This window comes from Ctenopharyngodon idella, chromosome 7, assembly GCF_019924925.1.
Source record: "Ctenopharyngodon idella isolate HZGC_01 chromosome 7, HZGC01, whole genome shotgun sequence".
Taxonomy (NCBI): Eukaryota; Metazoa; Chordata; class Actinopteri; order Cypriniformes; family Xenocyprididae; genus Ctenopharyngodon; species Ctenopharyngodon idella.
The window spans coordinates 21,731,156-22,019,513 of record NC_067226.1 but is presented as its reverse complement, the minus strand read 5'-3'; the positions used below and the strand labels follow the sequence as shown (position 1 = coordinate 22,019,513).

Sequence of the window (288,358 nt, the reverse complement as noted above, 5' to 3'; positions counted from 1 at the left end):
TGCACGCCACTGATATATATAGGTCACCTATTATGCCCAATTTTTTACAAGATGTAATTTAAGTCTCAGGTGTCCCCAGAGTCAATAACAGGCTGTTTTCGTGCATGTGCCTTTAAATGCAAATGAGCTACTGTGCCCCGCCCCCTCTCTACGTTCACAGTTCCTGCCTCAATCGGATTCTCTGCCAAATACAAACAAGACATCATTAAAGTTTATTATTTCCACGCGTTTTAAAGCTATATCAGTTTAAACTTCTAATGGATCATTTTCTGAGCGCGCGCGCGCGCACACACAGCTGGCTGTCAGACGTCAAGTCTCGTGAGTAACTTCGCTTTCATATTTTTTGTTTTGTTTAAACTGTCAAATACACACAAGGTTCTGTCAAAAACACACACAGTTCACATAAACAGTCAGTTATGTCTGTGAACGTTAATAGCAGGCAACGTTACAGAAACCGTATGTGTATATTAGATCTGTGGCGCATTCCCTTCAAAAATAAAACTAACATTAATCCACTGCGTTCAGCGGCTCAGATGTCAGTAAATGAAGACTGTTATGTTCACTCTTACATCAAACAACAAAACATCTCAATTACTTACCAGACATTGTTCTCACTACAGCTGCTCGAGCGCGCAGAAAATGGCAGACAGCGTACAGCTCGCTGAGAGCGGAAACTATGGTAATACAGGACTGTCAGTCAGTGGCCGTGGGCGGGACATGAGGAATGTGATGTCACATTACTCAGAGAATCAAAACGGCTTATCTAATGAGACTTCTGGGCTGCGTTCAGCCCCGACAAAACGTTGCAAAAAGTTTTTTAAACAGAAATGGTGGTGCGTTGAACACCCTGTTCTGATGACGCAAGAGTTGAAACTATGGCAGCCGAGAAGGCCATTCTTTGTGTTCTTTTTGAAGAATTTTCGGAGCCTGATGAAATCGGTATAAATACGTGTTTAATACTGCAAAATACGCTCGATGTTACAGTCACTGCTCTTGCTGTCCAGAATAAAAGAGAACATCCCAAACGAGTGAAGGAATTTGTGGAAACTGTGATCCAACCTCACATTTCAGAATGAAAAGACAAACATTGAAGGATAATCCACTTCTTACCTCCGAGACTGTGTTATGATCTATATGACCTTATTATTTTTATTGTGAGTATTAGGCTTATCATTATTGATTATCACTATTGTTGTGCTATGATATTGTAATATTTACCATTATATAATCAGATGAGAATAGAAAAGTTTTTGAAAGTGTCACTCCAAAATACAATAGCAAAATATAAATATGTATAGTATTTTTATGTTACAGTAGTCACTTTATTGTGCGAGCTGTCTCTTTAATACCGCGTGGTTTATATACATGTTGTTGCTGATTGGGTTAACATTTTTGACACACCCACCAAACAAGAGAAAACATATCTCAAACCTGTTGTAATGAGGATTTAAAAAAAGGAGTTGGTGGATTTTTATCATTGTAGGGTGGTTGTGTTCACACACTGCCAACACATTTATATCCAAATACCTTGTAAAAGTGGATTTAGCATATTAAGTGACCTTTAAATGTTTATTCAATTTTAATATACTAATATATGTATATATTTTATTGTAATCTCACACATGGATCTGCTTTTTTTCTTTTTTATAACAGGACGTTTTCTATGCTATAATTTCTATAATAAAATACATATGTGATATCTTATTAAATAATTAGCTTCAAACAAACAATACAATTCTTATTCTCAGTGAATAAAGAATACTTATTAAATGAAAAGTTTGAAAAAATGATTGCACAACCACCAAATAGGCACTAAGTAGGTTATGTAAATCACCATTAAACATAAGAAGAAGAAGGAAGTAGAATGGCGTGCTTTTTCTTAGCGTCTGTTTCCATGGTGAATCACCGATTCATCGCTCTGTTGAGAATGTCTTGTGTGTTAACTGTGAACATACTCTGGGTTGGCTGAACTTACTCCCGGATGCGTTTTTGGAACCAGCATACCTCGAGTAAGCAAGGTTTGGGTTAATCAACCGAGAGTTCAGGGTATATGTGACGGTAAGTTAACCTTGCTTTCTGGAATACCCCCAGGACTATAGCATTTCTAGTAGCAATGTACTTTATAAAAGCTTGAGTTAAAACAGTAACTGAATTTGCATATGCGATTTTCTGAAACAAGACAGGATAACTGAAATAAGACAGGATAACTGAAACAAGACAGGATAACTCACAATCAGTATGTCATGACAGAGATTCAATAAAACACTGGTTATTGGATAAAACTGTCCTGAAAAAATAATTAAAAGAAAATCATAAGAATCACTTGTTTGACTTTTTTTTTTATCATTTGTTGAATTTTTCTGAGCACACGTAGCTTTAGTGACACAATTGAATTGACTAAACCACCGTCTTCCTTTAGTTTAATTAGATATTTAAAAAGGATCTCACTTGCTTAAAATCAAAGCGAGCAAAGCTGTGACAGTAGGAAGGTTTAGCGTCTGTAAGAGCCGCAGTAGAAATTGTTTGATATCAAGGTTGCAGAAAAGCAGGTTGCAGGAAGTCTTGTTGTGAACATTTTTCTTTAGTGGAACAGATAAAGGCTGCTGTTGTTCCAGCATCATAATCTGAAAATGACATGTACTTGTTTTAATGATTAGAGAGCATCCACCATGGGTGATTTTGTCTGTTGCATTTAATTCTGAGAAAAGTAAATGTTTGGTTACAATTTATTTCGATGGTCCACTTTAGTCATCTACTAACTATAAGTAAGTTTGCTACATGTCAACTAACTCTCAATTGAGTATTAGTAGACTGTTAGGTGTTAGGGTTTGTGTTAGTAGAACAAGTTGTCATGACGATGCAAAGTTATTTATAATCAGTAGAATGTCTGTTGCGGGACCATTAAAATAAAGTGTTAGCAGATATTAGCAGACAGTCTACAAATACTCTACTGAGAGTTAGTTGACATGTAGTTGCAAACTTATAGTTAGTAGAATGTCTAAAGTGGACCATCAAAATAAAGTGTTACCTAATGTTTATATGTATGTTTTTGTAGGACTGTCAATTGTAATGACCTTCCACAAGTGAAACCTCAAATGGCTGTGTATAAGAATGTCACAATCCAGAGTCACAATTCAAATCAATTACAATATAAAAGGTCGCTGACATGCTCCCTCTCGCGCAACTCACTTGTCTGGTGCCGAAATCTTTCCCACTGCACTATATACCTCGCCGTTAGAATTATTGTCATGACAACACATCAGGGTGAGTCTTCTCTGCTATCAGAATGTCTGTTTGCTTATCAGATGGCTTTTCTCAGGAGGGAAAATAAGACTAAAGCATGTAAACAACATCTGTCCAGTCAACCTGTTGGAATGCCTCAGTTTTATCATTATATCTCAATTGCTGCAGAAGGTGATGCTAGCGCCTTGATTGACGTCTCTTAATCCCACTCTTTTGAGCCGAGGACTCTTACACCTCTTTGTCCCATCAGTGCTAATAGCTAGATTAAGTCGGCGCTTCCCCTTGGCGTGTAAAGGGGATCTCATTCATCATTCAGGCTTTTATCGGCATGTGAGGGACACGGAACGCTCAACAAAAACATTCACGATTGCAGAGTCATTGAAAGGATTAACAGGCATGCTTAGCAGGAGTGCTGGGAAATTCTGGCACGCAAAACCATTTCATTGTATGGATGGGCTATCCGGCTCTCACATTTTGGCAACGTGCTCGATGTTTCAGTACGTTTGAGATTTGTAATCCATATTTAGTGCGACCAGAACCAATTGTTTCTCCATTTCAAAGTAGAATGGATGAGCATGTTTGCAGTCAATGAATTAACAAAATTGGCTGAATAGTGTTTCTGGGGAGGTTTGGTTCTATAACGTCACAAGTCTGTGTTTTTTTTTTTTGGCTAGGCATGACTATTGTCTTGTTTTGCAGAGGCAGAAAATTATCCTTTTTTCCACCAAAATGGCATTGGTTCTCCTGCCAGAGTCAGTGCTTGGCTAGGGAATCTACAAACCTCTCTCAGAACCGGGCAGCGTTTCCACTGACTTTGTTCCAGAGCCAAACGATGAGTGTGTTAGCCTACTGCATAACCTGCCTACAAATAAACATGATGCATATTGGTCTTACGAGTTTTGAGAACATATTTTAACTTCCAAAGACATTTGATTGAGCATTTTTTGCCATTACGAGCTGCTTTTTAAAAATTATTTACTGGATTTTTCTGCAAGGAATAACAGATGCACAGATATCCCCAATATTATTAGCCTAACTAACAAAACCCCAACCAATTAACAATAAAGCAATAAAATACTCTGCAATAAAATGAAATTTGAACAGAATAATACATTAATACACAATTAAATAATTTTAAAATAAGAATATAATAATAAAAAGCCAATAAATTGTCCAAAAACAGACACAATACCTTATCAAATGTCCTCAAGGAGCCTGTGAGTTAAAATCTGATTTTTCAAGCTTTTTTCACCTCTTTAATCCATGTCAAGGGGGTACAAGTTGCTTTTGATGCAATGGTTGACAGTTATAAGCCGACTAAAACTCATAGCCCTCAATACAATTAGGAATAGGAATTAATAGGTGTAAGTTAACTAGTACAGTACATGGCACTAGCAACACCAAAGTCATGATTTTAATTCTGACTTTTTCAGCCAAATGTATACATTTTTAATGTAAAACATTTCACTACCATATCATTATCGGTTGATATTAAACTATTCTTAATTTCAGACCTGCAAACTCAAAAGAGTTGAAAAAAGTGACACGTTTCCGAAGTAAGTTTTTGTAGGGGGATCTGGGGGCAAACTTTTTGTGATTTTAACGTGTAAACGAAGCATTCTGGTGCACTCTGACAAGAAAATGAATGGAAAAGACAACATTTGCTTCAAGTAAAAAAACAAAAACAAACATTTATTGACACTAAGGCTGGGCATTGACACAAATTTCACAATTGAATTCGATTTCGATTCAGAAGCTTGCGATTTGATTTCGATTTGATTATTTTCAATTCAATATTGATTAATTTGGGGCCTATCAGGTAGGCTACATGCTAAATTTCCTCAAAGAAAAAAGTATCTAAAAAAATATCAACTAATGCTGTGAACTGTAGGGAACCACATTGGTACATCATTATATTATTAAAGGTTAAAATTAATTAATTTGTAAGCTACTTACATTTAAAATCCACATAAGGAAGTTTTTTACAATAACTTTAAAACAATTTTTTAATGACAATTATGTTTCTACTCATTCAATATTGCAGTACATGTTAAGTACAAATACAATGAATATGCAAAAGCCTATAGTGCATATATTTATCAAAATGTTCCTCTCTAAGGTTCATTTTTGTAGCTGACTAATAAGTTTTCGGACAGTGAACCTTTTCTGAGGTAAATATGTGACGTAAGTGTGACATACAAGCTGTTTTATTGATGCCTTTCCGTGGTTGAAACACTGATTGGTCGATTAAACGTGATACAATATGGATTCCGGTAAGTTGTACTGTATTTAACATACCTTCGGATGTTTCAATCATGTTTATTTCATCTTGAAACTAGTAAAGCAGAAGAGATGATCAGTTCACGTGCGCTCAGCTTGAACTGAATTGCTACATAACAAAGTACCGCAAGAGCATTTGGAGAGCATAAGACTCCTTATGCTTTTGAATCGCTCTTGCAGTACTTTGATGTTATACGCCTATCGGCATCACTCCTCGAACAAGCCTATAGAGTACCTCAGGGATGATGTGTTTTTGTAGGCCAACCCGGAAGTTAGCGGCGCACGGGTTCCCTCGATCGAAAGCCTATGCATTTTTCCCATAGACTTTTGGAAAATTGCAAAGAATAAGCTCTGTGTTTAACAAAGGGTTATGACACTTACACGTTTTGTCTATCAAGATAATCTTTACAAGTTAACACAACATTTATACATTTTGAAGCCTAAATAAAGTCGTCAGATATAAAAAGCTAACAGTAGGCTATAAACAGACTACAGCACACCATGGTCGCGGATCAACGTCATCACCACCAGGCTTCCAACTTTATTTAAAAAACAACTTTATTTAAAAACATGCTCGCTGATTATGATCTGCGCTGTGTGTGAATACTTATCCACTTTTCCATAAGAAATGCTGTCCAAATGTCCTGTTTGTCATGATGACGTCTAAAGTCCCCGCCAAAGGAAGTAGTCCATTTTAGCAATTTGTTAGCAACAATAAAGACACAATAAAGGTTTAAAAAAGCGGGTTATAACTGGTGTGTTTTATGTCATAGATCAGAACGTGAAAATATTTAGAGGCTTTATTAACCACAGACCTTATTTCAGGTGATTTAGCAAAAACCCATTCAAAAAACCCATAGACTTCGGGGCGATGGGATCAGAAGTCCTAAAATGCTAACTTGCTTCTGGGTTTTGCCTACAAAAATGTCATCCCTGAGGTACTCTATTGACCTGTCACGCCACAGAGCGCCAAGAAATATCGCAACAGCTCGAGTTATGTCTATGGTCTCACTCCAGTCTATGGGAAAGTATCCCATTTTCGATTCTTGTGAGGTTTATTGTGCTTGCAATTTCACCCTGAACTCTTCGGATCTACACGATTCACATAAATGACATGTTTTGATTCAAAACGGCGAATTTCGCAGAAAAGCGCAGGTATGTCATATATCTGTATCTGCAGTTTTTGGTTATTTAATCGTGTATGCATGCTAATTTCGCCTACTTTTACATAATTTAATGCTTACATCAAGTAAATCCTTAAAAACACTAATAGTTAAATGTTATTTTCAGCAAATCTCAACATAAGTATCCGTTTTCATACTGTACATTATAATGTTGATTAATTTAGCATTTAAAAAATTTATTTTAGTTTTCATTGTTTTATTTTTAATTTATTTTGACAAAATATAGAATATAAAATCAGCTATAACATGAAAAAAATGATTGAACAGAAATGTACAAATATAAGTAAATGAAATGAATTGGTTCAAGCCTATATGATGTGAAGAAACAAGATGTCTGCCCATTGCACATGCACCACACATTTCCAATTGTAGACAGCTTTGTGATTGGAGTGATTTGTTTTGTTTTGCATTAGTCTTGCCAGGCTGAGTTGTTGTTGTTCTGAAAACCCATTATTTTGGTTTCTGCTTGGAGACCAGAAGGTTATAAGCTTCTGCTGTAGCTTTAGGGTGCTGTCCGTGGTTCTGAATTATCCACAGACTCTCCACACTGCTGAATAGCACAGATTGCAGACAACACTATTAATTCTGCATACTTGTGTGTTAAAAATAGTTCCACTTGAAGCTCTCCATGTTTCTTTCTCAAAGAACAAGACCCAAAAATGTTTCTGTGTTTTTGCATTTTTTTCCAAAGTCCATGACAAACAAAATTACACTAATGCCTTTATATAACAGGAGACAAAGTGGCTCAATACTCCAGCATAACAAGAAAACTGCATTATGAAACACCCCCAATACTTCACAACATGACCAGAAATTACGTCAGTCTGAATACTTTTGTCCACACAAATGAGCTTTCTCAACTCGGCCGGCAAATGTATTTCATGCCAAAATCTATTTCACTTTGTTAAACTCTCTTCTAAATTGCTAAAGTGTCAATGGGTCATCCATCAATGAAAGTCTTTTCAGCACAAAGCCTTGGACACTTTCTCTTTGATCACATACTTTCACCTTGACTCTCTTACAATCTCAGACTGGGGCAAACTATTCTCACACTCGATGCATTCAGAGAGGGAGACAAAGCCCCTGTCTCGCCTGCTATGGAAGCTATGCATGCATTTGTCCGGGGATTGAGGGTATCGATCTGTGGAGGGGTTATCTTGAGGCGAGGATGTGCTGGTGGTATAGCAGCTATATAGGGTGCTTTTGAGCAGACAAAAGACAGACATGGGGAAAAGAAAGGAAGTTGGGCTTTGATTTATGGGTCTCATTGGCTAGTGGGTGTCTCTGGTGTCAATGTCGGTATACGAGGATGAATGCACAAACATGTGTGCGCACACATATAGACACAGACATAAGCCTACTAATGCTAACTCTTGCTCTGTAAAGCTCATTGCACACATGTTTTATATACAAATTATATCTCCATTCACAAGAAATTTGCATTTCTGCAAACAAACAAACATATTCTGCTAGCGCATATGCTCTCACACTCTCTGGTTTGGCAATCTCAAAAAAGCATCGAGTCTGATTAGATAACCATAAGTCAAAAGGACCGCATTGTCCCTATAGAGCTGTTCTCTTTGCATGGCTGCTTCTGTAATGATGCATAATGATACAGCCACATTATTGCAGATGTAGATTATATGGTCAGAATGAAGGCTGTTTGTGTGCGCTTTTGCTCAACTTGTGCTGTTACTACAAAACCTCAAAGCAGTATTTTCAGCATTTTTTGCAATCATTCAAGTGGGATCCATATAAAAAATGTTGTGCGTGTCAACACTTTTCACTTTCCCTAATTGCCCATGGCATGCTGGGACTGTTTAAACAAAACCCCACCACATTAGCTTCACACTGCTCTGTATATGAGAGATTAGGATCTTTCGCACTGCTGTGTGATCAGCACTAACCACCCAAACATGGCCTACACCACTACGAGAGGGGCTGCAAAACTGATCTGGAATCAGAAGAGGGCAGTTCCTTCCGCCTTGGAGGGATTACAGCTTTACCGGAAGAGGGAAGGAAAGAAAGGTTAAGCCACTGCTGGTTGCCAGATTCAGCACCTCTCTTTTTGCAGTGTTCATGTGTGCCTCATGCAGAGGGTCTGGCCCTTTATATTAGAGCACCGTGCCAACAGGACCCAGAGGGAAAACAGAACAGCAATCGTTGAGAACAGTAAGTTACTCATTTTAACTAACAATATATTAACTAAACTCATGTTTGATTAAATAACCATGTGTTTGATGAAACACGCTTGTTCTTTTTTAGGTTTGAAGCCATATATGACTTATGACTTAAATATACTTTTACAGATTTTCACATTTTTTAGAGATTTTGCAGAGGATAGATAGATAGATAGATAGATTGATAGATTGATAGATTGATTGATTGATTCAAATTGCACAGAAATATAGAAAAATTAAAATTACACAGAAATCTATTGCATAATATATTTTAGTTACACTTGATGTCCTTGAGTCATATGGGCACAAATGACTTTCTGTATATAGCTTTGAATACTTTAAATATCACCAAGCAAGGCATTCACAGTTTTAAGCTTTTTGTCTGGAAGATGGCAACATCTGCTTGCAGTCAGCAGCAGACTTGGCCAGGTTAACCTCATGATAAATCTGCTCTGCGTGATATTTGAAATGTGCCTAAGAACAGAGCACTTAATATAAAACAGGCTAAACTGCTTGTCTTAGCTGGTTTAAGCTGGTCTTCCAGCCTGGTCAGCTGAAAAGTGGTCAGAAACCCTCTAAAACCATCCAGCAGACCAGTCTGACAAGGCTGGGAGACGAGCAAACAAGGTTACTGTAGTCTGTTTTCTACAATAATCTACAAAAACACATTTGTTTTATAAAAATCGTTTAGTATTTGTTATTTCTGCGCACTTTGTATCTGGAAAATAGCCGAAACAACAGCATTCTTTCTGGTCCATGTTTGCGAGGAAGATAGGCGAGGTTTGAGCATTTCCCCGAGCGCGAGCAGCAATGCAGTCCAATCAATTACGTTTAATTCAATTCACTTAAACTTCCAGCCGCTGCGAAAGAGAAGCATTTATTGATAATGAATTCAGAGCGCTCCTCCTCCTCCTCTCGTACTCCTGCTCGCCGCTGCGCATTAAGAGACAGCTGGCGATGAGAGGAATATCCCTCCACTCTCATCTCTGTCACCTCACTTGTGTTTTCCTCAAGCACTGCGGACAGAAAACGCTGTGCGCGGAGCTTTATAAGACACGGCACGAGGAGGATGCGGACCGCCGGGGTTTGGCCAGCGACCGTCACTCTTCTGGTCCCCCGGGACTGATTTTCGGTCAAAAATATTTAATGGGCGTTTGTATCGCCGTCTCCGCTGATTTCCGTGGATACCTGCTCGGATATTGTGTGACACGGTTACAGGATGAAGAGGATGAACGTAAGCACTTCAAGTGTGTTACTGTGCAAGCATGCTGCCTGCATTCGGTGTGTGTTGAAGCGCGGCTGAGTTTATTTTGTTTGGAATTGGCTTTACTGTACGATCAACGCGTAACTTTATCGTCTTCGGATGTGTTTCAGGTGTAATGTTAAGGCATGAAACGCGACTAAGACAAAGCGATCTTCAACTCTTAGAAACAAGATTCGTTGTTTGCTGAGACAGAAAATTATCGATTGTTCGTTCCATTTGTGCGGAGATGCAGTTCGTGACCGGTTGCGTTCACGCGTTTTTCCTTGGTTACATTGATAACACTGAAAATTGGTATAAAGTGAGAAAGTAGACATGGTCTAGTGTGCCTTCTTACAAAGGCAATTGCAGTCATTGTTTAAGCAATAAGTCATTTACAACTAGAAATGGGAATCGATTCTGGTTGCGATTCTGATTTCTTTTAACAATTCAGTTTCCTTGACGGTTCCAGTAGTAGGCTACTCTTTTTGTAGGCTAATGAAGAAAAATCCGATTTTGGTGTGGAAAGAAATGCAATATTCTAATTGCATTTACTGCCCTCATCAGTATGTTGCATTTCTATAATAAATCAAAGGTAATCTTGTCAAAGAACGCTTACACAGACTTGTAATTAGCCTACTTTAATCAAATAATTGGCTAGTACAGTACAACAGTACAAGTAAAATGCAAATACGGTAGCATTTCATTAATTTATGCATTCATTCAAATTCATACTGCTACAGACAAAACTAATATTAATGTGTATCTTTAAATACATATTGCCATATGAACCAACGGTATGTCTCACGTGCCTTAAGTACAACATTTGGGAGAATTTCTTTTAAACAGCGTTCTAAAATTGTTGTGCTCATGCGCAAGACGAGCTGCGAAAGATAACATTGGAACGCAATCAAGCGTTTTGGCGCTTTGACCTTACAGTCACTACGCCGCCAATTATAGTCACAGAATTTCGATGGGGCACAGAATTCAGTGTAATACCGGCTTATTTTTTCGGTAATTCTTTGTCCACGTTCACACAGCTACAGATTAGGTTATAAATCGTTAAGGGAGTGCTAAATACGGTTATGTTTACACATTCGTCCCGTGACTAACCATGGTGACAACCTAAATTTAAAACCAAACTGACACTCTTTAATTTTCAGGACTCACATTTAAGTAAACTTGTGCGGAACGGTACTGTACAAACTTTTCTGTGACTTAATTCAAGTTACGGGTATTTACTCGTTTATTAAACAGGGTTGTGTCAATTGTGCGTGTTATGGACGCCACCATCTTATTCAATTTAGTCACTGGCTTAATTTGCAATAGTATTCTAGCATATGACTCTTGCTATTTCTGCCATATAGCCTTATATGGGTAGCTATGCTTGAAAATCTTGCACAACAAGGGTTATTTAAAATTAAATATTAAACCATCTAGAAAATTTTACAAGACATTGAAAATCTTATTATTTAATAAACAAACCCAATCAAGATGCGAGTTCATCTGTCAAATCTAGTATGCTGTTCCGAATTCAGCCAGTGTCACTATGGTTACGAGAATAGAGAATAGAAAAGACACTTGACATCAGTAATTTGTTCACACAGTCACATCCATTAATAAATATGTTTGTTAATCCCAAACACTTGACTGTGTGAATGAAATCTTTTATTCATTAAAACAAAGTAGCTCATAAGAGTCACTGTTTTGGGAGTCTGGTCATGCTTTATATTTTTGATTCACTTAAAAGAACTGACTCAAAAGACAAGAGTAATTTTTGCAGGAATCGGACTACACTGGTCGCTGTATGTTTTGCGCTGTACATTCAGTAGCGTTGTTACAGTGCCGCAAAATGCAACTGCTTCCGAAAAGGAACCAGTGCTTGATTGTCAAGGTCACATTTACTACTCTTCAGCAGATTTTTGTGGGCAAAATCCATTAATTTCAATAAGAATTCACATGATTTGGAATTTTGCATGAGGGCAAAAGATTTCTCCACACTGATTTTGCAACTAGTTCAAGTTGGTGACTCACCACAATGACAACAGAAAGCTTCTGGGTTTAAAAGTGACTTCTGTGGCAACTGTGCTTCATACATCATTACATCACACAGAGTTTTGTTAATGTGACTGCACCCTCAGTCTTAAAGAGATTCCACTAAATTTAATCACTTGAGTATTTCAAAACCATTCATGAATTGTCCTGTATTTCTAAAGTTGTTGAATTCTGTCTGCAGCCTCGTTGGAAGTCGCCACCCATGTGGCCATCCGGAGTGGGCAACAGGCAGCCCTGTCCCCGTGAATCTGCTCTGCGCAGAGCAGCCATTAGTGGGAACGTCCTTGCGCTCCCACCGTTCCATGTCCCCACGGGCAGGAGCGTCCGGGTCTTCATCTGTGCCAACCCTGATGGTAAGTAGCGTTTTCCCACACTGTAAATATGAAAAAAAATACATAAATACTTTGGGTTCTTCAGAGTGCCTCACTCAAGAGGGCCATTGAAGGCTTTTGAAAGTGCACCAAATAATCTTTCCTAGTAATGAGGTTACTGGTGGAACAGTTTATGGTCTTCAGAGTTCTTGAGGGCCTCGAGGTTCCTCAGAGAACTGAACTTTGTGCCTAGAGGTTCTCCAGGAGGTTCTGCCAATGTGATGAGGCACCATTTTGGGGTTACTAAGATCAATTTTTAAATAATTTAGACTGTTCATGATAGGTGCATGAATATGTGTGTATGAGAACTTGAGAGTCACCTGGACCCAAGGACCATACTGATTGCAGTGCACAAACACACTGTTCTGTCAACCAGACTGACACCTGTTAATGCTCAAGCGATGTGCAAGACATGTTTTATCATCCAATGTGTTAATGAACCAGATTTTACAGTAATGAATTCAGATGGCAATGACAGTTCCACATCATGCCGTTTCATAACACATGCTGCCATCCTCAGAGATATGGCCATTGCTAATGTCTGCAGGACCGCTGTCCCGTGTGCTTTGACAAGAGCAGCAGTGACAGCAGTTAGTGGAGCCGTCTGTCTCAGCACTGAACATGGGTTTCAGCATTCCACAAAAACACAGGCCAAGCAACCATTACACAAAATATTGTGCTTCTTTACAGTTTCTAATAGGGGAGCTCTCAGTATTCAGTTTGCTCGTGGCTGTGTGAAAGTGGTTAACAGAGTGGGAATGTCTTGCTCCTATCCTGAGAAATCATTGATAGGTCATCATTCCCACCATTGATTGCTCATTTTTACATCTTAAGGCTTAAACCCAGTGCTGCTTAGAATTGACCTCAGATTTAATGAGTGCCAGGGGAACTAGGCGGCACATATGCAGTCATAGATTTAAATATTGGCTGCAGGGAGACCTTAAAATAGTACTTCTAATCTAGGAGTAAACAAGCCAAGGGAAAGTATAAAATGGGTTAGGAGGGAGATAGAGAAAGAGGAATGGAGAAATGAGGTGAGGATGAAGTGAAAGGAGGGAAGATACCGGTGAATAAATTAGATTGGTGCAAGGACGTCTTAAGTAAAATGATGACCTTTCAAGCTGAAGGATTCACAATAAAGACTCCTCTAAATCGCAGCTATAACATAGGCAACCTTGTCATATTCCACCTGTAGCTGTAGTCGTTTCTGATGCATATGGATGTGGTTACATGCATTATTCCTAAATAATAAAAAACAAGCCATTATTTGCTGTTAAATAATCCAGTGTATTATTATAAAAATATTATAAAATTATTAGTCACGCTTTATATTAGGTGACCTATGTACTTACCATTTGTTACAATATACTTATTATGTACATACATGTTTATGTCTTTAAAGGATTAGTTCACTTCTGAATGAAAATTTCCTGATAATTTACTAACCCACATGTCATCCAAGATGTTCATGTCTTTCTTTCTTCAGTTGAAAATAAATTAAGGTTTTTGAGGAAAACATTCCAGGATTCTTCTCCATATAGTGGGCTTCAGTGGAGTTCACTGGGTTGAAGGTTCATATTGCAGTTTCAGTGCAGCTTCAAAGGGCTCTACACGATCCCAGACGAGGAATAAGGGTCTTATCTAGCGAAACGATTGGTCTTTTTTTTTTTTTTTAAAAATTAAAATGTATATACCTTTTAACCACAAATGCTTGTCTTGCACTAGCTCTGCGATGCGCCATGCATTACGTTGAAAGGTCACGTGGAAATTCCGTGGTAGGGCGAAAAACTTCAAAATTGTCCGATATCATTGTTTTACCTTTTTTTTTGTAAAGGGCGTTTGGCTTAATCTTTGCACGTTCACTTTATAGACACTGGATCGGTACTTCCACCTACGTCACACATGACCTTGGTAACGTGATTACATAATGCGTGCGGATCACAGAGCTAGTGCAAGATGAGCATTTGTGGTTAAAAAGTATATAAATTTTAATTTTCTTTTAGAAAATGACTGATTGTTTCCGCTAGATAAGACGTGTATTCCACATCTAGGATCGCGCAGAGCCCTTGAAACTGAAACGGCAATTAGGACTTTCAACCCAGTGAACCCCACTGAAGTCCACTATATGGAGAAGAATCCTGGAATGTTTTCCTCAAAAACCTTAATTTCTTTTCGACTGAAAAAAGAAAGACATAAACAAGATGGGGGTGAGTAAATTATCAGGAAATTTTCATTCAGAATTGAACTAATCCTTTAACACTAACCGTAACCCAACCCTTACTCCTAAACATACTATACCTCAAACTCATTAGCAGTAAATGTGGGAATTTTCCAGAACAACATACAGTAGTTACACAGTAAATCCATTTTGTAGGTATTTAATGTATTTAATTTTTTTAAACATATTATAGTAATTATTTTATAATTATTTTAAATTATAAGGTGAAATGTGTCATGTTAAATACTTTCTCATATACGCTAATTTAATATGAAGAAACAATAAATAAGCCATTCATTTAGTAGATTGATTTTCCTGAAAAGTATAAACACTGTGGCTCTGTAGTGCTGTCAAAACACTGTTCAGTTTGTTTGAGTATCCTGACCAGCCGATACGGCAACATTGACTCAACCAATGTGTGAGTTTTGGGCAGGACTATCTGTTTGTTTGACCAGTTGCAGACAGATGGAGTTTTCGGAAAACCTATTTGAAATGGTTGTTATTTTTTGCAGTGTTATTTTTCATTGGGCGAAGCTAATTTAAGCTTTAAATTAAATAGCTTTAATTTAAATTAAATAGTTTCCACATTCAGACACCATTTTGTGTATAATCACACTCAGCCTTCAATTAATTCATGCAGTGCAACCTGGTCTTATACTGGAATATTGTAAATAGAGTGAGTCTGAAGCCACTTCTCTACTGAAATAGAAGGAGACTAGAGAGATTTTGTTCTGATCAAAAGCAGTGAGCCCTGGAAAGTCAACTGCTTGAAGATGGTTTAGCAAGAGGCAGAGGTGATGGTGTGTGCTGAGAGAGTGCGAGGTGGAGTGTGGAATCTGATGTACTGGACCTGTAGATGCACAGCTCAGAGCTAATGTCAAGGTAGAGAATTAATGACACTTTCAGTGGGTGAACAAGCCAGCTGGGCTTTGGTGCAATGCTCTTCCCCCTTACGCACTAGAGGGAGCAATTTATACATCACAGATTTACCAAAAAGGGAGTTGGCCTTGCACACACAGACTCATAACAACTCTTTGTTATGTCTTACTATTCTCACTCTTATACATCCCTTGACTTGAGAGGAATGATTTCAATTTGTGTTAGAGCTATTGCAGAAGTCAGCTCTGTGATTTAGGGGGTCTACTAGGGGCAGTTAGGACAGCAGTTGCTGGAGTCTTGCTGAGGTTGAGATTGAGGCTTTGAGGAAATGAATGTGATAATGTTTGGGTTTTTTTCTCTCTCTGTAGAGTAACCAAGGGCAACTAGAGTTTTATGTGCAGGAGTTTTATTCTGATTTAAGGACCTTGAATTTAATGCCGCCGTGTTGTAACAGCATGTGTGGTGTTAGCCATCATTATTTATTATGGCGCATTCACATTGTTTTCAATGCTAGGTGGGGGGTGGACACTAACATTAGACTAATATAAAGTATATTTAAGTATAAATATAAAGACACTGACATTAGATGACATTAGATTAAAACTGTACTCATAGTGTTCTATTAAATGGGTTTTAAATACGTATAGTGTGGGTCACCCCTTCAATGTTTGTCAAATGTCAACTTGTTCACGCAATGCTTCACGCTCATTTGCTGAAGCCTCTGTAGATATGCTAGTAGCGTAGTGTTGTTTGGTGACATGAAGAGCAAAAATTAGACAATGAAACACACTTATTATCGTGTTTTACCAGTTGAGACAATGGGAGAATCAGTACTTGTACGGCCTAAGAAGCAGAAAAGGTCTGAAGACAGAAGACAAAACACGAACGTAAACATTGGTACGCAATACACAAAGTGGAAAGATTTGAGAAGTGTTGCCCAAGTTGCTTATTTTTTGTTGGTTAGGGAAGGTAATTATTGTGTAGACCGCTCTCTAAAATTCACTAGTATCAGTTTTATTTACATAAAACTCAGAGGCAATCATACTGATCCACATTAGTAGATGGCAGTGCAGCATCTTACACTATTGTGGTATCGCTACTTGAAGTACACAAAGAACAGCAATGTTAGCGCTAACAAAAGAACTACTGAATGCACTTTTAAAACTATAAGAAGGGTTCTTGGTGACATCAGCCAGTTAGCATTGTCATGCCTTCATTTTCACAGGCTCCAAAGTGATTAGTCACATGGCATTTACAGCTCAAGTGATTGGCTCAAAAACAACTGTGTCCATGAGCAGAGATAGCAGCCGAGCAATTGCCATTGAGATAAATGGAAATGCTAATTGATAGCGTTCTTCAGCTATCATAGACATCCTTGGTTGCTGTGTTGAGCTAGTCAGAAAGCTTGAACAAACCCAGTTTTAATAGCACTTTTCAGGAGTATCTACCTATGAACTGCATATTTATAGTGATCTCGGCATATTAAACTTTGATAGTATTTTAACATTGAAAAGATTAACACTCTTCACCTTTAATGCCACATTACTTCATAAGCATTGCATTTAAAAACACTCAAATTGCTTGTAATGATGGATAATTATGTGCTTTGAATATTCAGATAATAGTTTTGCCTTTGAGCATTTGGTAATTAGTTTACTAATGCCATGTAGCTAATGGATTGCCAACAGGAATGTTTTTAGTCACAGATGGGATTTCACTCTGTCGTTAAGCACACGCGGTCAGGCGCCTTTGATGGGGAGCAATTCACGTTCCATCGTCCTCCATCTTGCGACCTCACCTAATCCCTCAGAGTCTTGTGCTTCAGCATCAGACAGCTGTATCAATACTGAGCTCATCTATATGCGACCATCCGTTCAGAGCCCGTGCTGCTGGAGACACATGTGAGAGCCCCATGGGAGCGACTGCACAAAGGCTTTACCCCAGATTATAGACATGAACGGACACAGCATTGAGAGCGAGATGCACGCTTGCAGCTTGAGATTCTAAATGACACCGATGTTCATAAACTATTAAAGCGTGTTTAGAATGTTTAGTGACTATAAAAAGCTTTTATCTTAAAATGTCATTGATGGTAATGTGGTGTGACATCTATTTTTGCTAGGCCATACATACCAGCTCTAAAATGTAGGTTGCATATATATATATATATATATATATACACACAATAAATTAGAATTAGAAAAGTTCATTTATTTCAGTAATTCAACTCAATTGTGGAACTCGTGTATTAAATAAATTCAATGCACACAGACTGAAGTACTTTAAGTCTTTGGTTCTTTTAATTTTGATGATTTTAGCTTACATTTAACAAAAACCCACCAATTCACTATCTCAAAAAATTAGAATACTTCATAAGATCAATAAAAAAAAGGATATTTTAAACAGAAATGTCAGGCTTCTGAAAAGTATGTTCATTTCTATGCACTCAATACTTGGTTGGGCCTCCTTTTGCATGAATTACTGCATCAATGCGGCGTGGCATGGAGGCAGTCAGCCTGTGGCACTGCTCAGGTGTAATGAAAGGCCAGGTTGCTTTGATAGCGGCCTTCAGGTCATCTGCATTGTTGGGTCTGAGCAACCACTGAGCAACAGTCCAGTTCTTTTTCTCCTTAGCCCAGGTAAGACGCTTCTGATGTTGTCTTTGGTTCAGAAGTGGCTTGGTACGTGGAATGTGACAGTTGTAGCCCATTTCCTGAAGACGTCTGTGTGCGGTGGCTCTTGATGCACTGACTCCAGCTTCAGTCCACTCCTTTTGAAGCTCTCCTAAGTTCTTAAATCGGCTTCGTCTGACAATCTTCTCAAGCTTGCGGTCATTCCTTTCACTTGTACACCTTTTCCTACCACACTTTTTCCTTCCAGTCAACTTTCCATGAATATGCTTTGGCACAGCACTCTGCGCACAGCCAGCTCTTTCAGCAATGACCCTCTGTGGCTTACCCTCATTGTAGAGGGTCTTGATGATCGTCTTCTGGACAACTGTCAAGTCAGCAGACTTCCCCATGACTGCTGCTGGGATTACTGACCTAAACCCAGTATTTATACCCTGAGAATAGTAATTTAATAGAACTTGAGATTAAATATTCTAATAATCTGAGATACTGATTTTTTGATTGTGATGAGCAGCAAGCTGTAATCATCAAAATGAAAACAAAAAAGTCTGTAAATATTTTACTATATGTCTAATAAATCTAGAATATATTTAAGTTTTACTTTTTAAATTAAATTTTATATATATATATATATATATATATATATATAAACTTTTTCATGATATTCTAATTTATTGAGATGCACCTGTATATTAGTTGTGGGAACAATTCTTAATTTGTCACCACAATATCTTGGCTCTGTGGGGCTCTGTAGATTCGAGAATATTTAACGAATAAAAAAAATGTTGCAGGGCCTGATTTTATTCATTGGGAATTGATTGGCACATGAAACACTGGCATAAATGCCAGAATGGAGCCAGGTGGTTGGAGGGTTGGGATTTGTGACATTAGTTATTCCTTTTTGACAAAAGATTGTGAATCCAAACATTTTTTTAAAAATTCACACAGAATGCGTTATTGCGTTTCAGAAAAGCTAGATGGAGAGCATCAGAATGGAACAAAACGCAGTTGGTGCGTGACATGTTTTTGAGACAGAACACACAGAAAAGACACTAAACAGCATGATATTCCTGTTTGGTGTTGCAATATCAACTATTAGCAGAGAGCCTACACAATAATAAACTGATACAGATTAGTAGAAGAGAAAACTGCTTCAGAATGGTTGAAATGTGCATATTAAATGGCAAACAAGTTCAGCTTTTGTTGTCATTCCAAGGATAATTAAAGCTTAAGGATAATTAAAGCTTAGCGGACCAAGAAAGGCATGGAGAGAACAAAAAGAGAAAGAAAGATGTAAAAATAAACACTATGTGATATGTTACAATGGTCAAAAATCTAGCATATGTTTAGGCAGAAAAACTGTGTGAATGGACTTCAAGTCCTGGAATGAATCCTTAAAGTAAATTTGAAGTTCACTTTAAAGCATGGGGGCTGGAAAATCTCATTCATCTATACATCTGAGATGTTTAATGGCAGTCTTTTGGGCTTTGATTGGGGCTGCAAGGCTTTATTATAGAAATTATAAGTCTTATTCAAATCTTTTATTTCTTACACCCTTTCATGACGCCCTCCTTCATCTTTCCTCGCTTTCCTTCTTTTATCCATTCAATGCAATCTGGTTCAATAATGCTTTACTGGCACTACCCACCCCCATAGTGAATGAGCTCACTACTTTTCTCTCCTCTTTTCTCACTTTTTTTTTTTATCTTTCTTTATCATTCTCAATCAAATCAGACAATTCAAACATGCAACATGTAAATGTGAAGGCCAGTGCAGCAGCTCATATAGCTGAAGTTTCTTTCATTTCTGTCTCAGTCTCTCTATTTTTATTCCTTTCTTGTTCTTATATACACATTTCAAACCTTATATCTTTGACACAATTTTTTGTTGGATACATTTTGAAAGCTTCAATCTGTTATGGAAATGTGCTGTCTAAAATGCTCCCCAGTGCATGGCACGTTAATTCATTTATGACGGTATGAAGGTATCTACTTACGAGGTGCTTTTCCCTGGTGTTTTGCCAGTCTATACGTGTCTTGTCTACTAACTGGATACTAATGTGGTCTAAAGATTTTTTTTTTGTTGTTCTGAGAATGGTTTGTTGCATGTGGGGAGATTATTTCAATGTTTTATTATAAGACCACAACAAATCTTTTGAAAAGAATCTTTCTAGTTATGTTACAGGTTTAAGCTCTTTTGTTGTTTCATTTGTGTTTATATAAAAGGACAGACATAATAAAGGTTTAATGGTGTAGTCATTGTTTGGCAAATTTAGTGGGCGAAATCCAATCATTTCAATTGGAATTGACACAATTGTGCATTTCGTGTGAGGATAAAAGATTTCCCAATGCAGATTTTGCACCGGGTTCAAGTTGATCATGTGAATTAACTGTGTTAACAGAAAGCTGCTTAAGTGACTTTTAATTGAACTGTGTTTCATATATTGCTACACTATTGACAACAGACAATTCGCCTTGTATGCACCTTTTATGTGACAGCATGTTTTTAAGTTCTTTGCTGGCTTGGATAGTCAGGTGTCATCAGGGTGAAAAGAAGATGAAAATACAGGAAGATATGAAAAAAAGAATGGAAAGTTGTCAAGGCTGCTGGTTCAAAAACAAGTGGGTGGGAAAAACTTTCACCACAGCATTTATCACTGAGAAAGTCTGGAAAAAGAACAAAAATTGCACAGGAAAACAGAGCAAGGGAAAAAGTAATAGGCTGAGACTAGATACTTTATAGGACAGCCCAAAAAAGAACTGAATGGACAGTTATAAAAGATTTAAAACGTGAAAGCCGCACGAGCTGTTGAACCCGTCAAAAATCTTGACTAGGCTGACACAGATAGAGATGCTGTAGCGAGATGTGACACACGTTGTGTTGGCTGCCTGTGTCTAGAGGGTTCAGAGCACATGATTGGCCTCATCTTCCACAGAGAGCTCTCCAGTCAGATTTTCCCGTTCTCTGTCGCAATATCAACTATCAGCAGAGAGCCTAAACAATAGCAAACTGATACTGACAAAAGCTTCAGAACAGTTGAAATGTGCATATATAATTGCAAATTCAGCTACCTTTTATTGTCATTCCAAGGTAAATCAAAGCTTAGCAGACCAAGAAAGGCATAGAGGGAGTGGAAAGGGAAAGAAAGATGCAAAAAGAGATGTTTGACTAAGTAAGCAACATCTATTATGTGACCTTGGAATCAGACTGTCGTCTTAGCAAAGCAAATTTCATATTCATATTAGAGACTATTTTAGGTGCCAAAGGTTTGTAATTGCAGCTTTAATTTTTTCGTAACAGGGCACTGGGGGGTGGTTGAGTGTGTTTGGTTTTGCCTTGCTACTAGCAGCTGTGTACAGTAGTAAATACAGTAAGACTGAGTATCCTCAATGTGTCAACTCTCATGTCTCATATTGCCCTGACTTTCTGTCAAAGGGAATCATGTAATATTCAGCAACATATACTGCTGCTGTGTGCAAGATTCTGAGGCTACTAGTGAAAATGCTGCTATTTTGCATTTTTATTATGTAACACATTTTTTTTTTCACTACAATTGAATTCATAATTGAATTTAAATTAATTTCTGAATGTCTTTTGCTTTAATGACAGTCAAGCTGCATGAAATGCACAAGTTTGTTTGTCATAAGTGATGATCAGGTCCTCCAGTATGATTTGAGATGATCTTCAGTGGAAGAAGAACATTGGCTGCCTGAACACTGAGTCTGTCAAAGAGGCACTAATTTACTTATTTAATTTGCTACTTCTTGAATATTTATTATAAATTTTATGTCATATCGTTACTTTGTTTTACATTTCCAAAACCCTGCAACTTTCTGTTTATTTCCAGGATTTGAATCCCAGATTGTCTATGAGATCTCAGACGTCATGTTTATTTTTGCTCAGCTACTAGCAGCAGAGAACAGTAGTGACTACAGTGTAAGCCGGGGAATCTCTGTTTTCAAGCCTTGCTGGCAGCTATCCCCCGAGAAAATACAGTGTATGAAAGAACGGAGTGTTAAAGAGAAAACAAGAGACAGTGACTGAAAGAGAGATGTTTGTAAGTGTTTGTATGTGATTTGCTCGTAAGCATTCAAGCGTATGATGGAACGTATCTGAGAGGGAAAAGACCTTCAGCCCACACTAACAAAACTACAATGTTTTTTTTGGACATGTATCACAGAAAAACCATAGTATTGTTTGAAATACAATGTAAATACCACGGTAAATGAATGCGGTAATCAGTACCAGTGTTGTTATTGTTAACTAAAAATAAAAACTATTAAAAATTGTTAATTGAAAAAAAAGCTGAAATAAAATGTAAATATTAGATGAAAAGCTTAAAAAAATTGACTTGACAACTCATGAGAATAAAAGTTTAAGATGAAGTACTAAAATAACTAAAACTGAAATAAAAATAATAAAAAAAAAAAACAGAAGATAATTGCATAACAAATTTACTAAAAGCTAAAATAAAAAATGAAACCTTAATAAATATCCAATGTCATCTGATCACATTTTCTTTTGGCTTTCTGCCACAACAAATGTATTTTAAAGACACAATTACAGCAGCCAAAGAAAAAATAATGTTAAAGGTCAAGAGCCAAACTAAAGCGAACACTGTTCACCATAATGGTAACATCAAATGAAACAATTAAACATCAACATCTAAACCTCTGTTAATTCTCAATAAGAACTTCTGTAGACGTATGAGTAGGGCTGGGTATCGTTCAAAAAGATACCTTTTTCGATGCCAATTTTATAAAATCTGTTTTAACAAGATTACATTACCACAAAAAATCTTTGGTTTTTCCTTTTTTTTATATAATGACCACTAGGAGGTGCTCTAGGCACATGCTTTCCTTGATTGGTTTTCTCTAAAGAGAAATACATTTGGTTGAAAACGAAAGTATAAGAGTGACGCACGTTCGTTGCGTCTTGCCGTGAAATGAGAGTTCCGTGTCTTTATTAAAATCGCCACATTTATCACTCATACACCCAGAATTAATTGGAATTTTATTTTTTATTACTTGGCCCGACCCGCGGATTCTCTATCTATATCTATATCTATATATTTATATATATATATGCTTTTTCAGAAGACAACCGTTTGAAAATGTCCGCTCTGAGGGTGTGGTTGATGCTTGCACGCAGTGGCAGTATCAGGAGGACGCTGATACCCCTTTTGTACCAGAATTGTTCTCGTTCTGGAGCCAGAGCCTGTGCTCATGCAGGCGAACTAGAGCCCGTCACGAACCGGTCGCGTGTTTCCAAAGACTTGAAGAACGAACGCTGATGTAACGCTGCTGTGTGTTGTACCTGCCTATAACTAGTCTAAAAAACATTGCGCGTCCCGCTGTTTGTGCAGGCAGTGCGGCACTTCTGTTTTGCTTTTCACAGTATCTGGAGTGACTGTAGTGAACAGGCTACTCGCATAAACAGCCGGTGCTCTCACCCGTTCTTTTCGGAGATAAGCTGAAAGTGAAACTGTTGATTCACTCACTCTCTCGCACTCAGGGTCTCTCTCGCGCACATAGTTTTATATATTTTTTAGATATAAATAACAATGTAGTGCAACGTTATTACATTGCTTAACGAGTCAGAGACAGCATTTCTCCGCCCACTCTCCCTGGCTTCTTTCGGAGATATCGAAATTTGGTACTGAATGACAAGACACTTTTCGATACTCGATAGTATCGAGGCAATTCGGTCGGTACCTAAAAAGTATCAAATTCGATACCCAGCCCTACGTATGAGAGAAATAAAGTCAGTCTGGTTTGTAATAAATGAAGCTGGTAATGCTGTTTGTGGAGTTGTTTAAAACTTCAGTTGATTTCATCTAAGGCTATGGCTGGAAGTCAGTTGTAGTTCTTGTGTTTCTGCTCATCTCTTCTCTTTTTTACTGTTCTCTTCTTTCCTTCAGTGATTCTGCTTGTTAACAGCAGGTGTTCATCATTGTCTGAACTCACTCATTTGTTTTCACTTACTTTCTCAAGTGGATTATATTAGTAAATAAATGTAGGGAATGAAAACCTGAAAATATAAAAATAAAAGCTAATTCAAAATATTAATATATACTATAATAGTATATAAATAATAATAAAAAAAAACACTTTAAAGTACTATGGTATAATATCAAATACCATCACATTACCATGGTACGACACACTTTTTTTGTAATTGCACCTTTTTAAAAGTCTGAATAAATCGTTAAACAGACTAAGACTTACAAAGATGTATTAATATTTACAAATTATTGTTTTACCTCTCTGAATATTCATGTTTGTTTGTGTTTTGTTTGTTTTCACAGATACAGAAGCAGAGAGAAATGCTCTGAAAGAACATGTCTATCCCAAACTACGAGACTTCTGCAGGGAGAACTATGGCATTGAATTCCAGGTAACACAGCCGTCCCTTTTCTGTAAATAATCTACAGCAGCCATTAAGTTCATGACAAAGAGATTTCTTTCCCTTTTTTCTTTCCTAATCTTTTGCGTTTTTTCTCTTGCTCTGTGGGCTGGAAACAAAGTTTCTCAGGGACTATTATGTGATCTCAGCACTGATATGCTCATGTAAGGCAAAAGCATGTCACTTTTATATTCACCCTCAGGAGCTTGGCCAGAAATCTCTCTCTTCCCCTCCTCTCCTCTGGAGTGGTATTTACAATGCAAATGGTTTGTTGTCTGAGAGAATGGAGCACTGGGAGATTTTCATCATGAAATTTGATAAACAAATGCAGGGCCTAGAAAAGGTACCATGGCCATTGGCGCAGACAACGTGCTGAGATTGAAATCAGGTCAAGCCCAACACCAACGTAGCCTCAGTTCAAGATCGCCATCCCCTTAAGAAACAGATCTTTATGTAAGACTACGCCTTGTTAAACGCAAACTCTGTGATTTTTAGACATTGAAAATTGTGATAATTTTTCATTTTTAAAGAAAAAACCCTTTTTTGTTTGTTTGACAGACCTTTTCTTCCGTATTGTGACATACATCTGAATGAAACAGATTATCGAAAAATAAAAAAATGTATTGTTGATTGGAAGGATGAAAATCTGAATGTGAACTTACTGTCGATTGCAAGTAAGGGCAAGTTTGAGCATACATCGCTAAAGAGAAGCCTGACGTTTCACCAGAAGTGTTAAGACAATTTGATTAAAAATTATGAGGTAAATAAAAAAAAAAAAAAATACAAAATATGCACGGATGAATTGTTCACAATAAGATCAACAACATGCATCCTTAAGCCCCGTTCATGCTGCCAGTGACATGCACTGTGAGTGACTGGTGGAGGCAGGATGAAAGTGTATCCAGTGATGCAACAAAGTTGCGAAAAGTTTCGCTTTATGCAAATGAGTAGCAAGTTTCAGGAAGGACTACAAAATGGTAGTGAAATCTATGAAGTGCACGTGATCTGTGCAAGTTAATGTTATTGAACATGTGAGCACACAGATGTTACCAAATGGCAAATTAAATCTTAACTTAAAAAAAAAACGTTTCCAGCAAACATATTTATTCAAGTACAGTAAACAATCAGTAATAAAATAAAGAACAAAGAAACAAATTTCAAGCAATATTACAAAGACACGAATGAGGTAAACAATGCTTGTTCTTCCAGAAGTACCTAACAGCAGCATTCAACAATAGCAAGTTGTCAAGTAAAGATACAGAATTTGAAAAGAAAGTAATCAGAAGTACAATAAAACTACTCAAATTTTTGCCATTGTCTTCACAGCATGATTGTTCAAAATAATAGGCTACATTATTACTAATTCAGTAATTAAAATGAACTACCGTATTATCAGTAAAATAGCTTCATTATGAATTTATTTAGTCTAACATGCTCAGTTCTAAATGGCTCATTAAATCAAAGGTATCCACCAAGTGCATTGAGGGGTTTCTCTTTTTCTTGTCAATATGGTTTAGTTAATGTTATTATCTAGTTATTAACCTTTAATTAATTAGTTAATGTTATTATTATTATAGACAGCAGCAGTTATTTTAGGCTGCATTTACACTGCACATATTTGACTCATCTGATTTGAATTTTTTCCCCATCTGTTTACATAGACTTAAGACATAAATGACTGTGTTTACATTAATACTTCAAAAGGACAGGTGGTTTTCATAATGTGTGTACTAGCCATTTCAGCTCAAGGAGCATGAGGGCTCTTTACAAAGTACATTTGCAAGTAAAGGCTTGAAAGCCGCCTATCGTTCAAACATAGATAGGCGGGTCTACTAACTGAGTTAGTTAGTAGAGTTTGTACTAAGAGTTAGTACTCATTACCACTGATACCACAAAGGCTGGTATATTTGCATTTATGCATTTGGCTGACTCTTTTATCTAAAGTACACATTTTTGACTTCTTGCTTTCCAGGTAATCGAACCCATGACATTGGCATTGTAAGCGCCATGCTCTAATGTTTGAGCTATGAGAATACTGGTATTAGATATCTGGAAACAGTCTTTGTTTTTTGCAATTCTGGTGACATTAACGGACGCCCTGCAGCTTTATGTGACCTCCTCATGAGTCCTAGTACTATCTTCTTATCCTTCATCATAGATGAGCCGTTCTATCACTGCTTATCCTTTCATGTCAGCTCATGCACATCAGGTGTGACTGATTTGAGAGTGAGATAAGACATCAAGGTCAGTCATCAGCTCAAACTAGTCATTGATCCATTGTGTTATACTGTACATGTTTCCATCAGATATCTACAGTGGTCAAATTAACATTTCTTCAACTGTAAATGAAAATTTGGCATGGAAACTAGTCATGTCGTATTGCTGAGACTTATAACAGCACATTATAGTTTTGGCATCATGTTTTGATAATCTGATATGAGACATTTTATGTTGTTGGTCACTGCAGAACTTTCATTTTGTGGCCTGATATTTGGGTCTAACTTATATTTTGAACTTAATTCAAGAGTTTTATTATCTTACACAATGTTGTGTCTCAAGTAAATGTGTCTTGTGTTAAGGATGTTTTTAATATCTTACTGGATATGTTGGCCAATAATTGTTGGCTAATAAATTACTTTTTTGCATTTCATTTATCACATTTTTATTTAATATAAACTGACAGGAAAGCAAAGTTAGTAACAAAGAGGAAGAGGAAAACAGTGAAAGGACTGGGGTGAGAAAGAGAGAAGGTGAGAGAGAAAAGTGAGAAACAGACAGAAAAAGAAGGGAGTTCTCTCAACCAGAAAATATGATGTGGCAAATTGCAATTCTTTCTGGTCACCGTTATTTGATTCTATTTCCTGTGGCGTCCCTGAGAGGGATGGATGCTGGATTGAGTGTGTCTGTGTACATGTGTGAGCTTGTGTGTGTGTGTGTGTGTGTGTGTGTGTGTATTGTATTCATCTATCGAAGGCTCCATCCTAGTCCAGTCACAGCACACATGCACACACTCAATCCCTTTAGCAGTGGCGGGATCAGGCCCAAAAGTGCTGTAACATGACAGTATGGGACTTTCACAGCATAGGGAGCGAAATACGGCATATTCCATAATCGGCTTTATATAAATATTTATAATGCTAAGACTTTTTTTTTTTTGAGTTATGATTTTACATAAAGCATGCATATCGTATTTACTCTGGGTGTTCCACTTATACGTATGTATTTGATTCAGTAATTAATGGTTTATTACAATTTATTATATATTATGAGATTTTACTCACCTTCATTGATATCATGATATCTAAATATCTGACTGCAAAATATATTTCTATATATTTGACTGATAGTTGTTTTTGTCAGTTTTAATAAATAAAACTGGAAAATATGGCCGATAGCGGACAGATTGTTAACATTAACATTAACAGAAAATTAACATTAATGACTTATTAAAATAAAGTAAAATACATACAAATTGTGATAATCCACTTTAGATATTCGGCTAACTAGTAACAACTACCAGTGATTAGAGTAAAGTAGACTGTCTGTTTAATATCTTGTAACACTTTATTTTGATGGTCCCCCAACAGACAACAGTCTACTGACTATAAGTAACTTTGCAAGTACATCAACTTATTCTACTTGCCCTAACCCTAATTTAACAATCTCCTAATACTCTAATATGAGTTAGTTGACATGTAGCTGCATATAGTTACTTATAGTTAGTAGAATGTCTAAAGTTGACTATTAAAATAAAGTGTAACCGCTTCATCACTACTCAGGTAATCAAGGTATACATTGAATGATCATAGTCATGTCTCAAAACAAAAAAAACTCCATGTAAATTCTGTGACTGGATTTAATTAATCTAAGGAGGGCTAACTGCAAAGCATCAATCAGTGCCGATTAATCTGTAAAAGCGATATATCAGTCAACCTCTAAAATATATTGATTAATTATTCATTAGAACCTCAAGCATCATAATTTTAAATCTTTAATTGTTGTATTTTCCTACAAACACCCCAAAGCTCAAAGAGATCAAAAATATATGATCTGTTCCCCCCACATGACCGTCTCGCTGTCGTCACAGGCCACAGAGGTTCACACTCTCTTACTCAAACCTCAACTGACCATTTGAACAACTGTGTAATCTGTTCACTAACTCATGATTAGCTTCCAGTCAACTTGATCACATCAACACAGGCCCAGTCTTCACGCATCACACACACACACACACACACACACACACACACACACACACACACACACACACACACAAAGTCCTGTTTTCATTCAAACAACACTTCTTAATGATGGGCTCAATAATCCAATGAGAGCACAAGAGAGGAACTGTAGGCACTTGCAAATTGCTGGTAATACTGTTTGGCTGCCATGACGACGGCAGCAGAGGCGAGGTTTGATTACAGGTCTGGAGTCAAGTCTAAATGTGTTAGGTAGCCTACTGAACCAACTGATTTGCATACAAACACATGTGTATAAATGTTTATGAACTCATGAATTTGATAAGAAGTTGGATTCGCAGGAGATGCTGTATTATTTGATTTTAGCATATGAAAAGCATTCATATGTTCATGGTTTTTGAGAGTGATAATGGTAAGCAGGTTCGTCTTGCTGAACACAAGACTGATGAAGTCGTGGGGCATGTTGTCACACTACATTGGGTAGCATAGAGGGTCACAATGGAACAATTTATGAAACTACAAAAAGCCATAGGAATTGTGCGTATGCTAGCTATGTGTGCCTGGCCTTTTAGTTTTATTTGAGCATAAGAAATGGGGGCATATGCTTGGTCTTGGCAGACTAGATTTGCCTACGCAAGTCTTCCCCCAAGCAGATCTAGCCATTAGACGTGGGGTGCCATGAGGCACATGTAAAGCGCATGAAGCAGCTCGCAGTGTAGCCCTACAGTATGTGTACTAGTGTACCCCTCTTTTTCTTTTTTGGGCCACATGGCTTATCGCTAGTGGGCTATGCTATGTGTGCCTGGGCCTGCTTTGCTGACTGACTTAACGCTAGTAGACTATGTGTGCCTGAGCCAATATGGCTCAAATGTACCTAATTAGAATGCGCGGTATGTGTGTCTTTAACAAATGATATCACATTGCAGGCTGATAGAGACGAGAAAAGAAACACCCAGTAACCCAAATCGTATGACAATTTAGTGTAATTTGGTAATTGTCATTGTCAAAACCCTCTATCCTCCTATTTGTATAGCCACGTTTCCACCAAAATTACCCAGAATAATTTGTCCCAGGAACCTTTTTTCCCCCAGACCTATTGCTAGCTACGTTTCCATAGCAGTCTAAAGTACTGTGAAGATAGTCCGGTGACGTAGGACTGCGCGCGACTTTCCAGTTTCCGCTGGATTTCGTTCTCCGCATATAAGCTTAATAAAGCCTGAACATCATTGTCAGTCCATCGGTCGTATTTTTTAAACTCCATTGATGATTAGAATAGCAAACAACTATTACTGCACGCACAACAACAGACTTAAAAAAAAAAAACAATGGTTGAAATAAAATGCTGCGTGGAGTCAAACAATTAAAATGCTGCGTGAACTCAACCAATCAGCATGTTCAGCGCCCAAGTCCCACCCCCGAAAGTTCCGGAACTTTGAAAAAGTACTACCTCACTAGCAGGGACTTTCTGAGGGAGGGATTTTTACCTGTAACCTTAATTTAGACCCTGGTTCCTATGGTCAAAACACACCAAGTACCACCCCAAAGTTCCTAGTTCCTGGGGAAAGTTCCTGCGGTGGAAACGAGGCTTATGTGTGGAAGTCATTTGGAACAATATATGAATAACAGAGGTTGAGCAAAATATGGTGAGCCTTGGTTGGATGTGGATGTGCGCAAAGCAGGTATTTCAATTAAACGTTTTCTCATGTCCACAATGCTTAGTTGCTGTATTCTCACAGCAACTAAATAAATAGCTTGCTGCTGCTGCCTGCTGTATAAACATGATAACGTAATCACTGCTGCTGCATATTTGCTTTGTAATTTACTCTTGAATTGAATGCAAGACTGTAAAACTTAACGCTTGGTTTTAAAACTTGTTTTATACAGTTCCATTTATTTTACTGCTATAGACCTTTTGCGCCAGAGAAACAAGCGCCGCCATCTTAATAACATTGTCTTTGAACTTCTGTTTTTGCGGTAGCTCTGTACATTTCTATGGCATCGCTGTCAAAGAATAATTAGCTGGTGAAGTGGATTTACTTGTTGTAGAGTTAATGAAAGTTATCATGAGCATTGTAATGTTTAAGGCAGATGTCTTAACAAATGTCAGTAGACCAGGAAGATTTTAAAACGAGCAGTTCGGGATTTATTCCACCATATTGTGCGTTGCACTTTCTTCCATTCATAAGTAATAGGAGTGCACAGTCTTTGTAAATCTAAAGTCTTTGCTCGCAGCTGACACAGCCCGCACGCACTTTGTTTCAACTTTAAATGCACCATACTGCAACTGTTTCATCTTGACAAATAAACACATTAACCTCTCATTTCACCATGGTACCTTTCTTAGCAATGTGAAGGCATGCAACTCTGGTTTCAGCATGCTAATGAAACATTGCCCTTTTAAAATAAATAAAGGCATTGTTGGATGTTTTTGCAGATAAAAAGAATGAGGTATTCATGTCTTAACATAAACCTCATGTCAGCCTAGTTCCTAAATCAGATTACCGAAGGAGCCCCTGAAATTCTTCAGTCATTTAGTATGCTTGATTCCCGCCCCTCCACAATCAACTTAAAGCTCGCATTCATTTTTGAATGCAACAGCCACATCTCCAAATCCAATCAATAACCAATGGATAAAACCAAACCCCTGCCCTATATATTTATTTTCTTTTTCAAAAATTTGTTACACTTGGATATGTCACAATATGAAAGAAGATCTGTCGGCTATTTGTGTTTAATCACAAACTAGATTCAAAACTACTGCTGGAGAAAATGCACATTTGGACTTTTGACTTAAAACCTTAGTTAGAGATTATATACTGTATATAGTCTCTGAATGACTGTATATATAGAGATATTGTGACAACTGGCCCTACTCTCCCCTATATCTTTTGTTGTTATTGTGATCAAATGAATGTCCTTTAGAACTTTTCTGTGGAACTAATGGACTTTGTGATAACCCAAAAAGGTGCGTTAACCCAGGAAAGTGTACTGGGGGAGAAAAGCATATAAGCAGTTTGTGCCAAGGTTAATTGCCTTGGTTGAGGTTATAAAGGTGATAGAGTGGGATTATGACCTATGTAACCATCATTTGGTGGCTCATTCGCACTCCTCAGCAGGCTATGAATGCAACCCCAACCCCTCAGGTCACCCTGGGAATTCATGGCCTGTTGTGTAATTGCTCCATGCTGGTGAGAGCACATTGGATCTGTCAGCACTCATTGGCGCTTCAGCAGATGAGAAGGTGAGAAAAAGGGATGGAAAACAGCCGAAGGGTAAACAGAAGGAGACAGAGAGAGATGAAAAGCTAGAAGGACCGAGATACAAACGCTCATTCATCTCAGAGTTTGGAGGTTATGTCTTGCTGTTGGCCCGTTGATCCATGGGCTTGCATGGAATTGAGGTGACTTCTACATTTTCAGTTGGATCGCATCGATTAGCCATTTGCAGAAGAACCCCCCCCCCCCCCGTCATTTTCATTCCAGGCATAGACATGATTGATGTAAAGGTTTTATGGTTTAAACATTTGTCTGTTCTCTCCTCACGTCTCTCTCTCTCTCTTCCCCTCCTAATATCTCTCTCTCTCTCTCTCTCTCTCTCTCTCTCTCTCTCTCTCTCTCTCTCTCTCTCACTCTCATCTAAATTGAAAAGGCAAGCAGGCTAGGCAGCTGGTTGCCATAGCAGTAGTCTAATTGCAGAGGCACTCAAGAGCAGTGCATTGTGGGTAGTATGTGAGATGAAATGAAGGCATGGAGATTGGTGACTGCTCCGAGGGGTTGAGGAACATGGTTCTCTCTGCAGGGTGAGTGAGCTAACAACCTCTTAAATCAGGGGACTTCTGACAGGCCTTTTTATTCCTTGCTTTCTGCCTTTCTCTATCTTACGCTTTTCATCTCCCGGTGTGCCTCTGTTTCTCTCCAACTTTTGCTCTCATAGACGGTCTCCTTCTTATCTTCTTGTTTTCGATAATTGAACATTTTAAGGCTAAGATATAGTGTTTGACCATCATACACGGAGTATCATATTTCTCTTCTAATTGGCCCTTAATGGGGGCCATCAGAGGAGTCATCTGTCTTCTCCTAAAGTGATACATTCATGTAGAGGCAGGAGCCAGAAGGATGATAAATCATAACTCTTCTCAGGAGAATCTTTGGGCCTTTTCATCAGGCTGAAACTGGCAACTGCATTGTAAATGATGTTTGTATCCTCCGCTCAATCGTTTTGGATCTCATTATGAAATCTGCTCATAACCTCATGATATCAAACTATTTGACTCTTGTGGTGTTTACCATTTAGATGATCATTTTCTATTTTGAAGAAGTTGTAATCGCCGCAGGCAGCTATACCAAGCCCAATCTCAGATTGAAATTTCCACTTACTGATACAGTATAGCTGGTTGTTTTTGTGTAATTATACCTGTATATGAGTTGGTGTGCTAGTTCAGAATAAAAAAATAGCTTACTGAAAAAAAAAGTTAAGTAGGGACAGTAAACACACATGAAAGAGAAGATCCATGCATTTATTGGTAACACTTTACAATAAAGTTCCATTTGCTAACATTATTAGTTCATGACCTGGATTAACTAATGAACAACTTTGTGCAGCATTTACTACAGTAATGTTTAAAACATGATTAAAAATATAGAAAATATCACATGAAAAGATGTGCCTCTGTTCTTTAATTCAAGGCAGTTCTGTGGGTTGTTTTCTCTGATAGTTTTCTGCATGTTTTTATTCCCTTTCGTTCCATCTTCAAGGCATCATCTGAAAGTTCTCTGTATAATCACGAAAACCAAGGAGAAAAGAGAAGAAGCGCGAGACGTGGTTCTTTGAAGACAGATTATAGAAGCAGTGAAGCCTGAAAGTATTAAAACCTGTCAACAACAGTGCTTGGGTTGTTTTGTCTGTGAATTTTCCTATGTTTCGGTTTGAGACTAGTTTATGGTTACCTAGTTTGATGTCACTTCAAATGTCTTACCAGGGCAAGTTTCGAATTTAAAAGTAGAACTTTTGCAGCATTGACATTGACACACTTTCACCCTTTATCACCAGCCATTTGGGATTTATGGAGCATTATGTTTGCAAATCCTCAGTTTGAGCTGTGCAATTATGTAAATACAGTCATATTTGCCTCATGTTATGAAATTTTATGGCCAGAGCCCTCAGTAGCTGAGTAAACCTCATCATTTCTATGGATGCACTATTAGTGGAAAATGACAGCTTTTCAGTCTCTTTTAGTCCACGTTGGGGTGTAATATACTGCGTTTAATGATACTCAATATGCGTGTGTGTTTTCTTTGAAGACATGATTGTGTAGCCCTGTGTGGTTTAGATGTTGGCTGTAATGCATTAAGGGAAGCAATAAAACAGAAGTCAGCATCTGTATTAGTTCTTTGCTCATGATACCAGTTAAATTGAGCTGTTTTCATAGTTCATAACAATATGATTAGGTTGTCATTTACAGATATGGGCATCATTAAAGTAGATGACAGCTGTCGTAATTCAAGGAATCAGTGGCAGACACTGCATTCATAAAATCTTTCTCATGTTAGCATACAGGGAATACACTAAGCCATTAATTTTCCTCAAATGGTGGACTCTGCTAACTCATCCACTCTTTACAAATCTAATGGCTTTGTGGTTTTAGTTCCCAAAAATATAATTGTTTTGCTGAACATCACAGCTTTTTTACTGTCTGTCAGCTCCTCGATTCATTTTCTCAGGTTTGTTTTTATGAAAAGCATCAGAAGCAAGCTAATTATCTCCCTGTGTCCCTCCCTCTGTCGTTCAGTGAAACCTGAGGAGGATGTGTTTGTCGTCTGTGTTGTCATGTCCAGATGTTTGGGCTTCTAAACCGTCAATATACCTTGCTATCAGTCTTTCCCAGGGGCTGTGCTGTCACACTCTAATTGCTTGGTTAGTTAATAGTTAAGATCCATCAAGCTCAATGTGTGTAAGTGTTTGTGCACGAGTGTCAACGTGCGTGTGTGTGAAAGCATGACTGATTGCACTCACTCTGTTTGAGTGAAAACAGTTCTCCCACCACTTACTCCACAGCCAGCGGCCAAAACATAATCCAGCCAATAAGAATACTTCTGGCTAGTCTTTACTGTGATCTGCCAATCACAAAGCATGGTCAAACGTGATCATGTCACTTGAGGACTATTAGTTGTAATTTCTGGGATTAAACAAGCCTGTCAGGTTCTTACTCCAGATGACAATGTATAAGGTCAATGAGTGTGTTTACATGCATAATCATATACAGGTGATGCTTAATAAACCAACAGCATATAAGGTCATGTAAACACGGTCTAAACAAAACCTGATTGCCACACAGAGGTTTGGCCATTACCCTGATTTCATGCAGTATGTAAACATCTTTAGTGACATTCAAGGTGCTTCAGTGGCTTGTTCGAGATGCAAGTCTTCAGTGTTTGCATTTTGACATCAAGACCAGAGAAAAAATGCAATTTTTTTCAAAACCTTAACAACATGCCAATATTTTTGCCATTACTAAAAAATGTAATATTGCATAATGAACATATCTTTGATAGATCAACATTATTGTTTATGTAAACACACTCACAATATGAAAATGAATATATTGGTAACACTTTACCATAAGGCTGAATTCGTTAATGCATTAGCTATCATTATCTAACAATAAACAGTACTTTTGAAGCATTTATAAATCTAGATTCATGTTAACATTTACATATACTAATACATTATTATGAATTATTATGAATGAACAAGATGCATTAACAATGGATACTAGCATATTTATTAAATTAGCATATAAATTAACATGTAAATTAACATTAGCACACTGTAAAAAGTAAAAAAAAAAAAGAAAAAAGAAAAAAGAAACTACATATTTTCCAGTTTATGTGACCTTTTGATTCACAAATGCTAAGAAATGTGAATTACTTGTGTAACTACATGAAATTTGTAACTACTGTACATAAAAACAGATGTTAGACCAACAGAATTCCCAAATAGTGAAACAGTTGTCTGAACAAAGAATGATATATTGAGCAAATATAGCTGAAATGTTAAGTGTTTGAGTTCCCAGCATGCATTGCAGCATGAATAAATTAAGTGGTTACTGTTGTAGGATACCGTTACTGTTACACCCTGTCTACACTGGATGCGAGCACCACGACACTTCAAAAGACAACAGAACCTATTATAATCAGTGATATTGTCTACACTGGATGTGGCGTGGGGCGGTGCGGCACGATACGACGCAACAAGTTCCCGACAGTAAACAGATTCCCTGTTCTATTTCTGACGTAGTCCAAGTGCTTTGCACTGATCGGTTTGTCGCATTCAGTGTAGATAGCTTTTAGCTGTTGCAGCACGATGCGACGCAACAACGGTCATGTCTTGTGTAGACGTGGTGTTACTGTTACTGTTACTGTGTTGCTCATTGAGAAACAAAGGCAATTGTCCTATAAAACTATATACTGTATTTGGTTACCAAAATTATAGATCAGGTTGTTATTAATTGAAAATTTGCTTGAAAAACAAGAAATCTGTAGTTGCCTTCACAAATTTATTGGCCAACGAGTCATTTTACATTTAGTGAATAAACAAATTCAAATCGACAAAATAAAGTAGTGTTACTTAGGAGTTACAAATCTTAAAGAGCCCATATTATGGATTTTTGAAAATTACCTTTGATGTAGTGTGTAACATAGCTCTAAGTGAATGAAAACACCCTGCAAAGTTTTAAATCTGAAAGTGCACCGTATATAAAGTTATTGTCTCTCAAAAGTAAGAGTTGACTCTGAGTCAATTAAACGAGTCGTTTGTAAAACGAATCCCAAGCCGTTTCGTTGTAATGTCACAACGAAACATTAGCATATTGCATGCCCACTTATTGAGCGCGCAGACGCCAGGGAAAATTAATTTTTTCAACAATACCACAGCAGTACACTCTTTTGCTGTGTTCTCGTCATTTTACTGATGACTGCTTCTCAAACCTCGGGGAGTTTAACGCAGGATTCACAAAACGCTTGGTCTTAAAATATGGATCAATGCCCAGTTTATTTGGACCAGCTTGCTCCTCTGAATCTCAACCTGTAAGTATGATTAATAATTGATGTTTATATTTTGTAGCGATCGTTCAAGATTCGTAGTTTTGTATGTTAACCGGCTAACTCACGTTTCTGTAGTTCTGCTATTTAGATGTGGGTCCAATATTATCTAAAAATGTGTCGATTAATGCAGCTTATCTGTCTTATTACTTGGAGTAATGATCAAGGATGGAGCACGTTTTTTGTTTACAAAGTGCAATGCATTATCAGCTATTCACGTTTGTGCTCTGCTAACATGGGAGTTTACAACATAACTGTGGGCTTGTTCGCTTACATAACTGTAAAACAAACTGTTTTTTCCTCTGTGTTTTTATTATTACAATAGAGTGGAGCTCTATCTGTATTGTAATAGGATGTTAAGATGCTAGTATTCTCTCTGTAAACAGTAAACACCCATTGTAATGTCAAACAATGATATATAGCCATTTTTCTTTGTTAATAGTTAAGACAAAAAAGTCTGTGTTCACATCTGGCCTAAATGTTTATTTTATGTTAGAGGTTTTCAGCTTCGCTTGGCATTCTGATACAGTTCCCTGCATTATCTACATTTTTTTGTTTTAACTGTAGTAAATGCTGCAAAAAAATTGTTCATTAGTTAATCCATTAGATCATGAACTAATAATGTTAACAAATTTAACTTTATTGTAAAGTGTTACCAATACATTTTTCATGACGGCGTGGAAAAAATTTTTGGCATGGATTTTCCCTTTCACATTATAATGTATACTTACAGAAGCAAGACATTTTTTATATGAAGTATTTCTCTCTTCTTAGAAGTTTGATTAGCATAGAGAGCTTGAGTGTAGAGCTCACATTATGTAGGGAGTCTCTTGTGCTTTATGTGCTCTTGGATGGAAGCCATGATTGTATTTGTTAAATGAAGTCTGGGAGGAAGGCAGGGCTCACATTGGCTTGGTTTTTGCCAGCCGAGCAAAAGAAATGTGTTTGGGGTCCTAAAGAGCTACCCTAATGTGAATGACATCAGAATTTTATTGGACTTGCTTGAGATTGTGAGAAAGAAAGACGTGACCAGCATAGACACATTAAATCAACATCAAATTAAACTAATCACACTCATACTCGCACATTGAACAGACGTGATTAGCACACATACAGAAACACATACTAGATCACAGAGTCCTTCAGCACAGACTCGCTCACGTTGCATGCGTGCAGTGGGGAGAGATTCCCCCGCAGCGTGTTTGCCGTTTGAATTATCTGCGCCAGTGACACTGATTCTGACAAATGTGTCCAGGGATATTCCTGTGTCCTGCCATACTGGTGCTGAGGAAATGTCCTGTCTCTCTTCATTAAGTCCATTACCACATACACACACAAAGACAGGAGCCATTTTTCTCTCTCAATCTCTTGTTCCTTTATCGTTTTGCCATCTGTGCACATACCGCTTTTTGGTGTGTGGATGTAAAAGTGTGTTTATGTGTAAATGTATCTGAGTTTGTGTGTTTTAAGCAGATAATTTGCGCTTCTGCATGTACATTGGGGCAAAAACAGCTGAATATATTGGAACGAATTCTTAAATTGTCACAATATTTTTTTTCCCCCCGCATGTCATGTACTTTTCTCCCCAACCACTACTGCAAATTAGTCTCAGTCATGCTACCAGATATAATGTATCATATAAACTGCTGGTTTCTATGAAACTGGACAATAAATAACATCTCACATCTCACAGTACAAATACATTTAATAAACGACCGTTCAAAAGTTTGGGGTTGGTAAGATTTTTTAATCTTATGCCTGCGACACACCAAGCCAACGATCGGCCATTGGGCAATGTTGGACTGTTTTTAAGCGTCAGCCGACTAAGTTTTCCCGTTGTTTTCTGCACCGTTGGCTCTAATCAGATGCCGTCAGGTTTTTTTGGGCCGATTCAACGTGTAGAATTGGCATCAGGCAAGAGAGAGAACTCTGATTGGCTGTTCGGTTTAGTGAACAATTCAACTTGCACGAGAATAGTAGCAAAACAGTGAGCAAACTGGTCAAGGCGGTACAGACAGAAGGCTGTTCTAATTTTACGTCATGTACCTGAGTATTCCTGAGCGAATGTTTAATATTAATGTGAGTCGAGTGGAATAGAAAGTAATCAGCATGAATGATACTCAAAACGGTAAGAACGTGCTGCTTTGTTTACGGGTTGTGTATCTGCAGCCTGCAGTGGCGGTCTCCCTTTCTGAATTACGAATATAGATGAATATATATATGAAAAAATAGACAGTGGTCTTACACGCAGGTGCAGAATGTGCGTGCTGGCTGACAGTCAGCTGTAGTTCCCTCGGTGTGTTTACAGGCAGCTTTTTTCCCACGACGCAAGGCGACAACAGTCGGCTTTTATCAGTGCTAGTTCTTTGGCGTTGGTTTGTTGTGTCCCTACCCTTATGCTCACCAAGGCTGCATTTATTTTATCAGAACTACAGTAAAAATAGTAAAATATTATTACAGTTTAAAAGAATTGTTTTCTATTTTAATATATTTTAAAATGTAAAGTAGCCTATTCCTGTGATGGAAAGGCCGAATTTTCAGCAGCTTTCAGTGTCACATGATCCTTCAGAAATCATTCTAAACATGCTGATTTGGTGCTCATGAACATTTCATGTTATTAACAAATGATGAAAACAGTTGTGCTCCATCCTTGCTGAATAAAAAAAATGATAATTTCTTTCAATAAAATATCTTACTTACCTACATTTTTTAACTGTAGTATGCCATAAATATTAGGGCTGCACGATTTATCGCAATTAAACCACACACGATTTGGCAAAGGCTGCGATTATTTTATGTGCAGCTTGTCAGAGCTGTAAGGCTCTGTGATCAGTAGTAAATGCTTCTCCATCTGAAAGCCAGAGGGCGCGCTTGCACAGAAACTCCAAATATGCCCTGTCGCAGAAGAAGATAAAACGTGTAATATCTCTGTAGCTAAATAAACAAAAGATTGAAATGCTTTGATTGATTAAACATGACTAATAAACACACGACTGCCTTATTCTGTGTAAGAAGGATGGTCACAGAAGGATGCTCAACTGTCGTTATGAAGTAAGTTTGGAGTAAAAACTTTATTAAATATTGTCTTTTGTTGGACAAGATGTTAATAAATGCTTCTCATATCTGGAAAGATGTTTGACGCGTGTTGCTTTTTCAAATGTACATTATAAGCTTCTCAAACTCGCAGTGCTTTCATATGGATTAGTTTTTGGAGCCATACTTCGTTGACAAGCTGCGCATAAAAAAATAATTGCAGCCTTTGCGATTTCATAATCTATTTCATAATCTATTTTGTAATCTATTTAAGCGATGATCGTGTTTAAGTTCAATGTTATTTTTCGCATTGTGCAATAAATCATGCAGCCCTAATAAATATGTTAATAAAAATTCTGTCTGGATATTGTTTGACTCAAACAATGACTGAAAACAAAGGTACATCCAAAATCACTTCATTATTAGTATGACATGGGGTGGTTAAACTGTCAAAAAGGAGTTTCTCTACTTTTATGGCATCCCTATTACTAATTTTATCAAAAGAATCAGTGGTCTATAATATTGTAACACTGTTCATAATGTGGGGAAGGAGGAGGTGGGAGCCAGCTGAACTTTACCATAAATTTTAATCATAAAATAAAATTCAAAATAGAAAATAAAATGAATGTCGCACATTAAGATAAAAGAATCAACAAAATAAATGCCACACATCTGTGGTTCCTTCTCTCTCCCTCCATTGTCATCACTCTTTCTTCCGGAGCTCCTCCGTGGATCTTGAGACCGGTGTGCGGTGCAGTATTCATTCCACTGGCCTCACGGCTCTCAACCTTGCCACAAATATGAATAATGAGGTGTGAAATCCCCCTTAAGATGTGCTTCTATCCTGGTTTGGAGAGTGAGTGGGTACAGTATACACTGATGAGCCAAAACATTATGAGCAGTCAGAGGTGAAGCGAATATCGTTGATCATCTCCTAATAAGGCCACATATTAAAGTCTGCTTAGATTAGATGGTAAGCAAACAATCAGTTCTCATAATCAGCATGTTGGATGCAGGAGAAATGGGCAGGAAGGACTTTGACAAGAGCCAAATTGTTATGACAAGGCAACTGGGTCAGAGTATCTCTGAAATGGCAATGCTTGTGGGTTACTTCTGGTCAGCAGTGGTGAGAATTTGCCAACAGTGGTCCAAGGAGGGACAAACCACAAACTGGCGACAGGTTGTTGTGCACCCAAGGCTCATCGATACACAAGAGCAACGAAGGCTATCCCGTCTGGTCCGAGCCAACAAAAAGTCTACTGTGTCACACAAAATTTTAATGATGGTTATGAGAGGAATGTGTCACAACACACTGTGCATCGCGCTCTGCTGTGTATGAGTGCCTACGATGACCCCTGTCCACCGTGGAAAGCGCCTGCAATGGGCACGCGAGCATCAGAACTGGACTGGCACTGTGATGTGATGGCACCAGGATGCACTATGGGACGACGACAAGCCAATGGTGTTCCCTGGTGGAAGTGGCCTCTTTCAGCAGGATAATGCACCCTGCCACACTGCAAACATTGTTCAGGAATGGTTTGAGGAACGTGATGAAGAGTTGAAGGTGTTGCCCTGGCCTCCAAATTCCCCAGATTTCAATCCAATTGAGCATCTGTGGGATGTGCTGGATCAACAAGTTCGATCTATGGTGACTCCACCTTGCAATTTACAGTACTTGAATGATCTGCTGCTAATGTCTTGGTGTCAAATATCATAGGACAACTTCAGGGGTCCATGCCTCACTGGGTCGGTGCTGTTTTGGCTGCGGGTGGAGGACCAACAGCATATTAGGCAGGTGGTTATAATGTTTTGGCTCATCGGTGTATGTGGAGAAATTACAGTTCAACTAATTGAATCAAAACAAAATGGCAGCCCAGCATATTGTTCATCATAATAATGAGTTTAAACAATAACCCTTTTGAATGGCTTTGTGAGAGATTCTCGAAAGAGACACACTCAGAATTATTAGCTGCTCTTAATTGTGAGCAGTAAGCAGTGAAATGTGTCCCAGCATGAGTGCAGCGTTTAGCTGACTGCAGGAACACATTCTCAGCATTGCTCTTCTTGTTACGTTTCTCTTCCTTTCTTTCATTCTCTCTGTCTCTCTATCTCTTCCCTCATTCCTCTCCCTGTGGTTCCATTTAAAGTGCTAATGTGTGCTGAAAGAGTGTGGAAATTCATACTCTCCCAGGCATTCATTACTCCCCAGATCTTTCTTACTTGGTAATAAAAAAAGAATTAGGCTTTAGTTAAGAGTGTTGATATATAGGTCTACTAAAATGTAATTCTCAGAGTAACTCTCTGAATCCTATGCCCATTTTTTTTTCTTTGTAAAGAAAAGAGTAGACAAAACATTTTGCTAAACTTTGCTTTTTGAGTTCAATAAGGAAAATCATGTTGGAATTAATTTAATTAAAATGATTCATATCTTGCAAGTTGCATCGGAACTTGTGTGTGTAAGGTTTAGATGGTGTGAAAAAGTGTGTAATGTTTCAGTGGATAAATCTTGATGTTTTAAATATCTGTGTATGTGTAATTTCCAGGTGGTGGATCTGTACTGGGGCATTGATCCAGAGGAGTGGGATAGTCCGGAGCTGCAGAGACTACGGATGAAACTACTGGAAGAATGTCTGAAGACTTCAGCCGGTCCATGCTTTGTTGTGGGTATATATGACATTTCATAAAAACCTCAACCAGCAACTTTATGTTGTCAGTCCCAAATACAGAGAGAGACATTGATATATTTGGTCTTTTTTAATTATCAGCATTGCCATAATTATTAGTTTTTCTGTTTAAAATTTGGGAATAAAAGCGGGACTTTTATTTTGACATCACTAACAACTTCAACAGACATACATGGGCACCCATTCTCCATCTTCATTAACTTACTGTAATTGTTTAACAGTTCTGTCTGATAATTAAAACGGCAAATGCTATAATACTTTTTCATGTACTTTTGGCATTCAACAATTGTGCATTTATATAATTTAAATGAAGCTTTGAAAATATCTAATAAACATTTATTTCCAAAAATTTTTGCAAACTCTGGCAAATACAGCTGTTAGATGCATTGTAGCATTTATAAAAACTTATGTTCTCTGTGCATTACAGTCTGTCCGTGTAAATTGGAGTTCTGCTGTCACTGGACATGCACACGCAACAAACTTGAAATCCTTGACTCAAACTGTGCTATATCCAGTTGGCTGCTATATTATACGTGTCATATCCACTGTGTACTGTATGTCAGTGGTTCTCAACTGGTTTGGCCATGGGACCCACATTTTCCCATGCTCATTAAGCCGTGACCCAAACTTTTAATGGTTAACACACACATAAGAACCATCCAATATTACTTAACATACACGCAACTAAGAATTTCACTAACACTTAAGTTAAGGCTATTAAATAGCAGTCCTAAACTAGACACTCATCCTGATGATATAATGAACATCATACCAGCATGCAAATCCTTCCCAGCTAACACACAACGTACCACTTGCGTAATTTATTGGTACTTTTGGTAATTGACAGCATAACTTCATTGTTGCATGCTCGTAATTTAAACTGCAAAAACGCATTCTGCGTAAACTGGCCATAACAATTTAGGAAAATAACATTCGAATAATCACACTGACATATAGCCTCATCATCCCATCTGACAGCAGATACTGAATCACTCAAACACATCCGCACACTGGAATGGAAAAAAACGTGTTCTGTCTCAGAAGAGCAAAGTCTTTGCAGAAGAGTCAAGAGCTGGACAACAGCTTTCATGCACATCTTTCAAAAGTGTTGCATCAGAAAAACATTAAGATTTTGTTGTTGTTGTTTCTTTGACTACACACTCCGTGACCCACTCTGAACAGTCTTGCAACCCACTTTTTTTAAGAAACACTGCAGTATGTAAATTTAGCATTTCCTGGTATTTATTTGAGAAAATATGATCCCCAGTGCACACAGACTTACTGGATAACTGAGTGCACTGTTGGTTACAGTCTTTACTTCGATTTTATTCATGTTTTTAACTAAATCTTTATTCATAAAAATGATATAATACTACAAAATTAAGAAAAACCTATCCAAAGTAAAAAATATACAGACTTTTTTTTTTTACCATGTTCAAATTATTTTTTCAAATTGAATCATTTTCAAATTAATGGTGTTTGGTTATTTTATATATACAAATTTAATGGTAGCAATTTTAATTTAATGGTTATGGATGTGATATTTACTGTCTTTAAATTAAATAGTGTGATATCAAATATATAAACTATATATCGGCCATCAGCCACCCTGCTCTATAAGATATCGGTGTCGACCATCAATAAAATTCATATTGGTTGCCCACTAATAGTAATATACAGTATAGATGAATAAATTGATAAATAGATGAAGGCAGCTTCTGTGTCCAGTGTGCCACCTTTGCAGTGTAAAGGCAGCTTAAGAAAGAGGAAAAACCCATAATTGATTATGCAAATATTCCAGTGATATCATCACTGTCAGGTTTTTAACGTCAGACTTTCTAGTTTAATATAGGGATAGTAAAACTATGTGTAAGACAACTCCCTTATAACCGTACATATCTCACTCCTCAGAAATATATAACTGACATAGAGTACAGTGTGCTTTGAAATCTTAAAGTGGCAGTAAAGCAGATTTTGGCTGTTTGTTGTTCTTGTTTGTGGGTTGAGTTGGGAATGATGTCTCTCTAGTCAGTGATAGAGAGGGGCTGACGGAGAGACCTCGTATAACACCCATATGGGAGCGAAGCACTTGAGTTCACTCGCAGGATGGAGCTCATTGTGCTTCTGTAACTTGCTTGCTCTCCTTCTCACACACACACACACACACACACACACATACACACACACACACACACACATACACACACAGCAAAAAAATCTCACAGCATGGCATGAGGAAGGGTCTGGGTTAATGGCTGATGTTGCAGGAGATGAGAAATCATGCAGAAGAAGTAAAGCGCACACACACGCACACACACACGTTCTGGAGCACCAGGTGGGTTACTAACAGATGAGTGGATTTATAAGGAATATACATTCACACATGACCACACACGTACGTGTGTGTGTGTGTGTGTGTGTGTGTGTACTGGGGGTTCAGAATCAGTTCTCAGGTGTGGAGAGAGATTGATTTTAAATTATTAAAATGTAAATGAGCAATCTGGGCAAGAGGATTGGGATCTAATTGGAGTCAGAGAGCAATGTTTGAGGTGAGGCAGAATATGTGTGTGTGGTAAAGTTAAGTGTGAGGTGAAGTGGTGTGTGAGAGCTGCAGAACAGGGAACAATTCTAATTGTGTCCTTCCTTTCTTTCTCTCTTTGCCTCCCTTATGAATACACATGCATGCTGTCTTACACTTTACATTAGTGATGCTCACTAAGGTCTTGTTTCTACCTAGTTTTAACATGCATATTAAATGCATGGTCGGCTTGCCCCAGGGTGAGCTTAATTTCTCATTGGGTGCTTGTGAAGTAGATGAGCTGTCAATTGCATCATCGGAGGATGGGCTTGTGTCTTCAGAGGCCGAAGACTCATCTGAGCGTCTGCAACGCTCACAGCAAAGGCTTTCAGCGTCACTGGCCAGGCCGCTTCTGCCCTGCACACTATGTGGTGATTCTGCAAATCTACCAAGCCAAAGCATTGAGAGATCTGCACAAGAGTGGTTTCAATCCAGAGAAGATGGAGTAACGGAGTGGCTGACTAAGCCACCTGTAAAAGCTGCTCTGGCCCCACTACCACCTGGACCGGCAGCTAGGCCAGCACAACATTCATCACGCAGGAAGGTGCCACCAGCCGCCCATCAACAGGCTAATAAGAACCCTCTGAAGGCTTCAAAGCGGACCTGAGATGGGCAACCCAGGGAAGGAGGAGAGGCTGCTGACCTGCTCGCCCCAGGATTGGGGTCGAGCCTCACTCCCAGTAGAGGGACGAGAGGAAAGCAATTATAGCACTGCCACCAGGCAGACGGCTATCAGTCAGCAAAAAGAGCAATTTCCTCTTTCTCTGGGTCACACATACACACACAATGCTCATGGCTTTCATTATCACAACGGACAGGCATTAAACATTCGCAACATAGCCTTGGTGGACGTAGATCAGGCCTGCTCATGGGATCAGATAAGCGTGACAAGCTGCGGCGAGGCACAGCTTCCTCCACCATCGCTCGCATCTTCCACGGCAGGCCCCCTGAACAAGGTAGGTGCTTTAGCACATCGTTTACCATGAGTATAAAAGGACACAAGGTCTCCCAGCATGGTGAATCTTGTTCCACAATACCGCAAGATTCCAGCCATGGGTATGCCGGACGTGGTTCCTTTAGTGCTGCTGGTACAGAGTTTTGACACGTGGTTAGCACTTTCCAACCTGTCATGTTGGCTTCTCAGGACAATTCGCCTCAGCTATGCATTCCAATTCACTAGGCACCCTCCCAAATACAGTGACATTCTCTTCACCGCAGTACGAGGCAAGATCGATGCTATTCTCCTGCTGTTTTTCATGCCCGAGTCTCGAGATGGGCATGGCGCTGCGATACACATTAAAGCGCCGTTGCACATTCAGCCCTGGATGGCCCATTTCTGTGGGCAGGAGTTCCTTTAAAACAGGTGTCCAGATGTGTTGTACCTTATGCACCTTATGCAACAGGCTTGCAGCTTCGGGGTCCTGGATGGGGTCCCAACTGCACTGGCACATCAGCTACCTTGAGTTGTTGGCTGTGCTGCTAGTCCTGAGGAGGTTTCGACCCTCGATCCAGGGCAAGCACATGTTGGTCCAGACAGACAACACAGCGACAGTGGCATATATAAACCACCAGGGCAGTATCCGCTCTTGTCACATCACAACTCGCCCACCTGTTCTTCTGAAGTCAGCAGCAACTGAAGTCTCTGCGAGCCACTAACATTCCAGGTGACCTCAATCATGCAGCAGACTCTCTCTCGTAACAGGTTGCACTGCGAGGGGAGTGGAGACTCCACCCCCAGATGGTATAGGAATTCAGGGGACTACAACCAGCTGTGATAGAGAAAATCACTCAGGCTGGAGCCCCCTCTACCATGCAGCTATATGCCTTGAAGTGGCGCTTGTAAGTTATTTGGTGTACTTTCCGAAGGGAAGACCCACTGAGATGTGGCATTGGGTCAGTGCTTCCTTCCTCCAAGAAGGCCTGGAGAGGCACTTGTTTGTCCCACCTTAAAAGAGTATGTGGCTACAATAGCAAGAAATCATGACACTGTGGATGATAGATCATTGGGGAAGCACAGCCTGATTATCAGGTTCCTGAGAGGTGCACGGAGGTTAAATCCTCTGAGTCCGTGCCTCATCCCCTCTTGGGATCGCTTGGTGGTCTTCCAGGCCCTACAGAGAGATACATTTGAGCCTTTACAGTCAGTTGAGCTCAGTGCCCTCTCTATGAAGACGGCCCTTCTGACTTCGCTCACCTCTGTCAAGAGGGTGACGCACCTATAAGCTCTCTCCGCTAATGAAATGTGCCAAGAATTCGTGGTCCTGAGACCTAAGGTGCCTAAAGTTCCTACTACCCCTTTCAGGGATCAAGTGGTGAACCTTCAAGTGGTCTCTCCTGATGAGAGAGACCCAGCCCCTGACTCTGTTGTGCCCAGTATGTGCTTTGCACATATATGTGGCTTGTACTCTGTTCAGATGATCTGAACAACTCTTTGTCTGCTTTAGAGGTCAGCAGAAGGGGAAGGCTGTCTCCAAACAAAGAATAGCCCACTGGATTGTGGATGCCATTCTCCTGGCTTACCAGGTTCAAGGCTCACCGTGTCCCTTGGGAGTGAGGGCTCACTCCACAAGGGGCACTGCAGCCTCTTCAGCTTTGGCGAAGATCTTATATTCTCCATATTGAACTGGTTTCGTGCTGGGTTTTCGGTACCAACAGTTGAACTCATATGACTGGCAGGGTGTAGCACTTGCGTTCAATGCCTTTCCCTCTCCAAGGTGATAATGTACACTTTTATGTCCAGGTGAGTTTCCCATGGTTGGTGAACCCCCAGACTACTTGCTTCCATCATTAAGCACATATCCGGTAGTGCATTCGACAGAGGAACTCACTACCAGACCCATTACTTGTGGTAGGCTCCTTTTGGGTGAGCCCTCACATTTGGGTTAGGTGTTCCATATGTGTTGACTCCCTGCGGTGGTCCCATATGTATATTCCTCCATGGTTCACTTTCCCTTATGGTGAACCCGTGTCTTCTCCTGGACAGAGCTCTGCTCTGCCGCCAGTCACTGTGGTTGATTGTCTCTCTTCTAGTACGTGGAGCCCACAACATAGACTTCTATGTTGTACTTCCTATCAGGTGAGTCCATAGGATGTATTTCCCACATATTAACCTCCCCTTCGGGTAGGATGTTGTCTCCGTAGTGTTACTTTCTCAATAGAGAAGAATGGTTCCCACTGTTAACAACCAGGTGTGCTCAGCTGTATAAACTAACTTAACTAACAGAAAAGGCTTTTCCAGCTGAAGTGACCTATTCCCATTGTAATGGTAAGTCACCTAGGGCAAAGGGAGTCTAGAGGTCACATTCCCTGGGCGTTGAAATGTTTTGCGAGTGGGTGGGAGTGCACTTGTTACTTGGCATGCAAAGCTTGGCATCTGCACCAGGCTTGCAATGCAGTTCAGTTGGTTGTGGCGTTTACTATAGGGACCCCTAGTGTTGGTGTTTTGACACAATGCCACAGAGACGGACAGATAGGTCTTCGTTCCCTTTATCAGGGAGCGGGGGTTACAATAGAAACCAAGATGTTATTACACTAATGCTAAAACTTTGAAAAATATGGCTTTTACGTTTTTTTTATTGAATTTTAATTGCTATGATTTTCACACTTTTCCTCCTAGCAACCATACAGCAACATGCTAAAAACTCCTGAACACCTTAGCAGAACACTTTTCACCCTCATGCAAAATTCCAGATCGCTTAGAATCGAACAACAGTGTTGAAATAAACAACAGTAAATGTGACTGCACCTCCGTTTTGTCACAGTCTACATAATTTTTCATGGAAGTACTACTGAATAAATGAACCCACATTTCTCCTTCGGAAAGGAATTGAATAAAATGAATAAAATCAAATAAAAGGAATAAAAAGGAATTGAAAAGGATAAGGAGAGCAGCTACATTTTACACCCAGAATACCTTTAGCAACCATACAGCTTAAAAACCAACCATACAACTTCTGAACACCTTAGCAGAACACTTTTTCAGTTTCACTTCACATTTCAGTGCTATGCCAAGTGCCCATACCCTTCTAGCACTGTGGCAGCGAGTTTTACATAAGTGGCAAATACCGTCACATTTTCAATCTAGTTTGCTTACATTCTTTAGATAGTTTTCAACCAGCTTTATTTCCCAAACCAAACTTTCTCCTTGAATTCCTGACTCTTTTTCACCTTTAACCACTCTTTAATTGTCTTCTCAACCATCTCTTCTCTCCCGCTCTTATCCTTCGAGAGGTTTCTATCTCCGCTTCTCTGTTCCACTTCACATCTCCATCTGTCTTCCACCTTCACCTTTACATTCAGTGCTCTAGTGTTCATTTCACTTCTCCTTTTATTCTGATTTGTGTGTCTACTCTTTCACTTAATCCTCCTCTCTGTACTCTCCCTCTCACCCTCACCTCTCTCTCTCTCTTTCTCTCTCTCTCTCATTCTCTCACTCTCTCAATCTCTTTCTCTCTTTGGAAATTATATGAAGTGTATGACCTCCATCCATGTTGGGCAGAGACTACTCTCACCCTATTAGCCTTTCTCTTTTCAGCATTAGCATTAGCTGCCAGGTTCTGCAGCAATATTCAAATTACTCCTTTTTCTGTCACATAAAATAGTGATGTACTAATAAAATTACTGTTCTCATAGCTTTCCATGACAGCATGTTCTATTTTTAATACTTTTATATATGCTGCTGTAACCCCTGTTGCAGACCGTTCATTTCATATATTTTTAAAAATGTGATATTTAATTATAAGAATAAGACATATCATTAAGATTAATATATATATCTTCTGCATTTATGTAGTAAAATCAGTAATATTGTGAAATTATTATCATTTAAAATATTTTTTTTTTTCTATTTGAATATATTTTCTTTTTGAGACTTAGGGTTCTAAATGCAAATGTACAGTGAAATGAATCACAATGAAAAGATATGGGAGGGTCATGTAAGTTCCCAAAAATTGCTTACATATTTCATATATGCTACCATTCCATAGTTTGGGATTTAGGTAAGATTTTTTAAATGTTTAAAAAAAATAATATGTAATGTAATTTATTCCTGTGATGGTAAAGCTGTATTTTCAGCAATCTTCAGCATCACATGAGCCATTCAGAAATTATTCTAACATTATTTTTATCAATGTTGAAAACAGTTGTGCTGCTTAATATTTTTTTTGTGAAAACCCTGAAACATTTTTTCAGTATTCTTTGATGAATAGAGAGTTCAAAGGAACAGCATTTATTTGAAATACAACTCTAACCCTAACAATGTAAAGGTCTTGGCTGACACTTTTGAACAGCTTAATGCATCCTTGCTGAATAAAAATATTTATTTTCAAAAATTGAACAGTAGTGTATATTTATACTGACCTAAAAAACTTGTAGTGTTCATAAGTCTGTAATTTAGAGTGCAAGCCAATCCTATTGTCAGTTAATTACACATGTCATGTCAAATTATTTGCGAGTCTCCATCTCTGTTGAATTCGCTACACAGCCACGTTTTCACTTTTTGCCAAAATCAGCTTCTAAAGGGCTTATTTTAGCTGTATGTGCTACATATTAATTTGAAAGTATGTTACATTGAAAAATCACACACTTCACCTTTAAGTAGACCCAGAAAGATCCAGGCCACTTTTCTCAGTGGTCTAGTTAAAATTAGCTAAACTCATCTCATTTGCCAAAGAGACATATGGCTAGTCTTTCTGACTTGTGCACTTTTAGTAGTTATTCAGAGGTTTCCTAGAAACTGTGCTGGCTTTTCCCAAAGAGCACTTCATTATCTCACAAGAGAAAGAATAGAGGTCAGTTTTTAGAGAAAAAATGTCTTCTCCCTTAAACCCCATTGGATGGCCCAAAGCAGACTTGAGTTCAAAGCCTGTTCCCCTTAGACCTCATGGTTTGTAGTGCAAGTACAAGTAAACCCCGACACATTTGGAGCTCTGTAAGCGTTTGATCTATATGTGGGATTTCCTCAGTGAAGTTCAGTGATGTTGTCTAGTGTCACTGCATGGAGATACATGTATTTGGGTCTATTTTAGAGTCAAAAAAGCTTTGATCAGACAGAGAGAGCGAATGTGAGCGAGTTTGCGGCTGACAGTTCTAGGCTGCATGTGCTGGTGTGTCTCCAGAGAAGGTCTCTATGCAGATTGGAATAGTTTAATTTAAATGTGACAGGCAGAGATGGGTAAAAACGTAAGAGAGAGAGGGAGATTGAGAGAAACACTCAGATTAATATGGAAACAGACTACAGGGCTGTAAAAAAAATTAACAATATTGTTAAATTAAAATTGATTTTAAATAACATTATATCTACAAACATCTACACACAATAATTTTGAGTTTGTTAGCCTTATTATTTCAAATATATACACTACTGTTCAAATGAGGTCATTAAGATTTTTTTTTTTAAGAAATTAATACTTTTATTCAGCAAGGATGCATTAAATTTGTCATACCTGATAGCACAATCACAAAATCCAGCAGGGACTGATAATAAGAAATGTTTCTTGAGCACCATATCAGTATATTAGAATGATTTCTGAAGGATCAAGTGAAACTGAAGATTTTGAAAATTCAGCTTTGCCATCACAGAAATGAAATACATTTTAAAACATATTCAAATAGAAAACATGTATTTTAAATTATAATAATATTTCACAATATTAATGATTTTACTGTATTTTTGATCAAATAAATGCAGCCTTGTTGGGCATAAGACACTTACCATTTAAAAAATCTTACCAATCCCAAACTTTTGAACAATAGTGTACATTAAATATCTTAGCAATTTTTGGGAACTTACATGCACCTCCCATGTCTTTTCATTGTAATTTATTTTATTGTACATTTGCATTTAGAGCCCAGAGTCTTAAAAGGAAAAACATTTTCTTTTTGAAACTGTTCGGAATCTTAAACAATGAACTTGACATCCCTTGAAGATGAGTTCATCCTGAACAACTCCCCACCATTCTCCACTTCCCATATTGCTCTGAGGATATGGTTTCCTAGAACAGTAGCAATAAGACAGACATCAAAGCTCTTGCAAGAGGAAGACAGCCGCTGAAACTCACTGTCACACAGCCTGGAGCAGAGACCGAGACAGAGAGAGGGATGGGCAGAAAGGGCCAGAAGGGATGAAACAAGCATAAAGAGAGATGAAGGACACTAACAGAGCCACAGAACAACATAAGGAGTGGAGGATAAAAAGAAAGTGCTATACTCCTAATACAACTTCAAAGTGTCTGTTTATTCTAGTACCTGTTCATGTGCCATCAAAGTGTGGCACAGTATCAAGGGATTGTGTCTCACAGCATACGGTCCAGAGCACTCACTTCCACTGGCACTGAATGTTAAGGTGCTAAAGCATATAATATCCTCTCATTTGACCATGGCTTAAGGAAAAACACTGGCTTATCTGTAAGTAGACCAAGCAAACAATCTCAGAGGCACATAGCAACACAGATTACACTATAGGGTCATTTAACTGACTCTCTCTCTCTCACTCACACACACACACACACAAACACACACACACCTTGTTGTTCTTCATTCCCAAGGGTGCAGATAACAGTGTGCATCTTCAGTGTGTATAATACATATTTGTGTGAGTGTATAATACATATTTGTGTGAGTGTGTGCGTCTCAATTGCCAAGGGGACGTATCTCCACAGTGACACCCTAACACTCGTTAGACCAGTTTTTCACAGTCTCTCTGTCCCTGTTATCCATTGTCTGAGGCATTGACAAAGACAGCAGCTGGAATGTCCTGCAGTTTTTGTATTTGAGCATCATAATATTAATAATAATAAGAAAGTCATAAGAAAGCATCACCCTTAACCCTTAAACCCATGTTCTTTTTTATATTTTATACAGTGCTGTTTTCACAACCCCAGATTGGTGAAATTGGTAGAAGAGGATCCTCACAAAAATGGATGTCCCCCCAAAAAAAGTTAAAAAAAAAAAAAAAAAAAGCACGAGTTTATTACAGGTCAAAAAGATTCAACTATGCATTCAGACTGGGTCATAATGCATAGCTCATTTTTCCAATGTGATGAGATTTCATGAAATTGAGAAGCCTGAAATTGGAACCAAATGATTTTTTGACTTGTTTAGAATTGCTGGAGGCTGAACAGAATGAGCGGGATGATACCATGTTTTTTTTTCTGAATCTTTTTGGTTCTCTGGTATTGTGCGATTACATGATATTTGCACTCACACCAGTGAGATGAAATTAATAATGCCTTCACAAAGTTGTTTTTAATATTTATAGATTTCATCAGTGGTGCTTGCTAAGGCTGTATACACACATAAATAACACCTCAAATTAAGCTTCTTTTTTGAGGAAAGGTGTGCTATTTTTTATAATTTTATGTAAGTTTTATAAGTTTATGCTAGTAAAATTATTACATTTTGTTTGAATATGTGTAAATATGAAACTTTCATATATTTGGACTGTTTTAGAGCAGTCATGAATTGTACGTTGAAAGGAATTTCATGATTCATAATTTAATATAATGATATATTCAAATAAAAAAAAGGGGTTTGCTGTAGTTCATGTAATTTTTTTTATTTCAACTTTCAAGTAATTCCTTGTGTATGTAGTAATAACATGGTAATAACATGGTAACATCCAACACTTCATCAGATACAATGTGGTTTTAGCTGAAAAATACTGAGTTATGACTCACTAGGTCAAATGTATTTAAATTAAAAGGTTTTGAATTTAAAAGGATTCGGCAGTGTTCAATAATTTATGAAAAGTGACTTTTTTGATCATATCCCCTTTGCTTATAAGAGAGGTATGAAGAGGGAAAAGGCGAGAGAGAGTTGGGGTTTGGCTCATTACCCTCATTCTTAATTTAGTTGGCAGAGTCCTGATACTCCTCAGTACTGCACTCTAAACACTGGAGCTATAAAGTTCACAGGAATAATGTATCTTTCTCTGTGTAGGAATGAGTTGGCAAAAGAATGTGAGGGAAAAGAGAGAATGTACGAGCTGAGGAAGAGTGAAACAGAGCAAGATGCACAGTGATGTAAAGGTCGAGGAAGCAAAGCATTAAAAGTTCACCCCAGTAGCCATTAAAAATACTGAATTAGCTGTCACATAAATCATCTCACAGCATCACTGTCACATTTTTCCTGTAGGAAACCTACAATTTTAGAAGAGATGTGAGATGTGAGGCAAATAATTTATATGATTCTGCTACTCCTCTTTAATCAGAGTCCATGATATCCCACAACCCATTTCTCATCTCCTCCAAGTCTCAAAAGTATATGCTTTTGAAGAAGGGCCAGATCATTAGTCTATGGGCTTATCCAGCACAATTTGAATGCTCTGCCACTGGCGCTTATGGGCTTGTGGACACAATGACGCTGTCAAATGTAATTTGCTTGCTAATCTCAGTGGCACAGGCAACAATTGCACAGGAGTAGCTAAATAGCTCACTAAAGAAAGAAAGGTTGGCAGTGGTATGCTCTCAAACTAACAGCCTTTACTCTCATTATGAACATGTATTGTTAAATGCCATGTGGTCTGTTTTCTTTTCTTTTGCTTTCGAACTCAGTCTATTCTGTGTATAAACCCTGTGAGAGTTAGTTGATCATTTTGACGTATAGCTTTTCACATTTTAAACCATGGTTTCACACTGTTCATACTCAATACTGGGAATTCAGGTTTCAAGATTTCTTACTGTTTACCTTTAAACCCAGGTTTAATGTTCTTATTTGCATTTATGAGGCCAGTTTACAATGTGCAGTCAATGTTATTGACCTCATAATATGCAAATAAGAATGCAGCTTGTGACTGGCATGTAACCTCAAAAGCTTTAAGTTATTCATAACCCAGTGTTAAAAGCAGTGCAATTCATCAAAATTATAAGTGTTGAACTGTTGATTTACCCACAGTTAAAAGTGGCCTTAGTCCTGAGTGTAATAAAACAACAAAAAAAACAACAACAACAACAAAAAAGCCAGGGTTGTGAGCAGTGTGAGAAAACCTTTGTGTTTCTCTCTCTTTCTCTTTGTTTACTTCTGCTTTTACATGTTGCTTTGATATGTTGTGATTGAGGTGTGAATACAGTTTTTTTCTCTCTTTCCCAGGGGCTCATTGGAGAGAAGTACGGCAGCATTCGGGTCCCAGGAGAGGTGGAGTCAGCCGAGTTTGAGATGATCTTGGATGCGGCGGTGGAGGCGGGACTAGACACACGGATCTTGGAGGAGTGGTACTGTCGGGATGAAAACTCAGTCCCGCCTGCCTACTACTTAAAACCGAAAGCTGAGATGCTGAAGAACTACCAGAACTCTGTAAGTAGAGCAGGAAGGTATAAAGAAAAGAGAGCATGTATTTAAAGAATTCTCTGCTACTTTAGCTTTTAGAAACAATGAAACTCATTCATTTTCATTTAAATTATATCTGATCCCTATTGGTGCTAAGAAAAGAACAAAGAAAAAATCAACCCTTTTAAAGAGCTAGCATGATACGAATATAGAGGAAATATTTTTGATTGTATTTTTTCTTACATTATCTTGGTTAACAGAGTTGAATGAATGAAAAAAAAGATAAAATGAAACATCTTTCTCTGTACACCATCATTCAAAAGTTTGGGGTCTGTAAGCTTTTTAAATGTTTTTAAAAGAAGTCTCTTATGCTCACCAAGGCATTTATTTATTTTATTTGATCAAAAATACAGTAAAAACCGTAATATTGTGAAATAGTATTACAATATAAGTAATTGTTTTCTATTCCAATATATTTTAAAATGTAATTTATTCCTGTAATGGCAAAGTTGAATTTTCAGCAGTCATTAATCCAGTCTTCAGTGTCACATGATCCTTCAGAAACCATTCTAATATTTCTTATCATTACAGTTAAAAAAGTTTTTTTTTTTTTTTTCATTTGTTGATGAATAGAAAGTTCAAAAAGAACAGCATGTAATTAAGAGATATATTTTGTGACATTATAAAAAAAAATATATGTTTTTTTTATTTTTTTTATTACACATTGTAAAAATATTTTACATTTTGAATTGAATATCAACTGAACAAATTTAATTGCTGAATACAGTTCAGAGGATTTCAAGACCTCTGAGGCAAGACAGGCTAAAGTATTATTTCCTTTTTAATTGTCCCAAGAGTTAAACTGCACTGTACAAGAGGATAACCTGCAACTGTTACATTAAAGAGCTATTTCTACCAGATCTTACCCATAAATTTAGTTTTGTTGGTGTAACATAATAAATTTAGGTTGATTCAGTAATGTTAAATAACATTTTTTATTTGAATAAAATCAATTAATTTAGATGTTACCACATGAAGCACATTTTTTAGGTTACCGTTTTTTTTTGTTTTTTTTTCAGTGTGGTGTTCCATTAACAATTGTGTAAACAGCAAATGCAACTGGAACATGAATTTAAATTAGACTAATAACACCCTAAACAAGATAGGGGACTTTACCGCCTCATTTCAGAAGCCTAGCACACACCACTGCTTTTGAGGCACATGAGAGGGCAGCTGCTACATCCAGGATTACGTTGGGCTTCCAGCAGACCTGACCTGTCCCACACACACAGAAACATCCTGTAAAACTCAGTGGCTGACCGGTGCTGTTTCGGTTTTATATGGAGAGCTGTAGAAATGGCAGGCCAGAGAGAGACCGTTCACCGCCTTATAGAGTTTATTAGCTTCATAAATTCAGTTTGCCTTTCAGTAAACCTTACTGGGGCTTTCTCTTCCTTTCTTATACACACACAAACTTGGTCACGTTGGTTGCAGCATGGAGAGTTGAGAGTCAGGATCTAATTCAGCAGTCCCTTTTATTAACAATATATACAAAATAACAGAAACGCAGCAGCAGTGGATAAACGGCGGAGAACAAGACACATGCCACTAACTTAATGTTGAAATGAGAACGGACAGGGATGAACAGAAAATTTGGGTTATATATACACAGAGTGAGCTAATTAACTGGAACAGAAACAGGTGTGTAACTAAACAGAAACCATGGAAACAAACAAGAAAAGGGAATACAGGCAAACGGGAACAGAACAGACCCAAACTAGAACACAATGAACCAAACATACTCCTGACAGTTTTACTTTATGTCACACACTCAACACAGAGAGAGAGAAATCATATAGTGTGTGTATAAATCAGGTTGTAACGCAGAGTGGCTGCAAATTGAGAAAGTGTCTGTGAAGCTGAGGGTCTCTGTTGGACTAAAATGAGAAAAGCAGCAGGGACTGAGTTTCTACCTGCACTCAGCAAAAACACCCACTGTTCTCTCTCTCTTTCTCTCTCTCTCTCTCTCTCTCTCTGTTTCTGTCCTCTATCTTTCTGGTAGGTGACTGGGTTCATGACAACACTTCCTAAAATATTACTTCAGTAACACAGTATGTCTGCTTTCACTTTCTCTCTTCAGGCAGACAGAGCAATTTGTATTGTTGTGTGAACTCTGGTAAACTGGAACACTTTGTGACATCCTCCTACATTACATTGGGTTCCTGCGGTCATGGAAATATAAGAACTTTCAAAATTTTGATTTCTAAAAAAAATTTCATGGAAATGTATTTTTTTCTCATTATACTGTACTTGGCTATAAATATTTATAAAACAGCTAGTCATAGTTTTTTGCAAGTGCTTTATAAATTGCTAAAATCAAAAACTATTTTTTTTTAAAATTTGTATCTAAAGGCAGGAACACACCAAGCCGACGGTCAGCCGTCGGGCAGTTTTTGTTCGTCGGCCGACTAAGTTTTCTCCGCACCATCGGCTGAAGTTGGTCCTCGTTGGCTTTTTTTCGGCCGATTCGACATGTTGAATCGGCATCGGAGCTCATCGGTCAGTCGGGCCATCTGATCATTCTGATTGGCTGTTCAGCTACTGCCACCTGCTGGTACGGAAAGGCGCAGGCACAGAACGTACGTACTTGGCTGTCGGCTGTCAAGCGTTTGTTTGGTGTGTCAGGACAACTTTGGACCCAGACGCTGCCAACGTGAGCCAACCCCGCAGTCTGCTTTCGTCGCCACTAGTTCGTCGGCGTCGGCTTGGTGTGTTCCTGCCTTAATTCAACTGCATCTTTCAATGCGAAAGTAAGCTAATTCCTATATAGCTGCTATAGGAAAATAACTAGAAGAATAACAATGTGCAGTAAACTGTAAATCTATTTGTGGTTCAAACTAATTTGTTTATGAATATGAATATGAACTATAAATACAACAAATGACAAGTTTGCAGTATCAAGCACCATGACAGACTGTTTTTGTGCGGCTAAAATAACTGGAAGTGACTGATACCGGAAGCCAGAATTCAATTAGTTATTCATACAAACTAAAATAATGTAGGAGTTGTGGCACAGCAGTGTCAGGTTTGATTCGGCCTGTGTCATGTCCTGATGCCACTCCCCCTTCTCTCTCCCTCGATTTGGCTGTCAATTTTAACAAGCATATAAATAGGCTATAATTAATTAATTAATTAATTAAAAATAGAAAAGTAACTATTCAATTTATAGTCGTGTTCTTGGCACACAATGTTTAACTGATTTGACTTGGTATAGAACAGTGCAAATATTATATTAGTGACTATTAAGTTATAGTTTTGCAGACAAAAAAGCTCCATTGTCTGTTGTCAATAGTGTAGCGATGTATGAAACAGCTCACAGAAAAGTTACTTTCAATCAAGCAATGGGATATGATGTGGGTTTTCTTTTTTCTTTTTTTTATTGGTTTAAATGGACAGTATCCAAACAATGGAACCTTGAATAATTAGATGACTCCATATGTGCTTTTACCCCACAGATGGAGTCAAGCAGCGTAGCAAAATCAAAGAACGACAAGGCATGGAGGGCAGTCTCAGAGGAAATCAAGAGGATCTTCAGAACCTCTGTTTTACAGCTGCAGGAGAAGGGGACCATGAAGAGCGATCAAGCCAAGAAATTTCTCTGCTCGGGTAAACTCTAGTTATAGTTACAGTTATGACTGAGCTCACAGCTAAGAAATGACTAGTGTTATTTTACATGCATGGCTTTAAATCCCTGAGTTGGTTTGGAATGTGTTTTGCAGTACATTGCAACTTCTGTAAGTGTGAACATTGACAGTATATGTAAATATATATACCAGAGGTACTCAAATTTAAGTCACATATTTTTCACAGAGGTGAAGGTCCGCAGACTCATGACTATAATACACCTTGATACTCCATATTATTCTCTGGTTAATTTTTCTTAAAGGATTAGTTCACTTTCATATAAAATTTTCCTGATAATTTACTCACCCCCATGTCTTTCTTTCTTCAGTCGAAAAGAAATTAAGGTTTTTGATGAAAACATTCCAGGATTATTTTCCTTATAATGGACTTCAGTGGCCTCCAAATGGTTGAAGGTCAAAATTATAGTTTCAGTGCAGCTTTATGTTCTATGAGTAGTTTTGCGCAAAATGTGTTTTGATTCATCTTGGCGCTTAATGTTACCACTTTTAACAATCGCCACCTTCTTGCTGATTTAGTGCTTCTGTTGGGGAGAATAAATGCATACTTGTTTATCAGTCATCTACTGTCACTGTCAACACTGACAATTTGGAATAGGCCATTCTCCTCCGACATTTGCTAATGGCACTAAACAATTAGCTACCCGAGATATGTCAATGTCACTACGTTAGAATTGAGAGTGTTGTCATAGGCATGACCTTACGGTGCTCTGACTGGGCATAGTAGTTTAAAAAGCCATTCACATAAAGCTTTTATACACATATGCTTATGCAATTACTTAAGGCCTGTTCAACTCTTTCATCATCTTTTATGTCAAATCCTTACATTTACAGTTTTTCACAATTGCTAGGACACATTTCTCAATACATAGGGAACTTTTTCAAAACTCTTCACGCAATTGAGCACAACAGCAGTCTGTGAGCTAATCTGTGGATCATTTATCATCGCTTTGGCACAATAATGCATTCAGTTCTACAGGCCAATTTGCACATTTACATACTCTTTCAAAACTGTTAAACTTCAAAAGCTATACTGAAATATAGCTTTTGAAGTTTATATTGAAATATAAATAATTTTGTACTGTAAAGATGGACCATGTAACACTGCAGTAAATTCTAAACAGTAGAGAATTTCATGTTTCTTGTTTTGTAAAGAAATTTTACATAAGAGAACATTGTATAATGCTACTTATTGTTAGTGGGTTTTTTTTGGTTGTTGTTTTATGAGGGACAAATTGTGTTTGTTCGGTAACAAACTTTGCTAGTGTTATAAATTGATACAAGAATAATCTGATTTGAGAAGTTTTGGTAGTCTTAGTGCATTCTGAATTTGAAATTAAGTGCTGTACCAAGCTGAATATTGGTTATTAGAACTGTGTGAAAAGTTTTGAAAAAGTGACCTAAGTATTTAGAAATGTGTTCTAGTGATTGTAAAAATTTGTAATCAATAAATGAAAAAAAAACCCATCTTTAAATGCCAAAAATGGCACAGATGCTGCATCTTAAGTATTTAATGTTGTTTAATGCAGCTTAGAGGTGGCATGAATTTATACTGTAATTACAATTTCATATTTTTTAAAGAATTGATACTTTAAATATGAAACTAAAACTGCCAGTAGGTGGCGGCAAGTGTTGCTGTAATGAGATAATCATTACGTCACTCACTCAACCGATTCATTCAAACGGCTGATTCATTTAGGAACGAATTCTGTCTTTATGAATGGTTTGTTGAAATCCAAATTGTTTAAAAACATGGATTCATTAATGAAACACCGTTGTGTTACTCAGAGACACAGTTCTGCTGTGCTTTGTTTGAAACTATTTTCATGACGAAATAAGCAAAAATAGACAAATTTTGGGTTTTGTGTGTGTGTGTGTGTGTGGTCCTGGTAAATCCTATGTTATGGGGACCAAATGTCCCCACAAAGGATAGTAATACCAGAAATGTTGTGGGGACATGTTTTTGGTCCCCATGAGAAAAACAGCTTATAAATCATACTAAATTATGTTTTTGAAAATATAAAAATGCGGAAAGTTTTATCTTTGTGGGTTGTGTTTAGGGGTAGTGAATAGAATATACTGTTTGTACAGTATAAAAATCATTACATCTATGGAAAGTCCCCATAAAATGTGTGTTTGTGTATGTGTGTGTATATTTTGTGTACAACACAATGTGTGAAGCAATTTCCAAGCACCAGTCAGCCACATCAAGGAAATCAGAGAGTCTTAGAAGGCACAATTTTGCTCTGAACATTTCAGTGGTGCTTGATGCTTAACATTTAGGTTGCTTGTCTATAGAATTACATGTATAATTAAAAAGGCTGTATCATGCAACAGAGTCATAGTTTATAGTTTTATGGTTTCAGGGAAAGGTTGCATTCAAAGCTCATAATGAATGTAAATGTTATTTTTATCCTGCTCTTGAAAGTCATTGTGACTAAATTAAAATTCGCCTGCATTAGCCAGCATAAGAGGAGATCTAATCAGGCTAACTTAATTCATCCAGGTTAATCCAATATTCAGTGATACAGTTAAGTCTCATCACCATACCCCACATTAGAGACAGTAGGTCGGCACCGGAGAAAGAACAGATTTACTGCTCGCTCTTTTATGTCATTCTGGGAGCATGGGCTTATAATTCAATCACTGATACAGTTAAGTCTTCTTCTCAACATGCAGTAGATATGAAACAACCACATTCAGAGGCTCCCCTAAGAGAGGCATTTCCTTTCATTAAAACTGAGGTCTTCTGTCTGACTTCAGAGCATCAGTGAGCGTTTCCCTGAACTGCTTGTGTGCCCTCTCTGATGTCTGACGAATGTGGCATCTCGTGGGTCTTTATTAAAAAGCATCACTGGAAATAGGTATCGCATTGCAGGTTTGCAAACCTCTCCCAATGTTTTCACCAAAAAAAAAAAAAAAAATTGCAAGTGATCTCTGAGAACAAAAATAAAAGACAGAAATGTTGGTCTGAGATCAGATTGCCGCTGTCTCCTCTTGATCCGTTACTTGATCCAAACACTAGACATCACATGTAATGACAAAAGATCAAGTTTGAGGTAATTTGATCTAGTATGTATTAAATGTATTACATTAAATGTATAAATTATAACATATTTTAAAAAGAAGTTTTTAACTAACTGTTAAATAAGCACAAGGATGGTTTTTGAGGTAAAAAAAAAAAAAAAAGCCCCTATGAAGAGACCCACAAAAACACTGTTTAGCATTGGAGGAAAATTCAGAATGTCTATCTGAACTGTAACAACACTATTTTTCATAAATGAGGGGAAAGAAGTTGTGCAGAGTGGATTCACATTGACTGCTCCAATTACTATGGAGATTCATAAGTCAAGTACAATGATCTTATAAAATACTTAGTTCAGAGGTTATGAAATGCCAGAAGTGATACAATTGGTGCACTTTGATTTAGTACTTATTTTGAATAAGTACTGTATGTACTTGAATGGTACTAATATATTTTTCTATCCATCCATCCATCCATCCATCCATCCATCATTTGTCATACATTTGTCATATATTTTGGGACCAGAAAAAAAAAAAAAAACGGTCCAACTTTATATTAGGTGTCTGTAACTAGTATGTACTAACATTTAAATTAATAATTTGATACAATGCACCAGTGGTGTGCGGTGGTGTTTTAAAATGAGGAGGCAATGTTCTCATTTATGTCCCTGTTACACAATTTTCCTGGTTAAGTTAACATTACATAAAAAGAGAGACCAAATACAATTCTATTTTGTATTTTTACACTATGTAATGTTCTATTTATTAAAATCAAGTATAAATTTCATCAAGTTAGTGTTTTTATGCATTTTTACATTTATTCCAAAATAATAACTAAAGGCAGTAACAATTTAAACAATATATATTATTTATAAACTAATATTCAGCTTTTCTTTTTAATAGTCAATTTATTTTCAGCAGCCATCAAGCTTGTACACACTGGTCACTCACTCACAGACACAAAGATGTACCTTTAATTTCACCACGCTGATTGTTCACTAAAAACCCCCGCAGTCATCATGTTTTCAGGCCATTTCGAGTTTGATTTTGATATGAAATAAAGCGGTAATATGTAAGTGACAGTTGTTTACTACTTTTTAATTAGTCTTCCCATCACTGTCTTCATTCAGGCCGATTCGACGAGAACGCGCACAAAAACAAGAGGTGGGATTTATCGCACAAACCAATCATGTCCAATCGTAACCGATCATATCCAGTCATAGCGCGATGGAGGCACTGCCTCCTCTCACGTGACTTTCCCCCATTCGTTCTCAGTTACCCCCCACCAAACCCACCACATGCATTGGGGGCTCTGCTTTGTTTCTATGAGCTGAAGGTAGGCACGAGACGCGGACGTCCCGCTGTAACTTCACTTGGGGTGTCGCTGTTTGACAGTGTTTCTTTAGAAAAACAAGTGACTTACACTTTTTAATGTCAAATTTTGTAACATTTGCGTTGTTTTATTTTTGTAATATCGATTATTTTCTCCAGTTTTTTTGAGGAGGCACTGCCTCCCTTGCCTCCTCGGAGGAAACGCCCCTGCAATGCACTTATTGTGTACGTATATGTTTTTACGTTGTACTTACATTTTAAAAATACCTGCATGTAATTACAGCTGTAATCAATTTCCGAAATTACATCTATAATTGCACTGTTGACTCTTCCCTTACACTTTAACCCACCCTCAAATCTATCCATACCACCAAACCTGTCCCTAATCTAACCCGTATCCCACCTCAATAGCAACAAAAGTGTTTTGGAATACAACATGAACACAATAAGTACATTGTACTTATTTTTGATGTAAGTACATAGTAGGTAAAGACACCTAATATAAAGTGTGACCAAAAAATCCTTAAGCAGTTGAACCCTATGGGTTTTTTAACATGTTTTCTATTTTGATTACTAATATCAGAGTGTGAGGAAAATGCATATGAGATTTAAATGAGGAAACTCTTTCCTGGGGGATTTGCAGCTGTTTACTTGCCATCTTTGCATCCCTCTCTCTTCTCGTTTACAAAACAAGCTGCAAGTATGCGATACTAAGCCGACGAGGTTGGCAGGCTATCGCTGGAATGCTGCCTTTGGAGGTCTTTGATAAAACCAGGCAAGGCTGGATTAAGAGATCATATCACTGTTTTTCTTAAAGGCGGCTCAGAGAGACGGATCTAATCATTTGCTAAAGACTGGCAAACGTGGGGGAAGCGCTCACCTCATGACATCAAATTAAGTGTGTTTTCTGAAAGTGCTACTGAAGTGTTTTGGGAGTAAATAGTGGCAGAGATGAAAACCATGAATAAAACTAAAACATTCAGTCGTGCAGAACTGGGTAATTATTATGCTCTCTGTTTTCTCCTGTCTTTTAGCATTAGAGGATGAACTGGATTTCGCATTAGGCAAGCAGACCCCTGCCTTCCTCAAGAAATGTGTATGTTACATCCGGAAGATATCCAACTTTGACCGTTTCGCTAAACTCCCCGAGATGGCACGCTACATGGACATCGTTGTGAGCGCAGACCGTGTCATGAGAAACCAGGAAGCCTACGAGCGTCTTCTGAAGGTCAGAGATGAGTTCATTCCGATGGTGGTGGCAGCTTCCAATCTTCGAGTCTATTCGTCGGTCACTCACTGTGACATGAAACTCGGCTACTCGCAGGAAGTAGAGAGCCACTATGTCGAAGGTCTGTGTAAACAGTTTTATGAAGACATGGTGGATATCATCCAGGCCACGGTCCAACAGAACTTTGACACAGAGACAGATACACTCTATGACGAAATCATACAGCATCTGTCACTGTGCAAGACGTTTTCATCTTTTTATGTGTACAAGAGTGAAGCTTTGGACATAGTCCAGGAGTACCTGTACCCCTCTAAAGGTGGTCGAATAACTCCCCTAGTGATGTATGGAGGACCCTGCACTGGAAAGACCTTGTTACTTGCTGAAGTGGCAAAACAGGTGAAAAGCATGTATAGTATGCATGTGTATGTGTGTGTGTGTGTGCGGGGGTGTAGAAAGCAAGTGTGAACATACTGACCTGCTTTTTAAGGCCATCTGGATGCCAGCACATGTTAGATTAATGCTGCAGGATGCCTGTATTTTGCCTAAAGCTGTTCTTTGCTTCCTCTGACTTAATATCTGATGTCATGGCATGAGATTCAAATTAACATTAAGGTATTTTGGGCTACTGTTACATGAATTTGTCAACCGTAAAAGGATTTTTTGCATTCCCATGAGTATCTGGAGGTACACAGTAATCCAAAAACAGATCATTGCATTTACAAGCTTAAACAATCGCTGATATTATTTAATTGATAATAATAATTAGATATAATTATAGCTATCTGTCAGCTTCAGCCAATATTTAGTGCTTTTGGAGATCAGTGGTGTATGTGTGTCATGCGTTGATGGTCAGAGTCGACTGTGTTGATAAGTTTGGGGGCGAGGAACAAAGGAGGAAGGGTAGTGTTGACATTTCCCGTCACCCATGGCAACCCGTCATAGACCTCAGCCTCTAATGTTAGTTCACAGATGATGAGCCTGGGGACCTTGACTAACTCCCTCGTCCTTGCTTATGTTCTCTCTCTCTCTCACTGTCCTTCTATGTAACATACACACTACAGAGACACGGACAGTCTAAAATATTTATATGTGAAATGGAATTTACATGGCTACACATTGTGTGCACATTTTATAATCAGTTACTTACTCCTAGCATGATGGCACAGCTAGCATGTTTTACACTGCCCATGTCAGGGCAGTACTGTACTAAGAATCATGCAGCCAATATGAGCACAGTGATGCATTCAAGCAGCAATCTGAACACACACACTCCCCTTGGCTAATCACACAAATGCACAGTCCTCTTGAAAATGGTGGCTTCAGAAAAGCATTTTATCATTAATTGTCAGCCTCTCCAGACAGAGATAAATAATATTTCATGTTTCCCTGAATCACAGCTGGGGGCACCCTTTAACCATGTCCCAGAAAGTGGCATTGTGCTAAGGATGAGGGAACAATTCAAACTGATTTAGAAAATCCTTGGCACAAGAAATCCAGTGCTGACTCTATTGCTGTTGAGCACATTTGATTATTTGCTATACAGTCATTCATCTTGGTTTTCCATCCTCACACTCTGAGTTGTTAAGGTTAGTGTACAGTGGATCTACTAAATAATGGATGGAGTCACTCAAGTTTTGTTTGCTAAAGTCATATTTATAGGTCACAGCAGTTCCTGGATTTTTAACCACATGTGTTTTTATAAGAACAGGACACAGCATCCTGTTAAACATTAATTAATAATGTAGACAGTAGTTGCATTTTAGGTAGATCATATCTATTTTCAAATGACCAAGTTACTGAAACTAAAATGATCAGTTTTGCACAAAATAACATCTTGAGCTTTTCCTAATTGTATATGTCCTAATTGTAAATATTATATGACTTAACATACTGGAGAACATTCAGTAAACTGTACATGAATGCTGTATTTCTGAGCTTCTGTTTCATTTTCATTTGTTTAGGCCTATTCGTGGCTACAGAAAGAGATGGGACCAGAAACAGACCCAGTGGTCATTGTCAGATTCATCGGCTCCACTGACTTCTCTACTGACCTCCGCACCCTGCTACAAAGCATCTGTGAGCAGATTGCCATCAATTATCGGTGCCTGATCCATTTCTTGCCAAACAAGATCCAGGAGATGAGGGAACTGCTGGTGAATTTGCTCGGGGAGTCATCATTCCACCGACCTCTTGTCATCATTCTGGATGCCTTGGAGCAGTTGTCAGATGTTGACGAGGCCCGAAAGCTGTGGTGGCTGCCTGTCCACCTACCACGTACAGTCCGAATTGTAGTGTCCACCCTGCCCAACAAGCATGGGATACTGCAGAAACTACGTTGCCTGATACATGACGAGGATGGCTATGTTGAATTGATGCAAAGAGATCGCAAAGCTTGCAGTCAGACACTTAAACAGCAGCTTCTGGGTGTCAAAAGGAAGGTGACCTCTGGCCAACAGATATATGTAAATGAGGCAATGGCTAAATGTACACTGCCCATGTTTGTCAATCTCATCTACCGTGAGGTAGTTCACTGGCGGTCGCACAAGGATGTGGATGACAAATCGTTGTGTTCCACAGTGCACGAAAGCATTGAGCAGCTTTTCTACTCTATTGAAAACAAGCTTGGCTCACGCTTTGTCATTCGGGCACTGGGCTACATCACGATGGCACGGGCAGGCCTGACAGAGCTGGAGCTAGAGGATATTTTATCTTTGGACAACAGTGTCCTTGGGGACATCATGGTGAGCTCTAATCTTAAAAGCCCGCTACGTATTTCTTATGATTTCATAGCCCGGCTAAAAGAAGAACTTGAAGGTTATTTAGTGGAGCGTCAGGTCCGTAATGTAACACTAATGGTGTGGGCAAATCGCCATCTGCATCTCATAGCACAGAAGCTATACCTCAGTAATGAAGAAGATGTGCATCAAATGCATAGCCTTTTGGCTGAATACTTCCTTGGGGCATGGGCAGGTGGTAGAAAGAAGATATTCCACTGCGACAATAATCATTTTGCTTCACTGAATATCTCCCAGCATCGAAACCCTCATCAACAGCAGAGCCTTCATGGCCATGACAAAGCTTCTGCTGACAAGCATTCTTATGACAGACAAACACCCGAACAACCCTGGGTGTTCCAGTGTAACTTGCTGGAGCCGGACATCTTCTTTGTCAACCACCGAAAGATGACGGAGCTCACATACCACCTGACAAGGAGCGGCCGAACAGATGATCTCATGTATGGTGTCATCATGAACTTTAGCTGGCTTTACACTATGATAAAGATAGGACAGTTTGACAAGGCCCTGTCAGACATTGACCTAGCTTACAGCTATACACAAGAAAAGGAGCTAAAGTTTCTCGCAACCACACTCCGCAGTATAAAGCTCAAAGTGACAAAAAATCCTGCATCACTTTCTGCTGAGCTACAGCAAAGGCTCCTTCCGGTTGTCACATCCCTTCCCAAGCTCAGACACCTACTTCTTGAGTGTGACAAGGACGGTCCTAAATACTGCTCCATTGTGCCACTGCATTCTTCCATGGATGTCACTTACAGTCCTGAGAGATTACCGCTCTGTTCTAGCTACATGCAAATTGTGGAGATTCTGCCTACGTTAGCTCCAAACATAGTCATTGCAGCCCTCGAGGATGGATCCGTCAGCACGTGGGATGTTGAGAGTAGACAGCTGCTAAGACAGATAGACACAGCAAAGTCAGTTGTTCTTGGCATCAGATTAACCACAGATGAGAAGTATCTGGTAGTGGCCACTACAAAAAATACACTGCTCATTTACGATAACCACAAGTCCTGTTTGTTGTCTGAGGTCGAGGTAAAAGGGTCCAAGCACTGTGGCATCACTGGTGGGGTGGCGTTCATCAATGGATTCACCTTGTCCAGCCACCATGCCTTAGCTTGGTTAGAGGCAAGCAAAGATGTCAATGTGATTGATTTGCTCTATGGCTGGCCGTTGTATCAATTCCATTGTTGGTATGAGGTAACCTGTGTCCAGTGTTCCCCAGATGGATTGTATGCTTTCTGTGGACAGTATCTCAACACGACCACCATATTCCACCTTGGTAGTGGGGACAAGCTTGCCACAATGACTTCTGAATTCTCTGGTGGTTTTGTTAAGTCAATCCTGATTCTAGACACAATCAATCAAATGGTGATGATCGACAATGAGGGCAGTCTCTCTGTGTGGAACACCAAAGATATCATAAATCCCAAGCTAATGGAGGATTATGACTGCAGAGGAGATGAGAGTGAGGTGGTGGGCATAGAGCTCTCAGAGGATCAACGATCCATCCTCATCTGCAAAGCGAGAAGCATTGAGGTGCTGGACACCAAGATTTGGAAGATGGCAGAGAAGTTCAAGGCCAAGCGAACCGAAAAGTTTGTGGCGGCTGTTCTCTCCAAGAATAGCCAAAGTATAATAGCCTCCATGGAAAACACATCATCCATATTTGTGTGGAGGAGAGACAGTGGGCAGTGCATGGCCAGCTTGATAGAGATATCTGGAGCCATTGTAAAGCTGATCAAATCAACACACCATAACTTGCTGCTGTCTGTGGCCAGCAGTGGCGTGCTTTCTGTGTGGGACATCGACATTATAACAGCCATGTCGAACATTGATAAAACTGGAAAACCTATCCAAAGCCTGCAGCTCTCTGGCCGAGAGGATTTTGTATACACCACGGACGGGTCAGAGGTCATTCACAAGTGGAACTACAGCACAGGTTTCATTGAGATGGTGTTCAAGCATGAAGGACTCGTCGAGAACTGCGTCCTGACGACATCAGGTGACCTAATGGTGACATCTGATGATAAAAGTAGTCAGTACATCTGGCATACGACCACAGGTGAGAATATATTCCGTATCAATGGCCAGAGAATCTCGCAGCTTCTCATAACACACAATGATCAGTTTGTTGTGTCCCTCTGCGAGCAGAACGCCTCTCGTGTTTGGAGGCTCGCCACTGGTCACAAGGTGTGCAACATTCTGGTAACACTCCAGCATGCCCTCATTACCACAGCAAACACATTCCTTGTGGGCACCAACAAGAATAAGCTGTTGGCTGTTAGCTTGTGGTCAGGAAGTGTTTCCAAAAAATTTATCTGTGATGATGGGATCTCAATTGTTAACTTCAAGTTAATCCCTGACAGTCCAGATTATGTAGTCTTCATCACCTCCACCGAAACTGTTTTCATCTGGAGTGTCGCCGATGAGTCTGTGTGTAGGCGGGTGCAGCTGCCCAGCAACTTCTTAAAGAACCTGGAAGATTTCCAAATATCACCCAATGGAAAGTTGGGTATTGTGTCTAAAGGTGATGAGAACATCAATGTCCTAGACCTGCACAGTGGTAAACTGCGTCTGGTCCATGCTGCTGGCATAATATGGCGGCAAAAGCTCTCACGGGATGGACGCTACTTAGTGTACATCTGTTTCCGGAATTGTGATGAAGATGATGATGCAGGTGTGGTTTCAAGTCTGATTGTCATGAGACTGGCGGACGGTAAGAGCATCGGGACCTGTTCCCTCTACAAAACACCAACCTATCTGTGCCTATCACAGCGAGCTCTTAACATCATTGTGGGATTTGAGGATGGCAGCATTGGCACCTACACAGTTGTAGACCGTGTGGATGCTGCTCTGAAAATCAAAATTGCCACCTCAAACAGCCGGCAAATTGTTAACAATGCCTCACAGAAAGTACGACCCAAGTGTAGCACCAATGCCTTCAAGACCATTGCTGACTGTGTGTGGAGAGAATCCACTGAGGTTTTCTCTCGGGACAGTCCTATCAATGTGTCTGACAGTGGGGAGCCAGAGACCACAACACCCACAAAGAAAACTGAACTGCTGCAATGAGAGCGCCCTCTGTAGGACATTATGGGCATAAAGGAACAAGGCCAGGTTTGGATACAGGTGATTATTGTTTACAGCAACTTTGATTCAGCTGCACAGATCAGTTCTCTGGGTAACAACAGCAACTGGCCAATTGCTATTAAGCTGCACTTAAGCTGCAATCAGTCACCTTGATTTGTCTTATCCATCATCAACTTACTGTCACGCCGAATTCAATATCATATTAAGGTACAAATTAATCAAATGCCATTCATTGCAAAAGCCAGTCCAATCGGCTTTATGATATGTTCTTCCTTCTCATGAGTATGCCAATGTGGCCATATAGTTCAGATTTTGTATGAGTTTAGTCAAATCAAGCCATAATGTCACTTTATACAGAAGCATAGAGAAATGTAATACATTTGTAGCCATATAAGTGTTGCTGCCTTTTTTTTCTTTCTTTCTTTTTTTTTGAAAATGTTAATTTGTGTCTGTTTATTAACGTCCTCTGGTACTGTACTAAAATGGAAACTTATGTACATATGTGTACATATCTATTTTGGCTGCTGCAGTTTGTGCAACTACTTAAAAAATGTTCCGTTGTGCTAAATGCAATCAAAGTGAGTGCCTGGATTTTAACTTTTTCTTTGTTACAGAAACTGATAAAGAAAAAATTGCAGGGAATTTATAAACAAAAATACCTTGATACAAATATTCATCATTACGATAAACATTCAGCATACAATGAATGCAAATTTGGTTAATTTGGAATTACAGCATCTAAATGAGGATCATTGGAAAGTATATTTCAGTATTCAGAGTATAGTCTGGAGTCATTATGAGCTACTTAGTAAATTCAGAATGCATTCTAGACTTTCTGTGACCAGAGTGAAAATGAAAGTCCATGTGTGGCAATTGCTCTAATAGCAGTAAATCCAAGATATTAACACTTTTAATGGCATTACTTTTAAAGAATGTGTAACTCATTGTATCAAACGACGGTACAACTGTACCAAGCTACAAATGTCGAGTTTTGATTTGAGGACTAAACCACTATTGAATAGTCACGTGTAGCATCTCACCAAGAGTATCTACGCCTTAACAGTTCTTATACAAACGTGTATTTGTAATTGTTAGCTCATGTTCTTTGTGAGGTAAAGGTTGAATGTGTGCTTGAAAAAAATAATACTTTGTACTTTCATGTTATAGGTGACTTAGAGATATTTACGAATAGACTATTATCATAAACAAAGTTTATTTATAAATGGTGTTTGCCAAGGCAGTGTTTGGTGGTTGCACTTTATTTTAAACGGGTTGTTCACCGAGGTTGACTTTTAATAGGCGTGTCACGAATGCTAACTATACGATTTTTGCCTTCAGTTCTCTGGCATGTCGCAAAAGAACGTAGTTTCAACAAAACGATCAGCCATGCCCCATTCAAACTCTTTTCCCCATAACTCAAGGGCTATTCCGTCAAATTGTATGTTTACCTCTGAAAATACTGACACATTGGCCCATTCACAACCCACAACCTGTAGCAGTATTCAGGTGTGATTACCCTCTCCCACTAAAGTGTTTATAACCTATAGATATCATACAATATTTGCCAAAGTTTTATTTATTTTTTTATTTAATTATTATTATTTGTTTTCCGAATGTTAAATGGTGTTGTGACCTATTCGTTACTTTTATGGACTTTTCTGGCTTTGTTGTGTTTTCTAGCATAACTACAAAAAAGAACATGCATTATCTTTGCTAAGATATTGACAAAGTCCATCAATATTATATTGGAATGCCAGTTTTAGAGTATATTTGAATGTGTCGATATGAGAGCAGTTGAACAGTATATTATATGTTATGTAACTTGAATGACTTTTAACTACATGTTTGCAAAACATAGTTCACATACTGGTATTGAATGTGTTTATTGTATTATTTGTATTGTCAAGATTGAAGATCCCTGTTTAGAGATATATATTTTCATAAATGTTGTACTTACATTTTGTTACAAAGTTGTTGAAGTATTCTGGGGAAAAATATATAGAAAAAAAATGTGTCTGAAAGCAATATGACTTAGTGTGTATGCATAGTTTGTATGGAACATTTTAATGTAATAAAATGGTTTTCTTTCTGCCTCTAAAATCTCATTACTTTTATTTTGGTGTATTTTGGAAAGAAAATATGACACATTTGTTTCTTTTAGAGGTCAGAGCTGTTTATGTAAAAGTAGCCTACTTCATTTTTCAAAAACTTCCAAAGCTATTATACCTTTTGTTATCCAGCTGAAACTAATCCTTCTTTATTTAACTTTTATATCACACTGATCCCTCATGAGGCACATTGTTTACATGAGGAACGCTTTGTTTAAAAGATTCCCTACATGGCACAATCAGATGCTGAATGAATTTGGCTGATAATAGTTTTACTCCCCTGTGCAGTGCGCAAACAAGCGTGTTAAACGTTTTCCAAACAGTGGGCAGGTGCTATACCATATCAATATTTCAATTACTGCTTGCGCACACCTGGATTCTCTCGCACACGTGTGCAGCAGTGCAGGTTCCAACACAAACACCACTGTAAACAAATTGTAGATCAGACTAGGAATGCTGGTGTGTGGTCTCTATGGAAACTGAACCCTCAGTGGCATCTGCCCCCTGTCGTGATGACTATGGAACTGGCATATCAACATTGTGTATGAGGGAAAAACAAATGCATTCCATTTTTTTTACATAAACTCATCACAGCACACAGACGCTCTTAGTCATCTCTCCCCAGGAAGTCACTGTGAACAATTGTCATCAAATAGTCAATATTTGTACTACTAAATATAGCCTACCAAGTTTATTCTGATCATCCTCCCATTTCTGCTCCTATTTCCTGGTTCGACTACTTTCCTAGTGCAGTCTTAGTCTTCATTTTGTACCATATATGTGCAAATTTACTCTTAAAGTAGTTGTAATACATAAATATATACAGTCAAACCAAAATTTATTCAGACACCTTGAACATTTCATTCATTATTACGGTTTAATCACTATAGTTTAAAAAAAAAATGGTAATAAAATATGACAAGATCTCAGAGTTAAACTATCAGAAAAAAATAATCTTAATTATGTCAGATAAAACTTAAGCAAAACATGGTCAGGTCAAAGTATCTGAATAATTTTTGGTTCCAGATTTTTATCAGTTTTACTGGTAGTCCACTGTATGAAGAATTTGTTGGGTATAATTTGTCACAGTTTATTTTGCTATCCTCAACTTACATAAATGAACTATAGTGTCCTGCACCTACTAGTAAAAATATACCAAAAATGTCTGAATAGTATTTGGTTTGACTATATATATACAAGAGAGGTTTTATGTTGGATTAGGACAAAGGAACTAGAAGTTGGTCATTTAGATTGTAGCAATATGATTAATATACAGTTGTCAGAAATATCCAGCAACCCCATTCTTTATGAATGTCTGTTAAAATATGATCTGATGGTTATGTAAATCATGACCATTTGACAATTTGGGGGAAAACATTCAGAAACAACATTCATATTTCATTTACCATTGCCATAAAAAGATCTGAACTCTTTTATTAATCAGGGCGTCTCCATTCACATCACTTTTCCTCATTGGAGTCAGGATGTGACACTAAATTAGAAATTCTAAAATAAGCAGTTTATGTCATGTCAAACAGATGCCCAATGTTTTGCACTTACAGACTTTTTATTCATTCCAAAGGGTTGACAAATATTTTTCTAAATTACAAATATTGTCTCTCTGACTACATTGAAATATGATTTAAAACTCATTACAAAATTTATTATCATGATAAGAACATTTGAACAATGAGGTTGGAAAAGGTGTGGGGCATTTACTTATGGCGTACACCCAAGCGCTTTCATGTTGTGTTACTGTAAAATTATTTTACAGTACAGCTCATTGGATCAAATTGTATCTTGCAGCTGTGAAATATGAAAGATCACGACCTTATGAAACAGAAAAAACAAACATGTGTCTAAAAATGATGTAACTTGATCTGCTAAGTAAGTAAATGGAAAAATTGACAGACCAGTGCAGACGAGTAAACACACCCATGTAAGAGAGTGAAAATGCGTGTCCTGTTGTCATCCTGAATATGCACTATGGTCACATAGACACTGTTTTGAATGATAATCAAATTTGTGTTTTGATATATTATTTACAATACAACCAGAAGAGAACACATGAACATATCTTTTTTTAAATAAATACCTTCTAGATAATACAGACACTATTAGCCAATGAAAATACAGTATACATTAACATAGCTTTTAAAAATAAATCAGGTGAACATACATATATATATGTTTGTTTTTATTACAGTGAGGACTTTTCCATTGATTTTGTTGTTTTATATTCAGATGACAATATTTTCTCTTTAATAAATCTGAAATTAACCCTCACAAATCTGTTGAGATCAGTAGATTTAATGCGAAATATAATTTAGCTGATTTTTGGGCAACTCAAACAGTCAGGACCATTTAAAATCACTATTTGTGAGGACATTTTCAAACTTTTGGCCTTCAGAAGTATACCCAAACCTGCTCTCTCTCTCTCTCTCTCTCTCACACACACACACACAGACAAATGGGGACATTGCATATAATTCTAATTTTATATTTTACAGCCAGTCACCTATAACAGGAAACGTTCTGCATTTTAACTGTTTTTACAAATGAGGACATCCCAAAGGAGGTTTTGTCAGATTTAGCTCACTTATGGTTACATAGGTACACACACACCCCCACACATGTAAAGCACCTGTAGAGAAGAACAACAAGGATGTTTTGACTCGATATTAATACTCAGAAATAAACTTGTGACTCATTTACATGAAGCTTCCGTTGGCAGTTACATAAAGATATCCCTACGTCACCCTAAGCTGCCATTCAAAGGTGAGAATGGTCATTTGTCACAAAAATTCAGACAGGTCGATCAGATTATTGCTTAACCCATGGCATCACACACTCTCTACTCCTGACTACTGATTAATGTTGAGCAAACACTCTGACCAATAACGGAAGGATTACTGAGATAAAGCCAGTAGTATTTGCTCCATAGCATGTAAAATAAAACAACTTTTAGTAGGTCACCCTGATATATGACTTAAGTATTTTAATAGGCGGGCTTACTGTGAAAACCACTCAAGTTCACTTTTTACAATATATTTTATATTGTAATAATAAATATTGCAAAACAATTTAGCCTTTATTGCTTTATTTTGTTCTGATTTACTTGAATGCACCTGTGCAGCCTAACACGTGCCTACATTGCATGACGGTCATTTGTGCTGCTGTAATTATTTCTCCGCGTGCTAATGGTTTAAACGGTGTTTCCCAGTTCGCTGCGTTTTCTTGATCCCTTGTCACATGGTTTGTCATTAACGTGCAGAGCACAGGCCCTTCCTTGGACTCAGACTGCCATCTGAAATTTAAATGGACGTGTGCAGGAGGCACGGCAGAGCGGAGTCACGGGGGACCTTCCTCTACTCGGAAGCAGTAACACAAGGGGAAAATAAACATAAAGAAGGAGGAGGAAACGGCTGCGATGAGCGTGCGACGTCTTCTGGTCATGGAAGAAGTTTTTGGGACACTTCGCTTCTTGAGTTCGCTTCAGTTTTAGTACATTCGGAGATACGAATTGGGAAAATAAATGTACGCCGGAGTTATCCGTGAAATTTTAGCCCCTCTGGCAAACAACTGCCACACCTTCATCATCAGTGTAACAGGTAAATGTTTTCTCTTAACGCTTCTTTATCATATAAGAGCTGAAGTTTTTCCTCTCACCTGTTGCGTAGAGCTCAGTATAGACGGGTTGTACGTTTGGACAATATGAAAATGCATCTTTAAAATATAAACCGTAAATAAAGTGTACTTTATTAGAACTAAAAATACCTTTTTGCCAGCATCATCGCTTTTTCGGGAATATGAGGGAGTTAAACAACATAATAAGTTAGTTCGGTCGATTAACTGGTGTTTGGTAATACCTATTTTAAATGTTGCTGAAGCCTGTGCTCCTACTGTGCCTGTATTTGTACGCCAGAAGAAACACGGGTTTACCTTGTCATGGAGGTGTTGTAGCGTAGACTACTTTGTGTAGTTTTTTGCGCGTGCACTGTTAAAGAGATAGTTCACTCCAAAATAAACGGGTAAATGAAAGAATTTTTTTCTTCTATGGAACACAATTGGAGAATGTTGAGAGTCTGTGCTAAGCCACATTTCCCCCGCAATTACAATTACAACAGTGATTTACAAAGGAAATATTATAAAAGTTGTCCATGTGACTTGTCTGCTGTATTTAAGATTTCTTTAGCTATATGAGAGCTTTGTGTGAAGAACAGACTAAAATGTATGTTGTTATTCACTGAAAATCTCCCTATTCATTGAGGTTTTAACAGCTGTGCACTGAATAATTGAATTGCTTCCCTTTTGAGTCACCATTTTTTGTCATTGCCATTCCTTTTATTATGAACCGATGGCAGTGGTTAAAGTATTTTACCTTTACAGGTGAAGGTGTGCAGTTTGTAAAAGGTGCAGATTTCTGAACGATCATGTGACACTGAAGACTGGAGTAATAACTGCTAAAAAATTCAACTTTGACCTCACAGGAATAAATTACATTTTAAAATGCAGATTTGGTTATCATACGACTTTTTTCAAAAAAATCTTACCATCCACAAAATTTTGAACGGTAGTGAATTAAATGTCATCATATTAAACACTTTTAAAGCTCAACCAAAAATTCTTGTTTTGTGATTTTGATGTACTTTTCAAATTGTAACCTTTTTCAGGTAGTCGGTCTTTATATGTGCTTGGTAGGCTTGTGTTAATGTTTACAGTAGCTGTGAGGGGGGACTGAGCAGGTTTATGCAGTTTGTCTAGGTGTCTACAGTAAGACTCATTGTTTACTTTGAGCAAGGTCTGCTGTACTGAGTAAGGTGTGGTCTGAGGTGCCCAACAAAGGGCCACTGGGCCTCGTGCTCCGTCAGGCTCCGGCATTTTACCTTGACATTTACACTGCTAGTGTGTACACAGACTAGCCTACATTGTACATCTGAGCGTGACGTTGTGCAACACAAAGCTGCTCCGTTTTCCATGGTTCACTATTCACAGTTTTAATCTCTCCATCTCTTTCCCTTTAGCCATTTCCTACTTTGTAAGTACGTCTCTGTTTGAAGGGCAGCACGTTTAATGGTGATAAGGATTTTTTTAGTACAAAAAAAAAAAACATGTTGTGATGCACCCAGGGCTTGTGTGTTAATGCCATCTTGTGTGATCCCATGACTGTGGATCTCTGATCATGAGCGCTAGTGTTGTGTAGACTTCAAGTGTAGTCCATGTAATAACACAGCATTCATAGATGTACTGAAGAAGGTCTTGCAGCTCCGGAGCAAATGAGTGAAGTCTGTTTCTGATGGGATGACCCTTTAGAGAAATAAAGCTGTTCCCTTTTTTTTTTATGTAAGAGCACATATAGTTTAATATATATTAAGAGTCTACTTTCAAAAACATTAAAAATCTTACCGACCCCAACCTTTTGAAGGGTAGTGCAAATATATATATATATACAGTATATACATGAAAGTTAAAGGATTAGTTCACGCAAAAATGAAAATTCTCTCATTAATTACTCACCCTCATTTTGTTCCACACCCGTAAAACCTTTGTTCATCTTCGGAACACAAATTAAGATATTTTTGATGAAATCCGAGAGGTATATGACTCATCCATAGACCACAATATAACCACCACTTTCAAGGTCCAGAAAGGTATTAAAGACGTTAAAAACAGTCGACGTGACTGCAGTGGTTCAACCTTAGTTTTATGAAGCGACAAGAATAATTTTTTTGCGCAAAAACAAAACAAAAATAATGACTTTATTCAAAAATATCTTCTCTTTGTCATTCTCATACGTTGTTTACGTTCAGCGCTTCCAGGTTCTATGTCAGAACGCTGACTCATTATTGGCCTGCTCCTGGATCTTACGCATACGTTGTGCTGCTCATGTGTGCAGCTTTGGCCAATACTGAGCCAGCATTCAGACATAAACACGGAAGCCTTCACTGCTTACTGCGGAAACTGCGTTAAGGATAATGACAGGTAAGAGAAGAGATTGTTGAATGAAGTCGTTATTTTTGTTTTGTTTTTGCGCACAAAAAGTATTCCTGTCGCTTCATAAAATTAAGGTTGAACCACTACAGTCACATCGACTGTTTTAACGTTGTCTTTACTACTTCTCAGGACTTTGTGGTGATTTATATTTCTGTCTGGACGAGTCATATACCTCAAGGATTTCATCAAAAATATCTTAATTTGTGTTCCGAAGATGAACAAAGGTCTTACGGGTGTAGAACGATATGAGGGTGAGTAATTAATGGCAGAATTTTCATTTTTGGGTGAACTAACCCTTTAATATAATATCAAATCGATCATACTAGACATAATCTGAAAACAGGATTTCTTAAGTGAAGCTGGACATATAGTTACCAGTGATACCTATTTCTACAATTAGAATTTGTGTAGAACAAACAGTAGAGTATGGCGCTAGCAACGTGAAGGTTATAAGTTTGATTCCCAGGCATCCTTCATTTACAGTTTTTAACCTTTCTGAATTTCAGCCTGTTCTCGTTTTTTGGTACTTACAAAAAAGTGCTCTTTTTTTAAAGGCTGTATTGTTCTTTCACTGTAGAAGATGCTTCATGTGGTAACTGGTTTTATTCAAGTTAAAATATTATTTATTAGGCATCAACCTAACTACATTTGGTTACAAAAGTATTTTTCAATGGTCAGATGAGGTAGAAATGACATCTTAAAGTAACAACCTCACAATTTCACTTGTTATAGCGCTAGGTCGTTAACTCGATTTATGCACATGATTACGATAATCATATTTTTTTTATTTTTTTTTTATCAGATATAAGACCATAAGCGTTTGTGTACAAGGAAGCGGCATTTGAAGACTAGATGTTGGAATTTTGCGCTACAAGCAACTAAATACAAAAGAACGACTCTCTTTGTCAGTATGACTCACAGTTTTTATCAAACATAAAAAACCCCATCATAAACTGAAACAGCTGAATAATAGCTAGCAGTATGTGTGTTTGGATATACCTCACACAGGATGTAAGGTAGATCCTTGTTTTGTATATTTAGCACAGTATTAATTGATGATATAGGCATTCTCAAGAGGGCTGATTCTGCACGCACTGGTCTTCTGGTAATGAGGCCATGGCAACAGTGTCCAGAGCAACACACCCATATTTAGTCGCATTTCAAGACATATTTAAAAGGAGCTTTGACCGCATTTATATTTTACGTGGATGTGATGTTTAGCTGGTCCAAAGATATAGAGAAATGTGTGAAAGATGTTTGCCATTGGATAGTCAGTTTTATTTAGATCCAACCAGATAAATAAACATACAGACAGGGGAATGTTAACTGAAAGCTTTGTGATGGATTCTTCATGTTTCTTTGATTGTTAATGACCCTTGTCAATTCCTTGCCATCTGTCTGTTTCCACATGGCATGAGTAAAAATGAACGGGAGCATAACACATGCTGAGGGAAAAAGAAATGCTAAACCAGTTTTCCCACTTGTGTCTAAACCACACCTTCATGAATCTGATCCCTCTATGTAGTAACCCTCCACCTGTACAAGATAGACACATCATCCAATACTCAGTTACACACATACACACACACACACACACCGTGCTGGTGGATAACCTAATATCCTTTACCATCCCTCTCTCTCTGTTTGTGTATTAGTCAATGCACTTAGTGAAACATTGGCCCTGTCGTTAAGGTCAAAAATAGTGTTTAAGAGTAAGCCATTACCCTAGAGGCGTATATCTAAATGTAAGTCCTTGTAAATGACCTAGAACTGTGTGTGCGTTTGATTTGTAGAAATGTAAATTTGTTTCTTTCCTGTGTTCGGGTGAAAATGATTGTGTAATATTTTGACTGATAGCATAAACCAGCATTTTAGACTAATAGACTAAAGTGAGGTGCTGCCACAACAGAGATCAGCTTCCTGTTCACTCGTACATTAAATAGATGCACACGACAAATAGTGTGGATGTAATGTGTGTTTTTTTTCAGCTATAGACACTGACGCACTGCAAGCAGAGAGAATGAATATAGAATTTCTGCTCGCCTTCAGCAGAAATTGACTCCCGCCCTCTTTAGAACATTTGCAGTACATTCACGGCAGATGGACGCAAGTGTCATTGTGTGCTGACAAAACCAAAGGTTCAAAATCCAAAATATAAAAGTGAAGTAAGTAACGCTGTGCATTTTGCCGCCGCCTTCTACATCAGCTGCTGCTTCAATGCAAACGCATGAACGCGGTTGGGACCCAAAAAATATAATAAGAACACAATCCGGGGGGGCAGGGGGAGGGGGGAGCAATCAATCTCAGGTTTGGGACAGGCAATCGAACCAAGTGTAAAAGCACCCTAAAATGTCTTAAACTTCTTGCAATGCCTTTATCATTCATACTTTTCAAACGCCTTTTATATTTATTATTTTACCCTTGTCCCAGAATTAGACATTCGTTCTTAAACAATACATATAAAATATTTTTATTTAATAAAAAAAATGAATTATACAAAACAAAATTAGGTAACACTTTGTTACAGTGTCCTTGTTACACGTTACATGTAGTTATTATATAGTAATAAATATGCATAATTACATGTAACAAACCTAATCCTAACCCTATAGTAGGTACACGTAGTTAATTAATATTACTCACTACTTAAAGCATTAGTTCACTTTAAAATGAAAATTACCCCAAGATTTACTCACCCTCAAGCCATCCTAGGTGTTTTTGACTTTCTTCTTTCTGATGAACACAATCTGAGTTATATTAATAAATATCCTGACGCATCCAAGCTTTATAATGGCAGTGAACGGGACCAACAAGTATGAGCTGAAGAAAGTGCATCCATCCATCATAAACATACTCCGCATGGCTCCCGGGGGGTTAATAAAGGCCTTCTGAAGCGAAGCGATGCATTTGTGTAAGAAAAATATCCATATTTAACAAGTTATAAAGTAAAATATCTAGCATCCGGCAGACCACCTTCCGTATTCAACTTACGAAAAAAGCTTTTTGAATACGGAAGGCATAAGACGTAACATAAGCATTTCGAACTGTGAGAGGCCTTACACTTTCGTGTAAGTTGAATACGGAAGGCGGTCTGGCGGATGCTAGATATTTTACTTGTTAAATATGGATATTTTTCTTACACAAAATAATACACATTATAAAGCTTGGATGCGTCAGGATATTTATTAATATAACTCCGATTGTGTTCATCAGAAAGAAGAAAGTCATATACACCTAAGATGGCTTGAGGGTGAGTAAATCTTGTGGTAATTTTAAAGTGAACTAATCCTTTAAATGTATAATTACACTGTAACAATGACACCTTAAAATAAAGTTTAACCTAAATTTATGATTTTAACTAAACAGTTAAATAATCATAAACCATTTCAAAACTTATTATATAAAATTTATTTACATCATTTTTTCATAAATTGTCACCTCCGTGTCATTTCCATCAGGACCAACAACTGCCCTGAATAAAATGTTGTAAATAGTTAATGTACTTGGTTACCAAGATGTCAACAGTGTCAGTGAAATATGAGACATGACGTGTGTTTAAAAAGAAAAGAAACAACAACAAGATAAATATCACTTGTAAACAGATTTTTTTTATTTTATTGTGAATCATTTCCAAGCTGTAATTATATTATTTCATTTTATGTTGTATTCATACAATTCTAGCTGTGAAATTAACCATGGAAAGACAAAGGAGCTGGTCATTTTATTTCAAAAAGGTTTGAAATGTTATTTCCACCTCAGAATGTCATTACACACAAAATATAATTTGATATGTGGTGGAAATTGTTAGTCTTTTACAAAAAAAAAATGACAGAATTCTTCAGTGAGACGTGTGTACACTGTTGAAAAGTGTTAGTAGACAAATTAGACAAACTAGTGAGAGCGTGAAAAGGTCAAACACCCAATTATATGCTGATTTCTATGAAGCAATAATAAAAAGAAAACAGGAATGTGGCAGCCTCTTACAGGTGTCTGTGAGAGGATTTCCGTGTGTCAGAGCTGAAATCAGCTGGTCATTAATAGCTCTAATTATCTCTTCATACTGGTTTATCTGGCTGTTTGCTTCAAATTGTTCTCAACAAATTGAAAGGAAATGAACCATTGGTGGCTTGTGTGTTTGTTTATCTTGGCTGTGGAAGGCCAGTGCATGTGTGTAGGTTTGTGCTGGCACACACCGCAGTTGAAGGGATTTGAACGTTTGAGTAATGCTCAGAGTAGAGCATCTTCTAAAAAGTGTTTGTGTGTGTGTGTGTGTGTGTGTGTGTGTGTGTGTGTATGTGTATTAGTAATACTGTGTGTCTGCCTTTGAGCTTAAATACGTAAGTCTGTGATTTAATGCCATCACTGTGTGTGTGTGAATGCCTACCTGCTTATGTGTGTGTCTTATAGGTTAAGGGCTGAGGAATGGAAAAGCCCCCTCATTTTGTTGCAGGAGATTAAGCATTTGTCACTTTCAAGGTGCAGGCCAGAAAGCTGAGCTGGAGGGCACATATTCTACAGTGATGAGAAATTCCCTTCTCCAATTTATTCCAATGGAAAAATGTCTGCCAATGGCATATAGCTCAGATTTCAATCTGCCTCGGTTTCAGCCCGCAATCTGCAGTAATCTCGCAGGAATTTCAATTCTGGATATAGAGTCCTGGATATGCCATTCATCATAACTTCATATCGAATTCCCTTGCAATCTGTTAATCTTCTGGTCATCTTTGATAAGAGTTTCTAGTGAGATCCTGTAATGTGTTTCTTAAAGAGCATGGTTAGGGCTGAAATTCATGATAGATTTAGATGGTAAGTTTGCTGATTTTCAACCATCTTTGTGTTGTTGCTAGTGTATGTAAATGAACAATGTGTACTCTTGTGTTACCTGCACTCAGATATCCCTGTTTGTCTGCTAAATTTGTCGTCTTTTTTTAAAACTACAAATTGAACTGCGTTTGTGTAAAAAAAAAAAAAAAAAAAAAAAAAAAAAAAAACCTGGCGTCGCTTCAGTTACACTTTTTCCGTAAGTTGAATAGGGAAGGTGTAGGACGTAGCGTAAGCTTTTTGAACTGTGAGAGTTGGTTCCCGGGGGGTTAATAAAGGGCATCTGAAGGGAAGTGATGCATTTGTGTAAGAAAAATATCCATGTTTAACAGTTATAAAGTAAAATATATAGCTTCCGGCCATAACGCCTTCCATATGGAAGGCGTAAAACTTAACGTACGCGTTTTGAACTGCAAGAAACGCTACACTTTCTTCGTAAGTTGAATACAGAAGGTGGTCTGGTGGAAGCTAGATATTTTACATCATAACTTGTTAAATATGGATTTTTTTTTTTTTTTTTTTTACACAAACACATCGCTTCGCTTCAGAAGGACTTTACTAACCCCCCACCCCCCCCCCCGGAGCCGTGTGAAGTACGTTTATGATGGATGGATGTGGATGGAAGCACTTTCTTCAGCTCATACTCATTGGTATAGCTCACTGCCATCATAAAGCATCAGGATATTTATTAATATATCTCCGATTGTGTTCATCAGAAAGAAGAAAGTCATATACACCTAGGATGGCTTGAGGATGAGTAAATCTTGGGGTAATTTTCATTTGAAAGTGAACTAATCCTTTAATGGGCAGAAATACAAATCTATCCATCTAAATCCATCATGAATTTCAGTCCTAACCATGCTTTTTAAGAAACACATTACAGGATCTTACTAGAAATACTTATCAAAGATGACCAGAAGATTAACAGATTGCAAGAGAATTTAATATGAAGTTATGATGAATGGCATATCCAGGACTCTCAAATTGATGAAGTGTGTTATGGGTGTTAAAGTTTTTGGTAAAAGGCAACGCCACAGCCCTTTATCTCTGTTTTCTCTTCTCATTTCACAAGTTCACACTTACAAATAATCAGACATAGTAAAAGAGTATGCGTATTTGGCATGCTGTCCAAGGGGAGGGCTCCGAGCTTGGGATTTTGCCCGAGTACTTCCCCCGTATCCCTGGCTGGAATAGGAACCAGCCAATAGTGAGGAGTCAGGGTGACGGAAGGATGCAGAAAACTGTTGAGGAACAAAAGTGAGTCGGCTATGGAGATAATTTGAAATAGTTCCTCCCAAACTTTGTTAATAAAACATCATGTAGCACAAACTTAATTTTTCACGTTTCTACTACATAGCCACGTTTTATCAATGTCATTGTATTGATGGAAAGGAAGACAGTGTGCTATGTTGACTGCTGTAAAATGCATTAATCCCTAGAAGCTTACAAAGAGGTTGCCAGGTGCCCGTGTTATGTCCCTGCTGTCAAACAGGTGTCTGCTGTGTACCACATCTGGCTGCTAATCACCTTGCAAAGCTCTAGCCAGTTTCTTGTGTCCATGGCAATGGCCTGAGAGCTGTGTGAGCTATACATTTTAGGATAATTTGTGTAAACGTCTTCCAAATTGAATAGAGTAGCTTAAAAATACAGTGAATAGAATTACAGTATACTTAAAATTGTATGAATGTCATACATCAAACCAACTAGTGGTAGAAGCATGGCTTCAGTTTTTAATCAATCATATTTTAAAATGTTCTTCTTTACTTGCATTCAAGACAATAAATATTTGATTTCTTTTACATACAGACGTCATGATGACTCAGTTCGCAGTAGAGTATTCTAGTCTAATAGCACTGTGTTTTGAATTTTTCCACTTGTTAAACCATTTGCCTTTCTGTCACAGTGACTGGCTCGTCAGTAAACCTGCACAACAAATATTGCCCAACTTGATATGCCTGTTAAATTTTGACATATTTGTCTTTGTTTCATTGTCGTTGTTATGCAGCGAATGAATGACTTAAGTAACTGTTGCTTCCTTAATACTAAACTATCAACATTACATTTGAATCAATTTTGGTTCAAATTAATGCTTGATTGTGGCATAATTAAATGAAAATGTCATGTGCTGTTAACCAAAATTAAAACTATAAAAATGTTAAGTGAAATAAAATTCAAGTATTAGATAAAAAAGAATAATAATAGAAATGGCATATAAATAATTGCATTTTTAAAAAATTAAAATAGAAATATTAAAAAAAAACAAAACAAAAAAAAACATACAATTATTAAAACGAAATAATATTAAAACGACACTGATGTAAATGGTCTTCACAGTGTAATTATATTGATCTCTTCTGTATTGCTTTCTTTCGGCTTTAAATGTTTATTGGTCTCTAACATATATAACACGTGAGGTGACTTTTCCATGCTGCTGTCTCTCTCAGGAGAAAGAGAGAGAGTCTGGGAGTGTCTTTGTCCTATTAGATGGTTTTTTTTCCCAGACTGAACTATCAATTATTTACAAGGCAACTTGCTCATAAAGAGCACAAGAAATGCCAAAGCCTGAAATGGCGCGACGGGCCATGGAAAGGTCAACCCATCTGTGTTGCTCTTCACAAAATGTGGATGTATTAATAACATTTTATTTGACCGACCACTGTGAGGAGTAATCCAGAATGTCACAAACACATATGACGGTCCTTCCTTGTGTCCTGAAGCCATATACCTGACAATATCATATGTCAAGTTGACTTCATATGTCATGTTACTGTTAAACAAAATGAAATGTCCCTATATTGCCTCACAGGTATTACTGAAATAGTTGTTCTGAGAGATCACACCTGTCTCTGTGTAAATGGCACAACAGAATCTGAATACATTAGCCAATCAGAGCACTTCTCTGCCTGTCAATCATTTTGCACATATGGGTTTGCTGACATTAGTGTTGCATTCCAATTAGCCTGCTTATACTGTGCCCTAAAAGTATGTACTTCTTGTGAAGACAGTTGACTGTCACCGTAAAGCGGCCGGTCAATCATCTTAGCACAGTTAACATCCTCCATTTTTCATTTTATTTAATTTCCTACTGTATTGGAGGGAAAAGAAGTAGCACATTGATCTGACAGCTGTAGGTCTTTCATGCGGAGAACTCTCCTCATATTTTTGCATAATGACGCATTTTAAAGTTAATGGCCAAATGGATCTTTATAAAAGTTCAAATTGTAGTTGCAGATGAAATATAACACAGATAACATTAAATAATAAATATTTTTTATCAGGTTAAATGTTGATTTATTATTCACTCAAACCTCTTTATCAAAATCTCTAATCTCTTAATCATCGGTCGTGCACATCCGCCATGGTTTTTTTTTTTTGTTTGTTTGTTTGTTTTTTAACACTTTATTTGTGTTTGTAGTGCAGTGGGTTGTGGGCAATATTAGTCTTTAGAGTGTGCATGGATCCACACTTCAAAAATCTACTGGAAATATTAGACCATCTAGGGACTTTTTGCATACTCTTTTCAACATGCTATGCTTTGGGACACACTTATTCTAATCTCACATGCTATTTAGAATGGATAGTATGCACATTGGGATGTAGGGTGCTATCTTTGGAGGGTGGAGTTTGAAAAAAGGAACGGCACATTTGGTGGAGACCCATGTTTTGGTTCATTTGGTTGGCGTGCACAAGCAAAATGTGCTTGAGTTGAGATGGTCTGCAATGGTTTGCAGTTGTTCGCTAACAGGGTTTGGTGACTTTAAGTTTATCCTTGAGTGGTTCTGATTTCTCTCCCGTGTCAGCAGGTCTCTTTACACTGATATAACCGTGATCACGTCCACATGTTCCAATAGCTGAGGTGAAGAATTAGCACAGCTACTGAATAGCCCTTTGTTGAAATCATGTTCACTCTCCTAAGCACTGATTCAGCAGCCTAGCTCTGGCACAACACTTCATTCTTCAAATACCTTTTTAACAAATGTAACTTGTGCATTTCAATCCACACAATAGTCTACAAGTACACCGTAAAAATGTCCTGTTAAATTTATGGTAAATAATTACAACGTTTCTAATTCGCCAAAAAATTGGTAACAATGTTTTAGGTGTTACAGGATTGAGATATTGGTGCGTGTATATTTTACAACTTATATTTCATTGTGATATATTGTTAATATACCAATACTTAAACTACCAAAATCTGCTTTGTGCCTTAAAGGGAGATTTCACCCAAAAATGAAAATTCTGTCATTCTGTTTCAAACCTGTATTCATTTATTTCATCTGTTGAACACAAAAGAAGATATTTTGAAGTATGTCAGTAACCAAAAAGTTGATGGGCCCCATTGACTTCCAAAAAGTTTTTTTTTTTTTTTTTTTTTCTCTATACTATGGAAGTCAGTGGAGCCCATCAACTGTTTGGTTACCGACATTCTTCAAAATATCATCTTTTGTGTTCAGCAAAAGAAAGGAATTCATACTGTACAGGTTTTGAACAATTTGAGGGTGAGTAAATAATGATAGAATTTTCATTTTAGGTGCCTTTTAATATGTACTGATAACCACTAAAGCCACACGATGAATGAGAGATTTTCATAAGTGGCCTGTTCATAAAACATGGCCAATACGTAGACGTACACAGGGTTATACACAAGACACCATCAGGATAACACACATGGCACAAAAATAATTAAATAAACATGAAATAAATAACAACATGCAACACAAAACACAATTTTAAATATAATCACTTCTGGTAATGTCCTTTTACTATTTTGTTCTCTGTAAATTTTATTGTAATTTATCATTTTTACTTTCAAAAATTTGACAGTATTTTACAATAAAAGCATATATGGTAAGTACAGTTCATGTACAATCTCTAGAATGTTATTCGACAGGCACAAACAGTGACCCCTTTTTGTCTCTACAGGTTCTCTACACAACTGTCCAGATGGGTTGCAGTTGCTGTAGGATGATAAAAAGGTAAGACAAAATGTATAAATGGTAGAGATTCTTTAGTCTCAAGTATTCTGTCCTGAAGATCCTGATATTTCTCATTTGTTTATTATTATTATTATCCTGATATTTCTCATGTTATTCAGATTGTAGTCTCTTAAAAGCTGACCTGAGGTCACTTTTTGGTTGAAACTGTGATTCAGTAATGCTCTGTTCTGTGTCAGTGGATGTATTCTTTTGGTTTATATCTTATACTTCAAAATATATGTGGGTTGTTTTGATGCAAAGAGTTCACAGTAATTCACAGTAAATACAAACAGATATTCACACTCTCAAACTGCCCTTTAATTGCTCAGAATGTCACATTTCTGGGCTTAGCTCAAGCTGCAAGAATTGCCTCATACAAATACTACAAATACATGCTTTCTTATGGCATTTAACATGTAGTCTGGTTGGCTTTGTGTCAAATCTGCTGAACAACACCCACATATTTTAACTCGATTTAATATGATATGAAAATATACAATTCTAAGTGTTTAGCAAGATAGTATAAGGATGTACTACTACATAAAATTGTATTTTGATACCACAGGCCCATTTTCACATACTTCAGGGGTCCAATCCTGCTCCTGCAAGGCCACCTTCCAGCAGAATTTAGCTCTAAACCTAATTAAACACACATGAATCATGTAATCAAGGTTTTCAGGATCACAAGAAATATCCAAGTAGGTTTTTTGGAGCAGGTGGAGTTAATATCTGCAGAAAAGTGGCCCTCAATCCCAGGAGCAGAATTAGAAATCTCTGACTTAATGTTTGCATCTGCATATAGGCCTAAGGCTACATTCAGACAGTCAGTCCAAATACAGTTTTTGTGCATATCAGATGGAAATCAGATTTAGCAAGTGTGAATGGCAAAAAAAAATCACATGAAATTTTTACAAATTTGTTTCAGTCTGACTGTTCTTATAAGATTTTGCGTGGTTTATGACTTTCTTACGCCACGTAAAACATAAAGAAACAAGGTTGTGTTGTTGCAAAGTGCTGGATGAGCAGAAAATGACAATGTAACTGATAAATAATAATTTTAGATCAGAATACACAATTAGACAGACAAATAATCGGATTTGGACTGGCAATGTGAAATTAGCTTTAGTTTTAGACTGTGTTCAGAATCAACCTGTATACCCATTCACTATTCCCTACATTACGACACTAATATAGTTTGCTTGAGGAAGTGAATGAAAACAAGTGAGGGAATTCGGACTGACGCTTTTGCATAGTTGTGCTTGGTGTTTAATAATCATTTGCAACTTGGCAAACTGGCAGCTCCAGTAGTAATGAAAACATTTATCTTGAACTCTGTCATAGAAACTAGCATGTTTGCTAGTGGCTTGTGCACATGTTCAAGACATTTAAGTGCAGTTGGCTTATGAGGAGCCAGGTTCGAGTCCAACTGTGACCTGACCCCACTGCAGCTCTCTTTTGCCTACTCTCCTGTCTGCATTCTTCTCTCCTATAAAATATCGTGAAAAAAGTCCAAAAACAATACAAAAATGTATTACTATTTGTATTGTTCATGTATTTAAAATTGCGGTGACCACTTTTCTTCAACTTAAAGTCAAGGCTTTAAACATCACAAAATCGCCCTCTTACATTGCACAAGGGGTTGTGGGAAATATTAGGTGAAAAGATATAGATTTTCGAAAATCCACTGGGAAAAGTATGCAGTCTGGGAACTGTTTAGAGTGGATAGAATGTGAAGAGCTCCTAGGCTTTTCTAGCATTATTTCATATCCTGCTGCTGATAAACATTAGCATTGTAACTTTTACCAGGGAAAAACGGCTCACATTACTAGGCAGTGTGTGTTTTATGGGGGTAATGTTTACTAAGGGTAGAGTGTAAAATTCCATTTTATCCACCCTTAAACTGTTAATCTGAAATGGATTTCAGCAGAAATGGGTGCTTAAACATGTGGAGAATTTATAGTGAAGCTGTATAATAAATGGTCTCATGTAATGCGTTGCATCAAGTACAGTAAATGTATGGAATATGACAGCAGAGACACACAAAGGACAGACAGAACATGAACATCTTTTGAGCTTGACATTGGCTAAATAACCTGCCTCTCTTTTTCCATTTGGGTTCTCAGTGGGCAAAGGGTGTGAAAAACAGAAGGATCTCAGCAGGAAGCGTCTGACACAAATACAGCAGGCACATTTTTTGCGCACACACACACACAAGTTTTTGATACATGTCTCTCATTCTCTTGTTGTTCTCACAATTCTTATTCTCTCCGTTTACTGCCTGTTTATGATGTAATTTGATGTAAAGATAGAAATGGAAATATTGTTATGTAATAAGGTGGAAAAACAAATCCCTACAAGAGGAAATAGGACAGGATACAATGTTATCACTCATAGACCTGTTTTTTTAAATGTCGTTTCGCTACACTGACTGTGCTTTCGTCAGTAAGGCCGTTTGCCTGTGCTATGCAAATTATGAGTGCATTGAAATGCCCTGCACATATCAGGTTACATCCCCGCCATCCCTAAGAAAAAAAAATAGAAAAAGGCACCGTATTTTGTATATAATGACAAAATTGACAACCAGAAAGAATTTATATAGATGAATATTTGGAATGACAGTCAAGATTGTATGGAGGATAAATGGATAACAATTGGATTTGTTTGTGAACTGACTTTTAAATATTATTGCAGCTTCCAACCACAGTGTTTTACATGTCATTTAGGAGCAAGCAAGTGAATCTGAAATCAATCATACTACAAAAATAGGCTGCCATGGAAAAAAATTATTCAAAATAATGCAAATTTTTTAAATAATGCTGTCCCAGTCTGCACAAACGGCTATATAGAAAACATCAAGAAAATTAGTAGAAATGCATCTATTCCAACTCCAATAGATGTTTTCACCACTGTAAAGTATCTTTAGTCACCAGGTATATTAAGTAATCCGTTATAAGACAGATTTTATTTCAGTATTTTAAAAGAAGCTGTGTATTCAAAAAAAAAAAAAAGGCCACCAAAAGTTATTTAATTTAACCCTCTCCTCAACTCTCCTCTTGTTTCAGTTACATCTATGACCCCTCAGTCCCTGTAGATGTTCCTGGTCGAAAGCGGGACCCCACCAGCAGCTCTCTGTATCAGTCTCAAAGATTCCCAGAGGAGGCGGACCACATCCAAAAGAAGCAGGGCTTCCACAACCTGGGATACAGCACCCACCCCAGCTCAACCAAACTCGACATAGACAACAACCACATCAACCGGCTCCATGCTAATATTCCAGGTGAGCAGATCCGATCGAGTCCAGCGGAGGGTGACCCGAGCCTATACATCCTCCAGCCCGAGACCGAGGGGACACCCATAAAAGCCGTTCCAAACACACGCAGCAATCAACCCATACAGAACGAGTCGATGTTGGGAACGGAACCGGGTAAGCGAGAGGAGAGATTCAGAGACTCTGGCCTGGGCGGCGGTGGGATAACAGACGGGACAGAGGGATCGGATGGTTATCCCTATGGACAAGAGGAAGAAGACGAGGACAGGAAGAGCAGGCTAGCCGGTACTCCGGACACAGCCGATGAGGAAAGCGTGCTGTCAGTGGACATGCACACCAGCAGTACAAGCCTCTCCTCAGCAGACACAAAGCTCATAATAGAGGAGAGAGAAGAAAAAGAGCCCTCGATTGTGATAGGAGAGCAAGACAGAGAGAAAGAGATCGATTGTGTGAGCGTCACTGAATCAATGGTGGCCGAGGCCTTGGCTGCCTTGGACGCAGCGACTGCGGGAGAGGATTCTGAGTGACGGTCAGGTGACGCACTACTTAATGGCGACTACATGAGAGATTTCCATACTCGCTCTCTCGCTCCCTCTCCACATTTGAATACAGCCAAATCATAAAATGAAGTCTGTTTGTAGGTACTTTTATTTTGAATGGAAAAAATCAAACAAAGACTTGATAACAGGAACTGCTGCTTGTTTACACAACAAAAATGGACTATTTGTGAGATGTACTTGAGCAAATGAAGGTCATCTGTGCGATTCAGAGGCATGGACAAACTCTATTCTCAGACTAAACAGAACAGACCGTTGCATGATTTTCCTCAGTGCTGTTGTGTACACAGCATAAATATGAAATAAACTCTTATCGTCAAATATTATTTCTGCTCCACAACGTGATGAAAGTTCTCTCCTTCTGTAGCTTCTGTGTGGAGGACGGGCTAAATCAAAGCACTACATAATTATTTTCATACATTTTCTATACAAAGAAGTGGTGAAAAGCAAATAAGCCACTGTCCTGGTGTGGGGTTACTTCTGCGCTTATTGTACTTTTTAGAGATGTTATAGAATTATCAAACTGCTTAATACAGTGAAATTAAGCTCATTCAACTTAGTCTCAACAGATCAATATGCTATTTCTCGCACTGTGAATATATCATAAATACCCTCATAGAGCTGTAGGACGACATGTGCTTTATTTGTACACAAATGTACAGCAAGAAATGTAAGGAGATTGTGGGTGAATCTCATGAAAGTTGATTTCAACCTGAAATTATATTTTGCGTAAATGTGTATTTATTCTATATTGTTTAATGACTGGGGTTTCAAATATTTTTACTGTAAAAATACTATCGTGACATAAGTAATATATTTTGAGATTTTTGACAGTGCCGTTTAAATAAATCTGAGGGGGAAATACTTAATTTGTGATGCAAAGAATCTTAATGGTACAAAAAAGGCTTTATTTATGCAAAATATAATTTTATTTTCTTTATATTTTGAAATATGATCTATTCATGATAGATTTTGTGAGATTCACCCTTGTATATTTATGTTCATGGTGCACTGTGGACTATTAGGGTTTGAAAACAGCAGCGTGTAGAGCAGAATCAGGCCAATGATGATAGTTGATGCTCTACGCTCAGGGGTTATGCTCTTTACTAGTCCTGGTTAACTGTCAGAGGCCTGATGAAAACAACCCTAACCCTACTATGATCACTATCTCATGCAGACATTCCTATACGTTAGATTTTCTAAAAAACTAATGTAACCCCATATGCAAGATAATTTTTTTTTTTTGTTTTTTTTTTTTATTTGCACAGTACTTTATGAAGGTCCTTGTTTTTATTTAATGAAGGTCATTAAGTATTTCCAAATGTCTTACCAAGTACGCATTGGTTGAACTTTATGTATTGGTCAAAATCATTTCTTTTAAACCTGTTAATGAGTAAATGTTATTGACAGGAACTGATTTTCTAATGACATGGCACTATGACTGCATTGAATGATTTGAATCTATTGCACATTCACAGTGAATACACTGTTTATATTCCATTCTTTCTGCCTTTACCAGAGGACTAAATTGTCACATGAACCAGGGGAAAATAAAAACAATGTGCTCGATCATAAGACTTGCGATGCAATCTGTTGACGTTTCTGTCTTGTGGCTAATAATGCCATAGGGCCTCGTATATAATCAAATCATATCTCCTTTCAGCCCTCACTGGACAGTACGATGTGTCCTGAAGTATGTGTATGACTGCAATATTGTGCTGAAATCCAAAGAGATCAGATGTTAAGAATTGTGAGGTTTGTACAGTTCTGCAAAGGCCTGATGATAAAATATTAAAACATGATTAAAATACAGATGTTATGAACCATTTTATTTTCTGATGAAACTTATGAGTTAAGGGTGAAAATAAGCCATGCTTGCCTGGGTATACTATAAAATGGCTTGTATTATGAAATTGCAGTTCTGTTTTCTGGGAACTGTAAGATAAGAGTTGGTTTCATCCACCCATCTTTTTTTTTTTTTTTTTTTTTTTTTTTTTGTGCCTTCACATTTATTGTCAATATTTTGTACAGCAGTACAACCTTTATAAAGATTTTCTTTTTTTATTTATTTGATGCTTTTGTTCTTTGATGTTTAAAGGTCTTATTTTCATGTTTTTCTTTTAAAAGTACAAGAGGCCATACTATGACATGTGTTTAGGTTAAAAGAGAACTCACATAATCGTATATGGTTTGATTGACGAGCAAGAGTGAGTCATATGATTTGTGTATCTGTGGAGTTCAGAGAGCCCTCAATTATGTTGCTCAGCCCCAGACCTATTGTCAAAAATTGGCCGAAAAGAAACAGACTCAAAAGAAAGAGACTTTTATATAGTTTGGCAGGTTTCTGCTACACTGTGATTATTCAAAGTGTGACCATTCCGTTTTTTTTTTTTTTTTTGTAATATTATTGGATATATAGAACAGAAACCTGTAACTTTTCAATGACTGATGTTTTAGCAAAGTCCAGATCAAAAGTCAAAATACCAAAAGCTTGTTTTTCACCCCGAAATGAAAATTCTATTATTTACTCATCCTCATGTTGTTCCAAACCTTGATGAACAGATTAAATTTAGGCTTTTATTCTCATATAAACACTGATCAGTGAACATAAACAGAAGTTCAACTGAACCTGCTTGACACGCGAGGACAAACCTCTTCCGGAAGCTCAAACGTGCTGCGTAACGCACAAGAATGAATCTCATTGGTTCTCGCACACGTCAAGCAAACATGCTTGAGTTTCCGTTTACCACAACTGATTTGTAAGTTGATGTATGTTTACATGTGAATAAAAGCTTAAATTCAATCTGTTCAGCGTATAAAGCGATCTTGTCTACAGAAAATTTGGACTAAACCACTCAATTCATATGGATTAGTTTTACAGTCTTTTTATGGACTTTTTGAAGCGTCAAAGTGTCAGTTGTGTAGCTGTCGATGAAGGGACAGAAATCTCTCGGATTTCATTAAAAAGAATGACAGAATTTCAGTTTCAAAGATGACAGAATTTTCCTTTTTGGGTGAACTGACCCTTTAAGGTTAAAACTGATTCTGTATGCCAATGAAAATTTGCTTATTAAAATTCCAAATAATGAGGGTTTAACATTTTTCTAGAAGTTTCTGCTCCATGTTAAGTGTCTTATATGGGATGAGAATAATTTTTTAAAATAAATTATACAATATTGTTTAAAAGGTTGGGGTCGGTAAGATTTTTAAAATTCTTTAGAAAGAATTCTCCAAGTCTGCATTCATTTGATAAAAAAGAAATATTGTGAAATATTAATTTAAAAATTTTAAACTTTTAATATATTTTTGAAAATATAATTCCTGCGGTCAAAGCTGAATTTTCAGCATCATTACTCCAGTATTCAGTGTCACATGATCCTTCAGAAATCATTCTAATATGCTGATGTGGTGCTCAAAAAAACATTTATCATTGTTTTAAAAAAGTGCTGCTTAATATTTTTGTGGAAATTTTTTTTTAGCATTTTTTGATGAATAGAAAGGTCAAAAGAACAGCATTTATTTGAAACAGAAATTTTTAACATTGTAAATGTCTTTACTGTCACTTTTGATCAATTTACAACAATTACTGAATGAAAAATTCTTTAAAACAAAATTTTACTGATCTCAAATTTTTGAACGCTTAGTGTATATAAATTATAGCCAGTATAGAAAACAGAAATCATTCAAAGCATTAGAAGTTAAATACACCATTCGTACAATAACTAAAAACCTGAATTCAGTTTCCTTTAAAGCCAAACACAAATGATCAACACCAAAGGTCCAGCTGTTTGTACATACAGCACAGACAACATAAAAGTACCAGAATAAATCTGCTGCTGAGTGTACACGTCTCTTTAAAGTCTGTGTGGGCTTGAGTTAATGATTCACGAATCCCAAAACATATCCAGACTAATAATACTCTACAGCAGGTTAACCATTTATATGCTCCGGACTCACACTGTTACTGCACGTTGTTTAATGATTCAGTTCTTAGAAATACCCTGATGCATAAAGTACAAAAATAGTCCTTGACTCATAAAAACAATGCATATAATGCTCAAGGTCACATACTTTCCAATAGGTCATGGGTAAGTAGGCAGCAGTCATGGAGAGATGGGAAAGAAAAGCCTTCAGCATCTGAGTTTTGGAAGAGCTACAGACCTGAAGGTCATTAGTGCTGCACCAGTCACCTATTAACAGACTCTGACTGATCCTAAAACCTACTACAGATCCAAGGACTTCTCACGTCTCACTATAGATGAAGACTTTGAGATTTTGTTGTGCTGAGAAAGTTGGAAGGACATAAAGAAGTTAAAGTTTCCAAGAATCCTCAAAGCCATTACCTTTGAGGTACACCAACAAGTGTAGCAAAAGTACAATCTGTGTGGGAAACTGTGTTCTGTCTTGTGCTCAGCATGGAGATGACGTGGTTTTCAGGTAAAGCAGCAGAAAAATAACCAGTCCAATGTGTGTTTAATCTTTTTAATGTATAAATTCTGGGTACAAAACTTTCAGTAAAATATAACAGCACATTTTCGCTCGTTTTCTTTGAACAACTCAGAATGATTCTTCAAATTTTTGTGCTTACACATTTTCTAAATTTCTTTAATTCTTGTCGGTTTCAGAAGTAACGGTACTTGAAGTGACCATTTCTGTACACGTTAAGATTTAATGTTAATATAATTTCTGTCTGAATACCTAAAACTAAAATTTGAACAGGAAGGCTATGGGCATATTATTATCATGGGTACATAAGGCAAAACATAAACACTGGCACAATATCAAAATAATGAAAATATTAATAAAAGGCAAAATACATTAAAAAAAATTCAATATATTTATTGGAAATTAGTTTGAGTTAAAATGCTCAGAACTATTAAAAGTCCCTTATTTTGTCCTTTTTGCCTATGGTTGGCACTAAAGCAAGGACACTCTCTTTTTTTTTTTTTTTTTTGAGGTACCACACAGTTTGTTTTTTTAACAATAACAATAATGTTAAATATAGTGAAGGATACAGTCTTATCTATTGTATATGCCTGACATTATATTAATTTCTGAGCTATAGACTTGAGAGAGCGTCTGAATGACGTGGACACATGCAAGCTATACCGAATCATGTAACTAAGAATGTTTAACATTTCTAAACCGTTGAGTGCTCGGCAGACTAGTGAAATGATCGCAGTGCTCTAAACCCAGACTAATCCAAACATCGCCAAGCAAACTTCCAGTCAGTTAAGGTGCGCTAAGGTTAATAAATCAATCTAATAAACATGCAATTTCATTGATTTACAGAAAAATGGTTTTCAGAACAATTTAAGTCGTTAAAAAACAAAAAACAAAAGGTGAAAAGGTGTATTTAGTGAAGAGATGGAAGCCCAGTCCATTTAAGACGATGACAGGTTAAGAACAAAGTTTGGTCTGGATTGTAACCAGCGAGACATTTCATGGCTCTGTATTTCCGTGTTTATCACAGCTTGCAATTAAAAAAAAAAAAAAAAAAAGAACATTTCGAACAAAACTTCCCACTTCCTGGAAATAGCCCAGAGAGGCACATAGAGAAGATATTTCACTTCGGCGCCAGGTTGGATTAACCATTGACATGTTCATAGCCATTAACAAGCACAAATTATGCCATCCACCACTGATAATGATGTAAGGATGTTTGAGAAAGGTGGGTTGGCATGGTGACAGGTTAATGTATATAAAACGGCATCTGCTGTCTTTCCACGATTGACTCGTCACATGACGGATAGGAGGGTTTGCATCCATCATCCTCTTTTCCTCCTCCATTATCAGAACTATCATCATCAGTTTGAGGCGTTTCTCCTCTCTAAATTCCTCTTTCGAAGTGTGACTTCTGGATTAAAATCTTTTTAAAATGTCGCCTAAGATGCAGCTGGAACCAAACAGATGTCACTTTGCAGTGTCTCCTTTTTCCTAAAGATAAACAACACACAAAACAAGGATAAAAATTTCACTTGATATAAACTATGGAGAGTTTGCTTAATGTGCATTAAGGTGCGGTCACATTAGTGAAATTTCTGCAAAATTTCATAGGCAAAAAGGTCCATTGTCAATAATGTAGTGACGTATGTAGTGTATCATAACTTTCAAGCCAAGCAGCTTTCTGTTCATAAACGTGCCAGATACGCATGACCAATTTGAACCCGCTGCAGTGTCTGAAAGGGGAAATCTTTCACCCTCCCGACCACGTGGATTCCTATTGAAGTGACTGGATTTTTCCCACGAAAATTTGCAGAACAACACTAAATGTGGCTGCAACTTTAGGCTGTGTGTCCATCAAAGTGTTTTTAGCCAGCTGTTGGCACTTGAGAAGCTTTGGAGGTACAGTGTTTAGGTGGCAGTAAACTAAACACTCCTCCAAGGATTATTTTTCATATAAATATTATGGTAGTGTAATGATGTGGCAAAGACAGCAGCAATATTAACTTTTGCTCCATTGTTGTTTAGTCGTTGTGCAAGTAGGATGTGGTGGTTGGTCAGAGTGGTATTTGTCCCGCCCCTCCTCTACTGTTATTGGATGACTGGGTAAAACGTGACTGTGACAAGTGCTGCGTTTTATGTAGCTTGTCACGCTGATGCCATTTTTAAATATATAGCGCTCTCTTTGGAGGCAGTTGAAAACAAAAAAATACCCTGGCTTTAGGAAAAATCTTTTTGGTGGACACACAGCCTTAGGAATGACAGACCATCCTGAGGAAAAGTATGTTTTCTTCTCCACTAAAGCCTCTCACCTGTGACTGTGGTGGTGTGCTGCGTTCAGGGGGGTCAGCGGTAGCAGGTGAAGCAGGGACACTACCATTGGGCTCAGTGATCAGCAATGTCCGTCTATCCCGGGCCGCTTTGGGGTCACACTTTGTCACCCGGAATCTAGAGAAAGGAGGATGTAATGAGAGCAGTCTCCGCACAAAGCCCAGACCTGAACACCATTAAGCACATTGATCCAGGGCCAGTCCAGTTCTTTTTTTTCACCAGGCTCAGTAAAGCATTTCGATATGGACCTGCTTTGTGCACAGTGATGATGTAGATGTATAGACCAACATTAATTTTTTTTTTTTTTTTTTTTTTTTTTTAAACAAAGGAGCAGACTAAATCAAAGAATAGACAGTCCTTCAAAAGTGTAACCGACAGATATTCAACAAATACACATTAAATATCTAGTTTCGCCATGAAACTCCAGATGGCACAGGCTGAATGTAAAGGCATTATATGCAATCTGTTAGCAATCACATCATTTACTGCATGGCACAAGCAAATTGGCCTCTGTTGATTCTGCAGCATTTAAATAGTCTGGTTCAGCGTTTGCTGTAAGCTGGTCCTGCGGTGCGCTATCAGAGTTCCTCTGAAACCCTCCACCTCCCCCAGCTCCACCTGCCTAGATCTACAATGGGATTTATGTAGACCTGCCCCCTAATGGTCAACTAAAAGTGTAGCAGATCTAGTCCGCCAAGACCAAATACATTAACATTGTCATATCTATTAACATGCTAAAACTATTTATCATGACTGAAATATTCACAATAAATATCTACTTTATTGTATAAAAATATACATATACATCATAAAAAGACCTGTTATTTATTAGAGTCACTAAAACTGACTCATGCCTTGTATGTAATTCTGCATATATAAGCGTGTTTCTGTATGTAAAACACACCTGCCCACAGACAGCACAGGTGATCTCTCCTATGTAACTGCGTCTGTCCAGTTTCTTGCTGGACGAGCGTCTCATCAGAGGCCATTTTTTCTGGTTGCAGCGGTTGCAGATATTCTTATGTCCTCCGACTCCTCCAATGGTGTGCAGGTGGTTGCAGGTGTGTTTGGCTGTGCTGGGCGGCAACACTGGTAGTGCAGGGCTCTCTGGGCTGGTAGGTGTGTTTGGAGAAGTTGGTGTCACAGGGCCACTGTAGAAAATTGAACAGAAAAATATCAGCTTAACTGCATAAAATACCAAAGACGACCTAGTTACATTTGCCAAAATTTGGTATGTACAACAGAAAACACTGCGCTGGGTGATGTGGCCCGCAATGTGCTTGACTTGACCTGACCTTTTTCAAGCATACTAATATTTGAAATGTGTATCATAGCATAATGCACACTTTCACACAGTATTTAAACAAAATAACTGTATTTATGCTATTGTTTGGACACAGTTTAGGTTTGAACAAAGAGTTATTAGCTTAGTCCTTGTGTCATGAGTCATAAGTATTAATATTATTAAATATTTTTATAGCATCTGTTTAAAATGTCAGTAAAAGCAGCATCACAATGGGGAAGTTTGATTCATTATTAATATATTTTAAAATTAAACCTATTTCTGTGATGGCAAATCTGGATTTTTTTTTTAATTTTTGATCGTTCAGAAATCATTCTAATATGCTTTCATTTTATGAATAGAACATTCAAAAGAAAAGCATTTATTTGAAACAGAAATCTTTTTTTAACTAGAAATCTTTTGCAACAATGTAAAAGTCTTTACTGTCATTTTGGTGGGTTGCTGAATAAAAGTATTAATTTCTTAAAAAACTGAACATTTTTAAGTGATTATGCTAATGAATGTGTGTTTTGAATCAATTCACCTAAATAGACAGTCTGAACTGATTCACAAATAGAAAGGTCATTTTAAATTGTAATATCTCAAAATATTGTTTTTACTACATAAATGCAGTCTTAAGACTGTAGAGTAAAAGTTTAAATAACACTATATTTAGGTAAATGTTGTTTATTACCATGTATTAAATATTCTTCCTTGTCTTCATTTTGTGAAAAACAGAATTTCTTACTGAATCTACTTTGCGACAATGGCTGTTTGATGGAATTGATAGTTCTCTGACTCCAAGGCATTTCAGACCTATACCGATATATAATTTATATATAAACACACAATATTTGTATGTTACTACAATACTTAAGATATAATATTTAAGCTATCTAGTATAAAATATATATTTGCTGAGCTCTACCACACAAAGCAGAAAAGAAGAATGCATTTAACACTGAAAAAAAGCTTCACCTTTCACAGGTATTATATTTTAGCTGAAATGCAGCAGAACTGGAGCAGATACTTTAGAGAGCCTGACTCTCTCCCCTGCTGCTTTATCTGTCTTTTCCTCTCTCCTTCTGCCTCTATTTATTTTGTCCTTCCACTCTGCCAACTAAAAAAAGAGGGAAATGTAGTGGTTTTCTCTTATCTGTCTTCATTACACTGCGGGATGTTGTTCTGCTCTGTGCGCATATGTGCGCGTGCCTCGCTCGAGAGGCAGAGGAAGAGCAGGACAGAGATACTTCAATTGCCACCTGCAAGAGGGGCTATGAAGAACAAAGGAGGAAGAGATACACATGCAAACACACACACTACCACAGAACTATTTTCAGTGTGTTTGGCAATGGAGAGCCATAACTAAACAGTGCAAGATCAGTTTGTCCATTTATAAACATCAATGGTCCTTAATGCAGTTATTAGGGGGTCAAGGTTCTGGTGGTTGCCATGGTCCAGTTAGCCCCTGCTGGTAAATGTCGTAACTACACCATCTAGCTGCCAGGGCTGGGGAGTAGTTGCAATAGCTTAACTACATTTTTCAGTAGCTTGACAGTAGTGACACTACTTTTAAAGTAGTGTAGCGTTTTCAGTAGCAAGCTATTTTTTTCCAAGTAGCCTGTAGTGAAATGAAATGCTACATCACTATATTAGGATGTCTGACTGGCAAATGATACTCTTAAGTCTGTTCTTTTCAATGTATGCATCAAATGGTAAGCAGAACAATCCAAATTAGTTTGAGAACTCAGCCTGTTTACTAAAGCACTGAAACGCTTGGTATGGTAAAACAGTACAGAGATATATTTATAAGGCAGAGACGAAAAAGAGCGCTGGTCTGAATAAAGTTGAATATTTACCTACAATTAACTGAGAACAATCCTGGAATATACAGCTTGTAAACAACACTGTACCGCAGGTAAAGACGTTGCATGAATACACCGTGTTTTTGGACATTTGGACCTTTAACTTAATGCTGTTAAACTGAATAAAAGTTCTTTATTATTGTTTTTAATAAAGCGATCTCTAGCTTTTCTCTATCTTTTTGCATTCCTTACTATTGCACAGTACATTAGGGTTCTGCACATTTTCTTTTAGAATCCTCATTAGTCCAATTAATTTTATTAATAAAGTGATGTAGCATCAAGGACTTACATGTAACAACAGACAAGAAAAATGTGATCTATCCTTTCTGTTTTTCTCTCCTTTATAGTTTTTAAAAAATAATATAAAAATAATTGTGTATTAGTGCAGCGCATATGGAGGGATTTTTGTTTCTATTCTTCAGAGTATGTGGGAAATTGCGTTTCTCTGCATCTCCATGTGGATCAGAGAGAAATATCCTGAACAGTGCACAATCCAATAATGCATTTTACATTTCTTTTCATATTAATTTCATAACAAAAGCATAATACATATACAATCCTTTATATACAGTTGCAATCAAAATTATTCAACCCCCTTAACCCGCAAGACATTTTGCTGCTGACAACAAAATTTTATTGAAACAATTCATCAAAGGCACTAAACTATTATACAAAGCTTATTAATACACATTTGAGTGATTCCGAGAATGTAAAGTTGATGAAAAATGAAGGGAAAAAAAAAAAAAAAAAAAAAAAAAAAAAAAAAAATCAAACTGGCTCTAAACATACGTGTACAAAATTATACAAGCCCCAAAAGTCAAATTTTGTGCAGAATCTTTGCCCATTCCTCACTTGAAAAAGCTTCCAGATCACTGATAGTCTTTGGTTTCCATGTTACCACTGCTTTCTACAAACTCCACCAAATATTTTCAATGAGATTTAAATCTGTACAGGCCACTCAAGAACATTCTACGACTGATCCTTGATTGCAACTGTATACACACTGTTATTTGTAATTTGAAAACTGTAATCAAATAACTATGCATATAAAATATTGTCCCTTTAAGTAGCTTCAGAGTAGTTAGCTACTTTCTCTAGTAATGTAGCGAACTACTTTTTCCGAAGGGTAGCTTGTCTTGAACTACTCTTGGGCAGCTTGTAGCTTGCAAAGCTAGTTTTAAAATAGCTTCCCCAACACTGTAAGCGAAAATCATCTTTCCCCACTGATGACTATTTATAAATAGCTGTGTATTGTGACAAAACACATTTTGCAAGTAATATAAATAGGCAAACTCCACCCCTCTGCACATAAGCCACACCCCCAGATTCTTCCTCCATGGATGCCCTGTGCTCTCCACAGTAGGTCTGGAAAATGGACAGCGCAACATCTCCTCAGCAGAACACCCAATCACACTTCATTCTGAGCACCACTCCTTATTTTTCCTTTTACATGGCTCTACACCTTTCACCTTCCCTATCCTCTGCTCCTCTTTATATCGGTCTTAATAATATAATTCTTGACTGGAGGAGGCAAATTCACAAATTCACACTGCTTATACGGCATGTGAGACTCAAGCAGAGTGACCTCATTGTTCAACCCAAATCTGGTACTCACATGAATGCTCAGACCAACTAAAAAAAACCATACACCATACACACAACATTAGAGGAAATTTGGGATTTACCAAAAATGAGAATTCTGTCATCATTTAATCACATTCCTGTTCAAACAAAAACCCATACCCTGTCCTTATCCAAACCCCATATGACTTTCTTTGTTCCATGGAACACAAAAGCAGACATTTTGAAGAATATTCTGGTTGAGCTTGTCAATGTAAATCACAATGAATGGAGATCTAAGCCTCAAGTATTGTAGTATTTTTTATATTCAAAGTAAATTATATATTTTATAATTTTCTGTGAAAACAAGTGTAACATTTTTAATGAATTGGTTAAACCTACTGAAATGATTAATTCCAGTTCTGTCACTGATCGGGTTACAGCAGTTTTCTTGTGTTAAAAGCTCACTGGAGGGGAAGATTATCAGTGAAAAAGGACTATCATATAAAATCAGAAGTCCTAAAGTACACATTTACAGTAGGACCACTTTTAAAATACTTTCATAGTCCTTTCAAACTGTTGAAGCTTGAAAGCAACCAGTACATTTATTTCCTTTTTTGTTCCACTGCATAAATAAAACCACACAGGTTTGGAATGACATGAGAGTGAGTATATGATGACAGAACATTCATTTTTTATGAGTGAACGTTCCCTTTAATCTAGGGACTGATGTGCAAGAATGTGAATTACATAATGAATAAAATAGAGTTAAAATATAACATTTCAGGATGAATAAACATTCACTCATGTATTTTGAAATGTTTCAGGATGATGTTGTATTATAGCTGAGGTAAGAAAAAAAAAAAAAAAAAAAAAAAAAAGTGAAATGTCACAATTTTCATCTTTAATCTCATCCTGTGATAAGATTAAAGATGATCTTGATGACAGTAGTCATAGTACCAAGTAAATTAACTGTCACCATCTATAAACTGATGTCATGATGCTGGTAAAACAGAGCATGATAAAATTGATTTCTTTTACATATGTATCAGGGTGGACACCATTGCTCCACCCAGACCCCTATTCCATGACTCCTCTGTATATGAGGTTTTGAAAGTCTTCCTGGAACTTCCTTTTTTTGCTTCTTGGTGATTTTCCCCACAATGTGTCATATGAGACAGACAGAACCACCTCAATCCCTCAACACGGATCTGTCCTGTTGTGATATTTGAGATGTGACAGCACCATCTTTTGGAGGGACGAGGTACTGCTTCACAAAAGATGTAGTTCTCTTGATCACATTCACTAGCAAAATATTCATGCTTGTTTTAAAAGTATGCTACTGTGCTTTTAAAAATTTATTTATATAAAATGAGGTAAAAAAAAAAAAAAATGAGACCGCTAGAGAAAAGACTTGAAAATACTTTCAACACATATTGAATTAAATTACCAGCATAAAAAACAGTGATAAATTTAATTAAATAATTTAAATGTATTTTATTTGTTCTTCTTTATACTTGATTTTATGTAATTTTTAGGTTTAAATCAGGATTATCATCATCATTAACTAAGACTAAAACTAAAACTATTAAAAACATTTCTGTTAAATGAAATAAATTTGAAATAAAATAAAATATTAGTTGAAAAACTTAAAATTAGAAATAAAAATAAATGGAAATAAATAAAAACAATCAAAAAACTAATAAAATGACAAGCAAATTATGAAATTACTAAAAAGAATTATTATAAACTAAAATTAACATTAAAACTAAAAACAAAAATAAAAGCAAATTCAAAATAAAACTATAGTAAAAAAAGTTTAAATTCACTTTTTAATTATTGACGTCACTGTCGTGTGTGTGTGTGTGTGTGTGTGTGTGTGTGTGTGTGTGTGTGTGTGTGTGTGTGTGTGTGTGTGTGCGCACTTGTTCAACATTACTTGTGAGGGCCAAATTGTCCTCACTTATATAGTTAAATATTATGAAAAGTGACTAGTGAGGACATTTTACTGATCCTCACTAGTTAAAAAGGCTTATAAATGGGCCAAATCATAAATTTTTATTTAAATCTAGTGTTTTGCACGTTTCTGTGATGTTTAGGTTTAGGGGTTGGGCTAGGCGATATCCTTTATACCATTAACCTGATATAAAATCAATGGAAGTCTACGCAATGTCCTCAGTAGTGAAACAGACATGCGTGCATGTGTGCGTGCGTGCGCGTGTGGCAATGTTTATGTATGCATGTATTTTTTGTTATTAAACAAATTCAAAACATAATTTGTGCAAATTATGAACAACTAAACTAAAAATGCCGATGTACATAAGAAAAACTAAACAACTAAGGCCTAGTTCATGATTACAGAAGACACAAATAGCAAGTATATGAAAGACATAAAAGGAGGACTTACCCCTCTGAGTCTATACTCTCCTGAACCATGGCTTTGAGTGCATCAGAGTTGGCTGGTGAAAGAATAAGAGAGAGTTTATTAAAGGACTTCCTAAATTAGCACATGTAAGAGTCTGCAGCCTCCGATGCAGAACCATTTGCTTGACTGGAGTCTTTTGACTAATGAAAGCAGCTGACTGCCTTCAGATGCAACTGCAGCACATAATCTTAGTGGACACAGGGTAGCTTCATGCCATCAACACACACATTACAAATAGTGTAAACTACATTTTACAGCTGACTCACATTATTGAACTTACAGTTATTGTTAGATAACAGCAGAATTAGGGTTAACCTCAGATCAGTACAAGCATTTATATATATGCAACTGAAGACAACATAGAGATGCCATACTTCAACTTCAAAATGTTAATATTTTCATAGGGTAGCACTTGAATTGTGCAACCACTGGCAGTAAAAGTGCCTTGCATTTTACAAAACTTTCAGTTCCTTCCGTTTACACAGAAGAACCACTTATCTTTTAAGAAGTTAAATGAATTGTGTTCTTCCACTAGATGTTTCTGAAAGGTTAATGTGCTGCTAGTCATGCATTGTTATCAAGCTGTAGACATGGCGAAATATAAAAGAAACACACAAACACAAGACATAAGAAGCAGTAATACCACTTCCTCTCCACATGTCACGCTCAGGGGAAAGAAACATTTTGAAATGCTGGTGATTAGAGTTACCATGGAATGACTATTAATGTTTTTTTCTAAACAGGTCTAAACAGACTAAGCCAACTAAAACTACAGTTCTGCTATTCTTGTTTCTCAGATCACTGTTTCCATTTCATGTACAACTGAAATTTCCTTGTATCCTTCAAAAGATTTTTGGCCTTTACGCCATCAAGGGCCCTGTTTACACCTGGTATTAAGACGTGTTTTGGTTGATCGGATTACAAGTAGACGAGGGAGACACATTCCCATTTACTCCTGGTGTTTTAATCAGTCTCTTTTGTCCACTTTCAACAACTTCTGCCCTGATTTCTTCGAGGGGAGGGTCTATGGGTGGGTAAATGTGTGGGCTTTTTCAGATCTTTCGATCTAATGGATGAAATAAGCTCATGCAATTTATAAATGAACGCACCGAAGTCGACAGAAAAACACTCAGAGAGCATCAGCTTTCGTTTCTGCTCTGATACCCCCAAAACCAGAACGAACGCAGTGAGTGCGTGTTAGAAATCAGGAATGGTGAGAGAACATTGTGCTTGGTACATTTTTCATCTTCAAACCAAACTTGGGTCTTCAGCTGACAAGGTTTAAATCCCTCTGGCTATCACGCTTCCCATAATGTTTACTCATTAGGTCAGGCGGAGAGTAGTGCTTGTTCGAACACATGAGAGTCTACACTACAAAATCAATCTGGTTAAATGCGTTTTTGACTACCTCTGGATGTGATTGAAAGTGGACAAGCTCAAAATGTTTTAAACCCCATTTACATATTTTATTTGGTGTCGTCCACTTGTGATCCGATTGACCAAAACACATTTTAATACCAGGTGTAAACAGGGCCAAGAAATCAATGTGAACAAACTCACGACTGGTTTACAAAGCCTGAAACATGAACATGTGTTTCTTAACATGCTTGATCAGCACTGTCTTAATTTAAACCCATAATACAGCTGGCAAATGACCATGGTATAAGCAGGATAATGCACTTTGCCTCCATGTTGTGCATTAAAATTGTTTAATGCACAGCTAGCAATGCATTATCCCTTACTTATTTCTTATCCGTCTCTGTTTTTTTCAGTTTCCAAAATTCTAAAGTATTCTATTTATTACTAAGTAGATTATGCAGTCAGTTGAATCAGCTGAAGGTATTTGAATCAGCCTGGAGACACACTCAATGCAGCTGATATGAGAACATGTTGTCTGGTGTGACCTCATGTTGATTCACTGCTCTGAAAGTCAGCTGAGGATTGTTTATGCTCCGTCACAATCAATGCTACATCACAATCAATGTGACTGACTGGTTACCACGCCTCATTTTCCTCAGTGCATACAAACCTACAAAGACATTTTATCCATTCTGACAGGCCTTGAGTCCTGGTCTAATCTTTACCAGGGTTTGTCAAACTGGTCATGTGACCATTATTAGAAAGTAGTGTGATATCTAAACTCATCTTTATCCTCACATTCATTTCACCTTACCTTCATTTTTCATGATGTAGTGAACGATTTGGCCCACCGTGTCAGCGTTGGAATCACTGAAGGTGTCATTCAGATCTGGCAGAGAGAGAGAGATGGGTTGTGTTAAAAATAGAAGAATAACACTTTATTCTATTGAATATTAGTCAACTTGCCTTTGTTAGAAAAAAATAATAAAGTGATAAAGTAAAAGTGATGTGCATTTTTGAAAAACAAAAACAAACAAAAAAAAACACCCAGCTTGTTTAGAGTTAAGCAGAACCAAAACAAAAAAATGCAACTACTGAAGCAACAAAACATCCAGAGAAAGTGTGCTGGTTTAACTGCCTTTGTCTCAAACTGTCATCACAAACCAACTGTTATTAGTGTTTGTTATTTCATGACACTCAATATGCAGGTGGTATGAAATTATTTTTGCTGACCCAGAACACTAACATTTACAATACTAACAATAAATACGGTCTGTTGACTCGTAAAAGGTTTCATAAAGGCATATGGAGATGGAAGGGTATTTCTGCAAAACTACTGCTCAGAGGGGGCTGCTTACAGAAAACACATACACCACCCATGTCCTTCCTGAAGTCATAGACCCCTGTTCAAAAAGGGCAGACTTCCTGTGTTGGATTTGCTCTCACAGCTGGGGATCAGATGGAGAAATATGTAGTTCTGAAGTCATATAAAGTTTATGACTACTAATCTGCTTTCTGCTTTTGTTAGTTTTTGATTTGCATGTATTAGTCTACAGCTAAATAAATTCCATACAAAAATGGCAAAATACCTATAAGGGACAGTTTAAGCTTACTAACAACAAAAAAGCCAAAATTACATCCACAATGATCACCCCAACGCTGCATTTCAGTTTCTCTCTAATCAGAGCTACAGTTATTGTAAATCCATCCACAAATCAAATGAGTGATCGAATGATCTCATGGGAGAGGCCTGTGGGAAAACACTGAGTGGCTCTAATTACTCTCAATATCTCAAGAAAAAAAAATGTAATTGATGTAAAAGATTCTAGACATAAAGCAGAGATGACTTATATTTACAGCACTTGACTCAGTGTTATCATTAACCAAAACTAAAACAGTAACACTTTACAGTAAGGTCTCATTAGTTAACATTATTTAGTACATTAACTTACATAAACTAAAAAAGAACAATACATTTATTAATCTTTGTTAATATTAGTTAATAAAAATATTCATGTTCATGTTAGTTCACAGTGCATGAACTAATGTTAAAGGGATAGTTCACCCTAAAATGAAAACTTAACCATAATTTATTTTTGTTAATCTTGATTTTTCACAACGTGTGTGCTTTTTCTGGGCGAGACAGAGTGAACTGCAGTGCTAACAGAGTCACACGAACGAGCACATCGCATAGCCGTGCACTAAAGACCAACGGCCAAGGTCAGGATTTTCGTTAAATAACACATTAAATTTCACATTGTATTCCCCCAGAACACTTGGAATATATGACACCTGTCACATGGGATTACTCTGTGATACTTTTGGGTCTTTGTTAAAAAAGCTTGGTGCTGGTTGCTATTCATGAGTGGGACATTTTTTTAAAATTCTCCCTTTGTGGTCCATAAAATAAAGAAAGGCATACACATTAAAACAACACCAGGGTGAGTAAATGATGACTTAATTTTCATTTTAAGGTGAACTATCCCTTTAACAGATATATTTTTTAAATAATGTATTAGTAAATGTTGAGATTAAGATTAATTAAGATTAAATGCTGTAGATGTATTTTTCATTGTTAGTTTATGTTAACTAATGTAGTTAACTAATGTTAAAAGAAAACCTTATTATAAAGTGTTTGTTTTTGTTAATTGAAAAAAATGTAAAGCACGCAAATGAAATTTAGAAATGTTGCTTTGGCAACTAACTGAAATAAAATAAGTTCAAGCTGAAGTACTAAATTACTGAAACAGACATACAAATAAATCAAAGCTATACAGAAATATATAAACTAAAACTAATAAAAATAACAAAAGCACATTAATAAAATTACTAAAACGAAAATGTAAAATACAAAATCAAAGCCAATTTAAAATATTAATAAATATTATAATAGCATATATACTAAACACTGTTCAGACAGATTAACTTATATAAACTAATACGATTACTGAGGGTAAAAATACATATCTAGTGCTCAATCACATGCAATGGGATATGGGTGGATCCAAAGATTTGAAGACAAACAAAGAGAGAGCAAGAAAGAGGGCTGTGTCAGGTTGAACAAGTCCACACACTTTTAAATTCTAGAATTCAGACAATGCCACGTGAACATACCTAGAAAAGCAGCAAACAATACATATAGACCTGCATTTTAAAATAAATACATTTAAAAAATAACATGGTTGATCCTTCAGCTTAAACGTGGATGATAAGTTGATAAGAAAAGAATGTTGGCTAGTTTCCTGGAGCAAAAAAGCCACCTAGACACCACCATAGCAGCAGTGCACATAAACAAACATACAGTTTTAAACAACGCAAAGACAAAAACTGGTTTCAAACAGTAAACATAAATTTCATCAAAAATATCTTAATTTGTGTTATGAAGATGAACAAAGGTCTTACAGGTTTGGAACAACATGAGGGTGAGTCATTAATGACAGAAATTTCATTTTTGGATGAACTAACCCTTTAACCATATAGCAAAGTCATGGCTGTTACTCACATTTTCTTAGAAAAATAAAACTAGTTTGTGCAGCACATGTTATAATGCATATTGTTTCAAAGAAGCTTTATAAAATAAAGGCTAAATGTCATCAGTAAGACAACTGTGGCCTGTGGCAAGTAAAAACTCCCTAAGATGAGGAAGAAACATGATAGGGTGGAGTATTAAGCATTGGGTATTCTCCAATTTAAAATTTACAGTACTAAAACTGATTACTGTGAATACGTACGATACCATCACAGACATGTCAAAATAATGAAGATAAATATTTTTTATGAGACAAAATAAGATGAAAGTGAGTTAGAAGAGGCTTAACAGAAAGGGCTACATTTCAGGGAGTTTTTCCTTTTCCATGACATTTTGTCTTCTTAAGTAAAGAATGTCTGAAAACAAGAAAAACAAATTTGATTTCAAGTGGGCCGAATATAAACCTCAGCTTAAATCCGCCATCCCACGAGCACTTGAAACACCATAACACTATGGAATGAGGTCACGTATCCACTTTAAATGGTCCTTTAACTGATTGCTAAGAGGAAAGTAGTTTAAAAATATTTACTTCTTAAGTCTTCACTTTCATTTTAATCCACTGCTTATATACCATACAGCTTTCAGACCATTTCAATACACAAACCATCTGACTTCAGCAAGCAATGAGGAGCCGATTAATAGAAAAAATATATAGCTGCTGCTCCAATGTTCATTTTAAGATCCCTGATTTCACAAACTCCTTCCTGCAATTTCACTGCCCATAACAAAAATCACAGGAAATGAATGAGGAGGTGCCATTTGTTTTAGAGGAAGTTTGACCTCCTTCAGCCATTTCAAGAAACATGGTCAATATATGTGTAATATTAACTAAATTTCAACAAAACATTCACCTCCTTTTTCTGGATCTTTATCTTCTTCGTCTTCCTCCTTCTCCAACTCTTCATCTTCCTCTGACTCAGTTGTACAGCGGTAGCCCTTCCTCTTCAGGATGTGGCAGATGAGAACTCCCAGAAGTCCCAGCAGAAAGAAGAAAGGCACCAGAATAAAGGCAATATACTCTGGGTTACCATCACCCTTGCTAGCTGAAGAGAGGACACAATCAATTAAAAAAAAAAAGTTCAGTAACACTTTACATAAACCCTTAAATACATATATTATATATATATATATATATATATAAAAAATATGCTTTTTTGCATCCTATAATGCATTGTATGATCTCATGAATAACTGTAACCACCAGTATAATACATTATAATACTGATCTATTCATGATTGAACACACCTTTAAAATGCATTAAAACATGACAAACAACCAATTTCAGAACCTGCAAATATTAACTTTGGTTACAATTAGGGGTGGGCGATATGGCAAAAATATCATATCACGATTTTTTTCAGGAAAATCATGATTCATGATTTTTATCACGATTCTTCATGTTGTTTTACTATTTTGCAAGTGACTGAGCATTACAGCCAAACTAATTTCCCTATTTTTAAAAACAAAGCCTTACAAAATAACAAAATATAAAATAAAATTAAAAATGGCAGACATTTAGGCCAAAGTGGTGAAGATAAAAATATTTGTCATTATTTTTTTATCTGTTATTTGTTATTAATTTTATCTTTGTTATTAAAAAAGAAGAAAAACATAGGCTACACATTATACAAATGAAAATAATAAAATGATTTTTTCAGCTACAGTAGATGTATTTAACAGTAGCATTCAAGTAAAAAATTAAATGAACAAATAAAAATATAACACTAGACTTCACTGTATAAATTATACATTGATTCTTAATAAAGCTAATGTATTAAAGTTCTCAGTCAAGAGCAAAAAGTTATTTTGAAGAATGTGACCAGACAGTTGCTGGTCCAGTGACTATGTTTTTCCTACCATTGTAGTCAATAGAGACCAGCAACTGTCCGGCTAACCCACATTCTCCAAAATATTTTATTTTGTGTTCTACACAAGAAAGAAATTAATACAGTTTTGAAACAACATTACAGTGAACTATCCCTTTAAGGACAAGCGACCGCATGGTTAATATTAGGCTGCTCTGTCACTTTAAACACCTGCACGTATATCTAATATACAGCCACGCATCCAATTTTCTCTCAAATGTTTACTTTCACTTTAGACATAACCAACTGTGTTTATGTAAACTTTGTGCGTATTTGACAGTATAAGAGCAATCGGACTCTAAAGATAACTTAGTAATCAGGCGCTGTTTGACAGGCTTTTAGTACCTGTGCGCTTCGCGTGTCAGAACAGCTCATCAGCACGCAAAAGAAAAGTTTAACCGGCAAGGCACATGAAATAATGAAGTTTTGTGGATTGAAGTGTCCCGCGAATATTACTCTACCGCTGCGTTAAAATGTGATGTGAATGTACGTCACGTTGAACAGTATGCTGAGACGGAGGCGCTGGAACTGCAACTGATAGAAAGCACTGTAGCACAATACTACGATATTTCTTCATAAGCAGATCGTGGAGACATTTTAATAGTCCACGATCAAAAATCGTTAAATCGCACACCCCTAGTTACAATTATTTATGAAAAGATATAATGCATTATAATGAACATTGTAAATATCTTTATAATGAATAATACACATTATATAATGCTTTGTTCACATATTTGTTAACTTTTATATGCTTATGTGCCCCTTAAATTAAAGGGATAGTTCACCCAAAAATTAAAATTCTGTCATCATTTACTAACCCTCAGGTTGTTTCAAACTTGTATAAATTTCTTTGTTCTGTTGAACACAAAGGAATATATTTTGAAGAATGTGGGAAACTGAACAATTCTGGGGCACCATTGACTTCCATAGTATTTTTTTTTCCTACTATGGAAGTCAATAGTGCCCCAAAGCGGCCTGGTTACAAACTTCCTTCAAAATATCTTCCTTTGTGTTCAGCAGAACAAAGAAATGTATACAGGTTTGGAACAACTTGAGGGTGAGTAAATGATGACATAATTTTCATTTTTGGGTGAACTATCCCTTTAACCAAATTAACTTTTAGCTGCTTTTACATTCTTTCTCTTCTCTGGAAAAACGGACCAAAAATAATGATGACGACTTATCTTGCACTCAGGAGTGTACACAGTTTTTTTGTCCAATAGCATGCTGGCAAGAATAAGAATGTCCCTCCCCCTTATAGCATCTAGGTGTGTTCGACTTTGGATGGATTTTAGCACTTTGCAGTCGAGGGAGTTGAAAACTGCCCACCCGCTTTTTTTACAGCCTCGCTTCCAGAAGCATTTTTCGCATCTTTTTCAAAGAGTTATAAGCCATGAACCAAACCAAGCAGCTATGAGGTGAATCATAACATTACAAACTTCAGTTTGAAACAAAAAAGTATTTGAATGGTAAATCAGACAAAATTATAAAAGGTACAAGACTGTGTACTTAACAGCTTTAATGAACTACAAGCCAATAAAGCATTGCAAATGACAAATAAAAAATGATAAAGAAATACAGAACTATTGATTTAAAGATTGATTATGTATACAGAAAAAATATATTTAAAAAAATAAATAAATAAATAAAAAAATGGCAAAATATGCCTACATATACACAAACTGATTCACACGACATTCACAGTGTGGGAGTGGTGGGCACTAAAGAGTTCTTTTAGCGCGATTTGATTGTCGATTAGTGAGGTTGAAACAATTTAGTTGATATGTTCATAGATTAAATCATAACTTCATTCAGTTACTATACTCTGAAACTTTTGCCACAGAGAGCAGCTAACAGCAGAGTTAGCACAGCTTATTCAATAAGTGCTAAGAGCTAGTGTCTGCACAGACAGAAAAACACATTACACAGCTCAAATTGAGACAGGCCAAGTGTTTGGTCAGTCAGATACATAGAGAATGACAGAAGGGGCAAGAATGAGTGAAAGCAAAGGCTGCAGAGGGAAAGAATGACCTCGGAGAACAGCACAGAGGACAGACACTGGCATGGTACCCTGCAGTGAGTGACTCAGGGGACGCAGTAATCCCTGTAAATTTCCACTGTACAGTTACACTTTCTTATTTCATCACACTCTTCCACATCTTTCACTCGTAACCCTTTATGCATTGCAGCAGTAATATCATAGTACTCTGGTTTATTCCATGATACTAAATTATTTCCATGTACAGACCAGGAATTTCAGAGGAATGAAAAAAAAAAAAAAAAATGCCACAAAATTACCAAGCAACCATGTGCTAAAACCATTCAGAAAACCTTTGCAACTATAAAGTATATAAACACTCTGGCCAACACTCTGGCAACATATCATTCAAATTTGCTTCAGAAAATTCCTGTCATTCTTTCCATTGCAAAGTAAAAAAAATCATAACAGGTTCTGAAACTGGCGGAAATGTAGATTTTAATAATCACAAGTGTCAAGGGAAAAGTGTTTGTTCCTAGTATTTGTCAGTAGTTCTTGAGAGGAATATCAGTAGTTGACTTCAGCTGAAATGTCTCCATTGATCCCACACAAAATTCATTTACCTTCTCAAAACAACTTCCTCAGTTTCATGAACAGGTTTGCTCTCTCTTTCCCTTCATAAATTCATAAAAGCAGAAAGCAAAATAATCAATACGCTGACCAACACCTGTCTTTCACTCAACTCTCTGTAAAATCGAATGCTACATAAAGATCTTTTTTTAAACATGTCTTGAACACCAGAGGTCAAAGGGTTATATAAACTGTATATTGGGCATTCCTGCTCAGTCTCTGAGACTGAACTCTGAACCCCAACAAGCTATGTGCCAAGCACACATTCAGACAAAGAGCCAATTGTGATGTCTGTTACTGCATGTCTGCATATCACATGACGCTGGATTTGCTACATTTACAGAATGCAAAGGCCCACAATACAATGTACTAAGGAAGGGACGTACACAAGTAATGAACTTCTTGAGTTGTGCCTTTGTCTGCTGATGAGAGGTGATGTGTTTTTAGGCAGAAGTCTATCAATATTTTGATTCTTATTCTGTTCTTATTACAGTTACGCTGCCCAATGGATTGCCTATGTTTAAAGACAGGAACACACCAAGCCGACGGTCAGCCGTCGGGCAGTTTTTGTTCGTCGGCCGACTACGTTTTCTCAATGTGTTCCGCATCGTCGGCTGAAGTTGGTCCTCGTCAGGCCAACTTTGGACCTAGGTGCTGCCGACGTGAGCCAACCCTGCAGTCTGCTTTCGTCGCCACTAGTTCGTCTGCGTCGGCTTGGTGTGATCCTGCCATAAAGTAGAAAGAAAATGCAAAGCGCAACAAGAAACTCTGTTCCTTTTCAGACTCACTAGTGTGACCCTGTGTCAGAGAGCACATTTTCTCCACTGCAGGCTCTGTTGTTAACAGCATATACGCTATACGTAAGCCGTCCGCCATACTGGAACGGTCAAGACAAGTTGAGAGCAAGTTGACTGAGTGTCTGCAACTGTAGTTAGACACATGTATGAATATCTATATCTGCAACAGACTTCAGCAGATGATTTTGCTAAATTAACACAATACGAAGGCATCAGCTAACTTGGCATTAAAAAGTTACCATAGTAAAAGTAAAAACATTTAAAAAGTACCATAGTAAAATCCTGTAATATTGAGTTAATACATATAAAAACACAAATCAACACTGTGAAAGGTTATCCCATTTCTTCGGGAATTTAAATCACGGCGGTCTCACAACCAGAAGCCAGGAACGGTCGAATGTGGCATCTACGTACTACATATCTATGATTAACAGGGCTGCTCACAGCAAGGACGATAACTATAACTGTAAAATTTTAATAACCATTCTAATTCTTTCAGAATAGAGGCATCCACACCACAACTATAACAATAATGACACAGAGGAACAATATTGTTGGAATCACTTTCAGAACTATTCCAGCTGATGAACAATAAAACAGCCGATCAGAATCCAAAGCTTAAGCATTTAAAGCAGCAGAAGACATAATAGCAGCATATGCTTATAATAAACAGAACACTTTTGTGCGTTGGTGTTGGTGCTAATATAGTTGTCATGTGTCAAGCAAGCGTTTTGAGCTTCTGTTTGCCATATTTAATGTGCTCTATGTGTACTGATTAATGTTTATATGTGGGTAAAAGCCTGATCATCAAATAAAGCAATTGTGTCTCTTCAAAAGACTTGGATTAAACTGCTAAATTCATATGGATTTGTTTTATGTCTTTATGAACTTTTTAAAAGTGTCAATATATTTGGTTGTGTGGACTTTTAAAGGGATAGTTCACCCAAAAATGAAAATGTTGTCATCACTTACCCTCAAGTTGTTCCAAAGAAAAGTTTCTTTCTTCTGTTGAACACAAAAGAAAATATTTTAAAGAATGTTGGTAATCAAACAGTTGACAATAGCCACTGACTTCCATAGTAGGAAAAAAAAAAATACTATGGAAGTCAATGGCTATACAGTCAACTGTCCGGTTACCAAGATTTTCATTTTTGGGTGAACTATCCCTTTAATGGAGGGACCAAAATCTCTCATTCTTAAGGCTTTGGAACTACATGAGGGTGATTAAATAGTGACAGATTTTTCATTTTTGGGTGAACTATTCCTTTAACCTACATTTTTATTTTCAAGTAATTGATAACCTCCTTTTTTACATTATATAGTATTCAACTACAAAATTACTAGAGATGCCCATCCCTATACTAAGGTCTAGTAAGCCTACACACTAGTACGCAGATGATAATACAGTGAGTTTGGGTGTGTAGGAAGTGACCATTCATCTTGCTGAACTGGCTCGACGCCAGAGCAGTTCTGAACAGAGAATGACTAGCAAGACAGGGATGTGACGTGACTCACATATGCGTGAACAATAAACATTTCAAGCTACGCATTACAGTCACCACCCACTTCTGCAACCAGGCTTTACAACCCAATGCAAGAGAATCTCAGTTATCTAAGGTTACAAAAAGTGCAGTCATAAAAAAATACACTTGATTCACTCAGGGGAACTGAATGACAGTGTTAGCTAAATGGATGTTGTGCAGTTCAAATATGACTAAGTTGTGGGAAGGCATTCCAATTAAATCCTTTTTTTCTTTTTCATTCAGCTTGCTTAACTGAGTACTAAAACAAGAAGATAAGACATGATGTCAAAGTTGTTTGCTCCAATCACAATCTCATTTCAATATCTGTGCAAAATAGTTTAAATGAAAGACATATTTCAGATTGGTAGTTTCCAATTAGCCATCCAAACATGTGACTGTGGTTTATTTATGATGTAATAATCCAGGGACACTGTCCTTTAGACAACAGCTGCCGCTTGTGACACTCCAGACAGAAATAGGTGTGGTGGGAAATTTGATATGGTATCTACTGTATTCGATCCAAATTCTCTCTTTATATAAAAACAAGAAAAAACTGCAGTGCATACCTCACACCTGGCTCTTGTATTATGTAATTTAGATCAGCAATCAGAATGGCAAGTTGAAACAATGTTGACAACAACATATTTTAGGATACTATGCGTGTTAATACAGACTAAAGTTTTATCATCTGAAAGACCTCTTTAATATCTCAATTCTTTTCATCAGATAGAAAATAGAGGCTTTCACTTCAGTCTCCTGCTTCTTCGATTTTTCTCCAGGAAAACTGTAATGTAAAAATGCAATCTCTTGTTAATCTCATACTAGGCACTCTAGAGTTTAGAAAACATCTCATTGTCTCAGACTTTTTTTCCAGAGTGTCTGTGTTTTTACATCATGAAAAATCCTCCTTGCTTATCCAGAAACAATCACCAGCATATTCAGTTGTCAGACAAGACTGGAACTTCAAACGGGACCAGCTTCTATGGTCAGATGAAAAAAAAAAAAAAAAAAAGAGTTTTTTGGCAGCAAACCCACCAGATGGGTTTGGTGCACACGTGGATAAAAAGTACCCCATGCCCACGGTTAAATATACTGCTGGATCTTTAATGTTGTGGGCCTATTTTTCTGCTGGAGGTACTGGACATCAAGTTCAGATACATGGCATCATGGAGTCTATGAAATACCAACAGATAAAAAAAATCAAAACCTGACTGCTTCTGCTAGAAATTCAATAATGGGCCGTTGTTGGATCTTCCATCAGGACAATGATCCAAAACAAACATCAAAACCAACACAAAATTTTGTCTCTGAGCACAAAATGAGTGGAGTGAACTGAAGAGAAGAAGCACCAACATGGAGCTGGGAATCTGAAGGATCTGTAGAGATTCTGCATGAAGGAATGGTCTCTGATCTCTTGTCAGGTGTTCTCCAAACTCATCAGGCATTATAGGTGAAGACTCAGAGCTGTTATCTTGCAAAAAGTATTGAATAAAAGGGTACCAATAATTGTGGCCAACGTGTTTTGGAGAAAAACATTTATTTCATAATGTGATTTTCCCCCCACTTTCAATTCTTTTCCTTCAATGAAAGGTTATATTTTTGCTAATTTTATGAATTAAAGATCAAAAGGATAAACAATACAGATTTATTTTTACAGTCATCTTTGATCATATTTACCAAGGGTGCCATTAATTCTGACCACCACTGTAGAACAGTCAGGTTCCAAAAGTAAGAGAGTCATTCATTATCTCCACAGGGAGAATTGATTTTTAGAATAAGAATAACTTACAAACCTTTTGAGACAGACCTTGAGCTATAAGGTTGATGGCATGTGCTTTTGTTAATGCCATGCATTATTTCAACTTATTTTTTTAAATAACTGTGTTTTAACAGCAAATTCCTGGGAAAGACTATATTACCCATGATTCTGCAAAAAAAAAAAAAAAAAAAAATCTACCAATCAGAGAATCAAAAAGAGCAAAGCGCACCAAAAGAGCTCTTTAGCAATGACTGCAAATGACGTGGCGGTCAGTCTCCCTATGCTCTCAAACAACTTGTAACATAATCAACAGTTTTATATTTATCTGTCATTTTTTATTTGATTGTCATTTGCAATGCTTCATGGAATTGCATTTCTTTCACAGTCTTGTACCTTTGTCTTTTTGTCTGAATTTCAAATCAAAGTTAGTAATGTTGTGATTCAACTCGAAGCTGGTTGGTTAATTCCAGGTTTAAATTTAAAAAAAAAAAAGACTTTTTAATAATTTCTATGGGGAAAAAAAGAAATGAAATAATACTTCCAGTACCAAGGTCGCTAAAAGGAGTTGTAGGGCAGTATTGCACTGCGTCAAAAATCAAATACTTCTCTACTATATAGTAGGCTATGCAAAAAACAGTATGCCAAGGAGTAGTATGTCCGAACACATAGTATTCGAAAAACAGTAGGCAAAAAGTCCCTGGATGGCCTACTACTTCCACCGAGGTTCTGAAGTACGCATTCGATGGACACTTTACTATCCCACGGGAGAAGATTTATGAATGACTGTGAAGCAATGCAACTGACACAATGGGAGACCACGTTGCAGTAACAACATGGCGGATGTAGTATATCCGAAATTCATTCATACTACCTACACATATGAATGTAGCTCGAAACGGATTTGTAAAAATTTCATGTGATTTTTGGCCATTCAGACTTGCTAAATCTGATTGGATTTCAATTGGATATGCATAAAAATCGGATTTGGACTGACAGTCTGAGGGTACGCTTACATGACAACAATACACTTAAAACTGAGAAGTTTTTCCTATGAGTTTTCCACGTACAGACGACACCATTGTTAAGACGATCTCCATTCATACATATCCGTGAAAATGACTATGAAAATGACTATAACACTGTATTCTGCTGGCAGGCCATTAGATGGCGATGAAACACTATAGACTTAACATATAATGCGCATGCGTTTTCACAGATTTGCGTTTTCACAGATTTGCGTTTTTGTTGTTTACACAGAGACTGTTTTCAAAAACGTACACTTTAAAACCCGTTTTCAAAAGTTTGCGTTTTCAGGCCACCAAAACGCAGTTGTTGTGTAAATGAATGGCCAAAACGCATTTAAGTTTTCTGTTTTTAGTTGAAAATGGTGTCACGTAAACGGCCCCTCAGTTGACTCGGGAAGAGGAATCCGCGTCGCTCCGCTCCACTCGCATATTCAATTCCAGTCCAGCTTTCAGTCTTGCTCGGTGACACAAAAAGTTTGATGTTTTGGCTTCTTTAATTGGAACTATTTTCATTAGCGAAGACATACATATTAACTGCAGAGAACTGCTGTTTTAAAGCAATATCAACGCCGTTTCATTTATGTAATTTCATGTGTTTGATTGGTCAATTCCCATTCCTTTAAACCAATTTTTACGAGTTGAGAGTTAAATGAAACATAATTGAGAATTCAATCAACTCTCCTGAGATATGAAAGAGCAACCTGAGCAGTGCTATTTCTAACTACACATGAATGTAGCTCGAAATGGATTTGTAAAAATTTAATGTGATTTTTGTCCGTTCAGACTTGCTAAATCTGATCGGATTTCAATCGGATATGCACAAAAATCGGACTTGATTTTGGACTGACAGTCTGAACCTAGTCTTTGAGTCGAATCTCTGTCTCTCCACTCCACTCACATATTCTGTTCCAGTCTAGCTTTCAGTCTTGCTCGGGGACACAAAAAGTTTGATGTTTTGGCTTCTTTTGGAAAGACATATGTACTAAGTGCATAGAACTGCTGTTTTAAAGCAATATCAACATTTTTTCGAATGTGATACTGCTTAATTACAACTCTACGCTCTTAATGCTTCATTTGTCAATTCCCATTCCTTCAAACAAATTTTAGGAGTTGATAGTTAAATGAAACATAATTAAGAATTTGATTAAGTTTCCTAAGATATTGAAGAGCACTCTGAGCAGTGCAATTTCTAACTAGTCACCAAGCAATGTTATGAGCTATATAACTGGAAAGACAGAAGAATGGTAATGTAGTAGTCAACACATCTGTTCGCACGACCATGAACTAAAAAAAAATCCCAAATATCGATCCTCGGACATGCGGCAGCATCAGCGCGTGCTGGGTCACGAGCATCCCAGGTCATCCGCCAATAACTTTATAATAAGAAGGCTGCACCTTGAGCAAAGGACCCCCAGCATTCACCGAAGTGCGCCACAAACATACTGATACAAGCGCGTATGGATGCGTGATTCTCATTTGCCGGAGAAGGATTGAATCAATCTGCCCAGCACATGTCTTGACGCGGGTGGGTACTTACGTGTCGTAGTAGCGGCCGTTGCGGAATCCGCCATCGTCCCACCCGTGTGACCGACGTTCTGTCGTCCACAGATGAACTCGGACACGGACTGTAGTGTCCAGAGACTCGTGAGCTTTGAGCTGTGCTTACATTCACGGCTGCTGGTGTTTCCTCATTCTTATCACTGCTATGAGGAACATCCCACTCTTAAAGTTGTAAGTTAACCCCGTAACGTACAGCACTCAAAGCGGTGACCCACACGGTCCGGTGTTACTTGGATTCAAAAGCAGAGAAATCCCCAGGACAAAAAGCGTTTATAAAGATGCTTGTATTTACAAAATTGTCCTGTCTACGGTGTTAGTTTGCATGCACGTAGATGGTGCTTTGCCAGTCCTGCAGGGGGCAGCATGATTCTATATGTGTACAAGCAGCAACAGAGGCAGAGGAAGAGGAAACTCGGATAAAAATCTAGACGGCATCTTGTGAATTTTAAATGCATATATTTCAAAGCGTACTCCAAAAACTAATTGTTGCAAGAATCCTTAATTCTTATTATGAACAAAAACGAAACCCTATTCAATTTTATGGAGAAATTTTTCATTATAATGCCCCTACTATACAATCCTAAAAAAATAGGGATCTTGATTTTGTTTTGAGGAAAAGGGGGGACATATATACAGTAGTCAACATTTGAAGTGGATCAAAAAAGTTAATCAAAGTTGTCCTAAGAGCGGAACTGTCCTAAGAAGAAGGTTTTAGGACAACTTTGATGAAAGGTTTTAATCCACTTCAAATATTGACTACTGTAGGCTATACATTTATACTTTGTCCTTTAATGTTAGTTTTATTTCATTTAGTTAATATTGTATTTTAGAAATAATCTATACTTGTCGATTAACCGTCTGTAACTTTCATCTTAATCAAATAGGTGAAACGACTCAATATGTTGTTGTATTTTATAATGAACTTATTTTATTATTATTAAACAAAAGTAGTTCATGTTGGTAATACTCGCTATCTCGTTCTCTCTTTCAAGTACTCTCGATGTTGAGAGAATACTTGAAAGAGATCTGTGAAAAGGCTGTGGCTTTCTAGTCACTTTGATTGTGATACTCTTTGAAAAGCAAATATGTTTATTTACAATAGATATTTATCTACAAAGACTGTGCTTTAAAACATTTTTATTTCTTTTAAAAAACACACATATATACCTCTATAAAATATCTTCCACATATAACATAAAAACATTGATTTTTTGCTTGTAGCCAAAGGTTATTTATTTGACATGGCAGAAGGCCTATAGAGGGCTGCCATGTTGAGATCACATGACCAGCTAAATAATACTGGTTTTATTTTAGTAACCCCTGCCATATTGAATAGCACCTTTAAACTACCCATGAAGCATTTATAGGAAAATACACTAGATTAAAAAATTGCACATCACACTGATGTTATCTTTATTAAGTGACGCTCAACTGTTCTACCATTTCCAAAATACAGGCATTTCAACCAGTGTTATTTTTCTTACGCCTCATGATGTTCATTTGTGGCTCAGCTAATTTAGGACAGCTGTGAGGGCACGTGTCTTTATGACGGCAGAGATCCTTCCACTCGGTGTCAAATCGGCTCTGTGGCAGCTTCAGGTGAATTGAAATCATGGCCGGAGAGAATTCAGGTCAGGCTTTCATTGCAAAAAAAAAAAAAAAGTGCACAGAAACACACTTCATCCATACATTCACCCGGCACTACTTCAATCCATCATTCCCTCTGAAGGTATCTCTCTAATCTTCTTCTTTTCCTCCAGTTTTGCTCAGCTATTGAAAATACATAAATAAATAAATAAGAAATAAGACAAGAAATATGTAAAAGTATTATAAGTGTGGACTACCATTCAAAGATTTGGGATTGGTATTAATGTTTTTGAAATAAGTGTCTTGTGCTCACCAAGGATGCATTTATTTGAACAAAAATGCAGTAAAAACAGTAATATTGTGAAATATAACAATTATAAATAAAACAGAATTATGCTATGTAATTCTTTGAATATATTTAAAAATGTAATCTATTCCTGTGATGGTAAATCTGTATTTTCAGCATTACTCCAGTCTTCAGTGTCACATGATTTAAAATCGTGATGCATTTTTTGCATATTCTTTAATAAATATAAAGTTCAAAATAACAAATTTTATTTAAAATATAGAAAATAAATATTTTTAACATTATTAATGTCTTTACTGTCACTTCAATTTAATGTGTCCTTGCTGAATAAAAAAGTATTACTTTTTCCAAAACAAAAAAACTTTTGAACAGTAGTGTATGCATCAACATAATCCATTTGAGAAAAGTTGTAGTACTTCAATGTGACAATGGTTGTTTAAAAGTTATAAACATTGTTTCACTGTGTCATTCACTGATATTATAAGTCAATGACATAATGAATACAGTATACAGTCATATCACCTCAAGTTCACACAGATATGCTATAGCAGAGTATATGTCCAAATACTTTTTTCCATTGTTATTATTTAAAGCCTCAATTTCAAATTTCTGTGAAATTGCTGCACTGTTTTTCTCTAAAATAAACACCATTTGTTTTGATATTTGTTACCTAATGTCACAACATTCAAACATTTTGTCTTAAAGGGATAGTTCACCCAAAAATGAAAATTATGTCATCATTTACTCACCCTCAAGTTGTTCCAAACCTGTATGAATTTCTTTGTTCTGCTAAAGATATTTGAAAGAACGTCAGTAACCAAACAGACCTCGCCCCCCATTGACTACCATAGTATTTATTTTTCCTACTATGGTAGTAAATGGAGGGCAAGATCTGTTTTGGTTACTGACATTCTTCCAAATATCTTCAGCAGAACAAAGAAATTCATACAGGTTTGGAACAACTTGAGGGTGAGTAAATGATGACAGAATTTTCAATTTTGGGTGAACTAACTCTTTAAGTATGACCTTAGGGTCGAAACACTTCTTGGGGCCACTGTGTATTATATGTTTAAAATAAAAATTGCTTACATGCTGTTTGGTGGACAGAAATCATGGCAACATATGGATGAGATCCCCATACAAAAAGAGAAAAAAGACAGACATTATAAAACAAGTCTCTGAATGTTGAAAATCCCTGATATACTTCAAGTTAAATCACAAAACAAACCGATGTGACGTCATTTCGAAAGCAAAATCAGCTTTTTCGGAAAAGGTTTGCTCTGGCTGGTAAACATCTTCGAACTACCATTGGACCATGGTGATTATATAATAGGTAGGTGTGGCTCTGAGGCTCTGCCTTCTTTGACATGAAAATCTTCTCTGGTTCATTTCTTCTAGGGTTGTCACGGTGCCAAAATTTCAGTAGTCAGTACCAATGCCAGTAAATTTTGGTAACCAAAGAGTTGCTGGTCCCCACTGACTTCCATAGTAAAGAAAAAAAAATAGTCAATGGGGAACAGAAACTGTTTGCTAACTATCATTCTTTAAAATATCTTCTTTTGTGTTCAGTACAAGAAAGAAATTAATATAGGTTTGGAACAATTTGAGGGCGAGTAATTGATGACAGAATTTTCATTTTTGGGTGAACTATCCCTTTAAGAATGTGCACTTATATTTTAAACATCAAATGGCATTTGTACTAAATCATTCTATTTTAACTTACCTTAACAACGTCTACCCAGTTCCAACCTCTTGGTAGTTCACCCTTATTATCTGTTAATTGCAAAGAGCAGTTTTGCATCAATGTGCATTCAAACAATAAAGCTAAACTTCTTTCGTTTTGTAGCCAACAATACTAACCTGTTCTTCCAATTAGTTTCCTCTTCTGTGCTTTGGTTAGTTGCTCTTTCTTCTCCTTCTTCTTCTTACTGACTGAGGTGGAATTATTCATGACATCGCTGTTGGATATCAAGGTCTGAGAAACAATAGAGTTGTTACATTTTTTTACAGGAGCCGTGACAAAGTCATTCTGAACAATCTGAATGCAGTGCAGCAGTTTCCATAGCTACAAGAAACCTTTACCAGTTACGGCAATATGCTGCTGTATTCTTTTGAGGTGATGTGATTGTTTAAAGATATAAAGTCAAATATAATAGAAAGCACTTGTCCATAGATTGCACAATATATTCAGAGAGCCCAACGCATCAAGGATACAGACCACAGCGGATGTCACGGGCTGGTGGTTTTCCATGAGTGTTTCCTGGTTCTCTTTGGCCCACTCAAAAAGCGTGTACACCATGGCAGTGCCAAGGTTGGCTTCCACCTGTTCACTCATCTTGGAGAGAATGTACTGTTTTGTCTCCAGCGATCTAAAATTAGATGTTACATTTAATCCTGTTAAATCCAATAACCTACTTGCACAATTAAATATGATATTTCATATAAATCTGATGTAAACTACCATTCAAAAGTTTGGGGTCTTTAAGTTTTTGGGTTTTTTTGAGGAAGAAGAAATTAATACTTTTATTCAGCAAAAGATACATTAAATTGATCAAAATTGGCAGTAAACACTTTTACATTATTACAAAAATTTCAAATAAGTGTTGTTCTTTCAAACTTTCTATTCATTAAAGAATCCTAAAAAAAAAAAAAAAAACATGGTTTCCACAAAAAAAATTAAGCAGCAATTGTTTTAAACATTGATTGATGATAATAAAGGTTTCTTGAGCACTAAATTGGCGTACTAGAATGCTTTCTGAAGGATCATGTGACACTGAAGACTGGAGAAATGATGCTGAAAATTCAGCTTCGCTAGCTTTCGAATAAATTACATTTTGAAATTCATTCAAATAGAAAACTATTTTAAATTGTAATAATATTTAACAATATCACTGTTTTTCCTTTATTTCTGATCAAGTGCAGCCTTGGAGAGCATAAGAGACTTATGTCAAAAACATTTTTAAAAATCTTACCGACCCCAAACTTTTGAACACTTGTGCATATTAAAAATATAAACATACCCAGTGCCAACAATCTGACGTATTTAGGTCAAGTTAGTACAGTCTATGAACTTAGGTTGGAACATTTTAGCCACAATTAAAGGCTAAAACAATTATACTGTGAACAACTTACATTCTGTTGTTGAAAAAAGCATCTAATGATATGTGCGGTGCAGTTTCAGGATAGTTCTCTGGCCAAGACACTTCCAGCAGGAAGGATTTAATGTCATCAAGATCTCCTACCTACAAAAGAAAAAAAACAATTTAGACACAAAAAGTACCATGGCATTACCACAAACGTTTGGACATGGTACAACAGTAGTGCTTTAAGTTTTTGCGAAAGTATTAATAATACAATATCATAAAAAAACTAATATATGAATAAGGTAATCCATATATAAGTTAAATCCATATATAATAAAGTATCATCTCAAACCATCACCAAAGTGCTTTTGGAAGAGTGTTATTACAGTAAAGAACAGAAAAAAACCAAGGCACCCCTATTTATTTAGCTAAAATGGTTTTCTTTTTCGCATTTCACTTCTGCTCTCGCTTGTTTACTATACAAACAGTTGGCTCTATAGTCCCTCGAATAAAAGTGTCTGCTAAATTAATAAAATGTTCCTTGTATCTGTACTGTAAGACATAATTAAAACATTACTGTAAGTCAAAGTAAACAGTATTTGGTGTATTTATGACTTTTTCACACAACGGAACTGAAGTATTTGTGCCGAATAGCCGTTCTTACCCTGTACTGGAAAGAAACAGAGCTGAGCTCTTTAAAGCAGTCATCTCCTTCATAGATTGAGCGCAGAGCCTCCAACTCCATCTGCACGTGAACACTTCAGATTGTCAATAACACAGCACTGACACAGTATTACCATGTTTTGGACATAAACCGTTGTATTTTTCCAGTATATTGAAATACCATGGAACAAAAAAATGGAAACACCATACAGTAATATCATCACTGTACCATGGTACCACCACTGTACTTTTTGTATAGTGTTAAATATTAAATTTCAGAAGGAAATGTTGGTATAGACATGATGTTTATTAAGTCTCTGATTAGGTTTGAACACATAGCCTTCATAAAACCTCCACACTGTATTTAATGAGCATCTTTTAGCTCATGTGCGTTAGCTTTAGCTGTATCTGTCTCACCTCCTGGTCTTCATTGGCAGTCATGTTTTTCGCCAATCTAAAACTTTAGCGCTAGTGTATCAGCGGACCGTGGTCAAAATAAAGTTTAAACACTACTGAAGATCAACATGCTTTAAGAATCCTGTAACTCAGAATATAGTCACCACAGTCTACTCAACAGAGAAGAGTGTCATTCACAATCACAATATTGCCCCCTGCAGGACCGGAGAACAGAAATGCACTGCCACTGCAACACCTCTTAATATACCCTAGATGGCGACAAAATATTATGTCTTTGTATGGCATTGCGTACTGTGGCATATTTCAAGTATCAAAACTCAATCGTGGGTAACGTCAAATGAGTGTATATAACAAAAAGTAAAGGAAATAAAATAATAAATCCTAAGAAAATACGCATCTACTATCAAAAAGTTTTATTGTCAAGTTAAAAAGCATTACACTGTCAAAGCAACAGGCCTTGTGTAAACATTTAGGTTTTATTTATTTTTGTTTCGTTTTAGAGATATATGCCACTAACTGAGGTTTTGAGAAATTACACAAATGCTTGTTTTCTCTATCAGTCCTTTTGTATGTTGGTTTCAAACATCTTGTTCAAGCCCTCCTAAATTATAGTAAGTATTTTGTGACTCTAATCCAAAAATTCAATATTTAATCATATTTTGTAACAGCTATTGGATAAATAAGATAATAAAATTATAAAATAACAATAAAAACCCAGACAACAGTCATTTTAATTGAATTGTGTGCTCAAGAATATTTTTCATAAATGTCAGGTTGGGGCAAGTTGTCATAAATGTTTAAAATGTTAAGCATTTATACAATTTATACAATACAATATGTATGTGTGTGTTTCATTAACGTTATTTCACTGTTGAAATGTTGCGAAGTCTATAATAAAGTAGCAGTTCTTTCAAAAATGTAAATTCTGTCTTCATTTACTCACCATCATGTCGTTCCAAACCTGACTATCTTTTTTCTGTCGAACATTTTTTCCATACATCAGAAGTCAATGGTTAATGAAAACTGTTAAGCAACAAACATTCTTCAAATTATCTTCTTTTGGGTTCCACAGAAGAAAGAAAGTCATACATGTTTGGAATGACAATGAAAACAAGTAAATGATGACATTTACATTTTTAGGTGAATTATCCCACTAATAACAGGCATCATTGTGACACCTGAAAGCTGAAGTAATCTGCTAAGTAACTCAAATCATATTTTATTCAAAAAGTTTTCATTATGCATTATCTGAAGCTCATCAATTCCTATCTGCATTCTAATTATGAGACTTCACTTATATAATCTAATCAGAACAAAACAATATAATTTTACACCTTTTGCTTAATAGTTCACATTAACATAGTAATCAGGAAACAGCACGGCTCATTTAGGCTTTCTGTTCAAGAACCTTCACAGCGACATGTTGATTATTTGCACTCATTTACATGTGGAACTCCTCTGGTGTACGGGTCAACAAGACGTCCTCATTGAGTCATGATTAAAGCCCTCTCTGATTATTGAGCAAACCCACCTGCCTTTTAAGACCGGGCTGAGGTGCACCAGAGAGTCAGAGGCAAGATTATATCCCAGCTCACTTCTGACAGACAGATTTACTGTTTTAATTTCAGATCTATTTCAGCAGACCTCTACAAGCTCTTCCATTAAACAAGCCATGTTAAAATAAGTTTATAAAAGACACAATTCAGGGTCAAGAATAAATCATTGTCATCTGTCTGCAAATGCAATATTTATCATAGCTTCATTGGGTCTAAGGTATCTTTTATCATGTACAGTGGCATGATCACAGGAGATGGGTTTTCACTGTTCTGAGTCAAACCCCCTTATATATTTATGGGTCAATGACGTGACAGATCTTTTTTTTTTTTTTTTTTTTTTGTCCAAAGGCCTTAATAATAATAGAAAAACAAAGATATGACATCCAAAGTATGTAAGGTAGATCTCTTTTATTGAATCCAAAAGGTTTTAATTATATTTTGCCAATTTCATTTATGATTAAAATATCTAAAAATGTAATAAATGTATATATTTTTTTATTCTGGCATGATTTTATAACATCATATTAACATAGTGCAAAATGGTATTAAAATTATGTGTAGAAGTCATTGCTTTGTTATGAAAAAGAATGTCCAGAAAAATGAATTTCAGTGATGTCATTCGGAGTAACCCATATCAAGTCATGCAGTCAGTATCATGTGACAGGATGTGACATCATTCAGACACCTGCATGGTCGTGAAGCAAAGTGACTAACTCTCTCTTAACTATTTGAAAAATTCATGTTTTCACTTGGTCATACGCATGTCCCAAAACATCAGGTCATTCGGTACAACCGCCATAAAATATGGAAAATGTTGTAATATTTACAAAACTAATATAAAACTCAATATAAAATGTTTGTCCTTGTTCAAAAGGTAACTAGCTAGCTAGATATCAGCCTGTTAGCATTGTTTGAAAATATCGTCAAACGGTAAAACCAAAAGTGTCATTCGGTAAAACCGAATGACTTTTTTGGTGCCAAATTTTGTCCATATTGTAAAAAATGACAAAAGCAGTGTAAAGTGATTATATAAAAAAACAAAATCTCATTGTTAACATTTAATAAAACTTCGAAATTAATTAATCTCCATCATGTTTTTTTTTTTTTACACTTTTAAAAACCTTATTCGTCAATGACCCATATATATATTAGTCTGTGTGATGTGGTGAAGCAAGAAGCCATTTTATGGGACAGCACTCTCCACAAACATTCTGTTATGTACATTAACTTTTGAGCATTCTAACCATTTGAATCAGTTCTGCGACTTGTTTTGTACTCCCAAAGCTTACGTGGCAGAGCATATGGTATGTGGAGCCAAAAGTATATATTACACCATTGTATGTTTCTTTAGAACTGCAGGCAGATGGCCAAAGCTTTAACTCCCACAGTCTGAATTACATGACTGGTTGGCTCTACACAATCTCTTTTACGACAAAGTTGCAAAAGGACTATTGTGTGTGTGTTGTAAACCATTTGTATGCTTGCTTTGATGGTGTTACAGTGTTTAAAAACCCGAATGGCATTAACATTTCCTGATGACTGAGTAATGATAGTCACAGAAACCACATACTGCACACGATCCGTTTAGAGATCCATTGTTTCATTGTGGGGCTATTCAATGCATTAGTATTACAGTAAGTGTGCCTTAAAATGTTTTTTTAAGTACATTAAGCATATAACTATTTATTCTTAATGATCAATTAACAACTCCTTTACTGGTTTAAACATCATTTATATGGTTAATAAGTTGTTATTAAAGCATAAAAAAACATTATTGAACTATTTTTATGAGCTATTTAATAATAATTTTGTTAATTACGGTGACAATGAATGAAGAACTCACTATTTGTATATAGCCTTAATATATTAACAATGTAGAAACTACAATGATATACTGAATAAACTATAAACTAATAGTTTGTTGATGATTTATAAGTAGGCCTACTTTATTACTGTATAAAGTGTTACCAGTCATTTTAACAGAAAAAAGGCAAAACATTACATTTACATTTTTTTAATTAATGTAAAAGTGAGAATTATCTCACAATCTATGGACAATTATGATTTTAAAACACAGTATAATCATTTTCAGAATTCCATGCAAGAACAATCAAATTTTGGAAGCCAATTTCCATGTAAAAGCCCAATTTTAAACACATAAAGGTATAATTATGATACAAAAGGTCTTCATTCGAAATTTTGAGATCAACATTATGACATACTCATATAATGAGATAAAAAGTTGAAATTGTATCCAAAATTTCGACCTCTCACAAAGACGTTTTATGTTAAATTTTGATTAAATTCATAGCCTAATTATGACCGATCATCTCATAATTTCAACTTTTTGCCATCATTTCGACTTTTAACTCATAATTATGACTTTTTATCTCATATTTTCTACTTTTTATGCGATCATTTAGACTTTTATCTCATAATTTCGTTTTTATGTCATAATAATGATGATTTAGGCCTACCAAACGATAATTTGTTAGCCTATGTTATGTGATTGATATTAGCTTCCATACAATAATTAGTCACATGAACCAACCATCGAAAACGAGCCTGGCCATTACAGATCAGCAAACCAGCTTGGTGTTTTTTCCTCAGCAGGGGTCTGCTGAATACAGTGATCAATGAGTCATAAATTCACTTTGCCCGGAGGAAAACCCTGGCAAAATGCGCGTGCTTTCAAGTGCCCAAGGCTTCACGATTCTCATCCTTCCTGGCTTGGTTGTGTTCTCTGCTCTTAGTAGGACAGTTTACGAACATATAATGGTTCGTGTGGATCACGCAAAAGAGAGGGCAGAGCTTAGCTGACTCAATTGCATCAATTTTTCTAGTTTCCTCTCACGCTGGCGAGTGAATACAGCGCGAGGCGAGACGGAGAACAGCACCGACAGGGATGTATACCAAACACAGACAGAAAAACGGACACATTTCATCGACACGATATGTGCTTGTAATGCTACCGTTTTTGCTGTTTAACGGCTTACTGGAAATTGTAGGCGGAAATCCTCGGGAGGAAGGTAAGATAGCTCTTTATTACCCAGAACCTACTTGGAAAGTTGTTCTTCTTTATCAACCAGTTGCGCGCATCCATGAAGAAGTTTTTTTGTTGGGAAAACGCATTTAAGTCGTTTCGAAAAGTGTAGCTTTGATGCATAAATACATTGTTTGCTTAGGTTACTATGTAAACAAAAGCTTTTGAGCAATAATTCATCAGTGATTTCCCTTCCATATAAGGATGGCGATGTTGCCCCTGTTGACTAATGCAAGAAGACTTTATTCTCAGCTGACTGTTTTTTTAATGTTGCTAATACAAACGTCAGGACATAATCAAATGTGACTGCATCAGATTGACCTCAACTAAAAATGCAAGGCGAGGGAGAAAATGTGATATTGCTAAGACCGTATAACATTCTGTTTTTTAATCTAACATAGTTAAAGCGGAACGACTGTTACATAGGCATTTAAAAGTAGGGTTAGTGACCGAGAACCAGTACTTTTCAGATCCATTTTTTAAAGTTAAGTGCACTACTATTCAGCACTAGCCTAGCTGTAGTAGAGCACCGTTGATACTAAATCTACAGCGTGAAGCATAACAGCTCAGCGCGCCGCCCAGCGTAGATTCTCTAACGAATTACTCTAATCAGTAGATTCTTTTAAGTGAATAAAAAACATCTAGCGCGATCAGTGTAGTCAGACTCCCAAACGAGTGAGGTTTATGAGCCGTTGTTGTGTCGAATTCTGACCCCCGCCAAATTATTACCCCCACCCCAAATTCCCAGTATAGGTAGGTTTAGGATTAGGTGTGGGGGTGGGGTTAGGATTAGGGAATCAGGTAGCGGCTTCAATGAAGGGGGTAATAATTTGGCAATAACACTTGTTCTTTTTGTGAATCAAAAACATACAGCGCAACCAGTGTAATCCGAATTCCAAACGAATGACTACATTGGTTCTTTTTATTTAATCAAAAACGTACAATGTGAATAAAAAGTGAATTTTTAGTGAAACAACAACATCAGGAATGATAAAAATATTGTGTGACAATTCTGACGAAGTGATTAATCATTATAATGTAGTCCAGGGGTTCTCAACTCTTGCCCTCAAGATCCACTTTCCTGCAGAGATTAGGTGTGTTTGACTTGAAGTGGCGCTGCACACATCGATTGGTGTATGACATTAAAGTACCACAAGAGCGATTGGAGCCAATCGCTCTCGTGATACTTTAGCCCAAAGTATACTTCGTTTTTTCTGCGTATTCGAGCATACTCGAGCAAATGCACAGCCTTGCAAAATATACTTCTTTTGACTCGTATGCGTACACAGGTGTTCGATGCATGCGTAGTTTTGATCTCTCGCCACAAGTTACAACCCCTTGTAAATACTGCAAAAATAATTAAATGCACATGTGCGACCTGAGCGTACAAAGTATGCGTGTTTACAAAAATCCGGCGGTGCGCGTACAGTACGCGTGTACTGTTCTGATGACGAAATTCGCGTCACTTGCACTGTACGCTGACGCTTGCGTATGCGTAAAAAGTGAAGTATACTTTGGGCTTTTGATGCCATGTACTGATCGGTCAGCACAACGCCACTTCAAGTCGAACACTTAATCATACACACCTAAAACCAGCTAATCAAGGGCTGCGTCTGAAATCGCATACTTCCCTTCTATACTGTAGGTGAAAAACATATGTGACAAGAGTGGTATGTCCTAATTCATAGTACTCATAAGGCAAAAAGAACCTGGATGACCTACTTCTTTCTGTGAGATTCTGAAGTGTACTTGTGATGGACATTTTACCATCCCATGAGGCCACAGGAGAGGATTTATGAATGGCAGCAAAGCGATGCTGGTAGGTCACATGATAATGACAACATGGAGAATGTAGTACGTCCAGATTACATTTAGAACATACTTTCTTTTTAGAGGTCACAAAGTAATTACTTATTCAAAATAAGTACCTACTCAAGAGAGGATGCAATTTCGGACTCAGCCAAGGTCTTTAGGATTACTAGGAAGTCACTGGCAGGTAAGTTTGATGAAGGTTGTGGTTAAACTCTGCAGGAAAGTGGATCTCAAGGGCCAGAGTTGATCTAAGCATACATTTTGAAAGAATTCTATTAAATATATTTCTGATTTGTTATGTGTTCCATTGAAATCTTTTCCCCCAAGTATTTCTTGATCAAAGATACTGAAAGAATCATTATGGAGCCTAATCATTTACAGGACCACAAATCCCTATTATAAAGTGACACATGTCAGTCAAACCACTAAACGGCACAAAGAGAATCGATTTGATCATTAGATATTGGTTAGTCTTTCAGTTGTGTAAAACAGTAATGTGATGTGAATCTCTATGAAATTTCTCCATTAAAACAAGACTATTATTGATGCTGCAAATCCGTTAACTGTCAATATCATAAACCACATCTAGATTCAGATTACTTTACCCAGCATTCAAGAAGTTCACATTATCAACACCCCAGATTCTCGCTGAGCAACAAATGAAAAATATAAAGGAAGACAGCTGACCATTTTTTTTTTTTCCACCAGAACATTTCATCACAGACATTGCTTCTCTGTCATTTAAACACTGTGTGTTTCAAAGAAACTAAAACAGGCTGTTGGTCTCAGGATATCAAGTTTACAGTCCTGTTCCAACATACACTACACAAGCTCTCTGTGTCTTCTGTGTGTTTGGAGAAGTTTCTACATCTCTCTGAAATTTGACCGGGGACTCTGGGACCTGCGCTGAGCTTCAGTCTCCATATTGCGTGACAGACCTTTAATGCATTTATAACAAGTCTAGTGATATAATCTATGACAGGCAAGAGCTATTAGCAAGAGCAAATATTCCGCTGAGCTGGGAAGTTGATGTTAAAATATACTTATGGCTTGTTAATACTGTACCTACAAGTGGATTATCAACAATGCACATATAGCCTATAAGCCTATTGTTAGAAAACAGTCTTGGTGACATACTGTAATAATAAAACCTATATACAGTATATTTGCATTTCCTAAAGGAAATATCACTGCTAGTAAGCAGCTTGGGTTCTGTGCTTCAGTTGCATATACTGTATAATGAGGCAAAGACCAATAAAAATTTCAAATGCAAGTACATTCAAGAAATGAGATCCTAATTTAGAAAGCAAATATTAAAATGACATAACTGCCTATTCAGTTTTCAGTAGCAAACATTCTAATAACTGATTCTTGAATACTATGAAACTAAAAAAAGGTTTATGTGGATTTTTTTTTTTTTTTTTTTAAGATTTTGACACAGCTTTCTGAAATACTTAATTCCGGTCAGGTATTTTTGTGTAATGACTGTTGTCCAGTGCAACTACCTGACTGACTGCTCATCTGGCCAATCGATTTCCTACGAAACAGTGTCTCAGGTATCTTTGTGGTCTCTCTTTCTCTCTCTCTCTCTCTTTCTCTTTTCATACAATGCAAGTTGTTAATTAATGCCATCTTTCAATTCAAAACAGATATCGATCGTAGTAATGCTGGCCTTGGAGGACTTCAGGATTACTTATATGATAAACAAAACTTTATTGTTATGTTTTGGTGCAATCTCATGCTCATTCTATTAAAGGCCCAGTTTACACCTGGTATTAAGATGTGTTTTCGACAAGAAAGGTCAGGGTCTAAAATGTTTTGAGCTTGTCCACTTTTGACCACTTCTAGAGGTAGTCGAAAACGCATTTGACTGGATTGCTTTTGTAATGTAGGGCACAACCTAAAGCTTTTTGACTTTCTCAGTTTGTGTAAATCTACTTAGGGTTCAGGGAATTTATTTTGTTCCACATTAATTTCACACATGTCTGGTACAAATATGTGGCTTTGTTTCATTAATACAGTGTATACTTTTTTCTTTATTCACCCCGAAAGAAGGGAAGTGAAATGTGACAACATGCCCCATAGGTAACATATTGTAACGTGATGGGGCACGTTGTAACATGACCATATGGCAGCTAAAAATGTTATCTGACTTGATTAAAAAATATACATGACAAACTAAAATATTTTGTCAATAAAAGACAATAATTATTTTTTTCATATAAAATAATAGCATTTTTTTTAGAAATTCAAATTTAAATAATTTTGTAGTTTGACAATGAACACTCTGCAAAACACAGCATAGGTCAAAACAATACACCCAAACAGATGAAGAAACATATTCAGACATTCAGAAAAACACAGAGCTGAACAAAAACACTCCTCTCCCTCCACTCACAGCTCTCACAGAACACGAGACAAATAGACGAGACAGTACAAATGCTGAACATTTCTTGAAATAATATTTTCTGGATGTTCAGGTTCTTCCTCTCAGTCTTTATTCACCTTTTTTTTCCATAGTTTATCAACAGAAATTCATAAAAGTTAATTATGCCAGTTATATCGTAACTGTATAGAATAGCATAGTTCTAATAGCGGGGCACATTGTAACGCAGTGTTACAACGAAGCCTATCTGCATAACTGGAATTTAAACCTGGTTAGTGTCTTCTGATAGTTAGTGAAGCATTAAAGAACTACCCAACCTGCTAAACAAGAGATTGGAGATTAAAATAATATCAGATTTGTCTAATTTTAAATAAAAACAAAAAATATAGATGAGAAATTAGCTTAAGTTAGAAATGTACTTTTGCTATTGTTAAATAAATGTTCAGTGATATCTTCCAAAGATTTCTGAATTTTGGTGCAATTGTTTCTCTATATATTGTCGATATGGCAACTAGTAAATACGCTAAGTTTCTTCATGCTAGCGTGTGTGGAAGTATTTAAACCACGTGTGTTACAACTAACCCCGGGTTAGTTTGTGCCCCGCGCTCCCCTAAATGCAGAAAGCCACAAAAGACTGCCTACTCTCCACTTACTGACCTAATGCATAACACGGGAAGGATTTAAACTTTGTTGGCTAAAGGCCCAAGTTTTGTTTGAAGATAAAAAAACATACTGATCACAATGTTCTCTCACCATTCCTGATTTCTTGTTCTTGCGGCTAGTAGAAACGAAAGCTGACGCTCTCTGTATGTTTTTCTGTCATCAGCATTCGTGTTCATATGTAAATTGTGCATGCTTATTTTGTCTATTAGATTGAAAGATCTGAAAAAGCCCATACATTTTCCCACCCATAGACCCCTCCCCTCAAAGAAATCAGGACAAGTAGTCGAAATTGTACTGAGAAAAACACGGTAGCACCAGGTATAAATGGGAATGTGTCTCCCTTGTTTACCTGTAAGCAGATAGACAAAAATGCATCTTAATACTAGGTGTAAACAGGGCCAAAATGTGCTTTTCCTTGCCTGTCACTCAGATACATATTCAGTGTGTCAAATACTTATTATAAACGTTGACCAGTCTAGCATTCACTTGAATGAATGTGTGACAAAGTAATTGTATTTTGCACATCACACACGTTTAAATTGGTGGAGGCATTTTTTCTGATGTTTTTCTGATAGGAACTATCATGGTTGTGACAGAAAATATACAGCAAGTACAATTATTTACAAAAAAATAAATAAATAAAAACTCGCCAGTGACCTTGTTAAACCCATAGCAGGCGAAATACTCAAATATAGTGTGAAAGAGGTCTGTACTTTAAGCAGTTCATGCTGAATTAATTGCAAAAAAATTGTAGAGAAATAGAATGAGAAGAGTTATTTCAACAGCGTTGGTATGTGAGCACAGAAAAAAATCTTCTGTACTATTCAGTGGCCTTATTCTGGGATTTCTATTGGGGACCAGCTTCCGTATTTTCTGTATAATGTACTATTTGTTACAGAATGATTTGAAAGCTTAAAAAAATTGAGAATAAGACGAATACTGGAAGACAATAACGATGAATCAAATACATATACAAACTATGCTACAGTACAAAATTGGAAAGAACTCTTCTCTTCTAGGGTTCATGCATTGTAGACTTATTTGAAATATGTACATAATAGCACAGGAGGTATAAATATGGCAGACTTTTTGCAGTGGTCTATTCGCAGTGCTTTGTGCTCACCACAGCTGCATGGGTTAGTTATATCACCATTATTCATTTATACGCCTTATGTTTATGCGATGAGAAGAAAGATGGATGACTTTGGGTTTCATCAGTATGTCTAAAAAGCCTCTTTGTTCCTGGAATTTTCCATTAGTCCCTGGACTACAGTTTCTCTATCAAGATAATGACTTTCATAAATAGATAATGGTTGTTTTTCCTTGTGAAGGCGACTTTTGTGGCATGGAATATTATTATAATACCATCTTCTTTTCTCAAGCAGTAGGGCCAGTGTACGTCATTATAAATCATCTCTGTCTTCCTTAATACCGCATTTATTTCAAATTTTTGTCCAGCTTTTAAAAAAGAAGTGTACTTAAACTGTACTTGCAGATAATATAATATTAATGAAATAAAAGGCCACTTAAGTGTACTTAAAGAGAGTAAACTTTCATGAATATTTATTAAAACATTTAAGAACACTTTAAAAAAAAAAGTGCACTTTGTAATAATGTCAAATTAAGTGTTACTCTAAAGTACATTTTAAATCATTGTTTTCATGCTTTAAAGAAGTATACATATTTTGATGTGTTGACTAAAATACTAAAGCCCATGTAAAGTACTTGATTTTAATTTTAACTTGTGTATTGTAGTGTATTTGATATTACATTTAAAGTTAATATGTTTTAAATATACTTAACTGCAACTTTATCATTACATATGTCTATTTAAAATGTATTTAAATACATGACATTCAAGTTTTAGTGGAAATAGTTTAGCTTACCATAAATGCTTGTCAGTACATTCGACAGCACACAGTAACAATATTTCAAAGACAATAAAAGAAATTATGAAATTTCTTATAAAGATATACTTACATCCTACTTAAGTGGGTCAAAAAAGCACTCTTAAAGATAACTAATTGCATTTAACATAAATATAAACTATAATATATTTCCATTTAATTGCTAATGACATGCAATTAAGTGTCCACAACATTACATTCATTTTGCACTTAAAGGGATAGTTCACCCAAAAATGAAAATTCTGTCATCATTTACACACCCTCAAGTTGTTCCAAAAAAGATATTTTGAAGAATATTGGTAACCAAACAGTTGATGGGCCCATATTCTTCAAAATATATTCTTTTGTGTTCAGCAGAAGACAGAACTTAATAAGGTTTGGAACAAATTGAGGGTGAGTAAATGATGACAGAATTTTCATTTTGCCTTTCACTATGCCTTTAAATATATTCATTTAAAAATATTATTTACATAAGTTCTCTTTCTTAAAGTATGCTAAAGTGTACTTCTTTTTCACAAGGGTGTATATGTTGTTAACATTTCAGTGGTCATACTTTGTGTGTCCATTGTGCATTGACTAGTCATAAAATGTTCCTCCTTTGATAAAGACTTACGTACATCGGTGTATCTCAGAAGAGTTGGAAATGCGAGGGGACTTTAGTGCACTCCTACACAATCAGCGCTCGTGGCATTTGAACAAAAAAATATGGAAGGCTGTATGAGTCAGATTGCATTATAAATTGACATTCTTATGTGCTATATAATGAGCGAGAGAGAAAGAGTGTGTGTGTGTGTGTGAGAGAGAGAGAGAGAGAGAAAGCGAGATAAGAAGAGAGACAAAGAAACAAAGGTAATCAGAGAGTGAATCAGAGAGACAAAAAGCTAAAGACAGAGATGGGGAGCATGACAGAGCTGTTAGTTGGAAGGTAAGGGAGGAGTTTGCCTGTGTTGTTTAGCGCTGTCACTGAAGACGCCCGGTCCCTGCAGCGCTTTGTGATTGCATTTGGTTTAAAACGGCACCCTGGAAACAGTGATAGAAACAGTTCCATTCAAACCGCTCTATCTCTCTTTCTTTCTGTCTCCTCTCTCTCACACACGCACCAGGCACAATTCAGAGAAGAGATCCCCCACACAGAAGCAACATTCAATCTTGTGCCAGCTTATCTCACACACACACACACACACATACACAATCGTAGTCCGCTAACTGCACCATGATGTATGTTTTAGAGTGTTTTGGACTTACTAAATTGTAGATGCTTCCTGTCAATCTGATATTGACATGTTTTTTTAGTTCCCGTCTCTCAGCGATGGTCTATAAATTGGTCAATCACACAGATGATGGCTGTGGTGTCTGTAGAAATCCTCACACAGTCAGACAGCTGCTGTGATAGATTGATATATTGGCCAGGGCGGTTAATCAGCTGATTTCTTACCATTTTAACCCATAAAAGGCAAGAACATAATGTTTTTATGTCCATAAGGCAAGTTTTTATCTACTAGAATGTATGTAATAATAAGTATTATTTATTAAAATGTATTAATTCATAGATAGATGTAATTAATTTATATGAATTTATATAATTAATTGATAACTCAAATAAATTATTTCCAACATATTAGGCCTCAAATAATGCATTTTCATGTGCAAAGTAGGCCTGTTGCTTTTTTTTTTCCATTTTACAATTCATATATCCCATGAAAACAACATTCAACATTGACAGTGGTCTTCTCACAACACACTGCTATTTTAATGTTACTTTGAGTTAAAGATTCTGTGCAGATGCCAGAGGTTTATACAAGTTTTTACACTGTTTACACAGTTTTACACTGTAATTCTTAAATGCTCTTCTTAAATGTCCGTTCCCCAGGATGCAGACACTATTTAAGGGTTAAAAATATCTGAATCAGCCAAACAGTTATGTTGTTTTCATGTTGAAACTGAAATTGAGTTATGTTGAAAGTGAATAGTTTCTGATAGCCTCGTTTCAGAAGTAACCAAACGGAACAGATGGTCACAACCCAATTATATGTTAATAGTTGTGCTAATGTTTGTGTCAAGCTGGCTTTTTTATTTTTTATTTTTTTTTGCACTGCAATACCACTGTGTTTACACTTTTTTGAGAAGTCAACCTACATATTACATATTTATAGAATAGTAGGCTGAAATAGCAAAACATTTTAAAAATGTAAAAAATTAGACATTTCAGCTTTAATATTTTTGTTTTTGAGCAAATATTATGCAAAATACATTGTCACTGCATTCCTGTATGTTTCATTTAAAGGACTTTAAAATGAAAATGACCCCATGATTTACTCACCCTCAAGCCATAGGACGAATATAATCGGAGTTATATTAATAAACATCCTGGCGCTATCAAGCTTTATAATGGCAGTGAACGGGGGTCATAAGTTTGACACTCAATAAGTGCATCCATCCATCATAAAAGTACTCCACACAGCTCCAGGGGGTTAATAAAGGTCTTCTGAAGTGAAGTGATGCATGTGTGTAAGAAAAATGTCCACATTTAACATGTTATAAAGTAAAATAACTAGCTTCCAGCCAAACGGATTCTAAAGCGTAACTAACGAGACGTCATGACTTATTACCCTTAAAATGTCCTACTTTATACGTCGAATAAGTTACGCTTTAGACGTAAGTAGAATCTGTATTTTTCTTACACAAAAGGCATTGTTTCACTTCAGAAGACCTTTATTAACCCCCCCGGAGTCATGTGGAGTACATTTATGATGGATGGATGCACTTATTTGAGCTTCAAACTCGTGACCCCTGTTCACTGTCAATATAAAGCTTGATAGCATCAGGGTGTTTAATAATATAACTCCGATTGTGTTCGTCTGAAAGAAGAAAGTCATATACATCTAGGATGGCTTGAGGGTGAGTAAATAACGGGGTAATTTTCATTTTAAATCAATTTTGTATTTCATTTGTGGTTATTAAATTGCATTAGGTCAGCTACCCATATTGGTCGCTAATTTTAAATACCCCTTTATCTGCTTCCCCCTTTCTATCTCTCTCAGTTGTGACAGGAAATCATAATCATCTCATCTGTTTTTCTCTATATGTATTCTGTCCTCTCTGAGTGATCGATATGTAATCCTAACAGCAGTGTTGCTTTATGGATCTTATGTGCCTTCTTACATATGTGTTGGATGTGAGGATACACTCATTAGGCCTCTTATCACAGTATGGGTGTAAACTGCTTTTGTAACATCTGGTGCAATATTTCAGTTCTGACATTTAAAAGCTGACATCCGGTCAAATCTGTCAGTTACACTCAACCTATCCCATCCTCAGGGCTGACCCTAATATTGTTCATTGCTGTAATAAGGCCTGAGAATCAGGAAATCAAAGATATTACACACATTCCTTTGTGGAGGTGTTAAAATATGAGGAAATCACTGTTTTTAACAGTTCTTTCTTTTTTAGCTGTACATAATTTGAGCAAAACTGTAAATTACTATTTGAATTAAATATAAAATAATAGATTTAATATTTTTCTTTGGACTAATGAGACTCCAAGGGAGAGCAAGAGAGGAAAGTGAACAGAAAGTAAAAAGAGGAAGAATACTAATCCTCTTTTCCTTCAGACCTCCACTTTTCTCCTGAGGTCTGTTCCTAAAAAGCCTGGTAAGAGAGGAAGTGAAAAAGTAAGGCTCTGTGGGACCCCCGTGGCAGTTGAATGACTTGACGGGCAGATAATTGTCAACCAGAGGAAGGTCAATTTCACTGTGTTTGAAGAGCAACTGCCCTCAAGCCAGCTCTGGCCTTCTTAGATCATTCTTCGGGAACAATGTCTTAGGCTGGCTTGCAGCTAATGCCTTCTCTAAACCTATTAGTTTTGGAAAATGGTTTTCTCTAGAGGGCCATAGTCTGCGTTGATGGATTCTCTGGATTTATGTTGTGCAGGCGACAGGCTGATTATTTTACGTCCCAGAACTCAAACTTGGCCTTTGATGATGTTTATTGTGGAAAAGAACCACGGTTACAACCAGAATAGATTTTGGGATACATTTTGATTGACAAGCCGCAGTGATTTAGATCACGACGACTTTAGACGAGTCTGATATTTTAGCATTAGAAGAGATGAGACCATTACAATTTGGAAATAGAAAAGAAAATTGGAAAAAGGATGGTCTTGTGAAGAGCATGCCGACACACTCCCCTCCCGATCAATTCTATTGCTTCCTTTTACCGCGTGTCATATTTTATAAACTCCAGCCATAAATGGATATGGCGAGGTCAGTAATGATCTTATTTTTCCACATTTGTGTGCATGACAGCTCTGCGTGAGACCCCAAATGTCTGTGATCAAACTGAGAGGGGATGCTTATTTGTTTCTTTTTGTAAAGAAAAGTATTAGAGGGAGGTAAGAGAAAAATCCTCACAATTTTCATTACCTCTTTTCTCGTTATTTTATCAGGGAGAATGAATAGCCAGTTTCACTGTGCTGATAATCAACTTGTAAAAGCTTGTAATTTTAGTGTCTAATTTTGGATCCCACAAGAGGTTTAAATCAAGTGCATGAAAGCTGAGACGTACAAAATGATTTATGAGGATGATTATTCCTCTTAATCATGAGTGATTGAGGGAGATTAATAGTCTGACCTACTGCCCACTTTCAGCTGCCTCTCTAGAGTTGATTAACTTAATACCAGGCTTGGATTGCCAAACTATATTGTACTGTCATAAGTGACACGTTCATGTTCAACCTTTATAAGGTTTCAGGCTTGATAACAGCACAAACATGGTTAGTAGTCTGGGACGCCTGAAAGATTTAATCTCAGGGCACGAACAGAAACCTGACCATGCCCCATGAATTCAATAAATCTCAGAGAATACAAGATCCTTTTTGCTTTTTTGCCACATGACAAGGTCAGAACAAAATGTCATATGGCACAACCACTTTATTGAACTTTGAAATGAATTATAGATGAAATAATTTATATTTGTTTAAATTTGTTTTCTATTTGATTATATATTAAAATGTATTTTATTACTGTAATGGCAAAGCTGAATTTTCAGCATCATTACTCCAGTCTTCAGTCACATGATCCTTCAGAAATCATTCTGATATGCTGATTTGCTGGTCAAGAAACATTTCTTATCATTATCAATGTTAAAAACGATTGTGCTGCTTAACATATTTGTGGATTTTTTTTTCAGGATTCTTTGATTTATAGTAAATTCAAACAAACAGCAAATATTTGAAATTTAAATCTAAATTATAAATGTCTTTACTGTCATTTTTGTACTCATTTTTACTTTTCTTTATCATAGACACTCTTATATGCCATCATTGACCCTAAACGTGAGGATGAAATGTCAGTAAACATTTTTTTCCTTCCCATGATCTGTGTATTTCTTTCTTTTCAGTGGAAGACAGAGGAAAGAGAGTGACGGTATACTGGATCTCTCACGGCACAGCACAGCAAGAGACTGAAACTGCATTTAAGGTAAGGCACTAGGTAACAGTAATAAAAAATATGTTTAAATATTCAACACATAGATATTCTTATATATAACATAAAATATTCATCAGTTTTATTTATGCATACTGTCAGGACGTTCCTCACAATGGTGACATTTAGTTGTACTAAAGACATATCGTACACTGCTGTCTTGGTCGTTACATTTCCAAACATTCCAAGAGTGGATGTTGTTTGGCCAATGTTTTTGTGGATTTCAGCACTGTGGCAAGTGTTTTTAGTGGTGCCTTGCAACATAGCGAGTTTTCTCTTCATGAGAATAGTTAAGCCAGTGTCTTACAAGCAAGTCCATTGGGTACTTTGGAGGATGTATAGTTGTTCCCTCTTGCAGCTGGTAGTAGTGGCATCACTACCAGAAAGTAGCTCCTGATAAGCACCCTAGGGTTTTGGTTCTTATTATCTAAGTTATAAAAGCTTGTAGACGAACTGTGTTTGTGTGGATTTTAGATTCTTCCATTAGGAGGAAGGCCTGGAATCCAGACAGACCCTTGTTTTTGGTCGCTGCAGGTGTCCTAACATTCAGAGTTTCTAACAAGCAACTAAAAAGGTTTCCCTTCATGTTCTCTTGGAAGAGTTTGACGATTCTGTGCCGCATAGGAGACTGCCTGCCTTCTGAAGGATCTAAAAGAGGCCTTTTTTGTTCAAATCAATGACAACAATGTTGCGGGGTTTCAGGCACCTGCTCTCATCTTGTTTTTTTATTGTCCAGTTTTCGCATGATGAGCATTCAGTGGTGACAGTTCTGGAGTATAGCTTGAAGTATTATTCTACTCATTTCTCCATCTACTTACCCATATATCCACCATCTAGATATTAATATTATATACCATGTATATCGACCACCCACTCTCCAGTTGTCTGTATTGGCCATTGAGAACTCCATATAAATATATTTATATCCAATAAATAATTCATAAAGTTCACTAGTAAAATAGTTTGACCTGCACAGAGGAATCCATTCCCATTGGCTGATTTAAATTCCCAGCTCTCTCTACTAAAATTTTCCACCCTAATGGACCTTTCCTATCTTTGGATAGAGTTGCTGGATTTCATGTTCTGTAATACACGGCCACACACATGTGAATGTACACATCCTTCTGCACTCCTCTGGAACATCCACTCAGTCTTATTTCTCTGCCCTCTTCTCTGTTGTATTGACATCTGTGTTCGGTCTCAAACTCAATGCCCTTCGGATGCATCTAACCTGCTTGGCTTGTTATGAAACCCTGAGAAAGCCTGCAAATGTCAAGCTAAATGCCTCAAACAAACCCAGTCCAGTTGAACCTACATTTGAACAATGATGAACATACAATAATAAGTATTAACATATTTTACCTTTATAAAATGGTTAGTTCCTGTCCTTGATTCTGACTGGTAAATAGCTGTGTTTTATTCACGATAAAACACAGCTATGACCGCTTCACCCAACGGTTCTGTGTATCACTACACAACACCCTTAGCAACCACTCTTAGCAACGTAAACTGTTTGTTCTCAATTGATATTGTTCATTGAAGCTTACTGTATTATGTAGAAGAGTACTGCGTGAAAGAGATTGAGTGAGCGAGTTTATTACCTGCATTCAGATTTAGCATTTTCCTTTAGGTCAGTCCTATGTTCATAATAAAAAAAAATCTGTTTAAATGTCCGATGTATTATCTTGTCCTTTTAACAGTTAAGGGGTTTTCCCGTGACTGACAGTGCTAGTCAAAGCATTTGTCAGTTGCGTCTTGTTCCGTGTTCACAGCAATTCAGTCTTTTCAATTTAAAAGTCTTCGCTACTGACTGACACACTTATGAAGTCAGTCTTTGCCGCCATCTAATGGCGTAATAATGTAACTTCTGTTGCTGTTCACGGTCAGGGACTGTTTTTCCTGGCGGAAGGAAGGCTTTTAGTGAAAGTTTACTTCATGAATGTTGCATTGATACATATTTTTGGCTTTAATATTTGTATTGTGTGGTAACCATTTTATAAAAGCAATAAGGTACTCGAGGCTAGTGCTGTATCATGAATAAGTCATGGCTGAAGGGGTTGCAGGCCCCTAACAACACCCTTCAGCCGTGACTTATTCACAGCACAGCCTCTCGTACCTTATTGCTTACATATAGGTCCCACTTTATATTAGGTGGCCTTAACTACTATGTACTATATCAAAAAATAGGTACAATGTACAGTGTTCATATTGTATTGTAAAACACTTTTGCTGCAATTGAGGTGGGATACGGGTAAGATTAGGGACAGGTTTGGTGGTATGGGTAGGTTTAAGGGTGGGTTAAGGTGTAAGGGACAGTGTCAACAGTGTAATTATAAATGTAATTACAGATGTAATTACATGCAGGTATTTTTAAAATATAAGTGTGGTTTTAAGTGGTAATTTTGTCATTCTTCAGTATTTGTATTTGGTTCAGTGTCTGTCTTTATTATGGCCTTATTATCACACCATGGCATAACTCAGCAGAGGCATCTTTTTTTTTTTTTTTTTTGAGGGGGGCACTAGTGCCAGGTGAGACAAGACAAAAAACTTAACTTGTGATCACCATACATTTTCATTGCATAAAAAAGACCAGCTTTGACACTTTGATCCATGGGGGGAAAGTCATACAAGTTTTCAGCATTAGTTCTCTGTTTTACGCAAATGATGCAACTTGATTTGACAAGCCAAATTTAGACATGTGAATGGGTGATTATTTTTATTTATTTATGTATTTATTTAAATTTGAAGGGAAGGGAAAAATACAGAAATTTGAAGGGAAGCATGTGCTCAGTTTGAATAAACGTGGCGCTTTTGTATCTGGAGTATCTGCAGCCAAACAGATTCTGTCAGCTGTTGTTTTGCTACTGGTGCTGACTATTGATGTGGTGGCAACTCCTTGACATTTAGGTCTAGCCTGTGAATATGTCACCATCTGTAAAGAGGAACAACCAAACACATTGCCAGATTTCATGGAAATGGTGAGATTAGTCAATTTACTGGAACATGAATTACGTTATATGGCTCAACACAATTCCTATGAGTTTACGATTTCCTGCAACACCGGCTACAGCGAACATTGCCAAATGCAGCAAGAGCAGAGCTCAACTTTATGCAGATAAGGACCAAAGCGACAACTACCAGTGGGAGTGAAGAGATTCCTACTAGCTCAACAGATCATAAGCACTACAATCTCAAACGATTTAATAGCTGTCACTGTGAACGCAGCTTTGTTGGTGTCTCTCACACGCTCACGTTCACGTAATAGTTGACACAAATAGACAGAAAAACACATGCTATGTGTGCTCACTCACAGGACATGAGAATCTGGACATATGATTGAACTTCTGGCTCTTCTGGTGATGATGTAATGAGTCACTGTGCTGTTTGGAGCTTGGCTGAATGCATGTCAGGCGGATGTAATTTTATACGCTGAAACAAAGACACACACAGACACTCTTCCCTAAGGATGGGGGCAGGGGAACCAGGGCCGTCTGCCAGAACACTGAGCGTATGAAGGAAAAATGTTAGCTGCTTATAGCAAAAGAAAATCACTCTCTGGCTCTTTGTGTCTCACCAAGCATTGAGCATATGGTCTAGTTTTTCAATTTTTCCTGGTCTCAAACACGTTCACAAAAAGTATTTGAAGGCCTGTGTACACGTAAGACACAAAATGTAAATGTCTTTGCAAAATATTAAACCAAGTGACATTTATTTGAAAAAAACATAGCACAAACATATTTTTCAAGCAAAACATTTCACTAAGAGGTGTATTAGGTTTCAAATCACAAAGCAGAAACATTGTATTTGTAAAGTTTCTGATTGCCATTCATGTTCATTGTTAATGTCTGAAAGTAATTACAGAAAATGGCTCAAAAGTGAACTTAATTGTCCCACTTTAAGAACATGTGTTTGTAGATAGCAAAAATGGGCATTTTAAGTGCGACTTCAGTGTCCAAAAAAGTCTTTCAGTGTCCAAATACTTATAACTTTGTCTGGTATTGACTCAGAGAAGGCATAAATCAGATTTTTTACTAAGATGTTCAAAATATTTTTTCAGACACTATGCAAGCTATTTATAATGAGTACACCAACATGAGCCAAGGCTAATGAGTTATGTTTGATAACTGAGATAATTGTCAGGTTTGTTTAGGCTAATAATTAACATTTAAGACATTCATGAAGAGTGCAATATATATAACTGCTTTGGACTTTTCTTTTGAGTTATACACAAATTATTTCAGAATACAAACCTTTTTTATTTAAGTTTATGTTTTTGGTTTGTGTCACTGTACTGCTGGAAAATATTTTCATGGACCTGCCAGTGCTTCAGCCAGTATGATGATCCCTCAGTAACAAATTTTCCAGTCCTTCCTGCTGAAAAGCAACCCAGAGCATGATGGTGCCACCAACATACCTTACATTAGGAATGATATTCCTGAGTGTTGAGCCGTATTTGATTTTTGACTAAATTTCCCAGTGGCTGAAAATGTGAGACTGATCTGATTTGCCACTTTTATTAAGACCACTCAAAGTCAATGATATTTATTGTGGAATTAAGCAATTGAACAGCTGAAATTTTAGTTTTTTTTTTTTTTTTTGGAGGGGTGGGGGGACTTTATTATACCTGAAAATAAATCTCTGAATGAGAGGCAAAATTTCCTTGAATGGCCAGAATTTACAGCAAGTGTACATTTCCAGAATATCACAATCAATAATAATAATATAATATGGACAGTATATATATGTGAGCTTTGCAACTTTTGAAAATGCAATGTGCTTATAAAGGTACAGTTCCTTAGATCTTTCTAGATCTCTGCTCTGAAAAATAAACGTCATCCCTTGGAAAAGTAGATGATGAACGAATAAAAAACTAAAGGATTACTATGAAGAGATTGAGTTTAAATCAACAGTTGCGCATTGCAAATTACGTACAAAACATATTTTGTTTCTGTGTTTGTGCTTTTTTGTTATTTGCATAACTCCTCATTTTTAGTTTTAATTCTACCTGAAAGAATGTGATGTTTGATACTCAGAACACTAGACTCCAGGTAAGATGTGAAGTTATGATTGTTACACCAAATTGTTGGCGCTTTACATTCTATATAGAATTGAATTTAGAAGAAATTTAGTAGAAAGTAGAACATTAAGAGAGAGAATACCTTCAGAGTTCATTCAGAGAACAAGAACCAAAAGATCAAAAGTGAGAATTTACTTGGGAGGATTTCCATGAAACAAAATAAGCACGTTTGACATCAGCAATCCTGCAAGGAATTAGATTTGTTTTCCCTCCACCCTACATTCCTCTTTCTTCTCTCCTCTATCTCTCTTTCTGGCTTTCACTATCAATCATTCTCTCCTCCCTTTCATTCGCTGCTCCATCACAGTCACTCTCCGTATGGCTCTATCTTTTTTATTTTATCCCTCTAACTCCCTCTCCCCCTGTCCTTTCTCTACCTCCAAAGGCATTTTTCTATCCTCCTCTTCTTTCCAGGTTTGCACTGAAAGTGTTACACTTTTTTGACCTCCAGAAGTAAAGCCAACACTTGAATTGATTTGAGTCTGAAGTCTCACTTTAAGAAGTGAAGTAGTTGCTGCTGAATTTGCAGCTATGACGAAATAGGCTCATTTGTCTCAGGCTGTAGGTCCCTGAGATGAACCCGCCTGCCATTTGGGTCATTCTCACAAGTAGGTTAATACATGTTCCTCGTATAAAGAATACGTAATTACAAACTTTTATGAACTGGTTTAATAGGCTGTTTTATGTGAGTGTGCGATTGTGTGCTAGTCTGAAGGTACTGGTAGGTAGGTGTGTTAAAGAATTGATAAGCCACATAATAACAGTCTGGCACAGTCCGCATGCTCCAACTGAATGTAGCCTTTTGTAAGGTTCAGCAAATCTTATATAAAATGATGTCGGGAGTTTAGAAAAGCAGCACTGAATGCTCAGACATACACACACACACACACACATTGGCACACAAAGCAGCATACAAAAACTGGCTGAGACATGGACAGTTTTATTATTTAATAATGTTTCTTCATTCAGTGTTGTTTTGTTGGACAGATGACTCACTTTTGGTGAGAGATGGATGTGCATGAGAACGGCTAACCAAAAATATATTCATTATAATGGTTCTTTTGTAGACCATCAAGGGTTTTTTTTCCAAGTATGTTGTGAATCATATTTTCATTCCAAAACTGTCTGGACATATGTTCAAAAAGGTAGACATTCAAAGATTTGGCAGGTCTTTGTGAGGGGAATGTGAAGAATGTGTGTAATTAAGAAGTCCTAGTATGCATCCAGCTATGTGTGCCAAGTTTAGACTTAAAGGGTTAGTTCCCCCAAAAATTTCTGTCATTAATTACTCACCCTCATGTCGTTCCAAACCCGCAAGACTTTCGTTCGTCTTCAGAACACAAATTAAGATATTTTTGATGAAATCTGAGAGGTTTTTATCTCGCATAAAAATCAATGAAATTACCACATTCAAGGTCCAGAGAAGTAGTAAAAACGTCATTAAAAAAGTCCACGTGACTACAATGGTTCAACCTTAATGTTATGAAGCGGCAAGAATGTTTTTTGTGCACAAAAACAAAACAAAAATAACGACTTTTTAACGAATTTTCCTCTTACCCTTCTTCCCCTGTCGTCAACTGCGGAGCAGAGGAAAAATTGTTGGATAAAGTCGTTATTTTTGTTTTGTTTTTGCGCACAAAAAGTATTTTGCAGCATCTAGCGCATGACACGGCGTTTCCACACTCAGCGCTCAAGGTAAAAGAAGTAAAAACACAGATCTAGAACTCAGTAATAGGAACTAGACATCCCCCAAGAACTAAAAATATAGAAAAATGCCCGGAAAATGGCCTTAGGGGAACATTTAGTTATCTGGAAACCGCCCTGGTGGCTAGTTCCTATAACTAAGTTCCTATACCACAACTTCCTGATACATCATCTCTGTTGTATCCAGAATATTCCCAAACCATGCATGTTGATTTTTTTGGGCAAGTCCTTATCCTGCCCTGAATTCACCATCCCTGTTTTTGTGCTTTCTTCCATGTCATTACGATAAACCCGCTCTGCTCTTTTCTCGCGATAGATTTCGGTGTGCTTCTTTCAGATTGCACACTGAGAGAGCTGACGTAAAAATCGTGCTTTCTGTGGTTTAGAAATCATCGCGATTTTATTATGATTGATTAATCGCACAGCCCTTGTAAGAAATATACTTTTTTTTAAATAAGGGTAAAAAATAGCTGTGTCAAGTAAAGATGTTTTTATTATATGTTCAATCACTGAACACTACAAAGCCAATGAAGATTTGAAGGCCAATTGGAAAATTGAGCTGTTACGCTGTCCTGTGATCAGGAACTGGATTCACTAAACCAGGGGTTCTCAAACTTTTTGGAGCCAGGGACCCATTACAGGGGAAAAACATTTCCAAGGACCCCTCATATTTATAACAGTGACTAAGTCCAGAGTTATTTGTGGGGGTTAATGGACACTATATATATTTTGTTGTTGTTGTTGCACAAATGGTCTCCATTCAGGGTCGTACGCAGGGTTTTATAAAATACTGAGGCCCCAAAACTGATCTTTTTTGATCACAATATTGCCAAGATAACAGATTCTTAAACATGAGAATCAGTTTAAATGTTACAATGAATGATCCACACTACAAAATGGAAATGCAGAATGTTTATGCTTATTGTCGACAATACACGATCACACATTCCAAACAGGAACGGCCTCAAATGAAAAATGTTTCAAGGATTATTTTGCATAGAAGTTACATTTCAGTCAAATGCCAGTGCAATTCTTCTGTGTCCAGATGCATATGAACAATTTGTATGAGCATCAAAGATCAGTTTCAGCAACTTTTTTCCTGAATTAATCAATGTTTTGGACTAATCTGTTCAATTAATGGTTCAATATTCGAACACATTCGAGGTATACAAATATATAACCTATGTTTATACAATAATAAATCATAATCATATAACCTATATTTATACAATAATAATAGGTGCCTGTGTTGTAAAAATTGAGCTAAAATAACCTTAAACACAGTGAATACTTGATGCACAGACATGAGAAATATATCTATATAGAAACTCTTAAGTGCCTACTTTTTTGATTATTTGACATTAAATGCATTGTACAAGTCACTTTGGAATCAATAGCATGCATGTTTCAGATGATAAAGAAAACACGACTTATAGTCTTATTATTTCACAGACCCACTTTGAGAACCGCTGCAGTAGACCATTCACAACAGACTAGACTTTTTTTGACCTTGGATGCATGTAAACCTATAGGAGACCTCCAAAACAAAATTAGGAACCTATAAATAATAGGGGCACTTAAAAAAAATTCAAAAAATGCACTTAGGAACATTCTTACAAACTTAAAATCTACACAGTATCTACATATTCCCGATAAACCTGCCTCAGCATGTAAAACCAAAACAAACTGCATTGCTGACATGACAGCAAGACAGTCTCTTCCTGTCTTGGTCAAGTTCTTGGCCAGAATAAACTGAACAAGATAGTCAAAAGTCTGAGACTGAGGTCTTAGATAAATATAGAAGAGTAACCTCTATTAAAATCCTATATTTGATAGCCAGGAGCCATTGGTTTGAACCATCGGGATGTGGCTAGCTGACTTTAGCCCCAGTTAATTTCCCACAAATCATCTCTTGTGACTCCTCTTTGACATAGTCACACACGAAGAATGAGTGATGATGAGCCCTTCAGGATAGAATGTCATGAGGAGACTGTGGTAAATTTGATCTGGTGCGGACAGCTCCCTTAATGGCAGACAGGTTATATTAAAAAGATTGTCCTCATAGCTGATTCCACATCTCTCACAGCCGTCTGTCTACCAAAGCTGATAACTGCGCTATAAAAGGTCTCATATGTGTAGCGCCGGGAAGCTCAATAATTTCTTACCTCCATTAGTCAAAATGTGTCCAGTAAGTTCAAAGGAAAATGGATGCACGAAAAACTGAGAATTAGCTTCCTTACCAAGCGAATATGAAACTGGGACAATTTGTCACACGGAAAAGCGAAACGATTTAACGTGAAATCACATTTCCTTTGATTCCCTCAGCTGATGTAAACACACTTTCATGAAGTTCCTCTGTGGTCCCAGCTTGCTATTATGTGCTATCATGCGCTCATCTCTGAAAAAGAATGTCATGTTTCTAAACTTATCAGAATATTAACCAAAGCAAAGCACAAGCTGGCGTTCGTTGAAGCAGGTTCTGTGAAAAAGAGAGTGTGAAAACACTTCAAATTTGAATGCATCTCTATACTTGCAATGTTTTCAAAACACTTCATACGGCAATACGTTATTTTCGACCCCTCCAGCTCTCATTGCCAGGATTCATTATTTCAGTGTGGGATTGCCTAACCTAAAATGCATCGATACAGATCATTACATCATTTGAAAGAGTAATCGCAAACATAAGGAGGGTGCTTTGAAAAGTCAGCACATTTAAAGGGATAGTTCATCCATTTGGCTTTCTTTCTTCAATAAAACACAAAAGTAGTAGTTTAGAAAAATGTTTCTGGTGCTCTTTTTCAATCAATGAAAGTGTATTGCAAAACATGAGACTTGTATCTGATTTAGGACCACATACAGAAATGGCACAAAACAGAATCAAAAAGATCAGATTCCTTGTGTTTTGTGCTGTTCACATTGTTATGAAGAGAAAAACAAATAACAAACATGAGTTATATAGTGTCTGTCAAAAGTTTGGAAACATTAAATTTTTTAAATGTTTTTGAAAAAAGTCTCTTATGCTCACAAAGGCTGCATTTATTTAGTCAAAAATACATTTAAAAAAACAATATTTCAAAATATTATTACAAATTAAAAGAACTGTTTTCTATTTGAATATATTTTAAAATGTAATTTATTCCTGTGATGGTGAAGCTGAATTTTCAGCATCATTACTCCAGTCTTCAGTGTCACATGATCCTTCAGATGCTGATTTGCTGCTCAGGTTTCTTATTATTATTATCAATGTTAAAAATAGTTGTGCTGCTTAACATTTTAAACATTTCTTGATCAGCAAATCAGCATATTAGAATTATTTCTGAAGGATCATGTGACACTGTAATGATGCTGAAAATTCAGCTTTGTCATAATCACAAGAATAAATTACATTTTTAAATGTATTATAATAGAAAGCTATTATTTTAAATGGTAATCATTTTTCACAATATTGCTGTTTTTACTGTATTTTTGATTAAATAAATGCAACCTTGCTCAGCATAAGAGACTTCTTTCAGAAACATTAAAATATCGTAATGTTTCCAAACTTTTGAAAGGTACTGTATGAGCAAAAGTATTAGATTTGGGCCACTTTTGCCTACAGTCTGAACGTAGCCAAAGTTATTATTAAGCTTAAGAAGATTTGAAATTCTGCTTAGTGTCTCTTTTTGTGTTCCATTTAAAAAAAACAAAATTATTACAGGTTTAGAAACATGAAGGTGCGTAGCTATTCTTTTAAAATGTTCTTTTTGATATGTTTTATTATGTATGAAAATGTTCAGCTGATATGCATGCCTTGGCACAAATGTAAAGCCCCAGTATGGTGCAGTCTTTCAAAAGACTACAAGCTTGCAGCCCAGCATGAGCTCTGGGACTGCGGATACCACGCGCCTCAATGCCCACCTCCCTGGCTTTGTGTTGCTCTTTCATTTATCATTCAGATGTAATCATGTCAACAGCGGAACAACTGATTCCCCTCATATAAATATTTAAACTGAGGTGATGAAGAGTCTAGAGAGGTGTCCGGAAGGGTTTGCTTAATCTAAACTTTTTTTTAAGCAATAAATTATCATTAGAGGAAGGTGTCTGGGGAAATAAGTAAATTTTATTTCTGCCTACAATTCAGAAGATGTTTTTTTAGTCCAAAGTGACCTAGACTAAATTGGCTGTGCCTGTGACATAGAGTGCAAATAAAACTAACACAAATCAAGCATTTGACAAGAATGAAATGCTAAACGATAACAGATTTAGGGTGTGCCGACATGTTTTGACTGCTAAGTCCGGGGATCTGAATTCCAACGGCATTACTTAAGGGACTTCACACAGAACATTACGATGACAACTGTCATCTACACTTCTGTACAATCACTTCAAGCAGTCCTGTGTTTGTGTCTTCATCTTTCATCTTTCTATCTCCCCTTTTCTATAACATCCATTTTTCGTGCTGTCCTCTGACATCTTCTCTCGTGCCTTCACTTGTCTCTTTGACAGCGGCATGCAGGGCCAGTTTACCTCATATTGTGACATAGGCAAAAGACATTTTTGGGCCTCCCCAACCCCCCAACACTGTGTTGTCAAAAGTTGATATTGTGGCTTTATAAGATTATATACTTGCATGTGTCATTATATTATTAACAAAATCAAGCTCAAATGAAGTTACAAAATTGAGGCAGTAAGTGCATCACATTACATTTTCATAAACTTACAGGTTATGAAGTTTATTGTAGCTGAGCTATGTGGGCGCTCCGTTTTTTCTGTCATTTGGCCAAAACCTCATCTTAAAAAAAAGATGACGTGCTACGCGTAGGCTATTTTATACATTATTGTCAACAGAGGACAACAATGCCCGCCCCCTTTTTCAGTGCCACTGGTTCACAAAGTATTTTTTTCATTCATTTTAAAATAGTCTTCATTAAAAAGTTTTAAGCCATGAACCAAGCCAATCAGCTACGAGGTGAGTCACAACACTACAAACTTAGATTTGAAGCACAAAAAGGTTTTGAAAATCAGACAAAATGATAAAGGTACAGGACTGTGTAACAGTTTTAGTGAGAGAAAGAGCTAAAAGGCCATGAAGCACTGCAAACAGCATAATTGAATTAAAAACAATGGAGAAATATAAAACTACTCATTTACAAATGTTTATTATATGTATAAAAACAATATATTTTAAGTTTATTGCAAAATATGCATATAAAAACAAACATTTCAGTATTTTGAGAGTGTAGGGAGATCGACTCGATTACGTCATTCGCAGTGCTTCTTGGGAGTGGGCGGAGCTAAAGAGCTATTTTGGCGTGCTTTGCTTTTTTCAACTCTGATTGTTGTCATTTTCTGTACAGCATCATGGGTAATGTAGTTTTTCACCAGGAATTCCACTGTTAAACACAAAAATAAGCTAATAAAAATAAGAATAAACTGAAATAATGCAGGCTTATGGCTTCAGCAAAAGCAAATATAATGGATTAACAACCTTGTCTTTATCGTTCAAAAACAATTTCCTTATATATATATATATATATATATATATATATATATATATATATATATATATATATATACAATGTGTATATTTATTTATATATATAAATATATATACAGTATACTGTATATTGTTCTTATTCAAAAGTTCTTTATTTACTTTTGCATTGCAAGCAAGCACAGACGGTCCAAACTGCGTGCGACACTTCATTCAAGATTCAAGAAGCGAGTGAAGCTATGAGGTTTAGTCACAAGCTGTTTTTAATACTTTTCATTGGTTAAAAATTTGGAAAATCCACAGACAGAGGTAAAGGGTGACCGATAGTAATGAAAAAAATAATAATGACAAAAAATAGAGATACAAGGTTTCTGCCTGACAGTGACGATATTTTAAATGTTATTAATTCATAAAGTAATTGTCTTACAGACATAGCATTAGAATGAAATAATAATATTAATAATTATTGTGAGCATAGGCACATGCTTAGAATGCCCATGCATAAATCCAGCCTTTGGCGGCATGAAGCTCTTGGGGTCGGCAAGTGATTGCATGTTCAGGAAAAGTGACCCCCTCCACAACTCCTCATTTCTTCCATCTCAACCTTTCCCTGTTTGATTTGTGAGATGTGAACTTGTCTCAAACCTCCTCGCCTTCCTTTATCCCATGGAGTGAAACTCCCTCTCAGGATAGAACATTCTGACAGATGTCTGTACGTGTAGTCCTGTGGTTTCTAATGCATCTCCTCTCTTCACATAGAAAATATGTCTTTATTTTTCAATAATTCCTCCACAGTTGCATTAGAAACTGGCAGGGTGTTGCTATGTAATTGCTACATTTTATAAAAAAATTAGGAGTTCTTCTTGCCCATGCAAAAGTTGTGGGTGGGTCCTAGGTTGTTATATGCGGTTGCTATATTTTCTAAAGAAAATATGAGTGGTGGTTTGGCTATGCAAAATTTCTAGGCTGTTGTGGTTAGTTTCCAAGGTAATTGTTATGTGTTTCTTGGGTGGTCTTTCATGTACCTAGTTATATCTTGAGTCCCTCCTTCATTGTAAGTCTAATTGTTCTTTTTTTTTTTTTTTTTTTGCTGGTTTTATCATCTTCCATCTTGCTATATGAGCAATAGCAAGCAGGATAGTAATAATTCACAAACACTGCCACCATCAAATTACTTTCTCAGAATGTGCTAGAAGCAAGATGTTTCACATTTGGAATCATCCCTTTTCACCGCTGCTCCAGTCATTTCATATGTGGTCCCTATAGGGGGACTGTTTATACAGCATTCTCCCCAAGGTCTGTTGAACATCTTACTGACTTTGGTTGCCGCTGGACTAAGAGATTTTCCATTTGTATCGCAGGACTTTTCATGGCTTGAGGGAGGAGTTCATGTCTACTGATGTCTGACTTCTTGGAAAGGGTTTACATGGAGGATCAAAGTCATCAGCCTCCTACCCATTTTATCTGCTAGCACAGCTAACCACAAGCAGGGCATGCAGAGCAAACACATGCTAAACACTAGCTCTGGTCCGCTGGCTTCAACAGAATGTCTATCCTTTATGGCAGGCTTTAAGCGTGCAAAAAAAAGCTAATTTTCTTTTCAAAAAGACTAGTTGTTTTGGTTGACATGGTTGAATTTTTTTTTTGGAGAGAGCTCTTTACTGAGGATTTGACTTCCATATTATTGAAGCTTTAAAAAACACTGACAATATCTCTAAATCATAACGCTTACAGGGTTTGAAGTCAGCATTACATTGAAATTTTGTATATTTATTTAAATTTACACTAACATTTGGTTCTCGCTGCATTAATTTGATCAAAAATACAGTAAAACATTAATATTGAGAAATATTACATACATGAAATTACAGTTAATATTATTGAATTTTCAGCAGCCATTACTGTGGTCTTTAGTGTCACATGATCCTTCAGAAATAATTCTAATATGCTGATTTTATGCTCAAGTAACATTACTTCTTATTATTAATGTTGAAAACAGTTGTGCTGTAAGATTAGTAAGATTTACTGATCTGAATATGTAAAAAAGTAAGATTTTCTGACATGAATCTGTAATTTTCTTCTCATTAGGACCATACTGATCTGAATATGTAAAAAAAGTAAGATTTTCTGACATGAATCTGTAATTTTCTTCTCATTAGGACCAGTTCCCAGAGAGGGGGGAGATACTGGTGTCAGCCCAGGACTTGAAATTGGTTCTACAAGTTGAACGGAATCAGTAAGTAACCTCCTAAAATGACTAACTCACACATAATTGAAAAAAAAAAAAAGTAATGTATCTGATTACAAGGCACTGACAGTACCCTCACACCATCTTTGAAATTACTTATTTCTTTCACACTTTTACTGACTAACTGGAAGATTTCATAATTCCCATCTCAGCGGTCATTTGTTGACTACTTTTAGTAAAGAAAAAGCCTTTATTAAAAATTTGAGCATAAGCATATTCGATTATGCAAGAGAAACATCCAATACCTTAATATACTGCTGACAGATTTTTATTGCAAACTCGAATTGCTATGCTGAATACATATCCTATTAAATATATGGCAAAAAAAACTGCATTTAGATCTAGCTAATAATTTGAAGATATGGGAGTGGTGCTGAATTTATCTGTAAATGGTAAAATGGCTCCAGGAAGTGTGCAGGAAGTGAGTTCAGACAGTTGAATAATGACTTGAGCCACAGATCTTCCGAGAAAAGGGAACAGGTATCTCTATCACCCTCTGATTGTTCTGGTAAATGCTGAGATGAACCAATGCCATGGAGTCATAGTCTGAGTCTGACTGTACTGGAAACCTTTGGGGATGTATTGCCTTTTCTTTCTTTAGAAATTGCAGGACCACATTAAAATTACTTGGCAGAGTTAATGTTTATTTTAACCACATATGAACCTTGCATTCCCAGTCTGGTTTTCCAAATGTAGGTCAGAAGAAAGGACACACACACTGACACACATAAACACCAAGCAGCCTGACTTCCTGAGTATTGTTGAGGCCCGAAGAAACCCTCAAAGCGGTCCCACAGTCTTTTTTGGAACTTTTACAAGACAAAGTACTCTCCAAGCAGGTCGAAGTGAAGAAAATGAGAAAAGTCAGGGCATAGAGGACTGGCATAGAATCTAGATCACAGCCGCATTGTAATGGATCCAGGAAATAGAGGATAGCTTGAGGACTTTTTAATGAATACACTCAATCTATAGTCTAAAGTTTTCTTGAAATGGATAAAGGAAGGTGCATTACTTGAGTGTATATGCCATTTGTCTAATTGCTTCTTTACATTGCATCTCTTGCAGTGAAGTGCTTTCAACACACAACAGGAAGCAGAGCATATAAAATATGAAAGGTTATTCTCAAAGAGTAGGGTTGAGGGTGTCGGTTTTGTAAAAAGGGCCATTTCCAAAGAAGCACACCTGCTTTTCTATACACTATAGGGCAGAATAATAATAGAATTTATATATTATAAAATACTTATTTTATGTATGGCAACTGAATGTCATAGCAAGCAGAGATATGTCTCCTTGAATTATGTTTTTGCTGGTTATGCTTCAGTAAATCAACCTCACATTGACTATTAATTGTAACAGTTCTGCCGATTCTTGCGAAAGTTGCCATTATAAAGACGAAGCTGTCTACAGTACAATGAATTCTTATTAACACTGTGTCTATGCCTTGTAGTCTTCATGTGAAGTTCTGGTGAAATTACCTGAGAAAAAAGTTCAATTGTCTATTGTCAGTAGTGTAGCAATGTATGAAGCACAGCTCACAGAGAAATTACCTTCAAACTAAACAGCTTTCTGGTCAATGCGACAAATTCACGTGACCAGCTTGAATTCGCTGCGAAATCTATAGGGGCTTTCACACCGAAGAAACCTTTTCATAGTTCCTAGAACTATTGGCTGAAGTACCCAGACTTTGCTGTGTTCACACCGCAGGAACTAGGAATGACTTTAGCTCTAGGAACTCCTTTTGGGGGAACTAAATTAGCTCATACTTCAGAGTAAGGTCTAAACCAGGTCTAAAGGAACTATCACTGACGTAAGTGTACTTTGATTTGTCAAACACGTCAAACACCGGCACCTGGCATTTTTAAAAAGCTGTGTAAATATATTTACTTCACAAACATGGAAAACAGCGATAACTGCATTTACCTGCTGTCTGCAGGGTTGTGTTCTTTTCCCGGCCTCAATGATATGTAATACTGAAAATTGTCATAGAAGATTTCATCTCTTAGCCCCACTGCAACCAGGAACATGGCCCGGGGGAGAAATTAGTTCTTGGGGAACTATCCTAGTGGCTAATTCCTATAACAGAGTTATAAGCCCCTATGCAGGAGAACAAAAATTCACAGAACAAAGGTAAATGTGACCAAAGGTACAATTCACAGAACAAAGGTAAATGTGAAGTAAAAGAACGACAAATGTCAGCATGTTGAATTGCACTAAAAATTATGTTTTTGCAACAAAAAAAGCATGTTCAAATGCACTAACTGAAAAATTTGTGAATTTCAGCTCCCAAATATGCAAACCATAGAAAAGCATTAACCATTTTAAACCAGGTGTATCGTCGAAAAATAATCAAAATAATTCAAATTGTTCCTAACAGTAGTCATTGTGTGCTTTTCGGCAATATACGGCTTATTACAGTAATTCCATGCTTTCAATCAGCAAATGACAGCGCCTTTCGAGGAGAGCGGGAAGGTTAGAATGTTTTGGATTGCATAAAATAATAAAAGAAAAAGAGATTTTCCGAATACATCAGGATTCTCTCTCGAATCGATTCTCAGCTTAGTTTTTAACAGCAGATGGCACTGTAGGCTAGTTTTTAACCGCACACTCAAATGCTCACAAAGAAGAGCGATGAAGAGTGCTCGTGCATTCGACTGAGTATGATAATGTACTTGCACCTCAGAATGCTTTTGTGATGCAAGATTAATGTAAACAGCCCACTGCAAACACCCTTGTAATTCGCTTTAACCTTTTCAAACTTTATGAATGATTATTTTATAAAAGGTTCAAGTGGTGTGTGTGTGTGTAAGTAATTGGAAGAGAGGAGAGAGGACGGCTGTTTCTAAAGCACGCAGTGCCATCTGCTGTTAAAAATTAAGCTCAGAATCGATTCGAGAGAGAATCGCAATGCATTCAGAAAATCTCAGAAAATCTCCAGAATCATTTCTTGATTTGCGATGCATCGATTTATTGTCCCAGACCTAGTATGTATGTGTGCATGCGTATGTATGCCTGCATTTGTAAACTTGTATATGAAAAAAAGGCTCCAGTGGAAACTGTGCAACCCGGTGTCACAAAAAAGTAAAACATATATATATATATACAAAAAATATATAGACACACACCGATTAGGCATAACATTATGACCTCTGACAGGTGAAGTGAATAACACTGATTATCTCTTCATCACGGCAACTGTTAGTGGGTGGGATATATAAAGCAGCTAGAGTACATTTCGTCCTCAATGTTGATATGTTAGAAGCAGGAAAAATGGGTAAGCGTAAGGATTTGAGCGAGTTTGACAAGGGCCAAGAGCATCTCCAAAACTGCAACGCCAAGGCTCATTGATGCATGTGGGGAGCAAAGGCTGGCCCATGTGGTCCAATCCAGCAGACGAGCTACTGTAGCTCAAATTGCTCAAGAAGTTAATGCTATAGTTTTGATAGAGAGGTGTCAGAATAAACAGTGCATCACAGTTTGTTGCGTATGGGGCTGCATAGCTGCAGACCAGTCAGGGTGCCCATGCTGACCCCTGTCCACCGTCGAAAGCGGCAACAGTGGGCACGTGAGCATCAGAACTGGACCACGGAGCAATGGAAGAAGGTGGCCTGGTCTGATGAATCACGTTTTCTTTTACATCACGTGGATGGCCAGATGCGTGTGCATCACTTAATTGGGGGGCACATGGCACCAGGATGGACTATGGGTAGAAGGCAAGCCGGCGGAGTCAGTGTGATGCTTTGGACAATGTTCTGCTGGGAAAACTTGGGTCCTGCAATCCATGTGGATGTTACTTTGACATGTACCACCTTCCTAAGCATAGTTGCAGACCATGTACACCCTTTCATGGAAACGGTATTCCCTGGTGGCTGTGGCCTCTTTTGGCAGGATAATGCGCCCTGCCACACAGCAAATGGTTCAGGAATGGTTTGAGGAGCACAACAACGAGTTTGAGGTGTTGACTTGGCCTCCAAACTCCCCAGATCTTAATCCAATCGAGCATCTGTGGGATGTGCTGAACAAACAAGTCCGATCCATAGAGGCCCCACCTCGCAACATATAGGACTTAAAGGATCTGCTGCTAACATCTTGGTGCCAGATACCACAGCACACCTTCAGGGGTCTAGTGGAGTCCATGCCTCGATGAGTCAGGGCTGTTTTGGCAGCAAAAGTGGGACCAACACTATATTAGGAAGATGGTCATAATGTTATGCCTGATCGGTGTATGTATATATGTATAATGGTTAAATTTTCAGCTTTGAAGTGTTAGATTCTTTTGTTCATGATTTTTATGATTTTTTTCTAAATAATGTCTAATTAAATTATGTTTTACAATCTCACCAGACACAGTAATGGTCACTAAATGTAATTTATTGAAAACCATTTGTGTTCTGAAAAAGAAAATGACACCTTGCACTTGAAGATAGCACATTGTCTTAGAATTTTATAGTCAACAAAACAAAATATGTGAAAACAACCTATTTTAGCTTCAGGTTCTAAAGGGTTAAATTGAAAGCACTGTTAATGCAATGCATTTTTTTTTTTCAATTAGTGCAATTCAAGATGCTTTTTTGTTTCAATGACATTTGATGTTATTTTACTTCCATAGACCACACCTTTACATGTCTACACTACAAGAGATTACAAAATAATTATTAACAGTGCTCTGTTTTGAAGCTTCTTTTGGTGTCAGGTAGTGTTTCTTCAGCACTCATTTTTGTTTACCACAGCAAATGGAAGTGTAACAAAACGGTTTTAACCTGGATGAAACTGTTGTAATTACAGGTAATTTGGTGATTTGTTTAAATTCTCAACCTCTGCAAAAAAAAGAAAAAAAAAAAAGGAAAAAAAGATTTAAATTATTTTTATTGCGCAGCTCTAATACACCAACCACTTGAAAAAGAAGTTGAATAAACAGAATGAAATACTGGCATAGGCAATGTTAGTAGTTCAACCCTGAACTCATTTTAAAACATCAGTAAAGATCATAGTTTAACTTTAGATTGGCATCCTGACCTCTGACAGCTGGGGTTAAGGGTCACCAGTCTTTTGGCTGCGTTGCATCATGCGTGATCCATAACATGACCATAAAAACCTCTAGAAAACCTCCAGGCATATTTTTTCCTTTTATGGAAGTACTTAGAAATAGTTTTCTAAGTGAAAATGTAGGCATAATTTAAATGGTTTTTGAATAGCGCCATTGTGTGTCCAAGAGAATAACAAAGAGGTTCTCATTCTGCAAATGACAATAAGAAATATGTACAATGTTGTGTGTGTGTGTGTGTGTGTGTGTGTGTGTGTGTGTGTGTGTTTGTTTTTCACACAATTCCAAGGTTTTGCACAAGTGCAAGGTTTTGTCATTTTATTCATAGCCAAGTTATTTGTGATGTAAATGAGCATGTTTGTGTGTGTTTGCATCTGAGCTGGTATTTAATTGAAAGGCTGATAGACAGTTTAAAGAGAGTGAATGAGTGAATACAGGCAGATGATGGACATGCTTTAGGCAGTGTTTATAACGTGGAGTAATGAGTTTTAATCTCTTTTGGGGAGGATCTTACCACATATTTTAATTAAATTTTAAACTGAATTATGCAGAAGTCTGTCCTTTAACATTTGGTATTTTAAAGGTACTATAGTGATTATGTTAGCCATCTCATTTCTAGCAATGGCATTGTGGAGCAGTCTGTGGGTTTCTTTTAAGGTCAAGTGGTTTGTGAAAAGGTTGCGTTTTAGATAGAGACGGGAGGAGATTGTGGTGTATCGAGGGTGAAAGAGATTAATAGAGTTTATATTGCTTAATATGAGAGAGAGAAACTGGAAAGAAAGAATGTGATTGGAGGGCGTGTGAGAGAGCGGGAACATATTTGAGAAGTATAAACTGATGGTGTGAAGGAGAAGGGATAAAGAAGCATGGAGGACAAGAGGGGTTTAGGGCATGGAGAGCAGTGATAAGGAGACAGACGATAGAGGGCTGAAAAGAACACGAGAGGGGGATGAAATGAAGTCCTAACAGGTGGTTGTGGTTTAGCTCCAATGGCAGCTGAACTCCCAAAATCCGAACATCATATCCCATCAGAGCTAAAGTGATTGACCTACATATTTTATTATGAATATTTTAATGTATTCATCCCAGAGGGTATGATATTTAAAAAAAAAAAAAATATATGGAATTGAAGCACATGTTCAGGATTAAGCCAACAGCTGTCTGTATAATTCAACACAGTCATAACTCATGAACTTCTAAAACCTTGCCAGAGGAGTCATGGTATCACTAATAATTAGGGCTGTCAATCGAATGAAATTTTTCATGTAATTAGTAACATGATACTCTATGCTTATTAATTAATCAAATTAATCGCATATATTTTTAGTTGTGAAAAGCCCGCAAATGACTATATTTTAAGGCATTGGTTTAAGTCAATATATTGATTGTTTTATTTTCATAACATTAAAAATAAACCCATCACTAGCCCACAGTCCACAGCAATCTATTCAATTTGTCAGTCTGTCAGAGGCAGATTATGCAGGACACTTTCTTGCATTCACTCTGCTCTTTTTTTCTAACATATGCCATGCACGTCTTGGCCGTTGTGTCAAATTTCACTGTTTTCACAGCCTCGCTACAATTTTAAGATAACACAAAAAACTTAAAAAAAATAAATAAAATAAAGGTATACTATGTAACTTTTACATAGTGTAAAAGGCCTTCTAGCAAACAAAACAAAACTGCATGCATTTTGCAGAAGAACATTGTTTTGGTTGTGCTTTGGCTCTGCATGACTGTGTCAAGTCAAGTCACCTTTATTTATATAGCGCTTTTTACAATGTAGATTGTGTCAAAGCAGCTTTACATTGATAACTGGTACATTGTTTGACTGCACAGCAGCTCTTAAAGAATGGTGTCAATGCAGGCAGATCAAAAGCACTGTTGAATATCAAAATGTCAAGTCAAGTGTCCCCAACTAAGCAAGCCAGAGGCGACAGCGGCAAGGAACCCAAACTCCATCAGGTGACATCAGGTGGCAGACAAGTGGCAAATTGGTGTTAAAATGGAGAAAAAAACCTTGGGAGAAACCAGGCTTAGTCGGGGTGCCAGTTCTCCTCTGGCCAACAGTGCTTTGTTACAATTCAGGTTGCTATCATAAGTCCAATAGGATCGCAACATTAAAAGTATTTATTTCAGTTCCATCCAATTGAGGATCGTATTCATCACGCCGGTATGGACGGTTGTTGAGGAACTGTGTCGTGGCTGTCGTGTCGATGAGGCCTTCACAGGGGATGATCTAGTTGACTCAATCTCTGCTGATACTTCAGGGCTGCGTTGTGGTCGTGTCAAGGTGCAGGTCCTTGGTCTCACCTGGATACGGCCCGGATCCGGTTGACTACGGTGAACCTCGGGATAAACAGAAAGACTAATATTAGCGTAGATGCCATTCTTCTTCTGATGTAACGAGTACATCAGGTGTTATAGGAAGTGTTCCCGGTTCCGGCTGACCTAATTTATGCAGCCTAATAATCCTTTAACGGATTTGGAAATATAAATTGGTAATGTGTTATGTGTATGCCAGGTTAAAGAGATGCGTTTTTAGTCTAGATTTAAACTGACAGAGTGTGTCTGCTTCCCGAACAATGCTAGGAAGATTGTTCCAGAGTTTAGGTGCCAAATAGGAGAAGGATCTACCACCTGCAGTTGATTTTGATATTCTAGGTATTATCAGCTGGCCTGAATTCTGAGATCGCAATAGACGTGAAGGACTATAATGAATTAGGAGCTCGCTCAGGTACTGGGGAGCTAAACCATTTAGTGCTTTGTAAGTAATTAGCAAGATTTTAAAATCTATACGATGTTTAACAGGAAGCCAATGCAGTGTTGACAGAACTGGGCTAATATGGTCATACTTCCTGGTTCTAGTAAGAACTCTAGCTGCTGCATTTTGTACGAGCTGTAGTTTATTTATCAGGCGAGCAGAACAACCACCCAGTAGAGCGTTACAGTAATCTAGCCTTGAGGTCATGAACGCATGAACTAACTGTTCTGCATTTTTCATTGAGAGCATATGTCGTAGTTTAGATATATTTTTAAGATGGAAGAATGCGGTTTTACAGATGCTAGTAACATGGCCTTCAAATGAAAGATTGGTATCAAAGAGCACACCTAGGTTCCTAACTGACGACGAAGACTTAACAGAGCAGCCATCAAGTGTTAGACAATATTCTAGGTTATTACGTGAAGAAGTTTTTGGTCCAAAAATTAGAATCTCTGTTTTTTCTGAATTTAGTAGTAGGAAATTACTGGTCATCCAATTTTTTATATCAGCTATGCACTCCGTTAATTTTGTGAATTGGTAAGTTTCGTCAGGGCGCGAAGAAATATAGAGCTGAGTATCATCAGCGTAACAGTGAAAACTAACGCCATGCTTCCTAATGATATCTCCCAAGGGTAGCATGTACAGAGTGAACAGTAACGGTCCTAGTACTGAGCCTTGTGGTACTCCATATTGAACTTGTGATCGATATGACATGTCTTCGTTTACTACTACAAACTGATAACGGTCAGATAAGTATGATTTGAACCATGACAATGCAATTCCACTAATGCCAACATAATTTTCGAGTCTATTTAAAAGAATATTGTGATCAATAGTGTCAAATGCTGCACTAAGATCCAGTAACACTAATAGAGAGATACAACCACGATCTGATGATAAGAGCAAATCATTAGTAACTCTAATGAGAGCAGTCTCAGTACTATGGTACGGTCTAAATCCTGACTGGAAATCCTCACAGATACCATTTCTTTCTAAAAAGGAACATAGCTGTGATGATACTGCCTTTTCTAGTATTTTTGACAGAAAAGTGAGATTTGAGATCGGCCTGTAATTGACTAATTCTCTAGGATCAAGTTGTGGTTTTTTAATAAGAGGTTTAATAATAGCCAGCTTAAAAGTTTTTGGTACGTATCCTAATGATAAAGATGAATTGACGATATTGAGAAGAGGGTCTATGACCTCTGGAAGCATTTCTTTCAATAGCTTAGTCGGTATAGGGTCTAACATACATGTTGTTGATTTTGATGATTTAACAAGTTTAGACAATTCTTCCTCTCCTAAAGCAGTAAATGAATTGAATTTTTCCTCAGGGACACTACAATGCACTATCTGACACGATACTGTAGTAGACGGTTGCATGGTTATTATTTTTTCTCTAATATTATCAATCTTGCAAGTAAAGAAGTTCATAAAGTCATTACTGCTGTGCTCTTTGGAAACATCAGAAGTTGAAGCTTTATTTCTTGTTAATTTAGCCACTGTATCAAATAAATACCTAGGGTTGTGTTTATTTTCTTCTAAGAGTTTTGAAAAATAGGCAGATCTAGCAGATTTTAAGGCCTTTCTGTACTCAATCATTCTCTCTCTCCACGAAATACGAAATACTTCTAGTTTTGATTTCTTCCAGCTGCGCTCCATTTTTCTGGCTGCTAACTTTAGGGCCCGAGTGTGGTCATTGTACCATGGCATTGGATTAATTTCCTTAATCTTTTTTAAACGCAAAGGAGCAACTGAGTCTAATGTGCTGGAAAAGACAGAGGCAATAGTTTCTGTTGCAACATCGAGGTCTTCTAAGCTGTCTGGTATGCTAAGGCGATGAAAATGATCAGGAAGATTATTTATAAAGCAATCTTTAGTGGTAGAAGTGATGGTTCTACCATATTTATGGCATGGAGGCAGTTTAGCCGCCTTGACTAAATGTAGTATACACGAGACTAGATAATGATCTGAGATGTCGTCACTCTGCTGCAGAATTTCAACAGCATCAATATCGATTCCATGTGACAATATTAGATCTAAAGTATGATTATGACAATGAGTGGGTCCTGACACATGTTGTCTAACACCAATAGAGTTTAGAATATCTGCAAATGCCAATCCTAATGCGTCTTTTTTATTATCTACATGAATATTAAAATCACCAACAACAAGGACTTTACCTGCAGCTAGTACTAACTCTGATAGAAAGTCAGCAAATTCTTTGATAAAGTCTGTATTGTGTCCTGGTGGCCTGTATACAGTAGCCAGCACAAATGTCAACTTACATAATGTTACGTAAAGTACCATAGTTTCGAAGGAATTATATTTGAAAGACTTCTGACTAATACTGTAAATATTACTATAGATTACAGCAACACCTCCCCCTTTGCCTTTCTGACGGGCATTGTGTCGATAATCATAACCTTGAGGACTAGACTCATTTAAAGTAATGTAATCGTCCGGTTTTAGCCAAGTTTCTGTCAAACACAGCACATCTAGATTATTATCTTTGATAATATCATTAACAATAAGTGATTTTGAAGAAAGGGATCTAATATTTAACAACCCGAGTTTTATCATTTGTTTAGCATTATTATCTCTATTTTTTATTTGTTGAACATCAATTAAATTTTTACCATTAAATGGGTTTGGAAGTTTTTTGTTTTTACTAATTCGGGGTACAGACACAGTCTCTATTTGAAAATATCTAGGTGTAAGAGTTTCTATGTGTTGAGAGTTATCTGAATTTTCTGACTTCTGTAACGTGAGGCAGCTAGCAGACGGTCGGTTTAGCCAGTTTGTCTGCTGCTTTCTGACCTGGGCCCCAGTTTGTCATGTTTCAGTTCTAAGACTATGTGCCATATTACTAGAGAGAAGAGCAGCACCATCCCGGGAGGGATGAATACCATCTCTTTTTAACAGGTCAGGTCTGCCCCAAAAACTTTTCCAATTATCTATGAAACCTATATTATTTTGCGGACACCACTTAGACAGCCAGCCATTGAGTGATGATAATCTGCTAACTATCTCATCACTCCGACGAACAGGAAGGGGGCCAGAGCAAATTACTTCTCCTGACATTGTACTTGCGAGTTCACACACCTCTTTAATGTTAATTTTAGTGATCTCCGACTGGCGAAGTCGAACATCATTAGTGCCGACGTGAATAATAATCTTAGAGTATTTACGATTAGCATTAGCCAGCACTTTTAAATTTGCTTTGATGTCAGGTGCTCTGGCTCCCGGCAAACATGTGACTATGGTGGCTGGTGTCTCTATTTTCACGTTCCGTGTAATAGAATCGCCAATAACTAGGGCACTTTCAACAGGATTCTCAGTGGGTGTATCACTGAGTGGGGAGAACCTGTTTGATGTTCTTATTGGAACGGAAGAGTGGTGTTTTTCGCGGCTAGGCCGCCTCACCGTTACCCAAGTGCCCTGCTGCACGGGCTCTACAGCCGGAACCAAACAATGTACAGAGTTCACTAAGCTAGTCGCATCCAAAACAGTATCTGAAGCCCTTGCATTCTTACTATCCTCGATTAAAGTTTGGATGCGTGTCTCTAATTCTGAGATTCTCTCTGTCAGCCTGACTATTTCCCTACATTTATGACATGTAAATCCCTCATCACTGACAGAGAGAGCTATGGTAAACATGTGGCAAATGGAACAGGTAGCAATGCTGGGAGAGGATGACATGACTCACCGTGTTTGTAGACTGATCCGACTTACCACAGCTGTTTGAAGAACGCGTTGAAAAAGGAGCGCGCGAGCGACTGTTAACAAGTTGACAAGCTAGCGCTGCAAATGCAAATGCGTTGTAACAGCGATTTAGATTCAAATATTACAAGCTAGCGACGTCAGATTAGTGTGGTAGGCAATATTACATATACGGTAATAAAAAAATAAGCAACAATGAATAAAAGTAAGAGATTCAAAACAAAGCTATACGGAGTTACAGACGCAAACCAATCTGAGCAGCGAGGCAGACAGGAGCAATCGCGGAATTTTGTGCAGGAATTTTATCCTACTTCTCTTAAAAAATTCACTACTAGGCTTAAGCGATATAACCAGTTTAAATGGTAAGGATTTCAAGCTGACTAGCTGAAGACATTACTGTGGCTATATCCATTAATAGACATTACTTCCTTGAAAATAAATTCCAGCACAGCGCTACAACAACCCATAATGAAATGACCCTTCTTAGTGGATAAAGCTTTACAATGAACTCTGTTAGAGAGCTACATATGGCAGTTTATCTGTTCAATAAAATACCTTACTCACCTGTTGAATGTAATGGTTATGTTCTGTTTAGTTATGTTTTATTTTCATGGTGTTCTGGTTCTCACCATCTCCAAAAAGCCAAACCAATGTTGATTCTGGTTTTATTACGAGCTCTGTCGTGCCTCCATATCAACCTTTCTCGCTCCTTGTGACAACTAAAAGTTAATTTATAGATATGATGAGACACACACACAGGCGAGTGATATATGTACGCAATTTCCTGCGAAAAACCTTACCGCTAGTACTTACTTATAGTAGGCTTACCATTTTGGAAGAAGGATTGATGATATATTGACTCATTATTTAACCCTTTTGCACGCAAGTTTGAAATATTCTAGCTTATTTTAGATGGTATCACCTTATTATTTCCATGGCGACACGTCATGCTTGTCACGTAACACACCGCAACCACAATAGCGCTGTATGACAGATGTAGCGCTTTTGTTTCGTTTTTCTTTTTTATTTGAAATATTCACAAACTTGTTAGCTATGTCATCGACTACCTGATATTCAGATTCTGAAATGCGTTTAAGTGAATGTGTTTTGTCGTTTAAAAACCTTTATAATGATCAAGTTAGCTGATCTATACCGCGTGATGGGTGCCGCCATGTTAGTTTGTACCGCAATTTAGAGAATCGTATCTGTCGTATTTACAACACATAAATTCATCCCTTTCTATCAAAATACATGAAAGTAAGTGGCTGGTGAAGTAGAAGAAGAACAGTGTAAATATATAGTGACCTACACAATGTGTATCTGATAAGAATAAAACACGTCCTCAATTTATAATTGAAATGATTGTTATTGCAGCTTCCATAGACATCAGTTTGTATTTTACAAACTATAAATGTATTGTTTTGCTAGTATGTATGTGTATTTAAATGTCTGAAACCTAAACATTATGTGGTTGAAAACACTGAATAGTTGTGATATATGACAAGCGCTGAGCCCATCCGTCTCTGGCTCAGCTGGTTTGTTTGAACAAACAAAAAGTTGCATAGTATACCTTTAAAAAAAACTGTGCATTTTTTAGATTCCGTTGTATTCCTGTTTGTGAATGACTGCAGATGCTTTGCTTCAGGTTGTATTTCAAGCCAAATGAAATACTGCTTCAGAAGCACTTTACTGTTGTCATGACACTCAGCATGAGAATCGACACACAACTTTGCAGTGTAACAGTGTAAATCACAATTCAGCATGCAAATAAAGAAACCTGCCACACTTTAGTAGGCAAATATTACAGTGAAATGTGTTTACATTTCGTAATATATGTTTACATTTCTTTCATTCCTATTTAAAACATAAAGTTTACAAAATTCAAACATAGTCTGCATGTTAAACAATTTGAAATGACCGGTAGGTTATAGCAGAAATGTAAAAGTTTCATGTTAAATGCTCTGCCATCAATCTGGCAGGTTTCTTGAATTGGACGAGCCACTTCTGAATTGATTTATGGTCAAGTACAGGCCCCAAGGGCTACTTTTTAACCTTCAGCAAGTTTACTGAGGTACAAGTCTCTAGAAAACATTTTAAAAGATACGTCTAATCTTTCACCAACTAAGCTACACCTTGAAAAAAGGATGTCGCAGCTTCTGCTTGGCATAGGTGCTAACCAGACCTGCATTTAGCAGCGCAGTTTCTTAGAAAAACAACTTCTCATAAGAGCCTAACATTCTTTCAAAATTAGACACAGAGCTGAATTGTGCATGATGTGATTATGCATTTATGAATGCCATCTGCAGCAGCGAGAACGGTCGCATGCTGCCTAACACAACTCTGATTCACCCTGATGCATTTCTCAGACTCTCTGCCCTGCAGTCCCATCTGCAGAAGGCTTGTTTTGTTCTCTTCCTGACAAGCAGCCAGTGTTTGTGTAATCTGCTCTCTCATGCATCCCCAAGATTAAGTAAGCCTTCCCTCTTCAGTCTTCACTGAAAATATCACTGAGAGTGATGATTCCATATTTGCATTTAGTTCAGAGATAAGCGCTCTTAATGCTCACTGATTATAGTGGAAATTATTGTCGTTATTGCCGTATTTAATGTGACTGTGACATGTAGCAGGAACAAGCTGGTAGAAATAGCAGTTTGATATTGAGAGCGACTCAGATGTTGAAACGGAATGAGATGGAGGGATGTCAACTCTACACAGCTGTGTTGGATTAAAGTTTTTTTCCTGCCAATATTTTGTCCCGTGATATAGTGTCAGAATGTATAGTGATTCCAAACTCATGGAGGTCTTACTATTAAACTTTCCAGTCAAATTAGTGCTTTTTGTCAATATGTGAAGAAAAGACCAGTATTTATGTAGTGGTGATTAACTGAAGACTGATTTTTCATTTTAGGGTGTCCCAGCAGAGCTATGTATTGGCTAAGCATTCCTTTTTGCATTTCCATATGTGTTTTTCTGACCTAAAAGCCATCAGCTCAACAGTTACCGAAGCTTCTCTTTCTCAAACTTAGTTTATCTTTGGCAGATCTTGTGTGAGAAGTGTCAGCAGTGCTGTGTTGAAGTACAGTCCTTATAGGGGAACACCGAGTGTGTTTGTATTACCATGAAGCCAACAGACATACAGTTGAGCGCCTGTCATTTATCGTTAGCACTGAAATATTTATAGCCTCCAACTCCCCCCAAATATCTAAATAGAGTCACTAAATTCTAGACAAATTTACACAGTGGAGGATATATTCTTTTCTCTCTCTCTCTCTCTCTCTCTCGCTTGCATGTTCTCAGATGATCTTTTTTTTCCTTCTCTCTGCTCCCATCCCCCCCATTTCCTTTGTTTTCACGCTCTTGTTCTCTCTCTCTCTGTCTAGTGTACAGTACTGCTGGTTTGAATGAGGTGATTGGTAACAGATGGTGCCGCTTTAAAAGGGCAAGAAATTTTGTGCCCTCAGTAGGTCACTGGGCCACGGTCTCTCTCTCTCTCTGGCTCTTGTCCACACACACAGCTGACTAATTTTGTATACTTTGTCCCTAAAAACCTTTAAACAAGTGTAAAGTTTTAACATTAAGGATCAAATATAAGGACCATCACAGGCTAGGTACCAGTGTGCATGTCAGTAATATACGTATTGTACATTTTCAAGTTGGCAACAATAGTACTTTGTAAGAAATACTAAGTCGTCTGTAAAAAAAAAAAAAAAAAAAAAAATTCAGTAACATTCAGTAAAATTCAGTATTTCAGTAACACTTTACAATAATGTCTCATTAGTTAATGCTTGTTAATGCAACATTAACAATGAGCATTAAATCTGTTACGGTATTTAATAATCTTTGTTAACCTGTTGTTATAATGTTAGTTCATGTTAGTTGATGCATTAACTAATGTTAACTGTTGGGATCATTAAATAATATTAACAGATACAACTTTTGATTTTAATTATATATTAGTAAATGTTGAAATTAACATTTGTTTTAGAAGAATTCTTCACTGTTAGTTCATGTTAACTAATGTAGTGGAACCTTACTGTAAAATGTTAAGGTTATTTTTAATGGATACATAATTCTGTACTTCATAATTCAGTGGAAATCCATTAGTATTAAAGTTTCATTTTCATGGGCCATTTTAGAGGAGCAAAACACATCATTTACACATTAGTATTGCCTGCATATAGATATAAACAAAATATGATTTAAATGATAAAATAAAAGACATTTAAAAATAATAAAAATATTTTTATATGAATAAAACATTTAAAATTTTTAAGTCAGACAGAGGAAAATTAAGTGGCTTACCAGGCAACTCCATTGATTATAATTGGAGTGATCTAGTTTTGTAGAGTTGCAACATGCTGCTTACTTAAGTATAGACATGGTGCCAGAGGTGGCTGTCCATTGTCATGACAATCAGTGAGTCTCTTGTTTTCTGTCTGCAGTAAAATGTTTATTTTTAATTATATTAATTTATGAGAAATGATTTGGACCACAGCCCTCTTATTTTTAACTCCTGCTAGACTGTTCACTGCCTGATTGGCTTCACATTGTTTGTAAAAGTCTCATTTGAACAATAAAACACAACGCAGTCATCTCCCCAGTCCTGTCAGCTCAGCTTTTCTTTCTGCCACACTTTGAGTTCAGCAGTTTTTTTTTAAAACTGTATACAGCTTCAGTTTTACAGACAGGAAGAACATAATAGGGGTTGCAGACTACAGAATGCATACTGTTGAGATCCGATGTCACACCATATTGACCTTGAGCAAAACTATGGCAGGCTTTGATAGTTTGGCTCTATCTGATGGTAGTTGTGAATCTCTTTGATAATTTACAGCCTTTTGGATCATCAGGACCAAAAGGAAATTTGATTTTGTGATACAGCAGCAGAACAGCTGTTATGAGAGATGCTGGTGGTTAATCTTCTGTGCTCAGAATGAGGGAAAAATGCTATTTATGAGCAGCTCTTTGACTGTTTAAAATATTAAACAGTAGCTTGCCACATGTTCCTGTCTTAAAATTGTACTGTAAAAAAAGAAGCCTGCCTCTTCTTGTTTTGAAAGTAAAATAAGCTGAGATATAGCTGCTTTGTCAGTCTTTCACAATCTGAGTAACCTTGAAAACTCAGAACTTAAACTACTGAAAGTAAACTAGATTTTTTTTTTTTTTTTTTTTTTTAACCTGATGCCATTTAGTGCGTGTTGCCAGGCCGTTGTTGCACTGGTTCAAAGGATTCTAACTGTTTGTTGCTTTGTGGCTGTTCTGGAATGCTAGGGTGTTGTCAGGAGGTTTATATGGTGTTCTGTTCAAATGAGCCCAACCTAGTTCTTTATGATTTTCTGCATTCTAAATATGACTCAAGTCCCACCTTCTGTGTTAGTCTATGTAAGTCACCCCTAATCAATAAGACACAGATTTTAATGTATGATTCATATTTGTAGGACAAATTTGTGGGATTAGTTGCACGTTTAACACTTACGAAGAGGGTTTTGTTGTATCTTACTGTTGTACTCTACATTTGACTGATAACAATAAGTGATGCTGCCTAAATTTTTACGAGAATCACACTTCAATCTGCACAAACCGCTGAGAGTCGGTTACACATCCTGGGTTGTGGTGGACCTTTAGTGTCAGATAAGGTTTCATGTTCTGCTAACCAAGATTCACACTTACTCACATTCATCAAACAAACATCCTGCTCACACCTGTTCTTACTCTGAGAAAACAAGCGAAAAAAAAATAATAAGAAAAATAAGGTGTGCTTAGGCAGGAAATTAGTAAATGTCTGTTATAGACACTTTACACTTGCATTAAATTTAATAAAATTATAGTACTTTTAAACTGTTACAAAAGATGTCTGTTTCAAATTAATGCTCAAATGCTGTTCTATTCTGCTTTCTATTCATAAAAAAAAATGATGATGAATCTCAGTGTTTTATACAATAAACTGAAGTGTGATAGAAAATGTATTCATATATGTGAACAGAATAAGATGGGAATGGTGTGCTTTTTCAAGTAATGTGTTTTGGACAGATGTGTGGTCATAAGCTGGCTTTTGCTCCTGAGATGGTCTCTTTTTTTCAAGCTTGTTCAAATAAGCCTTTCAACTAAGAGCTATGAGTAATTTCTTTCTACTGCTGATTGCTGAATTGCACCTGTTTTCCCTCAGAGAAAAACACACACACACACACACACACACACACACACACACACACACACACACACACACAGACAAGTCCAATTCTTTTTGTTCCTCCAACCCAGCTGTGCATAAAACAAGCACATTAATCTAAAGTGAAGTCCGCTGGACAGTTATCCCGGACTCTGGTGGTTGAAAATAGAAGTGTAATAAGACACACACTCACACTTACTTATCTCTGCCTGTGCTCAGTGCCTCCTTCACCGCAAACCCTCACAGTTGTTTCTTTATAAGTTGCTGTAGTGAGCATTTTCTCTCATTCTCATGTCCAGAAGAAGAATTAGACCAGCACTGCTTCATTTGACTTTTTCTCTTTAATTCATCACCTATAAGATTGAGGAATCAACATCATTATCATTAAAGGCAGGAAAAGGACAAGAAGACACATGCACTACAATACTGACGCTCATCACGCTTGGATGTTTGAAGTTTCCAAAAAAAAAAAAAAAAAGCCCTGGATTGTAGTCAGTCACCAATGCTCTTTTTATACACTGTAGATATAATATTAAATGAATCAGTTGAGTGATTAATTCAGTAATTCACTCATAAGATATGTCTCATTTCGAAGGCTGTGCCCTCCGAATTTTTTGGCTGCGTACGTCATTTTACCATTTTTAAAATGGTTACATTTCTGAAATGAAACACCCCCAATAACGTATGCCACTGACAAATGTGACCTCTGGAGGGTGCAGTCTTCAAAATGAGACACAGCCATATAGACAGTCACTTGTTTTGTTCCTAAATGAATCCGTGTTTTTGGACGAATTGGTTGAGTGAATGATTCATAAAAGCATACTGCTCTTACTATTTTTACCATATCTTCCTATGGAAGAAAAAGTGTGCTAGTGTGAGATTATTAATTTAGAAACAGTCACTTGATAATCCCCACCGCTAAAACTAGCTATATTTCCATCCAAACGTGCGAATTTAACTCAAAAACTGTGCAAAACTGGAAAATTGCATAAAACATTTGCGAATAAAGTGGTTTCCTTCCCATTGGTTCAGAAGAACAAAATCATCACTTTCTGGGAAATTGGCACAAAATATCTTTAATAAAAAATGGAATTGGTGCAATCGGGGAAGCCACTGTGGTTCTTTTTTTCATACATCATAAATTACTTGCGTCTCAGAGTGTGCAGAAGAAGAAATGCAATAAACACTGTTATGTTATCTTGTTTTTGGAGGCTGATGCAGGTGTTTGACACAGACAAATGGAGTGATACAGTGCTGTTGGACTGTATATCAGGACTTTTGGAAATCCACTTCCAGTTCTTCCCCAGTCTAACACTATTGGTTAAGCCAAAAGTTGATACACTGTTTACACTCTTCAGGAAGTCAACCTACGAATGGCTTATGTTGTTGCCTTTGCATATTAAGCTTGGATAGGAAAAAGTATTTGAACATAAAAAAAATTACACACTTCATCTTTAAAAGGAATTGCATAATTTTAGCGACACTTGATTCCTAAACAGTCTTACATTTTCTCATGCCAGCTATTCATTCAGTCAGATAACTGTTGGAGGGTGTTACATCAGTGGGAGCAAAAGGATGGATGTGCTACATTAGTTGGAGGAAGCAGATGGATGTGCACTTGCTTATATTTGGCAGCCAACCTTTGCACAGTAATGTAGAAGCTGGTACTCGAATTGCATGTGCAGAAACATGAATATGTAGTTAATTTAAATCTGAGCACATTTTAGCAATTTCATTGAATCGGAGCATGTCACTTATAGTGGATGTATTTATTGTTCACTGTGAAAAAGGTTAAAGGTGTTTTTTTTTGTTTGTTTGTTTGTTTTTTGTCTTAACTATGAAAAGAGAACTAATATTGAATGTCTGTTTGCCGCAATGCTTGTAGCTCCAGCAACTCTAGCCTGTGCACCTCTTATAACCATCATAACTTCTGCCGGGAAGCCGTCTGTCTCAAATCATGCATGCGTCCTCTCCCCTATCTTTTGCCTACTGGGACTCCACCTTAGAAATGAATCGCTTGATTGAGCAGCACAGACCACTGTGCAGCTGCCCGAGTTTACCTGCTCAAAACTACTAACAGGTGATTTGGCTTCCATTCTGAGAAAAAAGAATAAGTGGTTTTAGTTCAGTGGTTCTGTGACCACAGGGACCTTGTGAAATTAATTAAAAGAAAGCTCATCATTTTTATATTATTGTCCCCAGTTGTAAAGGTGTTTCTTCAGGTTAAAATTATTTAATTTCCCTTTTCCCCCCTTTTAAATATTCTCTGCTTTGCTTAAACAAGTAGAATAAATTTGCTACCAAATGTGTAATGCCTATTTGCTGCAGCCATTTCAAAGTTTTATAAGTTACTCTCGATGATGTCTGTATTAATCCTACAAATCAAACATCAAATGAAAGTTGGTCAGAAAGAAGTGTTCTTATTATGAAAATATACTGCAATTTTCAGAATTTAAATCTTCATTCCCAGCCCACAAAGATAGTTTATTAAAACTAAACTGCAAAAACTTCTCAGGTGACTATAACCATGGGTCCCTGAAAAGAGAACGAAATGCTATATCAGAGATAGGGACGCTATGTGAACGCTTCTGCGTGATTGCGTCTTGAAGCACGTGTGCAATGGTGTTGCGGGACGTTACCGCATAGCATTTGACATCATGACCAGGAAGCTCTATTAAATAGCACCAGGACTGAACAATGCCAGCTTCTGATTGGCCAAAGCAAGTCAATCACAGGCATGCAGGAAGTATGACAGGGCGATGCAGCGTCTTGTTCCCTTTTCAGGGAACCATGGTTACAGTCGTAACCTGAGATGTTCCCTTTCAAGGGAACTCATGCTGCATTGGAGATGATAATGCCCACTTCTCAGGACAAGTGCCTTTCTAGTGTGAATCATGGCGAGCACAACTAAGACATAAGCACCTGGGATTCTGGTGTGGGATCCAAGTCTACTTCGTAGAACCTCACAAATGTGTGTGGAGAGGACCAGCCCGCCACATCACACTTGTAGGGAAACCCTTGACAAAAAGAGAGACTTTGACTATCCACTTGCTCATTCTTTGCTTGGATGCTAGGGCCCCTTTTCTAGGTGACCCAAAGCACACAAACAATTGATCAGTCTTGTGGCACAGGGCAGCTCTGTGAACGTAAGCATCCAGGGCCCCTAATTGGGCAACCCAAAGGGGTGTGGTAAGCAACTGTGGCTGCCACGTAAACCTAAAAGCGAAGGTGGATAACCCTGCAGAGAAGCGATCCTGCAGGAACTTCAGCACTGTACCAACTGGGCAGTTAACTGGGTCCAGCTGGTGATTTCAGCACCATAAGGTGAATACTCCCCACTTTAAGGCATATAGTTTTCTCATGGAGGGAGCTCTGGAGTGAATTATGGTCTCAACAACCTTAGTTGAGAGACCAGACTCTAGAATTTGGGCCCCGTCAGAGGCCAAACCTACAGTTTCCACAATCCCAGGCAGGGGTGAAGGATTGAGCCCTCTGCCAGAGACAGAAGACCGGACCAGAATCTCCCACAGGGAGCCGTTGAGAAGGGACACCAGGTCCAAGAACCATACTCGGGCTCACCAGAATGGGCTACTACCAATAGATGGACCCCATTCCAGTGGACTCTCTCCAGAACACCTGAGAGCAGAGCGATCGGGGAAGAGACATAGAGATGCAGTCTTGGCCATGTCTGCACCATGGCATCCAGCTGAGGGAGAACCAAAACGAACAGGGTGCTGTTTCTTGAGACTAGGCCCACTTCCATCTGGCCGTACTCCCTCCAGATTCCACCACCTTGGGCCTAAGCCCCTGCCTCAACAGGATGCCTGATTTTGGTGCCCAGGGATATACACTGCTCTCAGGGAGACCAGCTTTCCCTGAGCCCACAGGAGGATCTGGTGTGCCAGTTTGTGAACCCCAGTTTGTATTTTATCAGCCCTGCAAAAAAAATATGACCTATGCAAGAGTGCATTATGTATAGTGCTTAATACACTAAAGGAGGCTGTACTGTACCAACTACCTCAAGGGGGACTAAATGCCGCTAGGTGGAATAAACTGGGATTTGCACTACTGTGTTCAAAATAAATGAAAAGAAACCTAGCATTGTCGATTTGTTGCTTTTTCCGGTAACACTTTAGTTTAGGGTCCAATTCTCACTATTAACTAGTTGCTTATTAGCATGCATATTACTAAGATATTGCCTATTTATTAGTACTTATAAAGCACATATTAATGCCTTATTCTGCATGACCTTATTCTACATCCCTTAATCGTACCCAATACATAAACTTAAACACCTTTTTTTTATTGTACCGAAATCATACCAAACCGGGACCCCAAAACCGAGGTACGTAACGAACCATGACTTCCTTGTACTGTTACGCTCCTATATATATATATATATATATATATATATATATATATATATAGCTTTGCTATCTCCAGCGCAGCCTGAGTTCCCTTAAAAGGGAGCAGCTTTTTCTAAATTTGTTCAGCAACTTCTAAGGGTCAGGGAGAAGGTCATGAAAACTTTTTGCTGAAAAATACTTCACTATCATGAGTGGTCCTCAGGGGTTAAAAAATTAAATGGCTACAAAATATGACCCTTTAACAAGTTCCTCTCACGGAATAAATTAACTGAATCCCACTAGCATTGTCCCTTTCTCAGCCATTACTAAGAATTTTAGCCACAGTTTGGCCACTCAGATGTCTACTTGCTTTGTTTTATGTGCAACATCAAATAGACAAGTAACCAGAGTACACATTTCCATGAGATTTCTGAGAGCCATGGATACATATTGCCTACAATGGTCCTTAATTAAGATCAGGAATGTACAAAACTGAAGCTGACTTGTATTTAGGTTGTATGAACGGCTTAAAAAATTAAGGCCACCTTAGGTTCCACAACCACACTGATTAAATATGTTTCTAAGGGAAATATGGATGCTACGTGCAGCACTTAAGTTAGATCATAGTTATCATAAGTAAAACAGTGATTATGAATAATCATGGTATCAGATTATTTGTAGACCGTTACAATCACATTAGTCTGGAAAAGTTTGCAAAAACTCATGAATGTTTTTTAGACGTTTATCAGAATCCCTGACATTTAACCATGTCATGCCAATTTAATCTTGTGTGTATTTTATTCTACAAGGTCCTTTGCAACTTTGATGGATTTGCAATTCAAATCTTGTTGGTTATCTCTACATTTCAGAATAAATATATATAATAAGACCGATACGTTATTATGCACATCATTCCTCACACCCTGATGGGATCTCTGAGATGGGACAAACAGTGCTATTGAAGCTTATTGCCTAATAACACTCCAGTGATTGAACCTTAACCTTATATATAACATGCAGTATCATTATGCACATTGCTTGACTGCATGCTATTCCTTTGAAACTGGCAACTTTTGAAGCATTGTTCGAGCTATCAAAAACGATTGCTTGTAATGCTCTTTAGAAATGTTTTGGGTTCAGTGCAAGACAAGCTATGTGGACAGCATCTGTGGCATAATGTTGATTATCACTTGTTGACTTTGTTCCTCTGTTTTTTTTAAGCAAAAAAATCACAGAATACGGGGTCACTTCATGAAATACTCCCTGTTTTAAAAGCCACAAAACATCAACAAACAAGTTTAAAAAAGATTTGCTTAATGACTTTGTATGAAATTATAATCTTTTAACTTTGTTGTCATGACGACTTGATGTACTGTAACTGCACTGTAAAGCACTGTTTACTTGAAGTAAAGATATATGTTGTAAATGTGTACCAAGAAGTTCATCCACCTAGAAAAGTATTCTCATTTCAAGAAATCATCAAACACCTTGATATTTCAAAAAAAATAAACAGTTTTTTACTTAATTTGTGTAAGTGGAAAAACACAGGCTTTACATTTAAACTGAGAGGCAAATTATTTTCTTTGGTACCCAATATTATGCCTACAGTGCTGTTGATAGAGCGTAACTTTTTTTGAACCCAAATTATTCCTTTAACTCCGATATACAAACATTACTGACTATTGCCTCTCAAGCTAAACTGATTACATTTCTGGCAAACACAGCTATTGCTGTTTATTGCCCATAATTCTCTGAGTAACAAAGCTTACCTGTCTAAGAACAACCACATAATTTTATTCTGGGGATTTTAAACATCAAAGTAAGTGATAGTTATCTGGACACGAATGCACAAAAAACACTGAAGTGTTGGTGTGCAATGCCTAAGTGAGCTGTTTATGTCACAGGGCTTTAGCCTGCAGGTTCTTTTAACAGTTAACAGCATTTGGCCAGTTAAAATAGGTGTTAGATCAACATGTACATTATAGTTCCCAACATAAACTAAAACAATGTGACTCATGCTTTGTTGATCACATTAACTTTGTGTTTTTTTCCCTCACAACCCTCAAATGTTTGCCACTGTGTCAGTGTGGCTGAGTGTGGTGTGTGTGGCTCAGAGCAGTGATTTGCTTGAGTGGTTAGTGTTTATGTGTGGATGTGAGCTTTGCTAATAGGCAGGTTTGTTTTGTCTGTTGATTGTAATACAGAAAGAGAGTGCATTTCTCACTCTGCTGTAAAAAGTGTTTACCTTTTAAATGGTGGTAATTCAAAGTACAGGGTGACTGACCAAAGGAGTAGTTCACTACGCTGAGGGTTTGTGGCATTTATGAAGCACTTTTCAATCCTTGTAGAGTTATTATGGCTGAAGTTTGGGGAATTGGGGACTCGTAAAGTGTGAAAATCATTGAGGTAATTTATGAATGCGCAGATAATGGTGCTCTCTCAGTAATAATACACAAATCAAACTGCCAGCTGTGTTCTCTCATTGAAATGTTATGGACACACACGCACACACAACAATCTCCTTCATCTCAGCGGCGGTCTCCACACCAACTTTAGATTGAAAATGTGCCATCATTTCATTCTTGTCGGATGCGAAAGGTCAACACTCTGATTCGCTGCATGTTTCAAGAATTTTTTCATTTCCTAGCCCATTCCTCGCTCCTCAGCAGCTCTTTCCAAAATGGTTGTACTTATGACTCACCTCTACTGTTTTGGTGGTACTGCCATGTTAGAGCTTCACCTCTTTTAAAAGCATGAAAACCAAGAAGCAATATAATTCGAAAAGCGATATCGAATTCAGATCTGCTGAGAATAAAAGAATGTCTCACACAGACGTTTCTCAAGGTTAGTCTGTGTCCTCTTCTCTGTAGCTTCTATAGGTAGCCTGTCATGTAAGTGGCTGAAAATTATTGCCTCATATATAATCAGGTCAATAATTCAGAAGGGGGAAAGGGGAGGGCATTAAACACTGTAATTGTTTAGTCTTTGAAGTGGGTTCTTAATGTTAATTATTTGTATTAATTCCTTACATTTATATAGCACTTTTCTGGGTACTCAAAGCGCTTTACATATGGAAGGGGGAATCTCCTCAACCACCACCAATGTGCAGCATCCACCTGGATGATGCGATGGCAGCCATATTGCGCCAGAACGCCCACCACACACCAACTTATTGGTGGAGAGGAGACAGAGTGATGAAGCCAATCAATATATGGAGATGATTAGGAGGCCATGATGGACAGAGGCCAATGGGAAAATTTGGCCAGATTTTCGGGGTTACACCCCTACTCTTTTCGAAGGACATCCTGGGATTTTTAACGACCACAGAGAGTCAAGACCTCGGTTTAATGTCTCATCCGAAGGACGGGTTGTTGAAGTGTATTTTCATTTCAGTATTCAGATACTTTCTTTAATCTCAGTTTATGCAGAGATAATTTACAATTTATTTGTCCAATTCAACCTATTCAAGTGTAAATACATTGCACTATAGTGCTTTTAAAATATTGTTAGTTTTAGCAATTTGACTTGTCTAATTATGGCTCAATAATGATGTGGGTTTGGAACCGTTGGGATGTTGGGCTGTTTGTCCAAACAGGTTGGGTGGAGAAGATTTGTGGTAGGAAGTTATTTTTGTTTATTTATTTATTTTTATGTATTTTGTGCTACTAGTGGCATATGCCAAAAGATTTAAGTTGAGAAAACTCAAAAACTTGAGGAAACCAGCTTTTTGAGTATACTCAACTTGTGGGAAAAAAGTGGCATCAACTTAACAATTAAAGTTGGATGCTTTCATCAAACATAATATAATATGATCTCTGAACTTTTTTTTTTTTTTTTTAACTCGTGGATCCAAGTTCACTAAGCTTGCATTTTCAGTTATAGTGAGCATTAGCATTACATAATAGAGGCTCTAAAATTACACACTTCACCTTTAAGTATCATATCTCATTGTTTGATTGGGGAAATTGTGCATGTGGACTGCAGTCATGCTCAATATCAGACAGCCAGTGGCACACAAAAAATGTAACAACTTGACTTTATGGTTATAAATGTTGTAGTGTCCCTCTGCATGTATGTGTGTGAGCGTGTTGTTATGTGTGCATGCCCTGATGGATAGACAAGATTACAGAGTCAGTCCTCACATCCTGCACACCCCCCACTCTAATCACAGCCTCCCTTTCTGACGAGATCACTGCTCTGACCACCCGCCCTTTCCAAAGCCACACAATAACACTCCAGCTGAAGCCTGGCCTCTTATCAGCCTGATATTTTCAGAGAGGACGGTGTGATGAAGAAAGATTCACTTCTGGAAGGAATGATGGGATAGAGCAGGATTGATGGTTGAGATGTTTTTTTTTCTCTCTCTCTCATTGAGCCAGTGCTTTGAAGCATGTGAGGCTTTTACGGGAAAACGACATCTGCAGTCTGAGTGGTTCAGAGGGACTGTTATCAGAATGATGTTCACATGAACATACATATGTATCAGGTTTATGATTTGTTGGGAATGTTCTGGTTACTAAAGGTAAAAAATAAATATTGGTATCAGTCTATATACATATATATATATATACAAAGTTTTGCCATGAAACTCTAGATGCTGCAGTCTAATAGGTCCTTACTCAACCTGCTCGTAATCAGAAGTACATTTACATGTAATTGATGACAGAAATACATTTATATGTAATTTTTAGTGACTTGTACAGTAGGTATTGGCCTGAAAGTTTAATATTAGGGCATCACTGCTGACTAGTTGAAACAGACATTGCATTGACTAGTGGCAAAACGAAGTTCGTTCAAGCCAATAACATGTATACAAACATCTTTTCTCTGTATCTAAACGTCCGAAGCATTGCTTGAGAAGACGTATTGCTGTGGAAATGGCAAAAACCTCCACCAAATGTGTATGTGTGTGTAGCGATATCACAGTGACAGCTTGTTTTTTCTTTTTGTCTCTCTTAGGGAGCTCCTGGGTCACGACTTCACTGAAACTCACTATGAGAATGGCCTCCCCGTCACCCAAACCAGCAATCACATTGTAAGCAGTACTGAGACCTCCGTATGTGTGTGTGTCTTTTTATCTCTGTGTCTCTGTCTCTGCTTCTCTCAGTTACCAGACTTTGGTTTCAGTGTGTTTTATTTATTTTATTTATGACATATAAAGCTTAATTTATATTGTAAAAACAGTGCAGCTTTTCCCCTAAATGTTATATTAGTGGTATCAATTAAACACATTTATTCTGATTAATTATATTTAAAAAGCAATAAAAATTAAAGCTGCAAGCAGCGATGAAAGAGCCCTCGCACCCGGGCTCACGGCCACCCGTTGGCCTCAGGAAAACAGTGAACAGTGGGCGACATGCATGTAAGCGAGTAAATACAGGAGAATTATGGCAAAGTCATTTCAAAGTGCCACACTTCCTGCTGCCAACAGGTGGCGCTTTGGCTGTAACTGAATGTTGCCATGTAGATGTCACCAGGCCAGGACTATTATCAAACATGTAAAGTTTGGAGCAGATCGGACATTGTATGCCTGAGTTACAACTTCCTGTTTTGTGGCGTTAATCGTATACATTAGCACTTAGCCAAATGTTTCATGATTTAGCGTGTTTCTAGTATGTTTGGTACTTCATGGCATATTTAAATGTGTTTCTGGGAGTCAATTACAGTATAAAGCATGTCATTTCCTGTTGCCAGCAGGTGGCGCTATGACTAACTGAATATTGGCATACAGATGTATTCAGGCCATGAGTCTTATCACACATGTGAAGTTTGAGGCAGTTCAGACATTTTATGCCTGAGTTACAACAGCTTCCTCTTTCATGGCGAAACATCAGATTTGTCAGGCCGCCACGGACACACCGTCCAACGAAAACTCAAGATCTTCGCAAGTTAACACTGCTAAGGCCTTAAGATTAGACTGACCAAATACGATGCTGATCTGGTTAAATCTCTACGAGGAGTTAATCACAGTGTAAAACATGTAATTTCCTGTTGCCCGCAGGTGGCGCTATGACTGTAACTGAATATTGGCATGTAGATGTCTTCGGGCTAGGACTATAATAAAACATGTGAAGTTTGGGGCAGATCGGACACTGCATGACTGAGTTACAACAACTTCCTATTTCATGGCAAAACATCGAACTTTGTCAGGCTGCCACGGACACACCCTTCAGTGAAAACTCAAGATCTTCGCAATTTAACATCGCTAAGGCCTTTAGATTAGACTGACCAAATATGATGTTAATCTGATAAAATCTCTAGGAAGAGTTCGTTAAAGTACGACTGGAAATGACAAAAACTGCAAAAATGTTGAAGAGAAAATTCAAAATATCTCACTTCCTGTTGGGTTTTCAGGTTTTGCACCTGGGGTCTTTTTTGTAGGTATTGGGCTGTTACATGTGTGTACTGAATTTCATACCTGTACATGAAACGTAGCACGAAAGGCGCTTAATTGAAATTTTGTAGGTGGCGCTATCGAGCCATTTTGCCACGCCTAATTCTGAAACCCATATTAGACATCAAATTTTACCACTTCTGACACGTGTGCAAAGTTTCATGAGTTTTTCGAGCATGTTTAGGCCCTCAAGAATGTGATTCATTTCGGAGAAGAAGAATAATTGACTGAGCAATTCCAATAGGGTCCTCACACCAATGGTGCTCGGGCCCTAATTACCTCAGGTAAACTTGATTGTAAAATAGATGGTGGTGGTCTATTGGCCAGTAGTGAGTTTATATTCAATTACATGGATATAAAACTAACATTTTATTTACTTTTAAAGATCCATTCAATCCATTTTCCATTCAATGTTTTAATCTGCTGCAAAAATTTTACATCTTAGAATTATCTTAATTTGGCACAAAAAAATAAATAAATTGCAGTCTGATTATTTGCATTAACTTGGCTTATTTAATGAGAACATCATGTAATGAGCCATGTATGATTTAATGAGCAGTCAAATAAAAAAAATGATTGACAGGCCTAATTTATAAATAATTTGTTTAGAAGTGTACCTCACAAAAACAAATTTCAGTCATATTTTATCCCAAAATAAAAAAAGAAGAAACTTTACATGAAGCTTTTTTCGCATTTTGACATTATTGTCATGACTGTTAAACATATTGTCCCGCAAAATTTTCATTACTTTAATGCATTTTACGGTAACACTTTAGTATAGGGAACACATATAAATTATTAACTACGACTTTTCCCTCAATAAACTCCTAATTTACTGCTTATTAATAGTTAGTAAGGTATTGTATTTAGGAATTGGGTAGGATTAAGAATGTAAAATAAGGTCATGCAGAATAAGACATTATGTGCTTAATAAGTACTAATAAATAGCCAATATTCTAGTAATATGCATGCTAATAAGCAACTAGTTAAAAGACCCTAAAATAAAGTGTTACCCATTTTACTTTTGATGTGATGTATAAACATTTTTATTGTTGTTGTGCTCAGTGTTGGAGAGTATCACATTACAAGTAACACAAGTAACTAAATTTCCTGCCAATACTGAGACTCAAACCTGTGACCTTTGGGTTACAAGTCCAACTCTCCAACCATTAGGCCACAATTGCAACTACCCCCAGTTATTTGTTAAAAAAACAAATAAGCAAGCTCAGCCCAGATGAGAAAAAGTAATGCAAAAGTAATGTAACGCATTACTTTCCATAAAAAGCAACTAAGGCCATTTGTTACTTTTTTAGGGAGTAACGGAATATTGTAATGCATTACTTTTAAAAGTAACTTTCCCCAACACTGGTTGTGCTCACTGATTTTATTATATTTTACTGCATAACATACTGTAATATAATATCTTTATTTCAGATCAACCATCAATGGTGTGCCATAGTAAATCTTTATTAGTAAAACTCTTTCTGTCTTTCTCACATGTGACACTACATGATCAGGCCTGTAAAAACATACTTGAGCACTCAAATCAAAAATAAACAGCCTTATACAATGTAGCCGGTAAACAGTCTAAAGCTGCCAGTAGGGATATTTTTTGTTATGAATAATTCTTTCCTTATTTTTGATTCCTGCAAAACATTCAGTTAACGGGCAAAAAAGACTCTGGAGATTCCATTACGGTATATTTTAGCTGCAGAAGGCAGATTTCATACGGATAATTTATTGCTAACTCTTGCAGAAAGTTGTGAAAACTTGTCACTTATGTTCTTCCGTTGAATGTGGTTGAGGTGTGAAGTGCCGGGTTCAATCAAGGCAGAGAGCGACTTGATATCAAAAAGTGTGACTCGAAATATAAGACAAAATTGCTCGATTTTTCACACTGTCTGTTCGTTGCAAAACAGTCTTGTTTTGCTGCACACATCTCTAAAATCCGACTTATTGATCAGCCAGAAAAGGATACAAACCACAAGTGAATTTCTTCAGCCATAAACTGCCTTTTCAGACTGTTATGAAGGATCCCAAATCCACTTGCTGTCCCTGCACAAGCTCTGAGCTTTGTAATTGCGTTTCCATCACTTGACAAGGGTTGATGGGAGTGGAGTCACACCCCTGATTATTTTTGAGCCCTTTTAACAGCTTCCAGCTGCCCCCTCGAGTGAGCAGCACAGGATGGGCGTACAGCTCACCACTGGGCGCTAACACACAAAGAGCTTTTCAAGGGAATGAGCAGTTCGCTTTAGTTACCGCAGAGATCACAGCACCACACTCGCTCCCTGTTGTGATAGATGGGGTAATTCAATCTACAGAAAATCACAGAGGATTTATTTTTCTTTCTGACTTTCTTTCGACTATCAATGTCTGAAAAGCAAAATATTACAGAGGGGACTGAAGCCTGCTGGTTAACCGTGCATTACAATCAGGTTGAAATTTTTCCCCTTAAGTAAGCACACACACACTCACACACACAGAGAGGTTTAATTAGCGTTGTATTTATAACTTCATAAAAAAAGTCATTAAGCAAACCTTAGTCCTATCAAATCAAAGAAAATCAAATATTCACGAGTCCTACAGCGGGAAGATTAAACTGTCAGTGTGCAGGCTTCACATTATAGCAAATCAGTTTTATGTCTTAGTTCCAGTTATTGGAAATGAAAATATTCCCTATGATGGCATGAAATGATGACATGAAGGGATCTGTGAATAAATGGTGTGCAATTTTGATCTACTGACAACAGAGACAAAGAGGAAGCGCTGGCAGGAAGTACTGCTATCGATTTCACAGCACACACACACACACACAATGAAAGACACATATACAGTGTGTGTGTGTGTGTGTGTGTGTGTGTGTGTGTGTATATATATATATATATATATATATATATATATATCAGTGGCATGCAGTGGTGTTCTAAAATGACCTATGACCATATTCTAACAATGACCTCAGTTTTTTATTTACTTTTAATCTTTAAATTTATGTCTGTTACTTTTAACGTTGTCACATTTTCCTCTGTAAATGAACATTACATTACATCAAAAAAGAAACCAAATACAGTTCTATTTTGTATTTTCACATTAACAATATTAACAATATAATTATTGTTCTATTAAAACCAAGTCAATCTCATCAAGTTAGTGTTTTAAGCATTTTTACATTTATTCCAAAATAATAACTAAAGGCAGTAACAATTTAAACAATCTATTTTATTTGTGTATTGATTTTCAGCTGTTCTTTTTAATAGTCAACTTATAAGTTGATTGCTCACTTTTGTTCATTCAGACTGACGCGCAGAACGCGAACGCAAACCAGAGGCGGGATTTATCGCACAAACCAATCATATCCAATCATAACCAATCATGGCGCGTTCACTGCCTCCTCTCACATGACTTTCCCCCATTCATTCTCTGTTACCCCCCACGAAACCCACCGCATTTTACTAGAACATTGTCTAAAAAAAAAATTAAAAGAATTCCCACACTGCACTGTGGTATAATAGTGGTCGATTTATGGTGTCAATAATAATTTTAGATAAAACAAAATAACTAAAAGTTATAAAAGAAATAGTAAAAACTGCATAATACTGTAAGATCACAATACATATTGCAATGAATTTGATGCTGGGCAAGATTTGATGAGAAACAAACTTTGCGCTGTTATAAAGTATGTTCTATATAGTATGAATGTGTGTAGTATGAATGAAATTTAGATGCACTACATCTGCCATATTGTCACTATCATATGACTTACTGCGGTCAGTTGCATCACTTCACTGCCATTCACAAATCCTGATGCACACTTCGGAACCTCGCCAGAGGTACTAGGTCATCTGGGTACTTTTCGCCTATTGCTTTATGAATATTATGAATTCAGACATACTACTATTTACATACTATGTAGTAAGGAGGTAGGTATATTTGGACACAGGGATTGTCAAACGTCATCTTCAGAGACTGTTGATTTGTGTGTCTGTCGTGCTTAACCATCCCTCTTTTGCTTCCTGTCTGTTCAAATAAATGAACTAATTTCACGGTCTGACCGTTCATATAAGCCTTTTGAATAGCTGAAAGAATATCACTTATACATAGTTTGGATCAGTTTCAGTACAGGTAAATGGAGCGATTCTTTTCCAAATGTTAGCTGCAAACTCCTGAGGGAAGTTTTTCGGTGCTGCAATTGAAAAGAGGCAGACTAATTAAGTCCAATAAACCTGAAAGCCAAAAATGTAACAAATGTAATTGTGATTTACAGATGTAGTCTTTTTACCACTAATTAGATAGATGTTCCATTAACTCGGTTTTGTCCATTTTATGAACAACATTAACTCCGCAGCCTGTCTGTTGAGCAAACTGCTGCCTTTTATATTGGTGTTTCTCTGTCCTCCCTCTAGTAATCTCTTTCTCTCCTTCCATCTTCAGGATCATTGCTTCTATCACGGGAGGGTCAGGGGTCATGCCGACTCTTGGGTCGCTCTGAGCACATGTTTGGGAATGAGGTATGTCATGTCTCGCATAATTGGATTCTCTTGGTGCACCACAAACACAATACATTCAATTCATTCGGTCACATGTCTCAGGAAGGCTAAAATTCCACAAGGCTTAGTGTGATAAGCATGCACACTGCTTGACTGGACAAGCATCCTCCAAGCATTATATTGTATGACCATTTTTTATTTGTTTGTTTGTTTGTTAGTAGTGTGAATGAGACCTTTGGGAGCAAGTGTCTATGTTTGTGGATTTGCACGGGAGTATAAAAGTGCAAAATATTCCATAGAGAGCGAGAAAATCTAGTTGTTACCCTTCATTTGTGCTTTCAAGAAGTTGGTCATCTTTAATTTAGCATATGCAGCCCAATTCTGTGTGCTTCATTTGTTAAGAGAGGAAATGTTTTGACCAGGTTATTGAATATAATAAGCACTGATGACTAATGCTGTGGCCCTACCAGAATGTCAATAGTTTGTTGTGCTCAGTTCTCATTCAGCACTGAAAGCCTCCTCTCTACATATAAACAACATTCAAAAGCAGCCTTGAAACTACATCTGCCCTGGTCTGTTCGAGTTCAATTTTAACCTAATGCCTAGAGATACAAACCAAACCTCTCAGTCTTTGAAAGATACACAAGCGACTATTTGAAAAGTTTCACAAACCAGGTGCCAAGGTCTTGTCATGGTACTAAATAAAGGGTTATTTTCATTTTACTATACACATTTATTGTACTGGTGGGCTTTGACAAAGACAGCAGTAACATGTAGATTGTTTAAATAATTTGAATTACCAAAGATATTTTTGGCTACATACTTGGTTGAAATGTGGCTAGATGAAAAATGAAGCTGCAGTTTACTGTGTGAAACCAGAGAGCAGTAGTCAAGATAGTTGTGGGATGAATCAGCATTCCCTAAAGTGTGTTTGCTTTCATTCCTGATCATTGAGTGCACAGACTCTATAAGAGCAGTCACTCCTCTGATACACAGAGAGTTTGTTGTAATATATATTTAGTCAATGAGCCAGTTACAGTATATGAAATAACAACAACAGTGTTATTAAGAGCAAAGCCCTGGAGAGTCTATCTCTAGATATTGCCAAAGGTCTTGAATATCTTATGAAGAAAGATCAAGTCATTGAACAGCTGTTGAAAGATTTTGCAAGAGCAAACGTAATTAGCACTGCATGTTTTGTCAATGCGACTCTTGCGTTTTTTTTTTACGCTCAGCTCATTGGAGGTCATGTGCTGATGTGTGCCATAGTCTGCAGTTAATAGAGTCAACGGTCCATTTTAAAATTTGACAGTGATGTAATTGATTGTTTTATTTTTATTATTAAATATTTATTTTATTATTTATTATTCCATGAATATCATTACGTTTATGCCAAGGCAAATCAAATCACTGCCAAATTTGCCTACAGTTTTGGTGTCAGGAACCATTATAAAGCCATACCCTGAGTCATTTCTGCTTGTCATCTTGGGGAAAATGACGATCCTCATTTTGAAGATAATAGTTGGATGCCCTGGGGCGTAAACAAATGGTTTTGCGACTAAATGGGTTTGGACCAGTTGTGAACAATCTCAAGACAAAATACATTTCCAATAACCATAAATCTCTTTGTAAACAAGAATAAAACAAATTAATAATAAAGCAAATTAAAACAAATTCAACACTGGAATTACTAGGGAACAGTAGTTTATTTTATCTATTTACATTGAGTAAAACTTTTGAAACATCCTGTTTATATTAGCATACATTAGTACTTCTGCCAGTAATGCACTTCTGGTGATGAAAGCTGTTGTTTTATTGGTAAATACATTACCGTTCAAAATTTTGGGGGTGATGCAATTTTTTAAGTTTTTGAAAGAAGTCTCTTCTGCTCACCAAGGCTGTATTTAATGCAATATTAATGCAAATAACTGTTTTCTATTTTAATATATTATAAAATGTAATTTATTCCTGCGATGGCAAAACTGAATTTTAAGATTTTGCCTTTTTTTTTTTTTTACTGAATTGGTGCTCAAGTAAAATGTCTTATTATTATCAACGTGTTGTGAAAAATGTTGTGCAGAAATGAAATCTTTTGTAACATAAATGTTTTTACTGTTACATTTGATCACTTTAATACATCCTTGCTGAATAAAAGTATTAATTTCACTGACAGCTTCTTCACCAGATCCACCATCATGTGACAGTGATACTAATATTTGATTGCGTATAGTACTTTCTCTGCAGTAAATCGTCATTTCAAGGTTTGCTGATAATACTTGTGTATTCTATTTCTTCTATCACATCATTATTGTGTATCAGACATTACCTCCTTGAAGAATAAAGGTGATTTGCACTTACTGAGTCATCAGAGATTCAGTTATTGTTGCACAGAAAAAAAAAATACTACACTATACCTCGGGTCACTATACACTTTTACAAAAAATAAATTAGAAAGCAGCCATTCTTTTATCATTTTTTTCTTGTAATGTTGTTCATAATTAATAGATTGAGGAATACTAAGAAGGTTAATGTCTAACTTTAAAAAATGTATGAGAGGCAGGGTAGTGAATGATGTCTCTGGTCGATAAAGACCTGAGGTATGCATTTAAAAAAATCTTACTGACCCCAAACCTGTCCCAAATTCAGCCCCGAGTCTTGCAGAGACTGCTGAATAGTAGTCCACTGTGGAACCCACATCAGTGCAGACTTGACAAAAATGCATATTGAGGACACATAGTAGGCACTCAAGAACACAGAAAATTGAAATGACACTCTGTGAGTTTTATTTTTACATTTTTCAAGCATACCAATCTTTTCTTTAGAGGTAACTTTTTACAGAAATCAAATTTAGAGCAGTGCTGTAAAGGTGCTCTGGGAGACCTTAAATCCAGCAGAGTTTCAGCGGCCCCTCTGATTAGTTAGTTACTGCCGTTAACTGTACTGAGGCCAGAAGGAGGATCAAGAGTAATTAAAATTCCACTCTGTGTGTCTATATGTGTTTGTGAGAAGAGAGAGATCAAATGGTAATTAACTCATAGGTACTCATTGTTACTGGCATTCTTAAATGGTATTGATAAAGGCAAAATCTTACAGGGTTACAGGGTTAGTTCACCCAAAAATGAAAATTCTATCATCATTTACTCTCCCTCATCTTATTCCACTTTCTGTATTCTGTGGAATATAAAAGAAGATATTTAAAAAATGTCTCAGCATTTTTTGGTCCATATAATGAAAGTCATTGGGTTCCAGTGTTGTTTAAATATCTTCTATGTCCACAAAAGAAATAATGTCATACATGTTTGGAACCACATGAGGGTGAGTAAATGATGACTTTTGGTGTGAAATATCCATTTTAAAGCTGTTGTAATACAGAGGTCTCTTCTCCTTAATCTCTCATTGTTTTTGACACAACTTCAACAAGAGAACATTTAAACTGAAATTGCTCCAATTTCCTTCTGCAGAGGTCTGATTGTCTTGAACTCAAATGATACATACTACCTGGAGCCAATCAGAGGCCAGGAGATTCTCCACCACACCTTCTATCGCACTAAAGACCTGTCAATCAAAACCGGCACATGTGGACACAGCCATCAAACTGGACACCTGAGCTTGTTCAGTGATCATCTTAAACCTTTGCATCAAAGGGTCAGTCAGAAATGAAATCATTTTGATCTATGAGTGTCTTCCTTGTCATCATATTATATATGTAAATGTTGATATTCACAGAGTATATTTCATTAAAACAGATGTCATGCAAAAAGTCTATTTAATCAATCCTTTCCCCAGGTGACAAAAGTCTCATTTTGTAAAGCAGCTCTCACTAGCGTCTAAGCATTATGGTCATTAGGGAAATAATAACAGAGTTATTACCATCATTATTCAGAATGTAAAGTTTCTATTTATGATCTTATGAGTAGATTGTGACTAAAGTCAGAGACAATTTCTCTGTTCCCTCCATTCTATAATGACCAGATAACTATTAAATGAAGGCCACTCACAGGAGAGAACATTGTGATCTGACGCAAAGCTGTTGTGATGCATTGTGGGTCTGCAATTCCACCCATTTTCAGGTCATGCATTTGTTCCCAAAATGCGCTGTGGAAAAAAAAAAGAAGTGTTTTGGCTCATTACAGTACAGAAATAAAGCCATCTTAAGCCCAGGTTAAGTGTTCAGACTGATGAAGTGCATAATGTGGGCTTATTATAAAACTCTTGAGGTTCATTAGCAGGAGTTGGGAGCCCTCCTACTGCTATTGTTCTGCTTGCAATTGCTTTCTCATTAAAGCCGAGCAGTGAAGACTTCTAACTGGCCTGCTGTTTACAAATGAGAATTAGAGGGTCCATAAATTAATAAACAGTGTGGACTAATGTGCTTGCTCCTCAATGATGATGTATCCCTGGTACTATTGTATTACAAAGTTCCTGAACTTTGAGGTTAATGTATACTGTAGTACAGTCCATGTTTGGCTTTTAGTCTTTAAATGTCACAGATCCCATGTTTACAGCTTCATATTGACACATTTTTGCCTTGGAATCTGACTTCTAGAATAAATGACGATGGACCACTTGGTTTCTCCTTGGCTCTTTGTAGTTTGCAATGTTTCCTCCAAAATAAAAGCAATTTAATTGAGTCCATGACATTCCTTACATAATAAAAAACATTCAAAGTTACATCTACATACGGCATTTGTACATAAGGAGGACCGTATTATTATTATTAAATAGTTATTTTCTGTAATATTTTTGTCTGATATATAATTAAGGGGAGCTCAAAATGACTAAAGAAATCTGAACTTGAATTAAATTCCTTGCGTTTCCCATTAATAGGCATGCAAACGAGTTCCTGACGAGACTCATTTTGGCATGCAGTGCTTTGATTTGTATTGCTTGTGAACATTTATTAACTTAACGTTTTTATTTTCTTTTGGTTGCCAAGGAAGATGACTTATATGCCATTCTGTTCTTCCCCTTATTTTACTGTTTAATTCACATTTTATTTACTGCTTGGTTACTGTAGTGCTAGCTGTCACTTTGAGATGACTGAACACTTTTGTGATTACTATGCCAAAGCAGTCTTTTGAGTGAATTAGACCCATCAATTAAAATGCAAATAAAAATGAACGTGAAGAACAGCAGTGACGGCAAGCAGTGAAAAATAAGCACATTGCTACAATATTGTTGCATACAGTCTTTTGTGGGCACACATGGCAACTAGCATTTGAAGGGTTAGTTCACCCAAAAATGAAAATTCTGTCATTTATTACTCACCATCATGTCGTTCCAAACCTGTAAGTCCTTCATGCATCTTCGGAACACAAATTAAGATATTTTTGATAAAATCCGATGGCTCAGTGAGGCCTGCATTGCCAGCAAGATAATTAACACATTCAGATGCCCAGAATGCTACTAAAGACACATTTACAACAGTTCATGTGACTACAGTGGTTCAACCTTAATGTTATGAAGCAACGAGAATACTTTTTGTGCAGCAAAAAAAACCAAAATAACAATATCTAGTGATGGGCGATTTCAAAACACTGCTTCATGAAGCTACGAAGCTTTATGAATCTTTTGTTTCGAATCAGTGGTTCAGAGCGTGTATCAAACTGCCAAAGTCACGCCCACCAGTGGTGAACCATTGAAATTTCAAACACTTATGACATAACGAAGCCTCGTTTACTGAAATCACGTGACTTTGGCAGTTTGGCAGTGTTTTCACATCATCCATCACTAGATATTGTTGAATAAAGTCGTTATTTTGTTTTCTGCCACACAAAAAGTATTCTCGTCGCTTCATAACATTAAGGTTGAGCCACTGTAGTCACATGAACTGTTTTAAATATGTCTTAGCTTTCTGGGCATCTGAAAGTGTTAATTATCTTGCTGCCAATGCAGGCCTCACTGAGCCGTCAAATGTTATCAAAAATATCTTAATTTGTGTTCCGAGGATGAACGAAGGTCTTACGGGTGTGGAACGACATGAGGGTGAGTAATTTATGACAGAATTTTCATTTTTGGGTGAACTAACCCTTTAAATGAATACTTATTTTATAATAAATTGAATATATGTGATTTAATGCAATTGTCACTTCCTCACTTGTCAAATTGTTTCATACATTTATTGTATGCATTAAAAAAAACAAGCGGCAGAGACTAGAGAAACAAATCCATAAATCCTGTCCTCCAGCAATTAACATTTCTTTCTGCTTGTCGTTTGTTTGTTTCTGTATTTATCCTCATCCCTAGGTTAGACGAAATGCCTGGGGTACTACAAAGTACATGGAACTGTATATAGTAGCTGACAACACACTGGTAAGCTGATGATGCCTGTGTCACGCTCAGTACTGCTAATTAGACACTTCCACATAGCAAAGTTCACCACAGGAATTAAGGCTTCAGAGCTTCAAATAGGCCGAGTTATATAAACTCTGCTTTAGAAGCGGTGCTTTAAGCCTAGTGTTATTTTCTCATTCAAATGTGGTCACTGAGCAATTGTTGCTTAAATATAGAGTTTCGGAAGTGCCTTTTCGCTCTCTCGCACTCACTCGCTTTTCTTTCACTCCCTTTGCTGATATCTTACGTGTATAAGAAGTTATCAAGAAGTTATCAGTGAATTTAATAGTTACATTTTTAGTTCTTATTTTCATGAGGGGCATGCAGACAATCTTTCAATGTTACAATCTGTTGAGTTTTCTGATTGAGTTTTTTCATACATTTACATTGAATCTGTATAATATTCACCAAAAGCCAAAAGAGGCAGGAGGTTATGTAAGATTTCATTACAGCTGGATTTAGTTAATCAAATTTCTCTGTAACAGGTTTTTGCATTTTCTCATGCATTTGTATGTTCGTCTCGATCAATTTTCCTCCTGCCGTTTCTTCTTGTCTCTACAGTACAGAAAGCAAAACAAGGACCTTGACCAAACTAAACTGAGGATAATGGAAATTGCTAATTATGTAGATAAGGTATGTCAAGCCTGGTGCATTTCTTTGGTTCAACGGTTCTGTTGACTGTTTAGACTGCATATTTGTTTTCTGAATGCAAGATTCATAGATGTCTGTATTATAATTATATTTAACTGAATAAATCCCTTTACCGTGTCCCAAATTGTTTGTTTTGGTCTGATCAGTTCTACAGAGACTTGAACATTCGTGTACCTTTGATCGGCCTAGAGGTTTGGACAGAACATGACCAGTGCATCATCAATGAGGAACCAAATTCGACTCTTTGGTCCTTCCTTCAGTGGAGACAGAAACTCAAATCCCGCAAGAAACATGACAATGCCCAACTACTCACGTTAGTCACAATACACACCAACCTATGCACATATTTAAAACAAGACTGTCCTGTAACTTATTCTTAATTACGTTTTTAAAAACATATTTACTTATAAGTTTGCTTGATATTATTGTACATTATTAAAGGGATAGTTCACCCAAAAATGAAAATTCTGTTACGTTCCAAACCTGTATGACTTTCTTTCTTCTGTGGAACAAAAAAGATATGTATTATTACTATTATTATTATTTTAATTTACAATGGAAGTCATTGGTCAACAAGTGTTTGGTTGCCAACATTCTTCAAAATATCTACCTTTGTGTTCTGCTAAAGAAAGAAAGTAAATCATACATTTTTTCCTTTAAGGTTTTATGTGTGTGTGTGTGTGTTTGGCTAATGTTCAAAGAATGGCTCATACATTTTTATTGATATCATAGCTGAAATTATGTATTGTTTTCCCTGCAGTGGTGTGGTTTTCAAGGGCACCACCATTGGCATGGCTCCGCTGGAGGGCATGTGCAGTCATGAGAACTCAGGCGGCATCAACGTGGTAAGAAAGCGCGCATGCTTGCATCTGGAACAGGCTGTAAACAGTGTGTGTATAGATTGTGTTTTTGTGTATGGTTCATGCGGGGATCTGATAAAATGATCAATAGCTCCCACACACCTGATTAGCTTCTTATTGGCTCTATTACTTTGTGTGGCGGGAGAGAAGCACTTTGCAGAATACTAATGTGGGGTGAAGCGTTTCTTCAGGATATTACACACGGTCATTCTATATTACATCAATAGAGCCTGCTTAGTCCTACTGAGATCAATGAAGTACACGAAAACCTTTTCTTTTTCTGGTTGCATTTTACATTTTAAGAATCTGGAGCATTAAGGGCTGACCTACTATGTTCACACAACAGCATAGTTTCTATGATGATATTCTATAATATAGTTTCTATAAGTAACTATGTGATGATTTTTGACCACATGCAGTATCTGAGAGGATGAAAGCACTGCAAATGCCAAACAGTAAAAATGAAATGTCACATTGTCAAAAAAGCACATTACAAATATTGAAATGTAATGTCTTTATCTGTGGTTATCTGTCTCTGTGGTTACAGGCATTACTAGTGTTAGAGAAATGGATTGGCTTCATTTGCCTGTGTTATTAATTACTCTATTTTTTTATTTTTTATTTTTTATTTTTTTGTAAAATAAAATATCCAATAAAAAATTAGGATAAAAGCGGCAGCTGTGGATGCCAGAAATTCACTGTAAAAATATGGTCACTATGTTTTAGGTATTACGGGTGACATATTGGTGCCTGAATATTTTATTTACAACTTATTCACCTTATTTTGCAACACGAAAGTAAACAATTTCTGTGAATGTGCGAGACAGATTCATTGGCCTCTAAAGGTGTTGTGTTCATGTGTAACATTGTATTGTTGAAGTTATTTTGAAGTGTTGTGTAATAACGTAACGTGTGGGAGAGAATGGAAGTGAAAGAGTAAAGAAGATGGAGGAAGTTCGCTACTTCTGTCTTGTGTGTGTGTTTGCTTATTAACTCCTGATAGATACCACAAATTGGTGACAAGGATTAGGCATTCGCTATCGTTGGTCACAAAGATGGCAGTTGCTAACATGCCTTTCCCAAGTTTTTCCTGCCTTGCCCCGGTGAGCCTGCTATGCCTTGCAGCACATGGCTGTGGATTTTTGAAAATTACTTACTAGTTATTAAAGCAATGGGATGCTTGGCCAGACAAAAGACGGAGAGCTGTACTGCTTCACTGTCTCAGTACAGAGGGACAGCGGATTTTCTACTCATTGCTTAACACGGGTACGTTGTATAATGATGCAGAGGATGCATTGAAAGCCTACTATGTTAGCCAAAAGCTAACACCACACCTTCAAGCGGTCTTACAACAACTAGAAGCCGCTGGCTTGTAGCTTAATAAAGACAAGCGTCGCTTCTGGCAAACTAACCTGCTTTTCTTGGGTCGTACTGTTTCAGTGGAGGGTCTTCTTCCTGATGAATCACGTGTATTGGCAATTTAAAATGCTGCTGATTATCGATCACGTTTGGCCTTAACTGCTTCTCCTGCAGATAATGCTGTTGCTCCAGCTTCTGTTGATGATGCTGATGAGGAGTTTGTTGCTTTTCTATCTGCTGCCTGTAATTCTCTGTCTGCAGCTGATGTTGATGCTGCATGTGCTTCTTGTCCTGCTCTAACCAAACTTCATACAATGATTTCTAATGGTTGGCCTGCTTCACCCAAGGGCCTGGATGTAAAGTTGTTGCCGTACTATAAACTGTGACTGGAGCTGTCTTTTAAAGACAACTTTGTCTTCCGAGGCTCACGGCTGATTGCTCCTGCTTTTCTTCGATCTGTGCTAGTCTCAATAGTGCACGAAGAACATCAGGGAGAGGTGAGAACCAAACAACACCTTCATGATTTCTTTTGGTGGCCAGGGATGGATGCTCAGGTTCATGATGCTGTATGTTCCTGCCATGTGTGTCAGCTCAGTGACAAAAGTGTCACATCCTGCTCCTCTCTAGTTGGGGCCGCTGCCAGATGGACCATGGCAGAAAGTGGCTGTGGATTTAGTTGGGCCATTTGACACTGCTGCATCCGACTGCAGGTTTGCTATAACATCAAGTGACTTTTACAGGAAATGGCCAAAGGTCTCCTTTACTGTGGTTTAGTTTCTGTCATCAGTCTTCAGCCGCCATGGAAATACATTGAGTATAGTTGCAGATAATGGTGTTCAGTTTACATCTGCTGCTTTCTCTGCTTTTCTGGAAGTAAGGAATATTCGTCACCATTGTTCTTCTGTCTACTAATGATGCTAATGGTGCTGGCAGCTAATGGTGCTGTAGAGAGATTCAAACAAGTGCTCAAACACACTGTCCAAATGGGCATCCAGCATCATAAGCCACGCAAACCTGTGGTAACTTCTTGCAGGTGCACCGTGACACACCACATGCTACAACTGGTACTTCACCCTTTCAGCTCCTCTATGGCAGGCAAATGCACACAAGGCTGTCTATTTTGCCATCTGATCCTGTGCACCCACCAACTGCCAAATGACCCACAACTGTTCGCCAAAGGGTTACGCGGCTGCAACACAAAATAAAAAGTACGCTCCTTGTTTCCAGGAGGGGGGTAAAGTGAGGGTACGGAATCACTTGTATGCTCATAAGGGACACATAAAGTTTACTAATCCCCTCACGGTTGCCAAAAGATTTTGGGTGGGTACAACTCTGGCTGAGAACGCTGCTTACTACACACACACTCATACCGCTAGGCCTAAACATGATGTTTGGAAGCCTAGTTGGTTAAAGGACTATGTTACTTAAATCTGATGTATGGATGTGTCTGCATTGTTGATGCAACTCTGATGTATTATTGTTCTTTAAAAAAGGGGAAAATGCTGTGCTTATTAGTAACGTTGTATTGTTGACTAATATTTTGAAGTGTTGTGTAATGACGTAACGAGTGGGAGAGAACGGAAGTGAAAGAGTAAAGATGATGTAGGAAGTTTGCTACTCCTGTCTCATGTGTTTCTTTGCCTATTAACTCCTGACAGACACCAAAATAGGTAAATAGCTAGAAGAATAACAAAGTGCAGTAAACAGCAAAACTATTTGCACTACAAAACAAGTATGTTTATAATTAGGACAATACATTAATGATAAGAACACCTATTTGCAATTTCAAGCAGCATAATGAGCTGTTTTGTACAGCTGAAACTAAGTGAAAGCAGATGACACCAGAAGGAAGACACATTCAATTTACAAATGACAAGTTCTTACATATACTTATAACCATATATTTTATTAAGTTACATAATGTTTATATGCCAGTGCACTTGAAGTACCAGTATCTGCTTTGTACCTTAAAATGTACTGATACCACTGTAATAATAAAGGTGGTAAAATAAAAAGCCACATGATGAATCAGAGTTTTTTATAAGTCCATAAAACAAGGCCAGTAAAGTAACACACATGACACTAAAGTAATACAATGAACATTTACGAAATATAACAGAAAATGTAACACAAAACACTAAAATGTACATTGCTGGTTGGACTCAGTCACTATGTCAGGGCGTCTCATAGCAGAATGCCTCCAGTCTGTGCTGAACTGCCTGGTAATTGCCTCTGGATGTGGTCGAAACCAGACGGCTTCATCAGACGGCCACAATCACTGCTGCAGTTTAGGCCATGTCCATGCTAAGCAGGTTTTGTGGATGGTACATGCACTCATTGTAAGAACATGGCCATGGGAACTTTTCTAAGCAGAAAGTCATCTCGGTTGCTCCCCTAATTTCAGCTACTATGCTCAAGGCCTCGGCGGCAAGCGCTGAGGGTGATCTGAGGGTACCAATGGAAGCATTTCCAGCGGGTGAGCCCTTACGGACTTTCCATTCCTCAGCACGCTCGTGGATGAGTTAGGCAGCTGTGCTTGCCCGGGCTACCACAAACATTGGGCTTGAGTGGATTCCTCCTGACCCGAGTGTTCATGGTTAGATGATTTTCTGGGCTCGGAGCGCCGCACACAGCCACAATACGCTCCGGTTCCTTTCTTCCCAGAGGTGCTCGAAGAGATCACAAATTCAAGGAAGGTATCTTTTTAATGCCGCCTAGGTCCCACAACACCTCGTTTGCCCACTGCTAAGGTCCTTCCCCAGTGGAGTCGACCTGTTCTCCAAATAGCACTGAGAAACCAAAACAGGCTTCAAAGTTTTCCTCACAGGCATCAAAGTCGATGCATCTGGCTCTCGCGACGGCCGTACATCCACCACTGGCAGCATAAGTTTTGCGGAAGCGAGCCTATTGCTTCCTTGCACTTGCACCCGCAGTTGAGGAAATGCAGTCGTTATGAGGACACAAAAAAGAGCTTCCTCAACCGTCGCAGACCATACTATTGCAGACCTTTGGAGCAAGGTAGTCTCAACATGTCTCTTAATGTGTCTCAACGCATTACGACCACCGGATCAGGACGCAATGCTTCCTATGTGGCAACATCTGACCTCAAAGCACCCACCACAAGTATGTGGAAAAACTTATTCCTTGGTGCCTCTCAGGCACAGTTTGGACAACGACTATCTCAACCACTGGCTGATTATAGCTCACTCTTGAGATTCATTGTGTGTGCACAGGGACCTGGTGCTCAGACACCTCAGCCGATTGGGGCTTCAGGTCAACTGGGAAAAGAGCAAGCTCTCCCCAGTGCAGAGAATCTCTTTTCTCTGTGTGGAGTTCTCATGGCAGAATGCCCCCAGTCTGTGCTGAACTGCCAGGACCTATTCAGACAGAAAAATGCAGTCCCACTAAAACAATTTCAAAGGCTCCAGGGGCAAATGGCGCCCCTGTTGATGGTTACTCTATTCAGGTCGATGCATAGGAGACCTCGTAAGCACTGGTTTTAGACTTGAGTCCTGAGATGGGCTTGATGCAGCAGCACACATTGCACGTCTATCGCACTGATCTGTCGCTACTCGTTCAGGTTTGATAACCTGCAGGCATTCTCTGTCAGCGAAACGTGCCAGTCTTGAAAACTTTGGGCTACTTGGCCAAAGTCCCCACTACCTCTTTTAGGGACCAAGGGCAAGCGCTATCTCAGTTTGAGGCAGACCCAGCCTTGTCGTTGCTGTGTCCAGTACATACCCTGTGTGTTTACTTGGACTGCACAGAGAGCTTTAGGCACTCAAGCAGCTCTTTGTCTGTTTTGGGGGACAGCAGAAGGGGAAGGCTGTCTCCAAACAGAGGATGACCCACTGGACTGTGGATGCCATTGCCTTTCCATACCAGAATCAAGGCATGCCAGGCTCCTTAGCAATGTGAGCACACTCCACAAGAAGTGTTGCATCCTTCTGGGCTCTAGTAATCGGTGCCTTGCTAACAGATATCTTTAGAGCACCAGGCTGGGCTACACCCAGTACCTTCATGAGATTTTATCTCTGGGTTGAGCCAGTTTCATCCTGTGTGTTATTAGGTATGAACAGGTATTCCGCTTGCACAGCACCGTTCCCCTCTCTGAGGTTATAACATGCGCTTTTTTGTTCACATGAGTTCGGCGGAAGAATTTGATGCCAGGCCCAGTACTTGTGAAGTATGCCCTTTCAGATCAGCTGGTGTAGGGCTAGGTGCTCCAAATGTAGTGTTTCCCTTTTGGCAATCCCATGTGATTTTCTACAATACAGCTTCCCTGATGGTAAACCTGTCTTCCTGTTCTGCCGCCAATCCCTGTGTTTGTAGAGCTGCTCCCTTTTCAGGGAGGACTTACCTCAGATACTTCTTTCCATTTGTGGTACTTCCCGGTTGGCAAGTCTATGTGATGTATTCTCCATATGATAACCTCCCTTCAGGCAGGATGTGGCCTCTGCACAGAGAAAGGAGCATTTCCCCATTGCTAATTTCCGTCTGCACAGCTGTAAGAGACAGCTGATGCGACCTATTCCCACTTTAAGTACGGTCCTTACCACCCCCTCGTGGGGGACAGCGTTGCTTGTGTGGGGTGTTGGGAAGGTTACAACATTGCAAGTACACTTGTTACCTGGCATGCAGTAGCTCACTGATATCTGCACCCCCAAAACCTTGTAACCTTGGTTCAGATTGTTGTACCACTTTCCATAGAGACCTCTACTGTCAGTACATCGACACACTGTCGAAGTGACTGAGACTGAACGTCTTGGTTACTATTGTTCCCTCCATTCCCTGATGGAGAGAATGAGATATTGTGTCCCTCCTGCCACAATGCCAAAATACCTGCTGAAATGGCCGGGAAACTTTCGGCTCCTCAGCACAAACCTGAATGAGTAGATGCAAGCCACCTCCCTTTATACCTGTATGTCTGGGGAGTGGCTCCCAAATGCGAACCCCGGTGTCAGTACTCAACACATCAGGAAACAACCATCAGGGAACAGAGGTTACAATAGTAGTCCAGATGTTTTAAACCAATTAACAGTTTTTTCCAATAACATTTTTTTTTTTAATGTAGGGGGAAAAAAGAAGGGAAAAAAAAAAAAAAAAAACATTTTTACAGTGTGTGAATATAGACTCGCTGTTGAAATTCATGTGTGGTCTTGTCCATGACTAGGATTTGAGAAAGCATCCCTTATCTTAAACGGGCTCCTGAAATTTAGGATATAGAAAATCCATAAGGAGAAATCATTTGTAATACAACTGCATGTCAGATTTCACCATTTTTGTTATGGTGGAGATATTATCAGTGCTGTCTGTAAAAATCAACACTACATACCCTTTGCAGAGACATCTGTTTGTGCCTGCTTTTTCTAGAAATATGTATAAGTGTGTGTGCATTTATGTTTGTGTCACTGTATGGAGATAAAAGAAAGGCCATTGTGTTTGCCCTAGCCAAGGTACTTAAATTACCACCTGCAGGTAAAAAAACAACATTCTTTACAATTTATGGCATCATTGTAACATAACAAAGATGCCTTTGGAGATCAGAGATGTCCTCTGGGCTTCAACTGCCATTTACCTACTTTGGCACAGCAACGATAAAAGCCTGTGGGCTACAAATAGCCTTTATGTCCAATTTAAAGCATAAAATACAATTAATCTATCACCTGGCAGTGAGAATGGCAAATACTCTAATCCTCTATATTGAATTTTAGACATACTCTTAAAGCAGTGCTCGAACTGCTATTTCATTTATTGTGATGTTTGTTATGGCTGGTAGATGAAATGATCTTTTCTTCCAGGACCATTCTGAATTGCCCATTGGGGCAGCTGCCACCATGGCACATGAGATCGGCCATAACTTTGGCATGAGCCATGACCATGAGGGCTGTTGCGTGGAAGCTACTGCTGAGCAGGGTGGATGTGTAATGGCGGCAGCTACAGGGTAAAGACTGAAATTCTTCTACATTTGCATTACATTGATGCCTTTAGCAGATGCTTCCTTTTATAAATGACCTACAATGCAGAGCACAAATCACTGTACTGTAATTACAGAAAACATGCTAATTACACAAAGAACTCTGGAGCACTTGCAAATAATTTTTACTTCTAATCATGTCACTACTGAACTAATACATAGACAAGATACTATTGTACAAGTACATACGTAGTTGCTAATGATGAGTCTCTAAGGATGAGTCAAGCAATATTAGTCTCCACTTCAGGTTTCATGCCTACAGGCCATTCACTGACCGTCTGATGTACACTACCATTCATCTATGATGGCATTGCATGATAGTCTTAGGAGCAAATTTGTGATAAAGACTATATCAAAATTCTCTAGAAGATAGATGCATATCAAAGAGGCATGCTGAGATTCATTCTGAGAACACGGATTTAGAGACAGAAGGGGGGAGCAAGATGTTGTCAGCACACCAGTGGTGCCATGCAATTGGAGAAATGTTCTGAGAGATCTAGTATAAATGAAGAACAGCAGGGGGCCCAAGCACTGAGCCTTGTGGAACCCCAGTATTGAGGGTGCAGCAGTTTCCAGCTAACTGGGTAAGAGTTAAGTAAGACATAAACCAGAGAAGAGCCTGAAAGAACTTTTTCCTGGATAAAAAAACAGCTGCTAGCATGAGATCAAAAGTGGCTGACATAAGCACAACACTTATGGCAAGGATAGTAGTTTCAGTAGAATGAATTGGTTTGAAGCTTGATTGGGCTGAAGCGAGTTAAGCACAGGGCCCCCTGGTTCTTTTGACCCTGCAGTAGAGGAAAGGTAAGACAAAAGATAGGAGGAGATCACTAAGAGAGGAGGAAAGTTTTTGCTAGTCCAAGGCATAAAAAGTTGAAAAAGTACTTATCTCTCCACTTTAAATCAAAATCTTTCATTATAATCCTGTTACTTGATTCATTATAGACCCATACTGGTGAACTAAATCCACCTCAGTGTCTATGGCTGACTGTTGTTTAACTAATACTTTGTAATTTTTCCTGCTTATTTTCATTAGTGCAACTTTTGTTTTCAACCATTTGAATGCAGAAAAAATGATACATATCCTTGTCTAATATGGTCTGCAGGCACCCATTTCCAAAGGTTTTCAGTCGCTGTAGCAAAAAAGACTTGGACAACTACTTCCAGAAGGGTGGAGGAATGTGCCTGTTCAACATGCCCAACATGAAGGATCTGGTTGGGGGCAAGAAGTGTGGAAACGGCTTTGTAGAGGAAGGGGAGGAGTGTGACTGTGGAGAACCAGAGGTGATTTGTGCCTAAATGAATTATTGAATGGAATTACTTATTGATTTAGAGAATATTGAATCAGACCAATCATGAATTAGTCATTTTTCAGAGAACAGTATAGGGTATGAAATACATGTAATAAATCAAAATTTGATAGTTAATATGGGTTACCATTGATTATGTCTCATTTTTATGCATGTATTATTTATTCATGGAATGCTTGATATATTGACAAGCTTTGCCTAACCAGCAAAAAGTTTTATTTTACCAAATGGAAGGTTGACACTTAAATGTTATCAAAACTACAGTGAAAAAATTGTTCCATAACAAAGAGTGACCGATGAAAGCGTTGAAGTTTTTATGTTTGATCGCATGTCATTTGTAGTGTAACGGATAGACAAGGTAGACAGAGAATCCAAATGCACGCACAACTTTAACAGAGAAAAGACAACACTGATAATCCAAACCAGACACTGATAATCCAAACCAGAACACAATGGAGAGTCCACACAGGAAAACAGGAACATCCAGGAAACAAACATGATACAAGCATCCATTCAATGACAAGCAAAACACAAACTGAAAACACCGGCTTAAATACATAGAGAAATAAGGGATAATTAACTGCAGGTGTGTTCAATGACAGTAACTATGGGAACTAAAAACAACACAGAAAAAAGGAAACTAATCACAGGAATAAGCCTAGAAGCAATGGTAACTGAGAACACATTTCAACATAAGAGTCCTAACAAAACAAAACAAAACCAGGATTGACATGTAGAGAGGGTCACTGTGATTTTGATAATCTCTAAACTTGGCTCTCAAATCTGATTGGTTGATTGGAATGTTTTTCCCAGAAACAACAAAGATGTTGATCCAGGAACATGTTGTACTTGGTGAAATCGCGTTCATCATGTAGAGAGTGAGAGAAAGAAGAGAATCCCACCTTGTTGCAAAGCCGTGTTTGACAAGCTGTCAGTGCGCATATAATGGCTGGATGATTTGCCATCTGGTGTAGGTAGACTGAGGTAGCGTCTGTAACTCCTAGTCAACACATAAACACCTGGGCTACTGTTCTGGATTTTACCTGCTGCCAATACCACATTCATTGTAACAATATCTCAGAGATCACCCCACAGAAAAGCTAGTTTGAGGCATTAAACTGAGAGGTGTTATCATACACCTTTGTTCTAACCTTTTAATCCAAACCATAATCTGTCGGCCCTCTCTACTTCCATGAATACGCTAAAATAGATTTGACAGTGCAGTCCTGTCATGTATGCATGTCCTTTTTCATTATAGTCACTGAATCACACCATTTGTTTATTTCTAGTGTTATAATCATAGCTGTCAGTTGCACTTGATGCTCTGAAACTGTATCAAGCAGAATAGAGGTTGATGTGTGTGCTTATATGAGACCGAAAGAGACTGTGTGTGTGTCAGAGCGTATGTGTGTTGTGACCATTTCCTCCTCATTGAACACCCTAAAAACACCTCACACACACTTCCTCCCCGTCCTCTATTCATTTTCAGCTGTACAGTATAATTATTGGCCGTCAGACGCCTCCATGCTGTATATATCAGTGTCATACATGTCAAACATTTTTATATGCAGCTGACATCCTGTGCAATTTCTCTTCTCGATTTATTCCTTTACGCACTTTAATCGTAGCATGCATGCAGGCTCTGTGTGTGTGTGTGTATATATATATATATATATATATATCTCAGGACATATCAGGACACAAATTTGTATAATGACATGGGTATGACATAGGTATTACAAGGAGAGGGTGACTTATGGGGGAGGACATTACCCCATGTCCCCATTTTTCAAAAGGCTCATAAATCATACAGAATGAGTTTTTTTGAGAAAGTAAAAATGTGCACAGTTTTCTGTGATGGGTAGGTTTAGGGGTAGTGTAGGGGATTGAAAATACAGTTTGTACAGTATAAAAACCATTATGCCTATGGAATGTCCCCACAATTCACAAAAACAAATGTGTGTGTGTGTGTGTTTTCTATCTCCCACAGGAGTGCACCAATGATTGCTGCCACCCCAGCAATTGCACTTTGAAGGTGGATGCACAGTGTGCCCACGGGGTCTGCTGTGAGGACTGCAAGGTGCCTAACTATTTCTGTTTATTTATCTTTTTATTTATTGATTTATTTATTTCTCTCCCACTGCTTTCCTCTCTCACTCCATCTCTGGTCTGACTTTCACTTAATATGTTTTATACAAGTGGTCAAGGCTTAGCGGGTTAGCCTGGCCCTGTTAACACCTGCTGGTGGATGTCGTAACCACCACCTGGCCACAAAAAGCATCTTTCTCCATTGACACCATAGCAAATTAGCTGTATATTCTGAAGAAATTACATTTTGGGAAGCAATATATTTTTATTATATTATAATAGATATTTTACTAATGTCCTATTCAATTTTATATCAATACATTTATATTTATATTAATAAAAATGTATTATTTATTTATTTATTTATTTATTTAGTGACATTATGCAATACGGTTCTATCACTTAATATTAGTTAACTACAGTTAACAATGAAAAATACTTTTAAAACTTTTAATAAACTTAATGTTAATTTCAACATTTACTGAAACATTATTAGAAATCGAAAGTTGTATATGTTTTGATTTAATGGACCTGAGCTAACATGAACTAACATTGAACAGTTGTATTTTCAAATATTAATAATACCGACAATGAACTTGACATTGGCTCAACTTTGTGATGTCTGTCAGTCTATCGGTCCAACCCTAGTAGCCAAGGAGGCTCACAGAGAGCCTAACAACCTGGCGTACTACCTGCCTGAGCTCTAGGGACGAAGGTCTCGGCACTGTGTGCTATGCCTGTACTAATTGCATGCGGAGCTCAGGGGAGCCTAATGATACTCCATTTACAAGAAGTAACCAAGAAGACTCAAGAGAACCTAACAACTTGGACCTAGCTGACTAGAGGACAGAGGCCTCAGCACTACATCCCAGACCACCTAAGGGCACCAAGGGGGCTCATAGAGAGAGCTTGCAATTCAATGCCACCGCCTAACTTAGCTCTAAGAATGGAGGCCTCAGCAAGATGACTCTGAAACAAGAGGGGGCCTAACTAAATTCTACGGCTCAGGGCAGCTTCCAAGGAGGCTGAAAAGAGCCTAACAATTTGTAATTACTATTCAAGCGGAGCTCTGGATGAATGGAGGACTTCAATTCTTAGTTAGAGAGGGCCTAGCAGCGCTCAAAATACAGCAGTAGCTAAGGAGGCTCAAGGGAGCCTAACAACTCACTACTACCCAGTCAAACTCTGAGGACGGAGGCCTCAACTGAAGATCTCAAACCAGAGAAGGCCTGCCATGTCCCACACAAAGAATAGCTCCCAAGGAGGCGCGCAGAACGCCTAAGAACTTGATACTGCTGCCCCAAGCGGAGCTCTGAGGAGTGGAGGCCTCAGCCTAAACTCTCCAGCAAGAGGAAGCCTAACAACACTCCTCTGTAGATGCAATAGGCAACAACTTGGCAGTACTACCTGTTTGAGCTCCAGAGGCGGAGGCCTAAATATAGCGACTCTTAAAAGAGAGGAGGCCTAACAACGCTCAACACTCGGGACAGGTTCCAAGGAGGCTCACAGAGAGCCTACACTCGGAATGCTATCCCAACGGAGCTCATAGAAGGCAGAGGCCTCAGCTTCCAAACACAGACAGTGGCTAAGAGAGAGGCTTACAGAGAGCCTAAAGACTCACACTATTGCCTGATCGAACACTGAGGATGGAGGCTTCAGCATGACGACTCTCTAAAGTGAGAGGAGGCCTAACTATGTCAGACACCCAGGACAGCTTACTAAGGAGGCTCACAGAGTGCCTAACAACTTGAATATTGCTATCCAGGCAGAGCTCGGAGAAGCAGAGGCCTCTATAAAACAACTCTCTATAGGGAGAGGACACAATGCTGCATAGTAAAGGCAGTAATCTTTTATAATCACGGACTCACCTGTAGTGACGTCATAGGCTGTTGCCAGCCAATGTCAAGTTCATTGTCATGTTTAGACTCATGCTTCAGACATCGGTTATGGCGGAGGCATTCCCCATCCTCAAAGGGACGCAGTGCGAGTTCCCATTCGAAAGGGAACAAAAGAGCATGAGCTAAATCTCCATCTTCAGCCTTACATCTCCTGTAATATGGTATATCTTTTAACCCAAGTCTAAACAATCAGGAAGGAGTCCAGTAAAAACGGTGCATCTTAAACCGTATAATGTGTACTCTTGCATGACTAGATGCCATTTTGACATTCTTTAAAACTCTATGCCATGCCTTGTTGTCTAATGTTAGGTTCAGATCTCTTTCCCATATTTTCTTGAAAGCTAATAAAGCTCCATCTGTAAGATATTGAATCAACCAGGAGTAGTACACCGATGCTTCACGCCTCTTACCATATACCGAAATTACCACACAATGAGCGTATGCTTACTCAGGAAGCTGTGTACTAGAACCTACAATTTTTTTAAAGGTCGCTTAATATAACAACATGCTTATTCATATATTCTTTCCATAAAAAGGGGGGTTTTATTAATACACAATTTAGCGTTCAACCATATATTTAAACAAGGATTTAAGTAAGGGTCAAAGCTACGCAGATGGGAAATCTTTAACCATACTTCATGCAAGTGAGAAATAATAGGATGTTTTTTCATCTAGCCAACCAGTTTAATGGAGCTTGCTCAGGAGGAAGTGACCAATGAGCCAGGTGTCTAAGGTTGAAAACACATTCATGTGGTCGAATGTGTTCAACCAACCACAAAAGACCGCCTACTCTCCACCTACGGACTTAATGCATAAACATTATGGGAAACGCGCTAGCCAGACGGGAATTATACTTTGTCGGCTGAAGATCGAAGTTTGGTTTGAAGATGAAAAATGCACCAAGCACAATGTTCTCTCACCATTCCTGATTTCTAACACACACTCACCACATTCGGCATGGTCTTGGGGCTATCAGAGCAGAAACGAAAGCTGCTGCTCTCTGTGTGTTTTTCCGTCGTATCCGTGCACGTTCATATGTAATTCGCGTGAACTTATTTCTTCCATTAGATCGAAAGATCTGAAAAAGCCTATACATTTACCCACCCATAGACCCTCCTCTCAAAGAAATCAGCACAGAAGTGGTATAAAGTGGACAAAAGAGACGGATTAAAACACCAGGTGTAAACGGGCATGTGTCTCCATCGTCTACTTGTGATTCAATCAACTAAAACACATCTTTATACCAGGTGTAAACAGGCCTAAGATTGAAAGCATAATAATAAAACAAAACATTAGGCAGGCCTAGTCCACCTTTCTCAACAGGTCTCTAACTTATTTGAATGCATCCTCATTTTAATTACATTGACTTTTCCAGCCATTGACATATGAAGTGGAACCCATCTATCCATATTGCAGGAAATCTTTTTCCATTAAGTGGTCAAAATTAGTTTTCACTAAATCATTCAGATTTGGGGAAAATAAAATACCTAAATATCTAATGCCTGATTTAGGTCATTGAAATGTGCCAGGATGAAAAGCTGCGACAGGGCAAAATGCAGTCAGTGCAAGAGCTTCTGATTTAGACCAATTCACCCTATAACCTGAAAACTTAGAGAAAACGTCAATTGTTCTAAGGAAGCAAGGTATAGACCTACCAGGGTCAGAAACATATTTATTTATTTTATCTTTTACTCAGAATAGTTTCTAGTGAAGGATTTAGGCCTTGACTGTGTTTCCTCATTCTTGAGAAGTGCCAGCTGCCAGTTTCATATCCACTTTTTCTCTGTAGTTTGCCCACCACCTGCTGTCTTTTTCTTTCATCAAAGTCCTCCAGTCTTTTTATCATGCCCTCTGCCCACAGCTGAAGCAGGCCGGCACCATGTGCCGCGGACCAGCCGGTGCCTGTGATCTGCCGGAATACTGCACGGGAGGTTCGCCCTACTGCCCCTCTAACGTTTACCTCCTAGACGGGTCATCATGTCAGCGTGGTCATGCCTACTGTTATAATGGCATGTGTCTGACCCATGAACAGCAATGCCTGCAGCTGTGGGGTTACGGTAAGATGCTGTCTGACTGTGCCTTTAGTTTGCAAGGAAATTTGCAGCATCATGTTTTCAAGGGATAAATCGGTCCAAATTAACGTTGTTAGATTTGGGTATGAAGACCTGGAAATATTGTCCATACACTACTGTTTAAATGTTTGGGGTCAGTGAACGTCTTTTTTCTTTTATGCAGCAAGGATCCGCTAATTTGATCAAAAGTGACAGTAAAAACATTTGAAATGTTACAAAAGACTTCTAAGTTTTTAACTTTCTATTTAGCACAGAATCTTAAAAAAAAAAAAAAAAAAACTATATTATAGTGCTTTTAATTACCTAAAACAACCTTTGTTGTTAAAGTTTTTGATGTCCAATTGACCCTTTCAGTGTTTAGTTAGCACCAGTGATCAAATACTGCTTGGTGTTGATTAGTGAGAGCTCATGGCATTTGGCTGTACACCTCCAGTGCGTTCTGGGCTCATGTCCAGTCAGGCTCTTTGGCTGTCAAACAGACACACATCACAGCAGACGTAGTTTGTCATTTGTTGGGCGAAGGGGTGTTGACATGTTTGATGTTCACTGCGTTTAACAGATATTATCATATTAAAATTTTAATTGAGCAGTTACTGTTTTATTGGATTAGATTTTTTTTTAAATTATTGGATTATTTGTACATGGTACATGGTGGAATGTATCATAAAAAACTTTTGGTCACTTGAAAACTAATACTTCATCTTCAATTTAATAATATTATCACAAATCAAATATTAGCTAGTGGCATGAAGCCAGCAGACCCATGTTCACACTATGGGTCTGTTTGAGTCCCTGACTGTAATTGACATTTCTCCGAGGTAACGTTGGTTTAACTGAATAAGTAAATTTGTCCAGGTGCGCAGCCGGCACATGACGCCTGTTTTCAGGATGTGAACGCTGCGGGGAACGCCTTTGGAAACTGCGGCAAGGACAGTCATGGCAACTACATGAAGTGTGAGAAAAGGTAAAGTGCTATTTCAGTACTTCGACCAGCCATGTAAGCAATATATGGTTTCTGTCAAAGAACTTGCTGACCTGATGTGAAGCAAAATATGCAATTTCTGTAAATAGTAATTTGGGCTTAGACTTCTTTAAATTGTTACAGCACACTTATTTCTCTTGTGACTCCACCTATACATTAAAAAGAACAAGATAATACATTAAAAAGAACAAACTAATCTATTGAAAAGAAAGAGAACTAATTTATATACTGTAGTTTACAGCACTGCAGACTCAGCAGTTATGAACTTTTACAAACTTGTCCAAAGTTAGACTTTTTTTATTATTCATCATTCTCATAACATAACAAATATGATTTTAAGATCAGATTTTTTTTTTTTTAATCGTACTATTATCTAATTTCCCATGGCTGAATTTATGCTGAAATGGCTGTGAGCAAAGATACCTAGTCTCTCATATCACATCTCCCAACAGAGATGCCAAATGCGGTAAGATACAGTGCCACAGTGCTGCCAAGAAACCAAAGGGCACCAATGCTGTGTCCATAGACACCACCATCCATACAGACGGCATTGAGGTAAAGTGCAGAGGCACCTTTGTTTACAGCACCCAGGATGGGCAGGGCGATCTTCCAGACCCTGGACTGGTCATGACAGGCACCAAGTGTGGAGAGGGGAAGGCAAGTTTTTTTTTTTTTAAGCAATTTATTAAACAAAATCTATACTATTAAGTGGGCATGTGTCTCCACTTAATGTGTTAATAAAAGCATGTATTTTATGTTTTGCATTGAAGGGTCAATGTATTCTATTTTTACTTGCCTTCAGGTGTGCAAAGATCGGCGATGTCAAAATGCCTCTTTCACTGAGTTAGAAAACTGCATCGCCCGTTGCAATGGGCATGGGGTAAGTGATCATTTATATATATATATATATATATATATATATATTAGGGCTGTCAATAGATTAAAATTTTTAATCGCGATTAATCACACACTTATCGTGAAATTAAGCATACACAATTTATCTGGTTTAACATTTCATTTTGCTATCATTGCCTATATCCAGCAAAGTAAACCATCAGATTGAAGTGTGATTCTCAAAAAACTGTATTTTTCAGCTTTTTTCAAGGTAAATTTAGGTGTCTTTCCAAAAAAAGGACACTTGCAGAATCCAAAAGGACACCAAATAACCAAATGATATGAGTCCATATAATTCATACATTTATGTACACCAAAACAAACAATCACAGCAAAAAACTTTCAGAATTTACAGTGTATAGTATGTGCAACAGCAAAGAGCTTGTTTACATTTTAGACAAGTCAGGTTGCAATACTGAACAGGACCACATGGAGATGCCAAAAAACCCTAAACCAACCGCCTTGACCTGCATTTAAACTTAAGTACACAGCAACATACACAGGACAAATCAAAACATTAATCTGACTGTGTGTGAAAATGTACGTGAATGTGCCGAAATGTGTCTGGCATAAATACAATGCGTCGAGAGCGCTCATACATGATTTGTTTGCGCATCAATATAACGGACTCACGCGTGCTTCTGTACGTCACCACAAGCGTCCTTACTTTGATTGTAATCCTCATCCATCAGAACTTTCATAGCAAGAAGCTGGTTTGCTTTATCCAGCCAAGAAACATAGTTTGCCTATCATCTGGCCATACAGCGGTGGGATGTTTCGACGCTCCTTTCAGACAGGAACAGCGCGATGCGGGAGGGCTCGCACTCTTCAGATACAATGACAGAATATTGACAGAGAGTTCGTGTTTTAAAGCGAAACAGACACTGGAATGAATCATTCTTTCTGCCATCTCTGAGATAATCAGCATGGATTTTTAAGATCATCTAACTGCATGAAGTAAATTACATTAATGACACAATTTCACATGCTTCAGCAATTTATCTGCATTAAATGCGTTAAATTATTTTAACGCGTTAAGAATTTTGAATTAATCGCATACATTAACATATATATATATAAATCTAGTAAATATTAAATTTATGTTTAAAATAAGACAAAAAAGTGCAGCTGGAATAAGAAAATTAAACTTAAAAGATACTGTATAGTTATAAAAAAAGTCTATAAAAAAAAGTATATAAAAAAGTCTTTATTTGCTTATCTTGTTTTGATATTTGCACTAGAAAGTTTGTACTAAAAAGACTCTTTTTTTTTTTTTTTTTGCAGTGTAATAACATTTTTTATTTACTATTTGACACTAGTAATGCAAAACCTTTTTTTATGAATCATACAAATGTTTCTCTTAAATTATGGCTAAATAAAAGCTGCCTTAGTATTCCTTCTCACTTTGAGTTCCTCTTTAACCTAGACTGACTCATTGTTGATTTCACACATCTAAATCCTGCCCTTTGGGTCGCTCACATCCTGACACATACTGCCTCTTAAAGAAACCAACGCTTTTCTTATATTAGCTGAGCTATAGCATTTGATTTGTGTATTTTCTGGTCAAATAGTCTTAAACAGCCTTCAAGCCATATAAACTCAAATTCTGTCTTTCTTAATCCCTCTGTCTCTCTCTTTTGTCAGCTTTTCTTTTATTTCTTTATTTCTTGCTTATTTACCCAGTCGCTTTTCAAAAGGGCAGCCAAATACGACAGGTCTTTGAGGGGAGATTAGAGATTCAGAAAGAGCTTTTTTATTATTCATTTGCATTATCGTTTGATTCATATTGATTGTATGGTTTAGGGAAGTGTGGATGGAGAATAAAGTGAGTGATCGTGGTATTTGCACACAGCACATTTTCTTTCCTTTCCACTGTTCCTGTCTTGCCTCTGGGTTAGATTGAAGCGTGTAAAATATTCCATGTTAAAAGAAATTCCATTAAGATGAAAGGCGGTATATTCTCTATTTGCCCTATACTCAAAGACGTGACAAAAACGATCCCTGCAACTGCAGCAATGAAAGTGAGGATAGGTAAATGGCAGCATATGATTAAAAAACCTGAAACTTAATAAAGCAAATATATATTAAGACCAAATTATTGTGAACAGTTGCTAGTGGTGTAGCTCACCCAAAAATGGGTGGATTGTAAATGACAGGAACTTGTGTAAAGTCATAAGGTTTAGACATTAAGGCGAGTAAATGATTTCCATTTATGTAGGATGAACTATCCCTTTAAAGGAGATGTAAGATGTTAAAATACATTCTCTTAACCCAGTTTATTTTTCAGTGACTACTATTAGTATGCAATTTCATGTGTTTATCTCCACCAAAAGTGTAAACATTAAGCCCCCCAGGCACCATCAAAAAAGAGCGGTCCACTCAGATCCATCAATCTCTTTCCAGCTGAACCTATAGCGAGAGTTTACTTTGGCATGCAGAGCCAGAGGGTGTTTAGCCGGAGTGGGACCATGGCTGATGTGTTATGGGGCGGTTACACTGCACTTTTCGTTACATTGACTTCTATTAAAATGCATGCGAATGCGTCGGAAACGCAAGCGCCTGTGAAAAGTTTAGCATTTTGTTGCGTTCCAAAGTTCAAGTTTGGTGAACTGACCTGCAAATTCGCATTACATGAAGACATGACCAATAGAAGATCGATACCCCAGGTGAAAAAAAGTACACTTCCATAATGTACTTAAAGTGTTCTGTTTTTGTGCACTAAATTTGTACTTAATATACTAAAAATTCTTCTTTAGTACTTCTTAAGATAATCTTAAGAACATCTAAGTGTACTCAACTGTGCTATTTTAAGACAGCATGAATATGAACTAAAATGTGCTTTTAACATACTATCTCTCTTAAAAAAAAAAAAAAAATTATTTAGTTACCACTTGTAGTACACTTGAACCCATCTTTATATGAAACATGGGTTCAAGTGTACCACAAATGCTAACTAAATACTTACTTTTTATGTCACACTTTCAGGTGCACGTACTTTAGAGTTGATCGCAAACTCTGTATCAAACCTGAGTTGACAGAGAACATTTATACCAAGCATTGAACCTAATCTAAATAAAGATGGATTTGTATGGATTTGTCATCTCTAAACCTATTCTGAAACTCAGAGTTTGTTCAACTAGCTTCATGCAACAGGCTTCTTGTGCTTGTACAGTATGCTGTATGGGTTTGTTATGAGTGAGACACTCATGTTTGCTGTAGACATTCTACTCAGTTGCTTACTCATGACACAGCTAAAACACAGCTAAAAGTATTCCTAATATGTCGAACCTTTTATTATTTTTTATTATTGTTGTAATTCCACCAGGTGCCACTAGTGTCGCAGAAACAACATACTTTAAGGTCCAAAAAGGCATGGCAAAGTTACACCCAAACTTTCCAGATAGAAATTCCTATTTGACTTAATTCCTGTGTGTCAATTTGTTTTGCATGCAGGTGTGTAACAGTAATGGAAACTGCCACTGTAACCGTGGATGGGCTCCCCCCTTCTGTGATAAACAAGGACTTGGGGGAAGTGTGGACAGTGGACCTGTGCAGTATGACAGTGAGTTCACCTTCAGCTTTCAGTGAACATGTGCCTCTGCTCTTGCTTATTTCTCTTCTATTCTTTAATCCATTTCATAGATAGATTTATCTGAGATTTTATCACTCGAGTGCTTTCTCCCTCTTTCTCACTTTCCCTTTCTTCCTCACACCTCTTATCAGATGTCACCATGACCATTAATCTCTACCGTCCAGCTTTTCTTCCCAGAACTCAGACCAATGATATCTTTGCTGTGTTGAAACATTTCAAGAGCTAATATAAGAATTTCTGAATGTATTACTCACTCATTTCATTTAATGTATGACTGTATCTGACACACTTCCTGTTCTTTTTAAAAACAGTATGAATGATTTGAAACAGTATGTAATATGCTAAATATTTAATTCAGTAGTAATGCCGTCACATGACCCCACTACCGTTCAAAAGTTTGGGGTCAGTAAGACTTGAGGACAGTAAGCTAATAATCCTTCCTGTTCATGAGTCATACTAAAAATGGAACATCAAATTGCATTGCATTCCGGGAGAGAGTATTTACTGGGTGTGTGCCGTACATTTTAGAAATGCAGTAAGCCATTCAGTTATTCTATTCATATGCTAGATGCTGCTTTAAAGTAGTATACTAGAGTATGGTAGTTTGCTATTCTGAACATAGCTATAGACGTTATTATAGTACAGAGTGAATTCAGTGCACACAAGATCTATTATTCAGAGTGGCAGATATTTGTGTTTTCTGTTGACCCTTGTCTAACAGTCGTTGTATGTTCTATATCTGTCCTTAGGTCAGGTGGGATTGGTTGTTGGGCTGCTCTTTGCTTTTCTAGTGCTTCTCCCTGCTGTACTTATTGCCTTCTACTGCATCAAGATAAAAAGCTCCTTCTACCAGAAGTGGAGAACACAGAGAGAGAAGAGCAAAGCCAGCAGGTATTACTGTAGCAACACACGCACACACTTATGCAGTGCTTTTACAAAGTTTTCAGACCCTATCACTGTTTTGTTAAAAATTGCATATCCATTTACATATCAACCACCACAATAGTGTGAAACCAGGTTCATAGAAGTTCAAATGGATTAATAGCAGAAAGCTAAAATTTTTCATCTTTATATAGTAGTATAAAACGCAGTCAGCGGTTTCTTTTTTATTAAGTACTTAGATCCTGTATCAAGCTAAAATCTGTACTATTTTTTTAATCATCTCTAGAATTTATATTTAGTCCAATTATGCAAATTCATTTGATTGGACATGACTTTAGAAAGGTAAACCTGTTTGTATTTGTACACACTGCACAGCAGAGCAAAACCCCAAAAAATGTCTTTGAAGTTATAAAAGAACTTAGTTCTTTGCGATTGCATTCATCAAAAACATGACTGTGCATTCAAGGTTGTTAGAGGTGCAGTGGCCTTCGGTGTCATCAGATGGAAGAAGTTTTGAGCCATTCATTCTGAAATTGGCTGTTTAGATAAATTGGGTATTTGGTTCCATGAAGGATCCATTGAATTCACGCTGTGGATGAGAGAATAACTGAACTGAAGTGAGCAGTTTCGATCGCATTGTCTAGTACCACCTGTGGCATGCTGAGTCATTCAGCACAGTATTATCTTCTTTATGCAGATTTGTGGTGTGACTGATTTCTAGAGTTTTTATTTATTCGATTCATTGAAATAAAAGCGACAACAGCATATTCTTATATTCTTTCGTCAAGCTCATTCTTCTTATTCAAGGATATTTCTCTTTGGATAAAAAAACGTTTGTGGAGCCCTGTGATTGTGTGGCTGTTGCAATATCTAATATCAAAATGTCTTTTTTCCAAATGAATAACTCACTTCTGGTGAGTAGGCACACACCTCGGGACACATTTAAATCATGTTTTGCTTTGTTTGAAGCAGGACTTGAATTGCTTTTTTTAGATCGACTATTGATGTCATGCCCAAATAAGTGAAAAAAATAATACGCTACTCTATGTGGATTCAGGGACATCTACCTAACATTCTTTTTTTTTTTTTTCTTTTTTTCTTCTTTTTGACAGAAATAGACATTTAAAAGAATATTTGAAGACTTCAGATGCAAAAGCCGCTAAACGCCACCTCCGTCAAAAAATGAGAATGATATTGAGCGAATGCTCTCTGGACACAGTATACCAGGGGTGTCCAGTCCTGGTCTTGGAGGGCCACTGTCCTGCAAAGTTTAGCTCCAACCCCAATTAAACACACCTGAACCAGCTAATCAAGGTCTTACTAGGCATACTAAAAACTTCCAGGGAGGCGTGTAGAGGCATGTTGGAGCTAAACTCTGCAGGACAGTGGCCCTCCAGGACTGAGATTGGACACCCCTGCAGTATACGTTCATCAAATATTTTTGCTTCAAAGCTGCTAAATCCCAGCCTCAGCCCATTCATAAATACCGGTTCATTGGCAGAAACTTCTAAACACCACTTCCCTTTGCAGGCAAAAGCCTCTAAGTTCACAGAACTAATCAGAAGATGCAAATCGAATCATATGATTTCAAGATGAATGGCGGTGTGCGTATGAGCCGGCTTTCAATTGTCAAGCTGCAAGTTTTTATCCTGTTTAAAGAGATTTTTAACTAAACAAGATGGAGGAGTATGATGAGCAAAAAGACAATCAAATTTGTTAAATACCAATGAATTGACTAAAGTGACATTTCTGAAAATAAGGCATTTCAATAACTGTCTAATAACTTTTTCATTGCCATAAAAGTGAAATTACTGAACTTAAACATAGGAGCCTGATAAAAAAAAAAAATGCTCATTTAAAAGAAAAATGTCAGACAGACTTAAAGGTTTTTGCATCTGAAGTCTTCATATTAGAATGAACACATTGATTTTAACTACAAAATTAGAACATAGTAGAAAAAAAAAATATGGAATGGATTTATCCTTGACTTTGGGGTCAGTATAAATGGGCTCTTTCAAGCTAAGGTTGATGGGAAATGTCACAAGTGGATGATAAAAATGATACTTTTGGGAATCTTCTTTTTAAGCAGTATAGATGCCATGGCTTTTGTGAGTGGAGTACTTTTCTGGAACTGCAGTACAAAATTCAGTTGGAAAATCATCCATTCCCGAGGCTTTGCCACTTTTCAGCTGATTAATGCCATTATAATAGAATCCAAATTTCTTCAGCAGATATTGGTTTTTCAAGAATGTCTTCATTCCTATATCCAATATCTGAATTCCTCTGCTCAAAGAGCTTGCTAGATTATACATTTGGAAAAAAGTGAATTGGTCAATCTTTCTTTGATCCGTAACACTTTTCTTCTCTCAAACCAAGATGCCAAATCCACGTTGAAGAGAATTTCTTTCCTTTTTTTCTTTTTTTTTTCTGAATGTGGTGGTCCCATATTTCTGTGCTATTAAAGACAAGAACTCCTTCTATTCATTCACACAATTAAGAATAATATCTGGCCCCTTCATTTCAAACACTACCAGTCTGTTTCAAATCTATTTCAGGGACACATTTTGCTTTGCCAAATTGCTTTCAAACAATTGTTTTATGACCTGCTTATAAGGACTTTTATAAGAAATAATAGTAGCTGCTCTTCAGAGGCAGTGCTAGAGCCCCCTGTCTTTCATCTCAGCCCCCCTAAAAATCTGTGATTAGTTCAGCTGTCAGCATCCTTTGAAATCTAATTATGTGATCTCTCTTCACATTTGCTGAAAACAGCTGCAGTGAGATAACTGAGGCTACTTCACTCTGAATTTTCCCCTTAACAGTCATTAAAAATATTAAAGTTTTGCACATAAAGGGTTAGTTCAGAAAATTCTGTCATCATGTACGCACCCTCATGTTGTTCCAATCCTGCATGACTTTTTTTTTTTCTTTTCTTTCTTTGTTTTTTTTTACAATGGACATCAGTGGTTACCAAAACTGTTTAGTTACCAATATTCTTCAAAATATCTCCTTTTACGTTCCACAGAAGAAAGTCATACAGATTTGAAAGATATGAGTATTAAAAAATGATGACAGAATTTTCGGGGTTTTTTTTTTTTTTTTGGGTGAACTATCGCTTTAAGGCAATTGATGTAAGACTTGAAATTCCAGCTCTCTCCTGCTGCTCTAAATGGGCATGGTTAAATCTGTTTCACATCTGTGTCAGTTAAGAAAAATCCATGAGGTATAAAAAGCCAAAAAACAAAGGTCTAGCACTTCCAAACTTTTACTGAGCTTCTAATGTACAGAAGATTGCATATTGAATGTTAGCTGAGGATGGAACAGGCAAGGTTGCAATTCGAAATGTATTTTAGGAACTAATCTAAATTCAGATAGAATAATCTTTGTGCACACATAATGTTGGCCAAAAATAATTCTAATTTTCTTGTGTAATTTTTGATAAAGTCATCATTCTTATTCCAAGAACTGATATTTGCACCTGATAAAGAACTGCTTGTAAGAATTAAATAATGCATAACAGCACAAAGCACCATAATCATATTTGACTACTACCATGAGCTAAGCGCAGCTGCAATAAAGCATAATACTGAGGGGGTTATTCTCAGCAACAAGCTTTAGGGTTGGCAGGCAACACGACAGAGGTTGAATAGAGCCAAATATAGAGTGATCCTTGAAGAAAACCCACACACAACCTCTGTCAAGAGAAAAGATTCTTCATTCAGTGTCAGAATGACCTGGAGCACAAAGTCAAGATGATACTAGAATGGCTTTGGGACAAATAATGTCCTTAAGTATCCCAGCTTAAAAGATGCCTTAGAAATACTGTGGACAGACCTTTCACAACCAAGCTGACAAGTTTGTGGGGATCTGCAAGGACAAATGGGAGAAAGCATCCAGGTGTGCAAAGCTGAGAGAATCACACCCAAGAACACCTCCTGCTGTCATCACTGCCACACGGCATGCACAGCTACACAAGCTTTGAATACTAATGTCGATAATAGATTTCAGATTTTTTCATACATGCATAATAATTCACATGTTCACTTTGTCCTATGGTATATTTGTGTCAAATTAAATAAATAATTCAGTCCATCCTGAACTATGAATACTCTCCAAGGTGTCTGAATGCTGTATAAACATACACATACACATGCTATCAAAATGATCAGTCTATTTTTATATAACATGCATAGAAAATTGTTATTATGGTACTGTTCTATTTCCTTCAATTCTTCCATAAATTATTTGTATGTTTTGTTTTTTAAATGTGTTCTCAGAAATGAGGGCACCATCGAAAAGGGGAAGAATGGACACTTGAACCATGCATTCCATTTAAAGGTGGTGGGACCATCCAACGGAAATGCTAACCTTAAGGTATGGACACTTTAATTTCATGTCATAGATAAGGTCGCTTTCATTTATAATTTTAATGAGAATTATTACATTAATAGGTACTGTATACTACCATTCAAAAGTTTGAGGTCAGTTAGATCAGAAGTATCTTATGGTCACCGAGGCTGCATTTATTTAATAAAAAATACAGTAAAAATAGTAATATTGTGAAATATATAAATATTAATTTAATATAAATTTAAAATAACTGTTTTCTATTTCAATATATTTTAAAAATGTAATTTATTCATTTGATGGCAAATCAAAGAATTTTCAGCATCATTACTCCAGTCTTCAGAGTCACATGATCCTTCAGAAATCTTTCTGATATGCTGATTTGATGTTCAAGTAACATTTATCATCAATGTTGAAAACAAAATACATTTTTTTCAGGATTCTTTGAATAGAAAGTTCAAAAGAATAGCATTTATTTGCATATATACAGTCAAACCAAAATTTATTCAGACACCTTGAACATTTCATTCATTATTACAGTTTATTCACTATAGTTTAAAAAAATGGTAATAAAATATGACAAGATCTCAGAGTTAAACTGTGTCAGAAAAAAAAATAATCTTAATTATGTCAGATAACACTTAAGCAAAACGTGGTCAGGTCAAAGTGTCTGAATAATTTTTTGTCCCAAATTTGTATTAATTTTACTGGTAGTCCACGGTATGAAGAATTTTTGGGTATTAATATGTCACAGTTTAATTTATTTTGCTATCTTCACTTACATAAATGAACTATAGTGTCCTGCACCCACTAGTAAAAATATATAATAAATTATATCTAGTGTCTGAATAATTTTTGGTTTGACTATATATATATATATATTATGAATGTCTTTACTGTCACTTGTAATGTAATGCATCCTTGCTGAATAAAAGTATTCATTTCTAAAAATGTTTGCTATGGTATTAATAAAAAGTATGATAAAGCATAATTTAGGATCATAATTTAAGATCTGCTACAAATGGATTTATCATGTGCCTTTTATGACCCCGATGACCTCTATCAAGACATTGGCCCATTGAATTTGTGCAGTTTTATCAGTTTAATATTTTGTGATGGAGTTTGTTTTGTTTTAACAATGTTGATTTAATATATTAAAATTTTCAAATCATATCATCACTAATATCATGTCACTTTCCTTTTTTCCTCCCAAGCTACCTCACACCAGTAAGGAGGTGCTTCCTCTGAGGCCAAATCCAGCCTCCAACGGTACTCAGCCAGTCAATATTGTCCGTCCCCTACGGCCGGCTCCATCACCATCCCTGACCAACGTCAAAGGACCTCGACCTCCTCCACCTATCAGCAAGCCGTCCAACTCACCCAGCACACCCAAATCTGTAGTATCTCCTCAGAAACTTAGTCCTCCCAAGAAGCCTCTGCCCCTCAACCCTTCACGCACACCACTGGTGAGAGTTCATTGTCCTCAAATTCTTTGGTTTAATCAAAATCACTGTAGAAGCCAAATCAGATCAGGATCTTAAACAAATTCTGCTTAAAACACCTGTTTTAATCTGTATTGAAACAATCTGAGAACATGCTGTCTGAAATACTAAACGAAACACAACTCAAATTCTTATTCACTTCTTTACTCTCTCATACAGATGGTATCAGAACAACAGCCTAGACCCCCATCTACACCCCCGAAGAGGCCTCTTCCTCTCAGCCCAGCTCGTGGAGCACAACCCAAACCCTCTGGTGGGGGACTCATGGTGGTGATGCCCCCTGCAATTGGCCCCAAACCTGTGGGAAAGGTGACCGCCGTTCCCCCTTTGAAGGCATTCCAGTAAGTAAACACATCAAAAGTTCGGCACATGAGGACGAGAACATTTGAAGGGCTTAAGTTGGTATGAAACGGAAGTTGCGATAGTCTTTTCTTCCCTATTGTGATGTATATCCGAGTTAAATGGCTTCTCGAACAAGAAAAAATGTAGGGAGGGACTTGATTTTGTCCATCAGAAATTGATCAGATTGTTGGATCATTGTTGTTTGCTGTTGCTGCAATTTCTTGTGAGTGACAGATTGTCCCGTCCTCACGTCAGTAAATGTGTCATCAGAGAAGAAATGCGTTTTGTTGAGAAGTTGTTTTGATTAACATTTATGAGGGCACATGAATTAAAAAAAAAAAAAAAGATGTGCACCGATAAATCATTTATATTAAATACTGCAATATTCCATAAAAAATAAGAATTGTAAATTTTGATTTTATGGTGACTTTATCATTAAAATATAGCTGCAGAGATGGCAGGCCACTCCTACCAGTGGCTTTAGGAAAACAATTCACGGTGGCCACATACATTTAAGCAGGTAAATATAAGAGGACTATTTCAAAGTCTGTTGCATGTCACTCTTCATGCTGACAGCTGGTGGTGCTACGACCATGCACCACAATATGCACATCCATGTGATCAGCCTCCATTACCAAACAAACAACACCAATTTGACCTAAATCAGGCAATGAACTTAGAAGATATCAGACTCTTCCTGTTTACCTTTTTTTTATTAATTTAATCCCTTGCCATGGCAATGTCATTCGAGATATCCGAAATCTGTTTGCAATTTACCATCCTCAATAGCTACGTTTACAAGCACCCAAACAATCCATTAGTAATAGTATTGATGGCTCAATCGGTTTGAAAAGCGTTCATGTAAACACCTCAGTCCAGGGATGCACAATCCTGCCAACACATCTGTCTTGTAATTATCAAGTGCTCCTAAAGATCATAATAAGTTGGTTCAGTTATGTTTGATCAGGGTTAGCGCTGAAATTTGAAGGAAGGTAGATCTCCAGGAACAGGATTGGGCATCCCTGCCTTAGTCCAGGGGTTTTCAAACCTGTCCTGGAGGACCTCCAACCCTGCACATTTTGTATGTCTCCCTTATTTGACACTCCCACTTCAGGTCTTACAGTCTCTACTAATGAGCTGATGAGTTGAATCAGGTGTGTTAGGTGTGTAGACAAACAAAATGTGCAGTGCTGGGGATCCTCCAGTACAGGTGTGAAAACCCCTGCCTTAGTCAATCCAATTGAGCTCAACCTGAATGAAATTTGGATCAGATTGGATTGTACCTGAAATAATCTGATCAATAGGGAAAAAAAGCTAAGCATGTAGATGCCTGAATTTGTCAACTTTCTATTTAGATATGCCATCAAGGTATGTCATCTTGTGACAATAAACGAAAATGTGAATTGCATTAAAAAGTTTAGGGCTTTCAGAATCTGAAATCAGATGGTATTCATCCAGATTGGCAAACCTTCGGGTTACAAGTTCTACTCTCTAACTATTACGCCACAACTGCCCTCTGTAAACATACCTATTGTCTTGGCATCGTGATGATGACATTTGGTGACAATCACTTGGACAGCGGTCTTCAGGGGCCCTGTCCCAAATGGCACCCTAAACACTCACGGCCTTTCTACGAGTCAGCATTTTCAAGACGTAATGTCGCTTTGACTGTCAGGAAAAAGTCTGCGGGGGAGCTCGCACCAGTGCGGGCTCAGCAAAAGTGCGCATCGACAGCGCATATTGGCCGCAGAGGGGGCACTCGCGAGCACCCTTCTGAAGCCTAAAATTGACAAATGGGACACCCTACGGTCTCGTGGACTTAACGGACACGCGCACGCGGCAGCCATTGTAAGTCCACAAGACCGAAAGTGCATAGAAGTGTGCCATTTGGGACAGGGCCAAGGTCTTCAAGCCTGCTCCTGGGGACCCATTGTACTGCAAAGTTTATTTCCAACCTGCTTTAGCACACCTGCCTGTGTGTTTTCAAGCAGTCCTGAAGCCAGAGATGGCCACTCGAGTTAGTGACTCGGAATCGAGTTGCATTTTAATAGACTTCAAACTTGACTCGGACTCGACCTGAAATGACTTCAGACCTGACTCGATACAAAGGACTCGTGAATATTTAGTCTTTTATCCTTAACTACTGATATCATAAATAAAGAATTTGTTTAATTTGAATGGTTTTATAATATCTGCGTCACATATATTTCCCTATGTGTCACTGTAGATCGGATCTTTGTCATAGAATTTGATTACGTTTGTCCGTGTATTGCGCGTAAACTCCAAATGTCATAAGAGTCATATGAAACATGACGGGAGACATATGTTCTCACATTTGGGTTTATTAACATGTCAGATCGGCTAGATGCAAAGAATGTGGGAAAACAATTAAAGACACCGGAACGACAACATCAAATTTTATGAGACATCACATCCACAAAAAAAAAGTTAGTCACATTAACTCACACAGATAACGTTAGCTATTATACTGTGGTGTAGCTGCATGGCTAATTTGGATCGCTAGCCTGTTAAAATATGAACAAAAAAAAAATCTAACCTTTAAACCTGGCACCAAGTTTTATCAATCTTTTCGTAGTATATGCAGCTTTACTCTCTCTTAATGTGTGTCCATGAGAGAGAGATAGAAAGAGATGTTAATCTATTTATTACTTAAAGCACATATTTTAACATATCGCAATCAGCATGCGTACAGTTTTCTATTGACTTAAACATTCCAAGGTTTGATATTTTTTGATAACGACTGTAGTCAATAACAACGCCGCTGTAATAAGAAACTGCTGTATAACAAACCGTGACTGTCCATCCACTTAGCGACTGTATTGAAAATGACTCGTGTTGCCAGTACTATTGTTTTGTACATTGTAATGGATTATGAAGTAACAAGCTGGATGTACATTATCCCTTACATCTTAGGACCTTTATTACAAACAAAACAGATGATAGATCATATTATTTTGTCTATATAATACAACTAGGATAAAATTGCTGGTTCAGGTGTGTTTGATTAGGGTCTCTGCAGGACTGTGGGTCCCCAGGAGCAGGGTTGAAGACCTCTGCTAGGACAGGGATGGGCAAACTCGGTCCTGGAGGGCCACTGTCCTGCAGATTTTTGCTCCAACCCTAATCAAACACACCTGAACCAGCTAATCAATGTCTTCAGGATTCCTAGAAAGCTACAGGCAAGTGAGTTTTACCAGGTTTGGAGCTAAACTCCAGGACAGGGTTTGCCCATCCCTGCCCTAGGAGGGGTAGTTAAAAGTTCACTGCATTTCCTTTCAACAAAATTCCAAAACAACCACTTTTCTGTTGGGCGGAGCTAATGCATGGAAGTGCAGAAGTTGTTCAGGTCGATGAGAACAATATGTGTACTGAGTTTCGTAGATATACATTGATGTATGTACGGTATATGAACAAAGTTTATATACTACATAAATGAGGCGCTGCAGACTTTGCTGCCTGCGTCATATCTTTTCCACTTACAATTTGTAACTCATTTTCACAGCAAAATATGTAAATTGTGAAGCCATTAGCAGTTAGCAGTTGATTGAACAGTTACTCTCCAGTAAGAAAGGCAGTCCTAATTAGTGAAAGTCTGTCTGTCCTAATTATTTGATGCTTTGTTTTTCTTTGCCAAACGAGACGGATCAGAGACATTGTTAAATACAAATAAGCATGCTGAACAGTGGGTGGTGCAGTTTGGATATTTTATGGGATTCTTTTCACCTCCCTACCTACTCTTGAGCACAGTAAATATAGAACTGAATTTTTTACTGCACATCAAACGTTTGGATGGGTTTTTACTCATTTATATACAGTAGTAAGTTTTATGGGGAATTACACATGCCCAATTGGAATCTCCTAAGCAGCAAAATGTTCAAGTTTAAATCCTCTTTTCTCTCCTCGAGTCTCCATATCAATGGTAGTCCACTATTAGTTCTCAAAAGCAGCTGTCTAGCACTTATTTTCAGAAATAACTGCTCCAAAATGCATCCAGGCCTCATTTCTGCTTGTTTCCTACACTACATGCTCCTACAATCTAAGAACAACCGGATCTCACAGAGTTTGAGCTTGTGAAGATAAATCTGTTTGCAGTTTCCCAGTGGCGGCGGAAGCTTAGTACTATGTTGTGATAAAAAGACACATTCATTTTCAAAAAAAGAGTGTACCAACGGCTAGAAGGTGGATGTTTATAGAATTGTAATAAAAGGCCTTTTACTTTCTAAAAAGGTATGAACTATTAATCAGAGGGTGTACATGTTGTGTACATGTTGATTAAATGCCTTAGAAATTAATTTATCATTTATGATATGGTAGGCTTTTTAGGGTTAAATAAAGGCCACAGAATCTGACACTTTTTCACTTTTTGTAACTCAGAGATCTAGTTTTAACTAGTGTTTTTTTCTCTTTCAGACCTGTTTCAGGACCCAAACCACTCATAGTTCCGTCCACTTTCCGAAAATGACGCTTGCAGGATTCATTTTGAAAGACTGCAACCAGCCTATTTGCACTAAATAAGGACCCTTGGTGACTGTTACTATATGGAGCTGTCTCACAGGGGATGGAAGAGCATGGTGCTAGGGCCATGGATGAGGCCTCGCAAACCGGCGTTCAAACACAGTCGGGCACAGCAGAGACGACGCGGTTTTGCATGAAAACATGCAAACTGAGAAAGTTTTGGATAGACCATTACATTGCCAAAACTGACTTTTTAATCACCTTGCAAATTTTTGTACTTATTTGTTGTTGCGTTTTAATGTTATGCCTTTGTCTTGTTTACATTTTTTGTTTGACTATCATCTATTTGTCAAGTGCCAAAGATGTTGTTTTGTTTAATGCCTTGATTGTTTAATTTGTTGTACTGTGCTGTACGAGATTTTGTGTTCGGTACATAAAATATGTTATACCTTTTTAGTAAAGACGCCATGTTGTTGTGGTTGTCCTCACTTTATTGCAGACTTTACATCAGGTCTCATTCTTTATATTATCAGGTCAAAAAAAGAGATTTGCAGTGAAAAATGGGTTCTTAAATAATGGAAATGTTGAAATAAAAAAAAGAAAGTAAAGGTTAAGTGTGTAATTTCTGTGCAAAATGCAAAAATGCAAAAAAAATGACAAACAAGTTTTCCAACAAGTATATCTAAATAGGGTAACACTCTATTTCGATGTTCCACTTTAGACATTCTACTAACTATAAGTAACTTTGAAACTACATGTTGCAAACTAATTCTCAGAGTATTAGCAAACTGTCTGCTTAATATCTGCTAAATAACTCTTTATTGTGATGGTCCCTCAACAGACATTCTACAGACTTTAACTTTGCAACTACATGTCACTTTGTTCTACTAACCCGAACCCTAAGCTAACAGTCTACTAATACTGATAGTTGACATGTAGTTGCAAAGTTTCTTATAATTAGTAGAATGTGTAAATGGGACCGTCAAAAATAAAGTGTAATCCTAAATGGTAGTGGTATTTTTGTGCATAAATGAGGAGTAAGGGTATTTTAAAATAAATTAAAACTGGTTTTCTGAACAAAGACTATAAGATAAAACTTGGATTAGACAGCTATGAAAATGGAGACCCGCCACTGAAGACTAATTTGGGAGAACACCGTTACAGCACTGACATTAGTCCATAAACGTGCTTCTGCATGGCCTCAGGAGCTCTTTGAAAAATTTCTAAATGGGCTTCATAAAAAAAAAAGACTTGTGTGCTATTCCTGTGAAAGGACTGATAATGTATCTGACAAATGAACTGCTGGCGTATCTTACTAATCAGTGCATTCTCCTGTCAGTGCGGACAGAAATATTTTTAGTGAATCGTGAAGTCCTAGTCGTCCTTTCTTGCTGAAGTACAGTAAATCTATTTTGCAGACATCGTAATTTGATGATTTTTAAATACATATTTCCCCTATTTATAATAGAAAAACTGATATATAATGTATGATTTCGATGATATGAGATACCATTTATAATGTTAACGACTGGCTAAAACATCTTGTTCAGACCTTTAGCAGAAAGTTTAGCCTTGAAATCATATTTAAGATTGTATTTGCATGACATTCGTAAAAGTTGGGCTTCAACACCCTTTGTGGTCAGTGACAAATCTTAGGCTCCGCTATTAAGATGTACAAGAAAAGCTCTGCCCACCTGCATGAAATGGTGGCTCACTGCAACTGAATTGCAAACCCTAGAGAGGTTTCTGTTTGATTTGCAGCTCATTACACACAGTCAGACCTGCCTCACCCCCTCATATGGACCGATAAAGCTCCACTGACAGCTGTGGCTGGTGCATTTTAGGGCAGGGAGGAGCTGAATCTATGCTGTCAGCAGAAACCCTCATCGCTCTAAATTGACGAGCAGCCTTTCCGCCTCAATTTTTGTTTTTACTTGAAATGAATCCTGCACAGTGTCGTGGCCATATTCAGTCTGCTGAGCAGACACTTCTCACGCTGTGCTTTTACATTGCATTGTATTGGTTTTAATTAAATTTAGTTTCTCACTCTCCTACATGCCCTCAGTCCATCCTTCTCATGTCTATGGGAGATGGTGTGTGATTAATTATGTAGGAAAAGGTAAAGGAGCTGTTAAGTCAGGGGAGGAAATTGAGCAGTGTAGTAGAAAATAGGACTGAATCACCCACTCTCAATATCAGCACCTATTCCCTCTTTAATAAAAGAGGACACTAAAATGCTTCTGCAGTCAGTGTGATTTAAACAATGTTACAAACATAAAAATAGGAGGGGGGGGGGGGGGGTACAGAAATTTACATTCCTGTGGCCTGAAAAAAAAAAAAGGCACGTTTAAATTCATTTTTGTTTATTATTATTATTATTTGTTTTTATTTCATTTTCTAGTAAAAAAAAAAAAAAAAAAAAAAAAAAGGTAACACTTTATTTCGATGGTCCATTTTAGACATTCTACTAACTATAAGTAACTTTGCAACTAGTCAACTGTCAAGTGACTCTCATTAGGGCAGTAGTCTGCTAAATATCTGCTAACATTTTATTTTGATGGTCCGCCAACAGACATTTTATTGACTACAAGTAACTTTGCAACTACATGTCAACTTATTCTACTAACACAAACCCTAACACCTAACCCTAACCTAACAATCTACTAGTACTAACAGTCTACTATAGTCTACTAATACTCTAATGAGAGTTAGTTGACATGTAGCTGCAAAGTTACTTATAGTTAGTAGAATGTCTAAAGTGGACTATCGAAATAAATTGTAACCAAAAAAGATTAGATAAACATCATCATAAGTGATGTAGACTATTAAGTAGACTTAATAGTCTGAATAGAACTTAAATTTAAATTACAAATAATATTAAAACATTCTAAATTTTAAATAGCTGTTTTTTAGATACTCTAAATTGGTACAAATTATCCTGTTGATCCTTAATGATTATTTGAGTAACACTTTACAGTCTCTTTAGTTAACATTAGCTAACTAACAATGAGCAATACATTTGTTACAGTATTTATTAATCCTTGTTAATGTTAGTTAATAAAAAAATAACTGTTTGTTGTTAGTTTGTGTTACCTCTGGTCCATTAAATAATATTAACCCATTTGCTGGGTTTGTCCATTTTCAACCCAACTTGGGTTGTTTTTAACACTTTAACACAGCATTTTTTAGAGTGTAAGATTAATGAATGCTTTAGAAATATTTTCATTGTTACTTCATGAACTTCATTGTTACCTTTAATAGTGTGATTTTAATTGATATGTAGTCAAAAAGGTTAAGACCTCTGAGGTGGGACAGGCCATTTTTACCCTTTTTAATTGGGGAGAGACAGAGATTTGATGTTTAAAACTAGCTACTTTTCATTGTAGCTTAATGTTACGTTAGGTAATAGTTTATTGAACATGTCTAATAGTCAGTGTTGGGGAAAGTTACTTTTAAAAGTAATGCATTACAATATTGCCTTACTTCCTAAATAAGTAGCTTCTTACATTACTTAGTTACTTTTATGGAAAGTAATGCGCTACATTACTTTTGTGTTACTTTTTCTCATGGGCTTAGCTTGATTGTTTGTTTTTTAATAACAAAAAAATCTATTTTTTTTTTTGCAAATGTAAAGGCCCTTTTACATTTGTTTTATTTAACATATTTGATTATTGCAGGTTTAATATTTTGAGTTTGCATTTTACTGTTTTTATTTATTTTGAGGAATACTGAATCTGTTTTTGTACAGGTGAGATGAGTAAACGCATGCTCACATTTAGTCTAGAACTACAATAACCATTATTTTCACAAAGCACACACAATGCCTCTGCACCTCACTCCCGATTTCTCTCAACATGGGGACAGGAGAGGTGTCAGTCGATAAATGGGAAAACAAAGTAACTTGCGTTACTTATTTGAAAAAGTAACTCAGATATTTTGTTGTAAATATAAAAGTAATGTGTTACTTTACTAGTTACTTGAAAAAAGTAATCTGATTACATAACTCACATTACTTGTAGTTCTTGCAAAAAAAAAAAACTGATTTGTGCCTGTATTGCTTAAGACACTAATTGGTATTGCATTCACATATAGTGGACTGTTTTTACTGACTATTATTATTAGGATCCCGCAAAACTTTGATGACCGAACAGATGCAGCTATCCAGCACAGATAAGCAATTGCCCAAAGAAATGAACTAGCACTAAACTTGATTCTTCTTCATTTTATAGCATATAGACCACGTCCGTATTAGCTACTTGGAGGGGATACAACGTCTTACATAGAGCCATATGCTCTGAGACATCAATGTTAATGTGAATAGATCATTGGTGAGTCTGTAGCGCTGGAGGCCACAGTATGTTCTTTAGCTTCAAGACAAGTGCAGAATGAAACACAACTGAGTAAGAGGTAATTCAATAGAGCATAATCCAATTGAGTTAAGCAGAGAACAATGGGACAAAGTGTAATTGAAACGTAATGTAATGCAGTAGCATTCAATTCAATGGAACAGAACATGATATAAGAACGTAGAACAAATTACAACCTAGAACAAGTAGAAATGTCACTGCATATTGGGTCCCACATGAGAGTAGAGTGCGTCACGGCTTATAAATTGAAGCAAAGTGATATTCACACAAGCCAGTCGCACTGAGATTTTACAGCAGTAATTCCTCAGCGGCCCGCAAACAGGGCACTTAAGTCTGATTTTAATTACATTTGTTGGGGGAAAACCATCAACAGTATTGAGGCATCAATGCTGTGCTACAATTTATGTTTAAATATTGATCTCGCCTGACTGCTGATCTCTAATTCTGCCGACTGCATGGAAGAACAAAACCTCCCATTACAACATCATCAAGGTTACGTCTGGCAACATGCCTGTGAAAGTGAGCTGATCTTGGTCTGGTCTGAGCAGATGTTGGTCAGGTGAGTCTGGGAGTAGTGCGCTCGATATTAAAGATGCACTTTGAAGAAAGAGCTCACATTAATAATTGACGCAGGCTGCCTGTAATCAATTTGGTATGTCTACCACAGTTCAGCTTTTGGACTTAGCAGAGCTCCATTTGAGACTGAATGTGAAAGAGTAGGCTATGTGGTGTGTATAGAGCCTGTCAACCTTTTACTCACTACTGCATTATATCAAATGGCATAGATTGTGGAATTTCCAACAGTTTTTCATTGTTGTTACTGCCATCGCTTTGGTGCCAAATGTGAATTCATGTGGTTTTGAAAGCCGAAGCGGAACATAAGTGACAGTTTGCTATTTTGGAAACGTAAAATCTCTTGCTCAAAAGCTCAAGAGTGGCAGAACTGAATTGATCTCAATTGCTGCTGTTCTCTCACCCAACCTCTGAATCAGACCTTTAATCCTTTGGATAGCAGCTCAGAAATGTCACTTCTCAGATTCATCTTCCCCCCTGAGTGTCACGGAAAAGGTACTTACTAAGATTCTTCTTCCAGTCTGCCAGGGGACTGCTTTCTTCTACAGCTGTTTTCAAGAGGAGTAGCAACTTCTGTGGCTTCAACTGGTGTGCTGAAAGTGTAGGTTCAGTTAGGGTACAATGGGGCTAAAAGCCACCCTTAAGATATGTTGATCTTTGTTTGCTAATTAGCCTATATGGTAATAAAAAATATATTAATGTTGATAATTTGTGTGAACAGGCAAAATAAGTTTTTGACTGAAAGTGATGTAGGAATGATAGACTGTAAAAAAAAAAAAAAAAAAAAAAATGATGGACGACACATTAGTAAGTAGTGAAGCCGTCAGTGTGCCAATATGGCGCTGACATCTTGAATCTCGAGTCTGCGAATAGTGAATTTGGATCCCGAATCTGCTCAGTAGTGAGCGCGAAATGGAGTCGCGATATCAAGGTCCCGCCCACACTCCCGGAGAATAGGTTAATAAAGCAGAACAACTCATTATGTCAGTGTGAAATAAACAGTTCTGGAAATGTAGAAATTAAAGTTAAAGCGCCAATCTCCTCCCGAAAATCCAGAAAAAAGTCCGTTGGTGCTTCAGCGACTATACTTCGCTCAGAAAAGCTGTCAATCATGACGCGTTTTTATAGCATCAAATAACTAAACTTATTTAAAGAACGAACAAAGAACGAACTAATATCACCGTGATAAAAAAAAAAAAAAACACGCCTAAAATGACAGAAACCATCTTTGGGGAAAAAAATAATAATAATTTGACGTGTAATTTGACTGTTTCGTTTGTGGAGAGGGCGGGGTTTGGGGGCAATCGAGACGATTTGGCTTCACTTTTCAGGACTCGTGTGGCAGTGGCACGCTTGGTAGGAATAAATAAAACAAGAGGAGTCTTTAACCCTATACTAAGGGCACTATAGGAATAATAGTGTGGAGTTTGCTATTTTGCTATATATTCATATGCAAACATTTTTGATATTTAACATATTTTCGAGTACATTTAAGTACATACTTGTTCAAAATAGCCACTTCAGCAAATGGTGCATCAGTTGTCTGTTCATATAATCATCTCTGGCATTTCAGAACCTCTTAACTAAGTGTTTTTTAAGGACTTTTTATTCTGCTTTTAGTAAATGGATAGCTGGAAACTATAATGTTATGACAGGCATATTTCACATATGAATCACATTCAACAAAACTGAAAATCTGAAAGGATTTTGAATCAGAATATGTGTGATATAAATAATCTTTATCCAGATTACCTATGATTTAAACTTAAGGAGATTTTTTTTTTTCATACTTCAATGGGGCCCATTAACTGTTTGGTTAATCATATTCTTCAAAATATTTTAATATTTATATTGTGTGGTAACCGTTTTATAAAAGCAATAATACAGCACAGCCTCTCGTACCTTAGCTATTGCTTACATATACACTGCCTGGTCAAAAAAAAAAAAAAAAAAAAAAAAATTCGCTGCTTGGATTTAAATAGGGAAATACTTAAGAGGGATTATTGCAGTGATTATTATGTTTCTAGCATGTTATATGTTTGGGAACAGTTCTTCTAATCCTAATTGATGGAGTGTGTAGCTTTTCATTTCTTTGTCAAAGAATGTCTGGGATGGAGCATGAAGAATCATTTTCAAAAAAGAATTGATGAATTGGCACCTCTCAGTCCAGACCTTAAATTCATTGAAAGTCTTTGGGATGTATTGGAGTAAACTTGACAGAGTGCTTGACTCTTGCATTGTCAATACAAGATTCTTGACCAAAAATTGATGCTCCTCTTGATGGAAATAAATGTTGTGATGTTATTTCCATTAAGAGGTGCTTAGATTTTTGTTAACATTAGAAATGTTAATGTCTCAGACACCCATGCAGAGAGAAGAAAAATACTCTTGTATGTTACTGCAGACACCAATTGACAAATCTCTGTGGTTGTTAAATATGTTGTTGTGTATGTTATTTTATATAATTTATTAGTTGGCCTAAACAAGGGCTTGATATTTTTGTTACCTTGTCTGCTATTTAAATTATGTTTTCATTGAACCACTTTTTTAAAAGAAAAAAAAAATAGGTAGAAATGTTCAATAGCTTTTTCTAGACTTTAAGGTATGTGTCTATAAAGAAATTGACCCTGAAAAAAATCTACCATGAGAAAAATTCACTATAATAATAATAATAATAATAATAACAATATGACAACTAGCCCCGGTATCCCCCATACTGCTGGTTCAGTGAAACCTAAATTCTCCTGGTTTATCAGCAGCCTTTCATAGTTTGAGTATGGCTATAAAAATAGAAAAGGATATAAAGGGTCTTCTGTTAATGCTTCTCAACTAGTGGGTTGCAGGTCTGATAGGGTTGAGAATAGCAGGAGAAACAATGCTAACACGATCAACTTTTAAAAGGGATATGTTTGTTATTGATGACAAAGCTTGACATCTATACAACCCTACAGTATTTTGGAGAAAATTCCTCTGTTACTTGGCATAAGCAGCAAAATTAGTCAGATACTAGCCTTTTTGGTTGATGTATCTTTGTGGAAAACAGAATGCTGTGTACTAAAGCCTAAACCTCATCCCAGCTGTGATGCAATGCTAAAGGAGAAGTATAATGCTGCAGGTTGTTTTGCTGTTTCAGGGCCTGAACGGTGTGCAGTGACTGAGAAACCACTCGATTACAAACTACAGTATACCAAGAAATTCAACATTAGGGTGTCAGGTCATCTAACTGTGATCTGGCACAAAAGAGAGACAGACTGACTCATGAAACATGGTAATTATACAAAACACAATGACTCAAACACAAGAAATTCAAAGCTTTAGAGTCACCTCAGAGTCCAGACCGCATCCCACTGAAGTCCTGTGGATTGAGCGGCTGAATCACTCTATTTAAGCAATTTAACCTTTTAGTCTTTAATATCATATGCTATATAATCAACTCACTTTATTCCCAACTGGTGAAAAAATTCTCAAATTTCAGTTCCAGTCACTGCTTTAAAATAAAACAAAGAGGTTTAAACATTGTTTCTGCTTTTTAGCTACACACTCCCAACAAAGTACTTTTTAATTCAGCAAATTAAACAGATAATTTCACATACAGCTATTGCTAAATAAGGTTGGCTATAGTGAGCCACATTGTTTGTCCAACACTCCAAATGTGCACAAAATGTCACAATCGGAGCTTGAGCGCTGTTGTTAGCTTATCACAGGATTACTGCCACCTTCGCCGCTTCGCAAGAGTAATTACCTGTGAAAAACCAATTAAATTTGCATTGTAATAAAGCCGAGATTACGAACGTAATTAATTTTCAATTATGAGGAAGCCCCAACAAAATGATTACACAAGAATGGCCAACTACCTCAGTAACGAGGCTCATTTAGGCAACGTCTTGCATCAATTTTCATATATTCTGGATAAATATGCATCAGACAAACAGTTTTAAGTTAAATTTGCTTTATTGTGCATGATTTTGTCTGTTTCAATTGCCACAATGAATTTTTCTTGTAATTTACATAAAAACCCTCTGTACATGCATTGTAACAGGCAAAATGCTAATCATTTAAGGCAGGCTGTAGATAATATTACACAATGGATTAAAAAAAAAAAAAATACACAAATGGAAAAAAATTGTGCATTTGACATGTGCTGGCAATCGTTACTCGATGGCCCTAGGAGGCGTTGTCTTGATTTGGAGTCGTGGATTGGAGGGGAAGTCCTGAGGGGTCCTGACGGGATGAGCGACGGGCACCTGATGTAGGTACCTCCAGCAGAGCCTGAACAGTCTGAGCGACGCGCGTGAGCCCCTCTTCCTCCAGAATCAACTGCGGTGGACACAGTGTGTCCTGGTGGGATTTGATGGAGGGGAAAAAAAAAAATACTAATATAAGTTTGTTTACAAAAAAGGTTCATAATATAAGCAATAAAACATCTTGGCATAAACAGATGGTTCAGGGAAAATTGGTTCTTGTATTGCAGGCCCTAAAAATCTGCAAATATAGGCTTCTAAGAGGGGATGCTAAAGGGTGAAGTGCACTCTCGATAAACAAGCAAGATCCTCGGCTCATTATGAAAAGCTTTCCATGCACCTATAAGGATGGTTGAGAAATGCAGCTCCCATCTGTTATCTCAAGGACCGACAACATGCAAGGTAGTCCTCAGGTGCAGACAGGATCGCATGCACAAGAGGCACTTGTGACACACGGACAATGCATACAGCACAACACTTGATTGCAAAATCATTTCTTTGTATTGCCCACTATATCACACAGCAGCGAATCCCCGTCTTTCAGAGACGCAGCCATGCAGTTGTAGCACTTCACCGAGAGGATGCTATTTCATCCCAGGCTGAAGTACACTGAGTCGAGCATAACAAGCCAGCACTTCAACATCTTGAATATCCATCATGCATTCCAATGATTAAATTCAGTCAACCCTAACGGTATACATTAAATATAGATTATGAATGAGTTGCATAGGCTCTTATTGCCATATTTAGGCTGTATGTCAAACATGCAGTATATACAGTATAAGATTTTGCAGTAAGCTTTAACACAATAATAGCGCAGCAGTATTACAGTGTGAACGCATGATGTTTTTAACCCTCTATTGTGGTGTTTGGCCAGATAATTCACTTTCTTGGTTTTCAGAAGAAAACGATGACATATGGCATCGTTGAATTGAAATCACTTACTTTAAAGAATTCAATAATGTTGTTTTTATGACACTTATATTAGATTTTTCTCTCCAAGGTTGTTTTTCCTGGGGGTCAACACATGCTCCTTATATTGCACTATTAAAAACTTTTCTGTACATTTCTTCAACATCTGGATTTTGCTGCCTCTCTCCATGGTAAGTTAGATGTTTTTGCTCACAGATTCTCACGTTTTTCTAATATAGTTCACAGTAAAGTGAGAAAACAAGAATGCATCCATATGGCAAATGGCAGTGATGTATTTCTTTGTTGTTGAGGCATCAATTACTGCAATGAATTATTTATTTGGAAGTGTTTATTGTAATTATTATTATGCATATCTCAATTATGATTTATGTTTCATATGTTCAGGAAAAAAAAAAATCTACAGAAATGCCATGAACAAAAGAGTAAGATTGACTCGAAAAAAAAAAAAAAAAATCAATTCATAAAAGAAATATACATTTAATCATAGCAAAACTTGAGGATAATTCTGAAATTATAATATTACTTTAATGGTAGAGAGCTGCCAAAAGAAATATATTATTTTGAAGAATGTCTTTACAGTTTGGCTACTGGAGCAATTTTATGTGGGAAGAATTTCCATCATTAAAAGTCAATGCAACACCATAGAGGGTTAACTGAACTGTTCTCACCCATGAACACACCGTACTTCACAATGTCAAAGTGAAAAATTAGCTGGCAAGTTCATTAATAAATTATTAAAAATAATAAACAGAAAACAAATGACCGCATAAGTATTCACCCTCCTGCTTTGACACACTTTAATGAGTTCAGAAGCAAAATAATCGCTTGATTAAAGTGCTTCACGTGATTTCAGTGTAACTGCACCTGCGTCTAAAAGTGTTAGTAGTAGTGTATTTACACTGTAACACTGGTGAGTGTGGTAGGAAGAAAGTTTCTGATGATCTAAAAATGCTGTTTGCTCAGGGCAATGACATTCATCCATTATAAGAGTTTATTAATAGTCCAAATGCTTTGGAGCAGCTGTATGTGAGACCCTGAAGAAGACTTTAAGACAGTGTTCTTCCTCACACTTTCTGCAGTGAACGTCTACATTTCACTGAGACTGAAACTGAACTGTTGGGCACTGTGTTTGAAAAGAAGAATGAGCAAAAATTCCATTGTCACTATATGTGAAAAACCTTTAGTTCGCCAAAAAATTAAATTTGTGCAATTAATTACTCACCCTCATGTTGTCCCAAACCTGTAAGACCTTTGTTCATCTTCGGAACACAAATTAAGATATTTTATATGAAATCCAAGAGGTATTTTTTATCCTCAGTAGAAAGCAATGAAATTACTACATTTAAGGTCCAGAAAAGTAGTAAAACATTGTTAAAATAGTCAACTACAGTGATTCAACCTTAATGTTATGAAGTGACACAAATACTTTATATGTGCAAAAACAAAACAAAAATAATGACTTTATTCAACAAATTCGTCTCTCCCCTATCATTCTCCTACACTATTTCCATTGCAGCACTTCCAGGTTCTATGCCAGAACGCAGCCTCTGTATTGGCCGACGCCTGCTCACGTGAGCAGCACAACGCATGAGTGTGATGCTGACGCAGGAGCCGGCCAATACTGAGCCGGCGTTCAGACGTAAACGAACTGAACTGTGTTCACTGCATCAATAGTGTACTAGTCTGACAGGGTACAGAAGAAATCTTGAATAAAGTCGTTATTTTGTTTTATTTTTGCGCACAAAAAGTATTCTCGCCGCTTCATAACATTAAGGTTGAACCACTGTAGTCATCTTGACTTTTTTAACGATTCTTTAATACCTTTCTGGACCTTGAATGATGGTAATTACATTTTTTTTTTTTTTTTTTTTTTTTTAAAACAAAAACCTTGGATTTCAAAAATATGTTAATTTTTGTTCTGAAGATGAACGAAGGTCTTACGGGTGTGGACGACATGAGGGTGAGTAATTAATGACAGAATTTTCATTTTTGGGTGAACTAACCCTTTAAAAATAACTTCTGAACAGTAATACTTATGACTCGGATACCTATGCGCCCAGTTATTTTCTTTGTTTAATTGGTTTGTATTAGGGGTTGTAAAGTTGTTTGTGCTGATGGGTGGCAGTATATTTACATCTAAATAACAGTTCCATCATGCTGTATTACATCAAAACATCAAAAACTCAGTACTGTAATACCCAGTATTACAGTACATTTTATATGAACATGTAATGTATACATTCCATACACCATTGAAAAGTTTGGGGTCAGTAAGGTTTTTTTTTTTTTTTTTTTTTTTAATTATTCAGCAAGGATACCTTAAACTGATTAAAAGTGACAGTAAAAACATGTATAATGTTACAAAAGATTTTACTTTAAATAAATTGCTCTTTTAAAAAATGTATATTTATCAAATAATACATTAAGGTTTCAACAAAAACAAACAACAGAATTGATTTTCACATTGATAAGAAGAAATGTTTTTTTGTGAGTACCAAATCAGCATATTAGAATGACTTCTGAAGGATCATGTGACACTGATGCTATTTACACTAAGTGTAAATAGAGATTATACATTACTTGTCCCTAAAGCCAACCCCTACACTTTAGTCCTGCTATTTAATACCCGTTAGGAACTTTACTTCCACTTTTCAAATATTTTCTTAATTTTTATTTAAAATAAACTCCTCTCTGAGCTGATATGCGATGGGATAAGTTAGAAGAAAGAGTTCGGAGTTCATAAGAGACTTTCAAAAAGATAAAAAAAATAAAAATCTTACCGACCCCAAACTTTTGAACTGTAGTGTATAGACTTATAGTTTAAAACAGACACACAGTGGGGTCCAAAAGTCTGAAAAAGCATGTTTCTCATTTAAAAAGTTTTAATTATAAATTATGATATCAGCAAATATTATCTTCATCAATGAGTAAAAAGTTTAATTAAAAAATTGCATTAAAAAAAAAAAAACTTTAATGACAGCAGCATTTTGCAGTCAAGTTCAGACTTTTGACCCCACTGTGTAGAATAGTATATACTTTTACTTTGTGCAGCTATACTTACTTTTCCTCTATTTTCTACTAGCCACACAATGGATCAACACTTACCTTTTGGTAAAGGGCACATAATACCCGGACTCACAAGCTACAGTGACGAGCTGATGTGAGGATTTCATCCCCAGCAGAGAGACAAACTAAAGCAGAATTAATCATGAGCAAGAGCAACAGTCAGTCATGAACATTTGACAAAAGCACATGTAAAGCAGCCGACCACACGTAAAAATCAGTGTTTCCTTTTTTTAATAATTTCTTTACAGACAAAAAAAAAAAAAACACCTTTATATCAATATAAACTTAACTTCTTAAATACACAGTATTTTATAAATATAACAAAATACATTTCATGTGTTGCAACAGTTTTAACTAGGAAACATTTGGACGGAAACATTCGTTTAGATCTAGTGTCTAGCGTATGTATAAGGACGGTAGAATTATCAGTCATCTTCTGTAAAAGCCTTCAACATGTAGCATATGACAATCCTTATTTTATATGGCTGAAGCCTCTAGAGCAACTGTGAGAAAGTCCATCTAAGCTAAATGTGTTCATTATCAAAGTGGATTCATTTTAAATTAAATGTCTATTATGATTAGCTTTAGCATTGACAACAATGTATAGTGTTATAAAACCCCATCAACTTACATATGTTTGAACAACCTCCCTTAAAATATGTTTAAGACATTGTAGGGTGAGAGATTGTATGTTGGTAACTAGTTCCACAGCACATCCCTTCACCTACCCTTGTTTCCCAGTCTCTCTCTCTCTCTCTCTCACACACACACACACACACACACACACACACTCATTCTCTCCTCTTATCGTTCTCTGCAGATGAGAGGCTGCTCGTTAGTAAACTGTCGGCAAAGCTCCTAAATCACATTAAGTAGGCACGGAATACAAAAGCAACATCAGCATACAGCACCGCGGAAGATGGGTGCTCATGGCACATTACAGGACTACAAAACCACTACGGCCACATTTAGAATCAGGAAATGACAGCTGAAGAGGCTTGTGGAGAAGCAGGATTCACAACCATTTCATCTTCAATTAAAAAAGAAAAAGAAAAAAAAAAAGTGTAATTTGTAATTTGGTAATGTCTGCTTATCCGTAAGCAGTAACAAACATACATATGTTTAAAAGATATTAATATCCCCAAAGTCTTACGTTTTTTTTTTTTTCAGCTCAATATGATCATGGGAGTTATCATAAGCATATTACTCAATTAATCGGTTCAATTTAATCAGTCAAATTTAAGTAATGTGCTCAATGAGACTGGGTTTCCACCAAATGCGGCTTCAGCAGAACAGAGAAAAACATAAATAAACTGAAACAATAACTTAATTGTGAACAGTTTGCATACAATAATTATATTAAGATGCTCTCAAGAAAACCAAAACGAACATTCATAAAACAAAAAATACAAAACAAAAACAAAACACGTTAACACAGCTTTGAATCATATTAGTACCATCAAAAAAATGTTGAAGGAACAGTTTAGTAACAGCACTGCCCTCTGGTGGTCACAGTCAACAAGACAAGAGCGACAGAACAGGAAAGTGAAATAGTCCACGCAGTCCCAACCCTAACAGATATCTACAACATGTGAATTAAACCAAAATCAGCTGAGAAGTACCATCACCACACTGTTAACATATTTACCAAATGCTACAAACTAATTTGCACTGCCGTGTGAGCAGAAGGAACCTACAAGCTTCTGAGGCACTTTGATGATGACCATGCAAACCAAATACAAGCCATTTTAAAGCCCATCAAGAGGGGGGAAAAAATGGGATGGGGAGTTTGTGCCAGTGCTTTAAAACTCTTAGGATAACAAGATCCCTTACAAAGACAGTCATTCCCTCGAGAAGGCGTATAATCTATCCTAGGATCAACAGCAATGCTAAGGCAATCAGGTGGAAAAGCCCTTCATGAGTGGAAACCACATCTATGTACAGATAAAGTCAACATCCTCAAAAAAAAAAATTGGAGCATGTGACCATTGATGAGTTGTGTATAACTTTTTGATGTGGAAAAATGTGTATATATTCGATCAAGACCTCTGATAATTTGCAATATATTTCAATATGTCAGTATTGGTTCTTATATATGTTTCCAATCCTTTTAAAATATCTGTGGGGAGCTTTAATGTGTAAGCTCAAAGGCATTATGGGTAGGGAATTATATATATATATATGTATATATACACAGGTTTTGTCAACAATGTGTGTACACAGTACAGAGGTGATGTATCCATTACATTTACACATTGATGCTCGCTCGCACTATGCTATAAGCTGGCAGTATAACATATAGAGCAAAGCCATGAGGAGAGAGTAGAAGAGCAGGAAGCCGGTGGAAAAAGGGGAGGAAGGAGAGGCAGAGGTGCTGTTCTTGTCCTCGTTCACCTCCTCCTCCTCTCCGCCTGCAATTGCCAGGAGCGCCGTCACACAGCGGTGCACTGCAGGTAGCTTACTGCACAGGATATCAGACGCTAAACACAACTCCATCTGAGAAAGAGAGAGACAGACAAAAGAAAAGGAAGAACAATGCAGAGAGGACAAACAAAGATGATTGGACATAGTGTTGAACAAAGACAAACACATGAAAGCAGGATCATTTAAAGGGATAGCTCACTGACAACTATTTACTTAACTTATGTTTTACAGAAACCTATATGACTTTCTTTCTTCCGTGAAACACAAAATGAGATGTTTATAGAACTATATACAATGTCTAGGGCTGAACGATATTGGAAAAAAGTGACATTGCGATATTTTGTTATTCTGCGATAAATATTATGAAAAAATACAGGAATTTTAACTAGATTGACTTAAAGAGCTATGTTCGGAAAGAATGAATCTTTCGATGTCTCAGAGCGCCTTTGTTTAATTTACTGTGAAGCGAGTTTCATGAGCTGTTTGTGCTTCACTCTGAAACCCACAGTGCATCTATTCATTTAATTATATCACAGCCATTTAGCAATATCAATTTTATTTCAATATATTGTGCAGTCCTAACACTGTCCAAGCTGCTCTTTTCCATACAAAAGTAAATGGCGATACATTTAATATTTTTGATGCTGCTCTGCTGCAGAGCAACGCGCGGTTTGTTGGTTATGGATGACAAAAAGTTTTAAAAGTGAAATTTTTTTGGCTGCCCTGCCCTCGTCAATGTCAATCAAATCAAAGAAGGTGGGGCTTACCGTTCACAGAAGATGAGTGCAAATTCCGAATCGAACGCGACGCTTTACTTTTAAAGGTGCAATTCGCAACCTCACCGCTAGATGCCGCTAAAATTTACACACTGCACCTTTAACGGTGGAAGAGAGCGTGGTGAGATGTACAGTAAGTAGCTAAACATTTAATGTTTTACGTGTTTTACAATAGAAATGTTCTCAGTAATATCCAGTGAAGCAAACTACTTTTTTTTAAATGAAATTTCGGCGTTTTGAATTGAAAATATGCTATAATTTACATGATTCATGTAATTCATAACTGAATGTGAAGAGACAATAAAGTTTTCGACATATTACACATGCGAATAAGAGTAAATGTCTGCAAATCTTAAAATAAAATAAACGCAAATAGTTTTAATTTACTTCATAACTACAACTGGACCTAGAACTTCTTTTACCATTCTTTTTTCTTATTCATTATTCTCTTAAATCCCTTTTAAAGCCCCACACACACTTATATGATGATTTTTATGGCTTTATGGTGCTTTTATGGTCCTTTTTGTAGTTTGACAGCCCAGTCCCTGTTCACTTTCACTGTATTACAAGACAGCAACTCAAACATTCTGCTAAACATCTCCTTTAAGATTCCATGGGAGAAAGTCATATGGGTTTGCAACGTCATGAACTACCTGAGGTGACTACCCCTTTAACATAAAAAAAGGCATAGAGAGCACAAAAAAGGAGCAAATCGAGCTTGAAGCACTTGAAAAACAACATAAAAGAGCATTAACAGTCACATGTCAGTGGGCGAAGTGGATTTTTCTTGTTTGCAAACAGCTCAGGAAGACAAATAATATGGAGGATAATAAAAGAAGCAAACAATAAAAGATGAAATTTATGTTTACCTCAGGGACTCCAAGTCTACGGCATGCAGCAATGAAGTTTTCAACATTGAGGCGGCACTTGGCAGCACTCAGCTTTGGCTGAACAGACAGAAAGATTGCATATACATTCATTAGAAAGCAAATTAAGAACAGCCTGCTTAGTAATCTAGCTGATCTGGGATCAGCTTCCTCCAAATCTGGATAAATAGGGATCCAGACAAAGTGCTTGTTTTTTGAGATACGAGATTATGTTTTGGCTATAATGAGAATAAAATTCAAGCATTAGCTCACCACTGCCGGTGAGGGGATGTGGATGATTGACACAGAACGAGGTCGCACGTGATTGGCCAATTGGCAGAGAACTGTGCCATTGGACAACGCCTCTCCCAGATCCTCAGGCAGAGAGATCTTCAGACGCGTCTCCAGAGTCTGGAAGAGAGACATGGAAAGAGTTACACTAATGGGAAGATATATAAAAAAAATACTTTTGAAACTACTCAATCTGATCTCTGGTGGGAATTTTCTTGGAAGATACATATCGCTTTTTCAAAACAGCAGACATCAAATCAAAACAAAGCACTATTAGAACAGCTGAATGTTGGTGTAACTGTGGAGAAATCCTACATACTAAATTCCTGTCCAACCCTTAAACATTACTGGACTACAATAAATATAACTGTGTCCCATAACACGAAAGACAGTCTTATAGGACACATTGTGACATGAAAATGTAGCTTTGAGTAAAATGTATTTGTATAGTTACATATTTATTTATTACTTTTTTGAGGTCGATTTGTGACAGATTTTTTAAAAATCTTTTTGAAAGAAGCCTCTTTGCTCAACAAGGCTGCATTTATTTGATCAAAATGCAGTAATAAATATATGTTAAATATTATTACAATTTAAAATAACTGTTTTCTATTTTAATAATCTTATAATGTAATGTATTTCCTAATTCAAAGCTGAATTTTCAGCATCCTTACTCCAGTCGTCAGTGTCAACTGATCATTCTGAAATCATTATATCAAGTATGATGATTTGGTGCCTAAGAAACATTTCTTCTTATTATAATCCATGTTACTTTTGTTTTTATATAGTTATATATATATATTATAGTTACCATGTTACTATATTTATGTGGAAACAATGATACATTTTTTTCAGGATTATTTGATGAACAGAAAGAAAAGAACATTTATAATAATAGCAATATTTTGTAACAATATAAAAGTATTTTGATCAATTTAATGCTCCTTGTTGAATAAAAGTATTAATTTCCTTCAAAAAAATAAATAAAATGAAATAATAAAAAAAAATCTTACAGACCCCAAACTTTTGAGCAGTAGTGTACATTTTGTCTTGTTGTTGTTTTAATTTGGCTTGAGTTAAAAAAAAAGAAAAAAAAAAAAAGACTAAGACTAAGGTAAACAAGGGAAAAACTAAGATAATTGTAACAAAAATGGGGTAAGCAGTGTCAGAAGGCTGCTAGAGATGGAGAGATGAATAATACAGGATGCCTCTTTACTTTACGCAGTTGCAAGACGTCTGTTCTCTCCTCTCGTGGGGATCTGAGTGTGGCGCGTGATTCACTGCGACCAGACTCTGCCAAACTGTTTCCTGATCCTGAGAAAAAGAGACCAATAGGGAGATTTACAACATATATTACTAACCAAATCAATCCTATATTAACTTTTGTGTGTGTGTGTGTGTGTGTGTATGTGTGTGTTTGTGTGTGTATATACCAGTCTTGACGTTGCAGCGTGAGGACGTGCGGAACAAGAAGCTGTTGGGTTTGGGAGCAGAACTTGTAGGAGAACCGGGCTTCACGCAGGATGCATCTTTAATATGTCACAAACAAGATTCATCAAATACTTCAAGTATGTTCATTAAGACTGGGTTTCCACCAATACAGCTTCAGCAGAATGAGCTTACATTAATTAAACAAAACTCTAATCAATACATTGTTTATATATATATATATATATATACACACACACAAATTGTATATAAAATATACAAATTATATTATGTTGCTCTCAAGAAAACCAAAGCAAACATTCAACAACAATGATAAAAACCCTGTCAAAAAGTGTTGAAGCACTTTTGGAACAGCACTGCCCTCTGGAGGTCACACTGCTTTCTAGGAGTTCATTTCTAAAGAATTTCTATAGGTAATTGAAAGGAACTTTCCTTTGAATTGCTGCATGTCGATTGTTTGTCACAGACCATGTTTGTTTGGCACCCAATGGGGCCAAGTGTAGCAACAAACAACTGTTGTTTGGCAAATTTTTCATTTTAAAGCAATCCATGTGATTGGGAATTTCATGTGAGGGTGAAAGATTTCACCTTGCAGATTCTGCAACGGGTTTAATTTAGTCACGCGAATTGGCAGCATTGAGCAACAGAAAGCTGCTTAGTTTGAAAGTGACTTCTGTTTGAGCAATGCTTTGTGCATCACTACACTATTGCCAAATTCTTTTTCCCAGCTAATGTGACCACCCCTTATATATATCTACATTTTTAACAGTTTTTGTGACATCCATGTGATACATAAACCTGTTATAAAGTGAGTGGTACTTATGTTTTGCCAATATACTGTAGAGATGGTTTAGATACAGTTATATACAGAAAATGCTCAAGTTTTTTGTGTTCTGGTGCTTAAATTACTGGTGTGCATCCTGAGACAAAACATTGAAACTTTGCTCACTTTTTACATTTACAAACGGCTATATTACACACTGCATGGCAGGTAATATCCAAAAAAAGCATAATAGGGGCACTTTAAAAAAAATGTTGACTTCATGGGGTCTTCAAAAAAGGTACCTGTGCGACTGATGGAGCGCTGTAAAGACACCGTTTGAGTGGATGGAGAAACCTGATCTACACTCTGAGAGAAAGAGAGAGAAATAAGTCAAAGGAAGAAGTCTTAAACACTCACTAAGTATAATATTTTGCATTTATAACCGAATGAGGTAGAGGGAGAGCGTAAATGTGAGGGACTCACTGCACATCTCTGTTTCGGGCCGTTGGGTGGAGAGCTGCTATCTGAATCACCACTAGAGGGACACAGAGATCAAAAATTAACTAATCAAAACTACAAAAATATGTTGGCTGCTTTGTGAACTTCACTAACTAGACAATTTTAGAGTGAATTAGCAACTCGACTCAACAATCACATCATGCATGTTTTATGAAGGTAAGTTATTCTTAAATAAGGTATGTCTATTTGATTTGACAGTTCATTATGTCACCACAGCTGGTCTCAAATTCAGATTTGGCTGCAGACCATGGGCGAGTGGAGCTCTACTCTCGAACAGGAAATACGTCACCTCCACTCGAATAATTTTGTCTCACCAGTGTTAGCTGATGTTGCATGACGACTAGGCGTAATCTATGTTTTGATGGCTTGTGTTAAAATCTCACAATAAAATGACAATTAATAAAATTACTACTTACTAGATTGTGTTTTACTAACGTCTACACCTACCCTTACAATAATGCAAATACAGTAATTAAATGACGCAATATTGATGTGCTCATGCCCAGTGGCCATAGCTGTAGCTAGCTCCACTAGTAGAGGTGACGTATTTCCTGTTTGAGAGTAGAGCTCCACTTGCCCCTTAAGTCAGCAGCCAGACCAGATATTTTTTATATATCTAACACAGACTGCCACAACGAAATGTTAACCCCAGCCACATGCAAACACAAACGCATATGCAGACCATTCGCTCAACTCTTACCTTGAAATGCTTCCTGCTCCTCCGTGCTTTGTCGTCGTGGTCGCCAAGTTACTTCCTGTTTTTACAATTATCTTCTGCAAACTGTAAGACATCAAATGCTTATTAGTCAATAGCTTCCGAATTTGTTAATACAAATAGAGGCATTCTGGGAGATCCCTTCTGATGTTTTTCTTCTGGCTGTGTTGTACTAAATGTGCTTTAAGACACTAACGAAGTAAAGGCACACGACAGCAAGTAACAGTGGTTTCCTTTACAACCACAATGGCTTTCATGACGAAGCATCAGCAAAGATATAATAGAGGCCATTTTATGCACTTTAAAGCAGTGGTTTTGAAGAGTTGCTTTCTGTGCATTAGCAAACAGGCTTGTTAGTTTTATCGTCTCAAAGGCCTAACAGTCTTTTTGACGCCATATCACCTATGCACTCATGTTTCACTTCCACATTTCTTTGATTCATTCAATCCCATCAGCCACTCACGTGCTGGCCTTGTCTCTCTGCTGCTGGGCTCTTTCTCTTTCTTGCCAGATGAGCAGGTTTCCAGGTCTTCTCCTCTCCTCTAGAGTGGGACTGGATGGTGAGCCGGAGTCTGAACCATCTCCAATCACAAATATCCTGAAAGGAAGTAAAAGAGAGATTTAAGTCTTGAATATTTTCCCAAGAATGTTCACCAGAATATAACTTTTTCTGAAGAAATTGTGGTGCTTGTCTATGTCACCACCACTATGCAAGGGTGTTGTGGATGGTTTTTTGTGTGGTCATTGCTATGCAGTTTTTAGGGTGTTCTGGGTGATTATTTACTGGCTCAAGTCAAAAGAGTCTATCATCTTCTGGTCCCTAAATATGGCAATTTAAGTGTAAGGGATTTTTTGCCCAATATAAATCACCCACCAGGTGAAAATTATACGTCTGCCTAGAAACTTAATAACACACCTTTCAAAAGAAACCGCATGATTTGAGGTATCACTTATGGTCAGGAGTTTGTTTAAATCCCTAATCCAAAATATGAGCAATAGTAAGAGTGTTGTTTGCCATAAGGCTGCAATACTTGACAACTTCAGAACAGATTTAAAAACACTAGGTATCATACACTTGCTGACTTTGTTAAAGAGAAAAACTGGGCATCAAACACTAAACGATAGAGAATCTCACACCATCAGACTTTTATTTAGTTCCAAACACAACAAACTCATGCAGAAACAATATGAAAACTGATGAAAACAATGTGTGTTCTAAAATGTTTGATAACCTCTGGAATCATAGTCTGAAGCTAAAAAAAAAATAAAATAAATAATAATAATAATAATTGCACACTGCCATTATTGCCATTTTTCTGTGAAATCTGTCAACTCCGACTGCCCAAAATCTTTAGACTGGCTCTGACTTTCAGCAACTAGTGTTGACTCCTCCAGATGGCAAATCTGGGCAAAAGTCATGTAATGTATTCCAGCCTTTAGCACACAGCACTAATTAGGTCTACAATCTCAAAGAACAGTGGGAAGAACATAGAGCTGCATGATATTGGGAAAAAAACTGACATTTCGATATTTTGTTTTTCTGTAATATATACTCGAATAGCTCTGTTTGGAAAGATTTTTTGGGGTGATTTTGTAGGGGAGTGCATTTGCATAGAAATAAAAAAAGCTCAAATTATTTTTTTTCTCTGAATTTTTTTTTTTTTTTTTTTAGAGCAAACCATCCTTTTAGGGCTGAACAATTTGAAGAAAAATTTGAAAAATTTTGGGGATTTTACACTTACAAACGTTACAAGAACTAACTCAAACCTCTTTCAGTAACCATGAAGTGATAAGAATAAAAAATTCTTCACTTGAGTTCATAGGCTACATTTCAAAATGACGATAAAATAATAATTATTATGATTTTGATTGTGATTATTATTTGATTAAAGAATTAAAACAATGAATATATAATAATAATAATAATAATAATAATAATACTGTACTGTAAAATAAAAATTATAAAAATAATTATTAGTGTTGTCAAATTGATTAATTGCAATTAATCGCATCTAACAAAAGTTTGTATATATATATATATATATATATATATATATATATATATATATATATATATATATATATATATATATATATATATTATACACACACACACACACACACACACACACACACACATACATACATACACAAACTGTTATGTTAGATTCATCAATTTGGCAGCATGATATTTATGTCGTAATTTTGTTATTTTCAAATGTTAAAACTTCAAGCTTTTATTTTGGTGAAAAACTGCAGGGAGATTTTAAAGCTTTTGCTTTGCTGAAAACAGGATTACAAACACTTCTCATTAGAAATGTAGTGAAATGAGTGGCACTGCTGGCACACATAATGCATGTTACAAGTGACTCAAACTTGCAGCACAGTTGGAGTTTGTGTGGAGTAGCATTTACTGTGAATCAAGCTGCTCCAAGACACTGAAACACTGGATCATACACAGGATATATCGCACAGCCCTAAAGGATGGAACAAACTATTTTTTTTTAGATTTTATATATTTTATTATTACTTTGTACTATTTGTACTATTGTACAGTATTAATATGGCTGCTGTTATAACGTTGAATAAAGCAGATGAGTTTACAGAGCAACTTTGACAGTAAGATACTCAGTTACACTGAAACTGGAGGAGGAAATTCACTGTTGACTTTTCCCAGCACTCCCTCACGGATTGACCTTGCGTAATCAAAGTAGAGGAGGGATCCAGCACACTTTAATTAAGAGATTCTGTGTTTCACGGTAACTATTTGAGCATGTATTATAATCAACTGAAGGACATCACTGTGGCCTTCAAATCACACTGAAACAGGTTGTTTATCAGCTTCTTTATTCCACCTTTGTATCTTCTCTGTTTTGGAGCACCTTTGGTTGCTGACTTATTCCACAGTCTAAGAAGAGCTACTGGAAATTTTCCGGCCTGCTGCCATGAGACAGTACAATGTCTCCCTTTCCTCCATTTATCATGCCCATCCACACGTTACACAGCACGAGAACTGATCCTTACCAGCTGTATTCAAATGCATTCAAATTCGTGCACTCTTTGTGACTTCCTCGCACTCTCAGTTTATTTTGCATTGTCTAGTTTGAATGCAGTATGTCTACATGACTGATGCTTCTCTATAGCCAACACAGATCTATGACGAAAAATATTCGAGACAAAAATTTCACTCCGTTCCTTGGAATGAAAATATACCATCTGCCTGACAGATGGTTAAAATATCTGATACAGATCAAGCCGAAACATTTTGAAATGTCTGAAAAATAAACGTGTCTAACAAGAAACTGTGTAAGCTAACCTGATACCACACTTGAGTGCAGATCAGTATCTTGTGTCTGTAGGTCTAAAAGTTCCAGTATCAGTCACCTAATAGGCTGCTCAGATAAGCCAGAGAGCGTTTACATCAAATTACACAAACTTGATTATTTTTACATGGCTCAAACACAAAAAAAAAAAAGCTATTTCTGACAGTTCTGAGGGCTCTTCTGTATGTGAGGACCCTTCAGAGACATCCTCCATTTAAATAATAATAATAATAATAACAACAGGTTTTGTGAGCAATGTATGTATTTTGTATTTGCAAACAGTAGAGAAGATCTGCACATGTACCTGCTCCCTGTAGATTCGGGGCTATGGGAGGGTGTGCTGCTGGTACTATCACTCTTTTCCTGTCATGGAGAAAGGGGAAAGCATTTAAATTTGACATTTTATTAACATCATTTTACTTTATGACTTCTACACTAAAGTTCAAAAGGGTCAGTAAGATTTTTAATTAATACTTTTATTCAGCAAGGATGCATTCCATTGATCAAATGTGACAGTAAATACATTTATAATCTTATAAATAATTTCTATTTCAAATAAATGCTGTTTTATAGAACTTTCTATTCATCAAGGAATTTGAAAAAAGTATTGTTTTCAACATTGATAATAATAAGAAATGTTTCTTGACAACCAAAGCAGCATGTTAGAACAGTCATTTTAAATATTACCGTTTTTATTTTATTTTTGATCAAATAAATGCAGCATAAGAGACTTCTTTCAAAAACATTTTAAAAATCTTGCCGACCCCAAACTTAGTAGTTAAGATTATAAAAGGAAGGATTAGTTAACTTAAAGGTGCACCAAGTTATTTTTCCCCATGTAAATCAGTTTTAATGATTGGCACAGTGTCTGCCATGTTGAGATCACATGACTAGCTGAATATTTCTCACTTCATCAGTTACTTTTAAATATGCTTGCAAATATGGTATCTCTACAAGAGCTACAGTATGTTTACAGATTTTCAGGTTGTATCTATTCACATACAACCTTTAATGTTTATATGTGCCTTAAACTAAATAAAAAGTAATTATCTAAAAATGTCTCTGTAGTTCTACTTATGTAAATGAGTACGCAAGTCTCAACATTACCACAGCAACAAGAACCTATTTGTGCTACTGTCAGATTGAAAGACTCCTGCAACTTTCATTTCCTCAAAAACTGATTTGAATAAGTTATTGCTTCTTACTTTTCATCCATCCAATCTCTCAACAATCTTTTTATCCTTTAAAATAAGAAGACTTGTTTTTCACACCCACACAATCTTTATTGCTGTGACTGATGTGGTTTTTGTTCCGATTATTAGGCTGCATGCAAATGTAGTTACTGACATCAGTAATAGACTACTAACAAACTATTGTTTGCTGCCAATAGTTGTCAGTACAGATCTTCAACTTCCAACACCACTGGAATTTCCGCCAGCACATCATAGGATCAGCACTCCAATTGGGGCCAAAAACAAAAGAACCGAGTGCACCTTTAATGTTCAGTGTACTGCTTCTGTAACTGTAGTAAGTCCTCCTGACCTGAGGGGGCTCTGTAAGTGGAGGGTGACATCTGTCCTCTTCCTCCATTACGTTGTTGTCTATGAAATCCACTTGCTCCAGCTCTCCATTCACTACAGAGAGGACCAAGAGTTATAGAAGCATTTAAATCACAGACAACCATGATCTAATGCAACGGTTCTCAGCTTTTTTGACTCCAAGGCCACCCATTGTCCACAACAATATTTGAAGGCCCATTACTTTTCCAGTTGTTTGTGATTTACTGGATTAATAATGATTTAAAAACATATATATATATATATATATATATATTTTAAAATGTCTACTAGACAAAATATTTTATAGCTTGACATGACTACAAAAATGTTTATTCAGATAATGTATAAAAATGCCCATGAGATTATAATATTTTTAAATTCAAATTACTTAATTAGAAATCCCATTTTTAAGATTAGGCCTCCTCATATATCCAGGTATTCCAAGACTGTAGGAATCCTAGTTCTTTAAATACAGTATTTATATTTTTAGTAGCTTTTATTTTAAAGCTTGTTTTGTCTTATTTTAAATCCTTTTAAAGGGTTAGTTCACCCAAAAATGAAAATTCTGTCATTAGTTACTCACCCTCATGTCGTTCCAAACCCGTAAGACTTTTGTTCATTTTCAGAACACAAATTAAGGTATTTTTGATGAAATCCAAGAGGACTCCTCCATAGACAGCAATTTAACCACCATTTTCAAGGCCCAGAAAAATAGTCCACAGTGGTTCAACCTTAATTTTATGAAGTGATGAAAATACTTTTTGTGCGCAAAAACAAAACAAAAATAATAATTTTATATTACAATTTCTTCTCTTCCCTGCAGTCTTCTACGCTGTTTATGTTGTATAGACAGTGCAGCGCTTCCGTGTTCTACGCCAGAACTCTGAGTCATTATTGGCCAGCTCCTGCATCAGCATCACATGCATGCGTCGTGCTGCTCATGTGTACAGCGTCGCACAATACTGAGCCGGCATTTTGATGTAGAACCCGGAAGCGCTGCACTGTATCTACAACATAAACAGCGTAGAAGACTGGCAGGGAAGAGAAGAAATTGTAGAATAAAATCATTATTTTTGTTTTGTTTTTGCGCACAAAAAGTATTTTCATCACTTCATAAAATTAAGTCACATGGACTATTTTAACGATGTCTTTACTACCTTTCTGGACCTTGTAAGTGGTAATTAAATTGCTGTCTATGGAGGGGTCAGAGAGCTCTCGGATTTCATCAAAATATCTTAATTTGTGTTCCGAAGATGAACGAAGGTCTTACGGGTTTGGAACGACATGAGAGTGAGTAATGACAGAATTGTCATTTTTGGGTGAACTAACCCTTTAAGATATCTTGAGGCCACCTTTGGAAGGCCCTCTATTGGTCCCCAGCCCCTTTGGTTAAAAACTACTGATCTAAAGATTCCATTAACCTTACCTTTGGGTGTATCTAGTAACATATCGCTCTCCTCTTCCTCTTGAAAATTTGTGTGTTCGCGGGAAATGTCAGCCAATCGCAATGACCGTTCCGAGAAATCATCAGCAGACTAGAGTGAAACAACACAGACACACATACACAGCCGCTTGCATCATCCAATAAAATTACTCTCGATAAGCCTTTAGCAACCATAGTCCAAATGGTGCATTAGTCCTTAAATTCGCAGCTCTCTTTATACCTCATTTCCTGACCATCTTTTGCTGCCGCTGTCCACGCTGTTAAAGCCAGAATCCAGGCCACCATACTGACCCGGGAACAGGTCCTGATCCAGACTGCAGAGACCACACACATTATCAGAAGCATGAGTATAGTTTTCACTGAAACAGGCGATTAAAGCTTTTCAGCACCCTAAGACCTCTCGTCCTTGATGATCTCTCACCAGCTGTTGAAGGTGTTGGGCCGCAGAGCTTTCTCAAACTGGTCCTGAGTCCTTTTGCAGGCCTCCATGTTCAGATATTTAAAGATGTGGAACTTTCCTTTGGAGCAGATTTGGGCAGGGGGCATCTGGAGGGGGTTGTTGTCAAGGATGATGCTTTGGAGGTGCCGCAGATGTCGATAGCACACAGGCATGTGGGATATGCGGTTGCACGACACATCCAAACGGACGAGGGGCAACTCTGACAACTCTGAGATGAGAGAAGAGTCAATCTAATAAATACAGTGGTTCCAAAACATATTTGGACACAAATCAAGTGGCATCTGTGAACAAACATACATCACGACTCAACATCACACTTCTGAGGAGTTTTTAGAGTAAAGCAATGTTTAGTGGTTGTATGAAGTCAGTTCTCCTCAAGTTTACACAGGTGTCCTATTAGAATAACCACAGGTGGAGTTCATCACATTTACTATGAAAATGCTTCACTTGTTTTACAACCAGAAAGAGTCACAATACTGTAAAATTAATCAGTTGTTTTATCATTTAAAATATTTAGCTTGAAATTGTGATCTTTCTTTAAAAAAATGCCACTTGGTTGAAAATTTATCTTCAAATGACATTCACATACTTTTAAGAGTGGTTTAAAATGTCCAAATATTTTTGTGTCCACTGTATTAATCTGAAACAGAGATGTAAGCTTGTTATAAAAGCTTTCACCCCTGACATCCACATAACACACTCGTTCCTTGTGTTTTGAAATTTCAAACAATTCTTGATTTCTGTAATCTTGCAGGGTAATACATTATTGATTTATGCAATATTTCCTAATGTTAACTGAAGTTATAGAACATGTGTTTATAAATTTGGGATACTGACCTTCTGGTAAAGTTGTAAGCTGATTTCTTCTCAGATTTAAATCTCTTAAACATTCTAACTGGCCGAGCTCAACAGGAAGTGACTGTAGCTCATTACAGCTCACATCCTGATGAAGAAACACAGTGAGAGGAAGAGACACAGAGAAAGAAATTAAGAAATGAAAGAAATTATAAAGAGAGAGAGAGAGAGAGAGAGAGAGAGAGAGAGAGAGAGACACTGAATATTGTGTGTACATTGCAGTTTTATAGTTGGTGGGGCAATAAGATTAATTAATACTTTAGCAAAGATGCACAAATTGATAAAAAAAAATGAGAGTAAAGACAATTATAATGTTACAAAAGATTTCTACTTCAAAAGTTTATATTCAGAGAATTCAAAGAATTGTTTTTAACACTAATTATAATAAAGGTTCTTGAGCAGCAAATCAGCATATCAGAATGATTTCTGAAGGATCATGTGACACTAAAGACTGGAGTAATGATGTTGAAAATGCAGCGTTGCCATCAGAGGAATAAATTACATTTTTAAAATATATTAAAATAGAAAACAGTTATTATAAAATTATGATATTGATATATTGATATGATAACCAATAATAATATTTTACAATATTACTGTTTTTACTGCATTTTTGATCAAATAAATGCAGCCTTGATAAGCAGAAGTGACAATTTCAAAAACAATAAAATATCTTACTGACCCAAAATCTCAATTTAAAAGAAAACATTCCGATCAAACAAATTAATATATAGGAAACACTGCTAGTGCCCCAGTGCTGAGAACCTTAACACCACAGACAGCTGCCACATATGTAGAGACTGCCATTAAAGGGTTAGTTCCCCCAAAAATGAAAATTCTGTCATCATTGACTCACCCTCATGTCGTGCCACATCCATAAGACTTTTGTTCATCTTCAGAACACAAATGAAGATCTTTTTGATGAAATCTGAGAGTTTTCTGTCCCTCCATTGACAGCTACGCAACTGACATTTTGACGCTTCAAAAAGTTCATAAAGAGATTGTAAAACTAATACATATGAATTGAGTGGTTTAGTCCAAATTTTCTGAAGAGACACGATCACTTTATATGATGAACAGATTGAATTTAGGCTTTTATTCACATATAAATATTCATCAACTCACACATCAGTTGCGGTAAACGGTAGCTCAAGCATTTTTACTTGACGTGTGCGAGAACCAGTAAGGTTCATTCTTGTGATTTACACAGCACGTCTGAGCTTCCGCAAGAGGTTTGTTCTCGTGGGTCAATCAGGTTTGGTTGAGCTTCTGTTTATGTTCGCTGATCAATGTTTATATGTAAATAAATGCCTAAATTAAATCTGTTCATCATATAAAGTGATCGAGCTGTCTATGGAGGGACAGAAAGCTCTTTGATTTCATCAAAAAGATCTTCATTTGCGTTCCGAAGATGAACCAATTTCTTACAGGTTTGGAATGACATGAGGGTGAGTAATTAATGACAGAAATTTCATTTTTGGGTGAACTAACCCTTTAACAACTGGATTTGTGTGATTGCTTATGTCAAGCTTTAACTATACTAGTAAATGACACATTTTTGGAAAATATCCTTACAAAAATAGTGTAACATGTTGAAAACCCACTTGTGAGAACATCTGACAAGTTCCTCACTATTTGAAAGGTTCATAAATCATGATTAGTTTCAAATCAACTGGTATCAACCAGTCTATGAGATGCCTTTACTTATATAATTAAAACAAACATGAGCCTGTGTGTGTGTGTGTACTTGTTTTGGCTATAACCCACTAGTGAGGACATTTGACTGGTCTTCACTAGTTATAAAGGCTTATAAAATCAACCAAAATACGTATTTATTTAAATCTAGTGATATGCACATGTTTCTGTGATGGGTAGGTTTAGGAGTAGGGGTGGGGTTAGATGATAGAAAATACCAATGACCTGATATAAACTCAATGGAAGTCTATGCAATGTCCTAACTAAGATAGCAAAACAAACGTATGTGTGTGTGTGTGTGTGTGTTCTACTTACCAGTTGTCGCAGGTGTGTGAGTGTGTGTATGGTGGCCGGTAGGACCGATAACTTGTTGTTGCTGACAATGAGCACCCGCAGGAGAGGGAGCTGACATACTGATGGTGGTAGACTTGACAGCTGGTTGCGACTACACCACACAGACAGAGAGAGAGAGAAAGAGAATTAAGTGAATGCAATCTAACAGCAGTACAAAATACTGAATGAAAGATCTACTGTATATACAATCCTTCCAATATCTTTAGCCACAAAGAGGCTTAAAATTTCACTCAGGGAGACCTGATGTTTTCTTAAGTCTCTTATGCTCACCAAGGCTGCATTTTTTACAGTAAAAAAAAAAAAAATGCTTTCTATTTTAATATGTGATGACCAAGCTGAATTTTCAGCATCATTACTCACATCACATGACTCTTCAGTAATGATGAGTTGGTTCTCAAGAAACATTTCTTATTATCAATGTTAAAAACATTGCTGCTGAATATCTTTTTGGTAACCCTGATACATTTTACAGGATTTTTTTTGTGTGTAAGTTCAAATGTAAAAATTAAGTTTTTTTAATTTAATATATAAGTTCAAAAGAACAGAATTTATTTGTCTTTACTGTCAATGTTGATCAATTTAATGCATCCTTGCTAAATAAAAAGTATTACATTCTTTCCAAAATAAAAAAAATAAAAAAAAAACTTAGTGACCCCAACCGTTAGAGCGGTACATTATATGTGTTATACTGAGATGAGTGCCTGAAGTGTTTTGCTCTGGTTTAGGTAAGCTCCACACTGAAGAAGGTGTAGATACACCTGAGACTGAGCCTGTATCTGGGGTAGGGTGGGGTGTGTGTGTCTGTACCTGAGGTTGAGGTAGGTGAGGGCTTGCAGCTGGCACAGGCTGGGCGTGAGCGATCGCACACAGTTGTGGTACAGGCTGAGCGTCTCCAGAGAAACAAATTGACACACCTCCTCTGGCACCTCACAGAGCCGGTTCTTTGACAGGTCTGAGATAGAGAACCACCAAGCACAGTTAGCACAGAATAAAATAATGACCAATCACAGACACCTTTACATGATTGACAGCCTCAAGGCACAATCACAGAATACAGCTTACAAACCTCAGAGGACATTATGTAATATCCTTTAGAATTTTTATAAATAATATATATATATATAGTTAAAAAGTTAACAAAATACAATATCACATTTTCTATGTTACACTAAAGAGAATGAGTGTTTATTTGCATTATGGTAATGAGGTTTGTCATGAAAAACAATGGTCCTAAAAATACAGCAAATATATATACATTTCCCAGACAAGTACTTGACAGGTTTTGTGAGGCCAAAACCAATAGCAAAAAAACTACAGTACAGAAGATGTTGCTGATTATGAAACTTCCTTTGTGTTTACATTCTGTTTGAGTCACAATCAATGGCAATGGTCAGACTATAGATGCATCCTAAGCAACAGGCACGCATCTATTGTCTAGATAGCATATGCATTCAAACACTTTGTTTATGTCGTCCATGGTTTTTTGTGAGCCAGGGACAGGAAACACGTAAACAATCGTGATGTTTCCCAAAGCGAACAAAGACTTTTTTATAGGAATTCAAATTTTGTCCAAGTCCATTTTTGACAGCAATTGAGGATGTGAGCGTTTTGTCTCAATATAGCACAGACTATTCCAATTCCCTTCCATATTTTCATTTCAGACAGAAGTTGCTCTCTCCAGATAAATGCGTAACACACACTCCCTCAGTGGCGCTGGTCGTAGGGTCAAGATGTATTTCTGGAGAGGGGAGGATTTTAATTACAGGGCCGAGGGAGCTTAGAACAGGGTGTGTGAATGTGAGCGTAAGTCCATGTCACAAGAGAGACAAACCAGACAGTAGAAACAACCAAAACATAGAGATTAAAGGGGTCATGAATTGAGAAATCAACTTTTTCTTGAGCTTTTGATTTATAAGAGGTCATCATACTATAAGAATATCCTGTACGTTTCAGAATTGAAAGTCAAAGAAAAGCTTTTTTTGACATCAGGCCCATTGAACGACTGATCCTGGAATGTGCCTATCTATCATAAATAGGTGAAACTCCACCTCTGCAGAAGAAATCAATGCCTACTTCATCATTGCAATGTTAACCCCGCCCACTGGCGTATTAGTGAGATGAGGAGGAGAGAATAGTTATACAGAGGATTCTTATGCTAGGAATATGGTTATTTATTTTCAACAATGTGAATGTCTCAGCTTTATTTATTTATATTCTGTATTTCACTGTGGATTTTTTGGTAAATCAATCGCATTTCACATTTCAGTGCAGGCTTTGCAAACATACTTCTACGATATGGACTCGACAGTAATGCAACAACATGTAAGTAACGTTAATTCTAATGCCTAATCTGATGATTCATGTACAGTCAGATGTTCTTTGTCTATGTGTCAGTAAATCAAACCAGTGACTAACGGTCAACTTCACGTTGTTTCTCTTAGTAGGATGAAAATCTGTTACATAAAAGGTGATTAAATTATATAAAAGAAGCGATCAAAGAAAGCTCCCTTTGCAATCGTTGGAGCTGTCAATCAAACAGCACGCACTGAAGCTGTCAATCAAACAGTGTGAGTTTATCAGTGACTGAGTTCTGGACACGCACCAAAACTCCTGTATTATTCAATGAATCTCTTATTTATATCGCGTTTGCACTGTTAGTTACGAAGAAAGCATTTGTTAGTGTAAAGAAATTGAGCTGCAATGATGAAATCGCTGCTTTCATGAGCTCAACAACATGTCTGTGATCAGCTACTGCGACCTTTCATGCCACAATCTAAATATAATGCCATAGATCTAAATGTAATGCAGCACTTTTCATGATTAGTTAACCTTCAGAGCTGTAATAGTAAAAAATGTGCTAAAAGAGAGAGTAATACTTGGCAATTTCAAATGGAAAGATGTTAGCCAATCACAGCAGTGGGCGTTTACACTGAAGTCTCACAGCAGACACGCCCCTTAAAACAGCATTAAAATAAGAGGGCTAAAAAAAGAGAGGAAAAATGCCTTTTATTTCTAAATTATTACAATTTTGGATGTAAAAAGCATACTAACATTGTAAGTGCACCCCAGGAAACATTATAAAACAATAAAACAACGCAGTTCATGACCCCTTTAAGGCTAAATTAATGTTAGGGTGCAATGTTTCACCATACATATGCAGGTACAGTGTAATTTCAGGCCTTTCAGATTCAATTCTCCATAACCCTCCTGATGATCTTAAACAAAATTAAATTTACTTTCACACTATGAGAACAATAGCATGTGGAAGTGTGTGTGTGAGTGTGCATTTTTTTCTCTTCTTCCCTGCACCGTCCAATTGTCCAATCTGCTCTCCTTCTCCAGATCTTTTGTTCAGCTGTTTTATTTGGCAAGGAAGCATTTCCCGCCTCTCCGTTCCCAGTGGGAACTAAAGATTCCCAGGGGCAGCCCACATTTCCCACAATCCCCTGCACTGCTTTGCATTTACACCAGCCTAACATGGTAGAGAATGAGAGAAATACCAGTGTGCCCACATCATGGAGAAAGATAATATGTACAAGTCTAAATGCTGCTGAAAAACTTGTATCTATAACAGCTCTCAACAATAATAATTAAGCATTTAATAAAACATTTAACTGGCGTATAGGGTAACATCACTTATTAATAATAATAAGGCATTTAACATAAGTTGACTGCACATGATCATATATAAAAGTTCATAAAGCTTTTCAGGTTTATGTATACTTAATGTGCACTATTTTTAATAAAAAACATTAGATTATATATGAAATATGTAATAATAATAAAAATAATAATAATAATAATAATATAAAAAATGCAGTTCAGAAGCCAATTCCTCAAAAAGTGCAAACTTGCTTGAGTGGTTTGACAACTTTAGGCTCCACCAATGGCAATTTCATCTAGTGGCACAGAAACCACAAACTTCATCTTTAAAGGGGACATATTATGCCCCTTTTCACAAGATGTAATATAAGTCTCTGGTGTCCCCAGAATGTGTCTGTGAAGTTTCAGCTCAAAATACCCCACAGATCATTTATTATAGCTTGTCAAATTTGCCTCTATTCGGGTGTGAGCAAAAACACGCCGTTTTTGTTTGTGTCCCTTTAAATGCAAATGAGCTGCTGCTCCCGGACCGCTTTCCAAAACAGGGCAGAGCTTTAACAGCTCGCACTTCGTTTGCTCAGCAACAACAAAGCTGGAGAATCTCACACAGCCAAAATGACGATTGTCAGTAACGGCGTTCGGCCTTACATTGTTCAAACCGGAGTCAAACGCTGATGGAGAGACTCAGGAAGAAGTTACAACTTTTAGAATGCAACTGAACGTTTCTGAATGATTAGTGGATAAATTTATGCAGTTGCTGTGGAGTTGATTCAACTCATCGACTAGCATGTGCCATCATGTTAATCTTTTGTGCAAATCCAGCATTGAATTCATCCTCGTTTGTAAAGCAGTCTGGTGTAAAATGACGGCATGGTAACAACACTCTACTACAACAACTCTTCCTCTTCTCTAAAGCATCCCAAAGCGTCTCACCTCCTTATTTGCATGTTCCCGGGGGCAGGGTTTATGTAAATTTTGTGGTTTGTGATGTCACCAACCCGGGAAGAAGCTCGTTGTAGTCCCTACCAGCCATTTGTTGTAGTCCTTAAAAAGCGATTTCTGTAAAAGAAAATATCTCCCTTTGCATTGAACTTTAAGCGTCGCAACTTTGCAGATGTTGTTTATGCTCAAACAGCAACATTACACACTAACTAAAGTTAAAAAAGTGAAATCATAATCAAGGACCCCTCTAAAGAGAATTTCCATATGAGTAGCAATGCTTTTATTTCTGTTCTAGCCCTGTTTACTTTGTGTTCCTGGAAATAGTCGCCTAGGCGTATCACATTCTCCACAGAGGCTCACAAACACCTCCTGCGTGAGGTCTCCAGCTGTGCCCAGCCTCAATGACCCGTTCAAATCATTACAAAAATTCCCAGCTAATAAGCAGGACTGTATTTCAATTATGTCCTGAAGGTCTCACTCTAAATATCTTCTGTGTGTGTGTGTGTGTGATGAAGAGACTTCTTAAGAGTAGCAGTTGGTCTACTGACCCCCTCCTCTCTTATGCTCTCTGAGGAATCTGAGTGTTCTTCTGCCTGCTAGCGTCTCTTTGGTGTAACTGAAGCTGGTTTTGCATCTGCTGTGTGTGAGAGAGTGTTAATCAACACACACACACACACACACACACACACACACCCACACACACACACACACCCACACACACACACCCACCCTCCACTCCTTCCTTAGCCCTAGAAGGAGATTACGTCGATTAGCCTGCAGGATAACAACAGACTCCCTTGCAGTTCATTTTAGACACACATTTACACAACAACACAAACAAGGCCTAATTATACAGTAAGCTCCATATAAGCTCTATGTAACATTTGAGAACCACATGACTACTTCTACAACAGTTGAGGCGTGTTGTTTGAAGGTCTCTGTGAGAGTGCCAAGCTAAGATTTTTTCTCTTCGTACCTGCTGCCAGGAGCTCTAGTCATCCCTGAGATTAACTGAAACATGACGCTGTGTTTGTTTCAAAGCACTGACTAGACCCAATGTGTCAGGCACTGACTCACTTTTATCTGAATAAAACATGTATTTATGCTGCATTTACGTTGATTATCAGTTTCTGTCCTTTCCTAAAGAAGAAGCGTGTCATTTCTGCACCATTCTCCAAACAGGTTTCCAGAACACTCCCACTCTATTCCACTGGTTGGACAAACAACTGGTCCTGCCCCAAATTCACAAAAATAAATAGTATCAATATGCTAGCATGCTAAAAATCACCAACCTACTCTTAAGTTGAATTCACATTTACCATTGTTAGGCGAATTTTTATACGAAACCAGGAATTTCAATAGGAATGTATGCAATTGTGAATTTCGCATAAAGGCGATAATATTTCCTCATACAGATTTTACAATTGGTTCAAAATGGTCACGTGGATTTGCCGTGTTGAGCAAACAGAAAGATGCTTGGTTTGAAAGTGACTTCTGACAAGAGTGTTCTTTTCCATTCAACAAAAACGAATGGTTACTGTCAAGCTCCAAAATAGAACCCTAATATCCCAAATGGCACCCTAAGCCCTCGTATTTTTCCACACTTTTGACGTAATGCCGCTTTGACTGTCAGGTAAATACAAAGTTAGGTTGCATATTTTCAGATTCTGAACACATTTACAGTATTATGGATAATATGAATAAATAGAAGTGAATATAAAGATATTGCACTAAACAGTGGAAGTATTGTACTAAGAAAGGCTTTGGGAGGCATTTAGCTGTTGAAGAGGAAGATGGCCTGTGGGCTGTGGGCTGCAACACTATAAAAATATCATATATGATGTGATCTGCGAAAACTCATCACATGGTGAAAATTTACCTATCACAGATTGCAATACCATATGAAGTTCGCACTTTCCAAATCTGTTTTTACTTCTTTCATAGCTTGTCTGTAACAAAAGTTATGAAGTCGGCTGATCGCTATGATTTTCAGGAACGGAATTCTGAGAAAAACAGGTTTAAATAACTGTCCCCCCCTTTTTTGCATTGACATGAAAATGCACTATCCAAACATAAATGGTTGTAATTCAAGAACGCTTGAATTACAAAGACACTTGGCAGATTATTGTAGAAGTGAAATAAATGATGAAAGTGAAAGAAAAAAAAAAAGTTATAGAAGTTTAAGTTCATGAAAATGTAAAAATATAATTTTTTATATTTTATAATACTACAATATACAATACTATATATACAATATACAATATACTACAATACTAATATTACAAAACATGTTTTACTCTTAACTGCAAGAAAATCAAAGCCAAAAATGGCAACATTCCAAATTTTAGGTTGATATATTTCAAAAATGAGCTTTCAGTAAGATTTTGTTTGGTCGAAACTTTTTCACTAGATGACATTCAAGCTCCATTACTGAACATTACTGGCGCCTCCAATTATTTGCGTGATCTGAACCATATATTTCCATATTTTCATATATTTCCATATTTTCATACATTTTATGAAGTAGACATCCCATTCAGAAGTAGTAAGGGCAGTTTGGCAGTATTTGATTTGAATTCAACCTCTAATAAACATAACATGTATGTGTATTATAGCTCTGTTGTTCTCTTGTGCTCCGCCTTCTCACGATAACGTGTTAGAAAAAAAAAATCTTTGCATGCTGTAGTTTACACAGGACTGGTGGGAAATTTGCATTAATACACGTTCATTCAACATGTCATGTGGTTTATTTTGATAGGTGAACTGTCTTTGTAGTGTTAAGAGAGGGAAAGCTATGGCCGATTTTTTCACCTCCGCCGGGTGTGTTCTTTACGTTAGAGAAAAGTCTTTTCAGCTTGCCACTATAAATCGCTATTTTTCTGCACTTAACATGCAAATTTTGCCAAGATATTTTCAGAGATGATAGACAAGATAATATAGAATAATAATTGAATGAAAACCCAATTTTGACAAAGAAATGACATTGACCTATTTTTTGACTTTACTGAAAACGTTCCATCGCGACATCTGACGGGTTTTCCCAGATCGCATCACAATATGTCTGTGGAATATATATGTATTCCAAGGCTTCTGAAGCCATATGATAGCTTCATGTGAGCCAAAGACTGAAATTTAAGTTACTATTCACTGAAAATCTTCCCCTCCACTGTAGTGATAACTTAAAATTCAAACACATTCAAATTTCCAACACATCATGACAGACAGATGACATCAAAAAACAGTTTTCAGTTACCCCATGTCTGCAACAATGTTTTGAACTGACCACAAGGACCAATTACATTTGAGACATACAGAGATGGAGGTATACTTTTAATAAATTTAGACATAAATTTAGGACTTTTGCTCACCAAAACAAAAATTGAAAGAATTGGAAAATAGAGTCAAAGTTGAACTACTTTTTAAGACTTTTTTTTGGTATTTTTGCTCTTATTTATAGAACAACACAGAGAGCAGACAGGAAGTGAAGTGAGAAAGAGAGAGAAGGCTAACGGTATTAGAAAGGACAAGGACTCAAACTCAGTTCACCCGAAACACAACTGCTCTATATGTAGAAGGCATCTACTTTTGTCTGACTTTTTTTTGTCTTTTTTTGGAGTATGAGAAGTCCCTTTAATCTTTTGTATAGACAAAAATAGCCTGGACATTCTACTTTCCAGAAACTCATACAAGTTTGGAACAACAAGAAGGTAAGTAAATAATCACAATTTTCATTTTTGAGTGATTTATGGAGGGTAACATACTGAAAAAAATGCACACTTCACCTGCAAAAGTTTGCAACAGAGCCACTAGTGAAACAACATTTCATTCCTTCTCTTCCTCCTAAGCAGGAACAACAATAAACCGTGCCATGACTTGACTTGAGATGGGGGCAGAGGAAAAAAGACAGAAAGAAAGGGAAAGGGGGGGGGGGCAAGTTGGGAGAGGTGGATAAAGCTTGAAAGGGGGCGAGTGAATGAGTAACAGCAGCATGACAATAGCAGTGAAAGCATGAATACTGGCCTGAGCCGAGGGGGTGATGGAACAAAAACACACGGGCCAGAATGACTCAACACATTCAACAGAGCAAGTGTGTGTATGTGTGTGTCAAGCACACAAGTGCTACTCAAGCACATCAGTGAATTTTACTGTCAGAAAAAAAGCTGATTATTTGACCTCACAAGCACTTTAGAGAGCTAGAGTGCACTGACCGAATCGATCAAAACACCAGTGTGTGCCACGTCCTTTTCATTATTCCTTGCTGCACTATAAAACTGAGGTTTATTTTCAGACCTCAATCTCCAAAGACTCTAACATATCATTGATGGAATCATATACAGTTCAAACACCATAATCCAACAGGACAGTCCTGATTTATACAAGCTTTTAGCAAATGTCAAGATCTAACAGTCTTAATTTCAAAACAACAGAAAAAAATAGGCAGAAAGCCTACTTAGAGCATTAGCAAGTTTCTGTTGTTTTTCTCTGAGAGACTCATTTTAAAAGATTTGTAGTTTTCTAAGGAAAATGTAGGTGGTGTGAATGGTTTTGATTCCACTTCCATTTTAATGGTTCAATTAATGAGTCACTTTTGAGGAAACGCCAAATAATGAATCCTAACTATATGAAATCATAGCCTACCATGTTTTGTTTAAATTATATATATGTACACATAATACTAATAATATAATAATACAAATAATAATGGTTCTTGGTTTCATTTAAGTTTTATTTTTTGATTTTATATTATTTGGGGTAACCAGTCAGTCTCTTTTATCACATTCAATTCAATGAGAATGTTTTTTTGTTCTGTTTAAGTTTTGAACTGGTTCTGAACAAGAAACATGTTGATTCCCAATCCTAGTGTTGCTCAGAATCTGTATGATGTACTTTCTTCAGTGGAAAATAAAAGAAGATATTTTGATTCAGTGTTTTTTTTTTCTCTGCAAGTCGATGGGCAGTTTGTTCAGTTATCAATATTATTCAAAATGTGTTTTTTTGTGTGTGTTCTGCAAAAGAAAGAAAAATCACAGGTTTGGAATGACATGAGGGTCAGTAAATGATGACAGAATGTTAATTTCTAGGTGAACTAACCCTTTATAATATTCTGGTCACTAGATATGGTAATGCAAGTCTAGGATTTTATTCCACGTAATTGTCTACCAGCCGATAAGTCCAGTCCATCAGAAAAGTAACAGCATACTTCTGCTCAACAAGCCACTGGATTTCAGGTACTCATTCATGTCACAAAAGAAGAGGAATGAGTTATTTGTTATTATGAGTTATTTGTAAAAGTTTAATACTTGCTATGGATTTACTCAAACCTGAATATGAGGAACAGTATGAGTGATGTTTTAGAAAACTCATGCTTAGGGAGTGTCCAATCTCTTCTGTGTGAAGTATTGCCAATTACAACAGTAAAAATCCTTAATGGCATAATCACTTCATTTGTGGAGTCTATGGGACGTTGTCTTCAAACGTTCTGAATGAACAGAGAGTTCTGTGTGCATCCTGTTAAATCGACGGTCAACGGCCCAGCACTTTGACTACAGTGTTATCTTTGTCTTTAAACATCGATGGAGGCCACAAAAGGTCAAGCCTATGGATTTAACCATCCAAACATTTAGGGGCCCCTCCAAGTTATCCCACACAATTCCACCAGTGTGGTCAGAGCCCTTTGTGTTCAAATACACCTCCATCACCTTCAAACTAGTGATTGTTCTCCTCTCTCACAAAACAGTTTTATGAAAATCCTAATTAAACATCCACATGTTTACTTGCTGTTTAACAGACACCTTCTAAACTGACAAGCAAGACAGTTAAGATGTTTAGACAGTTTAAAATGACCACAAGACAGTTCATCTGTAGCCACACAGGGTTAAGTGTCTTACTTTAGAGCTCAAAGAATACATCAGTGGTGATCAGGTTCTCTGCAATAGAAACAACCAACGCTCGAGTTACCAGCCCGGAAGATCCCATTTAAATTTATATGATCTGTTATGTCAAGTGACGTATGTACTTCACACTACAACACAGAGGACATGAAGGAAGCAGCAGCACTGATCATCCTTTGAATGCACTTTAACCTAAAATTAAGAACAAACCATTTACATTTTTATGAAAATGATTTTTCAAAAAGTATGGCTGTCCCACTGTTGTGGTGTCAATTTTCAGCACACAGCAATTCAGGCCATAATAAAAGATTTTGTTCTAAAATTAGTGTACCTGATATCATTAACTAAAACTACTAAAAAGAATTAACTGAAATAAAGCTGAAAAAAATAACAACACAAATAAAAAATGAAATATAAAAATAATAAAAACCTATTAATACTTACTTAGAAATACTTACATAATTAGAAATGTTGCCTTGGTAAACTAAGTGGAATAAAATAATATCAAATGTAAGTACTAAAAGTACAAAACTAAAACCAGTAAAAAAAATAAATTAATGCTAAATATTAAAAATTAATAAAACAGACAAAGTATCAAAACTTAAAATTAAAATGAAAACTGGAAAAATAGAAGTTAATTTAAAATATTAATATATAAATATAATAGTATAAATAATACTAAAACAACACTGCTAGAGCTTGAGATTATGAGATAATGAATATGAGATGTGATGTGTGAAGAAAACCAGGTAAATATCACTTATCACTAACATTTGTGCATAATTTCTGGTCAAGATGTAATTTTGTCAAATTACGCAAAAAGTCTGAAAATATTTTGTTATTGTGTGTTTTGGGATGCATAAAATGTTGTGAAATTAGCCATAGCAAGAAAAAGTAGTTGGCCATTTTAATGTAGTCAGAACTTTCATTATTTTATGGATAAAATAAGTAAAACTATTAGGTGCCATTTTTGTTGTGCTTCTTTATTTATTAGTTTTGGAAGTACTTACAGTTACTCTGATCCTATAAAGATGACTTTATTTAAGCAACACTTCGTGAAGTAAACTTAAATGGAGTATTTACTCTTAGCACATGCTAGGCTAAGGAAGCTAGTGTGTGTGTGTGTTTGTGTGCTTGTTTTCATGATTTATGAGGACACAAATATACTGGTATTACGACGTAAACATAAAATATGAGGACATTTCATGAGTCCTCGTATTTAAAATAGCTTTAAGAACATACTAAATGTTTTAAAAATGCAGAATGTTTTCTGTGGTGATTAGGTTTAGGAGTAGGGATAGTGTAGGGGGATATAATGTACAGTTTGTACAGTATAAGAACCATTACGCCTATGGAATGTCCTCACTAAGATAGCAAAACAAACCTGTGTGCGTGTGTGTGTATGTGTGCGTGTGTGTATACCAGCATCTATGCAAACTTTCCAAGCTGGCAGGCAAAGTTGTGGCGAAAAAAGACTTTGTATCAACAGCAAACTCAAGGATCTGTTGCTATACACCATAAACACAACTAACATACAACACAGAGGTTTAATGGGCAGGTTTGTGAAGGTAGAAGCATGTCTCGTGGTGTAATCAGATTATGTTGTGTTGTTCTGAGCCCTTGATCTCATTTCTGTGGAGGTGGTTCGGCGGTGACTCAAGACGCTTGAAGTCTCAGCCCTATACACCAGGAGCTTGTACAGTATCTGTTACACAAGACTGAAGAAGCGACAGTGCGGTGAAATCCTTTCAGGTTAGCGGATGTGTTCCGTTACCATAACAACCAAATCATCATATGTCAAAACATAATGCAGTGACTACCAAATGGGTAAAAAAACAAAAACAAAAAACAATTCCATACACATTAAAAGCAAAACCAGAGTCCAGAAAATCTACTGTATCCAGATGTCAAAATGAACTTTTCATAATCACCTGCCATTAAGATTAACACTATATTAATTGATTAGTCCTTAGTGTTAATACCACAACATGCATGTTAAGTACTCACAAACCATGTGCATGTAGGCTACTTTTTAATTTTCATTTAAATAAATATACCTAAATGCGTGTACTGATACTTTTCAGCGGTAACACTTTAGTATGGGGAACAATTCTCACTTTTAACTAGTTGCTTATTAGCTTGCATTTTACTAGAATATTAGCTGTTTATTAAAGCACATATTAATGCCTTATTCTGCATGACCTTATTCTACACCCCTTAATCCAACACAATACCTAAACTTAAATGCGACAACATCTACCTTACTAACTATTAATAAGCAGTAAATTACGAGTTTATTGAGGCAAAAGTCATAATTAATAATGAATAGGTGTTCCTCATACTAAAGTGTTACCTTTTCAGTTAACTGTATTTTATAATGTAGGCCATGTTTACTATGAATTTGTTTACCATTCATTTGTAAACTGTAAAAAACATGTATTTGTGCTGAAATTGATTAAATCAATTAATCATGAACATTTCTCCTAGCAACCACCCAAAACATTGTAGCAATGTCACACAACAGGATACTAAAATCCACTCCGAACACCTCAGCAACCACAAGGCAACTCCATGGCAAACAAACACCCTCGCATTTTGGAGTTTTGCACGGACAAGTACAACAACTCATAGTCTACTGCAGAGCAGCTTCGGCCAAACTCACTAAAAACAATCAACCAACACTAACCGTCAGTGTGATAATCCTCAATGTTCTCTAATCTGAGATCTGGTGTGGTCTCCCTTGCGCTCGACCGAACCATGTTCTCAAGTACACACACACACACACACACACACACACACACACACACACACACACTATAATCATCCCTAGAGCTTCTCTAAAGCCTAGTGGGAGATGGTGATTCTGCCATCTGGACACGCTTTACGTTACATAACTTATCAGGAGCTGGTGTTCATCAAACAGTTGAATCTCAATCAGACTTGAACTTCCATATCCTATCGAGTATGATTATGTGGAAAGGAGAGGAGTGGATTTCAGATCAGATATCGAGGCACTTTATGAACGTTGTGTTCATTTAATACGATCATGTGAGGAGTGAGATCAGATGTTAGCACAGAATGTGTGCGTTTCAATGGAGCATGGCATGGTTCAGAGAACATTCAACAAACATTTACACCTGGACATGTTTTCTCATTTTTCCCAATAGTTGTGCGTTCAGCAACACACAAAAGCAGCACTGATTCATCTAATTTCTGCTACTTTAAAAAAAATAAAAATAATTAATGGCTTTTAAAATATTCTCTCTCTCTCCCTCTTTCTCTCTCTCTATATATACTGTATATATATACACACACACACACACACACACACATTTTGCTGTATGTCATTTCTGTAATAAAGCATAAAAATACCATAATATGTTTGCAGATATTTAGAAAACATGCTAAGTTCACATACTTGTTTCTCTGAAAAACAATAATACAGGAAGTTATTGTACTTTGAAATGTGTGTTCCATGTCAAAATGTCTGTTTTTGTTTTGGTCTGTGATCCCGCCCGCTGCCAGTTTACGCAATAGTATTTCGACACCCCGGGTTGCCAGTTGGCGGTAAACTGTTAGATTCTACCTGTCCGAAAAAGCCATCCATCTAAAATTACCAGAAGTATAATCAAAACCGGATAAATATTGGAGATACGTTTGAGAGTTGGAAAGAGCATTTTTGGTCATACAGATAAGTAATACATCATTCAAAACTGTAAAGGGTCTACTTTTATTTGTTTAAACTCACAATAACAACAAACAAAACGCTGTGCTTTTGTAAAATAAAATAAAAAAAAACGAACAGAATGCAATTTCCGCCATCTCAGCCTTCGTGAACTAGAGCGCGTCACAAAAATGAACCGAAACTCAGTGTATTATATGTAGGCTACTTGCCACACAGACATGAGAAATATATCTAAAGAAAGTTTAAAGAACAAATCGAAAACAAATACTCTGATTATATAATCCGTATGAAAGGTGCATTTCTCTCTAAAGGCAAGTCCACTATGTCACCATCGTCAAATTCATCTTTGCAACTGATGCAATTTAATTCAGCAAAAAAAACAAAAGATTCTATTCACAAAACAGACATCACAAGTTTCACGCTACACATAAACAATATCTAGAAAATTACATATTTGAGCACAGCATAACTAGAATATAGTACAAAATTTCTGTGTCTTTAAAGTTTTTATTAATTTCCAGAAAAACAGATAGATAAACGGGAGCAAATTACAATGCCCAGCACATGACATGCAGAAACAAAAAAAGATATTATAGCCATGAATTAGGAATGTATTACCATGACTGTGTGGCTACATTTTATGAATTTGTTCCCTCGTTTTAGTCACGTTGTACTAATTTGTCCTCTCATTTGAATTTAATTAAATCTGGGCCACAATTTAACTAAAACAAGGGAACAAATTACAATGTGGCCATGATTTAACTAAACGGAGAGAAATAATTCATAAGTTGTGGGAACAAATTATTATTTATAGCTACCTTAATTATATCTTATATCCCCCCACCTACGTCATGTGCAGGGCTCAATATAAAATACCTCTACAATTGAAAAATTAGTTTACAATCCTTAAAAAAATGGGATAAAGTCCATTCGAGACATACAAAACTTCAATATTGTGAATGCATTCATTTCACAACATACTAAAACCTCATTGCAACTGCGTAAACAAGGCATACAGGTTCACACAATAACAGACATACAATAACAGCAGAAAGTTCCAGCCATCCCAACACAAGTTAAATAAAAAAATGTTACAGCAAAAATAGCTCTACAAGGAATAACTCTGCAATAGGAATAAATCTAAGACCTCCTGTGAGTCTGTAACTGTTTCTGCTGCAGAAAGAGTGAGCATGATAATACAGCATCTGTGTGATTTCAGTTTCAATGAGTGACAGCAAAACCTCCTTCCTTCTCATTTTACATTATAACTGATATCCGTTAAAAAAAAACGATAGCAATTATACGCCAAGGGTTTCTAGCTGTGCTCCTCTCTTGAGATTTGAGACCTTCTGACCATCTGTTGTGCTTTAAAAGTGTGAGTGAAAAGAGAGGAAGAGGAAGAGAGCGAAAAAGAGGGAGGGAGTAGAGCCGAGAGTTTGTCGCTGAGGAGAAGCAGAAGTTGAAGTTGAGGAGCCCACATCCGGTGTGTAGTGGAAATGCAACTGCAAGGGGAAACAGAGCAACACTGTGCAACAGTGAATCTGACACAGCTGGTGGTGTAGACACACTCCAGTTCTCACTTACATAGAATTATGTGCATTTTTTACATATGTGCACTGCAGACGTGTTAAATGACCACGCGCATTCATGCAAACACAGTCTCCAACAGCTGGCACATAAGGGAAGCACATACTATTTCAAAACACAGCTGGCAAACACTCAAAAGAATGACAAAACAGACAACCAACACACACACAAACTTGAAATTGTGCCTAGCAGAGCTGAATTCATAAATCCTCTCCAACCCTGAATCTGAGATGCTCATTTGCATAGGCAAAATATGACCTCTTGTTTAATATTCATCAGTAATGTGCCAGGTTGACCACATCCTAACATAGCAGGAAACGCTTTCAAGCATCAGGGTCTATCTGAATGACCTATAAAACATAAGGGATCATCTCAAAACTGAGTGAACTCATTAGTTTTTTTAGATTTTTTGCTAACAACAAATGTGAAAAGATTTTGTTGTATAGATGTGCTGATTTGTTGCATAACCCGCATGAACACGTCAACTTTCCCATTAAATGGTCATTGTGTCACTGTGTATAAAGGCAGTCAATGTCATTTTTACTTCCTGGTTTCAGTATATAACATGAATGTGAGGGTGTGGACTGGACCTTTCAAACAGTTTCAGTCCTAAAAAGAACCTGATTTAAGATGCACAGGCACACTGCAATCTAATGCATGACAGCATTAAAAAGTACATGGTCAAAAGAAAAAAAGGAAGATACAATGCCACCAACGCTTTATCTGGAAAAATGGTGCATTCAAACCGCCCATGCAAACCAACCGGGAAAGTGCCCCTCCATATTTCTAAGTAAAATGGATTATGAATGCAACTTTCACAAATGTATTTTTATCTTTGATAATCAAGCTGCACAGCTGTTATGGGTAGAAAAGGTGTTTGTCTAAATACTGTAGGAGAAATCATGAATGTGTGTCTAAATTTATTCAGTCAAATCAAGTCTCATCTTCCGCAGATCTTTTGCTCCCATTCTGTCATCATCTACCCACCCTCTTGTTTCTCTAAACCCACAGAGCACAAAATGAGTTGTTTTTAAATAAATAAAAGTTTCATGTAACCAAATAAAATGAAATAAATAGGTCAGTCACTGTTCACTGAACCCAGGACTAAACAAAAGTGGTAATTTGCACTAATGAGTCTAATGAGGGGTAGTGCACCCAAAAATGAAAATTCTGTCATTAATTACTCACCCTCATGTCGTTCCAAACCCGCAAGACCTTCATTCATCTTCAGAACACAAATTAAGATATTTTTGTTGAAATCTGAGAGCTTTCTGGCCTCCAATAGACTGCATCATTATTACCACTTTCCATGTGACTACAGTGGTTCAACCTTAAAATTATGAAGTGACGCTGTTCACATAGTAAACATAGTGCAGCTCTTCCGTGTTCTACATTAGAATGCCAACTCAGTATTGGCCGGCTCCCGCGTCAGCATCACACGCATACGTCGTGCTGCTCACGTAAACAGCGTCTGCCAATAATGAGCCAGCATTCTGACGTAGAACCCGGAAGAGCTGCACTGTGTTTACTGCATGAACAGCATAGGGGACTGACATGGAAGAGAAGAAATTGTTCAATAACATCGTTATTTTTGTTTTTTGCACATAAAGTACTTTGTCACTTCAGAATTTTATGGTTGAACCACTGTAGTCACATGGAAAGTGGTAATAATGATGCAGTCTATCGGAGGTCAGAAAGCTTTCGGATTTCATCAAAAATATCTTAATTTGTGTTCTGAAGATGAACAAAGGTCTTACGGGTTTGGAACGATATGAGGGTGAGTAAATAATGACAGAATTTTCATTTTTGGGTGAACTAACCCTTTAAATGGTCTAAAACAGCTTGATTCATATGGATTACTTTTACAATGTCTTAATGAAATTTTCAAAGCATAAAAGTTTTGGTGGAATGGACGTTCAATCGAGGGACAGAAATCTATCAGGTTTCATGAAAAAATATATTCACATATATGCTACATACATGTAACATGAGCAGTTTTTGATTTAAATTAGGCCTAGATTGTGTAATTTCAAGATTTAAAGCAAAAACAGTCTTACTTTAGCTTTGTGAAGTTACGCATAAAACATACCTGCAGAACATACTTGCTGAATGAAATTGCAAAATTCACTGTCTGACAGTAGGTGGCGCTTATGGAACATTAGTAATATAGCGTTTCCTTTGTTTCCGCTGTACACAAAGCAACTGTGCTTATAAACTCTACTTTAATAGGCATTATACGAAGGTAGAGGAAAAGAAAATGCCATGGAAACTTTTCTGAAGACAGTCAGTTCCCTTCAGAGATACATTCATATAATCCCCCACCCCCAATTCAATATTTTTTCTTTCTTCCAATATTTTGAGCATCGCAAACAGTGAGCTTGCTGTACCTGGTACAGTATTTGCTCTGCTGGCACATCTGTGCTCTCCTCTCGTCTTTGCATCTGTATTCAGCGCGCCCCGTCTCTGGCCTGCGTTAATGTCCTGTTTACAGACTATTTCCACACAAACAACATTTTGGGAAGTTATTGCAAGGCAGTTTGTGTGGAAGTCCAGAACAGAGATTAGTCAAAATAAAACAAACCGGTCAACCGGTGCATCTCTATATAAAGGTGAGTGAATAGTGGCAGAATTTTCTTTTATTTTGGGGTGATCTATCCCTTTAAATTTGGACAGATTCTGACTGGCTGTCAATGTTTTTATCATTCTTCAGCTGGAAAAAAAAAATCATTATAAAAAGCAATTCCAACGATATCGACTTTGCTACTCTCATAGAATTACAATGATTATTAAAACTTTATAGTTATCATTATAGTTCTTTGCAACTTCAAAGAGTGTTCATTTATTTAGTCATGTCTTATCTCGTGAGCCATGAGGCCTATGAACATCATGAATCATCATGGGGCCTATAAACCTCAACATCATGAGGCCTATGAACATCATGAATCATTTTTACAGTAAGTATTTGTCTATAAATTTCAAAAACAATATTATTTTTACAAAAGAATGTCTAGAAGTTTCTAATGATTGCTGGCCACAGTACTGAACAAACAGGCAACTGAATCAAAAGGCAAAACTACAAACTACACTAAATGCAAGTCTGAATGTATGCCAAAAAACTGGACCATTATTAGGCCAATATCCAGACAGTCCAGACTTTCACTACCACAGACACAGCCATGCCTACAGGCTAATAGCGGACAGGAAACATTACTGATGGGGGATAACAGATCAATGGAAATAAGCCATGAGGAGAGTGTCTTGTAGAATGTAATCTGGGTCATCTCTTCTGAAAATCATCCAAACTACCCCAAATTGAAGACCTTCTACGATGACCTGGATAAAAGGGAATCTTCACCCGACCAAGAAAAGAAAGAAAAAAACAAAACAAACAAGAGATCTAACAGAAATGGAGAGAGCACGTGGGAGAGAGAGAAGCCTGCCTCAGACAATGGAGGAGGGGTTTTGCCGAATGGGTCTCCAGTTGGGGGGAAAGAGGAGGGTCCCTATTTCGGGAATATCATAACAATGGGAGCAGCCCACGAGCCCATTTTATCAAAAAAAAAAAAAAAAAAAAAAGCCTCTCTCCCTCCCCTCTTTCTCTCAGCTGCTGTGAGGCTTAGTTGTGGTATGGAGAGTGTGTGCCTCTGAATGAGATACTGTGTTACGGGCTACACGACGTTCATGCCCCAGGCATGCTCACAAGTGTGTGGGAGCTGGATGGAAACAAATATTTTCATCTACAACGCACCCACCAAAAAACTTTCACTGTGATTTCATTTGGAGGATCATCTTGGTGCCCATGTTCAGAGAGCATTCTCCTCCCAGAGCTGCTTCTACGGTGGTCCTTTTGTTTTCATAAACTCTTATCTTAAGCGTTCTCTACATCCATCTTTCAGCACCTCTTTTAAATAACTAAATTTATTTCATTTCTCTGGGACGGTGAAAAGAAAGTCTTGGACGTCATCTCACCCTAAAGTGCTGAGGCACAGTCTAGCTTGTGTTATTGTTGTTTGGTGAAGTCAACAGTAGCTGTATTATTATTCAGGTTATGAGTCCTGGAGTAATTTTAGATAGCGCCAGCTTCAGTTTGCATCCAGCCTTTGCAATGTTTTTAAGTGATTTTAAGTGATGTGACACGTGGCGCCCGGGAAGTGATTGGGGGTTAGGTGCCTTGCTCAAGGGTTCCTCAGTTGTGGGTAATGAGAGTGGAAGACAGCGCTGTTCATTCACTCCCCCTACCTACACTTCCTGCCAGACTCGAACCACAAGTCCGACTCTAACCATTAAGCCATAACTGACCCAAAGTTTTCAGGTGACGCTGACAATTGTAAAGATTTCAGATGATGCAACTTTGGACTGACACAAATATTATCCTAATATTGTAATTTTATCCTTATCATATAATCAATATTCACTATACAAATAAACTTAAAATTGTGTAGAATGAGTACATCTGTTTTTCAGGGGTCTTGGTGGATTGATGAGACTGGGATTTGTTTTCCATCACCGAACTGGACCTACAGCAAGACTGAACCCCTGACCTTCCTGAGAGGAAGTTAGTCTTTGGAGAGCAATATTCAGGAGAGAAAGTATGTGTAGACTGAGGCGAGTATAAGAATAAACCAAGGCCTATCAATCCTTGCTTCAATAGGTCTCTTACCAAAAGAGACACTATCATCTTCCTCCTACCTTCAAGCACACTTAAAATACACATTGCAACTGCAACCTGTAATATGTGAGCAACACCTAGTAATCATTCTCCACCTTGACAGTAGGTGTGTCTAGGGAACATGATTATTATGGCATGATTTTTTTTATTTTAACACTGGGACTATGCTTAGATTTCTAGCATTCACAGTATGGAAGTTTCGGGCCTAGTTCTCTTAAATCAGGGGTGTCCAATCCTGCCCCTGGAGGGCCACTGTCCTGCAAAGTTTAGCTACAACCCCAATTAAACACACCTGAACCAGCTAATCAAGGTCTTACTAGGCATACTAGAAACTTCCAGGCAGGTGTGTTGAGGCAAGTTGGAGTTGGACAGTGGCCCTCCAGGCCCGAGTTTGGAGACCCGTCTAAAACTGTTCCACATCCTCGGACTGATCCCAAACTGTGGCTTGGATTTCTGAGAGTCAGACGTACAGTACGGTTTCCAAGGCAACGTACTTATCCATGCAGAAAATTGATGTGAAAACCCTCCACAGAAAGATGAAATTAGACCATAACTGGATTTTGACATACTGAACTATAGTCAGTGCCTAAAGGATTACATCAGTGGTATCAATATAAGTCAATATTTTGAGAAAAGATTCAAGATTATGAGGTGGGAACAAGTAAAAACTACATTAATTGACTACTAATCTGAATGTGTTCCTCTAAATTACCATTTTGCACATCATTTTCTGATTGAAGTATATTTTTTGGTTAAGCCTTTATTCTGGAAAAGTATTTGATTATTCCTGTGTACAGGTTATCAGCATATTCAAAATGAACTAAGACATGTGCATTCATTTGTTCCAGGAGAGGCTTGTTCTTGCGGTTTATTATGCTGCATTTAATTTAATGAACTCTAAACAATTCTCATTCAAGTCCTTAACAATGGCATACCACAGCACAATGAATTACTAAACGCAGGCCTTCTCATTGCTTGTGAGAAATATTTCGACTCACTGAATGACCATGGTTTGGTCACATAAAAAAAACAATGTTTAGTTAAAATAAATACTCCACATCACACAAAAATCTGATTATACAATAAACTGGAATATTGTCTTAACTGGGTTATGACAATCTTAATAAATGTGTTTAAATGATCATTACATAATCAGTATATAAATATCAGAATATTCCCGTGCATGGAAATTCACATGGTTTTAGCACCATTTATCAAACCTAAAAAGCTGTAAATGCATTTGAATGCATTTTACAGCAGAATCCATTTCTAACTTGTCAATAACCCCAGCTGTGGGTCACAAAGTTACAAAAAGAGTTTCAAGAACTGAAATGCACACATGCAGCAGATATTATCTTGCTAAATAATAAATGCTCTGCATCAACTCTATAAGACTTGAGAGCATGTGCGTGTGGGGGTTTGTATGGCTCAAATACAAACTGCTTTATAGCCACTTTGTATGAAAGAGGAGCAGATGGTCATATTAGTGCTGCTGGCAAGATGAATCTCAACAAGCTTCCTACCAATGAGAGTGCAATCAAAAGAGCTGACTACAACATTAACATATACTGCTGGGTTTACACTGCACTGCGATCAAATGTAAAGTTTTACAGTGGGTCTGTGGTAAGATGGCTCAGCCTGAGTGTAGCTTCCACCTCAACAACAGGAAGAGAAGCACAGCGCAGATGTCTTCAATTTCTAAAGCAAGCACATCAGTCTCAAACTCAACAACCTGACTTTAAAAACACAATAAGTTGATGTATGGTCAGTGATTTAGTTATTTATAAACGAAAGCGAGAACTGAAATGAACTTATCAGATGATCGGCTTCCTACTAAGATCATTAAAGTGAAAGATCCGCTTTTTCTGGGTCGGGCGTGATGATGGTGGTGGTGCTCGTGCACCCCTACAGAAGGGGCGCAGGTGAAGAAGACACTCAAACAAAGGACATTAAATGTACTGATACATTCCCTCCCCCTTCACTGGTCCCCCTGACTGCTTTATTAAAGTCTTACCTGCGTGTGTAATGTCGGACAGGTCATAGTTCTTGGCGGTGCGGGGGAACTCTTTTAGTTTACGGTTGGACAGGATGAGCGCTCCGCTGGACGCAGCCTCTTCCAGCGCCTTCTCCACGCTCCTGCTGGCCGCTACGGTCGCCGGCAGCTGGGCTCCATCCCCAGCAGCCATCAAACACTAAATATGACCCAAATCTTACTCGTTACAACGACAATCACCCCTTCTAAATCTCCATCTCCTCCAAAGCAGGTCCGATAACGTTTCACGCCGTAAAAGTAAGTTTTTGTACTCCAAAAGTGATGTAAAATCCAGTGATTGAGTAAAGTTGCGCGGTGAGTTGACAGTCCGCTTGCTGGAGGGAGCTGAGAACATAAGGGGCGGAGCTTACGGATTGAGCAAGTCTTGATTGACAGAGCGGACACACCCAGTACGTAGGAGCTCGGGAAATGAACACAAAAGCGCTGCTCTCATCGAAAGGGGGAAATGATAAAGTTTTTTTTTTTTTTTTTTTTCCGGAGATTTCGTAATATAAATTGTAAAAGCTTCAACTGCTAAACCTTAAGTAATGTTTGCATTGTTTGCATACAGATAGCAAGGCTGAGGAGATTTACAATAGTAGCGGAAGCTAATGGATAGGCTATCACAAAGCATTTCCCTGTTTCCAGATCCATTAAAATGACGTGCACTTAGAGAGGAAATGAAAGACATAAATATTGCATTAACGTTATACCATTAGTTCACCTTTACTTTGTTTTATGGGTGTGACATCAAACCCTACCTTGTCTGGTCAAAGCTAACCATAAAAATTGGACTGGGCTCAATCTACTTCCAAAATTAGGGAAATAAAATTATTAAAACGTATTATAAAAAATATTTTAAAAACACTGAGATGAAACTATCATTGAACATTTCGGTGTGTGCATTTTTTTAACTGAAATATTTTAAAATCCACTTTTCAAACTCTAAGGCCCGGTTTCACAGACAGGGCTTAGATTAAGCCAGGATTAGGTCTTAGTTCAAATAGGATATTCAAGTAGCTTTTACAAACATACACTAGAAAAAACATTACTGGTGTGCATCTTGAGACAAAACAATGGCAGTGACATATTTAAGATATGTCAGTACAAGTTTCTTTCAGTTAAAACAGCTCAAACATGCATTTTAGTCTAGGACTAGCTAGCCTTGTCTGTGAAACCAGAGGTTAAAGTTTTATTTCTCTACTCACTTTTGTAAGTCGTTAAATCTACTACACATAAAGGCTATTTGAAATTTAGTGAAAATATTCAGCAAAAGTCATAAAAAATCTAATAATCACCTGAGAGATAAAAGTTGTTGAAGGTGCACTTATAAACTGTAATTGGCAAGGATTTTTTTTTTTTTTTTTAGTCTTCTTGACATATTGTATAAAAATGTACAAATATAGACCACTATTTGTTTCAGCGTTGTTGTATTCTGTTGTAGGGGCATATTTGCGCATATAATATGCACAAAGCTTTCACCAAGTTGTTGCTTACCCATGCATGCTTAATGTCTATCTGTTTTTTGTCTAGTCTTTGTGTGTTCAGTGTTTTAGGCCTGCTAGGGGCACAAAGTGGGTCACAAAATTATCCACTGTGTCATTACTCTCCATGGAACAAAACAGAGAGGAAGAGAGGGATTGGGTGAGCCCAGAGGAAGAGAAGGGATGAGAGGTCGTGAGAAAGAGTGAGGTCATAATTTGTGTGAAGCCCCTACAGGATCTGTGTTGAAACATGACTTAGGAATATATAACAGAATTAATAGTTTATTAATTAAGAATTTAATCATGTAATTATTGTGGGATACTTGTATTGTTTTATTGGTGCCACTGGATATAAATAGTAACTACAAATGGCTGAGAGGCTATTTGTAGTTTTGTAAAGGCTATATCTATCTATTTATCTATCTATCTATCTATCTATCTATCTATCTATATGCTGGAGCTGCAGTATATCCCTATATATGTCTCTCTCTCTCTCTCTCTATATATATACTGTATATACACACACACATAGTGAAATGATCATTAGTCTCATGTACCTTTGCAGCTCTAGCCAGCAACTCAATAACCACAAACCAGACTACAGATATATGTATGAAACAAGCAAGAAACAAGCTTTTTTTTTCATTTGGCCATAATATAATTTGATACCCTCCATTATATGCTGTACTTATAACAGTAAATAATTCAGACTAAAGAGATTCTTTGAAATTATTGTTTGCCATCTTGTATTCCAGAGTTCCCTTACTAGTGTTTACAGTACTCAGTTATACTGAGCCGTCGTTCAGAAGAACACAGAAGCCTGCACTGTATTCACTATACATCAACTGCGTATGACAACAGTTCAAATTGTTAAATAAAGTTGTTATTTTTGTTTTGTTTTTGTGCAGAAAAGGTATTCTCGTCACTTCATAACATTAAGGTTGAACCACTGTAGTCACTTAGACTATTTTAACGATGTCTTTAATACCTTTGGACCTCAAAAGGTGCAATGACGTTGCCTATGCGTGGTTCAGAAACCCTCGGATTTTATCAAAAATATCTTAATTTGTGTTCCGAAGATGAACGAAGGTCTTACGGGTTTGGGACGACATGAGGGTGAGTAGGCTACCTAATGACAGAAATTTCATTTGTGGGTGAACTAACCCTTTAAGTAAATGCAGTGCACGAATAGACCTTAGACCTATACCTCCCGTGCCTTTCTTTAGAGCTGCATAACAGCGTCCCCTGCCGTACAAAATCATGTTAACAACTCAAAACACGACTTTTGTGTGTGCCAGTATGACTCGAAAAAATACTTTATTTCAGAATATTTAATATAATTTAATGTATGTGTTTATTATTATTATTATTATTATTATTATTACCAGATCGAAACAAATCTGTGTAGCTGGGCATTTAGCTACTGAATGATCACAGTGATTCAGCCTGTTTTCTCTTATATATTCTTCTCTTTTCTTCTAAATGTGCAAAATACATTTTTAATCAATTTATAATCAGTTTTTATAT

The 288,358-nt window shown here is 37.1% G+C and overlaps 6 protein-coding genes across 11 annotated transcripts; 3 read left to right on the top strand and 3 right to left on the bottom strand.

Moving 5' to 3' along the window:
• The first annotated feature begins 8,758 nt into the window (after positions 1-8,758).
• LOC127516635 (NACHT and WD repeat domain-containing protein 2) lies at positions 8,759-72,811 on the top strand. 3 transcript variants are annotated; one of them, XM_051901417.1, is made up of 8 exons: positions 8,759-8,879; positions 12,364-12,535; positions 24,588-24,676; positions 42,560-42,676; positions 55,365-55,568; positions 59,057-59,207; positions 64,633-65,222; positions 66,788-72,811. In XM_051901417.1, the coding sequence occupies exons 2-8, from the start codon at positions 12,385-12,387 to the stop codon at positions 70,691-70,693; spliced, it is 5,208 nt and encodes a 1,735-aa protein (XP_051757377.1). In that variant the 5' UTR covers positions 8,759-8,879; positions 12,364-12,384; the 3' UTR covers positions 70,694-72,811. The 3 variants fall into 3 exon arrangements, with proteins under 3 accessions (XP_051757377.1, XP_051757376.1, XP_051757378.1); XM_051901416.1 differs by lacking the exon at positions 8,759-8,879 and adding an exon at positions 9,787-10,121; XM_051901418.1 differs by lacking the exons at positions 8,759-8,879; positions 12,364-12,535; positions 24,588-24,676 and having other exon boundaries at positions 42,563-42,680.
• A 3,031-nt stretch (positions 72,812-75,842) lies between these two features.
• zgc:194930 (uncharacterized protein LOC557813 homolog) lies at positions 75,843-97,939 on the top strand. Of its 2 annotated transcripts, none has more exons than XM_051899938.1 (3): positions 75,843-76,430; positions 88,558-88,610; positions 91,673-97,939. In XM_051899938.1, exons 2-3 carry the CDS (start codon positions 88,579-88,581, stop codon positions 92,403-92,405), a joined length of 765 nt encoding a protein of 254 aa, XP_051755898.1. In that variant the 5' UTR covers positions 75,843-76,430; positions 88,558-88,578; the 3' UTR covers positions 92,406-97,939. The 2 variants fall into 2 exon arrangements, with proteins under 2 accessions (XP_051755898.1, XP_051755897.1); XM_051899937.1 differs by lacking the exon at positions 75,843-76,430 and adding an exon at positions 78,968-79,064.
• Positions 96,904-122,721, bottom strand: rell1 (RELT like 1). The gene is given in 8 exon segments (XM_051899939.1): positions 96,904-98,372; positions 99,191-99,326; positions 100,114-100,130; positions 100,132-100,360; positions 106,324-106,375; positions 108,515-108,589; positions 112,081-112,272; positions 122,348-122,721. Coding segments are annotated over 8 exon segments (759 nt in total). The 5' UTR covers positions 122,382-122,721; the 3' UTR covers positions 96,904-98,348.
• Positions 122,722-123,490: 769 nt separating this feature from the next.
• On the bottom strand, positions 123,491-128,623 carry rwdd (RWD domain containing 4). Its single transcript, XM_051901152.1, has 7 exons — positions 128,428-128,623; positions 128,012-128,092; positions 127,397-127,506; positions 126,483-126,633; positions 126,125-126,239; positions 125,988-126,037; positions 123,491-124,140 (listed from the first exon to the last, which is right to left on the bottom strand). The coding sequence occupies exons 1-7, from the start codon at positions 128,449-128,451 to the stop codon at positions 124,108-124,110; spliced, it is 564 nt and encodes a 187-aa protein (XP_051757112.1). The 5' UTR covers positions 128,452-128,623; the 3' UTR covers positions 123,491-124,107.
• A 4,010-nt stretch (positions 128,624-132,633) lies between these two features.
• On the top strand, positions 132,634-232,873 carry adam19a (ADAM metallopeptidase domain 19a). 2 transcript variants are annotated; one of them, XM_051899395.1, is made up of 24 exons: positions 132,634-133,012; positions 145,192-145,271; positions 159,691-159,767; positions 186,779-186,854; positions 192,648-192,724; positions 196,165-196,348; positions 198,950-199,015; positions 199,598-199,669; positions 199,834-200,000; positions 200,448-200,532; positions 207,708-207,850; positions 208,990-209,167; positions 211,184-211,273; positions 215,041-215,236; positions 216,107-216,215; positions 216,686-216,890; positions 217,036-217,113; positions 220,581-220,689; positions 221,469-221,610; positions 225,876-225,972; positions 227,160-227,411; positions 227,607-227,788; positions 228,236-228,309; positions 232,221-232,873. In XM_051899395.1, the coding sequence occupies exons 1-23, from the start codon at positions 132,889-132,891 to the stop codon at positions 228,303-228,305; spliced, it is 2,859 nt and encodes a 952-aa protein (XP_051755355.1). In that variant the 5' UTR covers positions 132,634-132,888; the 3' UTR covers positions 228,306-228,309; positions 232,221-232,873. The 2 variants fall into 2 exon arrangements, with proteins under 2 accessions (XP_051755355.1, XP_051755356.1); XM_051899396.1 differs by lacking the exon at positions 228,236-228,309 and having other exon boundaries at positions 132,635-133,012.
• An 8,264-nt stretch (positions 232,874-241,137) lies between these two features.
• Positions 241,138-285,731, bottom strand: lrch4 (leucine-rich repeats and calponin homology (CH) domain containing 4). 2 transcript variants are annotated; one of them, XM_051899685.1, is made up of 18 exons: positions 285,330-285,724; positions 263,746-263,890; positions 262,900-263,029; positions 260,872-260,977; positions 259,996-260,242; positions 259,795-259,888; positions 259,557-259,665; positions 258,114-258,205; positions 256,876-256,934; positions 253,712-253,846; positions 253,234-253,314; positions 252,498-252,549; positions 252,317-252,380; positions 251,236-251,331; positions 251,019-251,116; positions 249,785-249,922; positions 249,515-249,592; positions 241,138-241,543 (listed from the first exon to the last, which is right to left on the bottom strand). In XM_051899685.1, the coding sequence occupies exons 1-18, from the start codon at positions 285,499-285,501 to the stop codon at positions 241,370-241,372; spliced, it is 2,070 nt and encodes a 689-aa protein (XP_051755645.1). In that variant the 5' UTR covers positions 285,502-285,724; the 3' UTR covers positions 241,138-241,369. The 2 variants fall into 2 exon arrangements, with proteins under 2 accessions (XP_051755645.1, XP_051755643.1); XM_051899683.1 differs by lacking the exon at positions 241,138-241,543 and adding an exon at positions 245,660-247,941 and having other exon boundaries at positions 285,330-285,731.
• Positions 285,732-288,358: the final 2,627 nt, after the last annotated feature.

Excerpts from the sequence above, each read along its gene's own strand:
- LOC127516635 (XM_051901416.1), top strand. Across the intron at positions 12,536-24,587 it reads CATCTGTGCCAACCCTGATG|ATACAGAAGCAGAGAGAAAT; the intron begins GTAAGTAGCGTT and ends TTGTTTTCACAG. Across the intron at positions 65,223-66,787 it reads TTGCTGAAGTGGCAAAACAG|GCCTATTCGTGGCTACAGAA; the intron begins GTGAAAAGCATG and ends TCATTTGTTTAG.
- zgc:194930 (XM_051899937.1), top strand. Across the intron at positions 88,611-91,672 it reads TGCTGTAGGATGATAAAAAG|TTACATCTATGACCCCTCAG; the intron begins GTAAGACAAAAT and ends CTCTTGTTTCAG.
- rwdd (XM_051901152.1), bottom strand. The coding sequence starts at position 128,451 with ATGACTGCCAATGAAGACCAGGAG. Across the intron at positions 126,240-126,482 it reads AGCCCGTGACATCCGCTGTG|ACCTTGATATCCAACAGCGA; the intron begins GTCTGTATCCTT and ends ATTGTTTCTCAG. Across the intron at positions 124,141-125,987 it reads ACTGGGTAGACGTTGTTAAG|CTGAGCAAAACTGGAGGAAA; the intron begins GTAAGTTAAAAT and ends TATTTTCAATAG.
- adam19a (XM_051899395.1), top strand. The coding sequence starts at position 132,889 with ATGTATACCAAACACAGACAGAAAAACGGACACATTTCATCGACACGA. Across the intron at positions 145,272-159,690 it reads AGACTGAAACTGCATTTAAG|GACCAGTTCCCAGAGAGGGG; the intron begins GTAAGGCACTAG and ends TCTTCTCATTAG. Across the intron at positions 200,533-207,707 it reads ACTCAGGCGGCATCAACGTG|GACCATTCTGAATTGCCCAT; the intron begins GTAAGAAAGCGC and ends CTTTTCTTCCAG.
- lrch4 (XM_051899683.1), bottom strand. The coding sequence starts at position 285,501 with ATGGCTGCTGGGGATGGAGCCCAGCTGCCGGCGACCGTAGCGGCCAGC. Across the intron at positions 259,889-259,995 it reads CCCAACACCTTCAACAGCTG|TCTGGATCAGGACCTGTTCC; the intron begins GTGAGAGATCAT and ends TGGTCTCTGCAG. Across the intron at positions 253,315-253,711 it reads CAGAGAGACAAGGCCAGCAC|TTTGCAGAAGATAATTGTAA; the intron begins GTGAGTGGCTGA and ends GATGTCTTACAG.